Source organism: Melozone crissalis, unplaced genomic scaffold (genome assembly GCF_028551555.1).
Source record: "Melozone crissalis strain CALT ecotype California unplaced genomic scaffold, PUWL_Pcris_2 ptg000057l_1, whole genome shotgun sequence".
Lineage (NCBI taxonomy): Eukaryota > Metazoa > Chordata > Aves > Passeriformes > Passerellidae > Melozone > Melozone crissalis.
This window is the reverse complement of record NW_026535835.1, coordinates 7,770,592-7,992,775: the sequence shown is the minus strand read 5'-3', so window position 1 is coordinate 7,992,775 and position 222,184 is coordinate 7,770,592. Positions and strand designations below refer to the sequence as shown.

Here is a 222,184-nt window from a genome sequence, read left to right as displayed (position 1 = left end):
ACTTGGGGGTCTCTGTGGCATCTGGGGCTCCCACACCAGCTGTGGGGACACTCAGGTCCCCTCTGCCACTGTGGGGTACAAGGCCATGGGGTAGGGCTGCCCTCGGGTGCTGAGCAGGCAGCAGGGATGGCAGGCACTGCCAGCATGGGGACAATCCCTGGGACTCACCTGGAGTTGACAGGGCTTGGGGGACTCAGGGACACCGCCTGTGTCACTGCTCTGCACGCTGGGTGCCTGTGCCACAGTCTGGGGACACTGCAGGCTCCAGGACTCCTCTGGGTCACAAAAGGGACCAAACCAGAAAGTCCCTTGCAGCCCCCAAGTCCCCACAGCCTCACGGCCTGGGACAGGCTCAGAGCAGGGCTGGACCCTGTGCCCCCTCCTGCCAGGGGCTGCCCAGGCCGTGCTGCCCCTGTTCCTGTCACCCAGAGGTGACAGAGGGTCCAGGGACACCTTGTGTGGCAGGGCAGGGTCCCTGATAGCCCGAGGCTGCTGCTTATCGGGACCCGGAGCACAGGCAGGGGATTGTCATTATCACCTCCCCCCAGGCGAGTTCCAGGAATGCCAGCCCGGCCTGGCACAAACAGCCCGGCACAATGGCACAGCCCCGGCTGCGGGATGTGGCCCTGTGGGGACAGACAGGGCTGAGGGACACAAATGACCAGGGTCATGCACAGGCAGGTGACACTCATGGTCAGGGGTGGAGTCGTTTGGGGACACGCGTGGTCAGGGGACAAGTGTGACCAGGGTCATGTGCAATGAGGGGACACAGCCCTCTTGGGGACACACGTGGTCAGGAGGGGCCCTTGGGGGGACACAGCTGCGGGTTGCATCCCTCCAGGGGACACAGATGGCCAGGGGAGGTGTCTCCCTAACTGGGGGAGACATCCCTCCAAGGGTCACATCCCCCTGGGAGGGGGAATGTGCTTCCAGGGTGTCCCCAAAGGCAGGAGGGCAAATCCTCTTTATGGGGACACACTGCTAGGGGTCATGTCCCTCAGGGGAGCAAATGTGGCACTACAGAGGGCACCCACCACAGGGGACACAGGCTGCCTGCACCACGTGTACCCTGTACCCCACCTGAGGGTGCCTGGGTAGGGTGACCCCCATTCCCAGATGCCCCTATGTCCCCCAGATGTCCCTCCTGGTCCCCATTCCCGCGAGCTGCCACCCCACCCTGTCCTACACCACTGTCCAGCAGCTGGGAACCAGTTTGCAGTGGGGAGCTCCCAGTTCAATGTCCCCAGAACTATGGGAATGGATAATCCTGGTGGCCACAGGAGGATGGGGCATTTGTGGGGCCACCCTGAAGTGGAAGCACAGGGGGTGGCCCCTTGCAAGCCCCAAATCCCCCCATGGACAATGCCAGGCTGGGTGGGGGGAGCTGCTCGGGGCGGTGCCCCCCCGGGCATGAAGGGGTTAAGGGCCCCATCCAGCTGTGCAGTGCAGATGTGAGATATGCAGATGAGGCAGAGCAGGTTTTATAAGGCGGGTGCAGACCCAGCACCCCACAAAGCCCCAGTGCCACCCCACAGGTAGGTGCCACCACCTGGGAGCCCCTGTCCGGCTCAGGGAGGGTGGGACTGGGGGGACACAAATGTGGGGTTTGGGAACTTCTGTCCTGCTCAGGGAGGGTGGGATTGGGGGGTTTGGGAACCCCTGTCCTGCTCAGGGAGGGTGGGATTGGGGACACAAATGTGGGGTTTGGGAACTTCTGTCCTGCTCAGGGAGGGTGGGATTGGGGACACAAATGTGGGGTTTGGGAACTTCTGTCCTGCTCTGGGGTGGGGTTATGGGATAAAAGGAGGGGTTAGGGGGTGCTCTGGTGGGGAGGAAATTGGGAGCCCTCAATCCCACTCTGGGGAGCAGAACTGGGGGACAAAGATGGGTTATGGGGGTCTTGGGGTGAGGGGACATTTGGGAACCTCTGCTCCTCTCCAGGGTGGTGGGAATGGGGGGACAAGGAGGGATTGGGGGGGCACCTGGGCAGGGAAGCACTGAGAACCTCTGTGTTACTCTGGGATGGTGGAACTGGGAGGGATGAGGAGCAGGTGGGGAGGTGCTGGGACAGGACCGGGGTGACAGGAATGGGTGAGGGTGACACCGGGGTGACAATGAACTCCCTGAGCACGCTGTGTGTCCCTGCAGGCTCTGCTCTGCTCCCCACGCTGTCCCGGGCAGGATATCATCGTATACTGTAAGTTGGCTATGAGACACTACAGTATAGATGATGTACTCCCCGGGCTGCACCGACCGCCTCCCGCCACCGCCACCACCGCCGGGACACCGGGATGAGCCACACGGGCTGGGGGGACATCGCGGGCTGGGGGGGACAGGATCCGGACTCAGCCGGGCACCCACGGCCGGCGGGGAAACCGTTACCATTACTGAGTTTAGTAATGGTAACGGTTCTGCTGACGGCCGGACACACGGCACGGCACGGCACGGCACAGGAAGGCATGGGATGGCACGGGATGGCACGGGATGGAAATGGCATAAGATGGGATGGTAAGGACACAGTAATGGAGCCCTGGGTACGGCTGCAGGACAATAAAGATTTGAGTTACAGAACTGTGGCTCCACTCTCCTTCGTCACCACATCCCCTTCGGGCTCCGGGCCTGGTGGAACTGGGCACTGGGGCCACTGGGAGCACCAGGGGCACTGGTGACACTGGTGACACTGGAAGCTCTGGGGGGGCGCTAGTGGCACTGGTGACACTGTGAGCTCTGGTGACACTGGGAGGCCGCTGGTGACACTGGGAGAGCAAGGGGGAGACACTGGTGGGGCACTGGTGACACCAGTGACACGGGGAGAGCTGGTGATACTGGGGGGGCATTGGTGACACTGGTGACACTGGGGGACACTGAGGGCACAGTAGGGACACTGGTGACACCGGCGACACCAGGAGCTCTGGTGACACTGAGGGACCACTGGTGACACTGGGGGAGCACTGGTGACACTGGTGGCATCAGGAGCGTTGATGACACTGGGGGGGGCACTGGTGACCCCGCTGACACCGGTGACATCGGGAGCGCTGGTGACACTGGTGACACCGGTGACACTGAGGGAGCGCTGGTGACACTGGGGGGACACTGGTGACCCCGGTTACTCTGTGACCCCGCGGTGCCGCCCCCTGCACCCCGCGGTGCCGCCAGCAGGGGGCGCTCCCTCGGCCCCGCCCCGCCGGCTCTCGGCCGTTTCCATCCCACAATTCCCCGCGGCCCCGCGGCGCTCTGGCCCCGCTCACGCGCTCTCTGTGTCCCCGCGCTGTTCGCCAATGGGCGCGGGCACCGCTTGCCTTCCCGGCGTGCCCCGCGGCGCGCCAAAATGGCGGCTCCCATGGCCGCGGCCGCGCTGTGGGCCGTCGGTGCCGCTGTGGCGGGGCCGCTCCGGCTGCGAGCAGGTGCGCCGGGACCGCGGGAGTACTCCGGGGACGACTGGGTCCGGGAGGTGGCGGGCGGGACGCCTAAAGGCCTTGTGGTGGGGTGGGCGCTGCCTGGACGCTGCGTATGGAAGGGGGAGGCCCACGCGAGCTTGGTGTGTTTTAGGGATGTTCTTGGTACATTCGGTGTTTTCTTCCAGCTCGCCTCCCGGGGAGCTGCTGGAACGGGAGCGGCTCGGCGCTGGGGAGGATCCTGAGTGTTCCCAGCCGCAGGAACGGGAGCAGCTCAGTGCTGGGCGGGATCCTGAGCGTTCCCAGCCGGTGCAGCAGGAGCAGCTCGGTGCTGGGCGGGATCCCGAGTGTTCCCAGCCGCTGGAACGGGAGCAGCTCGGCCCTGGGCAGCCTCCTGGGCATCCCGGCCGAGGCCCCGCCCGCCGCTCTGGGCCAGCACCCGCCGCCCGTGGCCACCGACAAAGGTGAGTGGTGACAAAGGTGGGTGATGGCAGCTGCCGCCCCGCCCCAGGGCTATCCTGTATCCTGACCCCCCGAGGGTTTGGCACCATCCGAGCTCCTTCTTTCCCCGGCAGAGGAGCAGAAACGCCTCCTGGAGCACCGGCCGGACCAGCCCCCGCAGCCCAAGGTGCTGAGGATCGCCATCATCGGCGCCCCCAACGCCGGGAAATCCACACTCTGCAACCAGCTCCTGGGCAGGAAGGTGAGGCTGGGGGGCAGCTCAGGCTGTTTCCTGCTTTTTTGGCTGTATAACATGTTTAATTAATCCCCTGCAGGTTTTCCCAGTCTCCAAGAAGGTGCACACCACCCGCTGCAAGGCCCGGGGTGTCATCACACACGAGGACACACAGCTGGTGAGTCCTGGGGACCAAGGGCAGCATTTGCTCGTCTGTGTCCCTTGGGATCACCTCTCACTGCACAAAGAGGGGGTTTTGCCCTGAGCTCTCACTGCTGGCAAACTTGAAATGTTTGTTTTTCCTTTTTCTAGATCATTCTGGACACACCTGGCCTCACAAATCCCCTAAAAGCCAAAAGGTACCACCAATGAGCTGGAGAGGGGGTGTGTGCTGCCTAGCAAGATAAAACAGGAATGTGATTTTCAGTGTGCAAAGTTTGTAAAACAGAAGTGAGCCGAATGCATATTTCAGCCTTATTTTGCTTTCCAATATTTTTTTGCTGCAATTTCAGTAGCACACAGAGCCTGTGATGTCCCTTGAGCCTTTTTGAGTGTTGTTCTGTGTATCTGCACATGACAAGGGATGTCACAACCCCTAAAGCAGCTGGAATGAGGGAAAACACTGGTTTCCCCCTAGTTTGAGAGGGAGGAACACAATTATAATGAAGTGTGTTTAGTTTATTCATTTGTATTTGTGTTTCAGGCATAATTTAGATGAAGGCATGCTGACAGACCCATGGGACAGCATGAAACATGCAGATTTAGGTGGGTTTTCAACTATTTTTGCATCAAACCAAATCCTTTTTTGGCACACAGGTTCCCAGCTGTGGTGTCTGGGTGTTTGCTGGCAGCACAGGGAGTGTGAACAGGGAAGAAGGGGCAGAGAAAAGATCTGGAATATTGAGCTGAGGAGGGGATAAGAACTGCCTGGTGCCAAGGGGAGGCACTTTGGGTTCATAATTGGGCTTGGATGTTGAGATTTAGCACGTGTGATGTCATTAGGGTGACATGGGTAAGCTGCATTTTTAGTGTTTTCAATAAAATCCTTCTTTTTGTGCCCCTCATGCGGAGGGGAGTGACCACAGACTGTAAAGCTGCAAGTGAACATTCTGGAAAATGTGGATTCATCCTTTTTCCCTCCCTCTTTCCTGGCAGTCCTGGTTCTGGTGGATGTGTCAGATCACTGGACAAGGAACTCTCTGAGCAAGGAGGTGCTCAGGTGCCTGTCTCAGTTCCCCCACATCCCCAGTGTGCTGGTCCTGAACAAGGTAAACCCTGCTTGTTCTTCTTCAGGCACCACCTGGCTCAGCACTGATGGGTTTTGGGTCCCTGGTGTGTTAAAGGACCCTCCAGAATATCGAGGGGTGTGTGTACCCATTAAAAGCAGAATCATCCCTGATTTTGTGGTGCTGTCTGGGGGTTAAATCTATCTGGGAAGAGGAGCCAGGTGAGCCAGGGAAATCTCAGGTTCTCAGTGCTTGGGCAAACTGTGCTGGCACAAAACTGTGCCAGTTTTGGCCTCTGTCTGGTCACAAAACTGCCCTGTCCTGCAGCAGCTGCTTCCCTGGCTGGTTTCCTGTGGCTCCTTCAGACCCAGGGCACAGCTGCCCACCTCATTTAGGATAAATCTTCTTTAAGATAAATAATTTTCTCTTTAGGATAAATAATTTTCTCTCTCTCTGGCTTCAGGTGGATGTACTAAAGAAGAAATTTCTCCTGCTGGAAATAGCAACTGACCTGACAGAGGGGATTGTAAATGGAAGGAAACTGGAAGTGAAATCTTCACCTAAACAGGATTCCCGTTCTTCAGTAAAGCTTCCCCTTCATCCCACTCAGGCTTCTCCAGCTGAAAGCAAAGTGCCAGGGTCTCCCTGTGGGCAGGAGAGGAATCAGGCCCAGGAGGGCTCTGGTTTGGACAGGAGCAGTGATGCTGGGGGTGCTGGCACAGGGGAAGGGCCACAGCACCATGGAGTCAGGGATCTGAAGGACATGAAAGGCTGGCCACACTTCCAGGAGATCTTCATGCTGGCAGCTCTGCGTGGGGAGGAGGTGGATACACTCAAGGTAACTCCAGTCTGAATTGTGTCACAGCTGGGACTGGGGTGGGAGCCTCAGCTTCTGTTCCTGGCATGGGATGAGGGGAAAATGTCACATGTCCACGTGGGATGTGTCCCTGCTGCACCTGCGGGGTTTTCTGTACAAAACTCTCACCTGGGGCTCTCCCAACAGCAGCTTGGTACAACAAGGAATCCACCCAGTGCTGTCTGTGAGCTCCAGGGCTTCTGTGTGACCCACACAGCCCTAGGGAGGGGTGTCACAGCTTCCCTTCCTCCTGCCCCTGCCCAAAACCCCAAACCACTGCCCCCGTGCCAGGCCAGCAGCAGTGCCCTCCCTGCAGGGGCAGCTCAGGGGTGGTGGCACCGTGTGGGTGACACTGGGGTGCTGTGCCCACAGAGATACCTCCTGATGCAAGCCAAGCCAGGCCCTTGGGAGTTCCACAGCGACGTCCTGACCAGCCAGTCACCCCAGGAGATCTGTGATAACATCATCAGGGAGAAGCTCCTGGAGTACCTGCCCCTGGAAGTGCCTTATGGAGTGACTCAGGTGGGAGTGTGCCCAGGCAGACTCAGCCATGAGCTGCTTTATTGGGAATTTTGGGCTGTGTGATGAGAATCCCTTTGTTTGGATTCTGCCAGGCCCTGTGGGGTGACTCAGTACTTGTAGGTGTGCTCTAAGACCCTTTCTGTGTGTGAAGGAGCCCTCTTTGTGTGCTGGAGTGTCCAAGGGAGGGGTGCTGGGGGCTCCTGAGGGTTTTCCAGGATTGCTGAGTGCTCCATTGCTGTGCCAGGTGACACATGTGTGGGAGGAAGGAGAATGTGGGGAGCTCCTGATCGTGCAGAGCCTCCTGGTGCCCAGGGAGTCTCACAAGGTGAGTGAAGGAGGAAAGGTGGGATGCTGGGGAGGGTGAAGGGAGGTTCCCCAAATCCATCCTTGCTGTGCTCCCCTCTCTTTTAGGAGAGCCATGTACCCAGTACTGGCAGCTGTTTTGCCTCAGGGTTTAATGCTGGAATTTCCCTCATTGCTTCTGTGACTGCACCGTTGTCCTGGGTGTGTTTGGTGATGTTCTCTCTGGGTTTTAACACAGAGGATGTTGATTGGAAGAGGAGGAAAGGTCATCAGCAGGATTGCTCAGGAGGCTGGCCAGGACCTGATGAACGCTTTCCTGTGTGAGGTCCGCCTGAAGCTCAAGGTGGAGGTGAAGGGTTGAGCTCTTGGTGTGTGTTAACAGCCCTTGAACTCTCTGATCATGTGGAGAAACCAGTCCTGGGGGTGTTCTGGCACCTTTGTTGGATCCAGAAATAGAGGATGATGGAGTTACTACCGTGGGCTGAAGTGGAATATATTAATCTTTGGGGGAACAACCCAAACTGAAATAAAATCTCCAGACTTCCTATGGCATCTGGCCTGGGGACAGACACTGGAGAATCAGCTGCACCCATGATTCTGGTGCTGCATTCCCAGAGCTGCCCCCACTTCTTTTGGGCTGTGTCTCATGTTCTTGCTCTCAGGGGTTTGTACATGGGAGTTCAGGAGCATCTCCTGCCTTGGAGCAAACAAAGGATGGCAGTGAAGCATTATCAGCACATGTTTGTAATCCCTTCTGAAGGCTGAATCGTGGTCACACAGGGGGATGAGGCCACCCCAGCCCAGCTGATGGTCTTGTGTTGACTTTTCTCCCTGCCCTGCTGAAGCTGGTGGGTGCAGGGAGTTGGTTTTAAGGGTTTGCTGGCAGCTGGAACATCTGTAATGCCTGACTGGCTTATCTGTCATGCAAAACCAGCAGAACCAGCATGGAACTCTTTAGGAATTCGAGTAGTTTATTCTATCACTTACTTCCAAGTCTTCACTCTTTGCACCAGGGTCACAGATAGAAACACAGCAACTGTTGTAGCTAAAGAAAGCCCCAAAGTGGGAAGAGCAGCAGGTTCTGCAGCTCAGGTGTTACAGAGAGCACCTGGCACCACATGTGTGTGCCTGGGCCTGGTGTTTGGGGCTTGTTTTGTCCCTTTGTCAGGTGTTTGGAGCACTGGATACCTTCCTGCCAGAAATCCAGGTAATCCAGTTCTAAATTAACATCCCTGAGGGAAGAAAATCCCAACAGGGAAGAGATTGGGACGGGTCTGGAACCCCAACCTGCTCAGCCCCTTGTCCCTCTCTGGTGCACTGTGAAAGAGATGTTAGAAGAAGTGATTCTTCTGCTGAAGAATTCTCTCTGGAATGTGAGATAACTGAAAACTGGGTTGGGAACCCTGCACAGAGTGTCTGTCCTTGTTCCCCAGGAGCAGGGGCTGCTGTGCTCCCTTCAATGCTGCTGTCCAACTTTTGTATTTCCCTTGCAATAAAATGAGGTCCCAGCAGAATGATTGTTCTCTCCTTTATTTGTCGCTGGCAGCCTGACCTCACAGCCACCACCTTCCTTCCCTCTGGTTTATTCCAGCTCAAACCAGGGCACTTTGATGTCATTCCTCCTTCCCAGCTGGGCTTAGATCCCGTTTTCTGAGCTGTGGCTTGTGAAGGTTGCACCTTGTGGGGGGAAGAGCTGGGCAGGCAGGGTTGGAGGGGTCTCATGGCATGGGGCACAAGGGGAAGCTGTCCCCTCTGTGTGGCGTGTCAGGGTCACCCTGTGCTGCCCCAGAGCTCCATCCCACGCTGCTTCCAGGGATGGAGCCGAGTGCCCACAGCAACAGTGGGGGCAGTGGAAATGCTCTTGGCATGGCAAGGGGTGAGTGTCACCTTCCTGACCTGCAGCTCCCTAACGAGCTTTGAGAATTAGGTTAATTATCCCATTGCAAGCCCATTGCAGGGGTGCAAATCCTCACTTCCCTGTGGGGGACAGAATTCCCCAAGGACTGACCCCAGCTGTGGGGGAAGGTGTCTGTCGAGACCTCAGTGTGGGCAACACTGGAGCTGTGGCAGAGCCACCTCTGTGTCCCCTTCCTGACCCACCTGCATCCCCCTGTCCCCTCCCTGCCGTGTTCCTTCATGTCCTCCCTGTGGCCCTGCCGTGGCCCCCTGTCCTCCCTATGTCCCCACTGTGTCCCTCCCTGTTCTCCACATGTCCCCTTCACATCCTCCCATGTCCCCCAGTGTGTCCCCGCCGTGTCTCTTCCGTCATACCCCATAATGTCCCGCAGTGTGTCCCTCCCTGTGTCCCCCCTCATACTCCTCAATGTCCCCCAGTGTGTCCCTCCCTGTGTCCCCCCCAATGTCCCGCCATGTCCTCCAATGTGTCCCCCCCCAATGTCCCCCCCATGTCCCCCAGTGTGTCCCCGCCGTGTCCCCCCCCTCATACCCCTTTATGTCCCCCAGTGTGTCCCTGCCATGTCCCTCCCTCATACCCCCCAGTGTCCCCCAGTGTGTTCCTGCCGTGTCCCTCCCTCATACCCTATAATGTCCCCCAGTGTGTCTCCCCCGATGTCCCCCAATGCCCCCGCTGTTCCCTGCAGTCCCCCCGGTTACCGGCAGGGGGCGACGCGGCGCTGCCCCCCCCAATTCCCCCCTCCCCTCCCTCGCTCCCGTGGCCGCGGGGCCGCGCGTGCGCGGGGCGGGGCGGGCGGCGCGCGGGCCGCGCGTGCGCGGGGGCGGCTGCGCAGCCAGCACGGCCGGGGCGGGCGGCGGCGGCGGCGGCGGCGGCGGGGCCGGGCGGGCACAGCGGCGGCGGCGCCATGAGGCCCGGGCAGGGGCACCGAGAGTAAGTGCGGCGCACGGCGGGAGCGAGGGCGCGGCCCCACCGTCACCTCCTCCTCATCATCATCATCATCCCCCTACTCACAGCGCGGCGGGACCGCCGCGGTTCATACCCCCCCCACCCCACCATTGTCCTTCCCGGGTGTCCCCTCCCCCCGGCCGCTGAGGCAGCCCCGGTGTGCCGACCCGCCCCCTGTCGCGACACACGCCGCCTGTCGCGACAGTCGCTCCCAGCCCGCCTCGCCGGGCTCTCCCCCGCTCAGCGCGGAGCTCCCAGGCCCCCCGGTAGCCCCGGCGCCCTCGTTACCTGTCCCCGGTACCGCGCACACGGCCCCGGATCGCGATAGTGCGGCAGCTATCGCGACAGAAGGGCCGTCAGGGGGAAGGGGGGATTGCGGTCGCAGTGCGAGCACATCCTTTGTGTGATTCTTTCCCAAGAAAAGTGTCTTTCTGCGAGAGGCTCGCGGGCTGGTTTGGGCTGGAAGGGACCTCCCAGCCCATCTCTGCCACGGGCAGGGAACAGGTATCGCCAATAAATCATCCGCCGCTTTTATTCCCCACCAACCCATTTTCAAGTGTCTGAAGAAGAAGGAGAAGAAGAAGAAGAAGAAAACTGCAGAGCTGGACTCCAGTTCTCAGTGCACTCGTGCAGCAAAGTGCTGAGATGGTTTTGGTTCTGCAGCGTGTGAACCTCCCCGACCAGCACCTGCGAGGGCTCAGACGTCTCTCACCCTCCCCTGGTAGCTCTAGGTACAAGTTTAGGATAAATCACAGATGCAGGTTGATAAGTTCAACCGGAATTTGTTCTGCTCACTTCTTCCTGCAGTCCTTTATTTCTCCCTAGTCGCATTCTCAAGAAAATGCAAGTTTTTCTGGAAAACTTTTTTTGCAGCAATACTTTTTTTCCTCCTTATTGCACAAACCCGGTTCTTTGTTGCTCCGGTCGCTGCGGGAGAGGAGGGAGCTGGGAGCTCTCAGGAGATAAGGTTGGGTTCCTAAGTGATGTCATTTGTGCTGGAGCAACGGTGGTGACTTTGTGATGGAATAAATCCTCCTGGACGTGTTGGGGCTGTGTGATTGTGTGTGTGTGTGTGTGTGTGTGTGCACTGTGGAAACTTCGTCTGATTCAGCAGCCGGGCTGAGAAAATTCTGTGCTCCACAGGCAGTGAGGGAATAGAGTGATGAGAGTTGCATTTTCCTTTCAGCCTCTTTCTTTCTGATCAGGGCTTTTTAAGAATTTGAGCTTGTTAGAGTCTGTTCATTTAACAGTAGGGAAAGATGCTGTTCAAGGGTCTTACAGGTGTTGGAGGTGGGGAGAGCAGAGTTTTGCAGCCAGCAGCAGAGTGAAGGGTTCAGGGAGAGCTTTTAGGGGGGTCTGGTGTCCTGTAAAGCCAGTCCAGAGGGTCTGGAAAGTTGGAGGGGAAAAGCAGTGATAACAGAAAGCAAGCTTAATGCAAACGCATTCACTATTAATTTTCAGCAGAGGAATGCTTGGATCAAAAGCGAGTAAGAGTCAGAGGGTAAGGTTTGCAATTAACACAGGATCTAAGCTTTCATGGAGAAATGCTTCCATAAAAGAAAGGCTATTTGTTTTCCAAATGATATTTACACGGGGTAGAATTTCTGAGGTGAAGAAATGAGAATTGCCCCTTGTCTGGGGGAGCACAGGTCGGGCAGGAGCTGGAAGAGGAGTTGATGAATTGGCTGTAATTCGCAGGCATCGCTTCAAATATTTTCAATATTTCTCAACTATTTTAAGAAGCTGTATTGAATTCCAGCCCAACCAGCCTGATAGTCTGGGGAGAGGAAGGATGCGTATTGCTGGAGCAAGAATTAAGCAAAAATAGATAAATCTGACATAATGGATGACAAGGGAAAGCTGATTGCTGAAAGATGCTGGCATGCTCTGTTTTTGCATGCTTGGCATATATTCTGTTGTGTTACATAGCTTTTGAAGTGTAAAAAAAAAAAAAAAAGAAAGAAATCTCATTTTGTGCTGAGATAAAAGAAAAAGCAGGTGCTTAAATTCTGTTAAGGATCAGCTTTGATTCTGACATGAAGTAGTGACCTCGCTTGCATTTACCCCCCTGTCATTTTGTGAACTTCTCAATTGAATAAATAATTCACTTAGCACCAAATAAATGCCATTTAATAAGATGGTATTTTTTGATCCCCCTTTTCACTTCACATTGCAAACAGTTTCACACGTTTTCAGCTTGAGCACAGCCTGGGGTGCTATTTCTGTTAATAGCATTAAAAATATGTTGGAGAATGTCCACATAGTATTGTTTTTTCTCCAAATGTGAAATTAAGGAACCGTTGTGTTCTCTGCAGCTTGGATATTTGCCTTCATTTAAGCCTTATTTGTATTTGTTTCAAGTTGTCCTCTGATAGATAAGCTTTTGTATCTGTGCTTGCTTCTGGGAATTGTTGCCAGATCAAGAGAAGTGAGGATTTTTGTCAAGGACTGAAGTATCTATCTCTATTTCCCAGAAGCTCATGCAATGTGCAGGAGCCTCAGCTTGCAGAAACGCCTGGATGTGGGATAGAAACTTTTATCAGTGCTTCCAGTGCAATATTTTACTTTTTCACGTTGGTTTGTCCATTCATTTTTCACTCTTCTTCATTTTTGACCATGACTTGTTACTGGCCAGCACACAGAGATGGGGAGAGGAAGAAATAGAAAATTTTGAGTTTTGCCCTGGCTGGCCTCACCCCAAAAAACCTCTATCACCAAAACATTTTATATCCTGTATATTCCTGGCTCACTCATCTTTGGTGAGGCAACAGTGAGAGGAGAGTCACAGATTTATGAAGTGACTTGCAGGATTCTGGGATTTATGGAGTTGCTAAATGCACCAGCCAGGACATAGCCACAGATTTGTTTGAGTTATTTAACAGATGATCAGCACTTTTAAATAATTGCTTTAAGAACATGCAGTTCACTGAAATGCTACACCCAGCAGGTGAGTAACAGGTCACTCTGTTGTGTAGTAGTGTACTCATTTTTCAGAGGCTGGTTTTGGGGTAAGATTCCCCTGAGAATGAGTAAAAGTTTCACAGTTTTCTTCATCTGTAATGAGTCTATCACCCCACCCTTTCCAATTTTCAGCATTTGAGATGTTTAAACAATTTAAAACGTTCTCAAACTAGGAAGTGAAGTGAGTAATTGAATTTTTTATTCCTTGTGTGGTATGCCACATTCCCATTTTCCCATTGTATTTTGTGACTCGTGTTGAAATCTTTTACCACATAGATCTTGGAACATTTTATTCTTTTAATTACAGATTGTTACTTTGACTGTGAATGCTAAAATGAGTTTGTCACATTATTAATCTTTCTTCTTTCAAGAAAAAAAAAGCTTTCCAAATACCGATTGAGGAACAGAGCTCCTGAACAGGCATTCTGCTGGCTGACATCCAGAAAAGTTGTTCTGAACTTTACCCAAAGATATTTTTCCAAGGGGTTGTACTCTTTCAAAAGCTGATTTTACTGTCCAAGCAGGGCATAGCTTGTCCTACACCAGGAGCTGACAGAGACCTCTGTGTTCATCTGCTGCTGGTTCCTGGGTTTTTAATAATTTGATTTAAATGAACACTTAAAAAGCCAGCAGCTATAGCTTATGGCTGATCCAACCTCATAGATCCTGTAGGAAATTAGAAAAGATCCCTTTTCCTTATTTCAGCACATTCTATCTTAGTGTCACTCCACACCTCCCCACTCATTTTGTATATGTTCTGTGTTTGCTATAATTATTCCCCCATTGTGCTTCAGAATTATTCTTGGTTTCTGTATTCCCATTGCTTAACTTGTTTATGCTGTGTGTGTAAGGATTAGTCCAAGCTTCCAGGGTTTATGAGGAAAAAGGTGATATTTCATTCTTGGAAGAATTTCTCAGGAATGCAGTTTGGCTGCAGCGTGGATTTGGTAGGGAATAGTGGGGGGTGTAACTCTGGGGGATGAAAACTGGGGAAGATTTTTCATGTGAGCTCCCAAGTCCCGTGCAGGGATTCTGGAGTGCCTGGAATGTGTGGAGCACTGGGTTGCTGATGTATTTAGAGATAAGTGAACTGTTCCAGGCTTTTAAGTAGATGCATTGATGGGTGTACTAGGGGGAGATGTTTTAGAAAACAGGTTCTGTGTAAAAGCAACACTTCTGAGACAAACCTTTAAGTAAATTCTGCTGAATTAGGTGACACATCCTGCCTGCACCAGGTGTGGGTCCTGTAGGATGTTCAGTGGGCAAGGAGTGCTAACATTTAATTTCTTACGGTGTCTGTAGTAAAGGTGATGCAGAAAAGGTGAACCATGAAAGTGCAGCTATTTTTAGTTTTAAAGAAAAAAAAAAAAGGCAGCAGTCAGAAAATGATCTACTAAGTGATACATTGCTGACGTCTGTGGTGCAGCCAACCCAATTAAGGTGCCATATATTGTTTCCAGCAGGGTTCTGATTGTTTCTAATTTGGGAACCACGCGAGAGCAATGGAAATAGGTGAAACGCCGTGCTCTGCTCTGCAGAGTGATCTAGCATCCAGTTTCTCTGTCATTTCCCTTCTCATACTGGGACAATCTCCCTGGCCTGGCTGAGCTGGGAGCCAGACATTAAAAAAAATAATAAAATGCTCCTGCATGTTTTTGTTGGTAAAATATCCCATAAGTCAGTGTTGAGCGCTGTGGATTATTTTCTCATTTCCTGGCCCCAGCACATCCTTTGCTGTATCCTGCTGTCCCTCTCCTTGCCTTCATGCTGTTAAACTTGGAGTGTGCCTGTTGGAGGATGTGTGTCTCACAGTCCTGCCCTTTCCTGTGCCTGTCCCTTGCCACTCATTTTGTTCCTCTCTGTGGACAGTTGCTGCATGGAAAACACTTCAAAAAATACTGTAAGGTGACTGGCTTGAGCCAATACCACATATATCTATGTATATATGTATAGATCTAGTTTAAATTCTCTTGGAAGGAAATCTTTGTATGAGCCTTTTTCAAAAAATTATGCAGATGCTCCCACTCTCCGGAGTAAACTTCCTCCTCTGCTTATCTTTTTTTAAACCTGGAATGAAAAACAGCTTGTCTTCTTAACATCTGGAAAAGGGAGCCCTTCATGCCTACTTTATATTCTTTTATCCAGCATTGTTCTTCATTCATCCTTCTGTTCTGGCACTGGTTTTCTTAATTTGTTGTCTTCTAAGCTGGAGGAATGTCATGTGCTTTGGCTTTGTTGTGGACAGGGAAAATTAGGGATTTGCTTGCCCTTCACTTCCAGCTCATCAGTGTGTTCTGATTCTGGGTTGGTTTTTATTTTCTTCAGCTACAGCAAAGCCCTCAGCTTTTGCCTGGAATGGGTGGTGTGTTCCTGGAGCTGGTAATTCGTGCATCCCTTGACTTTAAATTGTTCACAGCTCTGCTGAGCATTTGTGAATGAGTGTGGAGGAAAATCAATATACGAAAAAGCCAGAGTAGGGGAGGGAAAACAGCTCTTGCAGCACCTTTTCCTGGTCACACCATTGCCTGATTTAGTTTTTGTGTCTGCGAGCTCTTTAGTGTTTAAATTTAGAAATGGATTGTTTTGGAACAAGTCACTTTTAAGATCGTTTCCAGGAGATTTGTGTGTAATTTAATCCCATTCAGGTTTGCTGCTCTCTGATCTGCTTGTTCTGCAAGACTTCAGGTTCTCTATTTCCCTGTGCCTCTCCCACTGTATTCTGCAAATCTGTTGGGGTTTTTTCCAGTCAAAACTGCAGCAGCATTTATGAATCCTTTTATACCTATTCATTGACAAAGTGGTGTTTCTTATAATAACCTGGAGGTTTAAAAAATGTAACTTCATTGTCTCTGAAGGATCTCATTAGTGATTATTATTCAAATATTCTAGAAATTGAATGTGTGTACTTTAAAAATTAGCCTGAATAATATATTTAGTATTTCTGCTGTATATTCACTTATGCTTACTATTAATTTCCAACACTGTTTAGTTTAATATTTCAGGGCATCTTTTTACTTAGAGCTTATCAATGAGTGAAGTTGCTGATGAAGAATAAAAAAATTTCTTCTCAGAATGTGACAGTCCAACATAACATCTCAACCACTTGAATTTAAGTTGAGACAGGAAAGAATTAAGATTTTTCCATACTTCCATCTAGTGTGCATGAAGGAAATTGCATCCATGGCTAAAATCCCAGCCTAGCAGTTCCAGTTGGGCAAGGATCATCACCCACTGGTCTTTGTTAAGCAGTTACTGCTGATGAAGTGACAGGTTTGAGATCAGAGTATTTATGTGGTGGTACCTTTGTGATGTCCATAAAATGGTGACGTGTGAAGTTTGAGAAAAATCACCTTTCACCATGTGGTGTTCGTGCTCTCCTTCACTGTGTTCTGCTCTATTTACTTGTCACTCCATGCTAGGATTTCAGCTGCTTGATTTATGAATTATTGCTATTGAAATAAAATTAAAGTGGCTGTTCAGTTATTTAAGAGCCAATTAAATCTGATTTTATTCTGATGTAACATTTCCAGTGAAAGGGCATAAAACGCAGTCTGTGGGGGAAAGTTAGATCTAAAAATGGTTAGTGTTTATTTTTTATAATCTGTCCTTTCAACAGCTTGACTTGGCAAATAAAATCCTTTGCAATCTCACAGCAGTGACTGCAGATGTTAGAAGTTGCTCTGTATAAAAAAATAAAACAGGTTTGGTGTTTTCAGTGATCCTGTATAAACCTTTAGCTGTGGCTGCTGGTTAGAGGATATATCCAGCCAGGGGAGAGGAATTTGCAAAGCTTTTGGAGAATATAATTTATTTACCAGCCTTTGGTGACTTTGAAAGGTAGAAACAAAGGGTCTTTTGAGACAGACCTTTCTCACTTCATGGGCTGTGCTGTCCCGAGGGATCAATGTTAGAATTAGTTGAGTTTCCAGTATCAGATTGTGCTAATTACTGCGAGGTCCCTGCTCACAGGGGACACTCAGGACGAGATGCTTTGAGCCCAAGAACCTCATTCATGGGTCATGAGTGTTGTATTGGAGAGCCAAATTCACCCTTAAAAATCTACTGGGGCATGGGCACTCTAAAAAACTGAAGTCACCACAAAATATCCTGCTAAGACTTGTAGTCTTGAATTTAAATAGCAATAAATACAGCAAGTGGAGAATGAGCAGGTACTTTTCATTACATATGGCAATTAAAATGCATCTCTTGGTAGTGGTGTTTCCTACTAGGGGAAATGACAGTGCAAATCCCAGTTTTATTCTGACAATTTCACACTGTACATGATATCTTCTGTGGGCATGGAGGGTGCTGGCTGAGCCTGTTTCAATATGAAGAGCCTGGTTTGCCTCATTTTTTTTTATTAAAAATAAATCATATTGATGTGGATGTAATTTTATTTGTGACTAGACAAGCCTGCACTAGCCAGCTCTCAGGTTTGTGGCGTCTGTCTCCAACAAGATCATAGATATGGAGAAAATGATTTATTTTAGTATCCAATGCTCAGATAAAACTCTGGTTTTGTGCAGATGGCACTGAAAGGATAACACAGAGCTCGGACAAATTTGTATAAACCACCATGTATTTCTACTAGAATCCAAATCTCCAGTACATCAGTAATATTGAGGTTTATATATTTTTGTAACCTGGGGGTGTTTTTTGTGTATATTAATTAATTGCTGAGTGTAGAGGTTGGTGGGGATGGTGTGCTCTGATCTAGCTGCTCTGTGCATCTTGGTGGGTTTTTCCAGCTGCCCACCCTGGCACTCTGCAGAGCTGCTGGGAATTGTCTGGTTGATCTTGGAGAATGCTTTGGGGTTTTGGAATGGAAAGCATGTAGAGATGTGAGGGTGCTCAGCTTTTTGGAGAGGGTTGGAGATGGCCCAGGTGTTAGGGAGGGACCTGCTCCTCCCTCAAAGGCTTTTATAAAACACTTCAGTAGAGCTCAATCAAATTCTGATAGCGGCACTAATTCTAAATAAGTGTTTGCTAAACAACGTTAATGGATTTAAAATGTTTTTAGGAATAGTTATTAGTCCTTCAGTCTCGTATGGTGAAGGGAGTTTTGTCTCGATGGGGGGCTGCCATTTTAATGCTTCCTGGCAGGAGGCCTATTTTGATCATGCAAATTAGGTTGGAAAAAGTAGGCTAAGCCATTAAAAAGTAGGAGAGATCATGAAATTTTAAATTTTTAAGGTGACTGTTTTTCTAATTATTAACATTTTTTGTTATCATCGTTCACATATGTCACTTCATTTCCCTTAATTCTCGTGTCCTCATCCCTTAACTCTGACACCCTCAGTGCTGGTTGCTCTTGCATCCACCACTCCAAATGGAAGCCTCAGTCCATTGGCTATTTTATTCCCAGCAAGGTGCTTGGAAATATTGCCACGTGGTGTGTTTTGCTGTATAATTAGAAATGCAGATACAGTCTTTTTACTTGCACCCATGGTTAATTTTTTCCCTTTCCGTTAACATTAATAGGCACTGAAGGTTAAGCTTATGTAAATGCTGGATATTTGCAGGGTTCTTGTTGGCAATGGAATTCATTCTGGGAAGTGGGAAAGGGGCACATGGGTGAGATTTGGAGGCAGTGTCCAGAGAGGGCTGGATCTCAGGTGGGAAGGCACCAAGGTTTTCACCAGGATCTCATCAGGGTTTCATCTTCTTTACCAGTTTCTGCCAGAACAGGGTGACACAGCACTGATGGAACCCAGGGTCCCCTCTGGGGTGTGAGGAAGAGCCCCCTGTTCCCACCAGGAGCCACATGGATCCTGCAGGAACCCATCCCTCACATCCTGCTCCTCTGGGCAACGAGTGCGTCAGCAAAGTAACTGCCTTGGTGCCCATGGGCTTGCAAGCTTCATTTAACCCTATTAATTTTTAATAGAAAATTAATATTAAGCCAGCATACTTGGAACATGGCTTTGCCTGTGCTCAGAAAGACCCTCAGCTGGTGTTTGCTTTGGCGTGTTGGATCCTGCAGGAACAAGACCCTCCTGGAGCAGTTTGGGGCTAGGAGCAGAGGGATGGATGCTGTCACCTTCAGCAGGTCCAGTGGCTGTGCCTTGTTGCACCTCAGTGATCACAAATGTTGGTTGGATTTCAGATCTCTCTCTCCAAAAGGGGTGTTGGGTGTGCCATGCATGGATAAACTGAGAGGAACTGGGCATTTCCAGCTAAAAGTGTGCAATAAATGTATTTGTGTCAATTATCACTGTGCTGACCCGACCAGAGTCTGATGGGAAATGAGAACAGTTGGGTATCAGTTTTACCAGGACTTCAGTAAATACTAATCTATTCAAATTTAGGGGTGATGTTGTGCAAAAAAAAAAGCCTATTTTTAATTGTCATTTTCAGCTTTGCTGCAGCTGATGTTCTGCAGCCTCCAGAACAGTAAACTCGAAACAGGAAGGTCGACTCTTGGAGCTGATGGTATCTTTGTCCTTAAGAGAGATTCTGGGAAAGCAAGCTGCATTCCTTAGCTCTTGCAACCCTTTTTAATTGTTTTTTCTCACAACCTTAGCCTGATCTTATCACCCTAGTAATTGTTGCATCATATTTGCTTTATTGTCCCTGCTGGGATGCCAGATAATTGCTTTATACCTTTTAATGGAAAGTGTTTGGGAAGTCTGTTACCTCTGGGACATAGATGAGCGGTGCTGCAACTATTGCAACAGTTGCATTTATCCCATTTTTACGAAGCTGGATGGGAATCCAGCAGGAGAAGGCTTGGATGACTGGCACCTTCTCTAGAATTGAGGAGCAGCCATAAAGTTACTTGGTGCTTTAAACCCCATCATAAAAGTAAAGCTGCCAGCTCTGCTGTGCCTTGTGTTTGGGTATATCTTATCTGCGGGAATATTCAGCCAGACTTTCCCTTATGAAGTAGTATTGTAGGGTATTAATTATTCATAGTCAGTTTAATTCTTCTTTCTTGCATATTTAATTGTAATAGCATGCTGTATGTCACAGTGATTTCCCAGAAGAACTGTACACCAAAGGCAAACTATTCAGGTATATAGTCTTAAATACATCCGTGCTCTAATCTTTGTTGTTTAATTTTGGAGCAGAATGGGATATTATCAGATGTTTCTTGCAGGGAAACAATTATGCAAAATCATGATTTCGCTTAATCTTTTCAGCTGAAATTTTCGAGCTGAAATAGCTGGTTTGATTTCCACTGATGACGTTTGCGTTGTCTTGCTTATTTTATGAGGAAAAAATGCTTAATGGGAGGGAGGACGTGACTTTTGTTTTCTTCTCTGCAGTGGGGGAGCCTTTATCAAAGACTTTGGAAGTGTCAATCGATTCCTTGCAGAAGATGAAGGAAGGGAATAAGATTTTTATTGAGTTTTTTTCAGTGATCAGAATAGCAATGCCAAATGCTTGTGTGATTAAGATTTTTTTTTAATTTTTTTTTTTTTTTAACGACTGAGATGGGCTCTTAGTGCTTGATGTGAGAAAATATTGGAGGCACAGGAACTGCAAATGCATTCACAATTTGATTTGCATTACCCTCCTTCCAGAGCTGTTTCTCGCTTGTGAGACACTTGGTAAAGCCGAATCCCTCGTGTTTGGAGAGCAGGATTGTTCTCAGAGATTTACCGTAGGAGTTTAAACTTCTGAAAAATCTGTTTACAATGTGTCTGAACTGGAGCATAGAGGACACAGTAGAGACTGTTATCTGTTTACCGCTCAGATAAGGAGGTGGAATAGATTGCTGGCCTGTTTCTGAACTCTGCTTAATGAATGGTTGCTAGGCAAATTGCATCTCAATCAGCTTAATCCTCAAGATGTCATTTACAGGTCTGCTCTTTGTGAGGGCCAGAACCGTGCGCTTTCAAACTGCACAGGCCAGAAATTGCTAGCAAAGCAGCTTAGAATAGCTTGTTCAAAAATTCAGTGTACATGTGCTGCTGAGCTGCCCAATTTAAAGTGCCTGTTGTCGCAGGGCCGTCACTGCCTGGCCATGCGCGAGATGAGGCGTGCGGTGATAGACAGGAGGCAGCAGCATCCTTAGCACCGTTTCTGGATCAGCACAGCCCACACCACCACGTTTTGGCACTGGATTAACGCGAAAGAAAAGCGTTTCTAAATGGGGACCGCACTGCTGACGTGATGAAAGGTATTTCTGCTTGGGCTGAGTTCGCTCGGAGCCGGGTGCGATGTTGGGGTGCGTACGTGGGACACGGTTAACAGGTGGGAACGGGAGCTGGTGTCACCTGGCACGGGACAGGGAGCTGGGGCTGGCCTTGCTGACAGAGCTGTATTCAGGAGAGGGCACAGGCTGGCTGTGTGAAAGCTCCACGCTGCCTCTGGAACATTGGACTTTCTCCTGCGGCGTCAGGCGAGAGCCAATTAATGGCATATGCTGGCATGTGGGATGCCCACATACATTAGGCTCCTGGTTTAGTCCAAAGGAAAAAGTTTCCTAATATAGTTAAGCTTTAACAGTCCCTTTGTAGGGAAAGATAACAAGATACTGGTTTTATTGGTTTCCCATGACAGCGATTAATCTTGTTGCGGGCAGTGCATTGTTCTTTGCATGGCTACACCTTCCTTTCCTTTGAAATACATCCTCTGAGTGCTGTGTGTCATGACACCGAGCACTCCAAAGGCAAACTGCAAAAGACTGGACTTGTTGAATACAAAAGGCATTTTACAACTGTTCATGGTCACCTTGTGCTGATATGAAATGTCCTTCACATGACACGGTTATTAAAAATACAGGTGTGAGCATACTGAGTGAACTTCACAGTACTTGCATAGTTGGGATGTGTGCAGCTTTTGTTTTATTCAAAAATACTGGGTTGTTTTTTTTTTTTAGGAAAAGATGGCATTAAAGCATTGAGAGCCTCTCCAAATAAAACATAGATAAAATATTCCACCTCAGTCACAGGCAAAATGACAGTGGTGCTTGCATCTTTACACTGTGGATGGGAAGAGGGCTGTCGAACAGAAGACTTTGTGATCAGAGAGTGCTTTTCATGCAAATGAAGATTTTATTACGTGCTGCTGAATCAGGGGCTTGTGTAGCGAGAACAGCACAGAAGTGATAAGATCACTTTGTCATAGCTTGAAATTTTGCCCAGCGTGTCTTTCAGATTGCTGAAACGAGCAAGAAACACTCTTATTAAGGGCACAGCAGTAACTGATACAATGTTTGGGGGGTAGGGCTGTTGTTTCTTGGTGGGGTCTGTCTGCGGGGTTCTGCCACACGTCCACAGCCCTGATTGCAAAGCAAGGTGGAGCTGCAACCTGTGGGTCACCCTGTGCAGCAGCAAAGTCCTAAAAGCTCCTGTTCCTGGTGGGATCCCCGTTCTGCTGAGTGAATGGGTATGGAATCTCCTCTGTGCTGCAAGCCAGGAGCTGTTAGCATTGATCAGAGCAGATCTGTCCATCCTTTTGCTGTGTGCCCGTTCCCAGGTCATGCAGGGGCTCTCTGCACCTGCCATGGGGGCTGTATTTTGCTGCAGAGGGCACCCATCCAGAACTGCCTCTGTTGGGTTTTCCTTCTGCATTTGTTAGCTAATATCATCTTCCCAATGTCCTTCCTTTCATGGTTAGAACCGGTTTGGTTTAATGAGGGCTGTTGTTGCCAACAGGGGAGTGGATATGTGTGGTGGAGCAGGCATCTCAGTCTTCCCCTGCAGATGGGGAGGTTCAGCATCCTGACATGACCTTGGTGAAAGTTCTCTGGCGTGTTACTTTCCCTCTTTATTTATCTCCTTTCTGTGTAGCAGCTTTTGCTTCCAGGGAAGTGTCTGAGCTATTGGAAATCTGTCCTCTCTTCTCTTCCCCTCTCCAGAGACATTGTCAGCGTAACACCCAAACTACTTAGATTGACGCCTGAATATTCTGCTTTTGCACAATCAGGAGGCATTCAGTGAAAGTAGCAAGAGGAGGAGAAGTTTAAGATTTAGGACTGACATTTTTAGATGCTTTTCAATCCATGATTTTGCACAGTCTTGATGAGGAAGGTCAGAGACTTCCTTCACATGGGGGTGCCCCTGTGTGTATGTGTTGAGCATCCAAGTGTACAGCACGGGGGAAAAACATTCTGAACAGCCATCAGATTGCAGTGTGGAGTTTGTTCATATTTCAGATTCTTATCTGAAGAGTCTAGGAGCAAAATCCAGCCCTGCATGTTCCTGGAGAGTTTCAGAGCAGTAGGATGGAACCTTTTGCCTGTTTTTCTCATGCAAATTATGGTAAGGATTATTCAGTGTTTAAAATCTGGTTTATACTGGCTTCTGAATTTCATTTAAAATAAACATCTGGAGAGCTTTTTGATCTCCTGTGCAAGACTGTTGTCTGTCTGCCTCGTTAAAATGACTTCTGCTTAATTTTTAGTGAAAGGCAAAGACCTAGATGGTTTCAGCCCAGAGGCAATCTAAATGCTTCCCCTTCTGCAGTTAGAAATTTCCATGAGCAGATACTTAAAATCTGTTCTCTTAGGGAATGTGGCAGTGATAGGTATCTGTTTTTCCCCTGCTGCAATTTGGGATTTGCAGAGCTGCTACCTGTGGTGCCATTTGTACTTCTGCAGAGCCTCCTTCTCCTGGTGCCAAGCACATGCTGGAGCAGATGCTCCCTTCAAGAATTTCGGTCTTGTCCCTTTGCAGCTTGCAGTCCAAAGCCCTCCTTGGGAAGATTGCCACGGTGTGCTGCTATCCCACAGTCAGAGCACTGGAACAGGGAGTCATCAGTGATTTATTCAAGTAGCTGTTACATTCAGAGTCTATTTTCTGTGATTTGACAGGAGCTCACTCCTCTGCTCTTCACTGGAGACTGGAAGCCTGTGCCCGTGGCGAGGGCTGGGTATGTGCTTCCAGTGGCTCTCTGCCTTTGAAACAGGTTCCTGTTGCTCTTTGCAGAGCCTGGAGCAGTGATCTGTGCAGGCAGTGTCTGCAGAGCTGGAGTTACCTCTTTGTTTTTCCTCCAAATTCATATCTGTATGAGATCTGCTGGTCCCGGATCGTGTGTGAAGTAGTTAAATGCTACCCTGCATCTATAAGATGTGATTTTTTTCCCCCCTCCTTTCTAGTCTCTTTGATCAAATCAAATAAAAACGCAGTGCTTTCATTTCTAGTTTTATAGTTTCAAAGACAATCTCTTGACGTGCTCGAGCAGTCTGGACCTGAGTCCCTTTTTTCCTTAGTCCAAAGGCTCGCTGTGTCTTGTGCCTTTCTCTGTATCAGCAGTTGCAATCTGCATTAGCTTTTATCTGCATCAAAAGACAAATGGAAGAGAGCAGGACCCTGCAGGAATGGGAAACAGGCTTACATGTGCAATGGAAATATGTAATCCTTACATTCAGTCTGCCACATGGAGTACAGACCAGTTCCTGTACTGGAAATCTCCAGCCTATACTCTGAGCAATGAGAGTTTAGATTTTAGGCTTTGAAGCCTGGTTAATCCCCTCCAGTGGTTAATACCAACATAAAATATTCTGTGATGTCAAACTTTTCCTCCTAAATGCTTCTTTTTCCCCCTTTTTCTTTTTCTTTTTTTTTTTTTTTTGCATATGTCAACTATACAAAGCAAGGCTCAATTTGAGAAATTAGCATTCAAACACTCTGTAAGCACTTTATTTTTGTCTGCTTTGTGAGCAGCTGAGCACATGTCCAGGCTGAAACACTCGGAGCTGCTGCTGCTGCTTCCCGGCGCGCGCGTGCCAGGCACGGCAGAATTCGGAACTTTGTCCTCAAGAGGCGCTCCCGATCCCCCATCCTGCAAACAGCACATCTGCACAAATCTCCTGCTCCACTGCATCCCAGGAGGAGAGGATCCCAGTGAAGCCAGACTGAATCACAGGCAGGGAGATGAGAGCTCTGGTGGCTGTCATCCCGATCCAAGTCCCAGCGGTGTCTGATGGCACTCGCAGTGGCGCGGTGCTCGCTCCCGTCTCGGAGTGGTGCTGCTCAAAGCAAAGTGTGTTACCCCTCTGCGTTAAGGAGTCAGATTCAGCTGTTCAAAGCAAGTTGATAAATTGCTTTTCATTAAGTATCTGAGCGCCAAGGGGTTCGGTGTGTGTTCCAAGGAAAAAATACATTAATTACAGCTTCTGTAGGGCGTTTATCAATCACGTAGTTATAAACACTACTAATGCTACTAATACGTAGTTATAAACACTACTAACACTACTAATTGGAGGTAGAAAAATTTACCTTTTTGAATTTGTTGACTGAAGCAATTCCGTGGCTGGAAAGACAAATTGGAAATTAAAACCTGGGGATACTTTTAGTGGGAGCTGCACAGTGGAGGTCAGGGCTGTTGGAGATGGGTTACCAGGAGCTCACCTTTGTGCTCTGTCTGCTGTTGAGGTGCAGGCTGCAGCAGCAGTGTTTGTTCTCTTCTCCCACACAGCCACGTTGTGTTTGCCATGCCAAGGGATCTCCCTGCCTGTGGTACAGTTTCAGCTCCCTCTGTGTCCTGTCTGTACAATTAATTTATTTCTCTGTGTATGTTGGTTTGTTTTTTTTAAAGGAAAAGACAAGTGCAGAGGAGGAAAGATGCACAAAAGCAAACAAAAACATCCTATAGTGTGTAAAACTTTCTGTGAAAAAAGAAACATTTCATTAATATAAACTTCAAGTAAAGGTGGTGTGTTGGCTGCTGCTGAAGGAGTCAGGTGAGATTGTGCTGAAATGTTTTATCAGGTCTTCAGACAAAAACCTCTGGTGCTTGTGGTGTGCAGAGGCTTTGAAAGCTCCTTGCACGTTCACCTTGCTTTCCCTGTGGCTGTTTTGAACTGCCAGCTGTGCAAGTGGCCGTTTTTCATGCTTCTCAGGAAAGCAGTGAGAATAGCAGAGACTTTTTACAGTAGCTCACCACTAATTTATTTCCTGTCCTTTCTTCTATGGAGTTGTTACGAGGTGGCCTTTGAGTTTGCTGGGAGATTGATAAGGACATTAGGTCTGTGTCAGGACAAGCCAGCAGGACACCAGCACCTCGTTGTGAAGGTTGACAGGAAAACACCACCCCAAATGTCTGGTCCAGCTCTTTGGTATTCACCTGATGGCTTCTATTTTCTGCTGGTGGGTGTTTTGTACATGTGTTGCAGCTTCTGTTTGAGGTTCTTAAAATGCTTTTCATCTTTGCAGCTGGCTGCACCGTATCTCCAGCTACAGAAGGAGGTCTTATCTTGCCCTTACAAATGATAAGATGTGTATCCAAGAGCTGATGTGTTTGTGGTCCAGCAGGAAGCTCTGTCACTCTGCATAATCAGACAGAGATCTCCAGTTTTGGATCTTAAAAATGTATTTTTCACTGCTGGTTTTGTAAATGGGCTGTTAAAATTTCACCACGTGTGGGACCATAATTCAGTGTCCACAGAGAGAAATCCTAAACCAAGCTGTCAGTGTGATTGTACAGGTCAGAGTGGTTCACATGCATGACCTGTGCAAACCAAAATCCATCTTCCCTCTGAGCCTATGTTCACACACCACCAGCACACCTGGTCCAAAAGTGAGTCATTTCCTATTTTTATTCCTTTATATACAACTTCAGTTTTTCTTTTGTTATGAAGTATAATGCATTCTGCCTCATCTTATTTGCAAATATTTCTCATTTTCAAGTGGATCTATTTTTAAAACAGGACTCAAAACATATTTTTCAATAGCTAACAAATGTCTGCTCTGTTGTTTGTCTGTTGAATAGAGGTAAAATTTGTTCAAAGTTAGCTCTGATTTTTTTTTTTTTTTTAAATAATCAGCTTGGAATAAACAGGGAAAGATAGATGCTTTCCTACCCAGGAACTGTCATAATCTGTAACTTCTAACAATATTTTAGAAGGAAAACTGTCTTCCTTCTGTCATGTGCAGCCACAAGGATTTCTCTAAGTCATGATTAAGTCTTTAATTCAGGGCTTTCACAGAGTAAGTGTGGAGTGAGAAGAGATAATGAAACTGGTGATCTTTGTGAAGCAGCCACAGGAGAGGGAACTGTTTCATGTTTCCTTTCCCCTTTGCCTAGGCAGCTGTTTGCTGTACCTAAGAAAAACTTCCTTTTCAGGTCTGGGAAAGCAAGAAAGCCAAGAGGGAGGAATTCTTCCCAAGAGTGGCATGAGGAAGCTGACATTTCTTGCATGTCCTGTGTGGTGAAGGAAAGCCCAGAATTATGGCCCTGTGCTTCTCCCACACATGGAAGACGTAGGAAAGCTGCACATTACCCTGTTCCTGCTGAGGATGTTGAGGTTATAACTGCAGGCTGTCCCCTATGGGAAAGGGGTCAGTGTGTATTTTGGTTTCTTATCACTTGAAGGCAGAAGGAAGTTGCATAAAGGATGGAGAATGTCTGTTGGTGGGAATGCATGGTACCTCCACTGGGGGATGTGTGAGCAGCATCCTGTAGTGTGGCAGAGGCTGGGCTGTTCTGGGTTTCCTTTGGATGGAAGTCATCTCAACTAACCTTAATTTTCCCTCATGTTCACATGAGAACAGGCAGGCTCGTGTCTGTAAGTCTTGTTCTGTATTTCAGAGCTGCTGTGATGTTGGAGATGCTGCTCGAGCATGTAGGAAGAAGTTGGGTTTAGTTTGCCCTGAGGGTAATGGGTGCTTTGGAGGAAGGAATATTTGTTTGTGCCTGACAGTATCTTGTTGAGGAAAATGAGATCTTTTGTGAATGCTACAGCGGAGGGTAGGGAGTCTGTTTTGCATTTTGAAAATAAAAATGTAAGCCTGATATCCAGGGCAAGTTATTTTGGTGACAATGCTGGCCTGTGCTCTTTGCTGCTGTGGTTCAACTGGAGCATCTTTGCTCCCTCCCCAAATATCCATGGAGCCATATACACACATAAAATACACACCAGGCTGTGTCTTCATCCCCATTTCCCACCAGTACAGCATGAAAAAATTGAAGTTGGAAGTTACCATATAAAAGGAGAAAGTTAATTAAAGGTCAGAGCGCTTTAGTGTAGTGAAAATTGAGAGGAGGCAGATACAAAGTTATTCAAATTGCTTTTGACTTCAGGCAGGTCGATTTTCCTATTTCTTGCATATGTTCCCATGGTAAAAGTAGTATCTCGTCTGTCTCACAACTGACCACTAGTACTTGTGTTTCAAGCACAGCCAGAAATCCTCATTTGAAGCTTTGGCCAGGCCCTGCAATTGTCCTGACTTGTCTTTTCTACATCTTTCCTTCACCTTAGGAGTGGCCTGCAACATCTGGCAAGACCTACTTTACTCCTCTGTTGTCTGTCAGCTCCTGCCACGCTGCAGAATACAGAGTTAAATCTAAAAATACTCTTGAAAAGAGGTGAGGGCTTTGAGCAAAGTAAAGTAAGCCACTGATTTGGGTCATGAAAGGGAATTGATGTCACTGGTTCTTCCTTGCAGCTTTCTTGATCTCTGGAGTTCTGTTCTGGGCTGTGAAGATGGAGAGGAGCAAGTGGTGCTCAGGACAGGGAAAGGTGATCTGTGTCCATTTGTCCAGACTGTGACCTTGTCAGCCTGATGTGAGAAGTCAAGGTGGTGTTAAATGCATTGCAGTTTCATTTTCTTCACAGTCTTCAGTGGTAGAAAACTGTCACCCACTGCTGTCCTTTAAACAAGGAGTGACCATGGCATCAGGTGATTAAATGCTTCATCCAAAATTATGTCAGGAGCCTGTGGTGAGCCAGATACTTCCCTCCATCTCTCCTGTCACAGACCAGTCCATCATCAGGAGACCACTGTTCTAACATAAATATGGCCAAAAAACCTGAAGCCAACTGTAAAAGGAGTTATGGGCAATTTTTGCCTGTGTCAGAGTGGTTATGTGGCTTCAGTAATGTTTGTTAAGTGCTTTGATATGCTTTGGTGAGGGACAGAGTGTTAATAATTAAAATTGTAAAGAAGTTCTGGGGTAGCATGGGGTTTGACAACCGCTTTCTGGTCTGTTAGTTAACAAAAATGCAAAATATAAATGGACGAATCAGCAGGAATTGAGTAGAACGCTCCCTTCCCCCAGCCACCTGCATGGGCTGAGCACAGAAAGCAGCTAATTGTCTGCTCTGCTGCAGAGATGAAAGAAGCTGGTCCTACAACAGGAAAGGCTATTGAACTGCATGAAGGTGGTAAATTATCAGCACTGAAAACCTTTTGAGTCGGTATCTTTACGTGCTCAAAAAGTACATTATTTGTACTGGTATTGACAGCGTTCAGGAGCTGATAAAAACAGCGTCTGGTGACGTGAATCTTGTGTTTCAGTGCATGTAATTAACAGGTCTATAAAACTGAAACTTGTTTTTTGTAACTCTGCACCATCGCCCTGTTTGGGTGTAGTTGGAGGATGTGTTTGGTGAGGACAGGCCCTCATAATGGCTTTATCTTGGCCCAGCTAACGAGCTGTTTGCAGAGCTGCTCTGATTTGCAGTGGGCAGACTGTAAAGCAGCCTCGTGTTTGTCCATTTTCCTGCTAGCAGTTCCATTTGCAGAGTGCAGGCAGGAGCAGGCTTCTTGCCAGCAACAGCTTCATTCAGATTAGGGCTTTAGTTCAATTATGTCCAATTAACTTTTATTGCAGATAGCAGTGATAATTACTTGCAAGTCAATTTTTTGGCTGTGGTTATCCCAAGGCTAAAGTCTGAGCTTGATGGATTTTAATAACTGAAGTGACGTATAGCTTTTCCTCTTTTTTTTTCTTCTTCAGGCCTCAATTAGATGAAAGGTCAGAAGCTATGTAAAAATCCATCTTACAATTAAAGCCAACTGTTCTACTCCTTGGCAGATGCGTAGTACTGTGTTTTAAAATAATCTCATGGGACAGACCTAAAAAAAGGCTTTTTAAACTCAAAGATCACAACCTTGAGCTGGCTGCTGCTTTATCCGAGGAGTGAATTTGATGGAGCTGATGTCACACGTGGCAATACCTGAAGCTGAGAGCTGACTCCTTGGCGTTTTTTAGTGCACTGCATCCTGTTCCAAATTGCTCACCTAGAAGCCTTCAGTAGTAGCCCTTGGGCATGAGGAGTGTGATATGAGCAATATTCCATTTAAGTGCTGTTATCCCAAAGCTGCTTTTTCTTCGTTTTTGGGCGTTGCCATCCCAGCTCGGAGAGAGGAGCAGAGCTGTGCTATGGCAGCATTTCAATTCTCCCTGCCTTCACCCCACCAAACTAATTTTGTTGCCTGAGTAACATTATAAATGGAGGTCAGCCTGAAAGGCGACGTGGTTTACAAGCAAAATCACAGTTAATTAAATGGCAAGAAGCAAAAATTGATTTGATCGAAACTGTTGCAAGGGCTCCACAAAAGGTCCACCTGAATGCAGAAAGCCAAAGGTCCTGTGCTGGCAGGTGCTGACAGTGCACACTCCCTGTGCTACAAAAGGCCACTTTCTATTGTTCAGTTTCCTAGTTATTTATCCCCAAGTCCACTCGATGCTATTGTGATTTATTGCCATTTCAGAGGGCAACTTCTCTGCCCACTGTTTCGCAGTTTTCCATTTATAAAGCATTAAGAGGATGTGATACCAGCCAGTGATGAATACAGTGCTAGTTTGGTAATTTTCTTCCAGGAAATGCTAAGATTTATCTCTGGCTCTTCAGCAGTCCTGGGAAAGGGCCATTCTGGTAAGTGCCCAAGAATAAAGGGCAGTTTTAGAGCTGGAAAAAGGCAGGAAGCCTGCAGGATGGGTCTAGACACTGTCAAGCAAAGCATGGCTGCCTGGAAGGGGTTTTACTGAATGCTGAGGTTGGCAGGAGGGTTCAATGTCTGCCGTTGACATGAGCAAGTCTTTGAAACCCCTACATTTTAGGTTACTTTGGGAGAGGAAAAAGGAATTATTCTCCTTGGTGTTGAGCAGCCTGCCGGGGGGTAAATGAGACACTGAGTTTCCCTCGGAGCATGAAAATTGGCCAGGATTCAATTACGTTTCCTGGCAAGCTCTTGCAGACATTTGTACCAAAGAAACTTCCCAGCCCGGGTTAGTTTTTGTTGTTGCCTGCAGCATTGATGTGCTCTGAACTTGGCATGTGCTGCTCGGGGGCTGCCCTAAATCCCTGGAACTTCAGGGTGGGGATGGAGCTTCATGGAAGTGCCTTGTGACTGAAGAGCAGAGGAGGAGCAAAGCCCAGCAGCCTCTAACAACCCTCGCACAGAGGCTTTCGGGACCCCAGGGTGCTGGAAACTTGGAATAGTTTGGAGTTTTTTCTTTTGTGTGTGGGTGGATGCTCCCCCTGCGCTTCCTCCTGGCCTCGGGGCTTTGTGAACAAGCCCACGGTTAATCGTGGAATTTCAAACATGTGTGTTTACTTTCAGGAACCTAACTTTAGACTTTACCAGCTCGGTTTCCCATGTTTTCAGTGGCCAGGGGTGGTTTGAGGGGAGTTGTTTCCTTTGTGTTCTCACCCTGTAAGGCCTCTCAGGAGCTTCAGAGGCTGGTGTATCTAACAACTTAGCAATAACTGTATATGTGGTCCATTTATGTGATGGTAAAACTGTGTTAGAAATTTCCTAGTAGTTTCTTTACATCTAGATTTTACTCTAGGTTGTAAAAGTACCACCTGGTCTGAGAAGCACAGAGGCAATAAATACTAAATGTTGAATATAATTCAGAAAATGTTAAATTTTTAAGGCAAGAAAGGCAATATTGTGGTAAGTTCTGCTGGAACTGATTCCTAGCTCTGCAGGGAAATCCCTGGGCAGTGGTTCTTCCATCCTGGTGAGCCTTGTGGTGACAGGGGACACTGTGCTGCCTGGACCAGAAAACATCCTGATGTGCAAGTAAGGCTGAAGGTAATAGTCATTGTGGAGATGTGCCAGTTACCCCCAAATCCCAAGCACTGCAAATCCCTCTTAAGCTTAACATGCTTTGATTTAATTATTAATAAATCTTAGGAGAAAAAAAATCTGTTCACATGTCTAAACCTGCTATTTTGTGGAGCATCCTGCAGTACGTGTGCTGTTAAGATTATATCCCGCAGCCAGATTAGATTAAAATCACTTCAAAGAGAGGTATTTATTTATTTATTCCAATCTAATGATTGTTTTCCTCTAGAGATATGCTTTATCTTTTTTTATATATATATTTTTTCAAGACAGAGCTCGCTGTGCTGCGTTTGCCAGTGCACAGAATCTGTTTAAAATGCACTTTAAAAACTGAAGTTTTCATGGTTCACAGCCCTCCATGGCTGGGTGCCACAGCCCACTGGTGAGATCACTCTCCAGTTTGCAGCTGACTGGTTTAGATGACAGTGTGACTGACCCTGGTACAGTGCAAACCCTCTCCATTCCAGTTCCCCAGTAGCACAGTGTTCATTCTTGGAGGGGTTGGAGCTTTTGCAGGTGCTGGTGCCCACACAAGTTGCCACTATGGAGCCAGATCTGCTGGTGAGGAGTCCTGATGTGCCAAGTTCAGTTTATCTCCAGCTCTGGACTAATTAGAAGGAATAAACCCAAGCAGGAGGGGCTGATGCTCCCAATCCTGATTTAGCCAGTACTGCTCACCTCAACCCCAAATATGTGCCAGGGATTTCAGTTCAGTTCACCTGGTGTGAGTTGGAGTTGTCCATGCCAGCTCATGCTGGGGAAGAGTCAGTCAGAAAATAGTAGCCAGGTGCTGAATATCTCAAAGGGAATAAATGTTAATTAATTTCTAGAAAAAATAAAAGGGATGCTTGTCAAGATATTTCAAATGTGTTTGTTTTCAAATACTGAGATCTCGATTATGAAAACCGGTATTGATTTCATAGAGAAGAAAAACTGAAGCAGGATTTAAATTATAATAAGAAATTCAGCAATGGAGTTATGGCTAGCATTTCTGTACAAGTCTGCATTTCTTTTTCTAATGCTCAGCAGTGACCTAGATGTCACCAATTTGTTTACTGCAAAATCAAGCTGAAAGAGCGATTTTAGGCTTCCACTTCAAATTATTTCTTGTAAATCCAGTATTTCCTTTAAAATTATTATTGCCACCCCAATCTTTTATGAACCTTTGGCATTACCTAAAACGATTATCTGCCTGCAGGAACAACTTGCCTTTATAGCTCTCTCTAAAACATTGCTCTCCGTACTGGAGCTAAAGCTTCTGTAAATACATGTTTTAACCTTCAAGGAAGCACTGCTGTCATGTAGCAAGGAGCCTGGCTATTCCGAGGTGAATGCTGTGACCACTCCTAATCACTTGTTCTCTCTCCTAATGTGCCATTATCCTGTTTATTGCTGTGTGCACCTCGCTGGGGCACTTGAGCAAGAGGCTTTCTGAGAGCGTCACAGTTCAGGCTCTAATGAGCGTTAATGATGGAGCAGGTGAGCAAAGCATCCCCTCATCTCGCTGCCAGAAATGCTGCTCCCTCACTCAGAGCACGGCTGGGCTCTTGCAGGGCTGCACACAAACTTACCATCAATTAAATAATGTTTTAGACACCGACCTCCTTTGGGCCTGCAGGGATAGGAAGTGAATCCTTGCTTGGTGTCGAACGTTATTGGAGTAAAAGGTGGATGCTCAGATGAATATGGGAATAGTGTGATCTGTTTTTCTGTCTACAGTGAAGGCTCTTAATTTTGTTTGTCTGTTTTTCACTGAGAAATAGGTCTTGTTTGTGCCAGCCTTCTGAAGTTGATGAAATGAGGAAAAAAGGAAAATACGATTATTATTTTTTTCTTGCTGACTGTGGGTGTTTCTGTTGCTTACTCAGGTAAAGCTCTGACAACTCACAGTGGTTTTGTCTTCTGATTAAAAGGAGCCGGATTCTTGTTTTGTCTTTTTGGTCTTGCTGGGCATGATTTGGGACGAGGAGCTGCTGCCCACAGGCTGTTTGCAAAGTTTCACTGAATGTTGTGTACCCTCAGTCACGACTGCATCTCGTCTATAAAGGCTGAGCAACTTTGCAGTTCCTCAAGCAATTCCTTGATGTTGTGGATGTGACAGGTCTTCAGTCATCATTTCTGAAAGACTCCAAGAATTCCATCTCCTTCAGAGAATCAGAAGAAAATCCATGTTTAGCTTTACTTTACCAGGTTTTACATATCTTGGTCTTTGGGCAGTGCAGATTGTTGCTGTCTCCTAGGAATGAAATGGAAATGGTAGAAATGTGTTTTGTTGGTGGTTGTGCTGTCAGCCCTGCACCTTGCTGAGGTGCTGTGTGTGTTTCTCACGGCACCAGGTCTGTGTTACTCTGCGTGGGAAGGGTGAATGGGCACCAGCCTGGATTGTCAGACTGATACTCAGTGCCCAAAACCATTTCTGTTAGTCACAGTGGCACCCAGCAGGCTCGGTCAGCTTTGGGCAGCACTCAGTGAAGATGCAGAATCTCTCATAAATTAATATTTGTATGAGGTTTCTTGGCCCTTGGTTTAATCAACCTTTGCGTGTTGAGCTGAGGAGATGCATAAACATGGAGCTAATGAGCTGTACACAGTGAGTAATTGCTGTGCTGCAGGAAAGCTTCGTGTCCACACTGTTCACCCCAGTGCTGCCAGCTTCCATGGGCACTCTGACCTGTGCTGCTGGGCTCAGGGGAGGTTTTGCATTCAAAAAATCTGAAATCTGCTCTGGGAGGTTTCTGGAGCATGAAGGTGGCAGTGCTGACAGTGTCACATCGCTGTCATCGCGTTGTTTGTGCCGTCTCAGCAGTGAGACTCTTTCAGAAGTGGCCTCTTAGAGGTTTTGGCAGATGTGGCTTCTCATGTCTGGGCTGGAGCTTTCTCCTTCTCCCCCTTTTGATCTTTGAGTGCTTTCTCAGTTGTTTTAATTGGGGTTTGTGAAACAATGACTAAAATTAAATCAGCTTACAAGTCTTGAATCCTTCAACTCTTCCCATGTTTTGGAGGTCGTATAGCAAGTCCCAAAGCCTTTCTAGCTGCTCCTTAGATGTTTTGCTCTGTATGGCAGCACTGATGCTTGTGGACATCTGGACAAGGAGAAAAAAATTGATTTCTCCAGCTTGGTTCTGTCACCCTGTTTCCCAGAACTTTCTAAAGTGCTGCAGCCAGGAGGATTTGAGCAGGGGCTTGGACCAGATGGCCTCTAGAAATCTTGTTCCAGCTTAAATCTCTGTATTTCTAGTAACATCCATTTCTAGTGGACGCTTTGAGCCCCAGTTAGCCTTGTTGCTGGGATCCCTCTTTGCACAGCAGTGGTGGGATTTGAGGGGAGTTGTGGCATGTTTATATACAAAGAGCTTTAGTGCTCCATTTCGAGGTTTCTTAAATGCTGGAGCAAACAGAAGAGGGTGGTGGCACCTCTGGAGCCCCTCTGTGCACATCTTGCTGTTACCTGCCCCACAGCAGCTCGGGTTAGCAAGTCTTTGCTGAAATGAAGGAAGTTGTAGCCGTTCATCTTTCAGCCTAATGGACCACAGGAATTACAAGCTGTAGCATGCAGTTTAATCTTGCCACAAGGCAGAGTGCTGCATACTTTGCCTTCAATTTATGCATGCCATGCCTTTTTGTTAAGTGCAAAAGAACAGTTGACAGGGTTTCTCCAGACAAGTTGCCTTGGTGGATACCAGTGCATTTCAGCGTAGTGAAATGAGTGATGGTGGTTTCCTCACCATTCATAACAACCACCTTTGAAATGTGAGGACAGAGCTATGGATTATTCTGTGTGTGTCAAGCAGCAGAGGAGAGCACAGCAGCTATTTTGGTTTTAACCCTGCAGATGACCCAGTTTTTGAAGTATTTCCGTTGCCGTTAGGAGATGCAGTCAGGGCTGGAGCAGCGGTCGCGCATCTGTGCTTGGTCAGGCCTTCACCCAGGGATGGCTCTCTGCCTCTTTCTTTTCTCTGTTCCTCCTTGTATTATAACTTTGAATTGTCTCTCTGTTGTTGCAGTGTGCAGAGGAGTGAATGCCCCATGTTGTGTTAGTGCCTGTCTGCCATGCTGGCCTGTCTGCCAGGACCAGGCGACCTCTCCTTTCAGCTTCTTTCTTACACGCAGATGAACACTGGACTTCAGAAATGTGAGTGATGTTTTGTCTGCAGGATGTGGTTAACTGTTAAATCTGGCTCTGGTACCGCTGTGACATAAACAGTTAGGATACAGTGGAAAAACTATTTCATGTAGAGTCTTTCTTTTGTTATGCCTTCAAGGCTTCTGTCAGTAAAAGCTCTGAGAAATGGCTGTAGAGGTTCACATGTGTGCAGCTCCTCTGTTCCTGGCTCTGAAAAGGTTAATTTGACCACAGCAGGATGCAGCAAGTGAGGTTCCTGTGAGATTCGTGCCTCTCTGCTGAAGAGGTTTTGTGCTAAAAGTGTGCCAGCTGATTTGCTTCTCAGCACAACTTTTTCCTCAGTCTTTTTTCGCTTCCCTTTGTGCAATTACTCGTAGGCACCAATAAAAGTTAGATCAGTCTAATGCAAACCTTTTGAGGTCAGCAGCTCTTGCTCTACATACCTGGGGCTTATGCTGCAAATATTAGTGAGCTAGCCTAAATTACTAAAGTTCAAAGTTTCCATCTTCTTCTGATGTCTCTTTGGTGCCTCTGAAAATGTGTCTGCAGAGTGCTCTGATAATTCTTTTTTGAGAACTTCAGTCATTTTTTTCATAGTTGTACTGGTATTTTTAAGAACAACTTGTGCTTGGGAATGTAAGTTTATTGACTAGAGGTTTTTTTAACTCTTACTCTGTCTCTCCTCTTTATCACTGAAGTAGCACACTGATTGTTCAGCTGAAATTTCAGAAATGCCAAGATTTCTATGTAAGGTCTGTGTACTTGGTTCTTAGGGCTGTGACCTGTCTCTTGTGTTTGAAATGTGCACTGGGAGATCTCAGTTTGCTGATGCACTCATTGCTTTTTAAACCCAAGTGATTTACAGTCCACTTGTAGCTGAATTGTTCATACAGTGAGGCTTGTGATGCTGCAGAAAATAAATAGGGAAGATAATTTTGCACTTAAGAGTGACCTGCTCATGGTCATGGTCCTACCAGAAGTGACTGACACGGTTCACATACACACCTGAGCTCCCCCACAGCACTTCTGTTGACTCCATGGGCTTGGTAATTATAATATCACCCAAGAACAGTAAAAATCTTCACTCACCAAAGCACTGGGGATGGCATCAGACTGGGCATCCCCTCCTTTCTCATTCCTATTTCCAGTGTGGGCATTGCCTGTGGGGTGAGGATGTGCCAGGTCTGTGCATTGCGTGAGATTTCTTTGTCAGAGCTGAGTTCTGAAAGCAAAACGTTGAGGTTCATGTGAGGGCAGCTGTGCATAAATCAGGTATTTGCTAATTACAGCTTTACAAGGCAACATGCTGCTGTGTTGGGCAGTTTTCCTCACCTAGTGGTACCTGTGCTGTTTCTTGGAGATCTGCAGATCCATGTGCTGAAAGCATTGCTGTGTCCTGCTCAGTGAGGAGCTTTGGGAGCTGCATTTCAAAGAATTTAGGACATAAAGTAGCTGGCAGGCACGGGCTGGCAGTGGTAATGCTCAGCTGTTGGGTTTGTTCTGATTTTCTGGAAGATGAGGCTGCTGGTGCAGACCTTGCTCAGCCCCTCTGCAGATGTGGGCAGGATTAATTGGTGCATTTCTCTTCTGCTGGAGATGCATGAGTAGCCCAGCCCCTGGCCAGGGCAGAGCTGAGTTAATGAGCATTTTTTAATGAACAGTGACTTGAGACTTTGATGGGGGGTGGAAGCAGGCTGTAATAATAGTGCTGTTGCTTTCATAAAAGCTACAGAATTCCACAGGATTGTCTTTATTCAGACTTACAGTGTTTGTATTAATAATTTGTAAGTGTAGTTTTCTGGATCAGACTTCTTATTAGTGTTTAAAAATCCATATTAGCTCAATTGCCTTTTTTTCCCATGTTCACTCCCTAATAAGGGGCTTGTTCTTACAACTGGTCCGTGCAGTAGGAGTTTGGTAGATTAATATGCACATATTTTTTCCTTTAGAAACTGGTGACTAAAGGACTTCCAATTTCAGGGTGTTTTTGTTGGATTCCAACCTGAGTTCAGGCTAACTCTGGAATTCCTTTTCCACACAGTGGATTTCTCACTGGGCCAGTATTGATATTCTCTCCTTCCTCCCAGTGACTCCAGTATAAACCTGACTGGTAAACTGGGGTATTTGAGGCAAGATTGTGCAGGTTGTGTCTGCAGCTGCTGTTGGATATAGCAGCAATGCCAAACCTTCTAGGGAGAAAAAAAGGTCATTTTTCTTTGACAATGGTGCAAAATCAAGTGAAAGGTGCTTCTTAGGAAGTGTTTTGTTAGGAGGGGACATCAGAAAAGAGGAGATTGGACTGAATATCAGATCATCAGCTAAACTGAGTCTTTTTGGGAGGGTTCTTTCTGTAAAGCCTTTAGAGAAACTGCTGAAATTGAGGATTATATGCAGAAGATGGACACAGCTGGTTCTGGCTTGTCCCAGTGCAGGAGCTCTCATTGGAGTAGCAATCCTGAAGGCCTGTTTGTCATTTGTTTAATGACAATAAAAATTTAACCATAGGCAGCTTTTAAAAAGCAGTGGGTTTTAAAGTCTTAATGTGAAATGCACTTAAAAGATGTTCCATTAGTGCTGAGGTGAGGCAGGGAAATGTGTCTGATTCCATGACAAAAATACAAAAATAGCTGCAGTGGTGAGAGGAGGAGTGTGACCAGAGGAATCGGTTGCCACGGGATTAGCAGGAGTTGTGAACCTGCAGCTCTCCAGTTTATTGGGGTAATTGCTCATATGCACAGCTTTGCCTTATAATAAACATGAAATAATTACTTTTCAATGGAAGTATTCTGCCCTGCATTCACCATTAGGGAGCTTCCTGGAGCTCATCCCATTGTTCTCCTAATGAAGCTTCTTCCTCTGCTGTTGCCTCATCATTTTATTATGGCCTGATCTGGAATTCTTCCTCTTGCACACAAATGATGATATTCCAATTCCAGTGTTTTCTTTCAGCCTATTCTAGCAGGTTTTTCATTCACTTAGTTACCAGAACTAATTGTTCTTTATTGGTTTGTAGGGTATTTGTATGGGATATTCAGATTCTTGCTCACTGTGTAATGCCTTTCTCCTAATATTTTACTGCCTTAATTACTACAGTCATGGAATCTTGCCTGTGGAACTACTAGCAAAGCACTTTGGGGCACTCAGAAATACATCACCTTCAGGCCTGAGTAACATGGCTGAGTTAGCCTGGAGTAAAAGGAGCATCATCTTACCTGTGCATAAACCAGGTGCTGTTTGGAATGGTGCTGGGGTTCAGAAGATCCCATCCAAGGGATTTAGAACGTAGTTTGCATTTGGTAGGATGCCAGACTTGATGCTGGGGTGTCATTTAAGTTTAACTGAGGGGTTATTTTCTCTCAGAGGAAGGAATTCTTCCAGATTTGAGAGTAGAGATGTTTCTGACTGACTGATGGCTGCAGCCTGTTCAAACATCCACGTTTTAGCTGCTTCCTGAAACTTCTGTGTAACAGAACATCAGATGATGGGATAAAAGAATACTCAATGTGTCTGTGTAGTGTTTATATTTAATTTGCTGTAGAAATGTAAACCAGGCTGGGAAATTTTGATGGCAAAGGTGTCTTAAATTATCTCCTTGATTTTTCATCTGAAAATAGAATGTGACAGTGTCTGCAAGCATAACATAAACCATAACACAGACAGGTATGGGGTCCTTTGTCCTTTGATTCTTCTCTGGCTCATGAGGGGTTGCCAGGGTCATGTCTTGGGGGAAGAAACAGACCTTAATGAGCGTGGGCAATGCTAAAAATAAAGGTTGGGAGTTCATGAAAGCCTTGGCTTTTGAGGCGGGGTAATTCTGGCAAATGCCATTCGGAGGCTCTCCTCTCTGTTGGGAGCACAGCAGCTCTCTCAAAAGGGCAGATATAAACACCTGCCTGCAGAGACAGGTACAGGGATGTGCACAGAGAGATGTTTGGGTTAATATTTCCTTTGATTAAGAGAAAGGGATGATTTGTGCCAGTGTCTGGGCAGCACAGGGAGCCCAGGTATAACTGGCGCCGTGGTACGAGCTGTGCTGGAGATGAGAGACAAACTGCTTGTAAAGCTTCTTATTTCACAAAAGATGTTTTTAATACTTCCATAATTAACCTTTCTGCTGGTATCCATTCTATTTTCCATTTCCTGACCTTTCTTTTCTGAAAGTGAGAGCTCTTAGAGCAGAGCTGCTCTCCCTCACCTGTGACAACAGGAAGCTGCAGGATGCAAAGAGAGAAGTGGCTGGTACTCATCTTTTGAGGCAATTTGCTTGAAAGAATCAGAGGTGGATTTTCAAGAGGAAGGGCTGTTTGCCTGGGAGCAGAAAGCTCTTTGCTGGAGCATTAAATTTCCTTGGGTCAGAGGGCCAGATATGGGGCTGGGGTATTCTTGGGTGGATGCCACATTCCCTGTTCTCTCAGCACAGCAAATCGCACAGGGATGCTGAAAATTTTAGGAAAAAGGGTGGATATTTTTTTCCAGTGAACTGTTTGTAAGGTGAGGTGGGAGGGGGGAATCAAGCAAAAGCTAAATTGGATTGTCAAAGCTGCAAGCCATTATTTGAAGATTATAAAATCAGCAGGAGTCCCATAGGAGTTAAGCAGCAGAGCTGTGGTGGGAAACAGCCCAACTCTCTGCTTGGAATGTGATTATGGCAAGAGACACACACATTTCCCCAGATTTCTGAAGTTCTTTGCAGGAGCAGTTGGAGCTTGTGAGCCAGGTAGGTATCTGGGAAATCAGAGGGAGTGAAACCACACCTCTGTCTCCAGAAGGCTTTTGTCTCTGTCTGGGGAGTAGCATGTTTTTAATCCTGTGAGGTAATCACATCACTTTGCCATGTGATGTGGGGATGTTGTCCTTAGCAAGGTGCCACCTTGAAAAGTCAGCTGAGGAAATAATTGCAGGCCATAAAATAATCAGCCTCCTTCCATTTGCCGAGTTTGGGCTGACAAGAGCTTCCTAATGCACAGAAAGACACTCAGTGCTTTCAGATGTCAGCACCTAGGAAAGGAGTGGGGTGTAAATGGAGGCTTGAGCTGAAGCTTTGATGTGTGTAGGGTTTGGTAGTGGGGGATGCAGGAACTGCTCAGAAACTTCCCCTGTGTCTGATGGAGCCAATCCCAGCTGGCTCCAGGACGGACACACTGCTGGAACAACTGATTTAAGAACAGAGAAAAATCTGCACAACTGCAGCTGGAGAGAGGAGTGAGAATTTGTGAGAGGAACAGCTCTGCACAGACCCCCAGGGCACTGCAGAAGGAGGGGGGAAGGTGCTCCAGGCACCAGAGCAGAGATTCCCATGCAGGCCGTGGTGAGGCAGCTGTGTCCATCTCCCTGTGCTGTGGAGGTGGAGAAAGTCAGGAGTGAAGCTGAGCCTGGGAAGAAGGAGAGATGGAAGGAAGAGATTTTTATTTCTCCTTACCCTACTCTGATTGGATTGGTAATAAATTTAATTCCCCCAAGGCTGTTTTGCCCATTTTGGTGAGTGCTATCTCCCCTTCCTTTTTCTGACCCCATGTTTCTTCTTCCATGCCCTGGCTGAGGAAGGGAGTGACAGAGCAGCTCTGGGGGCACCAGGTGCCCAGCCAGGGTCAGCTCACCATAGTATGGTTCCCACCTCAGGATTACAGGGGCTTCATATTTAATTCATATCTTTCTGATTTGGAATTCCATGGTAAAAATACTGAGAATGGTTGAGGAGTGATGAGGAGGCTTCTTAAATTAAAAGACTAAAAACCAGCCCACCACTGCAAGCTGTGAGGAATATTTCAGCTGGAGACAATCTGATGTTTATAACATGTTTATAACACGTTACCTGTTTTTGTCCAACTGCAAACATACTGTGATGAGAACATAGTTTTGTTTTGCTCCCCTGGGCAGGTCTTGCCTTAAGCTGAGCTGGAGCTTGTGTTGGTCACCAGGTAATAAAGGGAATGAGGCGTCTTCTCCATGACCCGCTGGTCTGGCAGGATGAAGTTTCCTTGCTTCTTGAATCCTTGGAGATTTTCTCCCCTTGTTGTGTGACTGTCTTGCCCTGGGCTTGATCCCTTGTTCACCAGAACTGACCAATTTCCTTTCTCCACAGGGGACACTACACAGAAAATGAGATCTGCACAGTATCCTACCCCAGCAGAATTGGATGCTTATGCTAAGAAGGTCGCCAACAATCCCCTGACTATAAAAATCTTTCCGAACAGCGTCAAGGTTCCCCAGAGGAAACACATACGCCGTACTGTGAACGGACTCGATACTTCGGGCCAGAGGTACAGCCCCTACCCATCTCAGGCCACCACCAAAACCGGCCTGCTGGCCATAGTCAAATCCCCAGCGAAGGGAATCATCAAGGACTTTGACGGGACGCGCGCGCGCCTGCTGCCGGAGGCGATGATGAACCCCCCCTCCACGCCCTACGTTGCACCAAGCACTTTATCCCACCCGCAGGCGCTCGCTCGCCAGCAGGCTCTCCAGCATGCACAGACTTTGCCGCACCCCCAGAGCATCCCGCAGCACCCTCAGGGTATTCCACAGGCACCCAGCTTACCGCACCCTCAGGGGATCCCGCAGGCGCTGCCGCACCCGCAGAACCTGCAGCAGCAGCAGCAGCAGCAGCCGCAGGGCTTGCAGCACCCTCAGCCCATGGCACACCAGAGCCTGCAGCACGCCCCCAACCCGCTGCTGCAGCCGGGTTTGCACGGAGGCAGAAAGATGCCGGACGCAGACGCGCCGCCGAATGTGACCGTGTCTACCTCAACCATTCCCCTCTCTATGGCTGCCACCCTGCAGCAGAACCAGGCACCGGACCTGAGCAGCATTGTGCACCAGATTAACCAGTTCTGCCAGGCCAGAGCTGGCATTAGCACTACCTCAGTGTGTGAGGGACAGATCGCAAACCCCAGCCCTATAAGTCGCAACCTGCTTATCAATGCAAGTACCAGGGTATCTACTCACAATGTCCCTACACCCATGCCTTCCTGTGTAGTAAACCCTGTCGACCATGCTGCTGCTGCTATTCCTCCTGCCTCTGTTAATGTGCCCATGGTCAATATTAACAGGGTGCCACCCGCCTACCAGAACGAAATCAAATCGGTTGCGTGGAACCAGCACCAGCTTGCACATCTGCAGCAAATGTGTGGGGATGCTGCTGGGCCTGCTGGACTCGCAGGGAAGCACCCTCAGAGAGAGATTGCAGGGCAGAGTTTCCCTGGCAAAACCTCCAACTACCCTCAAGAACTGTGCATGGGCCAGTCCTTCAGCTTGAAGCCCCCCATCGAGAAGCCTACGCCTTCTCCTCCTGTGAACGGGTTGCAGGGACCTTTGCCATATACCAATGGGCACTATTTCCAGCCCCTCTGGAATAACATTCTGCCCACGCCCAACAGTGACAGCTCTGGGTCCCAGGACCTCACCATGCCTTTCCATGGGGGACAGCCAGCGGGAGCGACGCTGGATTGTGCAGGAGGAACTCATTACAGAGCTGGAGCTGGCCCATCCAGCCAGAATAATGTGATGCAGACCATGGATTACCTAAGTGGGGACTTCCAGCAGTCCTGCTTCCGAGACCAGAGCATGGCCGTGCTGGGAAAAGTCCATCGGCCTCCCATGAACCGAGCACCTGAACCAACCGATAGTCGAAATCTTCATATTCAACACCCAGGGTATAGATAGGCTGCAGTCACTTTCACAGACAAAAAAAAAAAAAAAAATTATAGGTTTTAGTCTTAATTTTAATTAATAAGCAAGGCGTTTTTAACTTGCAAACTTGTGTGATCATTATAGTACCCATTGGAAGAAGACATACTGTATATTTAAAGAGCTTTGCTTACATGTTATCTCTCTCCTTTATGCATCAAATATTTAACATGCCTTTTGTGTCAAAGAATTTCATTACACTACTTCACGCCACAGCTGTTTCCTCGCAGCAGAGTCCCCCTTTGTGCGGCTTTTTTTTTTTTCTTTTTTTTTTGCCTTCTGCTGAGCAGCTCCTCGCTGGACTGAGGTTGAGTTGCTGCAGGGTTTTGCAGCCACATCTGTGCTCCAGCGAGGGCGAGGTAGTGTAGCTGCTTCCATTTCCATCTCAATTTCCTCACAAGATTAAGAGCAACAGAATTTTGTCAGGGAGTAGGGCTTGTTTTCAGCTCAAAAGCCCATTTCATTAATGCATTAAACATTGACCATTTGCACTGTCTAGAGGCCTGTGTAATTGAAAAAGAGCCTACATTTGAAAAGAGCCAGCTAGGGGTGTGTATTTAGGCTTTAATAGAGGGAGAAGCTTTTCAGCTCTTTCTTGCCCACGTTTATGATTTAGACTTTGTCCAAAGTCAAAAGTCTCTGGCAGATTTTTCTGACACTTTGTGTTTTCTGGACAGGGTATGAGGAGGGGAACGGCGGGTCTGGGATGAAGGCAGCCACGGGGAGCTGCCTCTTCTTCGTGTTCCCCCTCCCCGGTGCCCTTCCACCAGCCTCAAAGCTCGTGTTGTCTGAATCCCTCGCTGCTAGGAGTCTGGCCAGCCTCGTGTGAAGGGAATCCAGACCCACTGACAACTCCAAAAAGGGTTCAGCCACTTCTCTGGAAGCTGGAATTCCTGTCAGGGCGAGGAGATGCAGCTCAGCCCGTCCCCGGTGCAGCGAGCGCTGTGGGGTGGGAGTTGGTTGGTCTCAATCAAAGCTCCTCTCACAAGCCACTGTGGGATTGACAGTGCCCTGTTCCTCTCCATCAAAACACCCCAGCGGATTTAATGGAACAATTCTTCTCCCTGGGAATTAGTGAAGCTATTTATAACATCCCTTTTTCCCAGGGTCTCGGTGCCTAACTCCTTCTGTTCCTTCCCCACGTCACTTCCAGCAGCCAGTTGAGTCAGTGACTGTAGGACACTAACTACTGGGTAACCTCAGCATCTTGTTCTCCTCTGTGTACCAAAACATCCCTTTCCTTTCTAACAGCAGAATTTATTGTAAGTAGAAAATTCCTTATCTCTGTTAACGAGACTAATACTTGAACATAATGATCACAATCAAGTTTGGAAATTAAAAAAAAAAAGGAAAAAAAAGAAAAAAAAAGAAGAAGAAGAAAAAGTTTAAAAAAATAAATGCATTGATTCTTTCTATGTACACTGGCTAAAAAAGTTATGCTCTACACTGTAACTTTTAAGTGTAATATTTCTGTATGAATGTCGCCTGGTAGTGTGGGTTTGAGTAGCATTGTGTATGGGTGAACCCACTGGCCTCTGCCATCCACTGGCCTCCCTCACAGCCCTTGGAAAAACAAAGCCTTAAGTATTTGCTCCTTGAACTTTCCTTAATGAGCATGGTTTAAAAAAAAAAAAATCTTAAAGACATCATACAAAATTTAAAAAAAAAATTTAAAAAAAAGTTTTGAAGTGACGTCATAGTTGGCTAGAGATTCTTAAAAGTTTTTCGTAAATGGGAAAATTAGAAAACATTTATTTGTATTTTTTTAATTTAGAATGTGTAGTCCTGGGCTGTAACAAATATTTAGGTTTCAAAGCTTAGCAGAGTACATTTCTGACTCCTTGTAAGTTAGTACACTTATATCATGTCATTATTTAAATTCTTTTAAGTGTACTATAACCCGTTCTTTAGTGGTAACTCCTGAGCAAAGTTAAGCAATTTGACTAAAGACGGATTAAATTATGTGTTGGCTTGTGTTGCCTTATATTTAAAAAAAAGGAAAAATTGCCTGATTGTGTTATGCCAAATGATAGCAACATGAAGTCCTAATTTATTGTTTATAATCGTATTCCTGCAGTCTTTGTGAAAACTGGTAAATATACATCTATGAAAGAACGAAAACCCTGAGGCTTTTCATGCAATATTTTTCTGAATCCATTCTGTTGGAGCCAGAGTTCGAGTCTGAAGCTGCTTCCCCTTCAGTCCCCCCGTCGTTTTCCCCATCCCAAACCCAACCCCAGCAAGGGCTGTGCTCTGACCTCACCCCTCCCTGCCCACTCAGTCACTGTAAGGTGTTCTGCTCCTTTTTACTAAATCAAACCTTGGCCTCTCCTCTGGTCCGTAGCCTGCTCCAAATCTTAACCCAGACTGTTACTAAAAGCTAATTTTTAACTCCTGCTCTTCTCCTGAGAGCCTGAGCAGGGTCCTGTGCCATGGTGGTGGTTGCCTGGGAGGTGTTTGGTGGTGGTGGCAGCACGCTGTGAGTTTTTGGGGACCGTTCTGCACAGGTACAGCCACGACCTGCGAGGCTTTGCCCCGGTACAGCAGGACCGGGATGCAAAATTCCTGCTGAGACTCATCCAGGTGGGACATTGCTTGAAAAAAAATAAGAATCATTTTACTATTAAAATATACTGAAACCTTTCCTTTTGGTCTGGCAGTGAGATTTTTCTTTGAACCGACCCTTTTCTCCTCTGCAGCAGCCCTGTTGTGGTGGGCTCTCCATCCTTCCCTGCTCAGCCCTGAAGGGAAGAACTGTCCTGCCTCATTCCCTGGTGGGATGTTGGGAGAAAAGGTTGGATCCGTGGTGTGGGTGCCCAGGGTGGGGTCTGGCTGTGGCATTGTCACCAGGGTGAGGAAGGGAACAACCTTGTGTGGCAGGAGCTGTGCCCTGATCTCCTGAAAATGGGGAAAAACCTCCCATGGTTTTTCCTCTCTGCCCGGTGCAGAATTAAGAGAAACCAAAAAGCTGGGAATGTTCCTTCTCCTCCAGGAGCCCCTTGTGGGTGGTCACCAACCTTTGGGGCTCACACTGCAGCTCCTCTTGCCTTTCTGTCCATCTGTCCATCCCTGGGTCAGTGCTTTCCCCACCTCTGACTCCAGCACAAGGCTCTGGGTGCCTGCTCTGCTCCTTGAGGAACGAGTAAATCTCAGGTGTTTCCTGAGCTCCTCACCCTCCCTCAGCAGCACCATCCTCCCCATCCCCACTTCAGAACCTCGAGCTGGACCTTAGGAAGATCCTGGGAAGGATAAAAACAAGGATGGTGTGAACGCTTCCACAGGGAATCCGTTCCCCATGTTTGGAGCAGAAGCTTTGGAGCTGTTCAGCCACAAGCCCAGTTTGTTACAGCCCAAAATGTGCATTTTATAAAAGACACTTGTGAGTTTTCTTTAAGTTTTCCATGTCAGATATCTCCAGGGGCCCTTGGCTGCTCCCGTGGAAACCAAACAGAGCTGTTGGCTGGGGATCACTGGGAGAGAACTGGGAATTGCTGCTGTGTTTCATTAAGCCACAAGACTGATGATCAAGGCTGCTGCTTCTGTGCTACGGGTACCAATTAGAATTTTATTTATTATTATTATCATTTTGTCCACAGGAAAAATAAATAAAGAGACCTGGTCCCTCTGCCCCTTCTGCTGGTTTTATGCAGTGTGAGGTGGCCATGGAGTCACAGGGTGGGTGCTTGTCCCAAAGGGAATTTGGGGAAGGGTTTCCATGGGTTTCTGGGATAGAAATGTATCAGGCAGAGTCTGGCTGACTGCTCCAATGAGAGAAAAGGTTTGGGAAAACAGAAAGAATCTCAGAGGGAAAGGTGCTGAAATAATGGTTAAAAACAGGAGGAGGAGTGGAGGAGGGGGTTTGAGTCCTGCCAAAATTTTAAAGGGGATTTGTAACATTCACAATCACCTTCCAGAAGATGGGACCTGCCAGGGTTTCCTCCCCTCTCCCAGGATTGTACATCTCATTTAATCTTTGCTTCTATCCCTCAGAAGGACAAAACTCCAACCCCGTCTCCTGTGCTCACTGCAAACCTGAGTGTCAAAATCCCTCTTTCCTACTGTTCCCCAAAAGCTATGGACATTTGGTTCCCACATGGTTTTCCTGGAATTTGGGTTAAAGCAGGCAGCTTAGCCTGGCTGAGCTCAGGCAGGAAGAGCTGTTTGCCCACAGGCACTGCTGCATGCCTCTCCAGCATCCAGAAATTCCAACAGCAGCCACTCCATCCATCAGAGCTGCAGGATCCTCTTCTCCTTTCACCCAAAGCTTCTTTGGTATCTGGTTTCTTCATCCACCCCCCCAACAGGAACAACCTCTTCTGCAAGGAGTTTTCAGGAGACTTTCTCATCATCTTTGCAGCCAGCTGGACCTGGAGCAAGGATCTGGTGGAAAACAATCCAACAGGGATCTGGTGTGAGCAGCTGCTGCCTCCACTGAGAAATCACCTGCAGCCACAGCTAAGCTGAGGGCTTTGAGTAAAATCCAGCATTTAAAAAGTTCTCCTTTAGGTCCAAACAAGTTTTTCTTCCAAAGATTTTGACCCAAGGTAGGCAACGCCCAGATGTCTCTGCGAACTCCAGCAGCTTGTGATGTTCAGAGAGGAGCAACACTGGGAATGCTGCAAAAATTTAGAGCTGAAAAAAAAATCCTTGTGGGGTCCTGGGTGGTCCAGAGGGTGGAGGAGCCAAAGGAAAGTGGCACATTGTGGTCAGCTGCTGGAGGAGCTCACGCTGGACACCCTCCAGCAAGAGCCGCCGTTGGGATGCTCCTCAACAATCAGCAGAGCCAAATTGCAATGAAATTACTGGAGTGTTTTATCTGCTTGGTTTAAGTTAATTTCAAAGCAATTGGGTACAGGCTGTTGATTCTGCTGGGGTGGCTGCAAGCCTGAGAGTGAAGTGAGATTGCACCAAAAAACTGCTGTGAAATCTTGTCAGCTTTCACTGCCCTCAAACCCCTCAGTCCTGGGGGCAGAACAGACTCAGACAGGTCTTTAATAAAGGATGTGCAAAGGAAATTTTTCTCACATTTTTCTCCCTATACAGTATCAATGTCTGGTTTCATTGTCTCAGACAAGAAGCATCAAAAATCAGCACAAATTTGGGCTCTATGGTGTGAGCAGATGAAGTGGTTTTGTCAAAAATCCTCCCTGCCTACAATCCCAAAGAGGTTAAAAAGTTTTGGGAGTTATTTAGGGCATTGCCACTGTGGTGAGGGTCTTACACACCAAAGGGCCCTCCAGGTGGGGTCTCCTGAGATTTTTCAGATATTTAATAAGATTTTCCTCCCTGATTTGAGCATCTTCTGAAGTGAAGCATCCTCTAAGTGTCCCAGCGACGGGACAACAGAGCAGGGAGTGAGCTGGCAGCCCAAACCTTTAGAATAAACCCTCAAACCACCAAGTTTCCAGGAAGTTTATTTTTAAACTTGATATTTGAGGCTAAATTTAGTAGCAGGAATCGATTTGTCTCCCTCTCCTCCTTGAGCACTGAGAGCATCTCCCCCTCCTGCTTTTCCTGCAGCCCCGGCCCTGCTGAAGGTTAAGAGGTGCTCCAAGATCCCACTGACATTTCCAGACAGAGAGGGCTGGGAAGGGGCAGGAAAAGGGGGAAAATCAATCAAAGCAGGGAAAGCAGAGCTGGGAGTTGGTCCTTCAGGTGGGGACAGGGAGAATTCCAAGCTCCCCAAGGTTGTTTTTTTCTTCCAGGAGCTGCTGCCCAGGCTTCCTCCAGCACTGCTTCCCATTTTTTGTTCATAATTTATATAAGTTTTTTTGGTTTTGTTTTTTTTTGTTTGTTTGGTTTTTTGTTTGGGTTTTTTTTTTTGTTTGTTTTTTTATTATTATTATTTTATTTTATTTCTTTTAAGGCAACTGGTTGGAATGAAGGATTGCCAACACCCTGTGTATGGCCTGGTCAGAAGGACAGGGCTGTCCCTGTACCCTGTGTGTATATGGGGAAGTGTGTATATATAAAAACAAATAAAAATATATAAATAAAATGTATATAATAAATATAAAATATGAAAATTTAAAATATAAGAATAAAATTATAAACAGTTACTAAACAGAAATTAAATGTAGGATAAATATGACGTATGGAAGCTGAGTAAATATACAGATAGAATTGCTATAATATAAAATACTAAAATATTTTGTAATGCAATTCTATTGATATATGAAATTTGATATAGTTATATAATATATGAGATATAATAATATATAATATATAATATATAATATATAATATATTATATATTATATATTATATATTATATATAACATATAATTTATAATATATAATATATAATATATAATATATAATATATAATATATAATATATAATATATAATATATAATTATATTATATACTAAATATTAAATTTGAAATATTTTTAAAGTATTCGATATAAAATGTACATATTAAATAAAATAAATTACTATAAAATAAAAAATAAGCCTAAAATGTGTAAGCATAAAATGCATACTTAATAAGAATTACAACAATTTGTTAGCGTAATAATTACAATGATTATACTAATAATGATAATTATGATACATTTATATAAATTATAAGGCAATAAATTTCTATTGACATCTTCCCCTCCCCACGGTCTCCACGAGGCGGCGCCACTGAGCCGAGCACCGGGCGGGGAGGGGGACACGGGGACAGCGGGACGGGTCCGGGATGAACGGGACTGGGCACTGGGACGGGCTGGAACTGGCACTGGGATGGGCTGGAACCGGGCACTGGGATGGGTAGGAACTGGCACTGAGACGGGCCGAAACTGGGCTCCAGGATGGACGGGAACCGGGCACTAGGACGGGCTGGAAACGGGCACTGGGACGGGCTGGAGGTGGGCACTGGGATGGGGTGGAACTGGGCAGTGGGATGGGCAGGAACTGGCACTGGGACGGGCATGAACCGGGCACTGGGATGGGCAGGAAATGGCACTGTGACGGGCTGGAACCGGGCACTGGGATGGGCTGATACTGGGCACTGGGATGGGCAGGAAATGGCACTGGGATGGGCTGGAACCGGGCACTGGGATGGGCAGGAAATGGGCACCAGTGTGGGCCAGTGCGGGTCACCAGTATGGGTTGGCACTGGACATTAACACAGGGGTGGCACTGGGCACTAGTACGGGCTGAAACTGGTCACCAGTATGGGCCGGCAATAGACTGGCAATAGTCACCAGTTTGGGCTGGCGCTGGGCACCAATGTGGGCTAGTATGGGTCACCAGTGTGGGCTGGAGCTGCCACCACTCTGGGCTGGCACTGGGCACCAGTACAGCCGATACTGGACAGGCCAGGCACCAGTATGGGCAAGAACTGCCCGTCATTAGGGGTTGGCATCAGAATCCAGCATGAATCTGGCACTGGGCACTAGCATGGGGTGACACTGGGTGCTGGTGTGGACACCAGTACAGGCTGGCACTGGACAGCAGCATGGGCTGGCATTAGACACCAGTTTGATGGCCCAGTATGGACTGGCACTGGACACCAGCACAGGCTGGCACTGGGTACCAGCAAGGACAGGAGTATTGCCCAGCTCCTCAGGGCTGCCACACCGGGCTGGGACCTGCTCAGGGGGACATTCCTGGGGGAGGAACGGGATATGGGGACACCCCCGGCAGTGCTGCCCCCTCCCAGCCCAGCCAGGGCCGCAGGGTGCAGCTAATTAGGGGCTAATTGCATTAAAGCGGAGCAGCACTAATGCAATTGCGGGATTATCCTGCAGAGACAGGACCCCCCCATTGTTGCCGGGGTGACGGGAGGGGGGACAGACACACGGACACGGGGCCTGATCCAGCCCGGCACCCCCAGTCTGCCCCAGCGCCCCCCACCATCGCCCACCCCCTGTGTGCTCGGGATGCCGCCCTCCCCCGGGGCGTTAATTACCCAGCGCTAATGAGGGGCTGATGGCACCGAGGGGGCGTGCAGGGAACAGCCCCCCGGGGCTGGCGGCTCCTCCAGCCCGGCGCATCCCCGCTGCTGCTGCCGGTGATTACCGAATTAACCGGCTCCATCTGAGCCCGTCTGCCGCCGGGATGTGGGTCAGGGATTACCCCTCTCCGTGCCCCCCAGCACCCAGGAGCATCCCCCGGTGCTGCCATCCCCACCCCGGCAGGCAGAGAAAGGAGGTTCAGGCAGAGGAAGGAGGTTCAGGCGGCCGTAATAAATACAAGAAAAGTTTATTGAAAAGAAAAAAATGTGGGGAGGGGGCAGCAGCCCCAGCCCGGGGTAATAAATAACAACCTGGGGAGCACCAGTTTACAAAATATGGCTCTGGCCAGTGGGGTCCTGCAGGGTCCCCAGCGAGGCTGGTGGGGGCTGCCGGGCACCTCGGGGAGGGGCTCAGGGGGCCCAGCCCCCCGGCACCCCCGGGCACCTGAGAAGGGGCTGCAGGACAGTGCCAGCCCCGGGAGGGACGCGGGAGCAGCCCCATCCCTGCCTGTCCTGAGTGCCACCGCGGTGCCACGGCAGCGTCCCCAAGCCGGGGGCACCGCTGCGGGCAGGGGCTCAGCACCACCCGGGGCACCCCTGGGCCGGCGCCCCGGTCACACCCTGTCCCCCTCCGGGGCTCAGGCCAGAATCTTCTGGGGGATCTCCACCGAGGCTTTGATGAAGATGGCGTTGTCCCGCACGTAGTTCCGTTTCCTGATGTCCTCGTGCGAGATGAACTTGGGGTAGCCGAAGCCCAGGGTGCTCTCGTCCAGGGAGCTGCGCGAGGCCCCCGGCTTCTGGAAGTTCTTCCAGTTGGGGTCGGGGTGGAAGGTCTCGGTGATGTGCTGGGGCTTGGAGAGCGAGGGGTCGCTCTGGTCCAGCAGGGAGAAGGTGACACGGTAGGAGAAGGGCCACTCGAGCAGGTTGTCGTACTCGCCCGGCAGCACACGGATGTACACGGACAGGTGGCTGCTCTCGCCGCTGCCGTTGCCGTTGAGGAACGCCGACACCTGGAGCTTGTAGCCGTACTTGTGGGTGTAGAACGGGGGGCTGAAGAACTCGTAGTTGCTGCGGGCCTTGGCCTCCTGCAGCTTGCGGGCGTAGTCGGCGATTTTCCAGATGAGGATCCCGTCGCTGCTCACCGACAGCTCCTCCACGTCCCGGCGCAGCTCCAGGATCTCCTGCCGCTGCCGGCTCACCAGGGCACACACCATGCCCAGGTGGGTCTTGGTGCTCTCCTCCAGGTGCCGGCCCATGGCCAGCTTGGGGCACTGCGGGGACAACGGGAATGTCAGCAGGAGGGTGGCAGGGACAGCGGGGACGGGAGAGGGAGATACAGTGGGGATAACATGGGGATGGCATTGGAGCATGGGGACAATGGGGACAGGAGGACATGAGCATGGGACATGAGGACACGGGACAGGAGAGGGAGGTACTGTGGGGATAATATGGGGATGTTATTGGAGCATGGGGGTACTGGCACAGGGATGTCATGGGGACACGGGGTGGCACAGGGATACCTGGTTGGGGTGTCAGGGTGACACTTGGGTGGCAAACACAGGGGTGAGGTCATGGAGGCACATGGATGGGACTGAGCACAAGGGATGGGACAGACATTGGGGCAGGAGCAGTGAGGGGATGTTGTGACACAGCGGGGACAGCAGCCCATGCCCAAGGATGCCAGGGCAGGTTGGTCACAGGGACAGCACTCACCCGGTGCTTGCAGCCAGCTTCCTTGAAGGGGCACAGCAGCATGGCAGTGTTGCAGCTCTCCTTTAGGTGGGTGGGCACGTCCTCCCGGGCAATGCTGGGTGTCCCACACTGGTTGGGGCACGGCACGGGGTACCGGGGACACTGGTACTGGTGGTTCTGGGGAGGCACAGAGGCTGGGGGTCAGCTGGGGCTGGGAGCTGGCAGGGTGAGGGTCCCCGTGGGCTCCATCTCACCTGGATGGTGTCAAAGACGAACTCCTTGGAGCAGTAGGTGCAGGGCTGGGTGCGCTTGGGGCACTCGGCCAAGGCGTGCTGGGACAGCAGGCGCCGCATCATGCGGGCCCCACACTTGTTCTCACAGTACACACTCTCCTGGGGACACGTGCCCTGGTGGCCCTGGGGACCACGACAGCGTCATCACCCTCTGGCTGCCCTCACCAGCCAGCCCTGACAGGGATGAGGACACACAGAGCCCCCACAGCCAGAGGGCACAATGACCACATGTCCACCAAGGCTGTCCCCACCACGATGTGTCCCCCACAGTGTCCCCCCAGTGCCCACCTCGAAGGCCTCCCCAGTGAAGTCGCTGGCGCAGAACTCGCACTTGACCCTGCGCTTGGGGCAGCCGTGCTGGACGTGCTCGGGGAGGTCCCGGCGGCTCAGCTTGGCGCTGCACCGGTTGGGGCACGGGATCACGTTGAAGCCACAGGTGCCGAGATGGGCCTGGGGGGCACAGGGATGGTGACGGAGAGGCCTCAGGGTACAACTCTGCCCTCCCCATGCTGCCAGGCCCTACCTGGAGGTGCTTGATGAGCCCGCTCCAGCGGCAGCCCTCCTCGCTGTGGATGCAGCGGATGGCCAGGCTCAGCACCTGCGCCTCCAGCTCGGGGTCGGGGTAGATCTGCAGGGGCAGCAGGGGGGTATCAGCATCCTGCACCGGCTGTGGGGGCACAGAGCCCCCAGCACAGCCTGGCTGGGAGCCCTGGGCACGCTGCCCGGGGCCGGATCCCCCCGGGCATGCCAACAAGAACCCTTTGTCGGGAGCTGGTTTCCGCTCCCGGCCCGCGGCACAAAGGGCTCTTGCTTCCGCCCGGGCGCCCGTGCCAGGCTGGCAGGGCTGTGCCAGGCGCTGTGCGGAGCTGGGGACAGCCCCTGGGTGGGGATGCCCCCTTGGAGCAGGGGGCACATCCCTGTGCCAGGCTCACCTTGGCGTAGTCCAGGGGCAGCTGATCCTCCGGACACTTGAAGACGCCTTCGCTGCAAGGCACAAAAGGCTCAGGGTCACTGGGGATCACCAGTGACACAGCCATGATGTCCCACGGGTCCCTGCCATCCCACCCCAGGACACAGCCACCATGTCCCACCGTCCCTGCCATCCCATCCCAGGACATTGCTGCTGTCCCTGCACTGCTGAGCGCTCACCCCGTACCAAACCCAGCCGCCACCCTGGGGCAGCCACGGCTCTAATCCTGCTCCATCTGTCTGAGCTGGGAAATGCCCCCGCCAGACACCCCCCAGGCCGTCCCCCACCCCCGGCCCGGTCCCCAGGGGCCTGGGCAGCCGCCAGCCAGCGTGGCACCATCTGGAGCCCCGGCAGCCCCGGGCCCATCCTGTCCGGCCCCTGGGATTAAGGAGGGTGCCAGGAGGGGGCCGTGGCCAGGAGGGACCGGCAGGGCAGGGCCGGGGCGCCCTCGCAGCCCCAGGTGCCGGGGCCCAGGGGAGATGGGGGAGGGCAACAGCTGGGCGCCAGATGTGCAGCCCTGGGGCTCCACAGGAAATGGCCCCAGCAGCCACCTCGGTGAGTCAGGACAGGGGGACAGGCAGCCCCCCTGAGGGGTCCCCATCCTGCTGGGCCCCCAGGATGGGCTGTTCCTCCTGAGAGCTGTCCCCGAGGACAGAGGAGCAGCATGAAGTGGACACAAGGACCCAGCCAAAAGGCAGCCTGGCCTGTGACACGGCTGGCCAGGAGTCACCATCACCTCTGGCCCACACATCACTGTGCCCAGGGGAGGAGAGGGTGCCCATGCACCATCCCTGACGGACACTGGGGCGGGAGACCACAGGTGCTGCCTACAGGGACATGCAGCGGGGACACAAAGGGACCCTGTGGCTCTGCTCTCTTTGAGGTGACACTGGACAAGACTGTCCTGCCTGGGCAGCCCTTGTGCCCATCTAATCACTGCAAGCCCTTGGCAGGCGCTGGTGTGGCCTCGACAGGAGCTGCCAAGTGGATGTGAGACACCAGGATGGAGCCAGCAGTGCCAGCAGTGCCGCCGGGCACGCGCCAGCCGGGGCTGCCTGCCCGTGTCCCCTGCGGCCACCAACGCTGAGCTGGGAGTGCAAGTGAACCCCAGGAACCCCAGGAACCGTGGGGTGTGACCCACGTGAGCCACGTGCCCACTCTGTTTGTGGCAGGTGGTTTTGTGGGAGTCATCAGGGATCCACCGAGATAAGGTGGATCCATACACCGAGATAAGGAGCTCGCAGACAGGGCCGGGCTCCGAACCCGTGGCACTGCCTCGTGGCTGGGATCGCTCTGCTGCCTCGCCAGGCTGTGCCCGCACCCCGTGCCCGGTGTTGGGGTGCTGGGGCTGGCGGGGAATTGGGACGATGACCCGAAGCCAGCGCCTAATCCCCGACAAAGCCTCCCCATTCCTCACGCTTGGCCGGGCAGGGAATGTGCTGAGGCAGCACCCGGGGGGACCGTCCTTGCCTCTGACCTTCACGGCGTGTTGGGGCACAGCGAGGTGGTGGGGTGGGAGCCCCGGTACCCCCCGGCACCCTTCGGTACCCCCCGGCACCGCGGTGGGGCTGGATGGCTCAGCCCATGGAGCCCCACAATGATCCGGGGCAAACACATTGTTCTCACAGGAGGGACCCCCGAGGCCATTCTCCCGGGAGGGAAGGTGCGGGGGAGCGGGGGGACAGATGCGCTCTGACACGTGTCCCGGGGCACGCCCGGTTTCACAGAAACCGGCCCCGGTGACGGTGGTGCCCGTGAGCTGTCCCCGGGCGAAGGTCGCTCCGGCTGGGAAAGGCGGGGAAAGGCCCGGGGTGACGCTTGGCACCGCTTGGCACCCCCTGGCCGTGCCCCGCGGGACCCCCGGCACCGCGAACCGGGACAGCACCGGCCCCGGCTGCCGGTACCGGGGGTCCCAAACCGCGGGGCTCGGAAGCGGCCCCGGCTCCTCGCTCCCCGCACACGAGGGGTCGCGCTCACCCGTGGGCGCGGGGACACCGGGACTGGCCGTACCCCCCTCCCCAAAAACATCCCCGGCCACTTCCTCCGGCGGGGCCGGGGCAGGAAGGGGTTAAGCTCGATTCTCGAAACTCGCCGCTCCGGGCTTCACCCGGCCCTCCTCTTCCTCCTCCTCAGCGAGAGGGGCCACGGGCCGCTGCACCCGCGGGGCGGCTGTCACGGGCTGGGCGCGCCCCGCACCCGCTCCCTGCCCCGGGGCACCGCCGGGCACCCATCCCGCACCTTTCCCTGGCCCGAGGCAGCCCGGAGCACCCCGCACATTTCTTGGGGCTCCCCGCACCTTCCCCGGGGCACCCCGCGCCTTCTCCCGAGGCACAGGGCAGCCGTTCCCTGCCCGGAGCACCCCCGGGCACCCCGCATCTCTCTCCAGCACCCCCGGGCACCCCGCGCCCCTTCCCGGGATACCCCGCATTCCCTCCCGGGCCCGGGGCACCCCGCACCCCTCTCGGGGCACCCCCGGACACCGGGCCCGGCGGCGGATGGAGGGTGGCGATGGCGAGGAGCGCCCCTGGTGCATTCCGGGGTGCGGAGCCCCGCATCGCGCGGTGCGGGACCGGGGCACCCCACGGGGGAAGGGGTGCGCGGAGTAACCCAGCTCGGGAGTGCCGTGGGGCGATGCGGGGTCTCACCTGAGGAACTCCTGCAGGCAGGTGTCGCAGAAGCGGTGGCCGCAGGTGGAGACGCGCACGGGCTCCCGCATGGGCTTCCCGCAGAGCGGGCACAGCACCCGGCGCCGCGGCCGCTCCAACAGCTTGTAGTCGTAGCCCGGCATCCCTCCGCTGCCGCCGCCGCCGCCGCCGCCGCCCCGCGCCCGCTCCGCTCCGCGCTCCGTGCCCGGCTCCGCCCGGAGGCCGGACGGGGCGGTGGGACCGGCCCGAGCCCGCCCCGCCACGGGGGACGGCACCGGCATCGCCACCGCCCCCCGGCCCGACCCCGCCCCCCCGCCGGACGAGGGGGATGGAGCGGTGCCGGCATCCCGAGGAGCATCGCACCAGGAACAGCCCCTCCGGCATCCCGGGGGCTCGGGGAGCATCGCCCCGGCAACAGCCCCTCCGAGGGGTTTGGGGGGCAGCAATGGGGACAGGCACCCTACGGACATGGGGAGCACCCCACTGGTGGGTTTGGTACCCGCCACGCTGGGAACGCCACCGCAGGAGTTTGGGGAGCATCAGCATCACATCACACACGGCCCCCTCACCCCTGCAGCTTCCCCCGGCCCGGGGCTCTGCGGGCACACACGGCCGTGTCCTCGCTGTCCCTGCATGCCCTCCCTGACTCAGAGGTGTCCCAGGGGTGCCACATTCCTGCAGGCAGCCCGAGGGCACGGCTGTGCCCCTGAGCAGGCTGGAGGTGGGATACACTCCCAGGCCTGCTCCCACCACAGAGCAGCTCATGTCCCACCATCACCCACAGCAGGACGCAGAGGGGCTGCCCTGAGCCCTCCATGCCACAGGAACAAGGGGGACACACACTCCTGTGGCTTTGTCTGGCTGGGAACTCACACCCCAGGCTCACAGCCTCCCTCCAGCCACGGTTTGTAACTGAGCAAGAGCCTGGAGGAGGGAGAATAAAAGCAAATCTGTCTGGCTCCAGCCCCCTCGTCACTCTTTGAGAAATCAGAGCAGCATATGGGAGTATTTGCCCCTTTCCCCAGAGATGGAGCCGAGCAGATGACAGGCTGTGAGCATGTGTTAGTCCCACCAACGCTCGCTCCAGCCAGCTTCCCATTAAGGGCGGCAGTTGCTCCAGACCCAAATGTTAGCAGTTTTCAATTAGCAAATGGCAGAGGAGAGGGATTCCTGGGGGACACGCTGAGCAAGTCGAGCTCTATCGCTTGTCACTCAAGGAGCTCACGTTACCCTTCTCCCTGAGAGGCTCTGCTTAAAATAAAACCCAGCAGCAGCCCGGGGGGATGCAGCCTGCTCGCTGCCAGAGCTGCCAGGGAAGGGATGGGTGGCTCATTTTTGGGGTTACCCTGAGGGATGGAAGCTTGTTCTGAGCTGCGCTGGGGCTCCCAAATATCAGGGAACCTCGTACTGGGGTGCACTGAGCACGAGCTGCCATCAGCAGGGGATTTACCAGGAGACGTGAGGCTGCGCTCAGATGATGGAGAGTGCTGAGCTAAACTTTAACCAGCTCCCAGTGATACTGGAAACCCGACAGGTAAAAACAACCGTACAGGGAGCAGAGGGGAGCAGCAGCCACCTTGAGCTGGGGTTCAGGTGCTCCCCGGCCGGGTTTGCTCAGGGCTGTGGCACCCCCATGGCAGCAGCCCCATGGTCCAGCTGGTTCTGCCACTCTGTGCCAGCGGAGCCCGGAGCCAGGCTGTCTCCAACTAGAGATAGGCACAACCCAGACACTGTCCCTGACACGCTGTGACCTGGCCCCGACTGGAAACTGTCCCTGGACACGACTGTGGGACAAGGTTCAGGCCAAAAGGACGGGTCCTTGATGGGACTCCAAAGACAGGACACATCAGTCCTGTAAACACAGGCAGCCTGTGCCTCCGATGACAACCATGAAACAGCCGACTTTTATCATTATTTACTGCTTCTCTTTGATGTTTTAAAATTATTCTTCCCTAACCTCAGTGAAGAGCATCTCTGCTAATTAGCCAGGAGCTGACAAAGCCATCAGAAGGTGCTGGCTGTGCCGGCAGGGCGGTGGGGAGGTGTCAGACCCTGCAAACAAAGATCCCTCCTTTTCCCCTCTCCCCGAGCAAAGCCCTCCCCGCACTCAACATCACAGCCAGGCATTTGTCTCACACAAAGGCGACACTCGAGGCAATTCCCTTTGTGGAGGTGATATGTTCCCTGTCTCCCATGATGGGTCGCTTCTTGAAACCATCTGAGTTCGGAGAGGCCTCTTGTCCTCTTCGCCAGCCTCTCCCTGCTGTTCCATCCCTCCGCCTTCTATTTAACTCAAACTGGAGGGACACAAAACCGACGCTCCGGCTTCTAAACAAGTTAAGGTGGAGCCTTCGCCGCAGGGAAAGGAGTGGGGAGTCCTCTCCTCTCCCGGCTGCCGGGGCCTCGTGCCCGGGGAGGGCAGGGGTGAGGGATCCGGGCGGACGGACAGACGGACAGCGGCCGCACCTCCTGCCTAAGCCTCGTGGGAATGAGGATACGGCCTCGGCAGAGGTGCCGGAATCAAAATAAATCAGCCGCGGGATCAGCAGGCAGTTTCCTGCTACAGTAATGGCCCCGAGTCAGCAGGATCTGGTTTGGAACAGGGACAGCCTTGCCGTGGGTGACGATGGCCAGAGGGGACCCGCACCGGGATGCACAAACGGGGACCAGGCAGCCTCACCCCGCATCCCCTCCCCGCCAGCCCTGCCTTTCCTCGGCAGGAACAGCCGCGGGGACACCGATCCAGCACCAGCCCCACACAACACGGGAACAAAACAAGGACAAAGGGAGAAGCCCCGAGACCTGCAGATTTCACCGGCAGCTTCTGCAGGGAAACAAAGCAGCAGACGTGAGGAATGCAAGTGGCCTATTTGCCCGGGCTGCTCTCTGCCTCCGGCAGCACGGACATGCCTCGGCTTGTCGTTGCAGGAGCTTTTGTTGCTCGGGGCTGGGGGCCTCTTTGTTTCCTTTACCCTCTCGCTAGGCTTGGTCACAGCCCGGTATTAAATTATTCAAATGATCTCGCTGGGCTCCACAGCTGAACTCCTGTGTGGAGAGCCCAGGCTGTGAAATCCCGAGGGCTCCAGCCCTCCCCGGAGCCCCCGGCCCAGCACAAAGGGCACTGGTCTACACTGGTTTGCCCAGTCTGGAGCAAAGGATCCCAATATTCAGGCTGGTGACACCTCCAGTGCCAGCAGTGCAGTGCAAAGGTGTCATTAAGCCATAAAATCATTCACCTCACACCAGCGCACTGATAGGAGGCAGGTGGGGGGGCCGCACCCCTGGATTTGGCAGCCCAGCTAGAGCAGGAACAGTTTAGCTCCTGAAGCTGTGGCATTTTGGTGCCACTACTGACAAGACAAAGGATGTTACACCTCTGTCCTGCCTGCTGCTGTCCCAGCCAACCCTCAGCCCTGGCAAAGCTGCAGGAGGAGCACCAGCCCCTTCCTATGGGATGTGGTGTGGGGCGAGGGGAGCCCTGAGAGCTCTGCACAACACAGGCAAGAGAAATCTGATGCTGGAAGGAGCTGGAGCTGCTGCCAGCTCCACACAGGCAGTGGCCCAGAGAGGCTTTGAGGCAATTGAACCCAGCCCTGCAACCACTTTGGTGCCCAGGTTGGTCTGGGAAGGGAAAGCACCTTCCCCGACACCGCGCTGAGCTGCGTCTGTAACCTGCAGCACAGGAAAGTGCCAAAGGACTGGCAGAACCTTTGAATTCCAGTCGGCTTCCTGGGATTGCAGGGTGTAACCGCCTGAGAAGGCAGCTCCACAAGAAACAAAAAAGGCAGGGGAAAACCCATGCACCCACCCTGCCAGGAGCCAAAGAGGGAGGGAGGGAGGGAGGCTGTGTCTGCAGCCAGGGCTGCACACGCCTCTCCCGGCCGGACGGGACCTGCTCCCTTCCCCAGCCCGAGCCCGGGAGGGGAGGGAAGGACGGGCAGGAGAGCTGCAGAAATTCATTACCTTCCACATGACAGAGGGATCAGTAGGCTTTTACCAGAGCCCGTCGAGGTTTCCCTCATTGAAAACAGGAAAGAATCACAAAAATAATTAGAGAGATTTCATCTCAGCCAGCTTATGAAAGCACCGACTTTATACACAACAGATTGGCAACGGCACAAAGATGGATGTGAAAGGCAAGAGCATTTGCAATGTCAGACAGATCAGAGACAGAAGCTCATCAAAAAACGGCCCAGGGCAAATGTAAGTTAAAAAAAGAAAAGAAGAGGAAAAAAAATAAAGGACAGGAAACGACCCTTCTGGAGACAAAAAACGTGACTCCTGTCCATAACACACGGATGTGCTTCTCCTGCCCGCAAAGACCCCTGGTGGAAACTCATCAGCTCCCTGGACAAAACTGGGTTAAAAAACTTCCAAGTACTGACAATCACTGGCTGTGTTTTGCTGCCTTCCCTAGCTCAGCTGGGAGCCAGTGAGCCGGTCAGCAGCAGGACTGAGGAGCCTGAGGACAAATGTCAGCTGGAGGATCCTCCAGCGAGCTCCTGGGGCCAGGGGAGGCTGTAACTGGAAAGCTCCAGGCAGCATTTGGGGAGAGCTGTGCAGCACAGGGAGGCTGCTCGTGCAGAGCTCGGCCAGCTGTGCAGGCAGGACCCTCCAAAGTGTGCTCAATAAATGGGTGAAACGTTTTAGGGGGGGATGGGAAAGGACAGACTTCTCTAATTAGCAAAGAGGTTTGCATTTAGTCACCCAGCACAGCGCCTGGGGCCCTGACTCCAGACGCTGCTGTGCAAAGGCTGACAGCTCTCTCAGACACGGAGCTGTCAGCCTGGGCTTTGTAACCAGAAACAGTTTCCACAGAGGAAAACAACCTCTGTGCTCCTCACTCTTCCACACAGGCACTTCCAGCAGGGAGGGGAAGAGGCACGGTGTGACCCCCTGAAGGCAGCACCAGAGCTCTGGGCATGTCCAGGGCAGTGACTCTCAGGCACTGGAGGTTCACAGTGACAATTCAATAAGTGAGACCAGCTCTGGTTCCTTGGGAACCATCGTTAGGAGCTCTCTGTTTCCAGACTGCTGCCTTCAGAGTGCAGCTGAGGAGCTCTGGAGCCTGGAGTGTTTCTGAGCCAGGCCACCGTGGGCAGCAGGAAGAGCAGGATGTGGCTGCTCTCACTCACTGGGAAGGCGACTCCTCCACGACAGCTGAAACAAAAAGAGAAAAGATTGAGATTTAGCTGGAAGCCCCACTTTGATGAAGCTACAAGAAATGTTCTGCCCCACACAAGCCTGATATTCCACAGATAGGCACCAAAATCCCTGTCCTCTTCCCTACAGGAAGCCACTGCAAGACCTCAGCAGTGGCACAAGCAAGTCAACACCCAGTAGGACAAAATGCAATCTCTTGAGGTTTGTGCTCTCCTCCTCTCCAGCCTGGCTTCTCCCAGTTATTCTGTTTGCAGTGGGATTGAGAGAAGGGAGCAGCAGCAGCTCATGATAACCTGGGCAGCAGCCCAAGCCAGTCAAAAGTGGAGTTGGTCCCATGGGAGGAGCACAACAGCCACCCCAAAGGTAGAGTGCAGTTTGCCTGTGCCAGCACCCTCCCGGGCCACATCACAGCAGCAATGACATCACATGTGTCACCAGATCTCGTGTTCTCGCTGGAGAAATTTCCAGGCAGATTGAGCTGTGTGAAAAGCCCAAATCTCAGCTTTTTACAGAGCTCTCAGTGCTTTTTTGCATGCTGGTTGCTGAGGGATGCTGGGGCAGGCAAGGCTGCTGCCCTCACACTGCTGAGTTTGCACTCCTGGTACTGGGACAGGACAAGGTTTTGGGACAGCAGTGGGGCTACACACTCAGTCCCTGCTCTTACAGTGCTGCATGTGGGAGCCCACAAACCAGCTGCCACAGAGTGCAGGGAGACTCAAGCAGCGGAAGGGGAGAGCAGCCTGCAGTCTTCCTGCAGAGACAAAACCCTTTTACTGCCATGACAAATGCCCTACTTGTTCCTGAGCCTGGGGACTCGGCCATTCCCTGCCCCTTCACGTGGCAGCAAACATCACATGAGAGCTGGGCACTTGCAGGGGAGGAACAGAGCCAGGGCTGATTCTGGGGCTGTCAGCCGGGCCTCCTCCCCTCGGGGCTGTAATTAGCCTCCTTGAAGTGGGCTGGGGCTGGAATCCCTCAGCCCAGGCTGAGGCCATCATCAGCCCAGCACAGGAGGAAGAAAGGCCCCTGCAGCAGTCTGGGCCAGGCTCCCGTTGTGCATCCAGGCAGGAAGGGCAGGTCATGCCATGGGCACGTTTTAACCCAGCCATGATGCTGCCTTTGGCCCCAGCAGAGAGGAACCACAAAACCATTGCTATCTTTTCCAAACCACAATGGCAAGGCAGCAGCCAAAATGACGCCTCAAATCTCAGCTTCTATTTCAGCAGCATCAATTAGAGAGCTGCTCTTTTTGGATACTCAGTGGACCGCTGGCAGGGTAGCTTGGCCAGCCTACCTGTCTGGGAGTGCACCAGCCAGCCTCTGCCATCCCTTTGCTCCCCTTGCCCAGTGGGAGAGGCAGTGTCACAGAGTTGAAGGGAAGCAGGGGAATTATTTTGGGCTTGAAGTTATTTCTATTCATCTACAGCTCAAGGAGGACTAGAATAACAGTGAGCTTACATGCCAGGGTTACTCAGCACAGCCCCAGTCTGGCTGGGTCCTCACGGCAGAATCACAGGCACAAAGCCTTCACTCACGCTTTACTGCCAGCAGCGTGTTCCCGTGGCAGCAGGCAACAGAGGTCACCAGGTATGGATGTGTCTCCTCCAGCTGCACTGGCCTTGGCACTCCTGTCTCCTCATCCTTCCTGCCCAGGCGTCCCCTGGCTCCTTTCCCCCACGTGCACACCTCACCATCTGCAGAGGGATTTAAACACCTCACTGCACACCTGCCTTGGCCTCCTGCAGCCCAGGACATGGGGGCTTCAGCCTCACCTGCTCCAATGGCCACAGTGAAGGCATCTCCACAAGCCACCACGGTGACCTTCATGGTCTCCAGCCCCACAACCAGGTGGGGCACGCGGCTGTTGCGGCAGGAGTTGGTGCCCAGCTGCCCGTGCTGGTTGCTGCCAAAGGTGTAACAGTGGCCAGAGGCTGACAGCAGAGAGGAGAGACACAACTGGGTGTCACTTGGGACACATTGAAACCCCAGAAGCTCTTTGCTGTCTCCAGGTTGAGCATTCTGCTCCACAGAGCTTCAACACTGGGAGCAGGGTGTCTCTTGAGAGACTGCCCATGGGAAACAGGCAGAAGGAAGACAGGGAAAATGCAGGTGTCCCCTCTCAGAATGTGGGCACACACCCTCACCTGTGACAGCAGCTGAATGTGCTGTACCAATGTCAGCACACACAATGGGCTCTTGGTTCAAGGGGGCTGACTGGGCACACACAAACACAGTGGCCTCTTCCACCTGGTCCTCTGGGGAAGGCTCCTCTGCTGAGCTGATCCGGTCTAGGCCCAGCTTGTTACACCTGCACAGGGAAAATCTCTGGGATCACACAGGGATGTCTTCTGGAGCCCCTTGGTCACAACACAGACAGGCCCAGGAGGGTAAAATGTGGGACATGGATCCTCACCCCTCTTACCTGTTGCTCCCACAAGCAAGAATCTGGTTCTTCACTGTGAGCACCATGGAGGAATCGATGCCACAGATGACCCTCTGAGCCTCGTGCTCCGGAGGGACTGTGACCTGCTGGGGGCAGTTGTGGCACTCCAGGGTGCCCAGCCCAAGCCGACCTGGTAGGAGGAACAGAGCAGGGAACAGCTGATGGGAACACACACCCTGAGCACAGCCCCACTGAGAGCAGCACTGACACAGCTGCTGCAAGAGCCCAGCTCAGGATCCCAGAAAGCACCAAAACCCAAAGTACAGGGACCCTGGTATGCAGCAAAACAGCTGCAGCTCTTCCAGAGCCACCCACCCTGGCACATCTGGAGGGGACTGTGGGCAAGCAGGGCCAGCAAAGGGAGCGGGAACAGGCACGAGCCCTGTTCTGCAAAACAGACTTCTCTTACCGTTATCCCCCCTGCCCCAGGCAAACACTTCCCGTTCGTTGGAGACCGCCAGGACGTGAGATGCACCACAGGCCACCTGCACCATCTCGTAGCCCAGCAGGGCCTCCACAATCTTGGGCTGGCAGGGGAAGAGCAGCAGCCGTCAGCCCAGACCTCCCAGCCTGCCCGGCTGCTCCCATCCCTCCCACCCGGCCCCCCAGACTCAACACAGCGTTGGCAGCATCCCAGTGTTCATCCAACACAAACAACAGAGAAATTTCTGGTTTTTTTTTTTTTTGTTCCAAACAGGCTTCAAAGGGATAAGAGACTACGTGCACGCAGCACAGAAGATAATGCAAACATCTCTGGGGCGGAAGAAAGCAGCCAGCACGAGAGTTTGGAGAGGGAAGAGGTTCAGCAAGGGTTGGGATTCGCCCCCCTGCCCATGTGGGGAGTGCCAGGGGCTGTGAACGCCTGCTCTGAGCAGGCAGGGGCTTGGTGCAGGATGTGTTGGCTCAGAGGAGCTGTGAGTTAACGGCTCAGATTCATTAGGGGGTGGAGGGAGCAGGATCTCCACATTTCACCCGGCCCCTGCTGTGACCTGCTGTTAGATCTGACACCTCTCCTCACACTCATTATCGTCCTCCAGTGAAAAGCACCGTTTGTTGGGATCTGGCTGCTGCTCCCAACTGGGCTCCCCTCCCCAGCCATAAGCAGGGAGCAGCTCAGCTCTGGGAGGAGCAGGAACAAACGGGCCAGCTGACCACAGTGACAAATGGCACCAGTCCCCGGGCTCGGCTGGGAGCCATGGGCTGCTGCCACATCCGAGGAAGGAGCTGGAAGGGAGCAATGAGCCCTGAGCCCCAGTGCTCCGAGCCAATCGGAAACACACAGCTCTTCTTTAAATACTGGCTCCTTTGAAAAATAACTTTTCTCAGTGAACCCTGGCAGCTGCAGGCCAAGAGTGAAGCAGGCAGGTGTGTGATTGGAGGCAGGCTCCAAGCTGGGAGCCTGCCAACAGCAACCACAAGGCAGCTCTTGACTTCCCCCACGCTCAAAGGGATCATTGTGTAGGGGGGGCAGAGAAAGAGAGAGGCAGGTTGGGTCTTTTAAAACCCGCAGTGACAGGGAGAGGAGGGGGAGGGGGTCAGATGCCAGAGCATGCCTGGGATGCACATCCCTGGAGCTGGGATGAGCCCCCTCACGTGGTGCAGAAGCCACGATCCATCCTTTACCCCGGGGCAGCAGCACACCCAGCACCTTCTCCACCAACCTGGCTCACATCCGTGAAGTTTCCGTGCCCCAAACAGCCATTGCTGCCGCTGCCGAAGGTCATGATTATCCCCCTGTCTGCAGGAGCAGAAAGGAGCCCTGTCAGTGGCACATGGGAGGCCCTGCAAGGCACACGTGAGGCCCTGCGAGGTGACACAGCCGAGGGGTGGCCGTGGCTCCCAGGACATCGGACCCACTCTGACTCAGAATGAGCTGCAGGGGTCACAGAGCCTTCAGAGAGCTTCCAGGGAGCTGCAGGAGCTCCCAGAGAGCTGCAGGAGCTTCCAGAGAGCTGCAGGAACTCCCAGGGAGCTGCAGCCTCACCGTGCTGCAACGGCTCGACAAACAAACAGCAGTGATAAGAGCACTGAGATAACATTGCTGCAGCTGTGTAGGCAGGAGTTGAGAACCCCAGGGTCTGTCAAGGTGTTAAAGTCACAGAGGCAGTCCCTGAGCAGCTGCCCAGCACAGAGGTGGCAGGAAACTCCATGGGAGGTAGGATAAACACATGCCCATGGAGTTTGCCCACTGTGTATCTGCTGTTTGCTGCTCTGACCCCCAGGAGAGGAACAAACAGAGCTCCCACAGGACCACTGGGAGGGCTTTGCTCCACAAACATGGCCTTGGACTGGGGTGTGTGTGCTCCACTTCCAACCAGAACACTTCCTGGGCTGCTCTGAGGGGGCTTCAAACCCTGCTTTCCTGCAGTGTGAGGACAACCAGCCCTGCAGCAGCTCACACTGACTCCTCACCATGAAATCAGTCCTTGCTGGTCACTGCATGTGCCCATGTCACACTCAGAGTACGTGACAGAGATTCTCCTCACACTGCAGTCCCCACTCTCAGTTCTGGTTTCAGGTGACACCAACACAACCAGGACAACAAGCACAGGAGATTTCATAGAATCATAGAATAATTTAGACCTTTAAGATCACCTAAGTCCAACTGTTTGTGGCCCTCCCTACACCAGACAGTTTGGGACCAAGTTGACCAGTGTGGCATCCACAGGAGGACCATGTCTGCCATTTCTGACTCCCACATGATGAGAGGCCACCGAGGCCTCTGTGTCACCCCAGGCCACAGCACCTCTCTGGTTCCTCTCTGAGCAGGCTCCCCAGGCACTCCCACTGGGTTTTAGGGGGTTCTGGGAGTCAGGCAGGTGGAGGCAGCAGCTCACCTGTGAGGCAGGCTGTGAAAAGATCACCACAGGACACATGTTTGATGGTCACTCCAGACTGGCCCTCCAGAAAGCGGGACACAAACTGAGGCTGGAGCTGCTCAGTGGCTCCTGGGAGAGAAGGACCCCCAGCAGCACCCATGGGAGGAGCCTGGTAGAGAGAAGCCATGGAAGAGCCAGCTTGGAGAACACTGATGAACCCCTTCCACAGGCTTATCAGCATTACCCACACCTTGGCTGGGACTGCAGGCCTGGAGGAGGCAGTGCCAGGGTCTGTGAGTGAGCAGAAATGCCTTTTTCACAGGAATCACACATCCAAGGCTCCACATCCCAGCTTCCCTGTCACTCACCTCCCAGAGGATGAGCCTCCCAGATTTGGTGACCCCAGCCTTCTGTGTCCTGCCAGCAGAGACCTGCACCACCTCAGTGTTCAGCATGGGCAGGCGCAGGGGGGTGGTGATGCCACTGCCCCACGTGTAGATGGAGGACAGGGGAGGGGGGATTCCTGTCCTGCCTGAACCACATCGGGCACCTGTGGGGCACAGAGAAATCATTCATGTGCATCCCTGACTCTCCACCCATGGGAAAAGTGACAGCACCAGCCAGTCTGGGTGCCAGCAGAGCTGCCAGAGCCAGACTTGTGCTGGTCCAAGGGGCTGCAGGGCTCCTCCAGAGCTCAGGGAAGGTGATATTTCTAAAGTTCCTCTCTCCAGAACCCTGAGTGCCTCTCTGACTTGTGTCATCCAAAGGAAAGGGTGCTTCCAAATGGAGCTGAGTTGAACACACCATGCCAGAACTCACCCCTTTGCCTGGCACTGCTTGCCCGTCCCTCTGTCCGGCTGTGGGTCACTGTGGGCACCGGAGCCAAGGGTTTTTCAGGCCTGCCAAACCAAAATCCAGCCTTTAATGTCCTGCAGAGCCCTGGATCACAGAATCTGGGCAGAGCTACAGCAGAAGCCACGGGTGAAATCACTCCCAGCACTGCTTCAAACAACCTGAGAGAGGAGAGCTGGCACCAGCTCACTTCCCCCTGTGCTCACAACTCTCTGTTTGCTGTCACTGTGATGACAAGCCCACACCTGCCATGGCACCTGCCTGGCTCTGAGCCCCTGGGCCGAGCTCAGCCAGCAGCAGCTGCACATTAGGCAGCACAGGAGAGTGGCATTGGGAAAATGTTCCCTTTGGAGCTCAGAAGGGAGGCAGTGAGCTGGTCAGCCATGCTGTGGGCTGTGGCAGCCCCTCCCAAGGGACACTGAGGTGGCAGTGCCACTTGCCTCCTCATTTTGACGCTGCCCACGTCTGTGTAGAGGTTGAGGAGGGGCCGGATGCAGATGGCCTGGGCCATGATCTCGTTCAGCTGGGGCCGTTTGGAAGGATCCAGGTTGAGCATGCTGAGGATGAGCTGGCGCAGGTCGGGGCTGTACCGATCTGAGATCGGGGCAAACGTCCCGCTCATGATCTTCAGCACTAAGGCAGGAAGGTTCTGGAGAGAGAACAACACACAAACAGTGGCTGGGCAGTCAGGGGCGAGGCCAAGGAGGAAGGAGCTCTCAGCACTGCCCTCTGCCTTCACAGAGAAGTGATCCCGGCACACATTTTCACCTCTGTGAGAGGCCACGGCTCTCTGTGCTACGTGTAAACCGCACGGCTCTTACCGCAGCTTCGAAAGCCCTCTTGAGGCTGGCGAGCTCGTAGAGGACACAGCCCAGGGCCCAGATGTCACTCTTCTGGTTGTAAGGCTTCCCTTCACAGAGCTCTGGGGAGATGTAGCACGGAGTTCCCACCACCTGCAAGAGACAAAAATTTACCACAGTGCAGTGAAACTGGGGCAGAGAGGTGGAAAGAGGGAGGACTGGTGCAGAGCTGGTTGGAACACCACCAAGCAAAGCTCCACAGAGCTGGGCTTTTGTTCCCTTGGCATCAACAGCTGCCTGAAAATCTCAGTGAAAAACAAGAGGATTTGCCTTTCCAGTGACACATACAGTGATTGCCTCTAATTTTGCTTCTATCCACTTGAGAGAATCAGAGCCCAGAGCGTGATACAAACGTCTGGTTAGATTAGCCCAGGTGGGGAGAGACACTAAATGTCAAGCAGAGAAAGGAGATTAAGGCAGCATGGGAGTGCACAGGCAGGAATTTATTTGCTAAGGATGTGTCAGACGAGTCTGCAAACACCACCCCCAGCAGGAGCCACCCTGCCTGCCCTCACCATGGACTCAGACACCTCATCCTCTCCCACCTTTTACTTTTCTGCAGCCCACAGAACCACAGCAAACTCAGGCATGAAGATCAGCCAAGGAACAAAGCAGCACTGCCTAAAGCCACTTCCCAGAGATGGTTGTGAGCCAAATCCAGAGTTGCCAGCCTGCTGCCAGGGGGTGAGAACTGCCCTGCCACTCACTGTGTAGGCTTTGCTCTTGCTGCTCAAGATTTTGGAGATGCCAAAGTCTCCGATCTTGACGATCATGCGGTGCTTGTCCAGGAGGATGTTCTGGGTCTTCAGGTCACGGTGCAGGATCTGCTTGGTGTGCACGTGGTGCAGGGCCAGGAGGATCTGCACGAAGAAGTGCAGGATGGTGTCCTCATCCAGCAAGGAATTGCAGCGTTTGTGGATGAACTCTGCCAGAGTGCCCCCTGCAAGGAGCAAACAAAGGGCTGTGGGCACAGGACAGCACAAACCTGGCCTAAAATGGGGGGGATTTTGCCATTTTGGCATCCTAACAAGGCAAGCATGTGGGATAAACACATCCTGGTGGGATAAGCAGCACATCCTCCAATGCTCCTGAACAATGGCAGCGCAGTTGGTGGGAGGAAGAAACAGCCAGAGAGAAGTTATCGTTGATACATTATCAAAAGCAGGAAAAGAAACACTAAAATTACAGCTCTTGGAAGAGGACATAAACCTCCACGGCAGAACAAGATCAGCCTGTTCTGCAGAGCAGAATTCTTGCAGTCCAAGAGGCCACGTGGCACAGAGAGGCCCCTGTCGGGAGGGGAGGTCCAGATTCAGGGCTCACATACAGATTTTAGCAAACCCTCATGCAAATGTTGATTTCATCTGAAACTCCACATGAAATCTTGCTAGAAATGTGGGGCCAACAGAGATGACACAGGGAAATGTGGCTGAAACCTGAGGCAGGGCAGATGGTAGCATGCTGATCAGGGACAGAGGGGTTTGAAATCTCCTTGTTTTGGATATGGTCAGCAGGTGTAAGGGATATAATCACGGAGTGGCTGAGGTTGGAAGGGACCTTGTGAGGTCACTGCTCAAGGAGAGCCACTGAGCTTGTCCAGGACCACAATCTTTTGAGTATCTTCAAGGATGGTGACTCCACAATCTGCATCAATGCTTGGTCACTTGGCTCACGGTCCATTTGGTGTCCACCAAGAACCACAGATACTCTTCTACAAAAATGTCTCCTCAAGACAGACATGCCTGGTCTCCTGGGGGTGCAAAGCCACGATTGCTACAAGGAGCACAAAGTGCTTGACCCAAAGAGAGCCAAATGTTTGGCATGCCCTGGACCTGCCCAGGGAGCAGCTACAGGCGCTGTAGGGGACAGCAGGGCCCACCTGGGGCGTATTCCATGGCGATCATGAGCGCCTTGTCCTCCAGGAAGTTCTCGTAGTACTCGATGACGTTGGGGTGGCTGAGCAGCTTGAGGACCTGGCACTCGTTCTGCGCTGCCAGCCGCTCATCCTTGCTCATCTGCTCCACCGGGATCTGTTTCAGGATCACCAGCTTCTGGTCGGCCTTGCGCAGGCACAGGTGCACGATGCTGCGGGGACAGGGACGGGGCCTCAGCGCGGGGAGGGGGACACAGCACAGCGCCTGGCCATCACCCTGGGGTGGCACAGGTCGCCCGCAGTCCCCGCGCCCCGGGGTGTCACACACTTTGTGCCACGTCTCCCCGGGGTGTCACACACTTTGTGCCGTGTCCCCCCTGGTGCCGCACCCCGGCCGACCCCGCATTGCCGTGGCCACAAGCACCTCGCTGCCCCAGGGAAGCGGCTTAAAGGCCTTCCGTCTGGAGGCAGAGGGACTGTAGCCGTCCCCATCGCCCATCCCCGGCGCCCGCTCACCCGAAGGCCCCTCGCCCCACCACCCGGATCCGCTCGTATTTCTCCATCCCTGGGCCCGGCTCCTCCCGTCTCCATGGAGACACTTCCGCACTGCTACGGCGGCCGCGGGCGGACAAACCGCGCCGCTGTGTACGGCCCGGGGGCTCTGTGGTTCGGTCGGGGGGTAACGCCACCCCAGCTTGGGCGATGGCGGCTATAGCGTGGAAACGGGTCCTGCCCTGCACCCAGGAGGGGCGGCCTCTGTCCTGGAGTGGGGACAGTGACAGAGTGGCAGTGGTGGCACTGCCACGTGGCCCTGCTGCCATCTAGCGACCGCCAGCCCGGCTCACAGGGGAGGGGGTCAGCCCCCGCCGCCCAAGCCGGCGCCCTGCAGCGTGGGGCAGCGATGGGGCGGGACCCCCACGCAGGAATCAGGATCCCACCGCCTTTCAGTCTTATCCTACTGCAGCCTAGTATTAGGGGGCACCTCTGAGTACCCCAGCCCCCCCACTATGTCTCGAGGTGAGCGTTTGTGGCTGCTCCCACTACTTTTCCAAATGTTTTCCCGGGCATCCTCCCCCGACACAATGCGCCGCAACCCCCGGCGAGAGCCACACCGTGCTGGGACATACACACGGCGCAGAACAGATGTGCGAGGCCCACGCCAGCTGTGCACCACTGTGGCAGATGTGCAGGGGCGAGCACAGATGTGCAACGTCTGCCAGGCACAGGGTGCAGTCACCCTCCTGCGCTGCCCGGTACAGACGGGCGGTGTTCGGCGCACAGTTCAATGCCCCGCCCGCCCAGCAGGAACACGCCGAGCAGCCCCGCACACCTGCGGGCCCCGCACACCTGCCCAGGCGCGCCACGCTCCGCACACGTGCGCGCGCGCACACACACACACACACACACACACACACACACACGCACACACGGACGGGGGGCGTGGCCAGCGCGCCGCTTATCAATGAACACCGCAGCCACGCCCCCTCAGAACCCGCCAACCCCGCGCAGGCGCGCGTGCAGGAGGCGTGGCCAGCGCGGGGGGAGTGCCCAATGGGAAGGCGTGGCCCCGGCTGGCGCATGCGGGGGGCGTGTCCGGAGCGAAGGTGTGGTAGGGGATGGGGCGTGGCCCCGCGGCCGCGCGCCGCCGGGACTGGGCGCGATGGGCCCGGGCTGGCGGGCGGCCTCGGCGGCGCTGGTGGGCGGCAGCGTGGCGATCTTCGCGGCTCTGCGCCGCCTGGCCCTGGCCGTGCCACAGCCCTCCGCCGTAAAGAGCCGTCCCGGCCGCGTCTGGCGCTGGAGGAACCTCCTCGTCTCTTTCGCACACTCCGTGCTGGCGGGGCTATGGGCCCTCTTCAGGTAGGGTAGCGCGGGGAGCGGCGGGCACGGTGCACACGGTGCGAGCTGGGCACTCCTGGGGAGTGGGCAGGGGGTAGGGGGTACCCGTGTTCCCCGTCCCGGAGGCTAGGCTGACCCGCTTCCTGCTCTCCTCACTCGCAGCCTCTGGCACTCTCCGGAGCTGCTCTCCGACATCCAGGACGGCTACAGCGTCTCAGGGCACCTGCTGGTCTGCTTTTCCTCAGGTAAGGAGCCTGGCAGGGCAGTGGCCGCAGCCACCCCGCCGGACTTTGCCCACTCCCTGCTCAGCTTCGCCCGGTATGCTGGCTCGGGTCGAGCCACTGGCTCAAGGGCTGGGCAGCTCCATGCCTCCTGCCTTAATCACAGCGGGGAGCCCACAGGCTGCCAACCCCCAGGGAATGGCCGTCTCTCCATACCCAGACGGGGTGGAGATGTTTCTGACACCTGAAAAACAGTCACAGCACTCTCCTCCTCCTCGCTGCTCCTCCTTTCCACAGTGGGTCACAGTGCACAAGCCAGACCTTCTGAACGCTCTCCTTCATCCCACAGGCTATTTCATCCACGACACCCTTGACATCATCTTCAACCATCAGTCCCGCTCCTCTTGGGAGTACCTGGTGCACCATGCCATGGTGAGTATAACCAGCAGGGGGGGGCTACCACACACCCCAGGGCTCAGCCCACCCAGGTTTCATGGGCAAGCTGGAGCCCTTGTGTCTGCCTCACCCTGGCTGCCAGGTAGGCTCTGCACCAACAAGGCGAGGGCAGGACGCCTGCCAGCATCGGCTCCGAGCGCCTGGAGCCAGACAGGCTGGGAGCTGGGAGGGGGAAGAGCTGGAGGCTCAACCCAGCACAGGGAGGTGTAACTGGTCCTGGGGGATCTGGTTTTCTGTAAGCTCTCAGGTGCCTGCTGGGATCTCTGGGTGGGGGGAACTGTGTGTTCTCACTGAGGGCAGGGAAGGACTCACTTTCCCCAGGGCAAGGCGAGCTGACCCTGTTCTGTGTGTGTGTGTGTTTGTGTCCCAGGCCATCTCTGCCTTCGTCTCGCTCATCATCACAGGCCGCTTCCTGGTGGCAGCGGTGCTGCTGCTGCTGGTGGAGGTGAGCAACATCTTCCTGACGGTGCGCATGCTGCTGAAGATGAGCAACGTGCCTTCCCCGGCGCTCTACGAGGCCAACAAATACATCAACCTGGTGGTGTACTTCGCCTTCCGCCTGGCGCCCCAGGCTTACCTCACCTGCCACTTCCTCCGCCACGTGGAGCTGCAGGGCCAGGGTGCCTTCCTCACTGCCAACCTCCTGCTGCTCGATGCCATGATCCTCATGTACTTCTCCCGCCTCCTCCGCTCCGATTTTTTCCCCTCCCTGCGCAAGGGCTCTGCGGGGAGAGACGTAGACGGTGAGAAGTTTCTGATAGACTGAGACGTGCGCGCCGAGGGGGACCCGGCCTCCGGCTCCTGGAAGTTTTGGGCTCTCCAGAGCTGCTCTGATGTGCCTTAGGGCTTTCTCCCTGGCCACAGGCCCTGCCTTCACCCGCTCTGCTGCCTAAAAGCGCTTCCCTGCTGGACCAGCCTGACAGCTTCACCGAGCCGCGGGGATGCTGCTGAAGCCAGAGGCACGGCCGATGGAGAAGCAGCCCAAGCCAGCTTCCCTGCAGGCAGCTGGAGGGCCAGGGGTGGCTGTGCTTTGCAGCTGATGCCTGGAAGGGTTGTGAGGGAGGGGAGGAGTCCCTCCCGTGGTGATGTTGGGTGTAATGTGCATTAAAATCAGTCTATTTACTGCTGCCGCAGCACACCTGGGCTGGCTCTTCTGTGGGGCAGAGCAGGTCGGGGACTCCCCTGGGCCAGGGCTGTGGGGAAGGATGTGCCCCATTCCCAGGGAGGGAAAAGACACATTCCTGCTGCTGGCTTTGTTCTAGGGACCTTTCAGCCTTCTGGGTCCTGCCAACCTGGTTGAGCCTTGAGCACAACTCTGTTTCTTGTGTGGATGGGTTCCCCTCTTCTTCCTCATTCCCCTGCTCTTCCAGAGACTCAGGGCTGTGCAGGGGACAGACCAGGAGAGGTGCTGAGCCTTGTGGCAGTGCCTGACCTGCCTGTCTCCAGTCTGGTAGTGGGGAGCCTGGCTGGGCTGTGTGACTCACCCGGCAGCCACGTGAAGTGGAGCTGGCATGGAAAAGCCATGTGAGGCCAAGGGCTCTTCCTGGAAGATTGCTGCATGCTTGCATCCCCCTGGAGCAGTCTTCACTGGCACAGTGCAGCTGCAGTGAGCGTGCTGGGCCCTCTCCTGCAGCCACAGGACCAGGGTGGTTCCAGCAGCTCTCCCAGAGCAGTGGGAGCAGAAGGGGGGTTCAGCTCTGGCCCAGAACTGGCCCAGCCGGTCCTGAGAGGCAAATCCAGCTGATGGTAACAGCTCCAGGATCAGAGTTAGCAGCAGGGCTCAGAGGCACTCCTGCCCAGCCCCTGCTCTGGGCATGATGTGTCCCATCCACCCCAGCACCTGCCCGGCTCAGGCAGAGACAGAACTGTGGTTGAAATGAGCCAGTGGTTAAGGGGAGGCAGGGGGGGATCACCTTTCCACCAGAGAGCTGGGAAACACCCACAGGATGTGGATGGATCCTGGTGGGACTCCCTGGTGTGCACTGACACAGTGCCAGGAGCAGCCTGGCAGCTGGAACTGAGATGTGATAGCTGGGACAGTGTGGGCAGGGATCGATGCCAGCTCCAAACCTGCTGCTTATCCCTCTTTGCTCAAAGCAGAGCTCAGCAGCCCTGGCAGGGCCCAGCCTTGCTCTCAGCAGCACATCCCAACAGCTGTGTGTGCATCTTCCAGCTGCAGCTGAAGCCTCGTGGCCTCTGCAGTTTAAATTACTGCATCTGCAACCACAACTAAGCTCAAACGTTCATTTTCCTCTGCACATTCCTGTCTCTCCACTTGAAGCAGACACAGCTCGGTCCCAGCAGGTCACAGGCTCAGACCAGGCATGACAAAGCTTCCCAGAGGAGGCAGCTCCCTGCTGTTCCCCTCCTGGTTCCAGCAGGAGCATCCCCAGCTGTGGATCAGGCAGGCTGGCAGCCAGGAGCAAGACGCCAGTGAAGCACCAGGGCAGCACCACTGGGCAGAGCTGAGCCAAGGCCACGGCTGACTGCAAGTCATGCTGATGTGGAATCCCTCCCAGCCTCTGCCTGCAGCACATCCAGGCTCTCCAGAGCCAATCCTTGCCCATCACTCACAGCAGCTTTGCTACAAAAGTGGCAACTTCTCCCACATCTTTCTTGGGGTGACTGTGTGTAAAAAGGTGGTCTGGGGGTCAGGGGACCCTGCTGCCGTGCACCCACAGGGTTGGTGGTACCAGGGAAGCACACAGGGAAGCAGCTCCTCCCTCCAGGCAGTTTTTAACCCCTTACAGCAGGCAGGGAGCACCTCCTGCCCACCTCCCCCCAGCCCAGGTGAGGGGTGTCAGGCCAGGGCCACACAGCCCAGCACAAAGCTCCACCCGAGAGCAGCTCCTGCTTTCCATCCCCCACTGTCCTGGGAATCTGCCACCCTTCACAAGAGGCCTGGAGGAACTCGGTGTCCCACCATTCAAGAGCTCAATTAGCCCAATCAATATTTGGTTAGGGCTTTCATCATCTTTGTCAGTCGAGTCTAAGTATGTACTTAAGCTCAAGTACCCTGGAGACTTTTCCATAGCTCCCCCACTCCCTGCTCACCCAGTGCTCCACATTCTCCTGACTCCAAACACTAAAACCTGGTTTCACCTAGAGACTTAGAGCCAAACAGGCAGAGGCAGCAACAGCAGCATTTGGAAACAACCCTAAGGACAGCGAACCCCGTGAGGAACAGCAACAGGGAAACTCATACACTGCAAGCACATGGAGTGGAGACTGTGCCAGAAAAACCCACAAAGCCTCCACTGCTGGATTAGCAGGAGGGCTCAAAGTGAACCTGCAGCATAAGCAGAGAGCTGATAGGCTGGGGAAATGGTGTGACATGTCACCTGTGTCACATCAGAGCCACTGACAGGTTTTTGTTGTGGCTCTGCTCCACAAGGAAGCGATGTAGGACACCCAAAACACTGATCACAAACACATCCCCATTACCCTGTGCAAGAAAAGGCAAGACACAAGAGGTAAATGGGGGTAAATGCAGAGATATTTGACATTTAGGTGTCACCTCATGCTGACAGGATCCCAGACACCTCTGAGCAGGGCAGCAGTGCCCCTGCAAACCCTCTGCAGGAAGGGAAGGAGGAGCCCCTTTAAAGAAGTGGAGCCCCAGGACTTTGCTGGGTGCTCTCTCTCTCACAGGGCTGTGCTGTCACAGAACACAGGAGCCCTCAGTGGTGTCACAATGTTTATTAGTCTGTACAGTCCCCAGCAGATGCAGTTTAGATGATTCCAATCTGGAAAGAAGCAAAGGATGTTAAAACAGATGTTATGGTGGCAGAAAGGCAGAGCCTCCACCACAGACATCACTGCATCTCCCCAGGATTCCTGTCCTCCAAGGCTTCCTCCTCCCAGACCTGCCCAAGAGCTTCACACATCCTCTTTGTACACTCATCCCACAGCGATCCTTGTGCTGTGCATTCCCCTACTCCACTGTGCACCACCTCTGCCTCCTGCCTGCCTCAATCACCTTCAACTGACTGAGAACGTGGCTCCTCAGCACTCACATCCTGTCTGGCTACAGAGCCACACAAGTGCCACCACACAAATACCTCATGAAGAACAATCAGTGGAGGAGACACGAGACAAGGTGCAAAAAACCCCTTCCAAGTTCCAAAGAGATCTCACCTTGTTGGCCACATCCAGTGCATCATAGTCAGGAGCCAGTCGGACGTAAGCCTTCTTCTCTCCATCAGGCCTAGAGAGGAAGAGGAGGCATCAGGACAGAGACAACGCCTCCCTCCCCCCTGCTCCACATTCCTGCAACCCCATGTGCATCAGTGGTTCCTTTGGAAACATCACATTACTCAGTGAAATTGAAGTTTACATCATTTGCACAGGACTCCCTGGGTGCCAGAAGTGCTCCCTGAGGAAACCAACCCTCTGCTCTGCCAACATTTCCCACTTCCACCAAGATGTGCTCAGTCCAAAGCTGCACTTAGCTGTGGAGCTTTGCCCCACATCTGCTCAATCTCACACATGTATTCCCATTTTCTGCCAAAATGAAGCACCTCACACCCAGCAGTGACCTGTTCTCCTCCCCCTTCTCACCTGATCAACGTGTTCACCTTGGCCACATCGATATCATACAGCTTCTTGACAGCCTGTTTGATCTGGTGCTTGTTTGCCTTGACATCCACGATGAACACCAGAGTGTTGTTATCCTCAATCTTCTTCATTGCTGATTCTGTGGTCAGAGGGAACTTGATAATGGCATAATGGTCCAGCCTGCAAGAGAGATGCTGTGATTAACAGAGGGCTGGCAGGTGCTCCTCTGAATTTCAGGGGCTTTCTTTGGGGTGCATCAGTCACCTAAGGTTATAATCACAAACTCTCAGGCTTTGGTCGCATAAAATCATCACCTGCATCCCAAACCACCAGGTCCCCACAGCAGCCCATTCACAGGGCTGCTCCCATCCCCAAACCCCCCAGCAGGACAGAGCTCTCTCCCCACACTCACTTGTTTCTCCGTGGGGCGCTTTTCCGGGGGTACTTGGGCTGCCTCCGCAGCCGCAGCGTCTTGGGCCTGCGGAATGTGGGCGACGTGCGGATCTTCTTCTTCTTGTGGCTGTGGACCCCCTTCAGGACGGCCTTCTTGGCCTTCAGCGCCTTTGCCTTAGCCTCTGTCTTCGGAGGCACAGCTGTGGGGAGAGCTCAGTCAGCGCCACGTGGATCTGCAGGGTCGGGGTGTGCTCCCCGGCCGGGCACGGCTTCCCCGGCAGGACCTCACCCAGCGGCCCGCGCTCCCTCATCCAACCACGAGGAGCCCCCAAAACGCCCAACTGAGTTAAAAGTCTCCCGTTTCCGTGCGGGAAAAGGCGTTTATTCCCTGCCCATGCAGGATTCCTAGCACCGAGATGGGAACATACCCCGCCTCCCTCAGACAACCCGGCAGGCCTGTCCACGTGCCCGCGCCTAACACAGCGCTGGAACCCTGCGCCACTCCCCGCTTCGCTCAGCCCGGCTCCCCCCCACATACACCAGCACCCCGCGGGGTCCCACACGCCGCCCGGGAACCCCAACCCGGACCCAGCGTCCCGTGCCCTCACCCTCCTTCTTCGCCTTGGGCGCCATCTTGGCCAGGCGGAAGCCGAAAGGGGTCTCCCACTCCGCGCAGCACGGGCTTATACCCCCAAATCTCGCGGGAGCAAGACGGAATCCCCACCACCCCTCAGCCTCAACTCTCGCGATATCCTCGGAGCATGCCGGTAGTGGTAGTGCTCGCTGAGGGACTCCTGCGCGCACGCGCAGAGCTGTCCTGCGTGCCGTAGAGCATCATGGGAGTTGTAGTCTGGCACGCTACTGTCCCTCCCCGCCGTCGTGGCGGTGCGGGACCGGGGTGAGCCCCGGGGTGGCGGGGGATTACCGGGATCTCGGCGCGGTGCTAGCAGCTCAATGGCCCAGTCCCGGAGTAACCGGCGTCCTGGCCCCTCCCACGCCCCCGTTCGGGGGCGTGGGAGGGGCCAGGGCGCCGGTTACTCCGGGACTGGGCGTGAAGCACCGAGCACCGCTAGCGACGCTGGGAGGTTGGCGGTAACGGGGACACCCCGGTTAATTCCCTCGCCGTGGGGACAGGGACAAGGCGGGGAGAGCTTGATGTTGGACTGGGATGAGGGGAGGGGACAGCGTGATCTGTGCCCGGGACGGGGGGGACACGCGGGGAGCGGCGGGACACGGAGATGGGGCTGGGTGGAACTTGGGGACAGACAGATTGCGGGGCAGGGACTGCCATAGCCTGGGGTGGCCGTGGGGACAGCTGGGACACGGGGATGGAGGGATGGGTGGATCGTGGGGACAGTGGTACCCGGGTGTGGGGGAATGTGAGGGTGGCGGGACACGGGGACAGCTGGGACACGGGGTGTGGGACAGCCACAGGCAGGGGGCTCGGGGTGGCAGGGAGGTGCCAAGGACCTCGAGGTGGCAGGGATGTGGGGACAGCCATCCTTGGTGACGTGGGGAATCAGGACCCGGGGACAAGGGAAAAGTGTGGGATAAGAGGATAGCCCCACTTGGGAACACGGCGACAACCACGATCCACAATGCTGTTCACGGCGACAACTGTGACACGGGGGCACGGCCACCCCTTGCTCTCTGTGTCCCCAGACCCCGCCTGACCCTCATCCCATCCCCGCTGTCCCCCACGGACCATGAACGTGCTGGCCCCGGTGCGCAGGGACCGGGTCATCGCCGAGCTGCCCGCGGTGAGAGGGGGCCCCGCCACCCCGGGCCGTCCCCGCCGAGCCCCGCGCTCACCCCGCTGTCCCCCTTTGTCCCCTCGCAGTGTTTCCGCAAGGAGGCCGCCCTGCACGCCCGCCCCGCCTTCCACCCCACGGTGGCCGGAGCCTGCCGGGAGCAGCGGACGGGCACCGTGGGGTCTGTCCCGCGGGTTCGGGGTCCCCGCTCTCGGCCTGGGGGGTGACAGGGACCCGCGGGGCCGCAGCCGCGGGTGGGGGTCCCGTGGGGGTTCCCCGCGTGGGCGCCGCGTGGCCGCCGGCGCTGCCCGGTGCCGAGCCCTGCGTCACGGCGCTGGAATGCGGAGCGGGGGGGACACGGGGAGAGCGGGGCGGGAGCGGGGATACGGGATAAACCGGGGGGGGACACCGGGGGGAGCGAGGGGATCCGGGGTGAACCGCGAGGGGGACACCGGGGGAACACCGGGGATACACCGGGAGAGCCCGGGGAGGGAGCGGGGATCCGGGGTGAACCGGGGAGGGACACCGGGGGGAGCGAGGGGATCCAGGATGAGCGGCGGCGGGACCGGGATGCGAAGCGGTAGGGACACCGAGGGACACCGGAGGAGCATGGGGGTCCGGGATGCGGAACGGGAGGGACACCGGGGGGTGCGCGGGGTCCGGGATGAGCCGCGGAAGGACCGGGATGCGGGGCGGGAGGACACCGAGAGGACACCGAAGGGACACCGGAGGATCGCGGGCGTCTGGGATGAGCTGCGGCGGGGCGGGGATGCGGAGCGGGAGGGACACGGGGGGGACACGGGGGGACACCGGAGGAGCACGAGGGTCCGAGATGAGCCGCGGAGGGCCGGGATGCGGAGCCCTTCGGACACAAGGGGCCGAGCGGTGATGGGATGATGGGACCAGCCCAAACCCCTCGGGGACAGCCCGGGGGTGTCCCCACCCCTCTGAGCCCCCGCGTGTGCCCCTCGCTGCAGGTTCAAGATCTCCAAGATCATCGTGGTGGGCGATCTCTCAGTGGGGAAAACCTGCCTGATCAATCGGTAACGGGAGCCCCGGGGAGGCTCGGAGGGGATGGAGAGGGGGGAAGTGATCCCTGTCCCCCAAAGGGCAGCAGCGCCTTGGGCTGAGCCCAGCTCTGGCCCAGGGGGCGGGGGGCACTGAGCCGCCACAGGGTCGGGGGATGTTGATACCCCCCGGACTCCCCCCAGGTTCTGCAAGGACACTTTTGATAAGAACTACAAGGCGACCATCGGCGTGGATTTCGAGATGGAGCGGTTCGAGGTGCTGGGGGTGCCCTTCAGCCTGCAGCTGTGAGTGCTGGCCAGCCCCCTCCCCACTCACCCCTGCAGCCCCCCCTCACCTCCCACACCCCCCCAGGTGGGACACGGCCGGCCAGGAGCGTTTCAAGTGCATCGCCTCCACCTACTACCGAGGAGCACAGGGTGAGCTCCCCCTGCAGCCCAGCTGTCCCTGTCCCTGTCCCTGTCCCTGTCCCCGTCTCACCCTCCTTCCTCCCCAGCCATCGTCATTGTCTTCGATGTCAACGACGTGGGGTCCCTGGAGCACACACGGTGGGTGACACAAGGCCAAGAGGAGGGGACAGGGATGAGCGTGGGGACCTTAAGGACAGAGAGGGGCTGTGGGGCTGCTGTGCTGTGTGAGCAGTGCTGGGCCACCAGCTGGTGACAGCGGCTCCACAGGCAGTGGCTGGCTGACGCCTTGAAGGAGAACGACCCATCCAACGTGATCCTCTTCCTGGTGGGCTCCAAGAAGGATCTGAGCGTGAGTGTGTCCCCCTCCCTGTGGGCAGGCCGTGTCCTGGCTGTCCCTGTCACCCACCCACGCCCAGCCTGGTTGGCAGACCCCGGCCCAGTACAGCCTGATGGAGAAGGATGCTCTCAAGGTGGCCCAGGAGATGCAGGCCGAGTACTGGGCTGTGTCCTCGCTCACTGGTGAGTCCCAGCGGGGTGGGGAAATGCAGATCCCACATCAGCCGGCTCGGGGGGCACTCAGGGGGTCTCTTCTTCCCCTGGGCCAGGGGAGAACGTGCGGGATTTCTTCTTCCGTGTGGCGGCGCTGACCTTCGAGAGCAGCGTGCTGGCCGAGCTGGAGCGCGGCAGCGGCGCCCGCAGCATCGGCGACACCGTGCGTGAGTAATCCCCGGCCGGCACCCTCCTGGGCGTCCCCCGTGTCCCCCCACCCTCACAGCCACCCTCCCTCCTTCCTCTGCCCCTCAGGGATCAGCAGCAAGGAGAGCGACCTGTACCTGTCCACGCCCCGCAAGAAACCCAAGTGCTGCCAGTGAGGGACAGCCCCAAGCCCTCCGTGCTCTGGACCAAAGAGGGGCGACCCTGGCCGGCCCCGAGGACACGTCCCTGCCACCCCTGGCCTCCCTGGGCACCCCTGGTCTGCCTGGGCACCCCTGGCCTGCCTGGGCACCCCTGGTCTGCCTGGGCACCCCAGCTGGGGCGGGCAGGAGCACCCGTGTGGATCCTGTAGCTATGCAAACCCAGGTACTGCTCGCAGGGGGAGATTCCTTCAGGCTCCCTTTTGTCTTAATAAAATCTTTTTTTATGCTTTGTAAGAAAGGCGTGGGGCTGGGGGCAGGGGGCTGGGGCCGGCTGCGGGTGTCCCTGTCCCCGGGTGCAGCCCCCAGGCTCACAGGCAAGCAGGAGGATGGATGGCTGCCACTGAGGACGAGTTCCTTTGCCACTGAGGACGAGTTCCTTTGCCACCGAGGAGCATCCCTGTCCTGCAGAGCCAGGGGGCATGTGTCCCTCTCAGGGGGACACACGAGGTGACACTGCCACGTCAGTCCCAGCCCAGCTGGTGCTGGTCGAAGCGGGGCTGCAGGCGTGGGGGGACGCAGTGGGAGCACTTGTAGCGCTCCTGGATCCACTTCCCTCCCTCGCTGCTCTCCATGCAGATGGCAGCGACCCCTGTGGGGACACACAGGGGGGGTCAGCACTGTGGGAGTGAGTGGCGTCCCACTGCACCCATGGGTGCCCTCTCCTACCTGCCACGACCCCGCCCAGCCGCTCCACCAGCTCGATGGCCGCTCTCATGGTGCCCCCCGTTTCAACCCACTGATCCACCAGGAGGATGCGCAGGCCTGGAGAGGGGAGAGGCTGTGCGTGAGCGCCCCGTGCCCACCCTGCAGCCCCCCAAAAGGGCAGCACCCCTGGCTCACCGGGTGTGATGGCATCGGTGCGGATCTCCATCAGCTTCTGCTGGCCCGAGTAGTCGCTGTAGGGCTGAGCCTCCGTGTGCACGCACAGGTGCCCGGCCTTGCGGATGGCCAGGAAGCCTTTGCGCAGGGTGGCAGCGGCTGCAGCGCCTGCAGGTGGGCACAGCGCCGTCAGGACCCCCAGGACAAGGGACAGGGACGCTGTGCTCGCCTGTGAGCCGTGCCCTGCTCACCCAGGATGAAGCCCATGGCGTCGATGCCGGCCACCATGTCGATGGCATCTCCCTGGAAGGGCTGCAGCAGGTCGGCCACGCAGTCCTGCAAGCCCTGGGGGGAGAGTGGAGGGGCTGGGTGTGGGCAGCCCCCTGTGGGTGCCCCAGCAGCCTCTGGAGAGGCGCAGCCCACCCCGGGCACCCCGTGGATGCCATCCACCCCGGGCACTGGGTACTTGCGGGTGGCAGTAGAGCCGGGACGGGTCCAGCCAGGCATAGTTGGGACCTTTGACGTTGGGAGCCATCAGTGCCAGGTACCAGCCCTTCTCCCGGGTGGCAGGGACGTGGCACAGGTCCATGCGTGGGGACTGCAGGCGCTGCAAGCACTGAGCATGAAGGGGAGTGAGACCTCCCCACCTCCCCATGGCCTGGTGCCCCCCACCCACACCCACAGCCACACGTGGCACCCCAGGGCCCAGGGCTCCCGTTCTGGCTCCATACCTGGTGCTGGTGGCAGGGCTGAGCCGAGCAGGAGCGTCACAGGGGCGTCACAGACAGCGACAGCTGAGCAGGGGCAGCCCTGTGGCACTGGGCCAGCGCCCTCGGCCAGCTGGACACTGGGACAGAGCCAGGCAGGAACCCTTCCCATGGGACACTGATGTCCCTCACTGGCTCTGCTGTCCCAGCCAGGCAGGGCTGTGCTGGGAAGAAATGAGGCTGTGGCGTTTGTAACCCACGTGAGTGTCCCCAGCACCCAGTGTGGGTGGCACAGAGGGGTGGCACCCTGGGTCAGCCAGCCAGGGGGATGCTCAGAGGGGTTTCCTGCAGCTTTGGGTGGTCTTGGGCAGCGCAGGGATTTTTTGAGGCCATGCACGTCCCCGTTGGGGTGTCCAGGCACTGCCCTGCTGGGAGCTGGCTGCCACAGCGTCCCACCGAGCCAGGGCTGTGTCCTGACTGCCAATGGGCACCAGGGGCAGGAGCTGGCCAGAGGGACAGCCCTGGCAGCGCTCTGGGAATGGCAGAGTGGGCGGCCAGCCCGGCTGGGCACGGGCTCTGGGCTGGCCTGGGGAAGGCACATCCGTGGGATGGGATGTGCAGGGCCACAGGGAGCGACCCTGGGATGGGATGTGAGCATGCAGCACGCACTCATGGGGCATGGGGGGGTGTCACAGACATCTTTTATGGAAAATCCTTTCCTTAGGACTTTTTCTCCTGAGAAGCTGAGAGGCCTCAGGAACAAAATGTAAACAATGGTTATCTGCTGCCGTGGAATGCAACAGGTTGGCCCATGTTGGTTTTTCTAATTAATGGCCAATCACAGTGAGCTGGCTTGGACCATCTGTCCGAGCCACAAACCTTTATCATTCTTTCCTATTCTATTCTTAGCTAGCCTTTCTTCTATTCTTTTAGTATAGTTTTAATATAATATATATCATAAAATACTAAATCAAGCCTTCTGAAACATGGAGTCAGATCCTCATCTCTTCCCTCATCCTGACCCCTGTGAAGACCAACACAGGGAGGTGCCGATGTGGGGAGCACCGCGGGAAGGGACGGGAGGGATTCAGGGAGCATCTGTGGGCCGGGATCCGGGGCTGCACAGAGCATCCTCGGGGATGGATGCAGGGATGAAGGGATGCAGGGATCCAGGGATTCAGGGATGCAGGGACGAACGCAGGGATGCAGGGGTGGGCACGGGGATGCAGGGACACAGGGATGCAGGGACACAGGGATGCAGGGATGCCGGGAGCATCGTTCTCCCGTCGGGGGCCGCTCCGGGGCCGGGGGCTGTGCGGGGCGGGCGCGTCACGGGGCGGGGGTTTGTGGCCGGCTCTTACCGGCCCCGGCACATCACCCCACCGGCTGCCACAGCAACGGGGCCGGTCCCACGGCAGGGGTGAGCCCTTCCCCGCCGGGAGCGTGCGGCGGGAGCGGCGGCAGCGCCCCGGCTCTGCGGGACCCTCCGCGCCGTGCCGCGCCGTGCCGCGCCGTGCCAAGCCGTGCCGGGCCGTGCCGGGCCGTGCCAAGCCGTGCCGGGCCGCCCCGCGTGGGCGGGCTGCGCTGCTCTATAAGGCGGCCCCACGGCGGCGAGCGGCGCGGTGCCATGTGCGCCCCGGGGCTGCTCTGCCGCCTCCTCCTCCTCTTCCTCCTGGTCCTGCTGCCGCCTGCGCCCGGAGCGGCCCCGCCGGGACGGCCCCGCGCCCGCCGCGGGCTCACCTACCCCGGGACACTGTGGTGCGGGGCGGGCAGCAACGCGGACAGCTACGAGCAGCTGGGTAAGGGCGGCAGGGATGCTGCTACATCCATCTTCCCATCCCACCTCATCCCATCCCTTCTCATCCCATCCCACTCCTTTCCATCCTTTCCAATTCCATCCCATCCCATCCCATCCCATCCCATCCCATCCCATCCCATCCCACTCCTTCCCATCCCATCCCATCCCATCCCATCCCATCCCATCCCATCCCCAACCCATCGCTGGGTCAATCCCCACCAATCCTAATCCAGTCCATCCCAGTACTGGTCTGGATGGACTGGTCTACTCCAGCCCCTGTTCCCATCCTAGTTCAATCCCTGACTGTCCCAGTTCAGCCCCCATCCAAGCACCAGTCCAACCCCAGTTCACCTCTGCCCAGTTCCTATCTCAATTCCTCCTGGTGCTGCTCCACTCTTGATTCACCCTCTGTCCCCATCCTGCTCTGTGGTCCATCCTGCTGCCATTCCAGGGCTTTGTCATCTCTTCCTGTTTTTCTGACCAATATTTTGATAAAAAACTTCTTCTGTAGGGCTGACCATTAGGAAAATATCTTCTCACACTCTTCCCTTCTCTTCTGGCCCTACAAAGCCTTTGTTATTTAAGATAGGAAATCGGTGAGGAATTGTGCTTTGCAAATTGCTTGGCCTAACAAAGAGGTGGATCCTGACACTACACTTAAGAATTACCGGCTGAAACTGAGTGGAAAGGAAGACTCAGTTCACAAGTGCAGATCTTCTTTTGCCAATGGACTACTCGCCTTTTATTTATTTCTTAGTATATATTCAAAGCCCATCCCAATACTACTCCACTCCCTGTTGCTATCCTCATCTCAGCCTAAACCCTCTTGTGGTCCTGACCAGGACCCCAGTCTGATCTCCAGTGTGGTGTTGGCACAGCCAGCGCCAGCCTTGTCCTCATCCAAATGCTGATCCAGCTGAGCCCTTCCCACCCATCCTTACCTACCCCAGTCCCCATCCCAATACTGCTCCACTCCCTGTCGCTATCCTGATCCCAGCCTAAACCCTCTTGTGGCCCTGTCCAGGACCCCAATCTCATCCCCAGTGTGTGTTGGCACTGCCCAGTCCCCATCCTAGTGCCAGCCTTGTTCCCACCCAAGCCCTGATCCAGCTGAACCCATCCATCCTTACCCACCCCAGCATCACTCCATGCATGTCAGCCCAATCCAATCCTGATCCCAGCCCAGCCCCAGCCCTGCCTGCAGCCCCGTTTCCCTGCAGGGGAGCACCGGGACACGGATCGCTGCTGCCGGGAGCACGACCACTGCCAGCACGTCATCCACCCGTTCACGGCGCGCTACGGCTACCGCAACCTGCGCTGGCACACCATCAGCCACTGCGACTGCGACCTCCGGTGAGCGTCCCCAAACTGCCCCGGGGCACCTGGGCACACCCCCGGGGGTGGCAGCTTCAGTGCTCGTGGGTGATGGGTCTGAGATTAATGGGAGGATGGCGAGTGTGTGATTTCAAGGCCGTAATTCAGTGGTTGCTTGAGATAGTAATGGTTGTTCCTAGGAGTAAGGCTAATGGTGATTAGATTTGCTTGGGGGTTCATTAGCAGGGGAAGGAGTTGAACCATCATTTTTGGGGTATGGGCTCATAGCTTGTTTAGCTGACCCTACTAAAAAGTAACATAAAGGAAGTATGGAGGGTTTTGATTCCTTTAGTGTAGGTTAGATTCCTGCTTTTCTAAGTACTAGGAAATGAGAGGGCTGGTATACCTCCATGTTCACTTTATCATAGTGACCCTTTGTGAAGGTGTTCACGGGGGTTTTCAGGTGAGGGAAGAGATGAGAATGTTGACTCTATGTTCAGAAGGTTTGATTTATTATTTTATGATATATATTACATTAAAACTATACTAAAAAAAATAGAAGGAAAAGATTCATCTCAGAAGACTAGCTAAGCTAAGAATAGAAAGGAATGAAAACAAAGGTCTGTGGCTCGGACAGAGAGAGAGAGGTCAATAATTCCAAACATCTACACGAGACCAATCACAGATCCACCTGTTGCATTCCACAGCAGGAGATAACCATTGTTCACATCTTGTTTCTGAGGCTTCTTAGCTTCTCAGAAGGAGAAATCTTAAAGAAAAAGATTTTCACAAAAGATGTCTGTGACAACCCTTAGTGTTCAGGCACATTTCCAGCAGGGCCCCAGGTAAGGAGGTGTAGCAGATTGGCATGCTGGTGTGTCAGGGGCACAGGCACCCCCTGAGCTGGCCGTGCCCGGGCAGGTTGAAGCAGTGCCTGCGGCGGGTGAACGACACGGCCTCGCGCGCGGTGGGCCAGGCCTTCTTCAACGTCATCCAGGTGCCCTGCTTCGAGTTCACCTACAGGGAGGAGTGTGTGGAGCCCTATCTCTATGTCTGGTGAGTGCCCCCCTGCCCTGGGGACTGTCCCCCGGCCCTGTGGGGTTTGTCCCAGCCTGTGGTGCCTCCTGGGTTTTGGCAGGTGCAGGGCGTACAACACGGTGGCCGTGGCGGTGCCCCGGGAGCCGGTGCTGTATGAGTTTGGGGGGGAGCTCATCGACAGGGCAGCCAGGCCCAGGGGAGTCCCCCTGAGCCCCCCGTGGGATCATCGTGAGCTCCCAGTGGATCATCACACCAGGACAGCCCCCAAGGCAGGCAAGAAAGAGAGGAAGAGGAAGAAAGATAAGAAGAATAAGGGGAAAGGTCTGAAAAAGAAAGGCTCTTCTGAAAAGGAGGCACGGAGCCGTCCTGCTGGGCCTGCTGATCCCTGGGCCCTGCTGCCATCATCCAACACCATCCTGAGTGATGCCCCAGCACGGGAGAGAGCGGGCAGGGAGCCAGTGCCAGCCACTCCCTCCCCAGTCCCCACCACCAGCGGGAAGAGGAGGAGGAAGGAGAGGAACAGAAAGAAGAGGCTGAAAAGTAAAACTGAGGCTGAGCCTGCACGAGAGCTGCAGCTCTGAGTCCTCCCTGAGCCCTGCACGGGTCCTGGCTGTGAAATAAATTCACATTTGCTCAAGCATCCTTGGTTTTGTCTGTGGGGGAAAGGATGGCACTGGGGCAGCATCCAGGGGAAATCCCATCATGGAAGACCTAGAGCTGGGTGGGGATCCAGGGGTTTGAGCTGTTCCTCACTGCTCCCCTCAGTCCATGTCACTGTCCTGGCACTGGGGACACAGCTCTTGGCCCCATGCTGGCAGCAGGGCTGAGCCCCAGTTTTAGCTGCCCTGCTAGGGGGTTAAATTCCAGCTCCCCAGGCATCCCATTTTCTCTGGATTGCACCACCCAAGCTCTCTCTCATCCTCTTAATGCCTTGCCTTTCCCATCTCCCACACCAGTATAAACCCCTTCTCCCTTCCTTGGGGAGGAACAGGGGCTCGGTCCTCCCTGAAGGCTCCTCAAATGCCTGCAGAGCTCCTTCGGGTGGGACAACAGACACTTTTCCAGCCCTGGGACAAAGGCAGACGCTGCCTGGGAAGAGCTGGGGCACAGAGAGCTGCCTGTGTCCTTTTCTCGTGGGTGGGGACCCTGCCTGGGCCCTGTAGCCAGGAGCAGGGAACAGGGCACGGCCACCAACTCCTCCAAAGTGCTTCTGAGGGTGGAGCACGGCTCAGCCCAGTGTCCTGGTGAGGTGGTGGAAAGATTTTCCTGCACCAGCACCAAATTCCAGGCTTGGAAAGAGCCGGAGCACCAGGAGCCAAGCAGACAGCAAAGCCCACACTGAGGAGGGTGCAGTGCAATCCCAAATCCCTGAAATAAGCGGATCACACGAGGCCAGGGGGGCATTCCAAGGGTGGAGGAAGGCATTGCTTCCTCTGTGGCTGCAAAGCCCCCGTGGCAGCCACAGCATCCCGGCAGGAAGCACGGACAGGGGGCACGCGGAGCAGCTTCCCAAAAGTAGAACTTTTATTGACAGCAAGGGAAAACTAAAAACAAAGACAGCCAGAAAGGAGGCAACAACACACAACTAGCCTCCCCTCTTTCAGGTCCAACCAGTAAGGAGCTGCTCCCAGTCAAATTCCTATCGTACGGTCTCATGAAATAAGAAAATAGCGCCAGGTTCAGCCACCTGTGAGCTCGGAGCTGTGGGCCCCAGCCCACGGCTCTCCCCACTGGCCTGGGTGGCTTTGGGAGGAACAGGACCCTGTCAGCCCCTCAGCACTGCAGAGGGGATGCCATTGAAGCCAGGACCTGCATTTCTCTGTGCAAAGAGCTTTGCTTTGTCTCCCGGGTCGCTGCCATTCTTCAGGAGCATTTACATGCAAAGAAGAGCTTTGTTTCCTAAGATCTGCTGTTCCTGCTCATTTCCTAGCAAAGGAGGCTGACCAGGAGCACTGGGAAGGAACAAAGACTCTGCTTCCATAGAATATCCCTACTAACAAAGCAGGAGAGGGGAGAGTGTGTGCAGCAGGAACTTTCCCTCTCAGAAATGTCTCTCCCATGTGGGCAATCCCACACTGGGCTGCTTCTTTATCCACTTTATCCCTCTCCCAGTGTCTCTCCCTATCTCACAGCCACAGGGAGGTGCCCCAAATGTCAGTGTGACATCTCCATGTGGTGCATCCATAACAAAACCTTATTTGTTAACAACAGAAATCAGCTTCTCTGCGAAACTTGCAGCACACAGAGGGCAACACCAAGCAACAAAGGCAGGAGGAGCATCCACTTCCACCAAGCAACTCTGCTCTGAGCAAATCCTAAGGGAAGGGCAGGGCGCAGGCAGAGAACCTCTGAGCTAGCATTCAGTAAAAACTCTATTTATTCACCCCTCTTGGTTACAGCTGGGCAGGGAAGGGGGTACAGAGGAGGAGGCCATGCACTCCGGGCTGCTCCGTGCTGCTTTATCCCACGTGTCTGTCTGGGGAAGCTGCCGCAGGCTGGCGCTTTATTTCGCAGTCTGATTAAAAAAAAAAATAATCAAAACTAAATAAATATTGTTCCAAAAGAAGCCAGAGGAGAGAGCAAGCCTTTGGTACAACAGCTGCATCTCCAGCAAGACCCCAAGCTGCTGTGCTGGACCCCTCCAGACACAGCTGGGGTTGGCACAGGCTCTGCTGAGCCTGTCACGCATGAAAACATGGAGCAAACAACAACAGGAACTTGGTGAGAACTCTGGGTCGTTTGTCACAACCCCCACGACTCTGCTTTGTGGCCTCGGGACGAAGGGAGGTGACAGTCAGGGTTTGGGAGGATCCAAAGGAAACAGGCTCACTCCAGGGCACTGCACTTCCAGCTCCATTTGCTTCTCAGTCTTTGGGGTGAAAGCAGAGTGCTGTGCATGTACAAGGACAGACTCCTTTGACCTCACATTTGCTTTGCTAAGTTCCCAAAGGTGCCTCAAAACCGGAGCCTAGAACGCAGAGGCCGATGCAGTGTTCCTTTCTATGATATATTTTTCTTATATATAGTATATATTTTTAAACCAGCCCTGCCAAGTCTATTCTCTCGCTCAGGTGCACATCACCCAAGAGTCATTTCCCACCATCCCACGGCGTATAAAACAGGAGTTATGTGTCTAAGGGAAGTCGCTTCCTATTGTTCCCTCTCCTTCCCCCTGGCTGGGAGAGCGGGGAGCGGAGGTGTCGGGTGTCAGGTCCTATCGATCCATCTCATCCAGGAGAGGCGTGGCGTCCCCGGCGATGGACATGGGCGTGCTCTCGATCATGGGGCTGGGAGAAGGGCGAGGGGTCAACCTCTGCTTCTGTTTCCTCCGCTCAGCCTCCTTCTCCTGCAGCCACTGCTCGGCCATCTTGCCCCAGTCGATGGCAGCGTGGGTGTTGGTCCTGCAAGGACACGGGGACAACGTGAGATGTGACAAATAAACTTCCCTGCCCTCCCTTCCTCCCCATGGGGGAAATAACACCATCATGCTGCTTCCAAAAAAAAACCAAGGAAAGCAATGGAGAGAGGAATCCCATCCCTGGATGGGAGCACCCAGAGCTACTCACTTTGGCTGCTGCCTCTGCCTGGAGCTGGATGAGGGCTGCGACTGGGACTGGGTGGACTGGGGCGTGGTGTTGGCCTGCAGCTGGTACTGGGGTGTGGTGATGGGCTGGCTGGGAGTAGTGTAGGAGTAGCTGGGGGTCATCAGGGGGGTGGCCACTGGCTGCTGTGCTGGAGTTGTGAACACCTGTGCAGAGAGAGCAGAGGCTGTCAGGGGACAGAGGGTGGACCCTGCCAGGCTGGGGGGGGTCCTGCACTGCCCTGCCCACCCAGGAGGGTGCCCACCCTCACTGTGCATGACCCCAGCCCTGCTGAGCACAGCACATCTGCTCCCCTGAGAGCTGGGCCAGCACAGCCTGCCCTCCTTGCTCAGCCCAAGGGGAGATGCTGGAGCCAAGCAAAGGCAAGGGGCACCAGAGACATTTGGGGCAAGCCAGCAGCAATGACATCCTGCAGCAGGCACGAAGAACAGATAAATTCTGCCTCTGCAGGCTGCAGAGAACGTGCAGCAGCTCCCAGGATGGCTCCCTCCCACAAACCAAGCCAGCTGACTTCTTGTCCCATGAAGAGCTTAGTGTCTTTGCCCCCCGGTGTTCACCTCCCTTTTTTTTTTTCAGAAGTTTTGATGATTAATACATCAGTTTATCCACAGTCCCTGCCTATCCCCAGCTCAGCATTTACTGTGCCAAACTTCCTGAAAGCCTCCCAAGGTGCTTCAAAGCAGGATCACTCCTCCCTGCAAGCCTTGTCTTGCAGCACCTCTTCTTTGGGTGCAGCAGCTGGGTGTGTTTTTTGCACCCTGGGTGTGTTTTTTGCACCCAGGCTCCTCAGTCCTTCTGCAGCTGGAATTTGCCTTGGTGCCAGCTGGGAGCTTGCAGAGTGGGCTGGGAGCAGGCACACATCAAGAAAGGCTTCACCATGAGCCAAAACTGCCCAATCCCATCTTGCTCCCTGCAGAGCCCCTGGGTGTTGGGTCAGGCTGAGGTGTTCCCCCTGGTGCAGCTCAGAGATTAGCACTGAGCTGAAAAGCCCTGCACACTCAGCGCATACCTCCCCAGCTAATCTCCTCCACTGGCAGCTCACGTTGCCAATCCAGGGGCACAATGGGAAGGCTGTGTGCCCTCACTGCTGGATCCCCCCTCTCCACCCTGACACATTCCTTGGGGGCCAGAGCAGTTTGCTCCTTGCTCCAACTCCCCCCGGAGCAGGGCCGTGTTACGTGCCTCATTCCTCCAGTCACGGGAGGCAAAAGGAAACCTGGTTCAAGAATCCAGCCTGTGCAGCACCATGGGGACAAAACCAGGACTTGGGGACACCAGGCAGTGAGGGATTCCTTGGGCTCCCAGTGGTTCTAGCAGCAAGGAGAAGCCAGCAGAAATGGAAGTGACACCTACGTGGTACGCGCTGCTGCCGCCGCCGCTGCCCCCGTAGCCGTACTGGCTGGAGCCCCACTGTGCTGGGGTGGCATTTGGGTTCTGTGCCTGGCCTGTCACAGCAGCAATGGCACTGAACATCTGGGAGGTCATGTTCTGTGGCAGAGCATTCACTGCACGTGTCAGGTCTGCAAGGGAGACACGCTGCATTAGGAAAAGCGGAGCCTGGAGGAGAAGCTCAGATCCCAATCCCAACTGGGAATGGCCTGCACTGACCTGCCAGGTTGATGTTAGCTGGAGTAGCATTAATGGAGGCTGGAGTCCTGGTCCGACTGCTGCTGCTGGGGGTGATACCTGTGTAAAACACCAAGAGGTTGATTAATTCTCCTCCAAGAGCAGCCACTGGTCTGAAACTCAGGATGTGAAGTTGTCCTGGCACGATGGTTTACTACCAGGGAATGGTGTGTGCTGGATTGTATGGTGGGGGAGACAAAGGAGAGGAAAGGGACTGGTCCAGACTTTGCTGCACAGCCCACTTTATGAAAGATTAACTCTCAGGAGAGCTCTCAGTGGGTTGGTGCATGGAGCCAAACATTTCAAGCATTGCTCAGAAACTTCCCCCACACAAAAAAATCCTAGGACACATTTTTGAGACAAGGGAGATGGAACTGTCCTTTAATAACTGTCCCTGCTATTGTGTGACAAACAAACAGCTGAGGCACTAAAGTTTTAGGCTGCTCACCTGGAACAGGGTCCTGATAATGATCCTTAAACCATCGGAAAAGTCCATTCACAGTAGGGAAGACTTGGCCCCGGTAGCGGAATCCCTCTGGAGTCACTGTCACATACTCTATCCTGGGACAGCAGGGACAGCATGAGACATCATGTGCCAGCCACCCACTGACAGGTCACACTCAGAACAGGCATGGACTACAACCACAGCCTGATAATGAACAGATAGATCCACCCAAGGCACTTTATCTTTAAACAATTGCTTCAAACTACCCAGCCCTTCCATGAAAAATCTGCTTTTCCATGAAAAACCCACCCCTCCCTGCCTACACTCCCACAGCACAGGGCAGTGCTGCTCGTGGCAGCCAGATGGTTAAGAAACATGGGAGTCTCCTGGGTGAGATTTACTGCTAGAATTGGGTCCTCCACTGTCAGGAGGCCAAATGCTGGCAAAGAGGAGGCGTGATTTACAAGGATTTTGACAGAGCTGGAAGAAAAACTGGCAGCAGTGAGCTGAGGTTTGGGACTGGGAGTACTCAGTGCAGATGCTGGGCTTGCCTCTCACTTACCTTGGTTTGCCTCGAGGCTGATATCCCAAGAGGAATTTACCAGGTAGGTCTTTACAGGCACTAATAAAGTATGGAATAAATGTTGGCTTCTCTTTCTTGGTCTTTATCAGCAGCTCTTCCAGCTTCTAATTAGAGAGAAAAAGAAGATAAATGCTCCAGAGGAGCCCACATTTTCAGCAGCATACAGAGCCCATGGATATCCTCCTAAGAAGTTTCCACATCCTGGGATTGTCTCACCTTCTTGTCCCCACCATTGCAGTCCTGATAGTATTTGTGGTTCAACAGGTCTCTGGCAAAAGAAGCCATTGGCTGGACATAACGAGCAACAATTTCATCCAGGTCTTCAAACTCCTTTGAACAAACACATTTAAAGAGGTATTTAGGGTGTATTTGGTCATACACTCTGCACAGCAAGGCTTGAGGGAAAAAAAGAGACAAGTATTGTCTAAGGATCCAGATAATGTATTGGAAGAGCGTGAAAAGACAAGAGTGTGGAAGCAGCTGCAAGGACAGAAGGGCTGTGTCAACTTATAAAATAAATCATTCCCTTTCCCAGGTGTGCTCTGCAGGTTTTACCTCTGTGTTGATCCAGAGCATGGAGCCCAGGCTGAAGGCATTCTCCTTGCCCTCCTCCCGGACATCCACGTGCTGGTAGATGCCATCGTTGACCTTCCAGGTGACAGTCAGGTGGTTCTCCCCTTTGCTGCTGGGCCGGATGATCACATCCCCTTGGTCCATGGTCTCCATCATCTTCTCTGCTTGCTTGAAGCTGATGTTGTGGAATGATGGGTGAGCAATTACCCTCTTGATGTACGCTGGGGAACAAAGGGAACCTTCAGCCTTCCAAGAGGAACTGCTTTAATGCAACTGTACCTAATTGTGCTGATTGTCCTGGAGGTTGGAATTACAAGGCAGAGAGAAGTGAAGAGAACTCACTTGTCCTCTGCTGCTTTCTTTTCATGTCTTCCTCCTGTTTGTGGTCTGCTGCCTCAGAGTCAAAGTCGTAGTAGGTGTCTTTGGGCAGTTTCCACTCATTGTTCTTGTCCATCAGGTCTGAGGTCCTGCAGGTCAGGTCTGCACTGAACTTCTCAATGTCAATCTTCATGATGCGGCAGTGGACGGTCATTCCCACCTGCAGAGGAGGTGCCAGGGTGAGCAGCAGCTTTGGCTGATACACCAGAATCCCTGTGCTACAGAACAATCTGTGTGGGATCCTGCTGGCACTGAGGAGGTACAACTCACCTCAGCCACTTCAGACTGATACAACCTTTAAAAGTGATCTTTCTACACAAACTGGAAGTCAGCTGATCCCAAAAATTACCAGAATCAAGGGAAAAATGGTCAGTTCTCCAGCACATCTATTACCCATCACATAGAAAACTGCATGTTGGAGGGTGAGGACAATCACCTTTTGTATTTCAAATATCTTTCACAATGGGAGCAGCAAAACTGGACACAAGATGTGCAAGAAAGCAGTTATATGTATTCAGAAGCAGACACTCAAAGGACTGCTCTAATAAAATGTGAGGTGGAAAATCCCCCCACAAAAACTGCAATGTCTTAGTTCAATTAACCATGATGAAGTTAATTAATAACTCTTTAAAGAAATGCTAAAACCTCTGAGCTTACAGGATTATCCATCACCTGCATGGTCTGCTGGGGACCCCAAAAGACAGCAAAGATGTTAAACCACTATTTCATTATGTGATAAAAGGTGTTATTCCATTTCTTTAAGAACTCTGTCCTGAGTAGGACCAGTAACTCTGATGATCTCCACAAATTAATGGAGAGGGAAGAAAAAGCTGTAAGAGGGAAAATGACCCTTGCCTGTCCAAAAGCAGTTTTGTGAACTCTTTAGAAAGCCAGAAACAAAGGGCAGCTCTGCATTAGAATGCCTTCTGGTCTCCTAAACCCAGACTCCAGCCAGACAACAATAAATCCTCCTGCAGCACAACGTGTTAACTGATTAACAGGGTCCCACCAGCTGCCAAGGGAGATTTGCACTGTGGGACAAGGACACTAACCAGAACCTGAACTTCCTGCTGATTTAAAGTCCTCACATGAAAATAAGGTCGGAAAAGTCATTTAAGAACAGTGTTATTAACCAAACTCTGAGTCTTTGGTATTGGCTCCAGGTTCTTCCAGCTCTCGCTGGGAGTGTGAAAACCCACTGCTTTCATACCTTCACCCTTTCTTCTGGCCTCTTCACCACCTTGTCACTAAGAAATTTTGTTGGGATGAAGCCAGCAACGCCATTATCCAGACGTGTCTTCACTCCAATGGCCTGACCTGGGCAGGAACCGCTGTCAAAATGGTTCCAAACCTTGAGCAAGGCAAAAGCAAATAAATCATTCAGCATGGAAACAAAATAGCCCCAGCAGTTCATACTCAAAACAAGTCCAAAAGCTGTGTCAGCAAAGTGGTGCAGCCAGCAGAGACTTGTGGAAGGGCAGGGGACAGAAGACTTCAACAAATGCTACCCAGTAATGCAATCTTCCTCCTCCAGTTCTGCTCAGCTTATGGGACATTGCAACCAGGAAGGTCAGAACATTTTTAGACCCTGAACACCAGCCTGTAGCCAGGGCTGGTCTCTAATGAACACTATAGGGGTTTAAAGTCACGGATTACCCAGCCTGGAATTCACAGTGCTTAGAAGGGACCTAAAGTACAGCTGCATTAAGCAGCAGGTGGTCCAGATAAGTTCTTAAAATTGAGAAGGTGGCAGAGCCTTCTGTTCTCAGTGTCACAGGCAATTTTTCTCTGCATAAAACACAATCCCAGACCACAAACAAGAATGCTTTCTATAGCTGCAAAGAACTGGTCAGCTTAGCCCCAGGTCCATTTCAGTCTAAAAGCCATAATGCAGCCATAAAAGACCTGTCAAATCTATACTGAAGCAATTAGTCAGAAGTGCAACAGATTTTATTTACAGCCAAAGGCCACATCAGGTTGGGATCCTGAGGCACTGCAGACACAATCTTGGCTCTGATTCCTTGTCTCCCAAGAACCCTACACAACACTCCTGCTGATAGCAGCCCCCTGAGAAAGGCAGGAGAAGCAGCCCCACCTCACTGAGCTCTGGGAAGTTGTCCTGCTGGCAGAAGGGGCACTGCCAAAGGCCAGTTTCGTCATTCCGTATCGCCTGGTCGTAGCTCTCTCCCTGAGGGCGCCTGTGGGCAATCCCAGTCACATTGCAGATGATCATTTTACCTGTGGGGTGATGGGAGAGGGGAAGAAAAGAATTAAAAACTGCAGAGCTGGGCAGTTCCCTGCATCTAAGGTTGCTATTCATGCATGAAGGTGTCAGGTCACACAAGTATTTGAAAAGCTGTTTCACACTCCACCACAGCACTGTCCCAGCATCACCCTTGTCACGGACATCTTTTATGAAAAATCCTTTCCTTAGGATTTTTCCTCCTGAGAAGCTGACAGGCCTCAGGAACAAAATGTAAACAATGATTATCTGCTGCTGTGGAATGCAACAGGTGCATCTGTGATTGGTCTCACGTGGTTGTATCTAACTAATGGCCAATCACAGCCCAGCTGGCTCGGACAGAGAGCCGAGCCACAAACCTTTGTTATCATTCTTTCTTTTTCTATTCTTAGCCAGCCTTCTGATGAAATCCTTTCTTCTATTCTTTTAGTATAGTTTTAATATAATATATATCATAAAATAATAAATCAAGCCTTCTGAAACATGGAGTCAACATTCTCGTCTCTTCCCTCATCCTCAGACCCCTGCGAACACATCACACACACTCACTAAGATCCTTTTGCCCCACCTTCACACATCCTGTGTCAACTCAGGAGGACAGAAAGCAGGGATGTGAACAGGGCTGTACCTATGTAAAATGTCTCAGGAGTTTCTTTGGTCAGCATATTGAAGACCTCCTCTGTGTTGGGAGAGCGGTACGGGGTTCTCAGGTCCTTGTATCTGCAGCTTAGCTCAGCTCGGATGTCATACAAAGTGATGTGCTTGTCACCATAGCCCTGGGTGGGATTCAGAGGTTGTAAAGGCATGAGCAGCAGGAAGAAGGTCAGTAGGAAATCAAGTGTAAGTTTTGGAAGAACTCAAGCAAAATATGAAATAGCAAATTTAAAAAAGGGGAATGCAGCAGGTAACAACAAGTGGTGAAACTCGGTCACAGGACATTAAGGAGGTCAAAAGAACAAATATATTTAAGAAAACATTCAGGGAGAAGAGCTTAAATGGTTAATTACTGTTCCCTGCCCCAAGTGTACTTTCTGCAAGCATTTGCTGCATGCCATTGTCAGACTCTGACTGCTCGTTGTGACCATTTATACATTTTACAACAGCACAGCTAATGCCCAGCTCCCAAAAAGGATAAAACTATAAAACATGAGAATCTCAGCTAGGCAGCAGAGCTCCCCCTCTGTTTCTCAGCACCAGGAACCCCCAGTGCACCTGTCTTTCCAGTTCTTCAGCAAAGGCATCGAGATCCAGGTCTTTCAGGCGCTCGGGGTTTTCCAGGATCTCCTCCAGAGCTCCTGCAGGATTTGCATCCTCAGCTGACTCATCGTATTCCAGGGCATCCACTGCCATCTTCCTGGCCCATTCATAGGTTTCAGGATGGACCCTAGAGCCATCTAAGACTTCAATGTAGGAATCAGTGCTGAAACAAAACCAATGTTCAGATCAAGCTCTGAGCTGTTCCTGCAGCTCAGCGATCAAGCACATTGTTGAGCAGCACTGCTGCCCTCCATGGAACAAAGCACTCCAAAAAGGACACTGAATTATTCATTGCTAAACCAACAAGAGCCAAGGCAAGACCTGACAAACTCCAGTCTGCAGCTCCAAAGACACAGACAGGTATTTTGGATGCTGGGTGGATTTGATCCCTGCACACCACAGCTGCTCTATGAGCACACAGCTCTCTGAGTTCACAACAAATTCAGTGTTGCCAATGAGCTGTTTGGATGGGCTACACTTTGCCCTCAGCATCTCTGGGATTTGTATTCTGCAAGAATCAAGGGACCTAGCAGGGTTGGATCACTCAGTGTAGGGATTCAGCCACCTGTTCTTTCTCACATTGCTTTTCAAAGGCAAAAAACCCTGGAGAAAGCATGTTTCTAGTCAGAAACAAGGTTACAGCTGTCCTCAAAACACCTCTTGTGCAGTTACCAGTAACTTTAAGCTCTATAAACTTCCCTGTATCTCTACTGGTTTAAGAGGAAGCCAAATTGCTGAGTTATTTCTCAAGTTTGAAACTTTAGAAAAATAAAATACTGTTGGAAGGACCAGGTAGAAATTAAGCTGAAGTGCCCATGGGTTACTGATGACTCCATGACAACTATTTTAGGGAACAATTGGTTTTAGTTTAGTTCCTCTTGACCACAGAGAGTCCTTCACACCAGAACAAGCCCTATAATTAATTTTCTGCAGTACACACTGCTGCTGTGCAAGTTTAGCTGCCTGTAAGAATCAGATTAATAACCAGCAATACCCAAACTTGGCCTAAAGTCAGAGGGGCCACACAGAAACTCTGGGGAACAGGGACTCAGGGAAGGTCACTGTGTCACCCTGTCACTCACACTGATCCCACAGGACATCAAACACAACCCAATACCCACCTATCACCCAGTGATGCTGTGTCAATTTTGATGAAGCCAGCACAGTTGATAAACACTTTGGGTCCCATGTGACACATCGTAACCAGCTGGGTCCTGTTCTCCAGACGGGTGTTGTTTTGTTTTAAAATCTGCAGAGAGAGGCAAGAATGTAAACCTTGAGAGAGGCAAGAGTATAAATCCTGCTATTCAAACACAATATTGCTCACAGAGGTTTTGGAATTACTATCCCTGGAATTGTTCAAGGCCAGGCTGGATGGGGCTCTGAATAACCTGCTTTAGTGGAAGATGTCTGTGGCCATGGCCAGGGGTTGGAATTACATGATCTTTAAGGTCCCTTCCAACCCAAATTGTTTTTGTCTGGGAAAAAAAAGCACAAGATTCACACTGCAGTGTTTAAAGCATCTGACACACGCCCATCACAGCTCTTAAGCTGTTGCTCCCTGCCAGTGTCTCAACATTGTGTGAGAGATGATGATTTCACATCATCACAGCTCCAACTCTCAGGAAAAGCTTTGGCTTCCTGCCTCGTGTTTTCTACACTGTGGAGGTGTCTTGACACTCTGACAGCACATCCATTCCTGTGGGTTTGGGAGCTGGCTGGGATTGATGGATCTGCTGAGCTGTTTGTGTTTCTCAAGGACAAAAGTCCACATGGTAGCTTCGGGGCGAGGCACAGTGAGGTAAAAACACATCAACAGAGCTGTCAGCTGCTGATGTGCTGCTTTTGCAGGCAGGCCCAGAATGAATCCTTACCTTCAGCAGGTGAGTGCCCTTGCGTGGTCCCAGGCCACACACGTACTGCAGCAGAGCCTGGCTGTGGGGGTGAGCAATGGCCCTGTTCACATCCACCCCCACCTCGTTCACGCGGTTGATGAATTCGCAGTAGAGCGCGTTCAGCAGCTCCTCCTTCACCACGTGCTCCTGGCAGAGACAAGAGGTGTTAGCCCTGCAAAAGATGGCTCTGTGCAGCCTCTGCCACGAGCCAAAAGTAACACACTGGCACCCAGGAGCTGTGTTGCACCTCAGCTACCCCTGAGACCAGCCTAAAGGCTTATGAGAAAGAAGCAAAACAAAAAAAAAAAGGTGCTGTGTAGCCTGAATATGGCACAGAACAGGCAGAACTTGCACAAGTTTAACCTGGAAACCTTTTCTTTGAAAGCAAACCCTCACAGGCTGCTTTCTCTTGCAGAGAAGGATCTTTTTAGCCCAAGGAAAATTTACCTGCAGAGGGTGGAGTTTCAGGCAGAGAATATCCTCATCAGAGCTGCAGACCTGGGCAAACTCGATGAGGGGGTCCTGGATGCGGCGGGCGAGGGACACGGCCTGGCGCAGCAGAGGGGGGTAATCCCGGAATTCATTCTGCAACAGGACACAGAACCAGGGAAAACCCTCGTGGGGCTTCCACACTTTGCACCTCAAGCAGCAAAGACACATCAGACAGGGACTGCAGCAGGGAAGCACATGGTGCTCACGGCAAAGAAAGCTGAGGTCAAAGGGTCCCAGGAGCTCTTATGCAATTAGTAATGGAACAATCTCACTAATTTCCAACTACATCAATATCCACTTTGTGCATCTGCTGGTGCTGATCACTTCAGGGAAGCCTAAGATGTTTTGCCTTGATCCAAAGATCAGTACGTGACTGTCCAGATGGATCATATGAGACAGAGGATGACGCAAGGCCAGCACAACAAATGGAGGATGACACAGCACGAATGAGCAACAGACTAAAGGAGGGACTGAGGGAGTAGCAGAAGGTTCACCTCAGACTTCTTGCTGTTCATGTAGAGGATGGCCAGTTCATTGTCCACCAGCTCCACTCCGATTGAGGACAGCTGCTGCCCTTGGTCCAGCTCATGAACAATTCTCTTTACATCCTCCATCAGCATCTGAGCATCCCTAGGGAGACACAACCAAGGGGACTGAGGGGTGAGCATAGAGCTGGGTCCTGGAAGCAGTGAAATGTAGACACAAGGAAAGGACTGCAAAGAAACTGGCAAGTGGAAGCAGCACAAAGACTGACCTGTTCTCGCCTGCAATTGTCACCACATGAGGCTTCTTGTTCAGGAGGAATTTTTTCAATGTTTCAATATCCTGGGCCTGGAAAGAAAGTAGAAAATCGGAGTAGAAAGCTAGAGGGTATCTGTTCTGAGCTACCTAGACTCCTCTCAGTGACAGCTGCACCAAGGCTCACCTTCTTTTCCCTCTCTTCCTCACGCCAAGCATTCCTTCTCTTTGTGAAATGTGGCAGTCGGAGGAAATCTGTCACCTCACCCTCTCCATTAACCAGGGCACAAAACACAGGGTGGTCCCTGTCAAACAGAGATCACTCAGACATGGAGGACTGCTAAAGCTGGACATGCATGCAGACACCATTCCCTCCCTCCTACCTGGCTGATGAAAAGGCAATGCCCAGCACCCGGATCCCCTTCCCTTGGTTCTCATCCATGAAATCATCATCTTCCTCCACCTGCTGGTCTGGCCTGTATGCAGCAACCTTCAGCCAGTTGTACAGTTTGCGGCTGCAAGCCTGGGAGAGCAGAGGAAGGACAAAGAGGAGTGAGAAAATCCATTTCAGCGGCCTGGCATAACCCTCCTCTGGAAGGAAAGTTGAACCAGACTCAATCCTTGCCTCTTCCTCCTCCCCAAGAACTTGTGTACGAGCTGTCAGCAGCTATCCCCACAACACTGCAGGGCTGCCAGTGTCTGTAAGCCCAGCTCTGCCTTATCTCACCTTGAGGACATACTCCTTGGCCTCCACTAAGAGCTTGTTCTTTAATTCTTTGGCCATCTGCACGTAGAGGAACTGGTTGAGGGAGCGCTCGATGGCCATGGTGCGCTGCCGGTTCCACTCCTGCACCTGGTGACTGAACTCGTCCCGGTAATAGAACTGCTTGATTTCCTCAAAGTATGTCTGGTCACTGCCATAACTGCAGGAAAGGAGAAGAGGAGATAACAGAAAGGCTCCAGACACCTGCATGGACCCATCACTGGCAGATTCCTGCACACCTCAGGTTCAGGTAGCTGCTTGGAAAAATTAGGGAAGAGCCAACCCTCCCATCCAACGCTGCTTTAGCTGCTGAAGTTATGCTTCAGCATCACAGATCACAGCCATATTGCACAGTGTGGCCACTCAGATGTGCAGGGAAGGAACTAAGCTGGTTGGGAAACAAACATCACCTGCAAAAATTCCAAGGTTTCAGAGTTTGCTTTCAAGTGATTAAGACAGATGTCTGCTAAAGTTCTCAACAAGGTGACAAAAAAAGCAAGACCCTGAGAGGCTGCTTGACTTTGAGGTGCAGGAAACTACCAGGCCATGACTTTCAGAAGTAATTTGGGTTACAGAGGTGCTCAAACGGCACTGCATGAGTGAGCTCTGCCAAGTCAGGGATGGCACACCAGTGGGAACTCACCCCTCCACTCCTTTCATGTCAATGCTGATATCTATGGTGAGCAGTGCCTCATCCTCTGCCAGGCTCATTTTCAGGAACTGGTCATCTCTCAGCTCCTTCACAGGCTTGTTCTTCATGTATTTAAAGGAATAGGCATAGTGGGCTTCATCAATATCCTGGGAAAGAGGAGAGACAGTCAGCATGCACACAGAGCATTCATGAAGAAAGACCCTTCTGTCTATGCCACAGCAGACAATGGTTTTTATTCAATACCCCCTCAGCTCTATGCCTGCCAGTCTGCATTTCCTTCCCCAGCAGGACACAGTGCAATTACTTCCCAGTCCCAGAGAAACAGACACTGTTTCAATAACTGAAGGCAACATCTCATCTGGTAAAATGCTGAGACTAAAAATGCAGCACACTGCTGAGCTGGGCTCTGCAACAGCCCAGCTCAGTGCTGCTCTGAGATTTACTCAGAGTTGCCACTGACATGGGAGAACAAGCATTTGTGTGTTATTTAGATCCTTCCCTGAACTGACCCACAGAGTCAGAGCTCCCTTCCTTACCTTCTTCCCCTTTTTGGTTGGTGTAATGTTGATTTTAGCTCGTTCCTGGAAAGTTTGTCTCAGGACCTGTCTGACCAAGGGCTCCCTGGCGATCTGCAAAGCCACCATGTACCGAGCTCCCTCCAGCACTGCTTCTGGGCTTGGGAATTGACTGCAGGCAAAAAGGCAACGTGAGGCCTTAGAGGAACGTCCCCAGATCCCCTCACTTGTGTTACACCCACAGTAACCCCACAGAGACCCCCCCACACTGACCTACACACATAATCCTTGGCCAGCTCCAGGGGCTCTGCAGGGAACTGCTCTGTCTCGTGACGCTGGTAACTGTCTCGGAGATTCTCTCCGAACTGCTCAGGTGTCAGACCAAATTTCTTAGCCAAGCCATCTGGTGAAAGAAAAAAAAAACAAATAAAAAGCAATGAGGACGTGGGTAGCGTAGCTAATACTGAACAAAACCACCAGTGTTCCTTCCACAGGTGAGTCACAGCACCCTGCAGAGCAGGTGGGCCAGGCCACTGCAGGCTCAGCAGGACAGAGCAGAGCCTTACCCAGCCCAGCTGCCTGGCAGATGGTGTACATATCCCTTCGGGAAGCCTGCTTCAGCTCAGGCCCCTTCTGCTCATCATCCTCTGCATCCTCCCCTTCACCTGCAGAAAGGACACATTAGAGAGGCATCCAGACAGCTGGAGTGTGTCAGAAGCACAGTAAAGAGATTAAACACAACCTACACTGTGCAACAGAGCCCCTAAATCCCACAAAGGCATTTCAAAGGTAACAGTGGCCTTAAAATTATTCAGGGTTGAAAAAGAACTATCTTCAGCGTCACTCTTGCAGTTTTAACAGGAATATCTCTGGGTTGCACATTAGAACATGCACGAAGTTTGCTGATGCCACCCCTGCCACAAGGGGTGGCATTCATATTCCACTGGAAAGCACCTTGTGTGGTAAACCTTAAACATTTTCAATGGTGCCTTAAAGGTGCCTGAATACCTGGAACTAACTTGACACAGAATGATTACCAGAAATGCACTGTGCATTTGGAAAGCCCCTTGTGTGGTAAACCTTAAACATTTTCAAAGGTGACTGAAAGACCTGGAACTAACTTGAGACAGAATGACCAACAGAGATGCATTGTACATTTCACTAAACTTTCTTCCTATTCCTTCAAACCAGGATTTTCAAGCAGCCCACAAGGAGAAAGCTATCAAATGTGGGGAGACAAACCTTCCTCTTCTTCACCATCCTCCCGGATCCGCTTTTGCTTTTTGCGAGCGGCCTTGGCGGCATTCTGCATCTTGGGGATGTCTCTGCCATAGTACAGCAGGAAGTGATTGTACACGTCCTTCAGCTCGTCCATGGACTGCACGTCCTTCAGCCTACAGAAAACCAGCATGTTACACCCTGCCTGCACTCAGAACACTCAAGGAGCCTGCTCTGACTCAGGTCAGGCAGAGGAAGAGCCCTTGGGTTCATCTCCCAGAAGAATTTCAAGTATTTCTCATTATTGGCTTTGTGGGTGCTCTGCAGTGGACAAAATATTGTCATATTTTCTGAAAAATATCTTAGACAGGATTTCTTCTCCTGGGAAGCTAGAAAGCTTCAGCTTCTCTGTTTTATTCTTCTGGAATGTGATTTGGAGAATTATTTACTCAACATGTGAATTGGTTTTGATTAATGACTAATCACAGCCAGCTGTGTCGGACTCTGAGTCTGTCACAAGGTTTTATTATTCTTTCTTGTCTAGCCTCCTGATGTCTCCTTTCTCTTTCTTTAGTATAGTTTTAGTATAGCATTTTCTTTTAATATAATATATATCATAAAACAATAAATCAACCTTCTAAGAACTTGAAGCCAATTCTCATCTCGTCCTAAGACCCACAACACCGCAACAATGAATAACCACAGTGGCCAGAGTGTTTGGGTAAGTCAATGGACATTTTAAGGAATTTTGGAATGAATATACAAGTCCTGGCACCCTACCTCTCCATGTCAGTAGTATCCAGGGCCCTTATTCCATCAGCCAAGGGCTTGTCTGGGTCAGCAGAGATCTGCTCATACTGGTAGGCCTGCATCTTCTCAAACAGTCGAGTCAGGTTCTGCTTGCGGATCTTCAGCTGGGTCCACTGACACAGGAGCAAAAGAATTCCAGTGAAACACCCCACTGCAGTGTGTTAACTCTCTCCTCCCTTCCCAAACAGGGACTTCCAGGATTTTGGGACGTTTGTAATCTCAAAATGATCATTAAAATCTTCATCCACAGCCAAAGCCAAATGTGACATGTGGCATGTTTTCATCTCACAGATGTATTATAATAATAGAAAAAAACAAAATTCAGGTTTGGATCTGATAGCAGAGAAGCAACCTGCACTGCTGGCAGGAAATGTCACTACACAACAGGAACTCTGTGAAGGAGGAGGATTTTTTGGAATCCTATTTTGTCAGATATCCTTTTACCACCATACAACAGCAAAAATGCAAAAAAAACCCCAGGTAAAAACCCCAAACATGGCCAAAACAAACTGCTGAAAGTATCAGGCTAAGTAGGAGGACAAACGTTGATGGGAGGACCAGAAATGAAAATATTTCTCACCTTCTCATCCCACTGCCAGACCCTCCACAGGTCGTTGATGTGCAGCTCTGGCTCCACATACTCCTTTCTGTAGAAGGCAATGAACGGGACCTGGGGCAGAAATGAGACTCATCAGCCCTGAGCAGGAGCAGGGGACTGGGCTGTTCCTGGCTCTGTCTGGGCTGTTCCAGGAGCCCAGACAGAGCTCCTGCTCCATGTGGGACCACAAACTAATGAGGCAGTTCTTACTCCACCAAAGAATACATCACATAGACCAAAAAACTTCTGCACCATCAGGGAACACCTCAGAGAACAGACTGGATGGACCAAGCAAGGCTCAAGAGAAATTCCCCCACCTCATTCAGCCTCAAATTGTCCACAATCAGGGAAAATTAATGACAGCAGCTCTGTCAAATAGGCCTTAAAAACCTGCATTTCCACAGCTCACATAAAATGAGTTGTAGTTCCCAATGGAGCATCATTTCATCACAAGAGAGGCAACCAGGGATGGTATCTCAGCCCCTTCTGTGTACCCTAAATGTTTCCAGCAGCCCTGCTAATCCTGTCAGGAAAAGGAGACAGACCTTGGTAATGATGAAAAGTTGCAAATTACCTCAAAATGCTGATTTCTCATGAAATTCAGGGCTTCTTTAATCTTCTGGATGGTGCTGGGCCCCTTGCGGCCGAAGCTGCTGGCTTGTCCACGGTCAAGGTAGTCAGAAGTTTCCTGAAAAGGAAACACATTGTGTTCACTCTGCTCCTGAGCTGAGCCCCTAAAAGGGCAGCCCCAGGTTAAGGCTGAGAAATTGTGGTTCTTTCAACTTTTTTTTGTTCCTTTTTGGTCTGTTTCATGGATGTAAAAATGAAGACACACACGTCAAATGACCTGCTCAAAACCAGAAATGAAGGTGGGACTGGGCACCACATTCCTATCAGCAGAGCCCTGGAACAAGCCCCAGGCACAGTCCTTTACCTGCAAGGAGATGGTGGGAGTTGCAAAGGCATTCCTATAAATCCAGTCAGCTTCTTCCTCCAGCTCATCATCTTCAGCACTCTTCACTGGGATGGATCTCAGCTGGGAAGAGACAACACCATGAGCACAGGCACGTGCAACACCAGGGCTTGCACTGCCATGTTTCCAAGAAGCCTGGGAATTATTGTTTTGAGTTACAGGTTACCTCTGGGGACCCCCACCTACGGGGTGCCAAGGATATCACTTCAATGTCTGCACCTTCTGAGCACACAGGAAACTGCATCAGCTTTACACTAGATAAAGGCAGCTACAATCCTGTCAAAGGCTTGTGGAAAGGCCTGCAATGGTGCAAAGTCTGCTGTGAAAATCAAGAGAGGATATCTCCACTTCCCACCAGACACCCAAATTTTCTGCAGTTACATCCTCTGCTCCAATATATTTGTGCCTTGCTACCACTTCTGTTGCTGCAGCCACAGAGTAACAAAAGACAAAGCAGCTCCAAAGCCTCTCTGGACACTCAGTCTCAGCCACTTCTCTTTCAGAGGTGCTGCTTTAATCACCAGTGACATCCATGAAGGTGACAATATGTGTGAACAGGCCACCTACAGCCACCATCACAAACAGCCTTTCCTTCCATGGCACAGACTGGCATGGGAAAAAGTTCCTTTGGAAAACTGGCAGCTTCACACACCCCATTTCACAGAGAAGGGTAATAAACCTCTGCACAGAATGACTTTAATATACACTAAAGGGAGATGGATTTTTTAGTGAAAATCTGAATATAGCATAAAATTAAGACAAAAATATGAGACACCAGAAGGATTCCTCACAGCACAAACAGTACCTTGTACTGAGAGCAGTGTAAGCTTCATCACCTTGAGTAAAGTTGGTTACAGCAGTTGTGTGTTGGCTGGCATACAGGTAAGCTAGAAACCTTCCTATGTCTTCTCTAGCACTGCATCTTGCTCTCCATATATCCAGCTCAAGGGAATTCCTAACATCACCCAGCACAAAGCCATCTCAGCAGAGCCCAAGCCCTGCCCTTCAGCAGTGCAACACTGGCACCCAGTGGCCACAGGGAAGCTGTGAATGAAGCTAAACCCAGATTCACACAGGTACAACAGCTCCCATGCCACTGATACTTCTGAATGCAGTTTTAACCTGAACATTTGACAGGTAAGGGCATCAAAGTGGGAAAAAATATTTCGAAATCCATCCAGCAGCTTGCCAGCCTGCAGGTTCAAGCGTGGGAGCCAAAATACTTTTCTGCCTCACCTGGAACCTCTCAGGCATGTCTGTCATGCGGATCTCATTGTCCTGGTCTGTGAGGTGGCTGCTCTCCAGCTCACTGGGCTCGTACATCTCGAAGATGCTGCGGCGGCTGACGCGTTTCTTGGCCGCCTTCTTGGGCCGCACGCGCGTCTCCCCTTCCGCCTCCTCATCCTCGTACTCGTACTCCTCCTCCAGCTCCTCGTCGTACTCGTTGTACTTCTCAAACTCATCATAGTCAAAGTCCACACCAAAGATTTCCTGGGCTTCCTGCAAAGCACTGGAAAGCAAAAAAAAAATTACAAAACAAACCTTGTTGTTCAGCCCCACAGTGCACAGAACAGTTCACAGAATATCTTGACAGCAACACAAAGTCTAAGCTTTAGTTTTACACCCAGGCTAAAAAATCATGGACAAGTACTCCATGACTGGAGTTTTAACTCTGAGCTTTACTGTAAATATGTCTCTTAAGGGCCCGGTTTTGGTATCCCTTTAAAAAAAATCCAGGAGAAAAAGGTAAAAAAGGAAGGAGCCACACATTTCAGAAATCACACACTAAAAGCTCTGTGTCTAAATTTACCAGGTTTCTTCTGGGAAAAGGACCAGCAGTACCCAACCACAAGCTGAATCACTCTGCAGTTGCAAGATCCAAATAAGTTGAGCACTATTTTCAAGGCTCCAGGCCAACTTCCAATCAATACTTACGCGTCTGTGTATCCTGGAAGCTTCTTTCTCCATTTTGGCTTCTTCAGAGGTTGTCCATCATCATCCACAATGAAGTCATCAATGTCTGGACATTGACAAATAATTCAGTGGTCAGGGAACTCGGATACAGAACTGGTACCTCTGACAAAGCTCAGCCAGTGCAACTATGAGCCTCCACCACAGACTTAGACTGCTGCTGCCTGTCAGACTGCCCAGCTCCCCACAGCATCTCCTACAGCAATCTCACACAGTCCCGGAGCCTGAACCACAGTAACAAGCTGGAACAAACTTCCAGACAAACTTCCAGGCAAAGCCATCTGAGTCGCAGCTCAGTGCACTGAAAATGCAGTCAGGAAAGACCTGGCTACTTTGGACAGTAAAAAGAATTCTTGAAACTTTTTTTGGTAAGTTAGCAGCAGTGAGAGGCTGATGCTGAAGAGAGGCAGGGCAGGCATGCACTGTGCTATGAGGTACTAAACATTGCCTTGAGTGCCTTCCTCTGAAGCATTTTCATTTTTGAGGCAGCTTAGGGGAGGTGTTTGAGACCTCAGCACATATAATGTGCTCCTGCACGAAGTGGTTCAGACAGACAAACTAAACCTGTCACCCAGAAATATTTAATTCGAAGGACTGCACTAATCAGAACAATAAGAGCTTCACCATGACAGGGTCACAGCCTTTTGGATACTTCTAGTTCAGAGAAACTGAATTTTATTCCTGTGCTTTAATCCTAGGACAAACATTGGCTGTAATTGACCATCCACACTCACCAGATTCATCTTCCTCTTCCTCCTCTTCCTCTTCCTGTGGAGCAACAGGAGCTTCCACAGCTTCCCCTCCTTCCTCGCCTTCACCATCCTGAAAGATTTCTTCAGCAATGGCTTCCTTCTCGTGTTCTTCCTTTCCATAATCTTCTGCCTCATCATCCTCATCATCAGACATTTTTCGCACGCGCCTGAATTTTTGCTGCAAGGACAATTCCTTGTTAGTGCTCACAAGCCCTGGCTCAGCACTGCACTTCCCTGCAGGCACCTGGGAGGGAGCAGGATGGAGCCCAGGCACACAGGGGAGAGGAGCCACCCCCTTGGGAGCTGTGTCACTTGCATGCTGTCACCACCAGTGCTGGTTGATGTGACTCTGATGTTTCAGAAAGAGCTTTAGAGCCCACAACAGCCTGAGCTGACCTTGAGGGTGGCACCACACAGGGATGGAAGATGAGACTGTCCTGAAGAGGTGGAAAGGGAGGAGCACAGCAGACTTTAGGCACCAGAAAAAAAAGTGTTTTGTTAACTCTGGGAAGCCAGGTCCCAGTCACTTGGGCAGGGATAGATCCTGCTTCCTTCAAGCACTCAGCTCTCCCTTTCCAAGAGGGCAGGGGCTGATGTGAGGCACTGTCTGCTCCTGCCAGGCTGGAGCCCACCCTCCCCTGTGCTAAAACACCCCACACCATTAACAGCATCATGGGAACACAACTCACTCTTTTGACTTTAACACCCAAGTTTTCTTCAATGAGGTCAAAGTCATCATCCTCCAGGCGGTCATCAAAAGCTGGACAAGAAGCAGAGCCAAGTTACACTCTCCCTTTGCTAATCTGGGAATGCACTCACCCAAAAGGGTACAGCTCACACAGAGCAGGGCAGAGGGTGCTCTCTGCCAGCATTACCCCGTGCCCTGCTAGTAACAACCATCACAAAACTCACTGCGCTTTCTCTTCTTGTGGCCAACGTCATCCTCGGAGTCTCCAGAGTCACTGGCTTCCTCCTCCTCTTCCTCATCGTCATCATCGTTAATGAATCCCTTCAGGTTCCCCTGTTCATCCTGATCATCGAGGTTCAGCTCCTCCTCTTCCTCATCTGGGATGAAGAGCAGCACGTGTTAGACACTTACTGGTTATCCACTGGGACCTGTGCAAGCAGCATCTTCCTCCACACCATCCACACAGAGTTTGAACTGAACAATTCACTGACACAGAACCCAGCCAGCTGCTCCTGCCAGATCCCCATTTCTTGTCTCGTGCTCTCTCTGCAGAGGGAACAGGTGGAGTGGTCACACTGGGAGAATTCCTCTGCTTTTACCATTTACTATCAAACTGTGTGACTGCAAGTCCCACGAGAGTGAAGCTGTGTATTTTTATTGCCAATTATAAATACCACTTGGAGCACTTGGAGGAAGGGAAGCACTCAAACAGCTGAGATTATTGACTACAGATGGCCCTGCTGTTATAGCACAGTTATTGCTCCAACTGCAGAGCCACAGAATGCAGAACAGGACAGCAATGAACACAGACAATTCAGCAAACTCACCATCCTCATCTTCCTCCACAAACTTCTTGGTTACTCTGGGTACAACCTCCCCATCCTGGTTGTACTCCTCCTCTGACTCCTCTGCTTCGCTCTCCACAAAGTCAGACATGGCTGCAACCTCTCACACAGCAGCTGGGGAAAGGGGAAACATGCCTGGCATCAGCTGAGCAAGCAGAACACAAGCACTTCCCCCTTCAGGTTTTGGAGAGAAGGCAGCTAAAGCAAGAAGGGTTTCAAATTATCTGCAGAGGCCCTGAATTACCCAGTGTCCACCTTGCCTGGACATCCCTGTCACCAGAGATTAGGCAGCAGCCAGGAGCTGCCAGCCCCTGCCAGCCTGTGTCTGGGTGAGGAGGGCAGAGCTGTCACAGCAGCACTCGTGGCTCCTGTGGCTGAACATGCACACAGCCAGAGCCTCCAGCACATCCACGCCCTCCCACTGATGCTGCACAGTGCCAGGCACACAGCCCAGCTAATTAAGATCTTAATATGATTAATCCTCACTCAGTTAATGAAGCCAGGGTGACCCTGCAAAGGGCCTTGACTGAGCCACAAGCACCATCTGTAAGTGACTCTGCAGAGCCCCCAGAGCAAACTGGGGAGGGGTCTGGGGGTCCTGGGCTGGGCCAGGGGGTTTGTGGCTGCCCACAAGCCAGACCACAGCCAGGATGTTCCATGCCAGAAGCCTCCATCCAGAGTTGAGGAAGCAACAAGAAAACTACAAAACCAGAATGTTTTTTATATCCAGAACCTTTTGTTTGATGCTTTTCCCAACTGGGGTTTCTGGACACAACATAAATCAAGCTCGGCATGAAGGAAAGTGTTTGCCAAGTTCTGTTTCTTTGAGCCTTCCACTTCTGGGGGTTACAAACTCATTGATATTTTTGAAATTTTCAAAGGAATTTTTTTTATCTCCCTTTTACATACATCAAAACAACTGAGCCTTACAAGAGTCAGCTATGAGGAAAACCAAATGAACTCCTCAAATGGCTGAGAGGATGAAAATGCCAGCCCAGGAAGAAGTACAGGACTTTGGGAAGGAGCAGTACAAAAAGCAGCTCAGAGGTGTCAGATCTAAAGCCAAAACCTCCATGTTAAATTACATCTGATGTAATTCAACACACAAACATGCAAAAACAACAGAGGAAAAAAAGATGAGAAAAGAATTCCATATGGCAGGGAATGACACCTAAACAAACACACTTTAAAACATTCCCATAATCATTTCCCCACTGAAGGAAATCAGTCCCATACAGGACAACCTGATCAAGGCTTTGCTATGACACTTCTTGTGTGCAGATTTCTTGTTCTGCCCCAAGATCCACACATCTGCTGCACAAACACAACAACTTGGAGAAAAACAGGCACTTAGTGCTCAGTTAGACTTAAAAGGCCCAAGGCTGATCTTGGATGATCTTTTAAGTCTTAAAATACGAGCAGCTCTGAAGGAACGTGTCATCCATATCTCATTAAAGAAAACCCACAACAAAGATGAGGGGAAGACCTCTGCCAGATCTCAGACACGAGTGGAGAGAGCAGCTCATACTCCCTGGCTGCAGAATATGTGGCTGTGGCCAACTCCTGGGCAGGATGCTCCAGACAAGCAGAAATCACAGCAGGCCAAGGCTACTGCTCTGCATCCAGCCAGGACGTGGCTGCTCTGGTTCAGTGTGGGATCCCCATCCTCAAGAGGACACTTCAGAAGTTAAACACTTTTATTTATTTAGGCATCCCTCTCAGAAATAGCACCTCAGAGGGCAGCACTGATGTGTTAATGTGTGCTCCTGATGCAAATGGCACTGATGAATCATGTGAGTACACATAATACAGAAACAGAGATTATGTTTACCAGCCTGTGTATGAATATTCTGCCAACTTCACACTTTCTCACCAATCCTCCTGCTCCAGGTATTCACCAGGGTGTATTAACATACACAAACCTGCAGGCTGAGTGGCTTTTCCTAGAGCATTTTCAAGTCTAATAACCTTGTTTATCTCCTGCCCATGATCAATACACAAACCCACCTTGTCAAAGCACCACATCCAATTTCACCATTCTCTGCCAGTGAAGTATTTAACTCATGATTCCAACTTCCTTCCTCATCACTTGCTCTAAAATTTCCTGGCAATTTTACTCCATGTCAATTCAAATTTGTCTGGACATGGGGAACAAATAGAACTTGAGAAAACCATCTTATTTAATGATCCAGCCAAGCAGGTTCCACACGAGCCAACCACCCACAAACCCAGGTGCTTTCAGCTCCAGCAAAATTCACCTCAGGACAGCAGGGATGTCACTTAGCATGGAAAAGAGATGCAATATATTAAATCAGATATTGATTAAAGGTGCCTTTCCCACTCTCTGTGCCAGGAGGACTTAATTTGAGACAACACAAGCCAGGGAAGTGGGCAGAGGTGGAATTTGGTGTGGTCACACAGGGAGAGACCTGAGCAGGGTTTAAAGACTCTGGACCAAGGAGTGTTGGGCCAGCACAGCTGTTCTGATCAGGAGTGTCTGCACTTTGCTCAGCTCAAGGGCACAGTGGCACTGATCCAGAGTCCACAAGCACCTTTTCACTGGGACCATTGAGTTCTGATCAGGGCAGGACCAAGATGGACATTGGCTGCAGACTCTGTGAGGTGAGGCAGGGCCTTCACAACAAATGCTGCTTTGTGAGAGCCTGAGGATTTCAGAAATCATTCACACATCCAGTGTGTGAATGGACATGGGGAATAGAAATGTCCCTCAAGAGCTTCACCTGAGCAGATATGGGGTGACAGAAAGCAGAAACATCTGACACTGTCCCAGCTACAGGGATGCCACCCAAGGCAGGAAACCTCAGTGGTGTTCAGAGAATAACCAAGCAGCGCCCTCAGAGCAAGATATATTTATTATTCAGCAATCAACCTCAGGATTGCAGTGTGAATACACAAACCAACAAAGCCAGGTGCTCACTTTGGCTTTAGGACAGCATGGATGCAGCAAAGACAGCCCTTGACTTCTCCTCATCCTTTATGGAAGAAACTACATCAATCCCACATTAACACTTGTTTTGTGGGGTTTTTTTTGGAGGGAGAGTGCTTGGGCAGGGATGGTTCTAACCTCTGCCACTTCATGATTCAACTCACAGTCCATTCAGGATCACACAGATCCAGGGAACCACAATGACAAAGTCACCACTGAACATCAGCTCCCGTGGCCACATTTCAAAGGGTCAAACCAGAGGATTCAGAAAGCTCAGTGAGAATAAGAGAGCTGGGGAGCTCGACTCAAAATGCAGAGCCTAAGGAAGCCAAATCTATTAATTTTGTGATTAAATGCTTATGCTAATTTCAGCACAGTCCAAGTAGATCCACAGGAGTCCAAGACTGACAACAAACGTCTGACTGGGAAAAGCCCAAATGAACTGCAAAGATAACACCACTCTTTTACTCCCTGAAGCTCAGTGAATTTCTCAGTTAAATAATTATCAGTGTTCTTAAATTTAAAAAAACCCCAAGCCATGGTTGATCTGGAATATGTGGATTTAACACCAATAACTAAGCAATGATCTTCAGGCCATGTTCCACCACAGAACTCAGACAAAATAATTGTGGCATATTTTAATTCGAAGCTTATAAACCTCACAGAAACATCCCTGTGAAGCACTGCAAGGCACTCCCACCATGAGAAAGTGCCCTCACAGGCACCTCAATGCTGAGCTCTTTGTCACAGGCATTTCTTGGTGTCCACATGGACTTCTGATGGCCACTGGGGCCTGCCAGCGCTGACATCAGCAATACATCACTTTATATTTAGCTTTTACAGCTGTTTTGCAGATTTCTGAAGCCTGCATCTGAACCTGACACTCCCACCCTGCTCAGTGGGAGGAACACAGGGGGAAGTGATGACTGGGGACCAATGATGGGGAAAGTCCAGGCAGCCACCACAGCTCAGGAACTTCCCATACCTGCTGTGTTGGTTGTGATGCTGCTGCAGGTCCCACCGCCCCCGATGCTATCAGGTGGCAGCACGTCCTGTGGCAGGGTGACACATTTAATAGCACGTTGTGTGAAAGAACACTTCCGCCTGTTTATTTTAGCCCTGCTGCATCATAATTTCCGGCCAGAAACAGAAAACTGATGCTCCCTCCTCGCTTTCTCTGACCTGCCCATGACTTCATGCACCTGGATCAGATCTCCTGTCAGCAAGCTTCTCCTCCAAGGTGAGGACACAAAGGCATTGCTTGCCCAAAAACCTGCTCTGCTCCTGCCCCTGTGTTTTACAGCGCTCCCTTTTTGGGATGGTCTAACCAGAATTGCCAGGACACAAACTGCCAACCATTTACTCAGCAGCATAACAATGTTTTCTATTTCATTCTCTCCTCCTTTAATTTCAAAATATCCCTCTTAGGCTACAACAGGGTGTTGATGTCGTTTTAAAAGAAACAATTGTTAAGACAGCTACTGCTCTTCCCTGAATAAGAGGAGCTGATGGAGAGCCAATTTTGTGGTGGTTGTTACCTTCCTTACACCTTCTGCCATATCTCATTTACCACACTAGCACTCCCACCCGGTGTCATCTGGCCTCTGCAACTCCTCAGAATTTAGTTATCGTAAATAATTTAGGAGTAACCTTCCTTTTCCACATCATTGTATTCAGGGAAAAAAAGGAGCAGCAGAGATGACTATGAAACTCCACAATAACCTCACTCCACTATGAGTGCCAATCAAAGGTTTGATCCCTTTCGGTCAATTATTAAACCCAAAAGGGCATTCCCAGGCCCTTGGCTTTTCAGGGAGCACCTCGATAGAAGTTTGGAAAGCCTAATGCGGAGGTCTGGCAATCACATCAGCAGAGCAGCGATCCGGGCATCACACCCACAGCGCAGGGAGATCCAGGACCACCAATGCGGCGAGAAACGAAGGTCAGGCCTTTTTCCCCGCTCCGAGAAAAGCCTCCCGATGCTCCCCCCGCCATCGCCTCACACCCTCAGCTCTCCCCACCCTCCGCACCAGCGCTACCCCGCTGCAGCAGGGGCGGCGGCTGCGGCACCTCCCGGCCCCGGGGGAGCCTCCCCGGCCCCGGCCTCCCCCGGGCCCTGCCCGCCGCCGCCCCGGGAGGCTCCAGCCCCACCCACAGGGCCGCACCGAGCCCGCCGCCGCCGCTTCACCCCGCACCGGGCCCGCGGCGCAGCCCGACACCAACCTCGGGCACGTCCCTGCCGCCTCCACCGGGGCTCGGAGCCGCCGCGGCGCCGGCTCGGGCGTGACACCCAGGCCGGGACAAACGCGGGTTCGCCCTTCCCCCGGTAAGGGACCACCGTTGACCGCCGCCTCACCGGGCCCGGCGCGGCCTTACCCGAGGGGCCGAGGGAAAATGGAGGCGGTGGCGGCGGCGGCGAGCGCGGGGGGCGGAGCGGGCGAGCCGCGACCTCCCGGCGGGCGGAGCGGCCGCGCTTCCGCTTCCGGCGGGATGGAGGCGGCGCGGCGGCCGCCGGTGCCGCTGCTGCGGCTGCTGCTCCCGCTACTGGCGGCGGCGCTGGGCGCGGCGGGCCGCGGCGACCCCGGGCCCGTCACCTGCGGCTCTGTGGTGAAGCTGCTCAACGTGCGGCACAACGTGCGGCTGCACTCGCACGATGTGCGCTACGGCTCCGGTAACGGGCGCGCCCCCCCACTCGGCTTCCCCGGTAGGTTGAGCTGGGTGTGAGTGATGGTGTTTCTCGCTCCTCCGCAGGCAGCGGGCAGCAGTCGGTGACCGGCGTGTCGGCGGCGGATGACGGGAACAGCTACTGGCGGGTGCGGGGCCGCACGGCCGCCGTGTGCCAGCGGGGCACGCCGGTGCGCTGCGGGCAGGCCATCCGCCTCACGCACCTGGGCACCGGCCGCAACCTGCACAGCCACCGCTTCACATCGCCGCTCTCCGGCAACCAGGTACCGGCCGGGATCACCGGCCCGCGTCCCCGGGCTCGGTGTGCTTCCCTGGGCGTGATGGGGCTCGCCTTGTCGCTCGGCTCTTGGCGGGTCCCCTGAGTCCCTGCTGGGTTGTTCCTGTCCCTGCCCATCCCGTCTGGGGTCCTCTGGTTCCCCATGTTACTGCCAGCCCCACTTTATTCCCCAGTCGTTCTCCCTACCAGATCCCCCATATGTCTACTAGCATTTCCTAATTCCTGGCCCCAGATGTGTCCCCCATGTCCCCACCGGTCCCACCTTGTTCCCCAGTTCAGAGTGGGTCCCTACCAGCACTGCCTTGTTCCCTGGTCCCAGCTGGGTCCCTGCCCAGTCCCACCTTGTTCACAACTCCCCAGTGCCCTGCAAGTGCCTGAATCCCAACCAGATCCCCCATATGTCTACTAGCATTTCTAAATTCCTGGTCCCCATGTCCCCACCGGTCTCACCTTGTTCCCCAGTTCAGAGTGGGTCTCTCCTTAGGCTGGGTCCCTACCAGCACTGCCTTGTTCCCTGATCCCAGCTGGGTCCCTGCCAGTCCCACCTTGTTCCCAACTCCCTCCCAGCTCCCCAGTGCCCTGCCAGTGCCTGAATCCCAACCAGAGCCTCAATCACAACCAGGCTTCTCTGCCCACCTCATTTTTCCATTTTTCCATCCCAGCCCCAAACGAGCTGTTCTTTCCCCCCAGGAGGTGAGTGCATTTGGGGAGGCTGGCGAGGGTGACTACCTGGATGACTGGACCGTGGTGTGCAGTGGCACCTACTGGGCCCGGGAGGATGAGGTGCGCTTCCAGCACACCTCCACCGACGTCTTCCTCTCGGTGACGGGCGAGCAGTACGGGCGGCCCATCCACGGGCAGAAGGAGGTGCACGGCATGGCCGCCTCCAGCCAGAATAACTACTGGAAGGTGATGGAGGGCATCTTCATGCAGCCCAGCGAGGCATTCCAAATGGAGCAGCACCACGCCGAGCTGTGAGGGACGGACAGACTGATGCTGAGCTTCTGGGCGCTGCTCTGCTGCGTTTGGGACTGCTGAGGCCAGGGGATGGCTCCTGTCCCCACCTTGGGACTGACACACATCACTGACACAGGGCCCAGCACAAAGCAGATCCCAGTGTCCTGAATTCAAAGTGGAGCAGATTCCATTGTCCCAAATCTGACACTAAACAGGCCCCAGCGTCCAGACCTGACCCAAAGCAGCTCTCAACATCCTAAAACCACTACAAAGCAGATCCCAATGTCCAGACCTGACCCACAACAGAGCCCAACATCCTAGATCAGCACAAAGCAGGTTCAAACATCCCAAATTAGCACAAAGCCAAGCCAAACATCCAGACCTGACCCAAAACAAATTCCCAAGCTCCCACCTTGTCCCTTTGCAGCCCATTCTGTCAAAGGACCTTGCCCTTAAAGACTGCTGTCCCTGGGAGCTCTACCCCTTGCTGTACTCCAAACTGTTCCTCATTCCCTGCAAGGACCTGGGGCCATAAAAGCGCTGAACTCTGCCCTGTGGTGTGGCTGTTTGTGTGGGGAATGCAGGGGATATCTGGCACTGGGGGCCAGACCTGGTGTCATCTGCACTTGCCCCATCCCAGTGCCAGACCTGGTGTCACCCCTCCCTTGCTCCTCATTTGATTTCAGTGTTTGACCTGCTTATGTCACCTTCTTCACTCCATCCCAGTGCCAGACCCAGTGTCACTCCTGTCCCTATCCTGGTGCCACCCCTTTCCCTGTTCTGGTATCACTCCTCTCCCTATCCTAGTTCCACCCGGGTGTCATTTGTCTCCCCATTGCAGTGCCATCTCGGTGTCTTCGCTGTCCCCATGCTGGTGTTGCCCCTGTGCCACCCCTGTGCCTGTGCCATCCTGATGTCCCTGCTGTCTCCATGCTCGTGCCGCTGTGGTCCATCCCTGTCCCCATCCCTGTATCCCCTCTGTCCCGATGCCGGTGCGGTCCCTCTGTCCCCCATCCTGGTTTCCCGCTGTCTCCCTGTCCTCATCCTGGTGTCCCCGCTGTCCCTCTGTCATCCTGCTTATCCTCTGTCCCTCTGTCCCTCTGTCTCCATCCCCGTGTCCCGATGCCGGTGCGGCCCTGGCGGGGCGCTGCGGCCGCCGCTGTCCCCGTGTCCCGCTGTCCCTGTGTCCCCATCCCCGTGTCCCGATGCCGGTGCGGCCCTGGCGGGGCGCTGCGGCCGCCGCTGTCCCCGCCGGGCCCCGCCCCGTCCCGCCCCTCCCAGCGGCCACTCGGGGTGCGCGGGCGGGCGGCCCCACGGGCGGCGGCGGCGGCGGGGCCGGGCCGGGGCAGGGGCGGGCGGGAGGGAGGGGGTCTCTCCGGGGCCGGGGGCCGCACCGGGGCCGTGCCCGCCATGCCGCCGCCGCTGCCCGCCGCGCTGCTCGCCGTGGTGCTCGTGGCGCTGCTCGCCGGGCTGCTGGCGCGGTCAGGGCCTGGCGCTGGGGACAGGGGGGTGACGGGGCTGGGCGGGGGGCACGGCGGGGACAGCGGGGGGACAGCGGGATGGGGGGCGGCAGCGCGGCGGGTGGGGCTGAGCGGGGCTGGGAGGAGCCCGCGGGGTCGAGGGGAGGCCCCAGGGCTGGCGGTGGCGTGCGGGTGTTTTGGGGGTGGAAAGGGGGGGTCGGGTGGTGTCAGGGGTGCGGGGGGCGTGCGGGGCTGGGGGTGAGGTGTTGGGGGTCTGGGGGGAGGGAGTGGAGGGGACACAGAGGCCTTGGAGGGGTGTCAGGAATTTTGGGGGTCGCAGGGCTGGGAGACGGGTGTGGAGGGGAGCCTGCAGGGGACTGGGGGGTTGTAGAGCTTGGTGTTAGAGGCTTGGGGGCATGGAGAAGTTCAGAGAAGCTCACAGGGGTGGGCATGGGGGGCAGGGGGGTGTGGAGGTGTCTGGTCTTAGGAGGGGGTGGTCAGGGATTGTTGGGGATGGTCCTGTAGGGTCTATTCCCCACTATGAGTCCTTTGGAGCTCCTGTCCAGCTGTGAGTGCTGGAGCTGATGCTCAAAGGATGAAGAGCATCTCTAGACCCCAACCCCAGTGGGGAGGCTGACCCTGGCCTTCCCCCTGTCCCCACAGATGGCTGGCATGTCGCCTGGCTGTCACCTGGTGCCGGCAGAAGCTTCATGCAGAGCTGAAGATCGGCTCCTTTGGCTTCTTCTGGGCCCAGAACATCAGCCTCAAGTTCCAGCGGGAGCAGCAGACTGTGGTGGGTACCTGGGCAGGGGTGGTCACTGCTGGACAAGGCAGGGAGGGTGGTTGCTGTCACTTCCAGGCTGGCAGCAAATCCATGGAGCCACTCTCCTGTTGAACACCCCCATGGCTTGTGCCAGTCCCTTCCTCCCATGGCCAGACTTGGGGTTTTGGCTGCTCCTTGCATGATCCCAGGCACTGGGGGTAGAGTGGGAATGTTGAGATGAGCATCACAAGGCAGAGCCAAATTGTTTCTTCTCTGACCTAGCTGTCTGTCCTTACAGGAGATCGACAACATCTGGATCTCCAGCAAGCTGAGCCGGGAGCTGCCGTACGTGCCCCCTCCCCAGCTCCCTGCCTGCTCCCCTTGGGGGTCGGCCTCACCCCTCGCCCTGCTTGCCATCCTGCTGCCTTTACACCTTCCTGCCATCCTTATTGCCCTGTGGTCAGCTCTGTGAGGGAGTGAGCCACGCTTGGAGGTGACAGTGTCTTGTGGGTACCCTTGTGCTGGTCCTGCACGTCCCTGGGGTAGGGGGAATCCCTGGTTGCAGGACCAGGTGTGCCAAGTGTGAGCTCCTGTCAGAGCTGCCTGTGCTGTTGCTCCCCAGGCGCTACTTTGAGCTGTGTTTTGGCGAGGTGCGAATCCGCACGGATCTCCAGAAAGGCCCTGGGTTCCAGCCGTCCGTCCCAGAAGCTCCCAGAGAAGCTGATGGAAATGAAAGCAAGACAGAGCTGACCCTTAAACCCTCCCTGCTGAGGCTCCTTAGCCAGGTGAGGCACTGTGGGCTGTGAGAGGCTGCTGTGGGCTGTGCTGCTGTCGGATATCCCTCACAGCAGCACCTTCCCCCCAGCTCTTTTCCATCCACATGGATTCCATCAACATCATGGTTCTGCACGTGGCCACCTCAGAGTCTCTCTGGCACATCCAGGCCAGCCAGACACGTCTCCTCCTCAATGGCAATGGGAAGAGGTAATGCTGTACTCATACCCCTGTCTGCTTCCAGGGCAGGGAAGCTCCTCTGAGCCCAGCCTTGTGTGTGTCCTCTCTCTGTCCCACTCAGCAGCATCCCATGTCACCTGTGGTGTGACGCATTAACCTCCTCTGAGGCTGGCCTGGTTCCTTTTCCTGTCACAGGAAGCTTGAGTTGTGTGTTCTCTCAATAATGTGGCGTGCATGGAGTTAGGGCATGCTCTGTTTTTGGGAGCACTTGGAGCAGGGACCTGGGGGTCCCTGTGTCCCACAGGAAAAAGGGCAGGAACTTGTTTTGGCAGCAGCAGGACCCACATCCTCCTTCTGTTCTCTACTCTCCCCAGCCTGACGTGCGAGGTGAGCCTGACAAAGGTGAACAGCAAAGTCCTCAGGAGCAGCCAGCTGGTGAGTGCTGGAGGAGGGAGAAATCCCACACTTGGAACCTGTGGGACACGCTGAGGACCTGTCCCAGGTGTCCCCGAGGCTGGGTGATGCTGCCAGGTGCTGGGCTCTCTGCTGTGCCCAGCTCTCCACCTGCAGCAGGCACTGGGAGGGCACTGTGTGACTCCCCTGTGTGCTCCCTGCTGTGTCCCCTGTGCACAGGATGACACGTGCCTGGCAGAGCTGGCCCTGGCTCTCTCCCTGTCCCTGGAGATCAGCAGCAAGCGGCGCCTGGTGGGCGTCCGGCTCTGCGTCCGCACGCTGCAGGCAGAGCTGCACGAGGGGCTCTTGTGCAGCCCCCTCCTGCACCACGTCACTGCTGGGGCCCAGCACAGCAGCGTGGGGGAAGAGCCCAGCACAGGTCAGGACAAGGACAGGAGCAAGCTTGGGGCAGGGCAGGGGCTGGTGGCCCCCGTGGTTGCACTGGAGCCAGAGGGGTTTGGCTGTGGGATCACCCCCGAGTGTGGGGGTTTGGGCAAGTCCTTCATGTGACTCTCTCTGTCCTTCTGCAGGCCCAGGGGAGCCCTCGAAATCGCTGTCTGTGCTGAGCAGGGACACACTGAAGCTCATCCCCAGGAGGGTGGAGATGAAGCTGGAGAACACCAGCATGGTGCTGTCCATGAACAGCCAGAAGAGGTGAGGGGCTGTCCGAGTCCAAAGCAATGCTGGGGCCATGGACCTGGGGACAACTGTGCCATTCCCTTCTTGTCCCTTGGCTCTGCTGGACTGCAGAGAGCGAGTTCTAGAGCCCACTCCAGTGGGAAGGACTGAGCTGGGCTCTTGGGGAGGGAGGAAGGCACGTGAGCTGGTTCTCCAGTAGGACAGCTGACAGGATCCTCAGGCGATGGGATGAGAGCACTGAGCTGTGCTGCAGCTGGGCTGCTGTGTTTGTCCATGCCAGCATGCTGGTCAGCTGGTGATGAGAGACAAGGAGATGACAGTGCAGGACATGACAGTGCAGTTCGCTCCTGGCAGTGACTCCCTGTGTCTTCCAGGCACCTCACCTGGAGCCTGAAGCTGCTGCAGTTTCTATATCAGCGTGAGGAGGAGCAAATCCCATTGCGCAACTTCACGCCCACCTCAGACCTGGACCAAATGAGTGTAGACCTCCACCTGGAGGGCAAGTAGCCAGGAGGGCACTGATGGGACAGGGCTGCCATCACTGCCCTCTGCCATTCATTTCTGCTCTTTTGTCCCCCCAGATGGCCTTCTCCTGTCCCAGAGCCGCCAGCGCATCGTGTGCCTCAACTCCCTGAAGACCAGTGTGCAGGTGAGCGAGCGCTGGGCACACTCTGTCCCCTGGGGGTGGCTGGTTTGGCTCCTGGCATGAGTTTTTTGCCACCTGGCCCTTTCCCTGCTCTAGGTCACAGCCATTGACCTCTCGGCTGCTGTGCTGCTCAACACCTGCATCATCCACTACCGTCACCAAGAGTTTTCGCACTGGCTGGGGCTGTTGGCACAGGAATACAGGTGCCAGGCGGTGCCTGTCCCCAGCCAAGGGCACAAGGGAAGGTAAACTTGGCCTCAGTGCAGCTGCTGGTATCTCAGCTTGTTTCCTCTTGCTGGCCACGCTCTGGCATGGTGCCTGGGCACTCAGCACCTTATCTGTGCACCACCTGTGGGATGGGGAGGCTGGTCAGGAGGTGATCAGGGAGCCTCTGCAGGGAGGATATCCCTCTGGGCCTGCTCCCTGCCAGGCTCTGTGGCATACAGCTCCCAGTAACAGCCCATTGCTGCTTGTCTGTGCAGGAGCTATCCCCAAATCCTAGCGCCCATCATCCTGTGTGCCTCGCTGTCCAACGTCAACGTGTCCGTGCAGCTGGGGGACACGCCACCCTTCGCCTTGGGCTTCAACTCCATCTCTGCAGGTACAGGCTGGATCAGGGATGTGCTGGGCTCTTCTTGGGGTCTGACAGAGAGGCAGCAGGGTGGGGGATGGAGAGGGTTGTGCTGCCCGTGTGTGTGTGTGGCCAGGGCCTGTGGATCCCTGCCTGGTCGTGTCTGAGGTGCCCATGTTTGGGTGAGCCTTGCCTGCAGTTCCCCCTCCTCTGTGCCCACAGACTACCAGCACCTGCGGCCACAGAGCGTGCACCAGCGAGCAGTGGTGGCCGTGGACCACCTGTGCTGGCGAGTGGGCAACGACTCCCACATCCAGCGTGCCCCACATCCCCCCAACATGCACGTGTGGGGAGAAGCCCTCATCCTCGACTCCTTCAACCTCCAGGTGAGGGGTGAGCCGAGGGACCAAGGGGGGCTTTCAGTCTCAGACTCCATGTGGGTGGCACAGGGATGTGTGATGGCACAGGGATGTCCTGCAGCCTGAGAGTGATCATCCTGTTTGCCCTGCAGGGCAGCTACAACCAGCCCCTGGGCATGTCCAGTGCCCAGTCGGATACGCTCTTCCTGGATTGCACCATCCGGGGGCTGCAAGTGGAGTCGTCTGACACTTGCACTGAGTGCCTGGCCAGGGTCCTGCCCCTGTTCTGCCCAAAGCCTGATGGGGCTGAACTTGCCAAGCAGCCACCCTCTGCCTCCAGCGAGCCCTGGGGGCTGCTCTGGAAGGTGGATCTGAAGGTGGAAGACGTGAACCTATTCACACTCTCGGCTGTAGTGGGTAGGTAGCATCCAAGCCGATCCCAGATGGCTGTCCTGGAATAACCCTGGCATGTTGTGCTGTGCCTCCAGCACTGACCTGCTGTCTCTCCAGGTGCCCTGGAGCTGCGGCTGGACACGCTGACTGTCCTGGGAAGTGCTGAGAGCTGCACGCTCAGCGTCCAGGGCATGGTGCTGGCCTTGGTGAAGAGCATCACTGAGAAGATGCAGCCGTGCTGCAAAGCTCCTGCCATCCCCAACCCAGTGGCCAACGTCTCCGTGCTCTGTGTCACCTACCACAGCAGCATCCGCTCCCTGGAGGTTGGTTTGGCTGTTGAGCTTTGTCCTATTCTGGGGTAGATGGGGCAGGGGGAGGATTGGCTGGCATGAAAGGTGCTGTGGGGAGGACAGGGCTGTTCTGTGCTGGCCCTGGCAATGACATGGTCCCTGCTCACTCTTCCTGGTGCAGGTGCAGTGCGGCGAGGGGCTGGCAGTGCTGTGGAGCCCACCTGACCACATGCACCTGTACCATCACACCCTGGCCACCCTGCAGTGCCACGAAGCCTTGCGGAGCGCCCTCGGCCACAGGACGCTTCCCTCCCCCGCCCCAGAGAGCCCCGTGTCCCACCCAGCCACCCCTACCGAGTCACCAGCGCCCCTCCAGCCAAAAGGGCCCCCTCCCAAAAGGCTCCTGTCGCTGTCCCTGGAGCTGAGCTCTGCCAAGCTCACAGCCTTTGTCTCTGAGGCCAACTACATCAGCCTGGCTGCGGAACGGACCTCGGTCAGCTGGCACGGCGGCGCCCTGCATGGCTACTGCCCCGAGCTGGCCGCTGGCTTTGATGGACACAGCATCTTCAGCTTCAAGGAGGTGGAGGTGAAGCTGCTGCCGGAGCTGGAGGAGGTCGTGCGGCACCGCGACGCCTTCCCCACCCTGCGCACCCTCCGCAACCGCGGCTGGGCCTTCTCCTTCGCCAGCGTGACCATCGAGTTCCCCTACCAGTACGACTTCTCCCGCACGCTGGACGCTGCCGTGGGCGTGCAGAAGTGGCTGAAGGGCCTGCACCGCCCTGGGCGCCCCTCCAGCACGGCCCTGCCCCCCGACCTCCTGCTCAAAGTCACCCACTTCTCCTGGGTCTTCCTGGATGACGTCTTTGAGGTCAAGTTGCGAGACAACTACGAGCTGATGAAGGACGAGAGCAAGGAGAGCGCCAAGCGGCTGCAGCTGCTGGACGCCAAGGTGGCTGCGCTGCGCAAGCAGCACGGGGAGCTGCTGCCTGCCCGCAAGATCGAGGAGCTCTACGCCTCGCTGGAGAAGAAGAACATCGAGATCTACATCCAGCGCTCGCGGCGCCTCTACGCCAACACGCCCATGAGGAGAGCCCTCCTCACCTGGACCCTGGCCCACCTGGAGCTGGTGGCCATGGCCGATGAGTCCTTCCATGGCACGGAGCGTGTGTTGGAGCAGATGAGGGACATGGATGACGTCAGCCCGTTCCCCCCAGAGGGTCTGGAGATGGTCACCCAGTGGTGCCGCATGATGAAGGGCACAGTTGGCAGCTTCTTTGGTGAGTTGCTTTGTGGGAGGGTGCCCTTGGAGGACAGCACATTGGCTATGTGGCCTGGCACCATGTGGCGTGTAGCCAGGGAGGGAAGACGATTTTTGGAGGTTCAAAGGGAGTGGGAAGGAAGCAGAGATGTGACAGGATGATGGCTCCTATTGTGTCCCAGAGTGGGGGGCTGCCTGTCTGTTTGCTGCCCCATTCCTCAGCCGTTCCTCCCCCTGCAGTGCGGATCCGTGACTACCCCCGGTACCTGTTTGAGATCCGGAACTGGCAGCTCTCGGGCCGGCTGCTCGGGGCCGAGCAGTGTGGCCAGGCCTGCTCCCGGCGCCGCCAGATCCTCAAGCTGGGGCTGCCCTGGGGCGATGCCACGGTGGAGAGGAACATGCCACCCTTGAAGTTCTACCATGACTTTCACTGTAAGACCCGGAGGAATGGGGGGGTCTGTGGTGGGGTAGGGACAGCGCAAATGGCTGAGCCAACCTCTGTGTCCCCAGCTGTGATCTCCCAGTACACCATCGTGTGGGGGCCCTGCTGGGACCCAGCCTGGACCCTGATCGGCCAGTGTGTGGATCTCCTCACCAAGCCCTCAGAGGACCCCAGTGCCCCATTGCCCTGGTGGGACAAGAGCCGCCTTCTCTTCCATGGAAACTGGCACATGGACATTGAACAGGCCAACCTGCACCAGCTGGCCACCGAGGTGGGTGCTGCTGGACTGGGGAGCAACATGGTGTGGGGTCAGCTCACACCTGCCTCTCCTCACACCTGCCCTTGCAGGACCCCTACAACACTACAGAGAACATGCACTGGGAGTGGAGCCAACTCTCCTTCCACTGGAAGCCCGGGCAGTTTGTCTTCAAGGGCAACCTGGATATCAACGTCCGGACAGCCTCCAAGTGAGTGTGGGGCCACGAGCATGGGGGGCCCTCACCAGTGCCGGGGGGTGACTGGGATCTCTTTCTGCATTCAGATATGACGACTGCTGCTTCTTGCACCTGCCTGACCTGTGCATGACGCTGGACCTGCAGTGGCTGTGCCACGGGAACCCCCATGACCACCACGGCGTGGTGCTGCGCTCCCCCGAGTTCCTGCCCGAGGTGCCAGTGGGGCAGCAGTATGACTCCTACCGTGCCTTCCGCTCCGAGAACCTCAACCTCTCCATCCGGATGGACCTGACACAGCCCAGTAAAGGTGGCTGACAGCATCCTGGGGATCCTTAGGGGAAAAGGGCAGGTTATGCTGATTGTGGGTTGGGTCCTGGCCCCATGGTGCGGGCTGATGGTGGGTATATTCTCAGAGTACTCCCAGCCCCGGATACTGCTCTACAGCAGCACCCTCCGCTGGATGCAGAATTTTTGGGCCACGTGGACCAGCGTGACACGGCCCATCTGCCGTGGGAAGCTCTTCAACAACATGAAACCCAGCAAGAAGAAGCTGGGACAGCACTACAAGCAGTTGTCCTATACTGCACTCTTCCCCCGGCTGCAGGTAATTCCCAGGGTGGGGAATCCAGTGTTTCGTACCTGCTCTGCCTCTGCTGGACTCTCAGCTCCTGCTCTCTGCTCCCTCTCAGGTGCATTACTGGGCCTCCTTTGCCCAGCAGCGGGGGATCCAGGTGGAATGCTGCCAGGGACACATCTTCACTCGGGGCACACAGCGGCTCATCCCACAAGGTGAGTGGGAGTCCTGCCAGCAGCACTGCAGGCACAGCAGGGCCCTGGCTCACCCTTGTCCCTGTCCCCCAGCTGGCACAGTGATGAGGCGCCTCATTTCGGAGTGGAGCATCACACAGATGGTGAGTGACCTGAGCCAGGTCACCGTGCACCTCATGGCCTCCACTTCTGATGAGAACGCTGACCACCAGCTCGACACCCTGGTGAAGAAAACCCACCTGCTGAGCCTGTCCTCCCTCACCTACCAGCGGCACAGCAACCGCACAGCTGAGGAGGTACCACTGCAAACAGGGCACAGCAGCTTGTGCTGGCCTGGTGGCATCTCCAGGACAAGGGGATGTTGGTTGTTGGGTGCAGTGGGGAAGGGATTTGGCTGGGGAAGTGAGAGAACTTCAGGGTCTCCAATCTACCAAGCACCTGAATTTGTGCCCATGCTGTGGTCACTGGGGTGGTCTGGGCTCTAATCCCCATGCTCTGCCTGAGGGGCTGGCAGGGCTCCTAGTCCCAGTGCATGAGGCCACTGGACAGGGCAGGGGTGGCTTTGCTGTGCTGAGGCACTGTCCCTTTGTGCCCAGGAGCTGCCCCTGCGTGATGGGGATGATGGTTTCCACACACATCAGCTGCACTTGGTGGACCTGCGGGCGTCCTGGACCACCACGAACCGGGACATTGCCTTCGGCCTCTACGATGGCTACAAGAAAGCGGCTGTGCTCAAGCGGAACCTGTCCACAGAGGCCCTGAAGGGGCTGAAGATTGACACACAGCTGCAGGCCAAGAAGCTGAAGCGTGGCCCCCTCTCTGCTCACTCCATGCCTGCCAGAGTGACCGCTCCCATCACCAGCGGCCGGCCTGAGAGAGCCTCCTCAGGGGGTAAGCACAGCCGGGAGGGTAGCAAGGGGAAACCCACAGCTCAAAGCCATGCCTGTTTTCATTCTGTACGTTTGTGACATCCCCCCACAGCTTTGCACTGACCTTTCTCCTTCCCCAGGGGCCTACATGCTGCAGAAGCTCATTGAGGAGACGGACAAGTTTGTGGTTTTCACAGAAGAGGAGTCGGGGGCCAGCGAGCAGCTCTGCGGCATCGCCGCCTGCCAGACCGACGACATCTACAACCGCAACTGCCTCATCGAGCTGGTCAACTGCCAGGTACCTGCCTGTCCCCTCAGCCTGGCTCTGACAGGGGCTGTGCCTGCCCCAGAAAGGTCCATCTGACTCCTGGGGTCTCTCCCCCCACAGATGGTTCTACGTGGTGCAGAGACAGAGGGCTGTGTGATCGTGTCTGCTGCGAAGGCACAGCTTCTGCAGTGCCAGCACCACCCTGCCTGGTATGGGGACACTCTGAAGCAGAAGACATCCTGGACGTGTTTGCTGGATGGCATGCAGTACTTTGCCACGACAGAGAGCAGCCCCTCTGAGGGGGAGCATGGCCAGCTCTGGCTGGAGGTGAGTGTGTGGTGGGTGAGCTATGTGGGGAACAGGCAGTGCTGTCAGTGCCCTGGCCAAGCCAGGGAAAGTGGGGACAGCCAGCAGTGCCTCCTTGCTTCCCCAGGTGAAAAATATTGAGGAGCATCGTCAGCGGAGCCTGGACTCAGTGCAGGAGCTGATGGAGAGCGGACAGGCAGTGGGGGGCATGGTCAGCACCACCACAGGTACTGCCCACAGGCCTGGCTGCTCTGCCTACCCCAGTCCCACTCGGGTGTGACCCCAAGGCTGGTAGAGCTGAGAGCCCCTGTCCTGTCCCTGTGTGGCTCCAGGAGGTGGCTGATGCTCCAAGCCCTGTTCTGTGCAGTCCCACTGTGCTGGGACGTGGCGCTCTGACTGTGGTCCCTCTGCCTGTCCCCAGACTGGAATCAGCCCTCGGAAGCCCAGCAGACGCAGCAGGTGCAGAGGATCATCTCTCGCTGCAGCTGCCGCATGTACTACATCAGCTACAGCCACGACATCGACCCCGAGCTGGCCACGCAGATAAAGCCCCCTGAGACCCCTGCCAACCAGGAGAAGGAGGATCTGCTGAAGAAGCAGGAGGGTGGGTGCAGCCAGGCAGTGTGCTGTGGGGTTAGAGCTCTGGGCTGACCCATGGCTAACTCTATGGGGTGATCTCTTTTGGCCCTGCTGAGGTCAGAGGGCTGCATACAGGAGGGGTCCCCAACGCATTTCTGGCCATGCTGAGGCCCCACTTGCCCCTTGTGTCCCTGCAGGAGCTGTAGACACCTTCACCCTGATCCACCACGACCTGGAGATCTCCACCAACCCCGCACAGTATGCCATGATCCTCGACATAGTCAACAACCTGCTGCTGCACGTGGAGCCCAAACGCAAGGTACCCACGGGGCTCCAGGTGTCTGTGCCACTCCCTGCACCCAGGCAGGCCTAACCTTGCCCTGTTCTATGCCCAGGAGCACAGTGAGAAGAAGCAGAGGGTGCGTTTCCAGCTGGAAATCTCCAGCAACCCCGAGGAGCAGCGCAGCAGTATCCTACACCTGCAGGAGGCCGTGAGGCAGCACGTGGCCCAGATCCGGCAGCTGGAGAAGCAGATGTACTCCAACATGAAGGTGAGCCCGCATCCCTGGCTCCCTGGGATCCCTGCTCCAGGGCAGAGGGTGCTGAGGGTTTTCTGTCCTTCAGTCCTTGAAGGATGACAGCAAAAACGAGGTGCTGCTCGACCTGAACCACCGGCTGCAGCAGCAGCTGAGCCAGGAAAAAGCTGACCTGCAGCTGGAGAGCGAGGAGCTGAACATACTGATCAGGTAGGACAAGGGGGAATGGCTTTAAACTGAGACTAAGTTTGGATTGGATATTAGGGAGAAATTCTTCCCAGTGAGGCACTGGCACAGGTTGCCCAGAGAAGCTGTGGCTGCCCCATCCCTGGAAGTGTTCAAGGATAGGCTGGATGGGGCTTGGAGCATCAGTGGGAGGTGTCCAACCCAAACCATTCTGATTCTGTGATCTCAGCCTTCCCCAGCATTGTGTCCCCCTTGCTCTAGGACTCCCACATCCCAGCTCTCTCCTCTGTGCTGCAGGTGCTTCAAGGACTTCCAGCTGCAGCGAGCCAACAAGATGGAGCTGCGAAAGCAGCCAGAGGACGTGAGCGTGGCACGCAGGACCGAGTTCTACTTTGCCCAGGCACGCTGGCGCCTGACAGAGGAGGATGGACAGCTGGGCATTGCTGAGCTGGAGCTCCAGCGCTTCCTCTACAGCAAGGTGTGGAGTTGGACAGTGCCCACAGCCCCTGAGCTGGGCATGGGGACATTGGGAGCTGATGGATTTGTCTGCACAGGTCAACAAGTCGGATGACACGGCCGAGCATCTGCTGGAACTGGGCTGGGTGACCATGAACAACCTGCTGCCCAACGCTGTGTACAAGGCAAGTGGCAGCTGGGGGAGCAGCTCTGCATCCTGGGGACCCACGTGGTGTGGCAGAGCGGCCTGTCCTCACCCCAGCCACCCATCCTCTTCCCTGCAGGTGGTGCTGCGTCCCCAGAGCTCCTGCCAGTCTGGCCGGCAGCTGGCCCTGAGGATTTTCAGCAAGGTCCGGCCTCCCGTGGGAGGCATCTCCATCAAGGAGCATTTTGAGGTGCCAGGGCTGGGCTGGGAGGTGCCAGGGTCTCTGTGGGGCACAGGCAATGTGTGCCTGGCTCTGACATGTCACTTTCCCACAGGTCAATGTGGTGCCTCTCACCATCCAGCTCACCCACCAGTTCTTCCACAGAATGATGGGTTTCTTCTTCCCTGGCCGTAATGTGGAGGAGGAGGAGGTGGGGGATGAGGAAGATAAGTCCAAGCTGGTGACAACAGGTGAGAGGCTCGTGATCACCCTTCTCTCTGGATGTCCTTGAACAGCTCTGGCTGTGTGTCCAGGATTATGCTTGTGGGCAGCTGCTGTCCAGCCATGAGTTGAGGAACAGGGATTTGTGGTCTCCCCTGTGGACAGGGAGGTGGTGGAAGGGTTGGGGTTATGGCTAACCCCTGGCTGGACACCACCACCACCACCTTGCACCCTGTTTGCCCAGGGATCCCCGTGGTGAAGCCACGGCAGCTGATCGGGGCCGATGACTCACTGGGCTCAGGGAAGGGAGTTGCTCAGGGACTGAACCGGACATCAGGGGTCAGAAGATCGTTCCGAAAAGCACCTGAGGTACCTCCTGCTGCCGTGAGGGGGGGATCTGAGAGCCCTGCTGTGGTGCCAGTCTGTTTTCCTTAACTGCAGGGCTGGGTAGCCATGTCCTCCCACACTTCCCTCCCACGCTTGTCTGCTTTCTCCTGCTCCCTCCCACCATGAGGATTTGCATCCTTTACAACCAGGCGCCTGCACGCTTGATGTGATCCCTGTATCTCATTTTTCCAACACTGTGCCAGAGCAGCTCTCACCTCTCCCTGATGAAGCAATGCTGTGGCCTAGTGCCCGGCTGTCCCTTCCCTGCTGGTTCCTGGCTGTGCCCCTTCTCCTTCCCTTCTGCTCACGGCTTCTGCTCTGTCCCCAGCATCCCGTGGATGACATCGACAAGATGAAGGAGCGTGCAGCCATGAACAACTCCTTCATCTACATCAAGATCCCACAGGTGCCACTCTGTGTCAGCTACAAGGTGTGGGACCAGTGAGACAGGGTGTGCTTGGGGTGCTCTGGGCCATCATCCCCACACTGCCTGACACCTCTGTCACACAGGGAGAGAAGAACAGCGTAGACTGGGGTGACCTGAACCTGGTGCTGCCGTGCCTGGAGTACCACAACAACACATGGACATGGCTGGACTTTGCCATGGCGGTGAAGAGGGACAGCCGCAAAGCCTTGGTGGCACAGGTACGTGGGACCACATCCCTGAGGCTGCCAGAGCTGCTCTGCCCAGGATGGAGGTGGTGACCCCAGGGTGGGTGGCACGTTCCCCAGCGTGGGGAGCAGCTGCCCTGGCTCAGCAGCTCAGGCTGTCACCCGGGGTGTGGCCATGGGGGGTGGCTGAGCCCCCTGACTCCGGGGCAGGTGATCAAGGAGAAGCTGCGCCTGAAGCCGGCGGCGGGCGCCGAGGCCCGGGGGAAGCTGGAGAACAAATCCGATGGGACCATCCAGCAGCAGGAGGAGGACGAGAAGGCTCGGCTGCTCATCGGGCTGAGCGTGGGCGAGAAGAACCCCAGCAAGAAGTCGATCTTCGGCAGGCGCAAATGACGGCAGCACCCGGCAGGCCGGGAAGGGACTTGGGGTGCCCCGTGCTCCCCCCCAACTTGGGGGGACACCCCAAAGGTGATTGGGGGGGCTGTGCTGCCCGGCAGTGCCCAAGGAGGGCTCAGCCACGTGCAGGCCCTCGGTAGCCCCGTTGTTGTGGGGCAGGGGTGGAGCAGCACGGGGTTGTGGGGCACAGGGTGCTCCGGGGCTGCTTTGTGGGGTGCAGAACCCTTGTGCCAAGGGCCCCTGGGAGCTTCCCCCCCTCCCTGCTGTGCGGGTGCTGGGCCCAGCCCCTGGGCCTGGTGAAGCAGCAGGATCGCTCCAGGCTGGGAAAAAGGGGAACGGGAGAGAGTTTAAATAAAGAGTTTTTAATTTGGAACACGCTCGGGTCAGTGCCTCACCCTGCAGTGCTGGGCTCAGCACCATCCCCCATCTCAGCCCGGCAGCTCCCATCCTTGGAGGCTTCACCCCTTGCCTTTCCCCAATAGTTGCCCAGAGCACCCCATTTGGGGTCAGGGCACCCCTGGGCTCAGCCTGTGCCTTCACCCCTCTGCAGTTCTCTCTGTGAGCCCAGGGCCATGCTGGAAAAGGAGAGAGTTTAAATAAAAAGGACTGCAGGGACTGCAGGCATCCCCTCAGGGCTGCAGCACGTGGGGTGTAAAGAGAGAAGGAAAGGTTGAAGGGAGAGCCGCAGAGTGTGCAATGAGGGGGTCCCGGAGAGAGGCTGGGATTAGTCCCGGGGGTCCGGGGTGGGGGTGGGATCAGTCCCGGGGGTCCTGGAGTGGGATCAGTCACGGGTGGGTGAGCAGCCCCCAGGTGTGTAGTGGGGGTCCCGGATAGGGGGGCATCGGTCACGGGTGGGTGTCACCGTGCAAGGGGCAGCCGCTCCGCCGAGCCCCGGGGCGGGGGGTGGTCGCGGCGGGCGGGGCGGGGCGGGGCGGCGGGGTTATGTAAGGCGGCGATTACCGGGGAGCGGGCCCGGGGCGCGGCCGGGCGGCGCCGCGATGGGAGCGACGAGCAGCGGCCCCGGCCCGACCCCGGCTCCGGTGCGGCCCCCTCAGGTGCGTGCGGCGGCATCAGCCCCGGGGATCCCCCCGGGCATCCCCCGCCCCGGGGTCCCCTCGCTGACGCTGTCCCCGGTTCCGCAGGGCCGCGCCGTGGGCTCGTGGGTGCGGGCGCTGTTGAGCCGAGCAGGGTCGGTGCCGGTGCCGGTGTCGGTCCCGGTGCCGGGACCGGGGCTCGCCCTGGCCCCGCGGGGCCCCGCCGAGGAGCCGCCGCTGCCCGGGTGGCCGCTGCCGCAGCTCGTCTCGTTGTTCCTGCCGGAGTTCCCCGTCCGCCCCTCCGCCCGCCAGCAGCAGCTCAAGGTGCCGTCCCGGAGCCCCCACCCTCCGAACGGGGTCCCGCTGCACCCGAACGGGATCCCCGATCGTCCTCCCCCTGCGTCCCGCCCCGGCAGTCCCGGGCGCCCTAACGGGTCCCCTCGCATCCTGTACCGGTGTCCCTGCTCGTCCTACCGGGCTTCCTGCACGTCTCCACCGGGGTCCCCCAGCGCCCTGAGCATCCTCCCGTGCCGTCCGTGCATCCCGTGCCGCCATCCCGGCATCGCCGGCTGCCTTACCGGGCTCCCCTCGCACGCTCTGCCGGCTCCCTGCGCATCCTACCGGCGTCCCCGGCCGCTCCGCCGGCTCCCCTTCCATCCCCGCCGCCGCCGGGTGCCCGTACCGGGTATCCGTGTGCTCTACCGGGGTTCCTCCGTACCCCACCGGAGCGTGGCATCCCACCGAGGACCCGCGGGGATCCTGTGCATTCTGTCAAATCCACCGCTGCCTCCTTGGTGTCCCCGTGTCCCTGTCCCCCGTGTCCCTGTGCCCCATACTGTGTCCCCATGGATCCTGCTGCGGTCTCTGTTGGGTCCCCATGTGTCCCCAGCGTCTTCTCTGGGTGCTCTGTGCCCCTCACCTTACCCCACGCAGGACCCCATCCTGAGCACCCCAAATCCATCTCCACGGCGTGCTCAGCCCGTTCCTCCCCTCAGATCCTGGGCTTCGTGGCCAAAGGCTCCTTCGGGACCATCCTCAAAGTGCTGGACTGCGGGAGGGAGAAGGTGTGCGCCGTGAAGGTGGGTGCTGCCCCTGGGGCCCCTGGGTGCCCCCACATGCCCTTGTCCCCCCCCTTGACAGCGCCTCGCCCCCCAGGTTGTGCCCAAAGTGGAGGTGCTGCGCCGTGACACCCTCAAACAGTGCAAAGAAGAAGTCAGCATCCAGGTGAGGGGGGGCCGGGAGGGACCCCAGCCCGTGAAGGGGTTCAGGGTGGCCGCGGGGACCCCAGGAGCTGCGGCTGGGAGATGGCAGGGGCGGGGTCCCCTGCCCGGGGGCCGCTCACTCTCTGCGCTTTTGTGTCCCCAGAGACAGGTCAGGCACCCGTTCGTGCACGGGCTGGGGGACAGCTGGCAGGGCCAGCGCCACCTCTTCATCAGTGAGTGACCATCTGCCCGCGGGCCCCCCCTGCCCGCGCACGTGTCCCCGCCGCCCGCACACGTGTCCCCGCACTGCGCGCTCCCCCCGCTCGGCCCCGGGGCCAGCCGGGCGCTCCGGCTGCCGCCTCCAACCCCGCACCCACCGCGGCCTGCGGGGGGACACGGATGGGGACATGGATAGGGACAAGCCACGGTGGGGCAGGGACCAGTGTGGGGGTGAACAGAGCACCCCAGTGCTGGTGCCTGCCCGGTCCCGATGGCTGTGTCACCTCAGTGCCTGCGGTTTGTGTGCCTGTGTGACCGCTAAGGACCGCTTGGTCACTTTGGTACTTCGCGTGGTCCCAGGTGCTTGTGTGTTCTCAGCCCACAGGGCCCTGGTGCTGATGTCACCCTGGTGTACGTTCCCATGCCACCTTACTCATCCCTGTCACCTCAGTATGTCACCCAGTGCCCGTATTGCCCTGCCGCTTGTGCCACCTTGCTGCCTTAATAACCCCAGCACCTCCACCACCTCAGTGCATGGCTGCAGTGACCCCTCTGCACCCCTGTGCCTGTGCCAGCCCAGTGTCTGACCCCTCTGCACACCGTGCCGCCCCAGTGTCCCTGGTGCCAGTCAGGCCTGTCACCTGTCCCCGCAGTGTGCACCTACTGCAGCACGGGGGACCTGCACACGCTGTGGCGCACAGCTGGCTGCCTGGCCGAGGCCACCGTCCGCCTGTTCGCCGCCGAGCTGGTGCTGGTGCTGGGTGAGTGACCCCCCAAGCTGGGGACAGCCACCAGTGTCCCCAGCAGCAGAGAACTGCAGGCAGGGTCAGCCACCCCGGGGTGGCTGTGCTGGGAGGGGACACATGGCACTGATGGCTCTGTCTTGTCCCCAGTGTACCTCCATGACCTGGGCATCATGCACAGAGATGTCAAGGTGGGTGGCAGTGGGGCTGGGGGCTGGAGGATGGGGTGGGGGGGTCTCTGAACCCCCAGCATGGAGAGGCCACCTCAGTGCCTGTCTCATTTCAGATGGAGAACATCCTCCTGGATGAGAGAGGTAAGAGCCTGGTGGCGCTGCCTTGGGGACACCCTGGCAAGGGGGACACCCTGTCAATGGGGACATCCCCCATCCGTGGGGACACCCTGTCAATGAGGACACCCTCTGGCCCCACAGGGCACCTCAAGCTCACAGATTTCGGCCTCTCCCGGTACCTGCAGTGGGGCGAGCGAGCTCACACCATCTGTGGCACCCTGCAGTACATGGGTAAGGGGGTTGTTCTGGGAGGCTGTGCTGGGGGGCACAGACCCCCAGGTGCTCACCCACTCCCCCCACAGCCCCAGAGGTGCTGAGTGGGGGGCCCTACAGCCATGCAGCCGACTGGTGGTCCTTGGGAGTCCTGCTCTTCGCCCTGGCCAGTGGGAAGGTAAGGACCACAGGGTGGGGGGACAGGGACACCGCAGGGAGACCCTGAATTCACTCTGTGCTCCCCCAGTTCCCCGTGGCTCCAGCAGGGGACCATGTGGCCATGCTGGAATGTGTCAAACAGAGCAGCTACGAGAGCCCACCCGAGTTCAGCCCCGAGCTGTCCCGGCTGCTTGCCGAGGTAACCCTCCTGCCTGGATTTTGGGATCCCCACTGGGCCCTGGGCTAGATGCCGAGATTTCCATTCTCACTGTCCTCTCTCTGCCCGCAGCTGCTGTGCCACAACCCCCTGTACCGCCTGCGCTACCTCCACCACTTTCAGGGCCATCCCTTCTTCCGCGGGGTGGCCTTCGACGCCGAGCTGCTGCAGAAGGACCCGGTGGTGGTGGCAGTGGCCCCGCGACCCCCCGAGCAGCCCCCACCCGACTCCGCCACCTTCGCCGACTTTGACTACGACCTCGCCGCCCCCCCGGACCGGCCCTGGCCTGGCTGAGCCACCACGGCTGGGACCCTCGGCATCGCTCAGGGACATCCCCACCCCGGCAGCGGGTCGGACCCTGCTGGGTCGGGTCCCCAAGGGGTCACCCGGGTACCCCCCGATCTCCTCCCCGGGTACCTCAGCTCTGTACCTCTCCCCGCGGGAGCAATAAACCCGAGAGCCGCGGGCACTGCTGCGGTGCTGCCCTGACTCGTGGTGGGCAAAGCGGGACCACCGGGGCGGGGGAGCGGGGACGGACAACCTCCCTCGGGGCGGGCTGGGGCAGGTCTGGGGGCCGTGTGGGGTGGTTATCCCGGGGCAGGCGATGCAAGAGGAGCTAAATCCGCCTGCCCATCCTTCTGTCCATCCGTCTGTCCCTACCGGCGCTGTGCCGTGCGGCAGGGGCGTGACCAATGGATGAAGTCACGCCCACTCACCTGCCAATCAGCGGCAGTGGCCCCGCCCCAACGGTGGCCCAGTGGGGTGACGCGCGCGCGGCGCAGCCAATCAGAGCCGCGCGTGGTTTTCAAACCGACGGCGCGCTAGCGGTGGCGGGCCCGGACCGGGAACCGAGACCAGCCCCAAAACCCCAACCCAGCGGGCCCGGACCGGGAACCAGGACCGAGACCAGCCCCAATCCGGCGGGGCCGAGGTTGAGAGCTACCGCAGCCGTAGTCGAGGCCGATACCGGGAGCATTGCCGGGCCATGCGGCGCGCCAAGACCCCTGCCGTGAGTGCAGGCCAGAGCGGGGTTGGGTTTGGATGTTCCGGAGGGTCTCCGAGGGGGCGGCGGGTGCAGTGCAGCGCTCCCGGTATCTGTGTGTGTGTGTGTGTGTGTGTGTGTGTGGTGGGGGGCAGCTGCCGGTGCTGCCGCCGGTGACCCCACCCGCCCCGGTTCCCCGCCAGGCGCAGCAGCGGCCCCGGCGCGCCCCGCTGCAGGAGCTGCAGCTACAGTCGGGCGCCGACCGGACCAGCCTGACCCCCCTGCTCCGCCGGCTGCGTCTCAAGGTCGGTGTGCGGGATAACGAACGGGACGGGCCGGGTAACGGGGTGTCCCGGAACCGCGAATGTTGGGCGGGCAGATGGTGCTGGCGCAATGGAATGACGGGCGTATTTCCTGCATGGGGGAAATGGGGACACTGGGGCGAATGGCTGCGGGTGCAGGGGGAAAGGGCAGGGCTGTCCTGACCCCCTTTTCCCCCTAAAATATCCTGTAGGACTGTGCCACCCCGGTGTCCTGTGCCCGGGGCCCCCGCAGCCGCATCACCACGGTGCCTTGCGCCCCAGGACCCTCGCGAAGTGCTACCATGGGCCCCCCTGGCAGCACCACCCCGGTGCCTTGCACGCTGGAGTCCCCCAGGACCTCCACCCGTGACCTCGGGACTCCCATCCTTAAGCCTGGTGCCTCTGAAGCTCCCAGCAATGCCACCCTTATTCCTGGTTCTTTGGAGACCTCCGGCAGCACCAGCCCAGAGGCCCCTGGCTGTCCTGTCCCAGTGTCCAGCACACCAGAGCTCCCTGACAACACTGTGTCAGCCCCTCTGTGCAGTCCAGTTCTGGGCCCCAGCACTTCAGAGCCCCCCAGCAGCACTGTGCCAGCCTCTGTGTGCAGCTCCATCCCAGTGTCCAGCACCCCAGAGCCCTTCAGCAGCACCATGCCAGTTACTGTGTGCAGCTCCATCCCTGTTCTCAGCACCCCAGAGCCCACCAGCAGCGCTGTGCCAGTCTCTGTGTGCAGTCCCATCCCTTTGCCCAGCACCCCAGAGCCCTTCAGCAGCACTGTGCCAGTCTCCCTGTGCAGCTCCATCCCAGCGCCTGGCACCCCAGAGCCCCCCAGCAGCACCATGCCAGTTACTGTGTGCAGCTCCATCCCTGTTTTCAGCACCCCAGAGCCCCCCAGCAGCACCATTCCAGTCTCTGTGTGCAGCTCCATCCCTTTTCCCAGCACCCCAGAGCCCTTCAGCAGCACCATACCAGCCTCCATGTGCAGTTCCATCCCTTTGCCCAGCACCCCAGAGCCCTTCAGCAGCGCTGTGCCAGTTACTGTGTGCAGCTCCATCCCTGTTCTCAGCACCCCAGAGCCCTTCAGCAGCGCTGTGCCAGTTACTGTGTGCAGCTCCATCCCTGTTCTCAGCACCCCAGAGCCCACCAGCAGCGCTGTGCCAGTGTCTGTGTGCAGCTCCCTCCCTGTTCCCAGCACCCCAGTGCGTTCCAGCAGCACCATTCCAGTTCCCCTGTGCAGCTCCATCCTAGGATGCAGCACCCCAGAGTGCCCTGACAACACTGTGCCAGTCTCCCTGTGCAGCTCCATGCCACTGGCCAGCATCTTGCAGTCCCCTGGCAGCACCATGTGCAGTCTTGTCCTGGGGCCCTGTGCTCTGGACTTCCCTGGCAGCACCACTCCAGGGCCCCCCAACATTATGAGCTCAGTGTCTTGCAACCCAAACTCCCCAGGCAGCGCTGCTGTACCCCCGTGCAGCTCTGGGTCCCCTGGCAATGCCAGCACAGCCTCCTGCACCCCAGGGCCCCCTGGCACCAGCTCCACTCCGCAGAAGACTCCCTTCCGCAGGTGGCGAGCAGCACCTCCAGAATTTTCCTGCAGCTCTGCGGCCTCGGAGCCCCCATCTGCAAATGGGAGTGCTGACCATCTGCATTGCCAAGGCACCCCTGAGGGAGCAGAGTTCCCCACCACTGTCCCCCCAGAAGAGAGCCCACCTGGCCTCTCTCCCATCAAGGAAAGTGGGTTGGAGCCTGCTGGGTCAGAAGCCACTGTCACCCCTGTCACCTCACCTGAATCAACCCTGGGTGCTGTGTCCTGGGTGTTGCCACTGGTGTGGCTGGAGAAGACCCTCAACACCTCGTTCCTGACGGAATCTCTGCGGCACAGCCTGCCCCTCCGCAAGCTACAGCAGGATGCCAGCAGCAGTGTCACCTCTGTGCCCACCGCAGTTGCCAGCACCAGCACGACCCCTGTGCCAACCGTGGTCGCTGGCACCAGCATAACCCCTGTGCCCACTGTGGTTACTGGCATCAGCACAACCCCAGTGCCCACCATGGTCGCTGGCACCAGCACAACCCCTGTGTCCACTGTGGTTGCTGGCACCAGCACAACCCCTGTGCCCACCATGGTCGCTGGCATTGGCACGACCCCAGTGCCCACTGTAGTCGCTGGCACCAGCATGACCCCAGTGCCAACTGTGGTCGCTGGCACCAGCACAACCCCTGTGCCCACTGTGGTTGCTGGCATTGGCACGACCCCAGTGCCAACTGTGGTCGCTGGCACCAGCATGACCCCTGTGCCAACTGTGGTGGCTGGCACCAGCACGACGCCAGTGCCCACCACAGCCATTGGAACCAGCATAACCCCAGTGCCCTCTATGGCCACGGGCACCAGCATGACCCCAGTGCTCTCCATGGCCACCGGCACCTTCATGACCCCTCGGGACGTGTGGGACAGGAGCGTGAACACATCCAGGGGAAGCCTCCCCTGTGCCAAGGACAGCACTGCGGAAACAGACTCCCTGCTCTGGCAGTAAGTATGAGAACGTGCCCCACCTGACTGTGGCACCTGTGGGTACTGTCCTTGCCCTAAGCCCCTCTCTTTGTCCCCAGCTGTCCCCGGGAGCACATGAAGACCCTGCCACGGGCAGAGCTGGAGGGGAGGCTGGAGAGCACCCTCATCATCATCGAGGCCCTCTCGCTGCAGCTGCGTGACTGGCAGGAGACCCAGCGGCCACGGCCTGGCGTGGGGCCGGCCAGACAGAGGGACGCGTTCACACAGACGGACACCACCCACCCCGAAGGGGTAAGAGCCTCTCTGAGGTGATGCCACCCTGTCCCCTGCAGCCTCGGTGCCGTGACAGTGTCCTTGTGCCGCTGGCAAGCAGTGACCCCGTCTGGGTTGGTGGAGTGGAAGTAAAGCGCGGCTGCTGCATCACGCGCCCGGTGCTGCATTATCACGCCCGGGTCAACCCGCTGAGTCTGCTGGATTTGAACCCTCGTGGGGGAAACATCCCTGGTGCACGTGGCAGGAGGAGGGGAGGTGTCATGGCTGGCCAGCTTTTGCTGGCCCCAGGGTGGAGCAGGGCTGGTGTGAAGTGCCCTCTGCTCTGGAGGATGCCCTTGGGAGGAGGCAGCGCTGCCTCGAGCTGTGGAGGAAAGCAGAGACTGTGCAGTGGCAGTGGGGAGTGGAGCGGGATCTGCAGCTGGAGCTGGGTGCCTGGTGGCTGTCACTGGCCATGAGTGTGCCAGATCTCAGCCACACGGTGCACACATATTCCCCTGGTGCTGCCTGTGCCAGCTGCCATAAGACAGACCAGTGTCTCTGTCCCTTCCCCAGAGCACCTGGAACAGCCAGAGCCTCCTGCTCCGGGGCCTCGCGGATGCCGCTTTTCGGAGCTTGCAGGATGAGCAGGGAGCCCTGGTGAAGGAGGTGAGCTCCACACATCCCTCTGCTTCCCCTTTCCCCTGGGTTCTGGGAGACCTGCTGGCACTCACAGCAGCTGTACCTTGTGTCTCACGGTGCTGTCACCTCCCACAGCGGGAGCAGGAGAGGACCGTGGTGTCCCAGTGCCAGGCTGTGCCCGAGAGTGCTCCCAGCAAGGTGCAGAGCTGCCTGGAAGAGCGGGATGCCATCAGGCAGCGAGTGGATGAAGCCCTACGAGCCAAGGATCAGGTGAGGGAGCAGCTGTTGTGGGGTCGAGGCAGTCTCAGCTGTCCTCATGCCTTCGGTGGGGCATCCTGCATCTCCACCCGTTTCTGGGGATGAGAATCTCCCTGGCATCCCAGAGGAAGACAATCCCAAGGAGTGCTGTGTGATGGAGCCCTCTGGATGTATTTTTGGCGCTGGCGGTGCCCCCCTGGGAGCAGGATTCCTAGGCTGGTGCAGGGATGGCTCCTGGGAGTCTCCCTTTGTGTGACAGCGTGGCTGGAGCAGCATCCTCTCCTCTGCAGGGATATCTGTTCCTGGAGGCTTTCTGTGCCCACGCCAGCGCCCAGATCAGTGCCCGTGACCAGAGCCTGGCCTCCCAGCAAGAGCTGAGCACGCTGCTGGCCCAAGCCATCAACCTGCAGGTACTGAGTGTGGGGCCATCCCCAGCTACCCACGCTGGATTGGGGCTGGAAGGGCATTGCCACATCCTGAGCTTGGGTGATGCTCTGCGATAGGCTTGGGGGCACCAGAGGTTTTCTGGTGCTGCTGCTGGGAAGCTGCTGCAGATTTGGCCTCAGGGCTGGTACTTGTCTTCCTTCATGGCCATTAAATGTGGCTTTTCTACCACAGCAGTGCTGACTCATTCCTCCTACCCTACAGGCATCCCTGTCTGCGGAGGCACAGTCTTTCCGAGAATTCTTAGATGTCACCTTTGAAAATCTGGAGAAGGAAAGGAGAGCCCTGGATGAGGAGGTGAGGGGTGTCCAGTGGGGGCTCAGCCCTGCCAGGGCTCTGTGCCCTGGGTGCCATGACCTGTCCCTGGTCACACAGCAGGACAGTGCCATGGTAGTGCCACACTGAGCTCTGCCTGGTGCTGTCTCCCTTCCCAGCGGGAGCAGATAAGGGCCCTGGTGTCCCAGTCCCATGCCCTGTTGGAGCGTGTGCCTGGCAAGCTGCAGAGCTGCCTGGAGGAACTGGCTGCCGCACGGGAACAAGCAGAGGAAGCTCTTCAAGCCAAGGAGGAGGTACAGGGGTGCCTCCTCTCAGTGCTGTGAGGTGTCTGAGGCACGGGGTGATTTGGAGCACCCCTTGGTGTGAGAACACCCCATGGGGAAGGGCACCCCAGAATAAGCACCATGTCTCCACAGGCATCCTGCCAGCTGGAGAAGACCTTGGTGACCCTGAAGGACACAGAGGCTCAGCTGGAGCAGCTGACAGTGGCCAACTCACGCCTGGGCAAAGGTAGGGGTGGGAGACGTGGGGGCTGGAGCTGCCCCTGTCCCCCTGGCTGACAGCTCTGTCCCTCGCAGAGCTGAACGCTGTGATGATAAATCTGGCCAGCGTGGAGCAGGAGCGGGATGCACTGCAGCAGGAGAACGAGAAGCAGTGGGAAGAGATGGCCCAGTGGGTTTGAGCCTTTATATCCTGAGCCCCATCCCACCTCTGGCCCCCAAAACACAGCACCCCCTGATCCCATTGCATCCCATCCCCTCAGGCTGGCTCAGGAGAGGAACTCCCTGCAGCAGGAGCGCCAGGAGCTGTGCCAGGAGCTGGAGGAGGCCACCGAGTGCCGGGAGGTAGGAGCTGCCTGACCTTGCCCGCGCTGTCACGCGCTGCCCTGCCGGCCCCCATCACGGCCTCTCCTCTCCGGGAAGGCTGGCAGATGGCCAGGAGCGGGATTAGCCCTCCTACGGAGGGGGATGAGCTCGTCAGGGCAGTTGACATCCCGCACGTAGTGCAGCTTTTCATCCTGCCCGGCAGGGATTCCCAGGGAGGGGGCTGGGCAGCTCTTGGAGATAGTTTTCTTGGAGATAAATTTCCCCTGCAGGCATGGAGCTGTCCCTCAGTGTTTCCTATGTCCCCAGTAAACTGGTTTGTGCGGTTTGGGCTGCTGGGATAAAGCTGCCCCTGATTAGAAACAGCACCCTGAGGCATGACAGGGTCTGTTCTGGGGGTCCCAGTGAACCCCCTCGGGTCTCTGCCTGGCTGCTCAAGGCTGTGTCCCCCCACCCTCTTACAGTTCCTGGATCAGGAGAACCAAATGTGCCGCACGCAGCTGTTGGAGGTGGAGGCCAGGCTGAACTCCACGCTGGCCTCGCTGCAGGAGCGTGTCCTGCAGCACCAGGAGCTGATGGAGTCCCACCAACGCCTGCGGTACTGCCCCACTCACCAGCTCCACTCAAACCCCTCTGTTTCTGGGAAATCAGGCCTTCCTGGGGTGTCAGAGGGGACATTTTGACCACTGCTGCTCCAGTTAAGTGTGGTGGTCCAGGTGGGTGGAGGAGGCTATGGGGAAGGACAGCAGATCCCATCTTGAGGGAAGCTGCCTAAATCTGTGGGATTTGCATTATTGCTGGTTCATGGTGAGAGGCAGGCATGTCCCCATCCCACATCGAGGAAGGGAAATGCTGCTCCTGCTGAGGCTGGTGCCATCCCACAGGGAAGAGCAGGCTGCCCTCAGCAAGGAGCTGGACAGCACCAAGGCCGAGCTCCTAAACTTGCAGACAAAGAGGAACAAAGTTTCTTGGTGCTCCACGGACATTATGGAGAGCAAGATGCGGTTGCAGGAGCTCGCTGACTGCCTCAAGGCTGCTCTGGAAGAGCAGGTAGGAGCCCTGTGCTGGGGACAAGCATGACAGGATGGCCTGGGTAGGGTGTCACACATTCCTGGCTCTCCATGGCATGGCTTTGAGACCCTGTGCTTGCTGGGACAGTCACAAGCTGCACTCTGGTGCTGTGCTCTCCTTCCTCTCTGAAGGATGATGATGATGCTCCATCGAGAAGCAAAGCCTGGACCCCGGGTCCCCGCACCCCGGGCTGGCAGACCCCGCGCCGTGCCTGGACCCCGGCATTCCGCACCCCGGCCTTCCACACCCCGGCGTGCCACACCCCACACCGCGCTGGCAGCTCCTTCGTGGGCAGCGTCCTGAAAGCTGTGGCAGGGAAAGGTGAGCTGGCACCCCCTCTCTGGGTTTTGGGGAGTCCCAGGATGGGGATTGCTCCCTCCCATGCTGGGGGATGCGCAGGGCTGGGCACAGCTGCTGTTCTCTCCTCTTATAGATGCCAATGAAACCAGCAGAAGTGGGAGTAGAGTTGCCAAGGATAAAGTTGCATCTGTGTCAAAGGCAATAGGTATTGGGGCTGTCACCCTGTCTGGGACCCTGCTCTGAAGCTGCAGGGCTGCTGTGCAGAGGGATGAGCAGGCACACCTTCCTTTGTGTGCCCTGGGGTTGATGTTACCTCTGTGTTGCTCATTGGGCTCTTTCCTGCCTGCAGATCCTGAGGACATTCTGCTGGAGAATGTGAAGGAGCTGAGAGCTGTGGTCTCCAGCCTTGCCATGCTGAGCTCCCGCATCCAGGAACTGGAGCAGAGCGAGTTCAGGGCACTGCAGACGGAGATGTGAGTTCAGAGTGGGCTCATGTCAAGGGTTGGGCAGGGGCATCACTGTCCTGGGCATGGCCTTTCTGCAGGCAGCCTGCCTGAGTCTGCCTCTTGTCCAGCCCTGGATTAGACCTCTCCTGTCATGGCTAGATGGGCTTTTTCCAGCTGGCTGGGCTGGACCACTCTCACCATGGGCCCAGGGGCATGCCCAGGAGGGGTTTGGTACCTGGTGCTGTGCTTGGCTGCAGTCCTGACCCTCTCACCACCACTGTCCTCTCCCAGCTCTGACCTGCAGCTCTGCCTGGAGAGAGTGACAGCTGAGAGCCAGGAGAAGGTGGATGCCCAGGCTGCCACCATCGCCAAGCTGAATAAGGCGCTGAGGACCAAGCTTGAGGTGAGCCAGAAGTGGGCCAGCACTCACCCCAGGGCAGAGCCGAACTGGGACGGGCGCTGATCTAGGACATGGAGAATCTGGTGATGCCCCATGGGTGCTCCTGGCTTGTCTGACCTCCTCAAACATGAGAAAACCCGCTCTGGGTACTGGGGGTGGCCAGAGCTGGGCACTGCCTGAGCCTGCTTCTTCCTCCCTGTCAGAATGAGAAGGAGCTGCAGGATGTGGTGAAACAGCAGGAAGAGAAGATGTTTCAACTCATCGACAAGAGTGGAGAAGTGATGGTGGGTGAGGGGGGCATGGCTGGGCAGGACCCTGGGGGGATGCTGGGCACAGGACCCCTCCCAGCATCCCTTTTTCCCCTGTAGAGGCTGAAGACAGAAGTCTCCGAGCTGAAGCGCTTGCTCCAGCGTGCAGAGACAGAGGCCAAGGTGCTGTGGGAGGAGATGAGGGGCAAGGAGCACCAGGTGGACACTGCCTACGTCCAGGAGCGGGTCGTGCTGCGGCTGGAGGTGAGGCCGGGGAGCTGCAGGGCTGAGGGCTCCTCCTGTCACCCCACCATGCACAAGGAGACCTCTGCAGACCTTGCTCCTCCCACCCTGTCTCCCACTTCAGAGCCTTCCCCCACAGGGATCTCAGCAGGGCTTGCTCCTTTTGCAGGTGGATAAACTGCGGCTGCTGCTCATGGAAAAAGACGATGAGAACATACGGCTCACTAACAAGTACCAGGAGCAGGTATGGGGAGCCTCAAGGGGCTGTCCTGGCTGTAGTCATAGAATCAGAATGGTTTGGGTTGGAAGGGATCATAAGGGTCACCTAGTTCCAACTCTCCTGACCTGGGCAGGGGTCCCCTCTCCCTTCTGGGCTCGTCCCTGCCCAAGTTTGGAGCAGAGCTCTGACGGGCATTTCCCACCACCATAGGTCCGAGGGCTGGAAATGAAGTTCCACCATACCCAGAAAATGCTGAGGACCCATGAGGAGATGCAGGAGAAGATAAAGGAGGTGAGATTTACAGTTTATTTCTCACCCTTGCTGTGACTGCAACACCACCAACTCAAACACTATTGCTGCTGCTGTCCCCAGGTCCTGCCGGCTCTCCCTGAGGTGGCTCTGGGTTGCCAGGAGCTCCAGAGCCTGCTGCGCTACCTGGGCCTGAAGCCAGCCAGCAAGGAAGCTGCTGAGCCGCTATAGCCTGTAGCCTGAAACCTTTCCTGTTGTTAATGTTGTAATTATTTATTGAATAAAGTTGTGTTGGCTTTTACCCTGCCTGCTGCGTGCATTCAGGAAGCTCCTGGTGCTGTGGGTGGGGACAACTTGTCCAGCCTGTGCCGGTTGCTCCTGTTCCGTCACGGGGCTGTGGGCACAGCTCCCTGCCACCCCAGGGCCTCTCCTTCTTGGCGGGGGACACAACCCTGCTCTGTGCCAGTGTGTGCTCTCAATAAGGGCCCGCGTTCCCCAGGCTCCCACCCCGCGGCCCCGGCAGCAGCCAGAGCGCCCGGGCTGAGCCAGCTTCCCTCCCCTGCTCCCTGCTCCTCCTCCTGCCCTAGATTCCCTCCCTGCCCTGCTCTGCAGGGGCTTGTCTGGATCCTGCACCCCATCCCGGGGCTGCGGGCACGAGCCTGTTGCATGAAACTTGTTCCAGAGGTTGGATTCCTCTCCTTATCACGGATGGTTCCAGAGGTTGGATCCTGCACCCCTATCACGGGGCTGTGGGCACACACATGCCTGTTGCACGAGGATGTTTCCCCCTCCCAGCCTGGCTCCGGCACGCAGCATCCCATGGCTCAGCCAGTGCTGGGAGCTCTGCCAGCTCCTGCTCCCAACCCCCCTTGGTTGCTGCTGCTGCATGGTGGGGGGGCTCCCTTAGGGGCTCCCCAGCTCCCAGCACAGCTCCAACCTCACCTCCCTTCTTCCCTGCGGGGGCAGCTCCTGCGGGATCCCCCTCCCGGTGTTCCTGACCCCGAGGATGCTCCCCACCGCCATGGGGACCACGCGGCACCCTCCCTCCCCTGCGATGGCCCAAAATAGCAGCACTCCAACAAGTGCTCTGGTTTTTAATGGCCTCTTTCTCCTGCCCAAGGGGGATGGAAATCACCTTCCCCTGCCCTCTTCCACAACCGTGTGGGGCGGGTGCCGTGACACGTGGGGCGCTGGCACCGATTTATCTACCGGGAAATGTTTGGGGCTGTGCCCGCATGTCCCGGGTGCGTGGGTGGCTCGTGGGGAAGCAGTGCCCTCTGCTCCTTGGCCCTGCCTTCCTCCCTGCCCTGTGACCCTGCGGTGTCAGGTACAGCCTCTCAAGGTGCAAGGTCAAAAGTGGGGGGCCCTGGCTGTGGGATGCAGGGAGCTGTGCTCGCTTCCCTGGATTAGGGCCATGCAGGGTGGCTGAGCCTCCTTTTACGGCAGGATTCAGCACAGCGGGGCCCTGGCAGCCGTCCCCTGGGGTGAGTGGGGACACTGGTATTGTCCCTGTGCCGGCTCAGAGTGGTTTTTAGGAGGGTTGGTCTCCTGTGAGTGTCCCCACCCTGTCCTGGAGGATCTGGGGCTCAGTGCTGCTGGTTCCTGGGCACAGTGGTGGCCTAGATGGGTATCCTGCACAGTAACAGTAACCCCAGCCTGGGGGGCGGCACAGGGGGGTCCCTGACCCAGGGGTGATGAAGGGGAAGTCTGGTTTTAGATAATAGTGGAAATAGGGGACACAGCCTGGGGGTGGCACACAGGGGTTGCTGTCCTTAGTTGGCAGTAGCAATAGGGGGGCACAGCAGGGTCCCCATCAGCAGCAGGGGGGTGGCAGAGGTCCCTGCCCATAACCAAGCAGGGGTGGTGGGACAGAGGGGTCTCCAGCAGCAACTGGAGATGGCACAGTGGAGTGCCTGGGTGGCATGAGGGGGCCTTCCCGTGACAAGGGGTGACTCAGCTGTGTCCCTGGGCGGCGGCAGGGGGGGCACAGACGGGTCCCCATCACCAGAAAAGCATTGCAAACGTGTGATACAGTGGGGTCCCCAGCCTGGGATTGTCACCTTAGGGTCGCCAGAAGCGTGGGGCTTGTCTCCGGCGGGGGGCACGACCCCGGTGGGAGGGGGGGCGGTAGCCGGCGGGGGGAGCGGGCGGTGGCGGGGGCGGGCCGGGGCGGGGCATGGGGCCGGTCCTGCCCGGTGCCGCCCCGCCGGTCACGTAGCTCTGCGGCACCGCAGCCACATTTACCGCGGGGCCAGAGCGCGCAGCCCGCAGTCCGTACTCGTCGCCGCCGCCCGACACGGTACGGGGGAGCCGGGGGTCGGGGAGAGCCGAGGGGCCGGGGGGAGCTGCTCGGGGAACAGCCGGGGGATCCCGCCGGCGGGAGGCGGCAGCCCCCCGAACATCCCGGGTGTTTCCGTGCGGCATCCCGGGGGTCGGTCCGCGCTGGGGGGCTCCAGGGCAGAGAGACCCCCGGGCGTGGGGGTATTGGGGATTTGGGGGGACCGAAGATATTCCTCCTGCGCTGGCGGAGCTCGAGTTCCTACGGCGCCGGCCGGGGGATCGAGCGCCCCGGCTCCGGGGGGCATCACCGGCCCCGCGACGGCGCCAGCCCCGGGGTATCGCCATCCTTGGAGTGCCCCAAACTTTGGGTACCTCCATCCCCGGGTTGTGCCGCCCTGGGGCGGCTCCGTCCCCCATTCCCGGGCTGTTTCCGTCTCCCCGGTATCCCCACGCCCGTGTTATCGTCATCGCCCGCGTAACCTCCCCGCGGGTTATTCCCGAGTCTGGAGTATCTCCGTCTCCGGGGTACCCCAAAGTCCGGCTAACTCCAGACTCAGGTAGAGCCTCCCTGGGGTTTCCCTTTCCCCTTTTCCCGGAGTATTTCCGCCCCCCCGGCACCCCCATCCCCGGGCTGTTTCCGTTCCTCGCGGGGTACTCCCATCCCCAGGGCACCCCCATCCCGCTCCCCTCGTGTCCTGCGTGGGTCCCCGCGGAGCTGCGCTCCCTCAAGATGGCTGGGCTGGGGGCGGGCTGGCAGGCACGCAGCAAAATGGCTGGGAGCTGCCCGGCATCCTCCACGATCCCTGCCACGAGGCTTACACAACGTGCCCTGGCCGCTGGGGTCGCGCTGGCAGCCCCGTGGGGTCCCGGCTCCCCGCGGAAGGGGCTGTGCGTGGTTTCGGGGTGTCGCCGCGCTGGTGCGTGACTCAGTCCCCGTCCGCTCGCAGCCACCGCCACCATGACGCACCAACACCCCGCGCTGACGGCCGAGCAGAAGAAGGAGCTGTCGGACATCGCGCAGCGTATCGTGGCCCCGGGGAAGGGCATCCTGGCAGCCGATGAGTCCGTAGGTCAGTCTGGGGGGGAATCTGTCCCGCCACCCCTTTTCCCTGCTCCGGATGGAGGCTGACGAGGGTGCTGGGTGCCTGCAGGGAGCATGGCCAAGCGCCTCAACCAGATTGGGGTGGAAAACACGGAGGAGAATCGCCGGCTGTACCGCCAGATCCTCTTCAGCGCCGACAGCAGGGTGAAGAAATGCATCGGGGGCGTCATCTTCTTCCACGAAACCATGTACCAGAAGGCTGATGATGGCACCCCCTTCGTCCAGATGATCAAGGACAAGGGCATCGTTGTGGGCATCAAGGTATGGGGGGTGTCCTGGTGGGCTTGTGGGGTGCTCAGGGTGCTTGAGGGGTGCTGGTGAGGCTCAGCACCGCCCTCCTCTCATTCCACAGGTGGATAAGGGTGTTGTGCCTCTGGCTGGGACCGATGGCGAGACCACCACACAGGGTAGGTGCTGCAGGGGCTGTGGGGTGTGGAGCCAGGGGGTTTGGGGCTGGAGTGTTTGGGGCCATGGGGTTTGTGGCTGTGGGGCTGACGTGCTGCCCCCCAGGTCTGGATGGGCTGTGGGAGCGCTGTGCCCAGTACAAGAAGGACGGGGCAGACTTTGCCAAGTGGCGCTGCGTGCTGAAGATCAGCGAGCACACTCCCTCTGCTCTGGCCATCATGGAGAACGCCAACGTCCTGGCCCGCTATGCCAGCATCTGCCAGCAGGTATGTGCCTGCTGCCGTCCCCCCACAGGGTGGGCAGTGACGGGTAGGATGGTATTGACTTGTGTGGGCACACATCTGTGAGGCTCAGCACTGCGCCTGTGCAGTGCTGGTGATCCCTGGGGATCATCCCCAGCAGCTGCACATAACCCCTGTTGGGTAACACCTCACGTGGGTGGGCATGGGGCATTGCCCTGTGGCACGGGCATCACTCAAAGGGTCAGGTGTCAATCCATGGGGCCAGGCCTTGCTACAAACCTGCAGTACCTCACAAACCTGACATTACCCCATAGGGCCCAGAACTGACCCTCTATGCTTGGGCATCCCCCCATGGGGCTGGGCATCACTGCCAAGGGGGCCTTGAGCCTCGAGGCTGAGCATTGCTCTGCAGGTCTGAGCATTGTCCCACGTAGCCATGGGGCTGAGGGGTGCCCAGGGACATCACTGTGATGGCACCTGCTGCTGTGCTGTTTGCAGAACGGCATCGTGCCCATCGTGGAGCCGGAGATCCTGCCTGATGGTGACCACGATCTCAAGCGGTGCCAGTACGTGACGGAGAAGGTGAGTGGTGGGCTGGCAGCAGGGTGGGCACTGTGCTGTGCCATGCCATGCCATGCCAGGGAGACTCCATGCTGCCTGTCCTCCCCAGGTGCTGGCTGCTGTCTACAAGGCACTGAGTGACCACCACATCTACCTGGAGGGGACCCTGCTGAAGCCCAACATGGTGACCCCTGGGCACTCCTGCCCCACCAAGTACAGCCCGGAGGAGATTGCCATGGCCACTGTCACCGCTCTGCGCCGCACTGTGCCCCCAGCCGTGCCAGGTACCAGCCCTGGCATGTGGCAAAGACCAGGAGAGCGATCCCCTATGTCCCTTCCTGTGCCATAACCCTGCTCTCCACAGGTGTCACCTTCCTGTCTGGGGGTCAGAGTGAGGAGGAGGCTTCCATCAACCTCAATGCCATCAACACGTGCCCGCTGGTGCGGCCATGGGCCCTCACCTTCTCCTACGGGCGGGCGCTGCAGGCGTCAGCGCTCAGCGCCTGGCGCGGGCAGAAGGACAACGCCGAAGCTGCCACCGAGGAGTTTGTCAAGCGTGCAGAGGTGATGGGGGTGGCCCTCGTGGGAGGGCAGTGCCAAGGGCGGGGGAGGTGGGGACACTGTGTGCCCATGGGAGGGGAGGTGGCTGAGGACTATGTCCCACAGGCTGATATAAAACACCGAGGGCTGTGCCCTGTAGGATGCCAAGGACCATGGTCCCCATGGAAGGGACACAGTTCTCTCTCTGGAGGGACATTGAGAGCTGTGTTCCCATAAGGGAATGAGGGGTGCCAAGGGCCTCATCCCCAGGCTCTGCTCCCCAGGTGTCCCATGAGCTTGGGGACCCTGAAGGCTGTGTCCCCAGTGACTTGGGGACCTCGAGTGACACCCCAAGCATAACCACTGACCTTTCCTTCCTCTGCAGGTGAACGGGCTGGCAGCGCTGGGCAAGTACGAGGGCAGCGGGGACAACTCGGGGGCCGCCGGGCAGTCCCTCTATGTGGCCAACCACGCGTACTGAGCCCCGGCCGGGCACCCCACCGGCCCTGGCCCCCGCCCCGGCCCCTCCCCGCCACCGCTCACACCCCGCTTCCACCCCAGCCGCCCAGGGGAGCCGCCACGCGGGGAGGGGAATGGGAGCGCGCCCCGCGGCATGTCCGCAGATGGAATGGGGGGTCCGGCTCAGCCGGGCTCTGGGGGGAGCCACCCGGGTGCCCCTTTGGCCGGGGGCTCCGGCCGGGCCGTGAGGGGAGGAGGGCAGGCCGCGTGGGGGGCAGGAGGGGAGGCCTGGGGGTGCCCCTGCCCTGCCGTAGCTTTGCAGTCCTGGTCGCTGCCGCCCTTGGGGCGCCTGTGTTGTGTTCGCCGTGTGCACCCCGTGTACCAAATAGCCTAACAACGAATAAATGGTAGAGACAGCGCTGTGCCGCCTCTTTTCTCGCACCCCGGAGCTCTTGTTCCCCCCCCCCTCCCTCTCGCTCCGGGCATCACCGGCAGCGTGTTGTGCTCACTTACGCAATGAGCTGTGCTGGGTCTCAGCCCGCCCGCACTCATCGTGAGGCTCCATGAGCTTGGCAGGGGGTGGGTGGGCTCCGTCTACGGGCGATGGGGCGGGTGAGGAGCTCCTGTCCGCTCTCTTCGTGTCCCCCGCCCGATCCCGGTACCCGGCGCTGCTCCAGTGCCCACGGGAGGCAACGCCACATGTCCCTCCGCGGCACTCGTAGAGGGCAAAGCTCGCCGCCTCACGGCTGATACGTGCTCTGATTGGTTCTGCTGCCCGCCCGTCTGTGCCGCCGCGCGGCGCTCGCCGCGCCCATTGGATGCTTTAGGTATTCTGAGCTCTGATTGGCTGGGCTGGCGCAGGGCACGCCCCCGCGCCTGGGCCAGGAAGTGAAGATGGTGGCGGCGGCGGCGATGGCGGCGGATGAGGCAGGTACTGGTGGGCGCGGATGCTCGGTGTTTGTTCGCTGTCTCCCGGCTCCCCGACCCCGCTCTCCGAGGAGCCGGGCCGGTGCTGAGCGCTGTCCCCACAGAGCGGGCGCGGGGCCGGCGCGCCGCCCTGTCCTTCGCGACCATCGCCGTGGTGCTGGGACTGCCGCTGTGGTGGAAAACCACCGAGACGTACCGGGCTGCCCTGCCCTACGCGGACATCGATGGGCTCAGCCAGCAGCCGGTGAGCGCCGGGCCGACCGGGGGGCGGCGGCTCTGGGGGCTCGGGAGGCCGGGCTGACGCTGGCCTTGTGCAGGTTCAGCTGGTGGTGCCCATGGCCGTGGTGTTCGCCCCGGGATCGGTACCCGGGGACCTGCCGAGGCCGCTGCCCTTCAGGGACGTGCAGGAGATGGAGATTTCCGTGAACCGTGAGAGACTCCCTTGTCTGTCCCTGCCCCGTCTGCTCCTCATGGGTGGCCTTGTCCTTTTGTGGGGGTCCCAACCTGCCCGTGGCTTCACTCCCCGAGCCCCATTCATCAGCATCACCCTGCCCTGAGCTGGCAGTGCAAGGAGCAGGGGTGGGACAATGAGGTCCCAGGGTGCTGCAGGGAAGGGACAGCTCCATTGCGTGGGGATGGGGATGATGGAGCCCTCGGAGGGTGGGATATGTCTGGCTGGTGTGGGGCTGTCTCACTGCCAGTGTAGTGCTACATGCCATAATGGTTCATCCCACTGGCACCCAAAGGACCTCGTGCTGTGTATCCCCCTGGGGTTGTCCCTTGTCCCTGTGAGCACCAGGCTCCTGTGGGGGCCTGGGATCAGCAGGTTCACTCAGTTTTCTGCCCTGCAGTGAGAACCAGCGTCACGTCCCGCTATGAGATGCGCTATCGCAGCACCACGGCTCAGGAAGAGGCAGCACTGGCTGCAGCCACTGCACGAGGTACTGGAGCAGGGAGTTGCTGGGGAGCTCCTTTTCCTGAGGCTGGCACAGCAGAGAACACACTTTGCTTTGTGTCAGAGCGAGACAGGGATTGGAGTGAAATTCCCAACCCTGCCAGTGCTTCCATCTTCTCCAGAGGCTGACGCTGCTCTGTACCCGCTGCAGGACACCACCCTGGGCTCTCTGACCATGTACGTGGTCCCTGAAACCTCCTCTCTCCTGCCTCAGGTAGGGAGCAGCACCCTGTGTGTGTGACCGTGTTCACAGGGGTCTGAGGATGAAGGAAGAGATGAGGATCTGACTCCATGTTTCAGAAGGCTTGATTTATTATTCTATGATATATATTATATTAAAACTATACTAAAAGAATAGAAGAAAGGATTTCCTCAGAAGTTTAGCTAAGAATAAAATAAGAAAGAATGATAACAAAGGCTTGTGGCTCAGGCTCTCTGTTCAAGCCAGCTCACTGTGATTGGCCATTAATTAGAAACAACCAACATGGGCCAATCGCAGATGCACCTGTTGCATTCCACAGCAGCAGATAACCATTGTTTACATTTTGTTCCTGAGGCCTGTCAGCTTCTCAGGAGGAGAAACCTTAAGGAAAGGGTTTTTCATAAAAGATGTCTGTGACACCTTTGCGTGCTTCACCCCTGGGAGGTGGCACGTGTCACAGGTGGCTGTCACAGGTGGCACCGTGCTGCTCTCAGGGCTCTGCTCCCATCCCCAGGGCATCAACGTCTACGTGGGGAAGCACCGCAGCGCCCTGCTGAGGGCTGGGAGTGGTCTGGCCGCCCTGCAGGCCCGGCTGAGGGAGGTGACACAGCTGATGTCCTTCACTGCCACCTCCATCGCCGCCGCCCTCTCGGACCGCGTGCCCGACGGGCAGCTGGGCCCCGACGCACGGCGCAACCTGAAATCCAGCCTGGGTACGGATCCATCCCTGCTCCCTGGGCTGGGACACCCTCTGCTCCTGGGGAAGGTGTTCCCAGGCCTCAGGAAACCCTCTGCTCCTGGGGAAGGTGTTCCCAGGCCTCAGGAAACCCTCTGCTCCTGGGGAAGGTGTTCCCAGGCCTCAGGAAACCCTCTGCTCCTGGGGAAGGTGCTCCCAGGCCTCAGGAAACCCTCTGCTCCTGGGGAAGGTGTTCCCAGGCTTCAGGAAACCTGCTCCTGGGGAAGATGCCATTCCTGCTCTTTTTATGGCATCCCTTTATGGTTTCTGGGCTACCAGACCCCTTTGCCTGTAGCAGTTGTTTTGTTCTGTTGGTGTCACTGCACACTGGGCTGGCCCAGGGAGGAGGGGACAGGCCCTGCTGCTCTTGGGAGCTCTGTCACAGCCTCGATGGCTCACAGGCTGTGGGTCCTTGCAGGGTATGAGATCACCTTCAGCCTGCTGAACCCTGACCCCAAGTCTCACACGGTGGACTGGGACATCGAGGGGGCTGTGAACCGCTTTGTGAAGCCCGTCCTGGACAAACTGAGCTTGGTGGCCAACTTTTCTGTGGATTCACAGGTGAGGGCTGGGGGAGGTGGTGGGGAAAGCCCAGCCCTGACCTCCCTGGGGTGCACTTCTCTGCCAGTGTGTCCCTTGTGTGCCTGCAGATCCTGTACTACGCTGTCCTAGGGGTGACACCACGCTATGACAAGGAGTCCTCCAGCTTCCTGCTGAGTGCTCACAGCCTCCCACACGTCATCAACCCCGTGGAGGCCCGGCTGGGTGAGCACTGTGCTCGTGGCTCACTGGGATCTGTCTCAGGGCTCCCTTTCCCCCCAGCTGTGAAGGAGGAGCTGGGCTGTGGGCTGCTCTTGCTGTCCCTGCCAGCCACAAGAGTTCTGTAACTCTGTCCCACTGCAGGCTCCAGTGCTGCCTCACTCTATCCCGTGCTGAACTTCCTGCTCTATGTGCCAGAGCGCTCCCACTCCCCTCTGTACATCCAGGACAAGGATGGAGCCCCAGTGAGCACCAACGCCTTCCACAGCCCTCGCTGGGGTGGCATCATGGTATGGGAACCACGGGGGTGCTGGGACAAGGTGGTGGCTCCCCTTTCCCAGCTGTTGGCCCTGAGGCCCTGGCTATGTCTCATTAACATGCATTCCCACAGGTTTACAACGTTGAAGCCCCTGCTTCCCCCCAAGCCTCTCTGCCTGTGCCTGTGGATGTGGACATGGCCCGAGTGATGGAGGTTTTCCTGGCCCAGCTCCGGTGAGGATGTGCTCTTCCCTCCCCAGGCCTCTGTGGAAATCAGTGGGGTCAGAACAGGCTGTACTCAGACAGCTTGTTCACTCCTCCCTCTGTGGGCTCTGAGGATGGCTCTCTGTGGCCTTCGAGGTGCTGGCTACTGGCCATCACTGCTCTGTGGCCAGGAATGCTGGCAACATCTCCCATTTGCTCAGATAGGAAGCTTGGCTTATCATGCCACACATCCAGGAGACAATTAAGCAGGGAAGAAGAGCAGGGAGCTCATGGGAATGAAGCCCTTCTGATGTGGGCCGGGGCCATCCCTTCTACTCCCAGGTTACTCTTTGGGCTGTCTCGGGAAGAGGTGCCCCCCGAGTTCCTGCTGGAAAGCCCAGGGAATGAGGGGCTGGCAGACTGGGAGCTGGATCACCTGCTGTGGGCCCACACCGTGGAGAACATCGCCACCGTGTCCACCACGCTGACCTCGCTGGCCCAGCTCCTGGACAAGATCGGGAACATCGTCATCAAGGATGATGTTGCCTCTGAGGTAGGGCTGGGGAGCAGAGCGGGCTGAGTGTCCCTGTTGCCCTCCCTGGCCAGGACTGACCCTTGGTGTTGTTCCCACACAGGTGTACCGGGCAGTGGCCTCGGTGCAGAGCGCTGTGACCGAGCTGTCCCTGGGCCACCTGCTCGCAGCTTTCCAGGCCAGCAAGGAGGCTGTCACCTGCTCAGAGAGGGCTTTCTTTGACCCATCTCTCCTCCACCTCCTCTACTTCCCTGATGATCAGAAATTTGCCATCTACATCCCTCTCTTCCTGCCCATGGCTGTCCCAATTCTCCTGTCCCTGGCCAAGATTGTCCGGGAGACCAGGCTGCGGAAGAAGGAGCCCACCAAGATGGACTGAGCGATGCTGCCCTGCCTTGGGGCTGTCCCCACCCTGTGGGGGCTGTTGTCAAAGACTCATGGCCCAGAAAGGCGCCCCAGGGTCCAGGCCTGGCTGCTTGCCTTGGGTGTGCCAGGGCCTGGATCCAGGAGTGGGAAGAGAAGCTGCTTTGGGAAGTGGGAAAAGGTCTCAATTTGGGTGCTGAGCCCTCCTGCACCCAAAGAGAGGGGAGGGAGGGTGCTGCCTTTGTGCACCCCCGGCTTGGTGCTGTGTTCAGAAGAAGCTGCTGTGTAAATAAAGAACCCCCTGTTCTCTGGGGGGGCTGATGTGGGGCTGTGTGACTCCTTTAACCTGTTGGGGGGTACCTACTGCCCTGCCTTCCCTTAGCTCAGCTTTCCTATCCCCACTCCACTGCTTTATGGGTCTGGCACCTATCTTATGGGTATTTAGCCAAAAATACTTGGTTGGGGAGGGGGGGGGGTAGTTCCTGGGGTCCACCCCGTCCCTCCGGGCCAGATGTGGGGTGTGTCCCCACCTCACCTGGGGGGCTGATCCCCATGGCGGGGGGTTCTCAGGAGGGGACACCCCATTCTCCTGCAGCAGACAGGGTTTGCCCTGAGCCCCTGGGAGCAGCGGGGAGGGAAACCTTTGCTTTCCTTGCTGGCCCGTTCCTCCGCCTTCCCGCGGCGCCGGGCGGTGCTGGCGGCCGGGGGCGGGCCGGGGGCGGTGATGGCGATGCCCCTCCCGGTGCGGCGGCGCGCAGCGGGGCCGGGGCCGCTCACACCGGCGGCGGCGGCGGGGCCATGAAGGTGAAGAAGAGCGGCGGGGCTGGGGGGGCGGCGGCGGCCAGGACCGAGGAGGAGCTGGGCCGAAAGGCGCTCATCGGGCCCGACGATGTGCTGGGGCTGCAGCGGGTCACCAGCGGTGCGTGCCGGGGATGGCGCGGCGGGAGGATGGGGACGGCGTTCCCGGGGGGAGAAAAGGGCAGCCGGTTCTCCTCTCTAAACCGGGGGGAAAAGAGGAGCTGTTTGCCCTTTCAAACCCAGAGGGAAAAGGGAAAGCGGTGCCCCCTTCCCTGGGGACAAGAAGTGGGGATGCAGCAGGGCAGGGGACGGAGCCCGCAGAGGGATGTGCCACCCCGGGGGCTGGGGACCAGCGGGAGAGCAGGGGTTCTGCCTTCTCTTCTTGAGTGCAGCCCCCCAGCTCTGCTCACAGGTCGGTGTTGGGATGCTCCTCGCTGTTCTCCCCATCACCCCATTCCCTGTGTCTGCTCCCACGGCAATGGGACGGGCTGAATCCCTGGCCACAGCATGGGGGGACTCCAGAGCAGCCCCCAACCCATTTTCCCCCTCTCCAGAATAGCACCCGAGGTCTTGAGGGCATTTTGGAGGCGGTGGGTGGGAGTGTGTGCCTGGAGGGGCTGTTGTGCTTGGCAGAAGAGCTCGGGACAGCAGCACACAGGGCTGGGGAAAGGCCAGGGCAGGGGGGAATGGCTTCACACTGATAGAGAGCAGGTTTAGATTAGATATTAGGGAGAAATTCCTTCCTGGGAGAGTGGTGGGGCCCTGGCCCAGAGAAGCTGCTCTATCCCTGGAAGTGTTCAAGATGAGCTTGGATGGGGCTTGGAGCAGCCTGGGCTGGTGGAAGGTGTCCCTGCCCCTGGCAGGGGGTTGGAACCAGATGGTCTTTAAGGTTCCTTCCAACCCAAACCATTCCATGGCACTGCCTCAGGCCAATGATGCCCAGGGACAATCTGCCCCGGTGTCCCAAAAAGTCCTTTTTCCATCTCCCAGGACCTTTGGGTTGTCTCTCTGGGCTGTCAGGGCTGAGGGACTGCCCGGGGGGCTGGCTGTGCTCTCTATTCCTCTCAGCACTCTACCCTCCAAGCCAGCTCAGTGTCGCTGGCCGGGGCTGTGAGGAGCCCTGGAGAGGAAGGATGCGGTGTGGGTGCTGCTGCGTGCAGGCAGCCCCGTGGGGCTCTGTGTGAGCAGGAAGGGAGGAGCAGAGGCCAGCAGGGACTCGTGTCAGCCCTCAGGAAGGGCTCACAGAGGCTCCTCTGAGAGGGGCTGCTGTTGCTGGGGACCTTTGGGTGCCCTTCTGCGAGCTCTGCTGGTGCAGCTGCGTGATTCAGTGCCCAGAAATTCCCTGCCTGTGGCAGGGAGAGCACGCAGCAGGCACTGGAGCATCCTGCCAGCATCCTCAGCTGGATGGTGGATCCCAGTCATGGCTGTGTGAAGCTCTGTGTGCTCATTTCATGGCAGCTCCGTGTCCCTGCCCTCGCCAGGGCTGTCTGGAGGGGACAGGGCCACCCCACATCCTTTCTGTCACCTCGTGTGGCATCAGTGGGGATGGATGTTGGTCTTGGTAAGCTCCTGCCTTCCCAGGGATTGCTAAGCTGGTGAGCCAGGCTTGGAGCAGAGCTGGTTGTTGTCTGCCTCTTCCAGCCCTGGGTCAGAATGCTCTGGAGCACAGGGAGGATGTGAAATGCATGAAAATGTTGTGTTCTCCTCCTGCTGTGAGACTTGCTGGTACCAGGGTCAGAGCCAGGCACTGTGATGATGTCCCAGGCTTACCTTGGGAAGTGCTTCCTGTCCTGCTGGATGTGTGGGAGCCAGGAAATGCTCCCCACACCTGAAACCCTCGGTCACTTTGGGGGTACAGGTAAACAGTACACCCACGTTGAGCATATTGTATTTTATCACTCAGGAACACTTTGCAACTCCCTTCTCAAGCTCAGGTTTTTTGTCCTGGTGGGTTTAACAGAAAGCAAAGAATATTTTTCAGATTTTTAACACCTAATGATTATTTGGGGCATTCTATGGCCTTTGCTCATTTCGACACCTTTAAAAACAGATGGCCAGAAATAGCAATGTGAAACTGTTCCACTCTTCTGCTTCAGGTAGGGGAGGAGGAAGGACCAGGCTGTGGGAGGGGAGTTCACAGCTGCCCCAGCCTTTTGGACGTGCTGGGTGTCAGGGCAGACACCACACCCTGTTGCAGCAATTCTGTCTTTGACAGGTTGGAGGTGAAGGAGGAGTCGGTGGTGGGGCTGCAGCAGAAATGTCCTGGTGCCCTGGCTGCCCTTTGTTGTTCCAGAGAGAGGATAATCCATCCTTATCCAAACTCCTGGGCCAGTAGCACTTCAGCTCACACATTGAGCTGTGTCCTGCCTGGGACCTGGGGAGGGCTGGCTGTGCTTTAGGGTTGCTTCATCATCCAGAGCCCAGCAGGGCTTGGTACCACAGGAAAAGTGTGTTCTGGGAATGCTCACACCAGGAGCAGCCTTCCAGGTCTCCAGGGAGAGGTGGAATTCTGGCTGTAGCACAGAATGGTTTGGGTTGGAGGGGACCTTAAAACCCACCTCGTTCCAAGTGCCTCACCAAGAACCTTCCACTAGATGAGGCTGCTCCAAGCCTCACCCAACCTTTCCTTGAACGCTTCCAGGGATGGGGCAGCCACAGCTTCTCTACCCAACCCCTGGCATTGCCTCAGCAGCCTGACAGGGAAGAATTCCTCCCTAATCGTCCTTCCATCAGGCAGCACAGCTGGACTTTGCTCTCCCAGTGGGTGCAGCTGACCCAGTGTGAGCTGGCAGGGTGGCGAGGCAGGATGTGGCTCTGTGGGCAGCCGCAGGAGCCAGCTGGGCTCTGCTCTTAATGTGCTTCTAATAAGCTTAACTGGGGAGTTGTGTGAACTGCCCTGCACATTCTGTGTCCTCCCAGTGTTAAATTCCCCATCAGCTTTTGTGCCCACAACGTTTCTGGGCACGCTGGGTCCAGCCTGGTGGATCTGGGATGCTGCTCTGGGATATCTGGGCCTCCTGGGCAGGCTGGGTCTGGCTCTGCTCCAGCTGGATCAGGTGTAAGGCTGGAGAACCATTTCCTCTGCAATTAGTGAGATTTGTCACTGGCTCACACAACTGTGGTTGGGAAAAGCGGAAAAAGCTCATGACGTGATTAATTTAAGATTAGCAAAGGAGTGGGGCAGAGCTCAGTTCAAATTGCAATTAATTACTGAGGCAGCCAGAGCATCAGAGGAGTCAGATGTGTAACAAAAGACAAGCTCCAGCCTCTGAGGCTGCCCTGCTTATCACCTAAACACTTTGCCTGGAATACCAGATCAAATCTTACATTTTAAGTTTTATTCTAACACTGATTTTATTTTAGGAAACCAAGGGGTTAAATAATTGATTACATGCTTGGAAAGAGTTTCAAAACAAACCCTAAAAATAAGGAGCACACACGTAATCATTTCTGAAAGTAATCTCTTCCTTGAGCTGTCACTTGGGATTTCTCTGAGACTTCTCTAGGCAGCTTTAGCTAAAGGCCAGCTTGGCACAGGGCTGCCTCAGTGGGTTAGGCAGGCCAGACCCTTCTTGAGGGACTTCCATACCAGTCCCCTGCAGTCAATTAAAGAAAAACCCAAATAAACCATTTCCCTGTCCCCTGCCTCAGCAGTTCAAGTTCTGTAATGCTAAACCATACAGGATCCATGTTGAAATCAGTTTCCAAATCCATGGGGTTTTGATAGGCAAGGAGAGAGGGAGGCACTAACAGGAATGTGAGGCAGATGTGCACGGATCCATCTTCAAAGCTGCTCCTGGACCATGACTTCCCTCCCCAATTAATGGGGAGAATTTATTTTGTGAGGAGCTGTGTGTGTCTGTGAGGTTAATAAATCCCTGCCCTGCCCTGTCCAGGGCTGTGATGTGTGGCTGTGTTTTGATGTGCTGGTTTCTTGTTGCAGAGCTGTGCCAAGCTGCTCTCCCCACGACCCTTCCCTCAGCATCCCACACAGGCTCTGAGCTTTTCCAGGGCTCTGTGTTTCCCCAAGTCTCACAGCACAACAGGAGCTGTTAGGATTCCCAGGGGCAGCACACACAGTGTGTGTGGTGTGGGGATTCCTCCTTCTCCCAGGGTTGTGGGTTTGGGCCATCCCTGGTGGAAGTGGGAAAGGTAAGAAGAACTCAGCCTGAGGGTCTGGGCAGAGCTTGGCTTTGGCTCAGCCCAAAAATAGCTGATTTAGTTGATGTTGTGCACGTGGTTTCAGACTTTGAATGCAATCAGCGTGAGAAGGGGGCAGGAAAAAGTGTTTGGGTGCCTTGGAAATGGGGGAAGAGCAGTTCCATCCGCAGGCTGCAGGGCTGTGATCAAATTAATTGTGAGAGGGTGAAGTCTGGAAAGCTCTAGCTAAAATTAAAAAAAAAAAAAAAAAAAAAAGAAAAAAGAAAAAAGAAAAAAAGAGATGAGCAGGCTGCCACAAAAAATCAGAGCCTGGTGAGCTGTGGGGTGGGACTTGGCAACCGAGGGGCTCTGGGGACCTTGGGGAGTGCCTCCTGCCCTAAATCCCTCTGCTTCCTTGACAGTAAATGTGCTGCTGTGGAAAAACCCCCGTGGGATCCTTGTGGTGCAGGATTGTCCCTCTGGGGCCCTGCAGCAGCCTAATTCCAGTGCTGGGTCAGAGGGCAGCTGCTCCCTCCCTGTGCAATGCCCTGCTCTCTGGTTCCCCAAACCCCATGGTTTGGGCTGGAGGGATTTATTTTACAGGAGCAGATCCTGTTTCCTGGCTGGCTTGGTGTCACAGGGCTGAGGCAGAGGGCAGGGAAATGGTTTATTTTTTCCTTTAACTGAACCCAAGCTGTCTGGGCAGGTGTATCAATAGCACCTGGAGCTTGCCCTGCCTTGCCCTCAGGTCCTGCTCTATGTCCTGCGTCACTGCTCGGCCTCTTCGCGGGGTCTGGGCTATTTTTGCTTCCTCCTGAGACTCTTCAATCTGATAATCTCCTAATCTCCAGCTCCTGGCAATTCCTCTGCAGTTGTCTTGGCTTTATACCTGGCTTATGTCTTGGGAGTTGCCTTCAAAATAGCTCCTGACCTTGTTGGTTAATGCATGTTAGGAAATAGGCCTGCGTAACTCTAGGAGCCTTCTCATCCATCCCCTGAATTGTTGTTGTTGTCTGTGTTGGGGAGAGAAATTCCTGTTACAAGTCACTGCTGTTGCCTCAGTCTCTTGTACAGCATCCTCCTGATTTACACCCATTTCCAGAACCAAATTTTCAGTTTTTTCTTACCCTGGGTGCACTCTGCTTTCCTTAGCGGGCTCTTAAGGCCTTAAAATAGGAGCTGCCCCATCTGAGATTAGACTCTGATGAGCACAGAAATATCCCTGGTGTCTGTGAGAGGGGACACGTGCTTCCTGCTGATTGCAGAGATGGAGAAGGGATCTTGAAAAGGAGCACAACAAAGAGTCTGAATCCTATAGCCCATGAGCTTGTGGTAAAATGGGCCTGGTGGGGTGGTTGCAAAGGAAATTTGGAAATACAGCATTGAATTTTAGCTTTCTGTCATGAGGAGCAAACCTGATCTCGTGTATTTAAATGACAGGGAGAGGTCCAGAGGACAGAGTGCCTTTGTTTGCTTTCCTGTGTTATTTAGCTCTGCATTATCCCTCACCTTTTGTGCTCCTCTGTAACACCAGCTGCTAAAACACACACCCGGAGTTCTGCACCAGGGTTCAGGATGTGCCAGTGCTCACAGGCAGTGCCTGCTGGCATTGCTCTGCTGGTTTGTTTTGTGATTTTGGTTGGGTTTGGGAGCACAGGAAGGTTTCCTGGGTAAAAACTGTCTCTTCCCTGGATTAGGCAGTGGAAGTACCACCTCAGAACTGTACCAGGGGAAGGAGCACCTGCTGATTCTGAGAGCAAAGCTTGAGGCCACTGAACTGTTTGGGGTCACTTTGGAATCACTTTTTGCTACAAAGGGAATTGGAGAATTTGTGAAGGAATTAATTGAGCTGGATTCAGGAAGCCAATCACATCTGCTGCTTTCTCAGACCACCACAGTGGTGATGGTTGTGATCCAAACTCTTCACAACTTGTGATAGGTCTTAAGATAGAAATTGTCTCTAAAAGTGGGCAGTTGCAGATCTTTGGGCATCATGATCCAGAGGTTCTGGGAAAGAAGCAGGAGAGGCACCACCAGGAATGGTGATGTGGATGAGAAGTGGCTGCTAATACCAGCTGAATTGTTTTGGGGAAGAGTTTGGGGTTGTAGTCTGGGATATGACAATTCCCTGGGCTTTAGGAAAGGGTAGGAAGCACTCCTCTTTTGTGACCTTTTTTTACACTACTAAATGTGGGTTCTTAAGGATAAAAACCAATCTGATGGGTTTTCCATGGCAGTGCTGCTGTGTCCATGCCTTCATCCCTAAATCAGGTGAGTACTGAAGGCTCAGGGACACACCGTGATGGTTCGGTTATTAACAGAGAAACAGCACAACCCGCTTCAGGGGAAGTGGAAGAAACAAGAAAATACTGTATCCTGAGAGATCAACCCACCATTGTTAGTTTCTCTGTAACAATCCTCTCCGTGGAGGTTTGATCTCTGAAATAACCAGGGCTGCTGCCTCCCTTCCCCAAATCCTGGCGACGCTGAATTAGGATAAGGGAGGCAGATGAGACATTTCGGTGAGTCACGGAAGTGTGGGCAACTGGGCCCTACAGTAATTTAAAAATAAGTGTGTATGGGATGAGATTAGCAAATCTGACAGTGCTCAGCTAAGCAGAAGGATCTGCCAATTGCAAGCAGCCCATTCCCAATAAGCCCTTCCAGTGCAGCCTCAGGCTCCTGTTACGTGTGGGGGGAAAAAACCAGCACGTGGCTACTTTGATTGATTTTTGAGCAGGAACGGCAGAAACAAATGTAGTACAGACTGAGAGGAACATATATGCAATACAGAGTGAGAGGAATATATATTCCTCTGGTTTTTCTTTTCTTTTTTTTTTTCTTTTCTTTCTAGGAGACTGGGCACTGCCAAAGGAGGAAAAAAAACCCATTTCATTGCAGTATTCTGGCAGCTGATCTTGCCGGATGACATCCAGTTGTATATTGGCATGCTGATTAAAAAAAAAAACCCATAACCCAACCAAAAAGAAGGGTTTAAAATATTATCAGGGCAAAAAGAGCTGGAAAATAGCAGCATAAGGGTGCAGGCATCAATGAGCAGGAGCCTGGTGGGGATTCTACCCGGGGTTTACTCCTCTTTGGAGGCTCTGCTTGGCTCTGCTCTGCTCCAGATGAGTCATGGACACTGTTACTGCAGCAACGCTGCTGCCAAGGAGGGGGATAAAGCTGTTGCCATGGTGCTGGATGGGCAGGAATTCTGCAGGAGTAGAAACACTTAATAATTAACTTGCAGACAAACGCGGCGCTTCAGATTCGCCAGCGTGCTCCAGGGAAGGTGTCCTGGGCTCCTGGGTGACTCTGCCTGTTGCCAACAGCCTTCCCAGGGAACAGCCAGCGGCCATGGGCCCGGGGAGGGGAAGCTGGGCTGTGGGAAGCTGTGCCTGCTTCCATCAGTTTGTGTTTTGCATGCTGGTGCTCGGGAAGTTGTGGGGCGGGTTGGGAATTGGGGTGGCTGATGTGTCAGAGCCCAAAATCGCAGTGTAATTGCAGGACATCTCCCTGAGGAATGCTAAACATCAGGGCCTAGGGCGAGGGATGGGTTTAAATTCCTGTCCTGTCATCGTGGCTACTGTTAAAGGCGCTAAAGGAGGATTTTTTGTACAGTTCTTGGGATATTTGAACTAACACAGGCTTGTGTTTTCTTGTGGCAGTAAAAACGTTGAGTGCTTGTGTCGGTTTTCCTTGTGCTGTGTTGATAGGGAAGGGAAAATCCCTGCCAAATGCCAGGGATGCTTTGAGCACTGTCCTCTGCCTGAACACCCATTTATAGAATTGTAGAAACTCAGAGTGTTTTGGCTTAAGAAGGACCTTAAAGATCATCCACTTCCATCCCCTCTGCCATGCAGGGACACCTCCCACTTGACCAGGTTGCTCCAAGCCCCATCCAGCCCCGCCTTGAGCACTTCCAGGGATGGGGCATCTACAAATTCTCTGGCATTCTTTTGACTATTCACCATATGGGGTTGTTGGAGAGCAGTAAAACCGGCCAGGGATAGCATTTAACACCTCTGCTCCTTGTACTGAGCTTATTTGGACAGTTCTCCAAGTTATGGAGGTTTGGAAGGAATAAAAGGCTTCTAGGAAAGTGGTGGTGCCGGGTGTTTGTGCCCAGGAGCTCAGAAGTCTCTCACAGTGGTCTTGGATTTCTTAGAGCTGTGCTGAAGTTGGGTTGGCATGGGCAGGTCTGAGCTCTGAGCACTTGTAATTTGTTTTTTTGAATTCAGGGACTGAGCCTCAGGTGGATGGATTTGTTGGAGTTTCAGAAATAGGAAAGCAGACAGAAATAAGTGATTAGCTCAGATTAACAGCAGGAATTAGTAGCTGAGAAAGTGTTTTGAATTAGAATGTTAAAGTGTTATTTTCCCCTTGAAACCTCCAGAACCAGTCTCCTACATCAAGCAAATGTGCAGTTGTTTGAAAGCTGACCTGGCTTGTCTGCACAGAGCATTTCTTTAGATTTGTCAGGGTAAAGTGAGTTATTTGAGCTGCATTCAATCTGTGCTGTGTGTGCTCCTTCCCCAGGGAGGAGGAGGATGATTCCTGTGCCAGGAGCTGGCTCAGGGCACAGCAAGGCTGAAGGCCAAAACTGGGGGGGATTTTAGTGGTGGAATCCTCATCCCTGGAAGTGTTCAAAAGGCCTGTGGATGTGGCTCTTGGGACATGGTTTAGTGGTGAACACAGAAGTGCAGGGTGAAAGGTTGGACTTGATGATCTTAGGGGGCTTTTCCAACCTTAACCTGGAATCCTGTGATTCCATCTTTGACTTCCTCTCAAAGATCCTCACAGCAGGGAAGGGCTCTGCTCCCTGTTTTCCTGACACAGGGAAAGGCTTCACCATAATTTTAGTGCTGAGGAAAACAAGGCCTGGTGTGGTGTGGTGAGGCCACCCTTTGTGTGCAGAGGGCTGGAGCAGGGAGGTGGCTCAGGGGAGGACACTCCTGTTCCAGTTAAGTGCAGCCAGCTTAGCTCCCAAAGCTGCTTAGCCCTCGCATTCTGCCACAGGGCAGTTTTTAAAACAGGCAAAGCCTCTTAACCCTGGAAAGGCTGGGATTTGATGGAGGTGCTGACTAGTCTGGGAGGAAATGGGTGCAGGAGTTGCTGGCACAGAGTTGGAAAAAGGTGATGACCTCTGAGTGTTGGGGGAGAGAATTCTTTCCCCTGTCCTGTCTGAGCAGGGCAGTGTGAGCCACCAGAACTGAGATGTCTTCAGGGACATCAGTTTTGAATTAAAACAGGCAGTGGTGGAGATGCATTTGGGGCTCTCACTGCTGGTGTGGCCTCCAAAGAGCAGCCAGAAATTCCTGGTATTTCAGGGAAGCCTTCATTTAAATTTGCTTCCCCCCTGCAGATTATTTGTGCACTCCTGAGGAAAATGTTTACAAGATAGACTTCACCAGGTTCAAAATCCGGGACATGGAATCTGGCACAGTCTTGTTTGAAATCACCAAGCCAGCAGCTTCAGGTGAGTGCACACACAAAATAAGGTTTCCATGAACAAATGCTTTCTTTTGCCTTTCCCGACTCCTTTAACTCCATACATTTCCCAAAAGTAGCAGAATCTGTCCACTGCAGGAGGGCTGGAGCCCCACCTTACAACAGGAATGTTTTTCAGGTGTCTCTTTGCACTAACAGGGTGAGCAGAGCTGGCTGCTGCTGTGCTCTTCCTGGTGCCATCTGTGATGGGAAGGGACAGATGGATGTTGTAAACAGGAGCAGAGGAGGAGGAGGAGATCACTGGGTGGTTTTTTCTTGGCTGTTATTCAGCTTGTGCCCCCTGCACATAGTTTAGCTGTTAGTTTAACATCTCTCACTGAGGTGTCAGGAAAATGGTATTTCCAAAGGGGCAAAACTGCCAACAGGCAAATGAAACAAACTGAACATTCGCCTTTTATTTTTGGTTTGATTAATTTTTAGGTGTTACTTGTAAGCATCCAAGTGTTGCCTGTTGCCAGTGGTGATAAAAACCCAGGGCAGCTGTTCTGTTCCTGGCCAAGCACTTTTAACCCTTCCCCACCTCCCTGCAGGTGAGAGGAAGTTTTCTGTAGCTTATAGGTAGCAAACCAAGCAGGCTAAGGAGAAATAGCTTGTCCAGAGTCACTCTGCAGTCCTGATGTGAGGAAAAGAAATCTTCTGGATTTCTATTCCTCATCCTCCAGTAGATGAGGAATAGGAATCCAGGAGATAAGAAATAACTCAGACAAAAGGGCCATCTCTCAGCATTCCACCTCTGAGTGACCAGGGGTGGACGCCTCAGGACAGAAGTGTGAGCTCAGCACCAGAGCGATTCCCTGGCTTGGGTGGCTCAAGAACCCCACCACAAGTGTTTCCCCTGAGTTTGTGGCTCTCAGGCAGCTCTGACAGAGCTTTCCTTGTGCTTTTGCAGAGCGGGAGCACAATGACAGGAAGGACGTGGACCCCAACGCCGGACGCTTCGTGCGCTATCAGTTCACGCCCGCCTTCCTCAGACTGCGGCAAGTGGGAGCCACGTGAGTTACCCCCCTGCTCCTTGGCCTGGCACAGAAAACAGCTGAAATCTTGGGGAAAAAAACCCCTCTTTTCCATGTTCATACTGCCAGGAAGGTGATTGAACAGGGGGCTTTTTCATTTATTATGAGGCTCTCCAAATCTCTGTCGCTTTAGGTTTCAGCCCGGTGCTGAAGGGATTGGTGCTAAAAGAGGAAAAATAAAGTGGGAAGGGTCTGGGGAGATCTTAGAGCAACTTCCAGTGCCTGAAGGGACTCCAAGAGAGCTGGAGAGGGACTTTTGGAAAGGATCTGGAGTGACAGGACAAAGAAAAATGGCTCCTAGTGCCAGAGGGCAGGGATGGGTGGGATATTGGGAAGGAATCGTTCCCTGTGGGTGCTGAAGCCCTGGCACAGGGTGCCCAGTGAAGCTGTGGCTGTTCCATCCCTGGAGATGCCCAAGGCCAGGTTGGATGGAGCTTGGAGCACCCTGGGGTAGAGGAAGGTGTCCCTGCCCATGGCAGCTTTAAGGTGTTTATCTAATGCTGTGGTGTGTCCCTGCAGAACGCTTTAAGTAAAAGAGGAAACAATAATTTGATTAGTGCTGTTGCTTTATATTTTTGGCTTTTTTTTTTTTTTCAGAGCTCTCTTCTGCCTTGCAGGAATATTGCAGATCTTACTGAAGCATGAAAGCTCATGTCAGTTTTACCCTTGTTTTTCAGGGTGGAATTCACAGTAGGGGACAAACCCATTAATAATTTCCGTATGATCGAGCGGCACTACTTCCGTGACCAGCTGCTGAAAAGTTTTGATTTTGAATTTGGCTTCTGCATCCCCAGCAGTAAAAATACTTGTGAGCACATCTATGAATTTCCCCAGCTCTCGGAGGATCTCAGTAAGTTCTTTGTTGTAAATTTTCATTTCTGGGTTGTCACACCACGATGTTCATGGTGTTTTGGGGGAGCCCTTTCTTAAATGCTGTCTCTAGAGAGTGGGTGGGGTGGAATAATTCATCCTTTTATATTTGTGTTAACACTGATTTTGTTTTCTAGTAGGATGTATCTCATCACACACCAGGCACTTGCTTGGGTTTATTTATTTATTTTTTTTAATTCATAAAAGAGAAGCTTTGGTATCAGGGAGAAAAAAGATAATTGTGTTATAAAACAAGGAAAAAAATAAGATTAAAAAGACATTCAATAAATGGATAACTTAAATGTTATGATCTGTTTTAATGTTTGATGTGCTATATTGTGAGCTTGAGAGGTTTTAGTATGAACATAACTTTTATTTCCTCTCCTCTCTCCCAAGACACAATAGCACAAGCACTAAATCTCTGTGATTTTCCTCTTTACAACCCCTAATTGTGTGTGTCAGCACTAATATTGCAGTCTGTGGAAAATACAGTGAGACTGTGCTGTCAGGCCAGAACAAATTTACTTTGTGTTTGCTGTTTTATCAGTGGTTTTAAAAACAAAACAAAAAGAACCCCAACCCAAAATATAATGGATTCTTATTCTGAGGTCCCGTTTATATGGTGCCATAATATATTGGGATTATGAACATTTTTAATCCCTGAAATTGTTCAAAGAATGTGTGGATATGGCACAAGGGTTTAGTGAATTCATGTTGGATTTTAAGGCCTCTGAGGGCTTTTCCAACATAAAAACTCCATAATTATGCTTGAATTATTTAAAAGACACCAACAAGGAGTGGTTTTGGGCAATTCCCATTTGGGTTTTGGTTTTTCTTCTGATTTTGCAGCTGCTTGGGGATGCTTGAGCCCAGCATTGGGGAGTGTCCCTAATTCAGGGTCTCCTCCAGCCAGGTCTCATAAACTCTTGGAGATCTATTTCACACCCAAGATAGCTCAGCTACCCTTAGAAAGCATTAAATCAGCAGGATGGCTTCTGTGGTAACAGTGTTGGAAACAAAAAAGTTTTAATAAAAGGCAAAATAACAAAATCCTTTATAGAGAAAAACCGAGCCAGGTGCAGGAGGTCCTTTACCCCTGGTAAAACACCTCACAAAAGCCATTGGTTTCTTTGTTCTCTTCTTTTCCAGTAAATTGCTCGGGTGGGACTTTTAGGCTCCTGTCCAAGTTTGAGGTGAAATCTTCCAGGTCCTATGAGGTGTCTTTGCACCTGATTGAGGAGAGAAACTTCTGGGCTCTTTTCCTTTTTGAGGAGACAAAGGACAGTTTTGTCACTCCATGAACAGGGAGCACATTCCTATATATCCCTGTTAATTGTGTTTTTTGGGTTAAATTGGGTTAATCTGGTTTAATTTTGGGTTTAATTGGGTTAATTGGGTTTCTTCCCCCCCCTCACAGTTCGAGAGATGATCCTGCACCCCTACGAGACACAGTCGGACAGTTTCTACTTTGTAGACAACAAGCTGGTGATGCACAACAAGGCAGATTATTCATACAGTGGAGGACCTTGAGCCTGGGCTGGATGGCTTCCTCTTCTTCCTCCCCTTCCCTCTGGAAGTCGTCAGGGATCCCAACACCTCCAGCTCCTGCAGTGTCACCTGGACAAGGATCCACCCACCAAGGACTCTTTGCCACAGTAGGAGTTTCATGACATCTCTCTTGAGCTCTGAAGCAGACCCGGTTCTTCAGAAGTTTTTGAGCTAAAAATGATCTTTGGATACCACTTCCCTAAGTTCTTTTAAGTGTCTGCTTTGAAAATGGCCTTGTGGGACCTGAGGGGTTTTGCCCTGATTCTGTGAATTTATGTTCTTGCCCTTGAGTATCTTTTAGGATTGCTTTCCCAAAGAATGTAATCAGAGAAAACCATGGGAGTGGATGGATGCAAAGGCAGAGGTTTGGGTGGTTGTTTCTCTTTGTGGATGCTTCAAAGGCCAATTTAACTTGTCCAGCCTGTTGAAAATATCGAGCAAAACATCTCACAAAGGCAAGTTTCATCTTTAGACTGGCTCTCTCCATGAGTGTTTCATCCTTTAGTTTCAGTCCTTCTGGGTAATGTTCTGTTTAACCTTGGCAACACCTAAACCTGCAATGAAGAGCAATAGTTCAGTGACAGAGCTGTGTTAATTGGGTGTTTTTACATTTACATTCCTTTTACATTTCAGATGAAGGTAAAATGGCATTGTGGGTCTATGAACCTCCCTAAGTACATTCCATTGATTTCAGTTTTTTTTTCAGAAAAATCAGTAAAAACAGAAGGATTTTAGCTTTATTTAACATTTTTGCTTTATTTAACATTCAGCCTTTTCATGCCACACATTTCCCATTTCTATTTTTTGCATCTCTGCTCGATACCAAGATAAGGACTTCAGTACTGTTTGTTAGAGCAACATTTTAATTGTCTAGGGCAGCTGGGTGGTGTGAAATTTCCAATTTTCTATGTGTATCTGTATTTAGAGGAGGTTAAGACAGCATTTCCCCTTTTGTTAAAAACATTTCTCATCAGATAATAATACAGGTGAAGCTAAATCTAATAATCTACAACTTTAACACACAGCAAAACATTTAGCAAGAGTTCTCTCTTCTCTTCTGGAAGAAGTTTAACACCAATTTAGCCCAAGAAACAGCAACACCAAGAATAAACAGGGGTGACCTGTTGTCATGAAACCCTTACTCTGAAAGTCAGTTCACTGATACTTAAAAAATTAAAAAAAAGAAAAAAAAACCAACAAAAAATAAAAGACAGTTGCAGTCTGTAGATATTTCTATAAATACTTGATGTCTCCATGTCTAATTCTGTGAGTTGAAGTGGAACATTCTATGTTAGCCTCAGATAGGTGTAATAATTGTAATAATTTTTATAAAAATACCATTTCCAGTCGTGATGAGCATCTCTGTAGTCGCAGCCTGTGTCAGACAGGACAAACAATTCCAAGTGTAGCCTCAGGCCAGGGAGGTTTTTGTGCTCTCGTTGGGGTTGTGGTCACTTTTCAGTGTGTCACCATTTGTGTTTGGCTTGGCTTTTTTGGCTGCTGAGAGAGGAGGCAGTTTAAAAAAAAAAATAAAACCCAGTGATTTTAGGTTACAGCACAGTTTTTATTAAGCTTGGTAGCTACAAAAGTGTGTCAAGTTCACTGATTTTACACAAGGAGTATCTTGTAGTGATTCTTATCACAGTGAGACTTGTATTTATCACTATTTTTTGTCTCTAGTGTATTAAATCATACAAATAGCCTACAGCTGACTGATCAGTTTGAGAGATACAAAGGATTTCCTCATTATTTGTGCAGTACTTTGAGCAACTGACCATTAATTTTATAGCAGAGTGATTACTAAAGATGGAAATAGGTTCAAAAATGTTTTCATTCCTCCCCCAATTTATTTTTTTTATCAGGGCTGTTAAATCATATATCCAATGACATTTTGCAAGTTTTAAGTATTTCTGAGCTTTGTTTCAATTTGCAGGAGAAAAAAAAGCTAATTTAAAGACAAAATAGAATGAATATTTATAATTACCACCCTGTACAGGGTTTTTTGGGGGGGTTATTTTTCACCTGCTGTTCATAACAGCCACTTCAGTGACTATAAGATTTTAAAAAAACTTTTAGGAATTGAATTTGCCCAGAATTGCCAGTCATCTATTTAATATGTTGTGATGAGATCAGTTGTACTTTGGTGTAAACTCTTGGGTCATTTGATGGAGTTTCCTCTGAAATAGTTATGTTCTGCTCCTTTTTAATGCTATCTCCTTTTAAGACTTATTTAAAAAATAGTAATTCCATAAAATATTACTGTAATCAAGGGAAATTTGAGTGGGAGACATGCCCCTTATAAAAGAACCAAGAGAAAGTCACTGTGCTCCAAGGAGTGCAGAGTGTGGATGGAATTTCTGACATTTTTCTAGTGTTTTTGAGGTTAAGCACAGGAGGATGAATTATCAGCTGCTCCTCTCTGAGATCTTTTATAATTCAGATTATATATGTAATAATCCCAGTCTCACAGAAAATTTACTGTGAATCATATGGGAGCTATTACACTGAGTGAGTTTGTCACCTAAGTATTATTAGGAATATTTTAAGCCAGAAATAAAGATTGGACATTTTCAATAAAATAAATTTCAGCCAATTTTAGCTTTTCAGTTGAGATAATTTTACTCTTATTAAAAATCCCCAGAGTTTGCCACAAGCAACAAATTCTGATTCCTAAACCAAGACAAACAACAGAACTTTCTGTGGGAAGTGCAATGAAGGTGCTTTTCTCTGTCCCACTGAAGCAGTTATCACTGTTATCTCTCTGTTTCACTTGGGAATTATTTGTTAGCATTTCCTCAAGGCCTTCCACATCCACAATCTTTGCAAACACGTGGGAATCACTGTCCAGGAGAGAGATTTTGTTCCTTTCCCACCTGCCCATGCAGCGGCATCACGTGTGGTGTTGATATGAGGCACATAAACAGCACTAAAAGTTTTTTCTTCAAAAGATTTGGCTGTAGAGTTGCTGTTTTCATGCCACTTCTCTCCTTGTTTTGCTTAAAAACCACCTTCAGAATTTAGTGTTAAAGACCAAGCTTTGTGCAGCACCCAATAATTTCAACTTCCTTCTGAGAGGGAGCTGAGTGTGCAGCTCAGTTGTTTGCAGATCATTTTTTTCCCTTTAATTGGCAGCTGGTTCTTATTGTAAACCAGTTGAGAATGAAGTCTTAGCAGCATTGTTCACAGAAGAATTTGTTAATCTTCTTGACTAGCTATTATTTTGTATTTTAACTTTCATCATTACTGGGTTTACTTTGGAAGTTCATTGCGAAATCCCCAAATATTGGCTCTGGGAAAAAAGGAATTGTTGTATTTTCTTCCTTGATCTCATTTTAAATATGACTTTAATTAGCACTGCAGCTTTGTTTTAACAAGCCAGCCTGGCAGTTTGGGATCTGAATTTCTGAAAGTGAAAGAAAACATCCAAGAGCTAACCAAGATTATCTGCTAATAATGCCCTATGTTTCCTGTCATAAAACAGGATTAAGTGTGTGCTTTACACAGTGACTTAATCTTGGAAAAAGAAACTGAGTCTCTCTGAGTGCTAATAGTGACATAATTTTTCTGAGAGACAGGGAAATTACAGCTCAACACATTCTTTCAGGGAAATTATAATTTGACATATTTTCTTCACTTTGTCAGTCTCGGATTCCTTTCACAGTCAGAGTTTTTAAGGAAAGCAGCAATACATTGGTGGTGAGCTGCATGCTCTAATAACTCACACTTCTGTGGCAGGGAGAGAACTAATTTTTTTTTATAATTAACACATCAGCTGTGGTTGAAAATTTAGAAACTTTGCTCTCAGTTCAGTGGCAAAAGCCAAAATTGTTTCTGTGAATTACCCGTTATGTGGTGACACTTCTGAAATAGCTGAATGATCCACCCTTCCTGACTCAGAAGAGTTTATTTATTTATTTGTTTTAATGTAGAAAGTCTCCCCAGGGTTGAAAACAATCTGCTGGGGTTCAGTTCTTGCTCATAATCTCTCTATGTCTTGTTTTTTTTAGCAGGTCAGTAAGTTGCTCTATTTTCCACCTCTGTCCTCTGAGTTTTATTCCAAAATCTTGTGTAGTGTCACAGTGGTGGCTGGCTTGTGTGTGAAACATGCAGGCAACCTCCAAAATCTCTTCAATTTGAGAAAAAGCTGTTAAGATGTATTGAGAATTATCCTACATATCAACCCCTAAAAAATAAACCCCAATCTTAAAGACAAAAGCTGCAGGGAACTTTTAGTTATGCAAAGATTGGGGCTATTTAAGGTAAGAAAATGCTAATACCCAACTGTCATATTTAGTAAGTATTATAAAAATGCTCTATTAATTATTCGTAGCCTGGAAAAGATGGTTAACAGCTCAGTTTTAATTAGCTCTGGTTAGGAAGGAAACCATAGAAATCGTTGCTGTCGTTTGGGGCTGTGGGGCAGCAGCTGGAACTATGTGTGTGGCACAAAATTTGGGCAGATTTGTCTGCATTTTGGGGGGAAAGTGAGGGAAAGGAGGACAAGGACAGAAAAAAACATTAATTTCAGCTGTTTGGACCCAAAAGCTTCAAGGCCATGGTGAGTGACTCAGTTTTCTCCTGGGTCTGAGGCAGCTGGGAGCTCCTGCTCGTGGCTCTTCTCTCTACCGCCAGCATAAACACTGCCTAAATTCATAGAGGCTTTTCAATATTAATGTTGAATACCACTGAGAGTTCATATAATCTAATCCATGTGGAAATTGCTGATTTATTTGGGGGCTGTGGTGCTCCAGGTCTCACCTTGCAGCTCAGTTGTTCTCCCCATCACTGGTCAGTGGGTGAAATGGTGTTTGTGTGTCTGCAGCCCCCCAAAAACCCCCTGTGCTCCTGCCTGCTCTGGTGTCTGCTTCTATCTGAATACACCCAGCAAACCTGTTTGAATGTGACTTTTTTTTTGTTTTCTTGGCATAGAAACAGAATTGTCTGTATTAAAATGTATTTATAAAAAAAAATAATCTATTTTTTGGGGAAGGAAAGTAGGATTCTGGTTACTATAGCACTGGGGAAACGTTAGGAGCATTTTTACTGAGTTAATTTCTAATTCTTTGTACTTTGGTAGTGATTTGTTTGCTAGGAGAACATCCACTGTGGCCCATCCTGTGGCAATGCAATGCACTGTCATGCAGAGAATCTGGTTTTCAGAAAACTGGGAGTCCTTTGTTTCCTTTTTGTGACAGGAGGGAACTGAGGAGATCACCAGGAATAGAAGAAACCTTGGCACAGAATCCGTTCTGTGGCTTTGGCTTCAGCCTGTTTGACTTTTTGCAGATTAAGTAGAGAGAGAGAAAAGACTGAGGCTTAAAAAAAAAAAAGAAAATTAGATGCTACAATTTAGTCTTCCTGTAGGAGAAGGAGAGTCCTTAAATTAATTTATACAAGGTTTAAATAGGGACTGCACTTGCTTCAATTGGTTTAATATTGGCAGCTTAGTCATTGATGTGCATCCTAGGGAATATGCTTAACTTTTTCAATTACCTTGGAAAATGGTTCAAAAACATGTCACTTCCATTAGCAAGTGTTTCTTCTCCTGTAACAAATTGCAAAATGTGTAAAAAAAAAAAAAAGAGAAATAAATTATTGATCCTAGAAACAAGGGTGATTGTCTATTTTATTTAAATATTTCTGTGAAAAAAGCATTCAAACTTTCATTTCAGGTCTCTTCCATCAGTATTCAAACTCCAGTTTTTGTGCAGATGTGTGTGAGCAGTTTCATTTTGTGGTGATGGATGGAAAGACTCTGCAGTGGTTTGGGTAGTTCTGTAGGTAAAACCACATTAAAACTGCTCAAGTGGGATTTAACTTTCAGATTGGGAAAATGTCATGGGGTGTAATTAAAATAAATTGGTATCAATTACATTAGTGGCTTTTTGGAGTTGCAGAGATCACAGCTGTGTATCAGGTTGTGATTTTAAAAAATTTGCAAGTTTGAAAAGTGAATTTAAGAATTTGAAAAAATGAAAAATGTGGAAAATAAATTAGTTTCAAAGTACATTAACAGAACCTTGCAGTTCCCTGGATCACTCTTATGTACCAGGTTGTGCTTCTGAAGAATTTCTCGCTGCACTTTGGAGAATCAAGTTTTGAAATTAATGTGAAAATTGCTGTCTCTGCCTCACTGACTAAAACTGAACCAGCAGCTCGGGCTGAAGTGATTTTTAATGTGCTAATTCCATCTTGGTGGCTTTGATATTTTATTCAGAAATTCCTGGGAATACCTCTGTGTTTCTCTGGGAGCAGAACAACTCTAAGAAGAAGAGAAGTAAGATGGTTTTGTTTGAAAATATCTTCTGTAACTCATTTTGATTCCACAGAATTCCTGGGGACTCCTCACCGCCTCACAATATCCTCGGGGACATCGTTGTGTGCTGGAATTTGAGTGAGGAATTTATTAATACAAGGGTTTCCCTTTTGGATTGTGACTTGGAATTCTTGCCTGCTGATTCACAGAATACCTAAAAAAATATAAAAAATACCAAAATCAGTGCTAATAACTAATAAAGCAGGTTAAACAGTCTCTCTGATTAACTGGGCTTGCTTAGAAATCTTCTGAGATTGCAAAGAACCTTAAAAAAACCAAAAACATTTTATTTCCAAGAAAACTCCACAGTGTTAAATGTCTGCCAAAAATACCCTGCATTACTAGTGCTCCCCCCCATTTAGCTGATTTGTCAGTCTCATTTATTAATAAATATGCCTAATCATTGTGGAGATGGTTTCTGCTTCTCCTCAGATTCTTTCCTTTGGCATTTCTCAGCTGCTGAGTTATTGTGGCAAATCTTATGTGTTCACCCCATGTTTCTATTTTATTTGTCATTGTTCAAGGGCATTCATCTATCTCTGACTTGCATTCCCTTAATGTTTTTCACTTGTAGGAAGAACACTTCTCAGTGATAAAGTACTCCAAATTTCCCAATTTTTCCCTCTAACACAATAGATCTTACTTTAGAGATAATTTTAGAGATTACTGAAATCTCTCATTGCATGCTAGGATAACCCAAAACCATTTATTCTCCCTATTTGAGCCCACAAAATAGACCAATTCCTTTACAGAGATGATTTTTTTCCCCTTCATCAGTGCTGTACAAGAACTTAAAATAGGAGGTGAAATCATCCTGGATAATGTATTTTAATTAAAACTACAAAGAGAATTTAGGTAGGTAGAACATAATTGCAGTTGGATGATTCCCAGCCCTTATTTTGAAAACTGACTTGGGACCTTATATAACAAAGGCCTGTTTTATTTAATAATAATTTAATTATTCTAGTGAAGGGCGTAAACCATGTTAATGAAGCTGCATATGAAAGCAATCTGTAGCAAGAAATAAAAACAGGCAGGGTATTTACAAACAGCAATAGAGAAAAAATATTATTAAATTTACTTTATGAAAGGGAGATAACACAGACAGGACAGAAGAGTCCCAAACACCTTCAATTCTTCCTTTCCTGTGGAATGAGAGGATAAATCCATGTGAGGAGAATAACAATTTGGATTAAATTAGATATGAGGAAGAAATTCTTCCCTGTGAGGGCGGTGAGTCCCTGGCAGAAGTTGCCCACAGAACTACAAGGTGCCAGACCTTAAAGCTAAAAATATTTAGTCTCTATTTTAGTAAAAAAACAACCCTAAAAACAACCAAACACCAAACCCAAAACTCCAACTCAAACTTTGTTTTTCATGAGTTACCTGAAGGGCACAGGGCACCGATGTTGTGCCCATGTTACTCTGTTCACTGGCATTTGACTGGGGTTGAAAATCATGTTTTTATTTCCCAAATACATTCCTTACCATCCTGATCTATAATTAAGTGTCTAATTAAACCTGCTGCCTGCTTTGATGTCTGCACAGGTTCCTAAATCAGGAGAACAGAAGGTTCACTGTAACCCTTTAAATTAAAGTGTGCACAGAGGATTGACACAAATTCAGAGCAACAACATTGCCCCAGACACACCAAGGCTCTTCAGCACTTAGATGTCAGATTTTAAAGACATTTCCCCACTGGAATTCATCAGCTGGCATTGCTCATCACCTAAATTTGAAATAACAGTGCAGAAATATTCCTTGCAGCTGACAAACACTGGGCTGTGCTTCCTGCGGCTGTGTGGCAAGAGATGATTGGAGGAAACACAAACACAAGTGTCACCACTCAGATAACTTTTAAGACCTATTATTTCAGCCAGTGTTTAAATTTCTGTAAGATGTGTTAAAATGAGAAAGATAATTTCCAGCCAAAGCAAAAATTTGCACTTTTTTATGCCTTTAACGCCAGCTAAGCATTGCAGTTTTCTCCTAGATCAACTGGATATTTGGTAGAAAATATTTTTCTGTTTGTTTTTCTGTATATTTTAGGAGATTTTTTAATGTTCTGAAGTTGTTCTAGGCGGAAAGGCAAGTATAGAGGGAAAAGCAAGTTAAATAAAAGCCTGAAGAGATGGTTCGGGCCTGGTGCCTCAGCAGGCCTGAACACGCTGGGTTTATTCATCTACTTGAAATTAAATTCCAGCAGCTTCCTGGACAAGCAAGATCTTGAATTCTGTGCTCAAATCATGTGAATTCCCTTCTCCAGTGGTTTTTTGGGACAGATGTGCTTCTGCCTGGGCTCTCAGTGGTTTTTTTCCCTCATGCACCCAGCCTGGGCTGCTGCTGGAATGAATTTCCTGGTGCCGATGGCGTGAGTAAGGAATTAATTCATGTGACTAACGAGGGCCTTTCCTGCCCTGCCAGGCCTAATTGGTTTTGTCAGGAATAAATCTTTAATGGTTTTCACAGCAGGTCACAGCTGGATTGATCCAGAGCAGGATTCTCCCCTTCATCCAAGCAGCAAAATGGTGTGGTTATAATTTGTTGCGGTGTTGTTGTGGGTCCCAGGACGAGGTGAGAGATGAGAATTGACTACAAGTTGTCAGAAGGTTGATTTATTATTTTATGATATTATATTAAAATAAAATTATATACTAAAACTGCACTAAAGAAAGAGGAAGGAGACATCAGAAAGCTAGAAAGGTATGAATAATAAAATCCCATGACTGACAAGAGTCCCAACACAGCTGGACTGGGATTGGTCATTACGTAAAAACAATTCACATGGAACCAATCAAAGATGCACCTGTTGGTAAGCAACCTCCAAACCACATTCCAAGCAATCAGATAATTATTGTTTACATTTTGTTTCTGAGTCCTCTCAGCTTCTCAGGAGAAAAATCTGGGCAAAGGGATATTTCATAAAATATGACAGTGACAAAATGGCTCCGTGGTGGATTTATTGGGGCCTTTATGTGTCCAAAGGGCCCCCAAAAGGGCTGGGATGGGAATTTTGGGAAGTCAGAAAAAGGGGAAATGGCTTCACACTGAGAGGAGAGGTTTAGATGGGATATGAGTGAGAAATTTTTGGCTATGAGGGTGGAAGTTGTGGCTCAATGTCAGTCTTGGAGCAACCTGGCCCAGAGGAAGCTGTTGGAACAAAATGGTCTTGAATGTCCCTTCCCACCCAAACCATTCTGTGGTTTTATGCTTAAAAAAAAGACCTTAAAATCATCAGTTTCATACTTCAGTCAGCATTTATTATGATTATACCAAATACCTGGTATTTGTCCTCAATGTGCTGCTTGAATAAGAGCCCCTGGGTGAAATAAGTGCCATGTACATTAATGACCTTCCCACTGCTGTAATTTTCAGTAATTTCTGCATTTTCTATGCAAACAAATATTCTTTGTGTGTGTCTATTTCTTTGAACTAAAAAATAGTCCTTTTCTGCTTCTACACAGACTGCATTTAAATTCTGTTTTATGACAACTCCATCATTCACTATTTTAGTAGCTCTCAATACAATTTTTGCCATGACCACAGATGGAAAATGCTCCTTTAAAATTTCCATTTATATCATTGCAGGGAGGGAATGCACAGTGAACCAGAGAGTTAATCTTCTACTACTGAGGGTTTTGGGTTTGTTTATGTGAGACTGGAAATGAATTAGGAGGTCAGGAAAAACTCATGTAAAAGTGTTTGCTGGTTTTGATATTCAATAGCCTAAACACAAACATTTACACACAAATCTGAAAGCCTGAAGTACAAAAATTCAGCAGCAGCCCTGGTAAACTAAATTCTGGAATCCAAATATTTATTCCAGCAGTTTAAATTTGTTTGAAAGTGCCAGTACGTCAGTTGTACTTCTGAAGCCTTGTGTACAATAAAGCTGATGTGATATTCAGTGTTTTATCTGTTCCACAATTCCAGTTAATCACTGCTGGGTTTAAATAGCTCAGTGCTGTGCCAGGGGTTTGAAAGATTGTGCAGAGAGAATTCTCCTCAGATCAGTTCCTATCTCAACAAAAGCAAGTGAATGTTCACCAAGAACATGCAAATATGGGAGGCAGAAGTCTTGTAATAATTTGGCCCCATGAGAAGAGAAAAGAGCTTCAAAACATAGTTCTAATATAAATGGTTATTTGAATGTTTTGAAGTTTAAATGAAACCCACAATAAAAAAAAGGTTAAGCTAGTAAATCCTAAACTTTAGAGTGCAAATTTTTCCTAATCATATGTTGGAGAGGGCAGCTGTGAGCACTTTCTTCTGTTTGGTAATAAGATATTTTTATGATAATTACACTTAAGGTTATTTTTTTTCCTAGACAGGTTTGCATAATCTCTTTGGAAGAGGCTGATTAAGCAGACAGCATTAGCCTTGGACTGGGAAAACTTCATTCTTTCCTTTCTTTCTCCCCCTTTTTTCAGAGTGCTGCTTAAAATGGAATTTAATGCTAATGTATCTGAAATAGATTTGCAATGTGTGCAAAATACTGATTTTGTGGTAGGTACAAAATAAGGTGTCACCAGCTCTAAGGAAATGTTTATGTGCTATCAATATGCCAAGTTATTTCAAAAGTCAAAAATAAGGATTGCACAAGCTGAGGGTTATTCTTGTATATAAACTTTTATAAAAGTAGTTAAATAAACATAATTTCAAACTTTTTTTTTAGTAATTGTTCTGGAATTGTAATTTATAATATAACTCTTTCCTCATGATCCCATATTTCAATGAGTTGGTTTTGTGTCTACCAGAATCACTAATGCTAAACTGAAGCAAGACAATAAAATTTCAGATGTAGGAGCCTGAAGTGGAGCAGGAAAGGAAACCCAAACCCAGACAATTTATATTAGTTAATAACTTGCAGCATGGTTTTTTTGTTTATCTTAATCAGAACTCTTTTTAATAAAAGTTATTATAGGACTTTTCTTATAACTTCAGTGAAATGTCCAACCATTAATTTAGTTCCATTAAATATGGAATGCATTGGAGAAAATACTTTTAGGTGCTTTGAATGAAGAACTTCATAAAGGGAGCACAAACCTCTGGTTTGGATACAAGAAACTCCAGAAAGCACAAGAAAAAACATGTTAAAGTGTTTTTTTCCCTTTTGTTCTTTATGTCTGATCATTCTTCAAAGACTCATTAACAAAAAAAAAATAGAATAAAGTCCGACAGTTTAATTTCTTCTCTATTTCTTCCTCCCCCTCCAGCTTGTGATCATGTGTGTGGTCACAAGCACGGAATATATTGGTGCCCCTGAGGGAATGGCTGGGCCTGAGGCCACAGAGGACACAGTGACACACAGGAATTAACAGATCATGGATGGGTTGTTGTGCCCATAAATTATAAATCTTTGACCCAGAAAAAGCAGCTTTGCTTTTCTTGCTTTCAAATCTGTGAATTTGGAGTTTCACAGATATTTAACTCAGCTTGATGATGTTGTCCAGATTCCTACTGTCAGTTTAGACGGATTTTTTTCACATGCTATGGGTTTGCTTTAATCATAAATATTTTATTACATTTCTGTTGTGTTTTTAGAGTGATGAACCATCCCACTGCACTTCCTCTGGTTTGTTCTCATTAATTTTTTTTGTCTCCCTCTACCAGATACAAAACACTGACAATGCTGCTCATTCTGTCAGGAGTATCTTGCAAAGGCCTGTGCTGTTCTGGCCATGGTGTGGTTCACTGTGTGCCACTCAGGAGGGGAATTTGTAAGGAGTTTAAAAAGGATTTAAGAAGAATTTGGTGCAAATACTGACTGAAAGTAGTGGAGGGCTGAGCATCTCTCTCCCTCGGGGAGCTGAAAATGTTTCAGAAAATCCATGTGCCAGCTCTTCGCTGTTTGCAGAGAAAAGCTTTGAAAAGGAGAGTTTTATCTGGAAATTCTCTGAGGATGGAGGTGTGCAGAATTCCCACTGAAGTGGCTGAAATGAATTTGAGGGGTTTGGAGGGTTGGGACATCTGGTGCTGCCCAGCACTGGGAGTCCTGCTCTGAGACAGGAATCTTCTGTTAAAGTCAGAGCTCACAAACACACAGAGCTGAGGGAACCCTGAGCCAGACCTGTGTCTGCATTCTTAGAGAACAATATTTACCAATTATTATTTTTGGCTTAAGAGTGATGGTGACATATATTAAGGCATCAGAGTAGCAGTGTGTTCAAGAGCCACAGGGGTACAAAAACAGTGCCTGAGCACAGGGCAGGGGCTGCTTTGGTTTTGCTTTTCCTCAATGCATGTCTGTATTAAAATCTGTATTTATTTGACTAAAATGTGACGGTTTTTCAAAAAAGGCACTTAAGGTAATAATATCCTTCTAATAATATCTACTCTAAATACTGTGTGTTTAGTTGCAAGTTGGTGACTCTTAAATTGCCCTGAACATATATATTTATATGTATTTATACTGTGTTTTTAATATATATTTAGAGATATATATATATATATGCATGCATACTGTTTGTAAATAGTATTTTAGATGTACATATAATGTTATATGTACATATAATTTCCTGTTCATGTACAGTGTTTTATATACACATGCTGTGTTTATATACATTGTATATATATTACTCACATATTTATATTTATAAATATAAAATTTATTTATATTTAAAGGTACATTTATGGTTCTATTTATAATTTATATCTCTATTTATACATCTATAATTATATCTATATCTATTTATATTTATAGTTTAGACTTCATAATTTATGTTTATAATATATATGTATATGTATATGTATATGTATATGTATATGTATATGTATATATTTATATTTATATTTATATTTATATTTATATTTATAGTTTAGACTTAATAATTTATGTTTATAATTTATATTTATATTTATAATTTAGATTTAGATTTCGATTTAGATTTATATACTGTTTAGCAGCTTTATACTCACTACATGCTTTAGACTTACCATAATATTCACATTTCTAATAATGTGTCATACTTAACTTTTTCTGCATTTCTTTATCTAAACCTTAAGATTGCCCATACCTGATTCCCCCAGCTCTAATATGTTTGCATAACTCTCATCCTGCTGGTTTTTTTTTTTTTTCCTGGCTGCATTTCTTCTGCTCCTTATTCTCCTTGCAGGAAGAGGAGCTGGAGTCAAATGAGGATTTCTTGGTGCTTGCGTGAGGGATTACAAAGCTGCATCACGTGTGCTCCTCCTAAGTCCCCTTTATCCGTCTGCCCCTAATCTGATTTTAAGTCTGGACTAGCAGGAAAGGGTGAGGGTGTAGCTTTAGGCCTTGGCTTGGGCAGAGCTCCCACCTTGCTGGGAGGCCAATTTAACCCCTGTGTCTTTATTTTAACAATTCCATCTCCTTTCTTCCATCCTTGCTTTTTCGTGGTCTCAATCACCCAAGCTGACTCAAGTTTTACCCTCCTTGGTTTAGGCTGAGTTTACATCATCTGTGAAAGGAGATCAGAGAATCCCACAATGGGTTGGGTTGGAAAGGGCATTGAAGGTCACACAGTGCCACCCCCTGCCATGGGCAGGGTCACCTTCCACTGTCCCAAATTGTCCCAAGCCCCGTCCAACCTGGCCTTGGGCATTTCCAGGATGGGGCAGCCACAGCTTCTCCAGGTAACCCCATTTTTTTGGGGTTTCTGGACTATTTTCCATAGCGCTCAGTTCAATTTTTAACTTCCTTCTCCAGCTTACTCTGCGTTTATATTGCATCACTTAAACCAAAATAGTTTTATTCTATTTTATTCTATTTTTCTACTTTTTTTAATTCCAGCTTTGTGGAAAATCAGAGGGAGAAGGACGTTCCTGAAAAACTGGCCTGAAGTTTAGCTCACAGTAGGAACCTGCTGCAAGATTTGGTTCAGCACCACAAGAAACCCCACTGGAGGGATCAGTTAAAACACAGATGCTCTCTGGACTTGGCCAACTGCAATTTCTCTCTTCTTTTTTATTACCATAAAAAAAAAAGGCTTAATAACTCACTGTAATGCTTATGTAGTAAAAGATAAGAGACATGAATGGGAATAATTTCCAGCCAAGTAAAAAATCTACTAAATAGTTTTGTTTTTTTTTATTAAAAAAGCAGAGTTTAAAATTTCTTTTTAAATACAGTAAAACTTTGATATTTTCCACTGAAGCATATTTGTTGCTTTGGTTTTGTCTGTCAGCAGCTTGTCTTCTATCTTCTAATACTTGCAGAATTTTCAGTTCACATTTACCAAAACCCAGGGGGACTATGGGTCCCTTCTTTCAAGGGGACTACAAATGTTTTAATAGGTAGATTTTATATTTTGGATGGTCTGTGGTGGATGTTGTTGCCATCAGTGGCTCCAAGAAATAAGTTAAATTATTGTGTGCTGTGAGTTCTGTGCTCATTTCCAAGCAGCTTTTGTTAAAGAAAAAAAGAAAGAAAGAGGAAAAAGAAGGTCAAGAAGAAGATGAGTGGCTTCTTATTTCTGGAAGACGAAGAAGATGAGCGCCTTGATAAAACGGTGTTGACAAGTTCAGCTGTTAACCATATCCTCTTTAAATAATATTTTACATTTTTCTCCTATTTTTTTGCTTTAATATCAGTCTGTAGAAAATCATCATGGTAAAGCTACATATCCTGCGGGTGAGTTCTGGGAAAAAAGAGATAAAATTCCTGTTCCCGTGGGTCAGGGCGGTGCCGGGGCTGTGGTTCACATCAGGGCGATGGGTTTGGAGCCGGGGGTGCTGCTCAGGTAGGACGGGGACACCGTGTCCAGCTCCATGAAGGCGGAATAGAGCGTGGTGAGCTGCAGCTCGGGCGCGCTCCCGTGCGCGCTCCCGTGCGCGCTCCCGTGCGCGCCCCCGTGCGCGCCGGGGCCGCCGCTCTCCAGCTGGCAGTGCGAGGGGAAACACTGCGGGGATGATGAAATGAGCACAAGGGGATCCACGGCCAGGCTGTCGTCCTTCAGCTCCTCCCAAAGATTCCCTGCAACAAAAGAAAAATCCCCATGTTGGTTAACAGATTTGTTGGAACCCTGGATGCTGAGAATTTTCAATTTTTTACTTTTAACCCAACTCTTTTAGCCACGAGAGAATAATACTACATTTGGCCTGAGAAGGTTTCCAAAATTGAATGATAGAGCTGAGATTATGGATTATGTGTGTGCATCTTGAATAGAAGTGTGTAATATCACAGGGTGGAAAACATAGAGTTCAAGGTTCATTATTATATATATATAAATATAATATCTATATTATATTTATATATATATAATATCTATATTATATAGCTAACATATATACATATATATAATATATGTGTGTATATATATATACATATATTATATAAGTATATAAGCTATAATAGTACAAGATAGGTTATATCTATCTTATATAATATATAATTTATAGATTATATATTATTTATAATTTATATATAATATACAATTTATATATTATATATCATATAGGACATATTATATATTATATACAGAATTGATTATATTACAATATATATACTATATATAATAATATAGAAAAATATACTATAATATTAATATGTTATTATATATAATTATATTACATATATTATGGTATAGCTATTATAATATTATAAAATATATAGCAACACAACAATACAGCAATATAACAATATATATATAAAGCATTATATATATACATATACACATATACACATCCATACATCTATACATCTATACATCTATATCTATATCTATATCTATATCTATATCTATATCTATGTTAAGATGCAGATTTTAGTGTTGTGGCTGCTTCTTCTTCTTCACCTTTTTCTTCTCCATGGGTTTGGGTGGTTTTGTGTAATTGCTCAGAAAAGTCTCAGCATCATGGACTTTGGATAGTTGGTTATTGGGTTAAAAGTAAAAATATTTTAGGTGTCATTTCTTAATTGGACAATTTAGCTTTAAAAGACCTTGTAGAGAGAGATAGTGAGCCATTTTGTAGCTTGTTAGTAGAATGCTGTAGAACTCACAACTTGCATAGATAAGAAATAATAAACATTGGAGTTTGAATACAAAATACCATCTTAAATCCTGACCTTGACAGACGTAGAAAATAAGTTAAAGAATTGACACAGATTGATTCACATTTCTGTATATTTTCTCTCCACGTGTATTTTTAATATTTGTTTCTTGAATCACTGTGTTGCAGGAGATGTTGTTTATTAATAATTTATGGAGGTGATCCTAATCTCTTGGTACTGAGGAAGGGAGGAGGTTGTTTAGATGGTTATTATTTGTCTGTCTCCATAAATTTGAATCTGGGAGAAAACAGCATTAAAATAAGAAAATTCTTTCAAAAATTCTGGTAGAAATGTATATTTATGAAGAATATAAGAAGACATCTCAGAAAATGTAATTGTTTTGGGTGTAGATGCTATTACTGCCTTGGGAAGAGGGAAAAAGCATCCTTTTTAGCAGAGATGTGGAATCAATATTGATAAAGAAAAATGCTTGCATGTTAATGCAATCAAATTTATTTCTCTTGGTGCCTTTCACTCGACAATTCTCTTGTGAGAACGGCACTAAATAGCTGTGCTTGAGTAGCTTTCAGTTGAAAACAGGTTTGAATTTAAAGACCACATTCTAAAAACTGTATTGCAGTGTTTAATACCAGCAATTGTAGCCAGGGGGGAAGTAGGAATATTTTTATGTTCCTGGATGCAAATCTGTATCTTCCTTGGGAAACTTTTAAAAGACTAAACACAAAATTACATTGTGTTTATATAAAATGTAACCCGGGAAGGTGAGGTTTGTAACAGCAGCGTGGAGATGTGAGAAAAGGGAGGGAAATGGATGTTGTGGAGGATGGGATGGGATGGGATGGGATGGGATGGGATGGGATGGGATGGGATCCATGGGATGGGATCCATGGGATGGGATGGGATGGGGTGGGATCCATGGGATGGGGTGAGATCCATGGGGTGGGATGGGATTGATAGGATGGGATGGAATGGGATCCATGGAATGGAGTGAGATGGGATCCATGGGATGGGATAGGATCCATGGGATGGGGTGGAATGGGATCCATGGGGTGGGATGGGATGGGATGGGATCCATGGGATGGGATGGGATCCATGGGATGAGATCCATGGGATGGGATCCATGGGGTGGGATGGGATGGGATAGGATGGGATGAGATGGGATGGGGTTGAATGGGATGGGATGAGATCGGATCCATGGGATGAGATGGAATAATGGAAAGGGATAGGATGGGGTGGGATGGGAGGGATCCATGGGATGGGATGCAATCCATAGGATGGGAGGTAACAAACCTGACCCTCCAGGACAAAAACACCTCCAGCACCTACCTTGGAGATCAAAATCAGTGAGGGACGGGTTGAGAGCATCGATGTCATTGCTGAGGTCTCCCTCCTGCAGCAGCGTGTCCTGCACCGTCCTGGCCGGAGAGTGCTCGGGCAGCATCTTCATCCCGCAGCTCGGGGGGCTCTGGGCCGGCACTGGCGAATCCTGAGGGATGCTGGGCTGAGTCCGGAGCTGGCTTTGAGCCTCCCCGGCAGGGAACAGGCTCTGAGGCTCGGCCGTGTGCTGCAGCAGCGCCGTGGGGACCTGCGGGAAGCCCTGCGGGGACGCGAAGCAGCCGGGCTGCTGCCCCCCCAGCAGGGCGGGCAGGGGGCTCTTGGCGGGCAGCGCTGCCGAGCCGGGGATGCCGGGGAAGCCCTGCGGGATGCCCGAGGACAGCGAGGGCTCGCACAAGGGATGGGGCTGCGCTGCCATCTGCCTGGAGAGCGAGGCACCTGCAGCGCCCGGCGGGCTGCACGGCACCAGCGGCGAGCGCAGCTTCTCGCTCCTGTCGCCTATCAGGGTGTCAAGCTCTTCTGGAAAACAAAGGGAAAGGCCGTGAATGACTGATCCCCGCATTGCTTGCAGCAGGAATTGTGATGCTGCTCAGAAAATGGCAAGGGAAACTCCATAGCTGACTTATTTCTGCATTGCTTGCAGCAGGACTTGTGATGCTGCTCAGAAAATGGCAAGGGAAACTCCATAGCTGATTTATCCCTGCATAGCTTGCAGCAGGAATTGTGGTGTTATTCAGAAAATGGCAAGGGAAACTCCATAGCTGACTTATTTCTGCATAGCTTGCAGCAGGAATTGTGGTGGTTCTGACAAAATGGCAAGGGAAAGTCTACAGCTGACTTATTCCTGCATTATTTGCAGCAGGAATTGTGATGCTACTCAGAAAATGGCAAGGCATAGTCCGTGGCTGACTTTCCCTGGATAACTTGCAGCAGGAATTCTGCTGTTATTCAGGAACAGGCTAACAGAAGTTGCTAGTTCTTATATATTAAAACCTCCAAAGCCTGAAATTCTTAGTTGGAAGGGACCCACAAGGATCATCAAGTCCAATTCTTAAGTAAATGGCCCATACAAGGATTGAACTCACAACCTCAGTGATATCAACACCATGCTATAACCAACTGAGATGTTTGCTTTTAAGTTATTGTTGCCAAGTGAGAATGTAATAAATTCCACTTTTAAAGGTTGGATACTTGGCAGTTAATCTCAGATTTTATTTGATATTTCGTATTTCAATGTTCTTTTTGTCACAGAGTGGTTTGGATTGGAAGGGATGTTGAAGATCATCTCATTCCATCCCCCTGCCATGGGCAGGGACACCTCCCACCACACCAGGCTGTTCCAATCCCCATCCAACCTTGCTTTTTATCTTAAAGTTTAGAGAGATGTCAAGAGAGAACATTTTCTTGGTGAAGCTTGTTTGTGCTTATCTGTAAATAGCTACAAAACTGGGTCTACTTTAATTCTGCTTATTAATTTTTTTACTTGTTTTGCCAACCAGGAAAAATCCTTAAATACTTTCCTAAATCATGTTTAAATTCTCTTACAGATCTTGGTGAAAAGAAAAATTCTGGGGAGAGCTGAGAGCTAAAACAAGGACAAATGACTGACCTGGCTTTGCCATACTCTTCCTCACAGCAACTGGGTCTTTCCTCTTCCATTTCTGAAGCTCCTCCTGCATCTTGTCAATCTTGGCTGGATTCAGAGCCCACAAACAGCCCTTTCTAGAAGAATTCCCTGACTTGTTCTCAACCTTCTCAAAGCACTTGTTCAAAGATAAGTTGTGGCGCACGGAATTCTTCCAACCATCTGGAGCTGTCTGGAGAAACAGACCCAATGTAAGAACCAGCTAGAAGAAAATAAATTAAAAGCTAAAAATAAATAAATATATAAAAAAATGTATATATATATATATATAACTGTGTTTTGACTGGTGAGGTTACAAGAAATGCTGTTTAAGTCTGTGCCTTCTCTGCAGTGAGAAGCTTGTACGTTAGAGGGAAGCCACAAAAATGTTACAGTCATGTTGTGTGGGAAGAGAGGGATCAGATAAAATAGTAACTCATCTTCTAAGCAAAAAGGTTGTCAGAGACCTGCTGGGTCTCTAAGAGTGAATTTGCACATCACCAGAATTAAGTGTGTAAAAATTCATGTTCAAGAACTAACACGAAATCAGAATCTACTTTAGAACACCTAGAAATATTTCCAATTCTTCATGAAAGTACTTTGTGCCACCTGGGCTCAAATTCAGTGTCCAGGCAGACTTCAAAGGGGTTTCTCATGCTACTGTAGGTGTAACTTTGTGTGCTGGCCAATTACATAAGCAAATGGTTTAATCACAAGCCCTCCAGATGAGATACAGGTTTCCACAGCTGATCACTCATCTCTGTGCTTTGCATTTACTTTTAACTCAGCAGAAGAAGCTGGAAGGTTCCTTAAACTGGATCATCAAAATGATTATTTTCTTTTTGCCAAAAAATCCTCATATTTTCTTCTCAATTCCTCATAAGAAGTGCAGGAAATGAAACAGCTCTCTGAAATAGGGGGAGGTTGTCTGGGGCTGTTGATTCATATTCATGGATGCAAATATTTGTCATCATAACTGTTCGTATCAAGTAGAGAATTACTGAAGAGAGAGCATGACAAACAAATGTGGGTTTCCACAGTCTTTTTTAAAATGTTAAAAATTAGAATTTCCTTCTTAGGTTCATTAATTTTTTTCCCCATTTTTACTTTTTATTACTAGGATCCTTCTCTCATAAAAAGCCAGATTTTTGATAGTTTGATAATTTCTTTAATCCTTGCCTATCCATCAGACTTCCTCTTAGACCATCTTTTATAAATGAATCTGAGCCCATTTTGGCTTTCACCAGGCAGACTGTGAATTTCAAATGTATTTTGATGAAATTATTTTATTAGGATTTAATTTTCTGTACATGCTTTTATAAGGAACGTAAAACTTGTTATTTTGTAGCTTGTAAAGAACTATTGTGTGGACTAAGGCATTAAAAGTCTCATTGATGAGATGAGGATCAAATTTAATACTCACTTCATTAAAAAATAAATAGGTGTGGAATTAAATACATACTATTTACTAAAAGAGAAACTATTTTCCCTTCAGAGCAACAGAACCTCTTCCATTTTGGCCCACCTGATGTCAGCATTTCACTATTCTGTCTCATGGGTGAGACAACACAAACTGTAATACAAGGGGAGAAGAGAAAAGAGAAAAGAGAAAAGAGAAAAGAGAAAAGAGAAGAGAAGAGAAGAGAAGAGAAGAGAAGAGAAGAGAAGAGAAGAGAAGAGAAGAGAAGAGACCTCAAACCTTTAAAACCTTTTCTGCCATAAGATCACACTAAACACAACAAATCAGTTTTTTCTCCCTTGCAGATAATATTCAAGTAACCTTCTGGTAATTTTAAAAGTGAATGCAGCTGTTCCTCCCAGGTAAATTGTGTGTTTAACTACTGAACAAGCTGACCTGGAAGAATATTCCTGTTTCTTGCCCTGCACAGAGGCTCCCCACACCCCTGTGTACCTAGACAGGATAATTGGTGTTTCTGCTCAGCTGGGAGTGGCATGGGCTCCTCAGAGGCTTGCAGAATGTGTGGGGGTGTAAATTAGGAGATGGTTTTACAAACTGTACAAGCAAAAAGTACACGGATTGATTTTGGAGGCTGCTGCCAGGAGCTGAGCAGGTTCTTGCATTAAATTTGGGATTGCTGAGCTGTGAGAATTTATTTGCCCAGGTAGGGATTAACGCACTGAGATTGTTAAGAGGAAAAACACCAGTTTTTAAAGCAGGTGTGATTGTAAATGAGCAAACTTTGGCTGCTGGGGCTGCTCTTGAGCAGCTGGAATCTCCTTGCTGTGGCTGATTTTGGCAATCACTGCGTTCAGCACGGGCTGGGGATGCGAGTGCAGAACCACAAAATCAGCTGGGGAATCCCAGGATCACAAAATCAGCTGGGGAATCCCAGGATCACTGAGGTGGGAGAAGCCCTCTGAGGGCACCAATTCCAGCCCCTGGCACTGCCAAGGCCAGCACCACTCCATGTCCCCAGGTGCCACCTCCACACCACCTGAGCCCTCCCATCACACCTCAGACCTTTCTGCCCTCTCAGCCCAACAACTCCAATTGAAAAGATTAAAGCTTTCTGTTAGACTCACTAATCACTACAAAAAAAAAAAAAAAAGGAGAGAAAATTATTGTCCAGCCCCACTGATCCTGACCAGCTCTTGAAGTTTAAAGAGTTCAGTGATCTTGCAAAACCCTTTCTCTTTAAATCTAGGTCTCAAGAGAAGGGAGAGGTACATCAAAGACTAATTCAACTTCAGCTGTGTGGATATATTTTTTTTTTTTTTTTTTTTTAGGACGTAGGAGTTGGATTGCTCTGTTTCAACTAGAAATGAGATTGTTGCATCATAGAAACTAAAGTTGCTGTGGCAGCGAATCCCAGTTAATTCGACTCTGCTTGTATCATCCCAGCAAGGCTCTGTGTGCACTTGCTCTCTTTTTTTCTCCAACCTAAATTGTTTCCCCTGTTGTATTCTGCTTTTTAGTGAGCACTGGTAGCAGCAGCAAAATGTTCCTTGCTGATTTTTATGTGGTTTTATTTTGCTGAAGACTCTCCAAAAGCAGGGAGGGTGGAGGATTTTAAATTTTGCTATTTATTGGTAATTCTCTGCTGCAAAGAGCAGAGGCAGACAGGGATTGATGACTGTAAATGTAATATCTGATTGCTCATTCTTCCCTGGTTATTTTAAGGATGTTACAGTCAAATACATTCGGCTGAATTTGTAAGTAAAGTGCAAAATAGGGAATTTATGGGTAGTACCCCCTGCTCTATTCTTTTCCTACAGCAGTGACCTCATTCTCATCAGTTTTAAAATTAATTTTAAAAAAGACAAGAGGTTCTGAAAAACCAGGAGGGACCTGGAGGAGCCACAGTCCTGAGTCTGAGGGATTCTGCCCATGCTGGCAGCAGCAGCATTTGGTTTAAAGCTGCTGATTAATTTGATGATCAATTGTGTCATAAGACAACAGAGAATTAATTTCAGTTTGATCTGAGGAATAAACATACACATGCCTGTAAACATTATTAATAATATTCCCAGCTCTCTGCTTGAAGCTCTGGCTATTTTCCTGTGGATTCCCCTGGGATTTCTAATGGTAGATTTCTTTATTTTTTTCTCCCTTTTCTTGCTTGTAACAAATGATGGAGCACTTAGTGATTCCTTTGGGAGGAAATCTGGGAGTGTGATGGATCCTGACAGTTCTTCCTCTGTGATAATGTGTATTTTTCTCTGGTTACTGACATATTCAATCTTCTGTTTGTGTGTGTGTGTGCTCTATTTATCCTCAGTGTCCAAAACTACTGCAGAATTGTATTGGAACATTTATTTTCCATTATTCTCAGTGCTCCTTTATTACAAATGCTCGAACTGCCTTGCTGTGGCTGTTTGAAATTTGCCCTGATCGCTGCAGGGCTATTTGCAAGAGGAAACAGGACAGACTCACCGGCTTTATTTTCATTTTTGGGCCTTGCTCACAGCTGAGCTCACCCACTGTGGATTTCAGTGAGGTTCTTTTGAAGAACCAGCAGAAAAACAAAAATCCCTGAGTGGAGCAGCACTCGCTGATTCCATTACTTTCAAAAACCTGAACTAATCCTGCTGCTCCTGGATCCCTGTGCTGAGTGAGCATTTCCCAGTGCCCTTCCAGCTGTGAGGAGCCATTCCCAACCAGCAGGGATCCAAATTTCAGAGGTGCTGCTGCAAACCACCCATCCCAGCTCACCATGTCATTATCAGCTTAGTGCCATCAGCACAGCTGACACTTCTCTTTGTGCAGGGCAGGCAGGGGATGCTGTTGCCCAAGATGAATTTCCCAGCTCCAGGATGGAGTGAGATAACCTGGAATTCTCTGCTTCCACACCAGTCTGGAGGTGCTGCTGGTGGCACAGGAAGCCACAAGACCAGTTCTGCCTGTGTTTGAGATCTTGGAGGAAGCAGGGAATGTGTTTTTTAAATTATTTACCCTTTTTACGGTGAGGAATGGTCACTGTTGTACACCCAAGCTCACAACTGGAACAGTTCTTAACATCGTCTTAATATCTTCTTGAGTTAAATATTACCACATTTCACATTTCTGCCTAGGCGCAGAAGGCTGGGGAGCTTGTGGTCATGGGAGTATGTAGTGTGTAATTGATTTGGTATTAATCTCCTAAGAAATAATCCCTTTTCATAGCTGGAATCCCATCCCTTACTCCCTCTCTCCCCTCCCCATCCCTGTGGAACTCACCTTAAAGTAAGGGAAGTGTTCTGTCATGAAATTGTAAATCTCACTGACTGGCAAACTCCCTGTCTTGCTGTTTTTGAGAGCCATGAAGATCAGGATGCTTCAGGGAGAGAAAAAAAAACCAAAAAAAAGCATTTTAGCTTCTTCTGCCTGACTCCTCACAACCAAAAGTAGATCAATTTTTGCACTGGGCGTAATTATTCTGACGTTCACTGCCATAGCACAAATACAAGGATGATTTTATGTTTCACTCAGTCAATTACAACAATCTCCTTAACTCCTACAGGTAATTCTCCAGGCTCATCTAGAAGGTCCAATCTGGGTTTAAAATAAAGGAACACAGAAAGTAGAATCAAGACCTTCCAATCCTGCTGGTGTGGAGTTATTGAAGGTTTGTTTGACTGGTGGAGGCCACAGAGAGAATCAAACTGACAGTGACAGAGTCATAATTAAAATTGAATTATAGATCTACTTTGGTGGCTAAACCCATGTGGTGACTGCCATAGTAGATAGGTTTTCAAGGCATTTCCTTGCTCAAGTAACTGGGGAAAAAATAATTTTTAATACAGAGTATACAACTCAGTAGCACCAGTTTCGTGCTGATGAAATTCACAACACTTAAATTTTTTCCTTAGAGAAATGTGTCAATTTTTTTTTTTTTTTTTTTTGCTTTGGGGAGTGATCAAGACTGCTCCCCTGCTTTACAACACTTGATTTCTGTGTGCCTTGGCTGGCCCCAGAGCCTGGAACGTTCTGTGATCCACGGGGACAGGACAGAACAGCCCGGCAAGAAGACAAATGGAGCGAACGTGTCGCTGCAAACGATGCTGGAACAGGGCCAGGGGTGAACGGGGTATTTCCTGTAAGGTGAGGGCTTGGAAAAAGATTGGGTTACCTGTAGGAGTAGATGGGTTTGGGGAACAGAGGCTGCTGAGATTCTTGGCTGCTTTGAGGAGCAATCCTTTGGTAGGGGTAGTGCGAGGAGGCGATGTAAGTCACGGGGTAGCTGCTTCCTGAGGGGTACTGGGGGGACAGCAAAAATGTCGTTTATTGTAGCAAAAAACTCCCAAAAATATTCCCTAATAACAGCATTATTTCTAATACTGTATGGGAAAAAGTATTTTCTTCTTTATTTCTTGCTATGAGGAGCCATGTCCTATTAATCATCCCCAGATAATTCCTAATTTTATAGACCTAAAGCTTATCTCCCTCCAGCCATCTCTTTTGAAGTATCTCAGCCTGCTCAGCCTCCCCTGAACAGGCACACAAATAATGAATGATGTAATTTTATCGACATTAAAACCCCAGACCACCAGAATAAAAAACTTCAATGTTCATCTTATAAAAACCAGCTGAGGAAGTAAAGCTGCAAAAAATGTAGGAAGAAACAGTAAAGTTTTGCCTGAGCCTTATTTGGGTTTGAGTGCTTCTTATTTTTTGTGGGTTTTTTTTTTTTTTTTTTTTTTTTTTTGTTGGGTTGTTTTGTTTTTTTGCTTTTTTCTTTAGGTGGAGAGGGTACAGAAAGGCAAATATCAAAAGCATATCATATTTGCTCTTTAGGGAATAACATCCCAAAATCTCTGTTAAAATTGCTGTTACCATGCAAGGCAGGAAAAAAACGAACAAAAACCAACAAGAACTTTAATGGATGTACCAGAATATATTTAAGATTAATGTATTATTATAGAATAAATCAGTGATGTCATTCCAGGGGTCAGGAGAGAAGCACATGAGACATTTTTGGGGTGGTTTCACTCTGCCTGTCTCGTGCTGGAGCTGTTGGGCTGCTCCCTGTCTGTTCCCTTAGTCAAATCCAAGGAAAACCCTTCTCCACAGGGCCAGGAGTTCCTGTGCCACCACCTCAAGTGATTTTTCCACTCCATTTTCTCTATCAGAAAGCTGAAAATAATATCCGGGACCCCTAAAATCAGACAACATTTATGCCACTCTTGCCCTGGGACCAGGCCACAGGAGCTCCCTGAGAAATGCTGACCAAACTCTCCAGGAGATCACCAAACCTGTTCCAAGACACACTTAAGGTGAAGGGATCACCAGGATAAAAAGCCAGGTGAAAGATGGGATGATCCCCACAGACAGCCTGGATTGCACCAGAGCTTCCATAGATTTGCCCTCAATTTTTTAACACAGCACTCGGTCTTTTTCTTTTCTGAATATTCCACGTTTTTCTTCCTTAAATTACAGTTTAAACCTGCTGCAAAGAGTTTTTCAGGAGCAAAGGAACATGATGTAGTTTAGGTAAGATAACATCAGCTCTGGGAGAGAGGAATTTCTGCCTCCTCCAGATTTATCTTGGCAGATGCCAGGGGTGAGGGCATGGCCAGAATTAGAATTTCTGTCACATGATATTAAAAAAAAATCTACCTGGATGCCTTCCCTGGCACTGCTGAGCCCTGTTGTGGTGTTTCACTGCTCATCCTGCCCATCCTGTGCCATGAGGTTTGTGTGGTTCCTCTGGAAAATCATCATGTAGCCCTCAAGACTCTTTGGGAAAAATCCCTTAGACACCACCTTAGTTTCTAATTCTACTTCCTTTATTTTTATGGATCAATAGTTTTGATTGCTCTTGGTCTTTGTCCCCTTAAAACAGCACAATATTCACAGTTTGTTTATTTATTCTGAATAATTGGTGTCATTTTCCCAGTAATTTTATGCTGGCTGCTGGAGTTTTCCTTGCCTGTTTGCTTTTATCTCCCTCACACTGAACTGCCTGAAATGGAATGTGGAAAGCCAGACTGAATAGACTCAGTTGTTTGCATGGTGAAAGGAATGAAATGTGCATAATTAATCACGTCCTGCCTTGTTAAACCAAATATTGGGCACAATTAGAGCCTCCAGAGCAGCTGTGAACTAATTTTTGTGTGCACTGTGGTGCTCCCTGCCTTGTGCACCGGCTGCAGATTTCCCCCCGAGAGCAGAAACCCAAGAAATTCCTACAATAATTCTGATTTTTATTGGTTTTGGTGGCTCTTTGAAAGATAGGGCTGGTTTTGATGTCACCATGAAAGGCCAGACCTGGGTGTTTCAGGGATTATTTCAGTTTTATTGGTTTCGTGAATCCTTTTGGAGGGAAGGGAGGCTGGGGAATGGGCTGGAATGACAGGCTGGAGCTGGTTTTACAGTCTGCCATGGCATGAAAGGTGTTTTATGGTGGGTGAGTGACTCCAGCCGGTGTCTGCTCCTCATTTGGGTCAATAATAACTCATTTTTCTTCTGAGTCACCGCTCCTGTTGTGTCCAGCCAAGGGGAAGGTGAGGCTGTTTTATCATCTGCACAGAATTAATGAAGGGGCTGGATCCTCTCATCCTTTAATGAAAACTGGGCTGGAACATCCCTCACTCCGGGGCCCGTTCTGCAGAGAGGAACCTCCTTGGGGTGACTGAGCTTGCACTGCCCCATTCCAGCTTGGAATGGAAAGAGTTAATCATGGGTTAACTGCTGTCCATGCAGGACAGCTTATTCCACTTTTCTCAGCTCTTTTCATTTTCCAGCGTGTGATCATGGCACAGGAATAGCAATTCTATTTTTACCTATTAGACCTTTAAAATTTTTTACTTAATTTTGTTTTTAATTTTATTTTTTAAATTTTATTTTCATTTTATTCCTGAGCAGCAGGACACCTTGCCAGACTTTTTCTACATTAACATTAAGCACAGATATTGAAGAATATGATGATGTGATTATGGCATGTGATTATGTCACAGGGATAGCAATTCTACCTCTTTCACCTATCAGAACTTTTTAAAATTTTATTTAAATTTGTTTTCATTTTATTTTTATTTTATTTCTGAGTAGCAGAACACCTTGCCAGACTTTTTCTGCATTAACATTAAGCACAGATATTGAAGAATATGATGATGTGATTATGGCATGTGATTATGTCACAGGGATAGCAATTCTACCTCTTTCACCTATCAGAACTTTTTAAAATTTTATTTAAATTTGTTTTCATTTTATTTTTATTTTATTTCTGAGTAGCAGAACACCTTGCCAGACTTTTTTTACATTAACATTAAGCACAGATATTGAAGAATATGATGATGTGATTATGGCATGTGATTATGGCACAGGGATAGCAATTCTACCTCTTTCACCTATTACACCTTTTTTAAATTTTATTTTTTATATTTTAATTTTTTTAAAATTTTATTTTTATTTTATTCCTGAGCAGCAGAACACCTTGCCAGATTTTTTCTATATTAACACTAAGCAAAGGTATTGAAGAAAAGTCTGACAAAAACCTGCTGCACTTCAGAGATTTGTCCCAGTGCCAGCCTGCAGGTGGATGGAGGATTTTCCTCTTGGTGCCTGTTGGATCTTGCCTGGCAGCTCCCAGGAGCTTTAAATCTGGATGTTTTTGGAATGTGATCAGCACAGAAACAGCACTGCTGTCAAACCAGCAGGGACAGGGGAAAGGTGCCTGCTGCAGAATGGATAAAGAAATTAAGAATATTCCATGAATTCACAAGCTAAGTGAGGTTTCTGCACACAGAAATGGCATTTTTATAGTGAGTGAGATATGCGGAGCTGTGACATATCTACAATAGTTTGTATTTGCAGCAGAGCTTTGTTTTGGCACCATTTTGTGATAATTTTCTTCTGAAATAACGATAATGGATTTGTAAGTTAGGATGTTAGTGCAATATCACTTACTTATATTTATATTTATATTTATATTTATATTTATATTAGTCAATTATGCTTCAACTGAGTAATCTTTCTCTGGGGATGATGCAAGAGGCAAAAGGTTTCAAAAGAGATGCGTGTGCCATCAAGCACAAGTAAAGTGAACATCATTATGCTGTTCCAATTTCACTTTAAAATATTTTTCTGTTTGGTCTGAATTTTAGCAATCTATTTAGGTTTTTTTTTTTTTTTCCTGAAGTTAAAGCTCAGTTAGTTAAGATCCTGAAATATCAAGAATTATATTAATAATTTATCTGGCTCCAAAGCAAATTTTCTCGAGTGTAATGGTGAAAATATAAATATCCAGTACTAAGATTCCATTTCCACAAGTTTTGGTTTGGTATTTTTTTCTTCTTTTTCTTAGTGAGCATCTTAAATTGCATTTAGCTGTAGTGGTTTTTAGATCTTATAAAATGAATGTAGGCATAGAAACACAGCCTTGCAAACACACAAATGTAAAGATATTTTACATATTTTTTAAAAATTATGATTAACACAATTTTTGCACCATTTGAGTGCTAAAAACCAGGGTTTTGGTGCTGCACTGACCTGGTGGAAGGGGTGCGAGGAGCAATACATCTGCTGCACCTGGGGCTGGTAGCAATACAGGCCCGGCTGCCCTTCCAGCGGGGATGTCCTGAGCTTCAGGTCTGAATCCTGCTGCAAAACAGCCAAAAAATGAGTAATTAGAGAAAACAGCTGAAGTTAAAACAGGATAATTAGTCACTGTGTAGATTTGACTTCGTTACATTGAGTTTTTGGGGTTTTGCTGTGTTTTGGTAAGGGTTAACAGAGTTGGTTTGTGTTTTAATGGTGCAAATCTGGGGTTGGCCATCCCTGGGGTGGCCAGGGCCAGGCTGGGACAGAGGGAGGTGACACTGCCATGGCAGGAGGTGACACTGGAGCACCTTCGAGGTTCCTTCCAACCCAAACCACCCCGTGATTCCACGAAGAAACGACCCAATTCCTGCATTTCCATGATTACAGCCTGAAAAAAGGAAATCCCAGGCCACGTTCCATGCAGAGAGCAATTCAGAAAAACATCAAGCTCTGTTTATATTCTTATTTTTTTTCCCCCCTTGCACACACAAACCACACACTCCAGCTTTCATTCCTGAGTGTGCACAAGTGTCTCCCTTGTTTTTTCATTCTCCCTGATTTTATCTTTAGGCTGGCAATGCCTCTGGAATTTTGGCAGGTCTGTAATGTTCAGGAAAGAGGTGGCAGAGAAAAACCACACTGGGCTGGCTGCTGGGTTCAACCAAGATGCAGGAAATATGTAAAAAATGGAGGAATTCAGTGAGAAACTTTTTCCAATAATCCAATAGTACTTATCCCTCTGCTTTAAAACATGGCCAGCTTTTATGGCATTTTAATCTGTCTAAAAATATTAATAAATAAACATATATACACATTATTTCTTATATATATTTTATATATCATGCATGTAGTATATCTAATAAATATAAAAATATGCTGTATTTTTATGCTATATTATTAGAAGCACAAATTAGACTTGGTTTGACATCCACTACAAATAAACATCAGTGTCATCTTGGTGATATGAAGATGAAGATTTTGGGAAATCCCAGTTTTCCAGCAGCATGGAAGTGATTCAAAAGCGGGAAGTTGGGTGCTGGCAAGACCCAACAGGGAGTAGCTACACCTGCTTGTAAAGGGCTCCTGCACTGCTGCCTTTGCATCCTGCAGGGATTTGGGAAGAAAATGGAAATTTTTTTTTCCATCAGCTGCTCATAGGTTTTACAGCACTGAACTCCTCTGACCTAGATGAGTGCTTATCCAGGAAAAAGGAGATTTAGATAAATTTCCTCCTTAACCTGGATGGCTTCAATCCCCAGGTATGTTCCATGACAACATCTCTCCATTCTCCTGGTCTTAATCCAATGAATACTTTTTTTTTTTAAACTCCTCTTCCATTTCTAGCCCTGAATTCCTCCTCTCCCAGCAATTCAGCAGAAGCTCAGGGCTCTCCTCTGGCAGGTGGAATTGTTCTTTTTGGCTGCAGGAGATGATCAAGATGCACTTTGCACCTTGGATCACAGCAGAGATCTTGTGGAGACACTGGAGGGGAGTTTAATTTGCTTTTCAGGGATCTCTGCTGCCTTAAATAGGCAGCTGCCTCCATCTGGTATTGAAATCAGCCCAGGTAATTTTGCACTGGACATATAAACAGAGCTGATATTTATTTTTTGATGTCTTGGAGTTTTCTCTTCTATTTGCGCTGAGAAAAGTGCAGGCGAGCTGTTGGACCAAATCTTCTCCACATCCGCATGCTTGAAAATACTGTTTTGCGAACTTAACCCCAGCTGATGACAAATGTGGATATTTATGATTCATGTACCCCGTCTGATGGAAAATCATTTGTCCTTGTGCAGCTTTCTGAGGATTGTTAGAGGAAAAGACCAGAAAACAGAGAACAAATAAACATGGATATGTCTAAATCTGCTTTCCCTGAGCTCTGGCCTGTATCTTGACACACTGATAAATATTCAGGATCCATGTACCCTGTCTGATGGAAAATAATTTGTCCTTGTACATCTTTCTGAGGATTGTTTGAGGAAAAGACCAGAAAAGAGAAAATTTGGAGAAATAAACATGGATATGTCTAAATTTGCTTTCCCTGAGCTCTAACCTGTATCCTGACAGAGTGATAAACATCTAGGATTCAGATACCCCTTCTTATGGAAAATCACTCGTTCTTGTGCCTCTTTCTGAGGATTCTTTGAGGAAAAGACCAGAAAATAGAAAATGTGGACAAATAAACATGGATATATCCAAATCTCTTTCCCTGAGCTCTAGCTTAACAGAGCAATAAACACCTAGGATTCATGTACCCCCTCTGATGGAAAATCATTTGTCCTTGTGCATATTTCTGAGGATTGTTTGAGGAAAAGACCAGAAAATAGAGAACTTGGCCAAATAACCATGGATATATCTAAATCTGTTTTCCCTGACCTCTAGCTTGACAGAGCGATAAACACCAACATAGTCGCTACAACAAGAAAATCCTCCCAATAAGAAAATCCTTCCAAAAGCACATTTTTACCACTGAAAACAATGCAAACAACACCAAAACCCCACTGACCATGACCTGGGAGCCGTGCTCCTGCCCCGTGGAGCTGTACTGGAGGCTGTTGCACCACGGCTGCTCTGCAGAAATATTTGGGATGTGGGTGGGAAACGCCTCCGGCTCCTCAGCAGATCCCGGCAGACCCTCGAAGCCATCGATGCTCCTGTGGGTTTTGAAGGGAGATGCTTCTGGTGGCAGGGCCTGGTGAGATTCCTGAAAAACATCCTCGCTGATCTGCCTCTTGTAGGGGTGGAAGGGGTTCCTGGTGCTCTTGAGGAAGCGCTCGTAGCTGCCGGCAGCGTTCTCCTCGTAGCTGCAGCGCCGGAATCTCTCGGTGCCGAAGGATGCCCTGAACTTGTTGGTGCCACAGGGGATTCCTTGGCTGCCAGGGAACCCTCCCTGGATGGGGTCCTGGCATGGGGAGGCAGGGCTGGGGCTGGGAGAGGATTCTGAGCTTGTTCTCTCTGTCCGGGTGTCTGGCTCATAGGGCGGGCAGCTGTAGCTGGGGTTATCCTGTGATGGGATATTGGTATTGATTTATTTAAGGTCAGGATTGAAGTTTCAGCAAATTTTTTATTATTTTCATTGTCTGAGTTATTTAATTATTGTCTAAGTCATTCTCATAGTCTAAGTTATTTTATTATCGATTTATCCCCTATGGGGGATAAATAATTATTATTGATTTATCCCTATGGGGATAAATCCCAAGGCTACAATCCCAGTGTTGCTCTCTCTTATTGTCTAAGTTATTTTCATTGAGTAATTTATTTTATTATTTTCATTGTCTTAGTTATTTATTTATAGAAATTTTAAAATATAACATTTTTATTTTAATTACATTATTTTTTTACATTAAAATATAAACGTAGTATGCGACGGAATATTGACATTTAATTATTTAAGGTCAGGATTGACGTTTGAGCAAATATTTCATTATTTTCATTATCTAAGTTATTTATTTATAGAAATTTTAAAAGACAAAATTAATATTTTAATCACATTAAAAGCTGCAATGGAATATTGACATTTATTTAAGGTTAGGATTGAGGTTTGAGCAAATATTTTATTATTTTCATTATCTAAGTTATTTATTTAAATAAATTTTAAAATATAAAATTTATATCTTAGTTACATTAAAATATAAATATAATATGTGATGGAATATTGACTTTTATTTATTTAAGGTCAGGATTGAAGTTTGAGCAAATATTTCATTATTTTCATTATCTAAGTTATTTATTTATAGACATTTTTAAAAGATAAAATTTATATTTTAATGCAATTAAAATATAAATGTAATACGTGATATAATATTGACATTCATTTTTTTAAGGTTAATATTTAAGTTTGAGCAAATATTTTATTATTTTCCTTATCTAAGCCATTTATTTAGAGAAATTTTTAAATGGACGTTCATTTATTTAAGGTTAGTATTTAAGTTTGAGCAGATATTTTATTATTTTTATTACTTAAGCTATTTATTTAGAGAAATTTTAAAATATAAAATTTATATTTGAATTACATTAAAAATGCATTTTTAATGGTAAGTATGAAATGACCAGTTCTAACCACCTTCATGCAGAGAAACCCTAAAAAAATCTCAAAGGTTTTCTGGTTGCTTGGTATCCAAAAGTATTCAGCAATTAATTAATTAATAAAAGCAAGGGTTGGATTGGTCTTGGAGGACCCTGGTGCAGGATGATCTTTAAGTCCCTTCCGACCCAAAGCACTCAGAAAACAGAACTGCCCTTGAAAAACAAGGACACCTTGACTCTGCTCTGCCCATTTCAGGGAAAAGCTGAGGAAGGTCAGGTGATGACAGATTAAATGACAGGAATGTGATAAATGCAAGCCCTGTCTCCTGCAAGTTTACTCAAATCAGCTTGATCTCATCCCTGCTGGGCTTCCAGGCTGCAGAAATGTTGGTGCTTACATCACTTCCCTTCATTAGGGTGGCCACACTCAGCTGCAGACACAGGACAGGCTCTGGGCAGACACCCCAACCCTCCTGTGTCATCTCCTGCCTCCCTTGTGCTCTCCAGCAAAGAGAAACCACTCAGGAGCTCTTTAATCTGGAGCAGGGCTGCAGTCTGGAAACATGCATATAATGAAAATATTTCCCTGACATCAGGGATGGGTAATTAGTGGGGAGCCTTTGAGAGGACACACATCAGGCTGGAGCAGGGTGCTGTGCTCCTTTCCTCTCCAAATCCGAGAAATCCCACAAGGAAAATCAGGATAAACCCAGTTCTTTCTGCAGGGGAACACAGCACAACTTCCCCATTCATTTTAAGGAATGGAACAGAAAATTCAGCTGGAGTTTAAGATTAAAAGATGCATATAATGAAAATATTTCCCTGGTGTCAGGGATGAGGAATTACTGGGAAGTCTTTGAGAGGACACACATCAGGCTGGAGCAGGGTGCTGAGCTCAGGGATGGGGGAATGTCCTGTGCTCCTCAAAAAGGCACACCAGGTTATTGAGTGCTCCCTTCCCTCTCCAAATCTGAGAAATCCCACCAGGAAAATCAGGATAAACCCAGTTCTTTCTGCAGTGGGACACAGCACAACTTCCCCACTCATTTTAAGGAATGGAACAGAACATTCAGCCATTCAGCTGGAGTTTAAGATTAAAAGATGCATATAATGAAAATATGCCTATTTCCCTGATATCAGGTATGAGTAATTACTGGGAAGTCTTTGAGAGGACACACATCAGGCTGGAGCAGGGTGGTGGGCTCAGGGATGGGGGAATGTCCTGTGCTCCACAAAAAAGCAAAGACCAGATTATTGAGTGCTCTCCAAATCCAAGAAATCCCACACGGAAAATCAGGATAAACCCAGTTCTTTCTGCTGGAGAACACAGCCCAACTTTCCTACTCATTTTAAGAACTGGAACAGAACATTCAGCTGGAGTTTAAGATTAGCTGAGCAGGATAACTCAGGTTTCCACCCTTCAGGAATAAAACCTCCAGTGTTTGCTCTGTCACCGGTAGGTTTGGTGAGATCCAGCAAGAGCTGAATGTTTATTTTGATCTTTAAAGGAAGAGAACAGGCCTGGGCCAGTTTTACTCACACTCTGCTGAACTGGGGATATTGAATCCCCCTGTGCCTTCATCAGGTCCTGCTGGTCCCTTTCCAGAGTGTCCGAGGCAGAAAATTTAATATTGGACTGGTCCTGGAGTAGCGAAACCATCACCAAACCCACGGCACACAGAAATCCTGTCAGGGCAAAAATCAAATTACAATTAGGACTTTTTCAAACTCGAACTGTGAAACAAAGCCCTTGTTTGGTGAAGGTGATGGAACAGGCTTGGATATGCAGCTGGAGCCATCCTGAGGAATTCCTGACACTGGAATTATTTTTTAGCTCTTAAAGAAATGTTCTGTAGATGAAATTCCAATGAAAACATGGTATGGGGTTTCTATGGACCCACCACATAATTTTTATAAAAATAAGCACTTTGTTTTCTATAGGTTCATACATTAATAAAAATGTATTGTTTTGGGGTTATGCAAATTTAACAACGTCACTTTATTGAGAAATTTGGATATAAATGTACCCCAGCTGTTTTCAGAGGGACTATATTAAAAAAAAGGATATTTTTCTATTATTACTCAGACTGGTGACTACAACACACTTATATTTTCACTTTTGTTTTTTATTACTCCCAATCCCTTCAGCCTTTCTGTTCTGTTTTGCATGACTGAAATGTATCTGAGATATGAAAATGACTTCATCATTCCATCCCTGTTTTTGTTAGCTGGATCTCCTCTCAAGTTCCCAATCTTTGATCTTTGGATATAGGAGCCATATCTGATGGTGTTCTTTGGATTAAAAGGAATAAATTTAATCTTCTGGTCTTTTGTTTTCCTTGTTGACTGTAACCTTAGAGCAAAACAAAAGTGGAACATGCATCCTTTTATGTCAAGTTTGTAGCTACATGAAGGTGCTCATGCTCATAATTTCAATTTCAGGTGAACAAATCAGGGGAAAAAAAGCCACTTTAATTCAAGAGTTAATCTGCCAGCTCTTTGCCACGTGCAGAAATAGCTGCTAGGTAAATATCTAAGGGGTTTGTTAGGTTTGCTTAACAAAGACATATCACCTAAAAACGTGGAAACCTTTTTTTGCCTTTCTAGTTCAAAGAGAAATCTGTATTTATGATGAGTAAAACTGCATTGCCCGGGGGGATGGAGCACAATGGGCCTTGGAAATCAAGCAGGAGACCTGTAGCAGTACATCAGGGGAAAAAAAATGATGTGAGAGAGAGTTCAGAAATGTCTCAGCTCTTCTCCCAGTGGCTTAACTGGAGGCTGATGAGGAGAGAGATTCCTCATCTTGAAAGAGGCAGGTGGGAAAAACATCAGCTAGATAAGATATGAGAGTGTCTATTTGTAATTTGTGAGTGTCTATTTGCAATTTGTGAGTGTCTATTTGCAATTTGTGAGTGTCTATTTGTAAATTGTGAGTGCTCCACACTGGCTGCCCTCCCAGTGCTGCTTCCCCACTTATCTTCAGGTTATACAAAGCTGTCTCTGACCTCTCTTTTATACTGCAATTTTTCAGCCCAGCTGCCTCATTTGTGGTCTGGAGCATTAGAGTTTTAATAAAAAGCTTCTGCACAGGTACAGTTCTTGCCTGGTGACTTCTGCATTGTGAGAGAATTTTCATGAATCCTTTATGAAAGCAAAGGGAATTTGTCAGGGTTGTTTGGAAAATAAATACAAAAGGTCCAGAAAACCAAATAATTCTGAGACCTTTGCCAGGTTCTGTTGATAAATTGCATTTTGGTGGGAAAGGAGGAGTCTTAGTCACATTTTACACTATAAAAATTTTCCCCTGTGTAGGAAAACTGTTTTCTTTTTATTAGATGAGAAGCAGCCATAGGGAAGGTATTTTTCTTTTTTTACTGTTGAATGAGAAGCATTTATACTTAAACAGTGTTGGGCTGATAATCTGTGTTCAGTGGTGATTACTGAATGCCTTTGTCAAGAATCCATCCTGGAGGATCTCCCAAATGGGGAAAAAACCCAAGGCTGCAACCCCAGTGCTGCTCTCAGTTTTCACACTGGCACCAGCGGCTCAGTAAGAGCTGCAGCTCCAGGTTCTGCTCATCCTAGAATATTGTGGAAATGTCTTTTTGTGAGAGAAAAACCTCTGGCCATGTATTCTGATTTTCATTTTATTCTTGGAGTCCAAACCTCTCTTCAAAAGCCATTTGCAACTTCAGCCTTGCTGATGTGTCTCACAGCAGGTTGCAAATGCAGATCAGTCTAAACTGCCAAATCAACACACTGAAAAATCTTTCTGCTGTCACTGTTCAATAAATCTTTTTTTAATGTCCCTTAGAGACATTCTGTTTTGTTAAAAGAACATATAACAAAAAAACTAACCAACAAACCAAAACCCACAACAACATGAAGACAACAACAAAAAAACCCCAAACCAAAACAAAAACCAACTCAAAACCACTTTGCATTGTTAACATGGATTTTAGCAAAGAGAAATCACAACACTCACTGACAAATCTTCTTAAGGAGCAGAAATTACAGCCAGGGGACGTTGCCAATAATCAGGATTACAATAAATCATTTGCAACAAGCAGTTCCTGGGAGACAGAGCTTAAGGAAGTTGTGGGTTGCCTGGATGTAGGATGTGCTAAAGCAAACAATGATGCTTTGATTTGGAGAGAGGTATCTGATTATCCCAGCTGCAGCTGGAACCATTTCATGTCACTTTGGCTGCTGCAAATGTGGCGTGACCACGCAGGCTCCTGTGATAAGATAACTGCCTGGAAAGTCAGAAAAGAGTGAGAAAGTGTAACCTCAGCTGGGTGTTGGGGTAAGCAGGGCAGCAGCAGCTGATCTATCAGCTCTGCATGACTGAGCCCCCTGGCAGCAATCCCTGGCTGGAACAACCCCTGGGTTTGTGTCTCCTCTGCCTCCTGAACTCTGTGGGTGCTGCTGGAGTGCCCTGTGCAGCCCCTGGGGCTGGCATTGCTCTCACAAGGGGTGTTTGGGTGTTCCTCAGCTCCCAATCAATCCTCTGTGCTCCCTGAGCTGGGCTTGACACCAGCTTGTGCGAGCTGCTCACATCTCTGCCCAGAACCAAAAATCACCATTTTCCCCTCCACATCTGATGGTTCCCAAATAACTCTGTGGGATCCTTTTTTTCCCCTCAAAAGGTCTCAGAATTCCATTTTTCCTCTTGCAGTTAAAAATCCATCACGTGCCAGTCAATGATGCTGCTTGCCAAAAATCCCAGAAGTGCCCAGAATGTTGTGACTAACACTTGTCACGGAGACAGGAATATTTCTACACATAATTAATTATGGAAAAAAGTCAGAAAAGGGATTTGTTAATAAGAATCAGCATTTTTTTGAAAGGCTTTCAATGAATTCAAGATTTTCCAGGTTGACACTGGAGGCTGTGCTGGCTCATCAGAGCTGTCACTGCTCTGTTGATCCCTGACATTCCTGTCACTGAGCCTTGCCCTGGTTTCAGGAGACATTTTCAGGAACAGGATTGGAACCTGCACGGCCCAGCACTAAACTCTGGTTTGGCCACATGAATTCCTCGTTGCTTCCTTGCTGCTCTTTACAGGATGTGTAGCACCTTGATTACAGGATACCTGAATAACTTTACAGAGCTTCTAAGGACTGTAATTTCTTTTCTTCTGGATTTAAATCTGCCTGTGAATTTGTTTCATTTAACTGTGCTGGTTTTGCCTTCTTATTTAAGTGTTCTGAGCTCAATTCTCTCACAGTTAGCTGTGATTACTGCCCATAATACATTACCTCTGGATATTTAGATATTTATTTACCTTTTGCACATTTAGGGAAAAATAAGGTTAATTTGAGAATCTCAAGGATGAGTGAAGAAAATTTGCAGTTAAAAAACCCTTTCTGCATCCAGTGACATGGGATGTGTTTGCTGCCAGCTAAGTAGCAAAGTACTGAATTCCTGTAAGAGAAGGATGCCATTTTTAATTAAATTATTCCTGAACTATCAGGGTTTGCTCATTAAGGGCTACCTGTAGGCAAGGCTGAATACCAGGTGAGCAGTGTGGACTAATAGCCACCATGTCCAGGTGTGCTGTCCAGCAGGAGGGGATGGGAGCTCTGGAATATCCAGGTGCCTCCTGGCTGAGGTGGGGAGAGTGTTTGCATCAGGTTTTTAATCTGCTCTAGGAACACATTTATAAAAAACTACAAGTCTCTGTGAAAATAAACCCTCAAAAGGCATTTATCCCAAATCTATTTTATGGGAAAAACCCCATGTTTTTAGAGGCAGAAGCAGGATTTTTAATTTATTTTCTTTTTTCAGAAAACATCCAGGTGGTGTTTCAGTGTGGTCCAGGCTCCTATCCTTACATCAGCCTTTTAGTTTTTATTCTGTACTTATGTTTTATCCTGCATCTTTTAGTTCTGACACCAACAGTGAGGACAGTCTGTCCCTGCAGAGAACTTTGTGAATTATTACATTTTTCTTATTTTCCCACTTTTTTTCCCGCATAAAACACAGTAATTCTCCTTCTGAAGCCATTCCACACCTTAGATTGTACTGCAGCCCTTTCCTGAAGAATTTCTAGTTCTGCTGACACCTTTTTGGGATGGAAAGGCAAAATCAGCTGTGGTGTTTAAGATGTAGGCACACTGTGGTGGTTGCTCTCCAGGTACACAGAAATTCCCTCAAAATAGAGAAAAGCAGATTATAGGGCTTTTTCTCAGCTTCATTGCAGGTCCTGTTTGTTCTGGGAATGGATTTTACCTCTAGTTCTAAAGTATTAATTTATGCAGAAGTAGAAATCCTGACAAAAATTCACACTATGGCTGAAATAACACTGAAAGGACTTCCCTGTTTGTTGTAGACATGGGCAGACTCATCATCTGGGAAGTTTTAAATAGAGAAAAAGTCCCTGACAGGTGCTGAACTTGCATAATTAACCCAGCAAAGAGGGAACTCAGCACTGAACAGAAACCAAGCATGGAAAAACGTAGCTGAGAAGGTGAATGAGTTTGTCAGGTGCACTTGGTTTTCCCCTCATCTTTTCCCTCCTCATCCTAAACACTAAAACACCTTTCCAACTCCTCCATTTAACCTGTAGAATAGATGTCAGCTCTCCCTACCAGCCCTGCAACTCTGGCAGTATTTTCAAACCCAATCCTTTGCATAGCCTGTCCTGTTTTCTGGATGAATGGTTCTGCTGCTTCCTGAAGGAGGGGTGTGAAATTTCATTGCTTTCTTTGTAGACATCTGAGCATGAAGTCAGACACGGTTCCAAGGGCTGGGAGCAGTTAATATGATCCAGAAACTGTGTGATTCTGTCATGAATAACCAGCTGGGTTGGCAGGAAAAACCAGCACGGGAGATAACGGCGTTTCTCTGGCTGATGGCAGCAAATCTGTGACTGGATGCTCTGGGCTGAATTCAGGGTTTTACTCTGGCTCTGGGGAGTGCCAGTGAGGAGACGCCACAAACACAGCAAAGCTATCAACACAGCCATGTGATTTATAAAAACAATTCCTAGGAAGAAGCGAGGCTAAAAGCAGCTGCAGCCAATAAATGGGATGGGAGATAAGGAGGTGCCTGCTTTGGCTCAGGAATCCATCACCTGCAGATTGCTGAAAGCTGGGACAGTGCAGAAGGGAATGAGCACTGTGTGCTCCTCCAGGCATCCCTCACAGCCCTGCACCTGTGCTTCACTCTTACCTTTTTTACAGCCCTGTTTCACACCATCACTGGTGAGCCTCGGTGTCCCTTTCTCCTGTAATTATCTGCGCTGTCTCCCACGTATTCCTGCACCCATCCTTTCCTTCCCTCTCCCTGCAGTGACAGTCTGGGTCACTTTACTTTCTTCTACCACATTATAAAGCCTTTCAATATATTCCAATGTATCCCTTTCCTTTCTGCGGCTATTTTGGTTCCTAGTTTCCAAAGCAGTTTATGGGCTATCCACAATATTTCCTATATCCACAGTATTTTGTATAAGGTTTTTATTTTAGAGTCCACCACTACATTTGAATGAAAATGCAAACACCAGTTGGCTTTAAAACCAGATGCTAAGAGTGGACACAGGTTAACATTTCCAAAGATGTGAGGAGCACGGAATGATTTAATAAATAATGTGGGTCAGGGATTGTCAGACCCAAAACACAACAAGCTGTGGCCCTGCTCCTTGTGTGCATAATAAAAGATGATTAATGAGCAGCAGTTCCCATGAATTAACCTATTGATAGCTCAAGGGCTCTGAGTGCCACATTGCACCCCATAAATCCTCTTTGGGGAACATGTAGAGGGGGGACACACACAGGGGAAGGACTTTTGGGAGCCTCCTAATTTGTTTTAGGTTCCTTTTTCTCCCCGCGTGAGTCACGCTCATCTCCCTGGGACTGGAGAGTTCATCTTGGGATCTCATGCCACCTTTGTGCCTTTATGAGAAGGTGTGGAGGATGATCCACCCTAATGGTTTCTGTTGCTGGCTGTGGCAGCATGTTTTATGACGGGCGTGGTGCATTCCCATTTTCTCTGTTGTGCATGCACAGCCCCACCCGCGGCCACTCCCACCCTCCCACTGGGAATCGCCCACAGTGAGCTCTGTAATTACCTTTATTTGATCTGAGAAATGGATTTGGGAATCTTGTTATTACTCAGCACTCACTCGTAAGCTGAGGATGTTAAAAAAATAAAAAAGAAAAAACAAAACAGGAAAAAAACCCAACAAAAAAACCCCCTTTTGGATGGCAGGGATGTGTTAAATGCAGAAACATCAGAGACACTGAAAACCAAGTTTAGGGGCTGTTTAACTTCAGTTTGCTCTAGTTTTTCTTTGGAAGTGTCAGACTACAATAGGTGTAAACACAGAATTTCACCTGTTTTGAATTCCTAATGCCAGCAGGCAGAGCTGCCCTGAGTCAGGGTTTTGATTGGAACAGATCCTGTTGGTTTTACATGGAATTAAATGGAATCAGCTCAAACTCCAGCTTGTACATGTTTTACATGTTTACTCTGGGCTACACAGTGTAGTTTACACAAGCCTCTGAGCTTCTCAGGGAAAAAACCCAATTTATACAGCCAATAATGCAGCATTTATTTTTTGGGGCAAAACTTTGAAAAAGGAGAGGAAAAAAAAATCCACCCAAACCCCAAGACTTTGATCCTTCAGAAGATCAAAGGCCTTTCAGCATCCATGTAACAAGCAGTAGCTAATCCAGCCTCTGACAGGAGCACAGCTGATGTGCAGTGATGTGTTCTGCTGACACCTATCCCTAGGCATGCATGAGAAATGGTGCATACAAAGCAGGAGAAATGGAGGGACAGGTCATGGACAGTGACATTTTTTTCCTAGCAAGAACCCCTCTGTGCACAAAGCCACAGTGCTGTTTTTTCCCTTGTCCATACTGGTCCTCGTGTTAAGGTTTACTGGGGAAACTGGGCTGATGGTTTGCTTGGGTGAGCAGGAAGAGATTTGGACAAGATTCTTCCTCACCACATTTTAAAGGAACCAAATTTCCAATTAAATCCTGAATATAGACAGAAAATCTCTTTGCACGGGTGAATATTTGGTTGAAAGAGAAAATAGAAGGTAAATGTGCTGGGGTGACCTTTTGGGGGTCTGCTGAGATTTTGTGGGGCTTGAAATATTCCCAAACAACGTGGAAAAAAAGAGGGGCAAAGCTCAATGAGAGAATTTGCAGGTGATGGTGTTGTTCTGAACAGTTATGATGAAGATGAGGTGGGAGGAACAGAAAAAAAAAAAAAATTACGAGGTTCAGTGATGGGGCATGAACCTGACAGGTTAAAGTGGAGTGAAAAAATTTTATTAACCAAAGCAGGGCTGCAGTTCTGCAGCAGCTCTGGTGTGAGAGGACTCTTTCAAACACATAAACCCACAGAACATTTCACATTTCAGTGCCATGAACTCTCTGCAGTGTAAAAAGTGACATAATCCCAGAAGTTACAGCTACAGCTGGAGCAAACACTGCTCAGGGAAAAGGGGGAGACAGAACAAAATTGTGGGTGAAAAAATAAATAAAAAAAAGAGGCAAATTCCTGATTATCCCAACACTTTTGTCTCTTCTCCCCCACTAAATTACAAAGTCATTTCCACCCCAGCATCAAATTAAGAACTCATTTTTTAGTTTAAAGCATATTCTTTAGGATTCCAGGAAAAGCACGAGACAGAGAGGCTGAGGGATAAACGAGGGCCAGTTTGGAGATTAAATAACCTTATGGGAAAATGCAGCCTGACATTGTTGTGCAAAATGAGTAACATAGAAATATGTTAATCCTTTAGGGAGGAATAACTGCTGGGGAGAAGATGAGATGGAAGTTGAAATTAGGAAGGCTAAAAGAAGTGGGGAGGGGGAAGGAAAAGCAAATGTTATGTTAAAAGTAGAGGTTGTACATAAAGGCATTAAAGGGTTTTGTAAGTGTTGGAAAACTTTATATTTGCTGTAAATATAAGTACAAAGGAAATTCCTAGGAGAAGATCTGGAAATGAGGGAAAATATGAAATAGGCACAGCTAAACCCATCTGCTTTTACAGTCCTGAGGTGCACCAGAGGATCCAAAAGCTGTAAATTGTGGCCACATCATTCCTTCCCCAATTTCCCTTCTCTGCCAAATGTCCAAGGCTGGTTTTTCTCTTTTCCCTGCCACTTCCCAAGCACTCCCACCTCTGCTACACCCACCTCTTTTCCCAGTGCCTCATTTATTCCTCTGGCCTATTTCTGTCTCACAAACCCTGTGTCCACACCAGGAACAGCAACAACACCAAGAACAGCTGCTTGGTTTATAATATAATAAATATTAATATTATTAATAATCATTAATATAATATAGAATAAAAAATTAATTTTATTCTTCAGCTACTTTAACTCTTTTGGGAAAATTCTCTGTGAAAACTGTTTCTCCTAAAAGAAAAGCAAAACAAAGTTTCTTCCCCCAGTTCGCCTCATTCCTGAGTGCTTGGAAACAGATTGTTCCAGCCAGTGTGATTTAAATGTTTCAAGCAGAACTTTTGCAAAATTTGTTTATCTGGGATGGATTTGTTCAGCCTTGTGAAATGTGATAAGCTTTTATATTAATTTTAATTTTATTTGCATATTCATTATATATGTACATATACGATTTAGTTTATAGTATATACTATATACTATATACTATAATATAATGTATAATATATAAATATTTTATCTATTATATATTATATAATTTATACAATATAATATATATATTTATTATATTTATCTTTATATTCATTTTAATTTAATTTTTCCTCAGCAAAACCACAGAAATGGTGGGACCACAGAGGGAAAATGTCAAAGTTTGAGATGTGCAGAATTTTTTGAGGGATAAATGAACCTCTTCAGGGCTTCAGTGTTGAAAGTATTTTATCAAGAAGTAGCTAAGAAATGGAGACCATGATAACAGTCTTTTCCATGCTCAAATTCTCAATTTTTAAAATGAATATCTGAAGCAATAACCTCCTTCAAGAGCTCTGTTGGTGTTCAAAATAGCATCTCTGCTTTCCACTGTTTCTGAGCAAATTCTAAATTCAGTATTTTTTGTGTGTCCCTGTACTGAGTGAATCCCTTCAGGTTGACCACATCCACTGTGCTGATAACTGAGACAACAAATGTGCTTTTACTTTTTTCTATCCCAAATTATGGTAAATGAAGATATCTTAATGCAAAGTATGAATAAGGAAGAATAAAAAAATAAGATTAAATAAACTAGGAAATGCAAAGGAGGAATTCAGTTCTATGATTTTATGAACACTTCTCACTTACAGAAAAACAAAAAAACCCCAGGGATTTCTTTCACCACAAAACCTGAGGTAAAAACACCCTTGAAATAAGGGACAGGAATTTCACAGAAACAGCAAACATCCCCAAACTTTGTGTGCAAAAACAATTTTGCAACAAACACACTGAATAAACAGTCCCTGTTTCACTGAGAAAACATCATTTAAGCAAGAATATTGAATTGTGTACAAGACCTTGAAGCTGTTACAAAATCCTTCATAGAGATGAAAATTAGAAGCAAGAAAATGGTTGAAATTAATTAAGAATCGTCCAAGTCCTGCATTTTCTTGTATCCTTGTGCAGTTATGAAGCCCAAGAGATTCTTTCTGGGAGCCTCTGAACAGGGATTTTGTCCATTCTCTCCCTAATGTAAAAATTAATTCCTTTATTGTAACAGAATCTTAAATTTTGGGGAGCAACTGGCTCTAAAGAGGTTGAAATTATACTAATTTCTCCCTTAAAATATTAAATTTCAGTGATACATAAAACATAATTAACTGATCTGAGGGGATTACCACATTAAAGGCCGAGACATAAAACTAAACCTATTCCAAAGGCTGCTCTGTTTTCTTATACATAAAGAATCATGCAAATTAAACTTTTTATAGGTGTTTGTTTTCAACACATAAAGCACAGCTGATAAAGAATATTCATTAAGGGACTAGAAATACAGTTTTGTGTTATTGCTGACGAGGTCTTGTGACAAGCAATTTCAGGAGAAAAAAGAATTGATATTTTAATATATTTTAATATATCATTAATTATATAAACACTCACAAATCTGTATCAAGTTTGATGATGGCAACAGCTCAACATTTTGCCTCCTCTTACAGATCTCTGTGGGTAATCAAATTTTCACTTTTTCCAGTGTTTTTGTTTTCTTGGGTTTTCTAAACAATTATAGGAGTAAATTTATGATATTATGGTATTTTGGGCATTATAAAGAGTGATGCAAAACCAGAATAAGGAGTCATGGATTTAGGAGAAAAGAGATGTCAACATGGGAAAGTAGAAACCTGAACAAAGAGACTTTGTAGGTGTTTATTCATAAATTAATGAATAAACTTGAAATTAAAGAACGTGTCTTTATCTAAGAGCTTTTGCTTTCACATATTTATACTCTTAAATATGTGTAAATGCACATATTTACACCTATTTAAAAAGATTTAATGTCTTTTCCTGTTAAACTCAGAATTTTATATTGTGGCAGCTTGTCAGTTATTAAGTGGGAAATGTGTTTTATGGCCAAGGAGATTCTTGCTTGGGGTGAGTTTTATCTGAGTTTGTTGTAAAGGAATTTCTGTGTGAGTTTTTGTCAACTTTGTCTGCTCTTTGCTGGTGAAGAGGCACAAATTTCTATGTGGAAGCAACCTCATCCTTTGCTTCCTTTATCACATTTTTTTGTGACAGAAGATCTCACTCCACATTCAAGGACCATTTTCCTCCATGGAGGAGTTTTTAGAGCAGAGCTAAAAAGTGTCTGGTTTTCAAAGCCTTGATTTCCAATTCTTGCCAAGATTTACAGAGCAGAATTGGAGAAATTCAGGCAAACTGGGCTGGAAGGGGTTTCTGGAGCCGATCTGCTCCAGCTCTCCCTGTTCAGTCCCAGCTCAGCTCAGTTAAAGTGGAGACAAGAGCAGGGAAAGAGCTCAAAAATAAAAAGCACGTGCCTGGTGCCTCCTGTCAGGGCAATGCAGGCCCTGTGTCTGCTCCAAAGCTGTGCCTGAAGTTTGGGCATTTGCATCCCCTAATGAGCCCAGCACCAAACCTGCTCAACCAGGGCAAAGGAATTCTTATGGGTTCTCTCATTTGCTTTTCTTACAGTGCTCCTTTTCCTCTCTCTCTCCAAATTAAACAGTGCCACTTGTCACTTTTCTTATTGTGATCCCTGGTATCTCTTTTTTTAAAATTATTTTTGGGAAACTCAATGCGGCTGGAATAGGGAGTGTGCAAGAATTGCAATTTTTACCTCATCAGGAATGCAGATGTTTGCATTGGCAGTTAAGAAACGAAGGTAAAAGCTTGACTCTCACGGGTTTCTTGTAAAACCACAGGCAAATATTATAGATATATCACATGTTTATTTTTCAGAATTTGAAGATGCTCAATTTGATTATCCATGTTGTTAATTTCAATGAGTTCACTCCTGACACTTCCCACCTTCCCTTTCAGTATTCACAGATTCCACATTTTCATTCCCTCTTAAATTCCACTTTGTCCTTCTTTCTCAAAATTTTTTTTAACCTCAACAGTGTCTTTATATGTGGGAAAATATTCTGTTCCTGTATACCTGATCTTTTACTATTTTTGTTGAACAGATTTTTAAGAATGGCTTTTTCTGAGGAGGCTTCAACAGTGAGGAACATCATCAATTTAAGGCAAAATTTTCAGGCTCCTTTGCAGTTCTGTTGAGCAATTCTGCATGGATAAATCTGACTTATTTTGCCTGTTGAAAACAGTTTCCTGCTGGATTTTTGTAGAGTCAGAGAGGAAAAGTAGCAGGTGACAGAATTATGTTGGGTTTTGGCTATTTGCTAAACACTGAGCTGCAGGGCACTGTCACCACTGTGAGGATGGGCAGAAATCTAGGAAATTTTATCTTGTTTTAGGACAAATTCTAGAATGATTTAACCATTAAATGAATTTTTTTTTGAGCCAAGAGCTTTTCCACACAAGTATTTTATGCTGTGTGCTGAAGTGGTATATACCCACATACAGTAAATTTCCATAGATTTAAATAAGTGCTATTATTGCTCAACACCTCACAAGACTGTGTGCAGACTATCCAAAACCAAAAAATTACTTTGCATGAGTGGCTAATCTTGGGTAACTTGGTCCTGGTTTATAATTTTTCAGCCCTTTGAAAGGCTCTTACAAAAGATGTTGGACAATAATCCTTGCTGCATGTTCCCAAAACAGAATCCAGGTGTCACAAAGCTGACCCCAAACTCATGGGGTAGAACAGGTGCTCTCTAGACACTCTGCATTTCAAAGAAAGAAAAGTTAAAAAAAAAAAAAAAAAAAAAAAAAAAGAACCCATCCCAAATCTATTCCTGGTTGGAAAAGTAGGGCAAACATTAATTACTGACCTTAAAGCACAGTGGAAAACTAACGGGGCATTGCCAAGTCAGAGGATGAGAAATTGTGGAATATTAATGATGTTTGCCTGTGATCTCACCCCTGGAAGAATACCTGTGTTCTCACCTCCCAGAGGACAGGGCTGGGGCTTTGTGAGGTCTCCAGGTTCAGTGGCCCCAATTAATTTAGTTCTGGTGAATTTTAGAGGATCAGCTGAAATTCCTGCAGAGCTGCAGGTCTGGGAATGGGCTGGGTACGAGTGGATTTACAGGAATGAAAGGAGGTAAATCACTCCCTGTCATCAAAGTGGAAAGGGTGAGGGAGTTACAGGGGGCAGATTTAACTTCAACTCCCAGAAAAGGACAAAATTTTTAACCCACTGAACTAAGGGGGAGGAAAAAAGGTAAAAGTAGAAAAGGACAAAATTTTAAACTCACCGAACTAAGTGGGGATAAAAGGCAAAAATAGAAAAGGACAAAATTTTGAACTAATTGAACTAAGTGGGGGAAAAAAGGGCAAAAGTTAAGAAGGACAAAATTTTAAACTCATTGAACTAAGTGGGGGGGGGGGGGGGGGGGAAAGGGCAAAAGTAGAAGCTATTGTGAATTTGCTAAGGAATAATTGCCCTGGCAGTGTAGTTTCCCTGGGTCTTGGCCTTGCAAGTACAGAATAATACAGATTACACAGCTGGGTATTAGTGAGGCTGCTCTGCTTTTGCCTGTGATGTTCCCATAAGCAAGCTAAGAAAATGTATTTGAGATAAAACTCTAAGAGAGGAGGTGAAGCTGGGTGGAGCAGAGCATTAGGAGGAGTTAGAGACTGGCTGCTGTCAGAATGAAAGGGTATTTGGAGTGGATTTCTTCAAGAGCCTGCCACTACTTGGTATTTTCACTAATGACTTGAGTGATAGGCTGGAGAGGAGCTCTAATCAGATTTGGAGACAGCTGGGGATGGGAGGCTTTGCCTCTCTAGGTGGAGGGCAGGATTAATATTCAAAAGGAACCAGGAAAAAGAGTCTGCAGACAGCAAAACACAGTTCAGGGATAACTGAGCTCAGCATCCAGGCAGGAATAAGGAACCCTGCAGACAGAGAGGGAGGAGAAAGCAGCAATTCTGCATGGGAACATCTTGGGGGCTTAAAGGGCTGTGAGCTGAGCCTAAATCAGCCAGATTGTGGCATAATGGAACAGCAGACAGGCTGGCAGAAATGTGCTCTGTGAGACTTGGGAGGGGAAATTCTCTTGGTCAAGAGTCTGCTGAAGGTTTGGGATTTTTTTGGGATTTTTTGGGTCAGAGCATTTCAAGAAGTTGCACTCCAGTTTGAAGTGCACAGGAGAGGAAGGAGAATGATCAGAGCCCTGGGAATTCTGGCTTGTGAGGAAAAGCTTCCAGAATTAAGGTTGGCTGGTCTGAAGGAGAATTTATACTCCAGAACATTCCAGCTCTTTTTCTCCCCCCTCTCTTACTTGCTGCTCTTTGCAGCAGCTCAGTAGGACAGTGCCTGGCTGTTTAATTATTCCAGCTGGGAAAATAGTAAATTATTTCCTTCTATGAATTACTTGCATTCCTGGGAGAACAGGTTCCCGTCTAATATTTCTGGCATCCTACCATTTGCCCACAGAGGGGAATGTTGCAGGGACCTGTCCTGGCAGGTCTGTTGAACCAGCAGTTAGGAGTTTGCAGGGCAGGGATACCTGCCCATTCCAGGAGTAAAGTACTGGATAGGTGTGGAAGTTGTAAGCTGACACTGGATGAGCTCCTTTGAGAGGCTCTAACAAACTGGTGAGGCAGCAGTACAGAGGGAAACAAATTGGGTTAAAATGACAGCATGTTTAACTTCATTACGTGACTCTGGTGGAACCTCACCCTCGATGCTTCATTCATTTCTGAGCACTTCACCAACAGAAAGATAATAATGCTCTGCATTGCAGTGGCCCTGTCTCATCCAAACAGCTTTAAATGATTTTGCATGTATTTACTGAGCCTCAAAAGGCACTGCTGAGATTTGTAAAGGCTGCAGCAGGAATCACTTTGCTAACCACATGTTTAGCAGCTCCCTCCAGCACTCAGCAGGGCCCAGAGAATGCAGGTTTGGTTTGAAAATGGAGGGGGTTCAGGTAAAAAAGACACATAATGACCCGATGTGTTGTTATTTTGTTCATAGAATGCAAAAGGAGGAACTGTGCCAGATAGCTCTAAGCCCTTGCACCCTGAATAAAATAAAAAATAATATATTCTAGCACAGCTGTTTGGAGCAGCCTGGTCTAGTGGAAGGTGTCCCTGCTTTACGAGGAGCTTTAAGGTTGCTTCCAATCCAAACCATCCTGTGATTTTATGGTTCTGTGTGGGCTCTTTTAAGGAATTATAGTGGCACATATTCCCCTGGGAAGGGGGACTTTTTTCCCCCTTCCCAGGGGTTTATTTTCTTGCAAAAAGACCAGCAAGCACAGAGCTCTGGGTCTCAGCTCTCTTGGCATGATAGAAACAAGCACTGCTGGTATCTCACGTGTGACCAGGAGATTGGGTGCACAAAATGGGTGAAAAACCCCCCAAAATGGGCAATGTTGTGTACAGGATTTAACTGATTTTAAAGAAAACAGCAGAAAACCCCAGGATGTTTGTATGAGGGGTGAGGAGACAGCTGGGGAAGAAACAGAGAATGTGCTAATGAGGGCACGACTCAGATTTATGTCTAAATGTGGCAGAAGAATAAATTATTGCCCCAATCCTATCAGAAATGGCAAAGTATCATTAGGACTGGGCAAGACTTTGCTTTTGGTTTTCAATATTCCAATCAGCACACGAGATGCCAGAGCGGCTCAGGAGGGAGAGCATCACCCCACAGCTCTGATCCTGACCCACAAATCCATGGAATTTTTGGGGTGGGGAAGGACCTTAAAGCTCAAACCCTCCACCAGAGCAGGTTGTGGTGATTTGCTCAGGGTAAATCCCTTTGCTCTGGCAGCTCCCACCCTGCTCCCGTGGGTGCCACCATGGAGAATCCCTTGGGAGGACACACACACTGCGCTCACGGAGGCAGCAGAGGAGGATGCGATTTGTAGCTCCCTCCTAATCTGCGTTATCTCCATAATTAATCTCTTTGTCTTTGGAGCTAATGATTTTTTGAGGTGCAGGAGAGCAG

The 222,184-nt window shown here is 51.2% G+C and overlaps 18 protein-coding genes and 2 non-coding genes across 22 annotated transcripts; 12 read left to right on the top strand and 8 right to left on the bottom strand.

Moving 5' to 3' along the window:
* The first annotated feature begins 3,328 nt into the window (after positions 1-3,328).
* On the top strand, positions 3,329-7,891 carry ERAL1 (Era like 12S mitochondrial rRNA chaperone 1). The gene is made up of 11 exons (XM_054287508.1): positions 3,329-3,508; positions 3,550-3,859; positions 3,971-4,098; positions 4,172-4,249; positions 4,384-4,430; positions 4,775-4,836; positions 5,227-5,339; positions 5,761-6,135; positions 6,526-6,675; positions 6,920-7,000; positions 7,217-7,891. The coding sequence occupies exons 1-11, from the start codon at positions 3,329-3,331 to the stop codon at positions 7,337-7,339; spliced, it is 1,647 nt and encodes a 548-aa protein (XP_054143483.1). The 3' UTR covers positions 7,340-7,891.
* A 1,885-nt stretch (positions 7,892-9,776) lies between these two features.
* Positions 9,777-44,734, top strand: FAM222B (family with sequence similarity 222 member B). 2 transcript variants are annotated; one of them, XM_054287092.1, is made up of 3 exons: positions 9,777-9,823; positions 35,556-35,683; positions 41,757-44,734. In XM_054287092.1, exons 2-3 carry the CDS (start codon positions 35,602-35,604, stop codon positions 43,334-43,336), a joined length of 1,662 nt encoding a protein of 553 aa, XP_054143067.1. In that variant the 5' UTR covers positions 9,777-9,823; positions 35,556-35,601; the 3' UTR covers positions 43,337-44,734. The 2 variants fall into 2 exon arrangements, with proteins under 2 accessions (XP_054143067.1, XP_054143068.1); XM_054287093.1 differs by lacking the exon at positions 35,556-35,683 and having other exon boundaries at positions 9,784-9,823.
* Positions 44,735-51,581: 6,847 nt separating this feature from the next.
* Positions 51,582-57,065, bottom strand: TRAF4 (TNF receptor associated factor 4). Its single transcript, XM_054287235.1, has 7 exons — positions 56,905-57,065; positions 54,222-54,273; positions 53,813-53,917; positions 53,578-53,739; positions 53,251-53,412; positions 53,018-53,173; positions 51,582-52,575 (listed from the first exon to the last, which is right to left on the bottom strand). The coding sequence occupies exons 1-7, from the start codon at positions 57,045-57,047 to the stop codon at positions 51,943-51,945; spliced, it is 1,413 nt and encodes a 470-aa protein (XP_054143210.1). The 5' UTR covers positions 57,048-57,065; the 3' UTR covers positions 51,582-51,942.
* A 4,920-nt stretch (positions 57,066-61,985) lies between these two features.
* Positions 61,986-71,484, bottom strand: NEK8 (NIMA related kinase 8). Its single transcript, XM_054287167.1, has 15 exons — positions 71,431-71,484; positions 70,921-71,126; positions 69,749-69,981; positions 69,003-69,134; positions 68,622-68,830; positions 68,149-68,228; positions 67,698-67,879; positions 67,348-67,498; positions 66,172-66,248; positions 64,920-65,037; positions 64,490-64,640; positions 64,212-64,375; positions 63,840-63,998; positions 63,603-63,761; positions 61,986-62,064 (listed from the first exon to the last, which is right to left on the bottom strand). The coding sequence occupies exons 1-15, from the start codon at positions 71,475-71,477 to the stop codon at positions 62,036-62,038; spliced, it is 2,097 nt and encodes a 698-aa protein (XP_054143142.1). The 5' UTR covers positions 71,478-71,484; the 3' UTR covers positions 61,986-62,035.
* A 1,090-nt stretch (positions 71,485-72,574) lies between these two features.
* On the top strand, positions 72,575-74,554 carry TLCD1 (TLC domain containing 1). The gene is made up of 4 exons (XM_054287351.1): positions 72,575-72,771; positions 72,913-72,995; positions 73,321-73,403; positions 73,798-74,554. The coding sequence occupies exons 1-4, from the start codon at positions 72,575-72,577 to the stop codon at positions 74,191-74,193; spliced, it is 759 nt and encodes a 252-aa protein (XP_054143326.1). The 3' UTR covers positions 74,194-74,554.
* A 2,557-nt stretch (positions 74,555-77,111) lies between these two features.
* On the bottom strand, positions 77,112-79,068 carry RPL23A (ribosomal protein L23a). Its single transcript, XM_054287306.1, has 5 exons — positions 78,986-79,068; positions 78,397-78,577; positions 77,988-78,164; positions 77,565-77,634; positions 77,112-77,173 (listed from the first exon to the last, which is right to left on the bottom strand). The coding sequence occupies exons 1-5, from the start codon at positions 79,008-79,010 to the stop codon at positions 77,159-77,161; spliced, it is 468 nt and encodes a 155-aa protein (XP_054143281.1). The 5' UTR covers positions 79,011-79,068; the 3' UTR covers positions 77,112-77,158.
* LOC128944319 (small nucleolar RNA SNORD42) lies at positions 77,709-77,774 on the bottom strand. The gene has a single exon (XR_008483794.1). It is a non-coding gene; the product is annotated as a small nucleolar RNA SNORD42 (small nucleolar RNA).
* On the bottom strand, positions 78,235-78,305 carry LOC128944320 (small nucleolar RNA Z17). The gene has a single exon (XR_008483795.1). It is a non-coding gene; the product is annotated as a small nucleolar RNA Z17 (small nucleolar RNA).
* Positions 79,069-79,842: 774 nt separating the features above from the next.
* RAB34 (RAB34, member RAS oncogene family) lies at positions 79,843-82,514 on the top strand. The gene is made up of 10 exons (XM_054287275.1): positions 79,843-80,137; positions 80,218-80,309; positions 81,106-81,171; positions 81,340-81,441; positions 81,509-81,573; positions 81,651-81,702; positions 81,832-81,913; positions 81,993-82,083; positions 82,170-82,280; positions 82,369-82,514. Exons 1-10 carry the CDS (start codon positions 80,084-80,086, stop codon positions 82,434-82,436), a joined length of 783 nt encoding a protein of 260 aa, XP_054143250.1. The 5' UTR covers positions 79,843-80,083; the 3' UTR covers positions 82,437-82,514.
* Positions 82,515-82,735: 221 nt separating this feature from the next.
* On the bottom strand, positions 82,736-84,161 carry LOC128944229 (adenine phosphoribosyltransferase-like). Of its 2 annotated transcripts, none has more exons than XM_054287402.1 (6): positions 84,032-84,161; positions 83,767-83,916; positions 83,552-83,645; positions 83,322-83,468; positions 83,148-83,243; positions 82,736-83,070 (listed from the first exon to the last, which is right to left on the bottom strand). In XM_054287402.1, the coding sequence occupies exons 2-6, from the start codon at positions 83,887-83,889 to the stop codon at positions 82,943-82,945; spliced, it is 588 nt and encodes a 195-aa protein (XP_054143377.1). In that variant the 5' UTR covers positions 83,890-83,916; positions 84,032-84,161; the 3' UTR covers positions 82,736-82,942. The 2 variants fall into 2 exon arrangements, with proteins under 2 accessions (XP_054143377.1, XP_054143378.1); XM_054287403.1 differs by having other exon boundaries at positions 83,767-83,907; positions 84,032-84,041.
* A 1,101-nt stretch (positions 84,162-85,262) lies between these two features.
* On the top strand, positions 85,263-88,790 carry PROCA1 (protein interacting with cyclin A1). Its single transcript, XM_054287507.1, has 4 exons — positions 85,263-85,806; positions 87,026-87,158; positions 88,041-88,175; positions 88,258-88,790. Exons 1-4 carry the CDS (start codon positions 85,263-85,265, stop codon positions 88,736-88,738), a joined length of 1,293 nt encoding a protein of 430 aa, XP_054143482.1. The 3' UTR covers positions 88,739-88,790.
* Positions 88,791-90,516: 1,726 nt separating this feature from the next.
* Positions 90,517-117,031, bottom strand: SUPT6H (SPT6 homolog, histone chaperone and transcription elongation factor). The gene is made up of 37 exons (XM_054287156.1): positions 116,944-117,031; positions 111,756-111,887; positions 111,153-111,305; positions 110,930-111,000; positions 110,223-110,418; positions 109,453-109,537; positions 108,754-109,027; positions 107,479-107,580; positions 107,119-107,232; positions 106,527-106,616; positions 105,917-106,059; positions 105,161-105,312; positions 104,485-104,583; positions 104,192-104,321; positions 103,940-104,090; positions 103,395-103,549; positions 102,716-102,911; positions 102,372-102,511; positions 102,176-102,293; positions 102,005-102,081; positions 101,745-101,880; positions 101,206-101,343; positions 100,738-100,905; positions 99,985-100,112; positions 98,819-99,026; positions 98,235-98,382; positions 97,460-97,602; positions 96,575-96,715; positions 95,329-95,524; positions 94,969-95,207; positions 94,630-94,743; positions 94,393-94,517; positions 93,834-93,946; positions 93,368-93,445; positions 93,113-93,279; positions 91,724-91,905; positions 90,517-91,558 (listed from the first exon to the last, which is right to left on the bottom strand). The coding sequence occupies exons 2-37, from the start codon at positions 111,862-111,864 to the stop codon at positions 91,372-91,374; spliced, it is 5,166 nt and encodes a 1,721-aa protein (XP_054143131.1). The 5' UTR covers positions 111,865-111,887; positions 116,944-117,031; the 3' UTR covers positions 90,517-91,371.
* A 179-nt stretch (positions 117,032-117,210) lies between these two features.
* On the top strand, positions 117,211-119,189 carry SDF2 (stromal cell derived factor 2). The gene is made up of 3 exons (XM_054287307.1): positions 117,211-117,391; positions 117,472-117,668; positions 118,373-119,189. Exons 1-3 carry the CDS (start codon positions 117,211-117,213, stop codon positions 118,658-118,660), a joined length of 666 nt encoding a protein of 221 aa, XP_054143282.1. The 3' UTR covers positions 118,661-119,189.
* Positions 119,190-120,039: 850 nt separating this feature from the next.
* On the top strand, positions 120,040-133,645 carry BLTP2 (bridge-like lipid transfer protein family member 2). Its single transcript, XM_054287138.1, has 39 exons — positions 120,040-120,120; positions 120,763-120,892; positions 121,161-121,207; positions 121,485-121,647; positions 121,728-121,846; positions 122,191-122,251; positions 122,450-122,648; positions 122,800-122,923; positions 123,283-123,407; positions 123,490-123,557; positions 123,651-123,799; positions 124,037-124,155; positions 124,348-124,511; positions 124,637-124,901; positions 124,995-125,200; positions 125,349-126,444; positions 126,666-126,857; positions 126,936-127,138; positions 127,216-127,334; positions 127,409-127,629; positions 127,736-127,926; positions 128,012-128,111; positions 128,184-128,386; positions 128,687-128,981; positions 129,100-129,257; positions 129,348-129,554; positions 129,661-129,760; positions 129,955-130,137; positions 130,310-130,431; positions 130,508-130,663; positions 130,737-130,858; positions 131,132-131,312; positions 131,389-131,475; positions 131,575-131,685; positions 131,771-131,906; positions 132,122-132,246; positions 132,593-132,694; positions 132,775-132,909; positions 133,087-133,645. The coding sequence occupies exons 1-39, from the start codon at positions 120,050-120,052 to the stop codon at positions 133,267-133,269; spliced, it is 6,738 nt and encodes a 2,245-aa protein (XP_054143113.1). The 5' UTR covers positions 120,040-120,049; the 3' UTR covers positions 133,270-133,645.
* A 625-nt stretch (positions 133,646-134,270) lies between these two features.
* On the top strand, positions 134,271-137,818 carry RSKR (ribosomal protein S6 kinase related). The gene is made up of 11 exons (XM_054287506.1): positions 134,271-134,630; positions 135,302-135,385; positions 135,462-135,530; positions 135,672-135,741; positions 136,381-136,488; positions 136,621-136,661; positions 136,757-136,784; positions 136,902-136,991; positions 137,063-137,151; positions 137,221-137,331; positions 137,422-137,818. The coding sequence occupies exons 1-11, from the start codon at positions 134,271-134,273 to the stop codon at positions 137,641-137,643; spliced, it is 1,272 nt and encodes a 423-aa protein (XP_054143481.1). The 3' UTR covers positions 137,644-137,818.
* Positions 137,819-140,753: 2,935 nt separating this feature from the next.
* On the top strand, positions 140,754-147,250 carry SPAG5 (sperm associated antigen 5). The gene is made up of 21 exons (XM_054287439.1): positions 140,754-141,160; positions 141,241-141,433; positions 141,968-142,060; positions 142,169-142,303; positions 142,582-142,701; positions 142,940-143,032; positions 143,170-143,304; positions 143,428-143,521; positions 143,590-143,683; positions 143,775-143,856; positions 144,300-144,433; positions 144,720-144,885; positions 145,038-145,227; positions 145,340-145,411; positions 145,556-145,679; positions 145,944-146,055; positions 146,256-146,336; positions 146,421-146,564; positions 146,713-146,787; positions 146,974-147,054; positions 147,136-147,250. The coding sequence occupies exons 1-21, from the start codon at positions 140,754-140,756 to the stop codon at positions 147,241-147,243; spliced, it is 2,733 nt and encodes a 910-aa protein (XP_054143414.1). The 3' UTR covers positions 147,244-147,250.
* Positions 147,251-149,201: 1,951 nt separating this feature from the next.
* On the top strand, positions 149,202-153,019 carry ALDOC (aldolase, fructose-bisphosphate C). Its single transcript, XM_054287151.1, has 9 exons — positions 149,202-149,311; positions 150,240-150,362; positions 150,444-150,655; positions 150,747-150,801; positions 150,905-151,065; positions 151,540-151,623; positions 151,712-151,886; positions 151,967-152,166; positions 152,528-153,019. The coding sequence occupies exons 2-9, from the start codon at positions 150,251-150,253 to the stop codon at positions 152,621-152,623; spliced, it is 1,095 nt and encodes a 364-aa protein (XP_054143126.1). The 5' UTR covers positions 149,202-149,311; positions 150,240-150,250; the 3' UTR covers positions 152,624-153,019.
* A 464-nt stretch (positions 153,020-153,483) lies between these two features.
* PIGS (phosphatidylinositol glycan anchor biosynthesis class S) lies at positions 153,484-157,847 on the top strand. The gene is made up of 12 exons (XM_054287197.1): positions 153,484-153,532; positions 153,633-153,772; positions 153,846-153,957; positions 154,380-154,469; positions 154,606-154,697; positions 155,200-155,398; positions 155,840-155,982; positions 156,072-156,186; positions 156,325-156,470; positions 156,572-156,672; positions 156,985-157,195; positions 157,278-157,847. Exons 1-12 carry the CDS (start codon positions 153,496-153,498, stop codon positions 157,551-157,553), a joined length of 1,662 nt encoding a protein of 553 aa, XP_054143172.1. The 5' UTR covers positions 153,484-153,495; the 3' UTR covers positions 157,554-157,847.
* Positions 157,848-158,335: 488 nt separating this feature from the next.
* Positions 158,336-173,558, top strand: UNC119 (unc-119 lipid binding chaperone). Its single transcript, XM_054287283.1, has 5 exons — positions 158,336-158,456; positions 167,844-167,957; positions 168,879-168,981; positions 169,680-169,852; positions 171,290-173,558. Exons 1-5 carry the CDS (start codon positions 158,336-158,338, stop codon positions 171,400-171,402), a joined length of 624 nt encoding a protein of 207 aa, XP_054143258.1. The 3' UTR covers positions 171,403-173,558.
* A 12,853-nt stretch (positions 173,559-186,411) lies between these two features.
* On the bottom strand, positions 186,412-206,348 carry FOXN1 (forkhead box N1). The gene is made up of 8 exons (XM_054287372.1): positions 206,229-206,348; positions 203,169-203,666; positions 200,612-200,722; positions 196,254-196,381; positions 195,362-195,458; positions 190,669-190,876; positions 189,051-189,578; positions 186,412-186,686 (listed from the first exon to the last, which is right to left on the bottom strand). The coding sequence occupies exons 1-8, from the start codon at positions 206,346-206,348 to the stop codon at positions 186,412-186,414; spliced, it is 1,965 nt and encodes a 654-aa protein (XP_054143347.1).
* Positions 206,349-222,184: the final 15,836 nt, after the last annotated feature.

What these genes read in the sequence shown, in the direction of transcription:
- SDF2 (XM_054287307.1), top strand. Translation starts at nt 117,211, where the DNA reads ATGGAGGCGGCGCGGCGGCCGCCGGTGCCGCTGCTGCGGCTGCTGCTC. An exon ending in CGATGTGCGCTACGGCTCCG is followed by an intron (nt 117,392 to 117,471) that starts GTAACGGGCGCG and finishes GCTCCTCCGCAG; the next exon opens with GCAGCGGGCAGCAGTCGGTG. An exon ending in CGCCGCTCTCCGGCAACCAG is followed by an intron (nt 117,669 to 118,372) that starts GTACCGGCCGGG and finishes CTTTCCCCCCAG; the next exon opens with GAGGTGAGTGCATTTGGGGA.
- TRAF4 (XM_054287235.1), bottom strand. Translation starts at nt 57,047, where the DNA reads ATGCCGGGCTACGACTACAAGCTGTTGGAGCGGCCGCGGCGCCGGGTG. An exon ending in TCACTGGGGAGGCCTTCGAG is followed by an intron (nt 53,413 to 53,577) that starts GTGGGCACTGGG and finishes CGTGGTCCCCAG; the next exon opens with GGCCACCAGGGCACGTGTCC. An exon ending in AAGCTGGCTGCAAGCACCGG is followed by an intron (nt 52,576 to 53,017) that starts GTGAGTGCTGTC and finishes TTGTCCCCGCAG; the next exon opens with TGCCCCAAGCTGGCCATGGG.
- BLTP2 (XM_054287138.1), top strand. Translation starts at nt 120,050, where the DNA reads ATGCCGCCGCCGCTGCCCGCCGCGCTGCTCGCCGTGGTGCTCGTGGCG. An exon ending in TCGAGCTGGTCAACTGCCAG is followed by an intron (nt 129,258 to 129,347) that starts GTACCTGCCTGT and finishes CTCCCCCCACAG; the next exon opens with ATGGTTCTACGTGGTGCAGA. An exon ending in CACTCTGTGTCAGCTACAAG is followed by an intron (nt 132,695 to 132,774) that starts GTGTGGGACCAG and finishes TCTGTCACACAG; the next exon opens with GGAGAGAAGAACAGCGTAGA.
- TLCD1 (XM_054287351.1), top strand. Translation starts at nt 72,575, where the DNA reads ATGGGCCCGGGCTGGCGGGCGGCCTCGGCGGCGCTGGTGGGCGGCAGC. An exon ending in GGGCTATGGGCCCTCTTCAG is followed by an intron (nt 72,772 to 72,912) that starts GTAGGGTAGCGC and finishes CCTCACTCGCAG; the next exon opens with CCTCTGGCACTCTCCGGAGC. An exon ending in ACCTGGTGCACCATGCCATG is followed by an intron (nt 73,404 to 73,797) that starts GTGAGTATAACC and finishes TTTGTGTCCCAG; the next exon opens with GCCATCTCTGCCTTCGTCTC.
- PIGS (XM_054287197.1), top strand. Translation starts at nt 153,496, where the DNA reads ATGGTGGCGGCGGCGGCGATGGCGGCGGATGAGGCAG. An exon ending in GGCTGCAGCCACTGCACGAG is followed by an intron (nt 154,470 to 154,605) that starts GTACTGGAGCAG and finishes CATCTTCTCCAG; the next exon opens with AGGCTGACGCTGCTCTGTAC. An exon ending in CTCGCTGGGGTGGCATCATG is followed by an intron (nt 156,471 to 156,571) that starts GTATGGGAACCA and finishes GCATTCCCACAG; the next exon opens with GTTTACAACGTTGAAGCCCC.
- UNC119 (XM_054287283.1), top strand. Translation starts at nt 158,336, where the DNA reads ATGAAGGTGAAGAAGAGCGGCGGGGCTGGGGGGGCGGCGGCGGCCAGG. An exon ending in GCTGCAGCGGGTCACCAGCG is followed by an intron (nt 158,457 to 167,843) that starts GTGCGTGCCGGG and finishes TCCCCCCTGCAG; the next exon opens with ATTATTTGTGCACTCCTGAG. An exon ending in CCAGCTCTCGGAGGATCTCA is followed by an intron (nt 169,853 to 171,289) that starts GTAAGTTCTTTG and finishes CCCCCCTCACAG; the next exon opens with TTCGAGAGATGATCCTGCAC.
- FAM222B (XM_054287092.1), top strand. Translation starts at nt 35,602, where the DNA reads ATGCTGGCCTGTCTGCCAGGACCAGGCGACCTCTCCTTTCAGCTTCTT. An exon ending in GAACACTGGACTTCAGAAAT is followed by an intron (nt 35,684 to 41,756) that starts GTGAGTGATGTT and finishes CTTTCTCCACAG; the next exon opens with GGGACACTACACAGAAAATG.
- RPL23A (XM_054287306.1), bottom strand. Translation starts at nt 79,010, where the DNA reads ATGGCGCCCAAGGCGAAGAAGGAGG. An exon ending in AGCGCCCCACGGAGAAACAA is followed by an intron (nt 78,165 to 78,396) that starts GTGAGTGTGGGG and finishes TCTCTCTTGCAG; the next exon opens with GCTGGACCATTATGCCATTA. An exon ending in AAGGTGAACACGTTGATCAG is followed by an intron (nt 77,635 to 77,987) that starts GTGAGAAGGGGG and finishes CTTCCTCTCTAG; the next exon opens with GCCTGATGGAGAGAAGAAGG.
- RSKR (XM_054287506.1), top strand. Translation starts at nt 134,271, where the DNA reads ATGGGAGCGACGAGCAGCGGCCCCGGCCCGACCCCGGCTCCGGTGCGG. An exon ending in CCCGCCAGCAGCAGCTCAAG is followed by an intron (nt 134,631 to 135,301) that starts GTGCCGTCCCGG and finishes TCCTCCCCTCAG; the next exon opens with ATCCTGGGCTTCGTGGCCAA. An exon ending in TCGCCCTGGCCAGTGGGAAG is followed by an intron (nt 137,152 to 137,220) that starts GTAAGGACCACA and finishes GTGCTCCCCCAG; the next exon opens with TTCCCCGTGGCTCCAGCAGG.
- SUPT6H (XM_054287156.1), bottom strand. Translation starts at nt 111,864, where the DNA reads ATGTCTGACTTTGTGGAGAGCGAAGCAGAGGAGTCAGAGGAGGAGTAC. An exon ending in TGAGAAATCAGCATTTTGAG is followed by an intron (nt 106,617 to 107,118) that starts GTAATTTGCAAC and finishes TTTCTGCCCCAG; the next exon opens with GTCCCGTTCATTGCCTTCTA. An exon ending in GATACTACTGACATGGAGAG is followed by an intron (nt 105,313 to 105,916) that starts GTAGGGTGCCAG and finishes GGTTTTCTGTAG; the next exon opens with GCTGAAGGACGTGCAGTCCA.
- FOXN1 (XM_054287372.1), bottom strand. Translation starts at nt 206,348, where the DNA reads ATGGTTTCGCTACTCCAGGACCAGTCCAATATTAAATTTTCTGCCTCG. An exon ending in AGCACGGCTCCCAGGTCATG is followed by an intron (nt 200,723 to 203,168) that starts GTCAGTGGGGTT and finishes GCTGTTTTGCAG; the next exon opens with CAGGATTCAGACCTGAAGCT. An exon ending in AACACTTCCCTTACTTTAAG is followed by an intron (nt 190,877 to 195,361) that starts GTGAGTTCCACA and finishes CTGTTTCTCCAG; the next exon opens with ACAGCTCCAGATGGTTGGAA.
- RAB34 (XM_054287275.1), top strand. Translation starts at nt 80,084, where the DNA reads ATGAACGTGCTGGCCCCGGTGCGCAGGGACCGGGTCATCGCCGAGCTG. An exon ending in AAAACCTGCCTGATCAATCG is followed by an intron (nt 81,172 to 81,339) that starts GTAACGGGAGCC and finishes GACTCCCCCCAG; the next exon opens with GTTCTGCAAGGACACTTTTG. An exon ending in GTGCCCTTCAGCCTGCAGCT is followed by an intron (nt 81,442 to 81,508) that starts GTGAGTGCTGGC and finishes ACACCCCCCCAG; the next exon opens with GTGGGACACGGCCGGCCAGG.
- SPAG5 (XM_054287439.1), top strand. Translation starts at nt 140,754, where the DNA reads ATGGTCGCTGGCATTGGCACGACCCCAGTGCCCACTGTAGTCGCTGGC. An exon ending in CCCTACGAGCCAAGGATCAG is followed by an intron (nt 142,304 to 142,581) that starts GTGAGGGAGCAG and finishes TCTCCTCTGCAG; the next exon opens with GGATATCTGTTCCTGGAGGC. An exon ending in GGAGAGCCCTGGATGAGGAG is followed by an intron (nt 143,033 to 143,169) that starts GTGAGGGGTGTC and finishes CTCCCTTCCCAG; the next exon opens with CGGGAGCAGATAAGGGCCCT.
- LOC128944229 (XM_054287402.1), bottom strand. Translation starts at nt 83,889, where the DNA reads ATGGACCTGTGCCACGTCCCTGCCACCCGGGAGAAGGGCTGGTACCTG. An exon ending in CGCCATGGGCTTCATCCTGG is followed by an intron (nt 83,469 to 83,551) that starts GTGAGCAGGGCA and finishes GCCCACCTGCAG; the next exon opens with GCGCTGCAGCCGCTGCCACC. An exon ending in CACCGATGCCATCACACCCG is followed by an intron (nt 83,244 to 83,321) that starts GTGAGCCAGGGG and finishes TCCCCTCTCCAG; the next exon opens with GCCTGCGCATCCTCCTGGTG.
- NEK8 (XM_054287167.1), bottom strand. Translation starts at nt 71,477, where the DNA reads ATGGAGAAATACGAGCGGATCCGGGTGGTGGGGCGAGGGGCCTTCGG. An exon ending in AGAGGGCTTTCGAAGCTGCG is followed by an intron (nt 68,831 to 69,002) that starts GTAAGAGCCGTG and finishes TTCTCTCTCCAG; the next exon opens with AACCTTCCTGCCTTAGTGCT. An exon ending in ACATTCAGCTGCTGTCACAG is followed by an intron (nt 63,999 to 64,211) that starts GTGAGGGTGTGT and finishes CTCTGCTGTCAG; the next exon opens with CCTCTGGCCACTGTTACACC.
- PROCA1 (XM_054287507.1), top strand. Translation starts at nt 85,263, where the DNA reads ATGCAGGGATGCCGGGAGCATCGTTCTCCCGTCGGGGGCCGCTCCGGG. An exon ending in GGACAGCTACGAGCAGCTGG is followed by an intron (nt 85,807 to 87,025) that starts GTAAGGGCGGCA and finishes GTTTCCCTGCAG; the next exon opens with GGGAGCACCGGGACACGGAT. An exon ending in GAGCCCTATCTCTATGTCTG is followed by an intron (nt 88,176 to 88,257) that starts GTGAGTGCCCCC and finishes GGGTTTTGGCAG; the next exon opens with GTGCAGGGCGTACAACACGG.
- ALDOC (XM_054287151.1), top strand. Translation starts at nt 150,251, where the DNA reads ATGACGCACCAACACCCCGCGCTGACGGCCGAGCAGAAGAAGGAGCTG. An exon ending in GGCAGCCGATGAGTCCGTAG is followed by an intron (nt 150,363 to 150,443) that starts GTCAGTCTGGGG and finishes GGGTGCCTGCAG; the next exon opens with GGAGCATGGCCAAGCGCCTC. An exon ending in GCATCGTTGTGGGCATCAAG is followed by an intron (nt 150,656 to 150,746) that starts GTATGGGGGGTG and finishes CTCATTCCACAG; the next exon opens with GTGGATAAGGGTGTTGTGCC.
- ERAL1 (XM_054287508.1), top strand. Translation starts at nt 3,329, where the DNA reads ATGGCGGCTCCCATGGCCGCGGCCGCGCTGTGGGCCGTCGGTGCCGCT. An exon ending in CATGAAACATGCAGATTTAG is followed by an intron (nt 4,837 to 5,226) that starts GTGGGTTTTCAA and finishes CTTTCCTGGCAG; the next exon opens with TCCTGGTTCTGGTGGATGTG. An exon ending in TGCCCAGGGAGTCTCACAAG is followed by an intron (nt 7,001 to 7,216) that starts GTGAGTGAAGGA and finishes GTTTTAACACAG; the next exon opens with AGGATGTTGATTGGAAGAGG.